We start from the raw sequence: 249751 nt of genomic DNA, 5'->3' as shown, positions 1-249751 counted from the left end.
CGCAGCCGCACATCTTTCAAAAGAGCTGACATTCGTATTTTTTATTCGTATTTATTTATTTATACATTTTATTCGTAGCCTATTTATTTATTCATTTATTCGAACGTAAATGCCTTGTCGAAAAAACAAATTTGAAATTTGTCATTTATTTTTGTATGTAGGCTATACGTCCTTAGAGAATACAGGCACGTATAATATTATTTAAGTAGGCCAACTATTTAAAGTAAGTTTAAACTCACGTCACGTCTAGAAAAACATCAATGTGTTCACCATCCCGAAGAATGGCGTGTGTGCTTGCGTGTGTGTGTTACATGGTTACATGTGATGTTGACTCAAGAACAGGGCTGACCCACGTGCTTTTTATAGAGGAGTGAAAACGGCCACTTTGGTCACTTCCTGGATGTGAGAGCAGCTTCATGCGAATCGAGCAGATGAGGAAACTGCAGAATAACGGTACTGCAGCAGCGCTTTCTCTTGTGTCGGTTCAGTATTATTCTGAGGCAATGAACAACGCTGGACGTTAACTCTTGGATATTAGGGTGTAAGTTATTTTTCTTTTCTTGGTTTTAAACAAAGACTTAGCGCGTGTTGTTTCCGCCTGTTGTTTTATAGATTGACACTGTAACAGCTGTGATACAAATGAGAAAAAAGACCACAACGGTCTTGTAAAACATCTTAATATGTCAAAATAAGAATACTCAATTATGTCGAATTTGTTGATTAAAAGGAGACTTCTGCAGTTAAGTAGCATAGTCACCGCCCTTTACAAGTTTCAGTCGTCTTGTTCTCACTGACACCTTAATGATTCATTCCAGTCATGTGTTAACGAGTCTTCCTTCCGTTATAGTGTCTAACTATTTCATATTTGCTTTAGTTGTTGTCTGGAACAATTTTCAGCGCCACACCAGTTTCCCAATTAGCGTCTTTACTAGAGCTCTCTAGTTACTGCTCTATAAGTCAACTACCAATGTTGTCGTGTAAACTATTCCCTATTCAAAAACTTGTTGTTGTTATTTTGTGCTGCTGTTCAACGTGGGATCTGATGCTGTTCCATGTTGGCATTCATTTCATGAAAATTTAGTAAAAAGAAAATAAATAAAAAATTAAACCTCCTTGGTGCATGCTTATAGCCTTCAAAATACCTTGTGAGATTGTGAGTGAACTTTTGTAGAGTTAATTAATCTTCTATATAATATTCTGTCTTCTATACTCTTTGCGAGTATAGAAGAGAAGAGATGTTATCAAAATATAGACATGTGATTGAAAAATGTGGAAATACTGTTTAAAAGACTGAAATTTGTGAGTTGCAATTTTGTGTTTTTAATAAACATTCTTAAAAATATCAGTGAGTAAGTTTGATGAATCGTGTAAACTGTTATATTTTGGTAAATTTCAGAAAATTAAATTGAATGAGAGTATTTGTTTGCCTTCTTATCTTTCTGTGGAAAGGGTCTAAATAAAATGCCTTTAGGGGGAGCTGTTGAATGTGCCAGTAGCTCGCAGTTTGTATAAATTTGGAATTTAATCTGCCTCATTCCAAGAATCACAGACTCCAAGTGCCACTCCATAAATAAACCAATTACATAACTTCCTCCTCAGTAGGCCTACATGTATATGTTGCTTCTTAAGTTTCAGTCAAGAGAACAGTTTTTTTTTACCCAAACATCAAATTAAGCAGATTCTCTCCCCTGATATCAATATTTGTATTAAGAAAAATAAGTAAATCATAGTTGTTATTAGTGGATACTTCTATCTGGATACAGTTATCTGGCTGGTTTAATTTATGTTGTTTGACAAGGGTTATCGGACTTCCTTCCCCAGTGCAGGACAGTCTTTTCTATTACAGTTCACAATTAGCACTCTGATGATGACATGTTTTTGCAAAAGTTAGAAGATAAGGGTTTCCTTTTAAGAAGCTGACAATAATCCTGAAATATGTTTTCCCAGACGGACAGTAAAGGATGCAAGGTGCTATTACACGGGTTTGCGTGGTGATAGTAGCCGCTATCCTGAACCATCCTCTGCTCTTCCCTAATGAGAACACCACCATCAGTGAGCAAGATGAGGATCTTCTGGCCCGGATGAAAGAGCACCAGGAGAATCTGGAGGCCGAACAGAAGCTCCTGGAGCAGGAGATCTCACAAACAGAAACAGCTCTGATTGGTGATCAGGACAGTTACGGCTGGTACTTTTGGAGCGCCCTCTGCCTTGTTATTTTCTTCACAATTGAGGTTTGCAGGCAGGATATGATCCCTGCTGAAATTCCAGACCCAGTGGAAGACGAAGACGGAGATTCCAGTGCCGGATATCTCAGCGCGAAGTCAGTAGCCTTAGATAAAGACGTCCTAAATAACTTCTGCAAGACCCGCTTCCACTCTTTTATCCACGAGACCGGGAGAGTGCGGGAGTTTATCGAAGGCTTTGCAGATGATTTGCTTGAGGCCTTGAGAAGGGTTTGCGATCGAGTAGCTGACCTGGAAGTCGAGGAGTTTGTTGGCATAGGAAGTATGTTTGAGTCCTGGAGGGTGTCTAAACCTCCTATGTGTGACCTTATTGTGCCTTTTTCTCCACCCCAGCCATTCAAGTTCCAGTTTCAGCTCTGGTGCGACCCTGCCACTGAAATCCCACTTGACCTGCAAGGATGTGGAAGGATTAAACTCATAAAACCAGGTTGTCTCTGTGGCTCAATCAATCTTGGTGATGATATGCTATGTCTGCTTCACAATAAAAATGAGGGTGAAAAGCTTGAGGAACACACTTTGGTGGAACTCCTCTGTGCAAGGAACACCACGTATTTGTCAAAAGATCAGATCATGAGATGGTTTCAGGTCTCAGTGACTAAAGCATGGGGCCATATCTCTCATAAGTATGATTTTGAGCTGGCATTTCAGAACCTTGACTTCCCCGGAGCTCTTAAAATCAGGTTTAGGTCTGGAAAGACTGTCGTTCTCAATGTTACCCCTGCTGTTCAGTTGGAGGAAACGGACGCTTACCTTATCTCTCATTTCCCATCTGACACTAGCAACTCCTCAGACATTCACTGGCAACTCTCACTATCCGTTTATGAAAGAAATCTGCTTAAATACCTAGCGAAACGACTTCCTACCAACTCGTGTCACATTCATTGTCTTCAGATAGTTTCTTTCTTGCACAAAAAGCAGACGGCTTTGACTGGGAGAAGCGCCTTTTCTAATTACCATATAAAGACGGCGCTCTTGCATCTGCTGTTGAGTAAACGTCTTGCGATGTGGCAGCCGCAGAATCTTAATCACAGATTACGAGATCTGCTCAGCTTCCTTCAGCAAAGCTTGGAGGAAAAGAGACTATATCACGTCGTTGTTGGGAACCCACGGATCCCAATTGAAATTCTGGTTCCCAAAATCATCTGTTCTGCAGAGCCGATAAACCTGTTTAGGCCTCTTGTGTTGCAGAGGCACGTATATGCCAAAATGGAGGAGCATTTTCAGGAGATGGTCAGAAATACATCTGTGCTTGTTCAGGAATATACCCCTCACTTTTCTAATGGTCACGTGGGACATGAATTCAGCTCAACAGACCATGTGTAGACTTACCAGTTGCTCTGGCTTTGAGTGCAGGGGATTTCTACAGCCTAATTACATGATTTTATGCACTTCGAATGTAAACAATATGTTAAGCTCTGACTGTTACTGATGCTATTATGAGATTTAGGTGTTTCTTCAACTATGGGAACCTTTTATGTCCCAGAGGACCAAATTTCATTTTAATTGTATTATTATGTTATAAAAAGGTCACATTGTTATAGCATAAATTTTTGCTACTTTTCAAATGCCTTTAGCTTCTATTATTTCACTAGTCCAAACCAAGACTTTAAATCTTAAAATCATTTTCAACAACAACAAAATGGGGTTATAATAATAATAATAATAGTAATAAAATTAAGTTTATTTCAAAAGCCCCTATACCTTCTATTTGACAAGAGGGAAACAGTGTGTGAATGCTTGAGATGAAATTAGATGTTGTATGTGAAGAAAACTCAAGTAAAATTAATTTTAACTCTGTGAACATGTTTTTTCATGCATTGTTTCCAATCCAGCTGTAATTTTACTTAATTATGAAAACAAGTGGATGTAAGGAAGCTCGTTTCCACCAAGGATTAAAAAAATATATAAGGTAAAGTATATTGCGACTTTTCTCCCCTCAGAATTGCTAGATATAAACTCGAGTTATAAAGTCAAAATTGTGAGATACGCAATAGCTTGTTTTCATATGACGTCACGTCACTGCGTTACCCATGGCGTTACCATGGCGCGAAATACAAATGGAGGGCCGGAAGTGCGTCGTTTATGGTTACTTGAATCGATCAAACCACGAGGTGTTTTTTATCGTGTACCAAAAGTTGTTGTTCATAAGGGGGGAAAATGCAAGAAATTGATCGAAAAACTCTGGAAAAACGGCTTGCATGCAAAACCTACGTCTGTCATGTCTGTGGTCGGGAGGAGCCGAATGGGAAAATGCCCGTGTGTGTAAGGTTAGTGATCACTTCGTCAAAGGTGAGTTAATACAACTTAAGTGGCTGTTTGTGTAACATTTCCAAAGTTTGTAAAGTGAAAGTATGTCTGTAAAACGAGGTAGTTGCTGATATCTATCGCCGATGGCAGGAAAATCTTTATTCAGTTGAAAAGTCGTTTCTCTCAATGCCGTATTTATTCTGACCTTTTTCAGAATTGTGAGATAACTGCGTGTTATAATGTCCAATTCTGAGAAAAAAGTCAGCTCACAATTATGACTATGTGACTCGCAATTACGAGTTTATCTTCTTGCCATTCTGACTTTATAACTTGTTGCAACAGTGAGTTTATATCTTGCAATTCTGAGAAAAAAGTAAGAATTGCAGGATATCAACTCGCATTTACCTTTTGTATTTTTTATTCCGTGCAGAAACAAGTTTCCATAAAACATACTTGCAAAATTGACAGAATTCCATTTTCACCACAGTTTTCAATTTCCCCTTTACATCCTTTTTTATAAACCAGCAAATGTAATTTCTGTCACATCTAAAATAATGCACACACAGTTCTGGTATATAAATAATAGGATCTTATAGGAGTTTTCTTGAAGCACACAGGGCCAAAAGTGCTCATAGTTGAAGAAACACCCTTGTATTATTTATCATTGATCGGGCAGCTGATTCAGGATCTTTGAACTGTTATTACAAATGATGACATATCAATCATGTTGAGCATGTTAATTCTGTAACATGATCATAATACATAGCCTATTGACAGACATGTACATGCCCAAGCAGAAGCCGTTTCACAGGTTTTCCTGTACAATGGTCTGCTAGATTTTAAGATAGAAATCTGTTCCTTTTTATCAGTCAATACAGCAGCGGGGTGCCAGTTTGACTTTTGTTTTTTCACTGTCACCATTTTAAAATCTTGTTTGTTTGTTTGTTTGTTTTTTAAATGGAAATGCTCTTACCTAACTTTTAGTCAGTTTCCCCTTCCAGGAAGCAATGTTTTGCAACCTCACAACATGCACTTTATGGCTCAGTGGCATTTCATTTTTTCTCACCAAAGAGAAAACTGGTAATATATAGAGATTAGAAGTAAAAACATAGACATGATTTTATGTTTCATACATTTGGTTTATTTATATTCATGTACAAATGACTATTTGTTAATATACCCATTTTAAAAAGTACAATTTGTGATAAAAATTCCACACACAGATGGATAAATATCTTCCCTATTCTATAAACCATGATCAAAATTAGGGTTTCCATCCATGTAGCTGTCGAAGAACACCTTGTGATCCTCTGTGCTGAACATGGTGGCTTTCACAACTGGATCCTCAAACATGCGTTCAATCCATTTACTTAACACAGGAGTGTTGGCCAAACAACTGAAACATGACAAGAGATATGCAGAACTATTAGTTTCACAAGCAAGTTATTCTTTGGAGAAATATACAAGAGGCAAAGTTACATTCACATGAAGTTTACTTGTGAAAAAAGGGTTGCTTTTCCGTGTGTGGCACAACATTTACTGATGAAAAGTGCTTTTCAAACCAGTTGGAACCTTGACCCAAAGCCCTACCTCTACTAATCTGAGTCATTCATCACTGTTTGTATATCTGTTTGACTTAACCTCCGTGACTCAGCACATTATTCCTCCTGCTGTCAGGTACAATGGCTTTATTTTTTGTGTGCATTTTTATTACACATTCATTATATATTTCATATATCCACTAATAAAAAACAAAAACTTACTGCTTCAGCTTCATCACCTCCGCCCTCTCAAACCATGGCCAGATCAAGTAGTCAATCATTGTGACTGAATCGCCCCCAAAATATTTGGTCTTCTTTTTCACCAGAGTCTGATACAGAAAAACATAAAGCAGTTCTAAATTAATAAATCATCACGATAAACTGTATTTTAAGAAAGTGTATGTATTTCAGCCCACCCCATTTAAAAGAGAGAGTTTTTCTGTAAATTCAACTTCAGATGCTGCGACGTCCTCTCCCCTTTTCTTGCCCATTGAGATCTTATAGAAGTATGGAATCACCTGAAATGAGTATGAATTTCCGTTAAAGTTTGCAGAAATGTACTTGAAAAATGTATATGGTAATACACAAGTAATGCTTCTCAGGTTATGGTTTTACCTTATCGTTTTTTGGGTTTCCTTAACTGATAATACTTAAGGTAATATCACAACTTTCATGTTTATTTTTAGGAGTAAATGTTTATATTTTATGTCCTGAATCTCCTGATTACGACGAGATTTCTGATGGAGGACCATATTTAAATCATCAGTTTCTTCAGGCAGATGTTTTATACAGTAAATGTTTCAAATGACAATAATGACCAACCTTTGAATAAAGATCCAGCAGCATTTTCTGTTGGGCCCTCTCAAATGGGTCAGATGGACACAGTTTCTTCTCAGGGTAGACCTCTTCCAGGTACTCACAGGTGATTGGTGACTCGTATACCACCTGACCACTTGAGGTTTCCAATACTGGTACTGTCCCAGAAGGATTCTTCTCAAGAAACCAATCTGGCTTATCCTTCAAATTGATGTTGATAATCTCATGCCTTTGTAAAAGGAATATAAAATCAATTTTGGATAGTGGATACATATTTAAGAGAGTGATCTTCCTTGCAACCAATACAGAGAAAGTTAATAAAGAAAAAAACAAAAACAAATTTATGCTCTATTCAAAATGTATTTTTCATACGGTATACTGTCCTTGTCCAGAAAGAATAAAGACATCATCAAAGTAATCCATGTGACATCAGTGGGTTTTTTGAAGCATCGAAAATACATTTTGGTCCAAAAATAACAATAACATATTTTTTGTATTTGCGATGCTTCAGAACATTTTAACTAACCCTCTGATGTCACATGGACTACTTTGATGATGTCTTTATTTCCTTTCTGGACAAGGACAGTATACCGTACACATTTTGAATGGAAGGACAGAAAACTCTCAGACTAAATCTAAAATATCTTAAACTGTGTTTGAAGATGAACGGGGGTCTTACGGGCTTGGAACGACATGAGGGTGAGTCATTAATGACATAGTTTTATTGGGTGAACTAACCCTATTAGCATATTATTTATTATATCCTTTAAGCCCTCCATCTAAACAATATTGCACAATAGGTCAACATTAGTAGGCTACTCACTTAACTCCCTTAGCAGTGAGCACCAGTCTTGTTCTCTGAGCGAAAGGGCAGAATCTCATGCTGTAAAGCCGAATAACACCATTCGGCACTGGTCCAGGAGCAGGACTTTCTGTTACACCAATGGAACATAAAATAAGCATGGATTTTCATCAGTGAAGTAATCTGGAGCCCAGGTTCTTATTTTTAATGGAAAATTAGGCTAGGCTATATTGTATTCATTTATATAATATATTTTATATAAGTATATATCATTATTTTTGAATATTTATCACTTTCACCTGAAAGCCATTCTTAACAATGGTTATTCAACAGGATGGTTTGATGTCGAGTTTGCAAAATTCCGATTTCTTTGCTTTATCTTACCTTTTCCTTGGCATTTTTGAGTTGAAGCCATAATGGTGATCACAAAGGTAGAAATAAGCAATCGATGGTGAGGCGACTGAAAAAGAAGAAAAAACATTAGCGTAGATAGCGAGCGTGTAGATTCTTGTGGGTAGTCCTATCAAATATCTGTAGGCTACTAACGTTACATAACGCGCTGGTGGGAAGAAAATACTTTCGAGGTTATCATAGATGCTTAACATGTTTGAAAATCTAGCAAATATTATTTCAAGGTTTGTTTACCTGTCGATCCGTGTGACCTGTCAGTTCTGAAGTAAGCGCTAGTTGTCTTCTTGAAAGTTGATTTTATATGGAAGAATAGGTGTGGCTGAAGACCGACTCCTCCTCTAACCCATTCTACTTTCGAAATAAAGCTTTTCTGCAAAACTTTTCACTTGGCTACGTTTAATAAAACATTCTTTAAAGTATATGTTCTCTGTTTGAAGAAGACCCCATATTAATTTTACAGCTAACGTAGCCTATAAAACGACTAAAAATAATAAACTACTCAGAAGTCTGCACTTTGCTTCAGAGGTGCTTATTTACAGTAGGGCTACATTTCTTTAATTTCGCTGTGTCATATATACCTTCAGCAATTAACGCGTAGGCTAATGGGAGTGACCATTGAAATAGCTATATGGTAAGCATCAGAGCCATAAGCATATCCAAGTAACAATTGGATATGCTTATGGACGTCCCTGTTGGGGACGGATATGCTGGATATGCTTATAGACCCTGTTTGCAGCTGATTTGTGCTGGTTTTTGGTGTCCTGTACCCGTGGAAACGTCCGCGACCCGTTTTACACAGACCATAATCAAACACTTGTGGCTCTTTTCTAGCAACACCAGAAATGAAGTCCGACCAATAGCACAAACATAAAAAAACATTTGAGAAGTTGCAATTGGGCATACATTTAATTATATTCACACTTTGTTAAAATAAAAATATTACAATTAATAGAAAATGTAATTAAAAAAAAAGTTTTATCATAGTTTTTGTTTTTTTGTTTGTTTTGTAAATTATTTTTGAAGTGACTTTCACTAATCACCGTCTATAATTTACAGATTTTCATTTTATTTTACTACACTATTAGGCTAACAGTTGCAGGTTATAAGGTAAAATAAAAATAAATAATAATAATAAAAAAACATTTTTATTTATTTTTTATTCATAGATAATAACAAGCCATACTTAAATATGTAGACCACTGAACTAGGAAATGTCCCTGAATTCCATTTCAGAAATTGGGTCACCTTCATTTATTATATTTTTTTTTTCTAACTACGCCCATAGCCATATTCATGACATAGTTTCTCAAACCTTATTGCTGACTTAAAAGTGAGATGACAACTGATTTATGGTAATGTTTTTTATTTATTTTTTTATCTTATCCATATCGCAAGTCAAGTAAGACAGCTTATTGAATAAATTCCTGTCAGGCCACAATCTTTAGTTGCCACATAATGCTCACAGTTTATGTTGTTTTGTTAGTGTGGGTGTCTTGCAAAATCATGCAAAGATTTATTTTGCAGGACTACAGCTGCAGAATGAGTCACCTTATTCATTTTTCAGGATATAGACCTTTCTGAACCCAAACTTTTTTTTTTTGTAAATGTGCCCTAATAGTGTGGGTCACTTGCATGTCATAGATTATGACATTGACATCTCAAAGCTTCTGTTGTGCACAGTCATGCTTAATTCAGCTTACCTGGCCTGATCCCTATGACATTGCCTACTGCAGAAAAAACTCCAACAATTAGCTTTACACTTTTAGTATGGTATTAAAATGTGGGGGTGCGTTTTAACAAATCAATTAAACAATGTAAACGAGTTGCAATTTTTTTTTTTTTTTAAAGTACAAAAAAATGTATTTAGGAAAAGTACAGAAGTGGGGAGTGTGAGTTAAAAAATCAACACTGTTGTAAATGTTGCTTGATTTTCTATTTCTTTTTTATTATCATCTTAATCGCTAGATAGAGGAGGATGTAAATTGTTTAGTATTTTTGTATTATTTAAAATGGTATGCCCGCTTGTTCTTCAAATTTTCTTTGAATGTGACTGGATAGAGTCGGATGTAAATTGGTTTAGTATTTTTATATTATTTAAAATGGTATGCCTGCTTTTTCTTCGAATCTTCTTTGAATGTGACTTGGTTTTGGTAACTGGGGTTTGGATTTAATAAGCCTAGGGCTTCAACCTATCCCTTTTTGAATGGGTCAAGTATTATGTTGAAATATTGTTTTGTTTGTTTTAGTCGTTATATTTAATTTTTGTGTTTCTTTTTGATAGTTTGAAAATAAATATTGTCAATTAAAAAATTCAATTCAATTGGAACCAATCTGTTAGGGTGTTTACAGGAGAGCACTAGAAGTATTATGGCATCACTGTTTTGCCTTTAAAGTAACTTAAAGCTCTATACACACATGCTTTTGCTCTGGTGTGGTCAGCTGAGGAAGACTAATTTAGGTTCTTATCTGTCCTGCATGTCTGTTAAACCTCAGTGGCATTCTTCCTGCTTCTGGTAAGATTATGGATGAGAGATATGACTCATTGGAGTCAGTGGTGGACACCTAATGAAAAGGGGTATTAAGGCAAACACTGCAGGTTAAATTTGTGAACCACTGAGATACTGAGAGCCCGGTTCCAATTGTAACCCTTAAACAGGGGGACAGTAACTGCAGCTAACAAGCTGTTAGTCATTGTTTATGATGATGCTCAGTAATTACACTGGAAAGTCTCATAATAGGCCATCAAAGAATGGACATGAGCTAAAATCAGATTAGATAAAAATTAGATAATGTTTATAGTTTAGAGAATATTTCATCTATTGAATACTCCAGAAACGTGTTTATTTTTAAAATTATTTATTTTGTATCATTCCACTGGTAACAAATTTATTTTAAAGCATGCAATTCATTCAGTTGGTTACTTTAAAAAAAATCAGATTTTAAGATGATTAAACTCTTACATTTACTTTTTGATGTCAACACAACAAATCAAAAGGACATAAAGAACGATATCCGAGGAATTAAATTCTCTTCAGAGTAATCGCGATCGTAGTATAAATGATAGACCGATATTAACAGACTTTTGTAACCAATAACTGATCAAACAAATAGGCAATCAAGGTGGGTTTTTACCAGAAAAAAATATAATTTATTCTATAAACCATAATCATAATTGGGCTTTCCCTCCATGTAGGACTTGTAGAACACCTTGTAGGTTTCTGTGCTAAACATTGTTGCTTTTACAGTGGGATCCGCCAACATATGTTCAGTCCACTTCTTCAGCTGAGGAGTGCTGTCCAAACAGCTGGAAAGAATGAGAATAGGGTGTTAGTGTGCAAAGCAATCATTTAGATAGGTCTCATTTAATGATTTTTCTAATCCACTTACATGACTTGAGTTTCTAATCTTCATCTTAAAATTAGTTTAGATTACCCAAACATCACCAAAAAGGTAGTAAAGACATTGTTAAAATAGTCCATGTGACTACAGTGGTTCAACCTTAATTTTACAAAGTGACGAGAATAGTTTTTGTGCACCAAACTAAATATGCAAGAGAAGGAAGACACAGATGAGTTCACGAATGATACAGATATACAGAAGGGAAGAATTGACTGAGTAAAGTCAATATTTAGTAGTTGTTGTTTTTTTTGCTTCATAAAATTAAGGTTGAACCACTGTAGTCACATTAACTATTTTAATGATAAAATAGTTTTTTTTTAATCGAGGAAATAATCTTTTAAACCAAATGGTAACATGTCTGACTTTATGTCATCATACCATAATAACATGATTTTTCTTTCTCCAGTGCATTTGCACTTATTAAATGCAAGAAGATAAAAACATACTGCTTCAGATCCATCATCTCCATCCTCTCAAACCACGGCCACATCAGGTAGTCAATCATTGATATTGAATTTCCTCCAAAGAAATCGGTCTTCTTGTTGACAAGGGTCTGACAAAGCCATTTAATACATGAGAAAGCACACGTTTATGCAGTTAGTGACAACTCAACTGAAAAGTATCCCATGACATCTGCTGAACATCAAAAATCATTACCCCACTCAATTATATTATTGATATTCCAACCAACCTCATTTAATTGGGAAAATTTCTCCTTCAGTTCTGCTTCAAGTGCAGACACATCTTCTCCTTTTGCCCTGTTTACAGGGATCTTATAGAAGTAGGGAGTCACCTAAAAAGACCATCCATTCATATTGACGAAAACATGTAATTAATTAAATCTAGCGAAGACTACATGTAATATCCCTGCGGAGGTGCATTGGTATATACCTTTGAGAAATGCTCCAGCAGCATTTTCTGTTGGGCCCTCTCAAACGGGTCGGATGGACACAGTTTCTTCTCAGGGTAGACCTCATCAAGGTACTCACAGGTGATTGGTGACTCGTATACCACCTGACCACTCTGGGTCTCCAGCGTTGGCACTAAACCAAGAGGATTCTTCTCCAGAAACCAATCTGGCTTATCCTTCAAATTGATGTTGATGATGTCGTGTCTACAGTGAAATGCATATTAAATTATTCAAAGGGGCTTTTCTTTTCACTCAAAGCAGTAACAATGTTTAAACATATGGTAAACACTAATGCAAGTTTGTACTTACTTAATTCCCTTGGCATTGAGCACCAATCTTGTCCGTTGGGCAAAAGGACAGAATCTCATGCTATACAGCCGAATATGGTCCTTTGGCACAGGGCCAGGAGCAGCACTTCCTGTGGCACAAATTAAACAAAACATGTTAGACTTGATCTACCTATTGTTGCGATGACATTGATGTATAGTATTAGGAGTCACTTGTAGGCCTACATGTTTCTAATGATGCAAAATATCTTTTCAATAATGTTGTCATCATGCATACATTTTCATGTCCCCATCGTATATTATTGGATATGAAACACACACACACACACACATATTTAAAAACTTAACTTGAAGTCTTTTCATAGACACATGTCCTTAAAGGGGCAGTTCACTTTGAAATTAATTTGATATGTTTTAGCTTACCTCAAGGGCATCCAAGACAGACAACAACGGTTTGACCAAAAAATGTCAAAATTGAAAATGCTGTGGAAACAAAGACACCTACATCTTGGATGCCCTTGAGGTAAGCTAAAACATATCAAAAAATAATTTCAAAGTGAACTATCCCTTTAAATGAGGACACTAACATATTTATAAAAGTTACAGTACAGAGGTCAAAAGGTAAAGCATAACAGAAACGATAAGAGTGAGCATAACAGGACGATAATAAATCAGCAAACTGTGACAGTGCTGATTCCTCGAGTGAATGAAGTAGTAGGCTACTTGTAAGGTTCCGCACAGTCATAAATATCATTGCCAACATGCAGTGGTGATTTCATGAAAGTGCAATGTCATGCTGTTGTCAGCGTTTAAATCAACGTACGCCATATCTGTTATATATCAAGCAAATTCGTGTGTACAATGATATGACTGAAACACCCCGTTTCCTAACATAACAAAGACACATCCGGGCATGTTATGTAGTAGATGTTATATAAATAGTGGATTGTAATCACAACACAATTCTACTCAGTCACAGAGTCCACTAGTTTTAAAAAAGGAAGAAAAAAAAACCCTTCAGTCTCCAGATTGCATTTGAGTCTCTCATGATGATTATTATGTCTTACCTTTTCCAAGACATTTCTGAGATGCTGCCATTATATTAATCAGCGTTACCCAGACCTGCAAATGTTAAAATAAACGGAGAAAAATAATTTAATTTAGGTGTATTTGAATAACTATAGAAGACAGAAATTATTTTAGTAGTAAGTTGGGTAACCCACTTTCTTGCAGAAAGATCATTGCCTAATTTTATAATAAAATCATTTAATTTTTCACTACAACGAACCTAAAGGACGGCGAAACATAATTACTGAAAGGAGCAGTGATACGTACCTGTCTAATTGTATGATTTGTTACAATTTCGGACTAAAATGGGAAGATAAATGGGAAGTTGATTTATTGGAGAGGGCATGTCTTAGAGATCAAATGACTAAACCGCAAACACCTCTTTGTTTCAAAATAAAAGTCCCCAATACAAGATAGAGCTAGTAGGTCTTATTTGAGATGTCGGCTGTAATCCCTGGGTGCTTCTCAATATCCCTCCTCGTCTCCTCGCTCCTCCGTCCTCCCTCCTATGACCCGGAAACCGATCGAGCTCAGCCATCTTGAAGGACATCTTAATTCTCTAATTGCACCGTGAGGAGTCGAGGATCGAGGAGTGAGGAGGCTTCCTGAGGAGTCATAAGCGAGGATACACAAGTGCATCCTACGCGGAACTGTTATGCTGACTAAACGTGACGCACGTGTCAATTCTCCTCCCCCTTCACATCGGTCACAATCATTGTAATTTATACTTTACCTTTGCAGTTTATATAAACCACAAATCTCAAATATTTCAACAGTATAGCCTATCTTTATTATTATTTATTATGAATTTATTAAATAACCAAACTTCAACATCATAAGGGCAGATCCTTTTAGCGCTGCTGATGACACTGTGGAGTGACGCTCGAGTGATCAAGTACTCCAATGTATATAAAAAAGCTTTTATTCGATTCCTCTGTCCTCCTTTCCTTTCCTCGCTTCCTTCCCTCGCGTCCTACAGGGGGTGGAGCTGAGACGCAAGGAAAGGAAGCAAGGAAAGGAAACGAGGATGCACAAATAAGAAATGAGAAGCACCCCCTTATTCCCTTCTTCTCGACTAAGGATCATTTAAGTGTGCAAAGCATAAGGTTTTCTTTTCTTTTTTCCCCTGAAATATAACACCTTGTGTGAATCTACAAAAAACATTTATAATCGTTAATTGTAATGTATTTATTAGTTGTCTTTTAAACACATATTTGTGATGTTTACATGTATTTGCTTACTGACTTGTGGTTGGTTTAATCATAATAACATTGTTGTGCCAACATTTTGACCCTTTGATTTTGACACTTCTCTCTTGCTGCCAAGCCAACACTTTCGCTCCAAACATGAAAAATTATGTTATCAATTCTGTATTGTGTGAGATGGGACTCCTAGCACTCACTATTCACTTTTTAATGCCATTTTCATACAAGTTAATTTGATTATTTGCGTTCTAAATGAAAAGTTTGAAATATACTTTAATGAAAAATTCTCATTAGTATTGTAAGAAAACAATTTTACCTGGGCTACGTCCACATTAATCCGGATACATTTGAAAATGCCGTTTTCGTTTAAAAACGCTCTTCGTCTACATGTTTCAGTGTGGATGAGAAATATATTTAACTTTTTTTCACATTTCCCATGATTCATTTCAATGTGGGGTCATATTGACCCCGAGGATTAGAAGTGTAAACATTTTTTTTTACATACCTTCAGAACAACCGAACCAAGCCCAGTTTTTGTGTGTGTATAGATAATCTATGAAAAGTCACAAAATCTTATTCCACTGAGATGAAGGGAACCTTTTTTTTATTAAGTAAAAGTCGATTAGGGGTCGTATAGACCCCATGACCCGATTGAGGGCTACAAATGAATTACCCATATTCAAATGAATTACCACTCCATTCGATTACTGTGGTTAGAAGAAAGTCTTTTCAAACACAGATAACATAATGGATATCACTTTAATTACTTTGTCATGTATACAGTAAACATGTTAAAACCTAAGTGTTCTTTCATAAGATGCTGTTAACCCATATCTGAAATATCCTCATATAATAATCCAACAAAACAAACTAATATGCAAAATCTTATACAATAGTTTGTGATGAACCGTCTTGTGGGACGCTGATCATCTTTGGATAAAAACATGGTTGAAAATGTGACTTACAAAGGGAATAACAAGGCTGAATTGATGAAACTCACTGATTATATTTCGGCCACTGATGAATTATCACATTCGTTCTTAGCCACCAATGCCTGTTATGAAGATGTCTGTTGACATCACTGCTAAATCCAAAATATAAAAGGACTATGCTGGAAGGTACATATCTGACCACACTTATTTTCTGACTGAAAAAAGAGGAGGGTTTACCTGTGCTCCATGACTAAAGAATTGCACCTTTACCATCCTCATTGTTGTTCTGTTGTTTACTTAGGGCTTCGCACACGTCATAGTATTTCAAAATGTTACATAGCTGAATATGACCAATTTCACTTCGGACATCACACCTTTCCAAACATTCACAGTGAGCCTTTAAAGTGCAGATGCTGAATTACCATATTTAAAAAAAAAAAAAAAAAACTCAACCACCTAAAATGAAAGTAAAATCAGCCCATTTAGAGAACTATAGAGTATGTAAATAAATTAATTTCTGTAGATACACTGCCTGAATTTTGTTTTTAAAGTTGTTGGTTCTGTGTCAATAAAAATGCATCCTCAAAATATATAGAGTTGCTACAGGACTGCAAAATGTGATTTTAACTAAATGCAGACACTGACAAAGAAGTTATTTTATGTTGAACAAATAATACAAGTCAACACAACCCCTAAAAGAATGACTGTTACAATTACTTCCCGTCACAGCGTAAACCATGACTTTACAACCGCTGTGATTTAGCAACCAGGGATTCATATTTAGTCCAACTCCAGTCTTGAGCCTGTGTGGAAGAGAGGGAAAAATGTTTCACCCCAAAGCTGTGAGTTCATTACTGCAGCATATACGTGGTGTCATGATCGATACAGAATTTCATAATGAACTTTCAAGAATTGCACAAAAGTACTTGCCATTATGCTCTCTGATTTCTCCTCAGTGGTTTCTTGCAGTAAACTGGTCAGCTGACTCAAATAGCGCTGGTTCTCCTCGAGTAAATGATTGACTGAATCACTGAAAAAAAACAGCAGCATGTAAAGCAAGTGCTCGCCATCAAATACACTGATCAACTCAGCCACAGTGGCTTAAAACCTAGGATGTTGTGTTACTATCACTACTAGTAGGTAGCTCACTCAGGATTGGAAGAGATATTTACCCCTCGTGTGGTACTTGCAGGGACATGGGTAGGCGAGAGGAGCACTGGGCTTGAGTCTGGTTCCATGTCGACAGTGAGGAGGGCATCTCTACACTCTGACTCACAGAGCTTCGTGTGGTGTTTTGTGCCTAAACACAAACGACATGCAACTACAATTGTTCATCAAGTGGAAAAATATTGTGACAAGTTTACAAGTAGGGCTGAACGATTATGGAAAATAATCTAATTGCGATTTTTTTTTTTTAACCAATATTGCGATTTAATATGCGATTTAAAAAAAAGTTTTTTACCTTCTGTATTAGTGGACAAAGACAAGCAATAAATCATTGTACAGTAGGGATGGGAATCTTTAGGTAGCTCATGATCCGATCTACTTTTTTTCTTATTAATTAATCTTAATAACATTTAAAATATGTATTTAATTACATGTGTAAAAGCACATACTTAAAAAAATAAATGTATATAAAAAATCATTTAATTAAACCAATTACATGTTAAGAATTTTAAATAGGCTATATAAAATAATATAGCTTCAAAATATTAAAAGCTAGTAAATAAAGAGAAACAAAAAAATCATTACAAGCAATAAACAAAGAGTGGTATTTAAAAGTAGGCTATCTGAACGTTTTTCATTCAAGAGCTGGAGTGATTTTCCCCTCAGTTTAGATTCGATAAGCTGCATTCACAATGCACATAACTCTTTTAAAATTGTAAATGTGGTTTGTCCTGTTGGTTTAAGATATAACTGACCGTGTTTACATTAATTTCGCGTCATAAAAGCATTTTGGCATGAACTTTTATGCAATGAGTCGCTCACGGCCGCATGCACGAGCCCTCTTCACAAAGCACGCGTTAGTATTTCAAAATGAAAGCAGCCTTCTCAGTGATTTTCATAGTTTTAATATATAAGCCAACTGCATTCCAAAAGACATAAATAATGCCTCTGTGAAGCATTTGTAAGGAAAATTCCCGCAGGAGAGAACGCACACTGCAAGAGTAACGTTATAACATCAAGCAAAGCGGCAAAACCTGTTCACTGAAGCCCACGAATGTCCTTATAATTCAGTTCAACCCCGAACTTTATGAAATAACGTTACTATGTTTCGGATTCGAGCGGTGTCGTGTGTTTGTGAGTGAGGAAGAGAGAGAGAGCGAGAGAGAGAGAGAGAAAATGGAAGCAAGCAGAACATGCACGCGCAGCGTCATCACGCATCTGTTTAAAGTGTGTATGTCAGGTTTGAAAAAAAATCGCTGCAAAAGATGCTTTAATATTTTTGTGGAAACTAATATAAAAAAAACTTCAAAAGAACAGCATAAGTGAAATTATGATTTCATATAAAGTGTTTTACTACTGTTTTGACAGTAGTGTTTCTTTTGGTTTATGTCTATCAAGTTCCATTGTGACTGAATGATCAGATGGAGTACCGTTAGTTCATTTTATTTCCAGCAGAAATTTTGTTTTGCTACTGTTGATATGCCAGTTACTCATTCTATTATACAAGATTGTGGTCAAATTTTCCACCCCAATACACACTAAACCATAACAATCGAAATGGAATGATCATGTGCTGATCCTGATATAAAAATATCAGGTCCTGAGATATTAGAAGCATGTGACTCACACAGGCAATCTTCAGTAAGTGCCAAAACTCTCTCTGTCTCTTGATCTGCATCTGCATGACAGTGCTGTCTGCCTCCTTGATGCTATCCAGCTTCTTCTCAATTTTAGGGAAGAGGTCGATGATCTTCTGCTTACTCAGAAGGATTTTACTATAGTAAAAGACACAAGGACAACAGTATTTTTCATTTAAAAAAATATCAATTGCATTAGAGATAATAGAAGATAACAGTCCTGTTTAATTGTGAATTGGATGCTTTTTACCTGAGATGTGCATATAGATCCCTTAGTACCCGGTCCTGATTCTGGACAGTCTGTACAATGACCTTAACCATTTCAGAGCTGTCACTGTAGCCATGCTGAGGGTCTGGCACTAGGAGAAATAAAGAACGCTATTTAGTGGCCCAGTAATGGCACTTTTCTATTACCTGTACCGGCTCTGCTCGCCTCGGCTCACTTTTCCGCTCCATTTTCCATTGAAGACAGTACCACCACAAATAGTAAAGACGGCGCAGGAAACTGCCGTGACGTAATCTTATACGCGACACACATCCGCTACCCACACACACAGGACAATGGAGGAAATCAGTGTATGCTGTTTTTGATGTTAAATTTTCCATAATAATAGTAGTAAGTTTAGTAACTCTCTGGCCAAACTATTTAAAAATGGCTTTTAAATAAAAATGGAGTTATTCTGATGACGCAGTGAATAGTGACGATCCTCTCTGACCAATCAGCCGTCAGCATTGTTTTCACGTCACATTTTAGTATCGCCTCAGCTTGCTCAGAACCTCGCCGGAGGTGATACAAAAAAAAAAGTACCCAAAAGCAGGTACAGGTACAACTTTTACACAGTGGAACACCAAACAAAGCCGAGCCGAGTCGTGCTGGTACTGTGTAGTGGAAAAGTGCCATAAGTAGTGATGTCAATTAGCAAGTAATTGGCAACTTGGAATTCAACATTTCAGTATGAGCATGTAAGCCAGGATTGTACTTACTTTTGCATTTTGCCTTCAATTGTCTGTAGAGATCAATTGCGTTCTCTTGCCTGTGATGAGACAAGATTTCATCTCAATAGGTTTAAGATCGAAGCATTTGTGCTGAATGATTATGCATTGCTGAAAGAATATGCTTACAGTTGCTCCATGACATCTCCTTGACGACGAGCATAAGGACTTCTCTGAAGCTCAACAATTTCTGAGTGCAGAGCCATTATTTCCTCATCTAGATGTCCAATCTCTGCCACCTTTAAAAACAAATAAAACCTGTTAGTTGTTGCTAAAACAAATGTCATGTCACATAGCAATACATTTACAAAAGATAATTTACACATACACTACCGTTTAAAAGTTTGGTGTCAATTATATTTATTAATATTGGTATTTTTTAAAATCAACAAGGGTGCATAACATGGATCAAAAGTTACAGTAAAGATTTTTTAATGTTAATAAGATTATCATAACTGTTAAAAGATGTATTTAAATCAGGAATAATTTGGAAAAAAAATTACATATTAAAATAGGAAAGTTCTCCCTTTTGCATGGCACGGCCAAATCGGAAAACACAGAGTTTCCCAGTAGTAAATACAACTTTAGATGCAGTGAATTCTTTATTTAATTTGTGTACATGAAACCTACTGTTAGATCAGGGTGACCAGACGTCCCGAAAAATTCAGGACAGTCCCGAAATCTAAGCTGTTGTCCCAAATCCGGCCCTAATTGTCCCGAAAATTATGCTAAAGCAAAATCTTAGTAGTTATAAAACATTCTAAACTGTCTGTGGAGGTTGAGTCATCCAGTCAGCCAGGTCTAATGTCAGGTTACACAAAGCAAATCATATACACAATTATTTCGTTTTTCTATTTAATGACCGACAATTTAGTTGTAAAATTCATTTTGGCATAAGGCTTATTAGCGTTTCTGAGGTCTGATTTACTAACACGATCTCATAAAAGTGCGTATCTATAGCACTTTTTATATTTTATTTCTCGTGCCATTTATATGCCAAAAATAGTTTTTGCGTGCACATGATGCGCACTGTAAACCCCTTGGGTAGGATTAGGATGTGGCGTGCATGCGTATTGGTATTACACACCATAAAATGTGTATCATAAGCACGTAAAAACATGAGATTGTACCTGTATCTCATGTAAGTGCGTATCTATAGCACAAATTTAATTTCTTGTACCATTTATATGCCAAAAATAGTTTTTGTGTACATATTATACGCAGTTTACGCATGCTAACAGTTTTTTTCTCACAATGACATTTGAGTTTATGATTTTAATGTTGTTTTTTGTGGCAGACTGAAGACTAATGACAAATTGTTGATCTTTGAATAAAAAAAAATGTTAAGGTTCAGGTTTGAAATTCATTACCTTTTATTATAGGCTATGTAGTCTAATATGATAGTGGGCCTACATCTACCCCAACCCATTCCCGAATTTTAGCCATCTCATCTGGTCACCCTAAGTTAGACTTAACTGAAAATCCTGACGTGCACTTTTTTTTCCCTCAAGTGTATGTTTGTTCTATTGTTCTGTTTACTTGTCTTAAGTAATATTTTCAATTTATGCTAGTTAGGCTAGTAGTTTTTGCTGTGGTATCAAAACTGGAATTGCGAATTTCACTGCTATCTAAAATTTTGTGTCATAGCCTTATTTATTGCATGGGTAAAAAACAACGAAAACAATTACTATTTTAAGTGAACATTTTGGCTGAGCAAGTTAAAAAAAAAAAATCACTGCACAGCACCTGTACATATGCAGCAGCCTTCTCTTCATTTTCTTGCCAAGCCTTCAGCATCTTTTCAGAAGCTTCAGAAAGAAAGAGGTTGATTTGGTTATTATCACTACTGTGATTAAGTTTTTTTGACTATTCAAAAACATTGAGCACATAAAAACATACATATGCCGTACTGCATCTGGTCACTATATTTCTCCAAGTCATACTGTATGGTGCTTTTAAAAAAGTCAAGCTTTGCTTTCAGCTGCTGGGAAAACGAAAACATCATGTTTTTGAATTTTGTAAGGTTGGTGTTGTAGCGAAGAAGGCTCAACCTGCAAACACAAATATAACATTGAATTATGAGTAGATAAAGTCCCAAAGCACAAGCTATGCACATTAATGAGCATGGTAATGTAATGCACGTACATGGCTGCACGTTGACCCTGGAAGAGGCGGCTGTAGTCCTCTCGGAGGCCACAAATGTAACTAACGGCCTCACCCCAAACCTTCTTAAGGGTACTCAGAGGGAGCTGAGTTTTGGTTTCCCGCACTAAAACAGAAAAATGGGTGGAGACTTTATTTGAAGTCCTACTGAAAGTTATCAAAGTGTGAATAAAAAGTAAAAAAACAACAACAACAAAAACATAACCTCCCGCAAGCAAAATGATCCATAAAGAGGCAAATTTCTTACCGATAAAGTTCACACTCTCAGGAAGTGTTCTAGCTGTTAGAGGTCCCGAGTACTTGGTCAAGCTCTTGTCAAACAGATATACAATGTAGCTGTCCCATCCTCTCTAATGATTTGAGGAAAAAAAACAGATAAGAGTAGTAAATTGTTGTTGATTTACCAAAACATTCTTTTGGAGAATGAGAACACATTCACGAGGCCATAAAATACTTACTACTCCATCTAACACACACTGTGCAGCAGGTTTCCTGGGATCTAATGTGACTCCTGTTTCCTGCAAAAGCTCTTGATTCAAAAGTTCGATTTTGGTCTCGCCTTCAATCCTCTGTTGCAGAGGGTGGAGCCCTTCATCCGGGCTAAGCAGAAAGGAGTGAACCTGGGTCGTAGTCATGTTTAATACATGCACAACCTACAAAACAAATCATGTGTCAACTCCTTTTTGCTACTTATCTTTGTCTAAGACCTCCAATGATTTTCTATCCATGACAAAACAACAGGAGGACACCACTGATCCACTGAACTAAACAGATATACTTTCTTCAGCATATTGCAATAATACAAGATATAACATTTTAATATATATATATATATATATATATATATATATGCAGTAATGGCTATTTCAAACCTTCATGTTCAGTATTTGTTCTAGAATAGCAAAGCACTGGGGCTGTTTTGTGTCTGGATTCAATCCTCCTCCCCTCTGTACTGGGTCCCACTTAAGCATCAGCTGTAGCAGCCCCTCCAAGGGATCCAGTAGTGTCCTGCAGAACCAAAAACAATTGGTCAACCCAGAAAAAAGGGTAACAGCAATTCAAAAGCAAGGTCTTTTGGTCTCTTTAAAGGCTACCTGCTCAGATTGTTGGGGTACGGAAGGTGGGTGGAAAAGCGGACCTCGCCATTCATATCTTCCACAGCCATTATGTCCTTAGGACCTTTGTTTCGTACTTTGCTTGTCCTAAAAAAAGCAAATATGCTCTATTTTAGCTATATGAATGGAGTCCATGTGAAGGTAAGATATAAGCATTGTGATATAATCTATATGCAGATTAGCAGGACATATACCATTGCACAGGCTGGAGATTGTGAAGAAATGGACGAAATCCACAGCAACACTCAAAGATCATGGTGCCAAAGCTCCAATAGTCCACAGTGACTGTGTATGACTTGCCTTCAAAGAGCTCTGGAGCCTGAAACAAATGACATGATCTAATCAAGATATATAAATGTATTAGGAAAATAAATACACAGATATACAACCCCATTTCTAGAAGAAAACAAAGAAAATATTTCCAATATTTTGAAAATATTTCCTGTTGTATTTGGTAAATATAAACTCATTTTTATTTTGATGGCTGCAACACAATCCCAAAAAGTTGGGACAGAGGCATGTTTACTGCGGTGTAACATTACCTTTCCTTTTAATTACACTTTTTAATCATTTGGGAATTGAGGGTACTAATTGTGGCAGTTTTGTCAGTGGAACTTTTAACCCAATCTCGACTGATACAAAATAGTCAGTGGTCATCATGGTCTGATTCTCCTTTTCATGACGGGCCACACATTTTCAATAAGAGACAGATTTGGACTACTGGCAGGCCAGTTAAGCACATCCTCTCTATGGTGTGCAGTGTCTACAAAACCATTCTGTTGTAGCACATGCAGAATAAGGACTGGCATTGTCTTGCTTTCCAGGAAACATGTCATGGTAGCAGAATATATGAAACATGGTATGTCATAATGGCAGGGTATGTCTCTGTAAAGTCCCAATATATGCCTCCATGTAAATGGTACCTTCACACATTTGCACTGATGCACCTCCATACCATGGAGATGTTTGCTTTTTTTTTGCTAAAGATGAGCTCGGGCCCAGAGAACTCGGCAGAATCTCTGATATATACAACAAAACAACCCAAAAAATGGATCCAATCTATTGGTTTCAGTCATACTTTCAATATGTTTACAAAACTGAACGATAGTGCATGTTGAATTGTGATAATCGGCTTTTATCATCACTGATTAATGCAAAAACGTACCAGATATTGTAAAGTCCCCACAAAGGAAGTGCATAGGCTCCCCTGGTCCAGGTCTTTGGCGTAGCCAAGGTCGATTATCTTGTGGACGAGCTGCAGAGACATCAAAATAAAAGATCTGGTTGGAAAAGGTGTATCTTTATAACAAGAATCAAACTACTAAATGGCAAATACCTTTCCACTGATATCTTGTAGAACAATATTCTCTGGCTTGAGATCTCTGTGAATAATCTTATTTTCATGAAGGTATTGGATTCCAGAACCTGTTGAAAATAAAATATACTGTTTTACTTACCACCCTTAATGAGTGATGATAAAATCACAAAAAAATATCTAAATAACAGTTTTAAAATGACACATTACCAACATCATTGAGTAGTGCTAACACTTCACTCTCTTTTAATCCACAGCAATTTTCTGGTTTGCTCAGTAACTACAAGAAGGAATACAAGGAACAGTAATGAGTTATAAATGTCAATAGAAGGCACATGAGACATGAATGATGCCAGCAAAAGTCCCATTGTCACACACACACCTTTCGAAGGTCTCCCTTGGAACAGTATTCCATAGCTAAAAGTGGTAAATCATTCAAGGCAATGTGCATCATCTCATCAGGCACATCCTTTGCTGTCACCACATTAAGGTGCTTCAGCCTGAAAAGTGGGATGAAAAGATGACAAATTAAATAAGGCAATAATATATACAAACACATTGTACACAAGTACATTATTAAAAATTTTCATATAAACATTTGATTGCCACAGATGTACACACTTTTTCATAATCTGGATCTCCCGACTCCATCTGTCTTTGTTTTTTGCATTAAGTTCAAGGCGACAGAGCTTCACAGCAATTTTTTCTGAAGATTCCTGCAAGCAATAATAGTATTGAGAGTGAACAATGGAAAACATTGGCATTTCCTTCATCTTAAAGGGCAAGATAACTGGCCTACAATAGGAAAGAGCAATGAACACAACACATATACAATAGTTAGTAGTGCAATACCTGATTCTGATACAAGTAAACATGGCCAAATCCTCCAGTCCCCAGCCTCTCCTTCATAAGCCATGACCCACAGACCTGATTCTGTCTGAATGGGGGTTTTTCCATCTGTACACATCAGTAATACACCTCATAATTTATATTAATGCACAACTACTGGCATTCAACACTGTCACGGATACTCGTGTTTGATCAGGATGCGGGCCCTAATTAGAGGCGTTTGTGATATTCTTTAATGTAGATAGCATAGATGATGATCCATACGTGAAATACTGTTATTCATGTCATATGTAACGTTACCTTGATACAGGGATACAGCTAGCAGGCAAGCTAATACAAAGTGTCAGCCTGGTGACTTACCTTGCGTCTGTTTGTGTTTCTAACTTGCTTGAACCGACCACATCTGACGAGGTGAATTGTGGAACCTGTCAAACGAACGTATTAATCCACAGGAAACAACAAAGCTATCCATTTCATCCTTACACGAGCTATCAGGTCGGATGTTAGATTTGCTAACTGGCTAACTAGCTACACGTAAACAACTCGATGTGAAAAATTAGCCTGCAGTCTTACACGCCCCCAAATGTCAGCTTTCCATAACACCAGGCACGATAAAACGAGGAACAGCCCGCACCTGAAAATCAAAACAACTAAATCTTGCTGTCCTAAAAGGATGATACAGTAGCGCTGACTTGCGCACTTGTGTGAAAACTGTTGTTGACGGCGACCACGCCAGTCAGCTGCTACTCCAGTCAAAATCGAAACAATGTCCGCGCATGCGCGGTGCGTTAGGCACTGCCTCGGTTTCATCAGCGTTGATCTTCTTCTTCTTATTTGTATTATTTAATGGTGAACATAGTTGGCGAACAACTTTTTAACTCAGCGTTGATCTAGGATCAATTTGTCATTTAACCAATGCCATATAGAGAAAGACAAAATAAAGTTAGTGGAGCTCAGGTCAGTTACTCGTGTAAATTTTTTTTAGATCTCCAAATCACAATTTGTAAATTCTTTCTACGCGATCACTACATCATGATTCAGTCTGACGTCTGAGTCTATAATATTATGAGTCTATAATTTGTATTCCTATTTCTTATTTCTATTTCTATTGATGTAATTCCAATAGATTCTCACTAATTATTATTTTTTTATCTTTTAAATCCTTTCGACCTTACAGTAGGCCTATTTCAGTTTGCATAATTAGCCTAGCATACACAAGTCAGAAGCAAATAAATACAATAGCCTATTTAATATTTTGTGTGTGAGTGAGTGTGTGTGTGTTGTGTTCCATGTTGTGCTTTTGATTCTTTATATTAACGTTTTATTTTATTTTTATGGTTTAATTAGTTTTTACCTTTACACAAACGTACAACCCCAATGCAGTTCCTTCAAAAACCCCAGTTTGGCAAACCCTGTTGTAATGTAACATGAATGCATTTCATTTTGTGGATGACATGTTTTCAAAAAATAATTTTCTCTTTTGAATTATTAGATTAATATAGATTATCCTATTTAAATCTGTGATAAACAAGTAGCCTAGCTAATTGTATGGCTATAGGCGAAATCTTAAAGAAAGTAAAAAGTAATCAGATTAAAAAGTAGTCTGATTGTATTATATTTTAATAATTATTACTATGGTTTTAAACATGTAATTTGTATTCAGCAATGGATAACAATTAGTAATTAGTAAGTGTTAGTATAGATAGACAGATGTGCAACTCAAACATACCAAACCAACAATTACTAAAAAATTACTAAAAAACTAGAAATCAATCTATCTATCTATCTATCTATCTATCTATCTATCTATCTATCTATCTATCTATCTATCTATCTATCTATCTATCTATCTATCTATCTATCTATCTATCTATCTATCTATCTATCTATGCATATATATTCAAGGGCTTACTAATGACACGTCATTTGGATATTTTCATGTCTGGGAAAAAATTGGGATTAGTTAACAAATACTACTACTTTCTTTGGAAACCATGTTTTTCTTGCCTTTTTTTACAGTAAGACTGTGATTGCTTTCTCTATATCATTGACAGTGACCTATGTTCTACCATAGGTCATTCTTTCTGTTTAGGGATTAATAACATTTCTTCTTTATCCAATGGTTTATCTAATGGTCAGAATTTACATTTTAGTAGGATTTGTTCAGCAGTACTTCCTTCCAAATTTATATATTTAATTGTTTTGTATTTAACACCCAGATGCCAGATTACATTTTAAAAATCTGTGAAACTGCTTGCGTTTTTGGTCAATCAGTCAAAGATATATATATGCAAATAGTTTTGTAGCAGATAGAAATAGATAGATCTAAAACTTATCTGTAGAGTCAACATTGTGGTTGTACCAACATTAACATCAATGTCCAGGAGATGGTGCTCAAAACTATAAAATGTAAGCAAACATCCACCGCATCAGTATCATCAGACAGTTGACCCATCTAAAGAACATGATTTAAAAAATCATCTAAATTTGTTCAATTAAAAATCTAAATTCTATTCATAATTTTAAATAAAAAAAAACCTGAATATCTCTTTATGTAAAAGAAGCTGAGCAATAAAAACATCAGCCGGCCAGTGAATGGGCAGCAGACAATGATAAGCTCTGAAAGAGATTTCTTAATGTCAAAACTGTTAAAAACAGTGGTGGTGATGAATATGAGGTCTGCATGCATATGTGTTTAATTACAATGACCCTAAGTATTATTCTCCAACGAATTCAGCCATTTAAACTATATTCTTTCTAAGAAATAAGATTCAACTTTATGAAAATGCAACATTATGTTGGTTTGAACAAAAGAAGTCACTCAGACTTTATGCACAGCATCATAAAAGGTGATGCAAATATTTAGCTGAAATGTCAGATCTTATCATCACAGAAGCCAAAATATCAGCAACACTGGAAGTTCAGCAGTCTGTTGAACAGGAAACATGTGTCTGAACATTTCTTAAACGTCTGCACATTTCTTAAAGAGATAAAAGAGTGACATCATCTCCTCTGGCTCCCTCATTCATAAAACCCCCTTCATTTATCACGTATAGATCTCCCAAGATGCTACAACAGATATGCATAATCATATGATTAATCGTCTGAGACTGAGTAAAAAATGTTTTTAAGGGATTTTAAAAAAATCATTATCATGTTTGGTGCCTAAGAAATGACAAAAAAAAAATGTATATCACAGAACAGCCCAATATTTCAACTTTATGATACACCAGCCAAACAGTGGCATGCGAGTAAAACATATGTGAATGGCTCCGGATGTTAGGAAACAATGATGCAATTTTAAAAATAGTTTCATTCTGAGTTCAAATTGACTTACCATGGCAAACAGATGAATGATGAAAATGAATCACAGATGTATGTGACAAAACACACACCATCTGTTTTGATCTAATTAATCTGCTAATTAATTGTTCTTTTTATATTATATAGCCACCATGACAGCTTACAGAGTAATATCAACCCTTGCAGATACCCATTTTTACTAAATTTCACATTGATTTATGACATGTTGTGAAATAGCCAATGCAATTTAAAAACCACAATGATTGTCATTGCTTCAGGGGCAAAGTCCCTATTAGGAATATTTAATGTGCAAAAATGAAGGGGGTTTTGAGTAATTAAGCATGATTCACATACGAGCTTTCGCAAAAAGCATTGCCAACAATCTCAGTGTTTACCACACAGCGCATGCCGGTTTGCTTGAGGCCAGGCCCCCTCAGACAATCATGGACTTGTCTCTATAAATCAAGGAACACTAACAAGCACATGACAGTGAGTGCTCAGTAAGCCCAGTTCTGCTCCACACAGCAAAATCTTCTTGCTCTACTATCAGAAAGGTAAGCACCAAAAACACTTTTCTGGTTCTGCTTTGCTTTCTTTTTTATACAATTTTTTATGTTCAACTCTTTTTCATTGACTTGATTTATGCATATACACTTCAAACTCCAGGGCTCTTGACTCAATTTTAAAGAACCCTTTTTATGCCCTTTTATAAAAGTTCTTTATAAAGAGAAATGTCTTCAGTTATTGCATAACACTTTCATGTTTAAATTTCATGCTTACAAGCTGTTTATTTCATGAAATGTAATCAAAACAAAATGGACAAATTATAACTAAATCCATAAAATTATCCCATGATAGAAACCCGTAAAAGGTATATTATTATGAGTATTTTAACATATTTGAAATGTGCCAAAAATTAATTCAAAAGTTGGAGCACTTATTATTTGTGTAATATATTGAATAATGAATACATGTTCATGGTGGGCTTATAGTAACATTTTATGCCTCTTTGCTGCGAAATCATATGATTTCAATATTCTCTTGGCAAAACTTATATACTTTGAAATACTGTACAAATGTGCATGTGATGAAAGAGCATGTGTCTTTTCTTTTAGAGATGTTTCTTATTAATATAAAGCTCACTTCTTCAAAATGTTTTTAGGATCTCCAAAAAAGGAAAACATTGGTTTGCGGTGAAGATGATGTTTATTCTCAGAATATTAGCTTTGACATGCGCCCTGAGCTTAACTGCTGCGGTAAGTGGAAAAACAAAACAGAAGTGAAATTTCCTACTTCCTACAGGGTCTTTAGATGCAATCAACCTTTTTCCCACACAGCTAATATTTATATTTCTGTTTTTAGATTAACCATTGGAGGAAAAACATTTTAACACCAGGAGAAGGTAAATCCCTTTTGATTTTGTCACATTAGATTTAAGTTTTCCAAGAAAATGTTAATTAATACAACATAAAGTTGTATTTGTAGCATTTGAACATAGGTTTATTCATAACTTTTCTATTCTCAGATGAGTGCATACTTGATGGAAGGGATGAGACATACAGAGGCAAAGTGTCAACGACAGTCAATGGACGGATGTGTATGCAGTGGAATTCCATCCCAAAGCGATACACCACCTATAGAAACTGCTATCATAACTTCTGCAGGTATTCTATATTTACATTCATATATTTGTTCCCCATTTATGGAGCGTAAAAACAAAGATTATTTAGCTGACACTATTATATTAAAAAGGCTGGTGAAATCTCCGACCTCTGAATGTTTTGCTTTTTTCAGAAATCCAGATAACAGGATTCAGCCATGGTGCATTGTAAGGAAAAGAAACCGCTACGTACGGCAATATTGCGACGTCCCCCGCATGGAAATGATGCCGAGTAAGTAGAAGTCCATCTCCTTTGCTTATTTAGGTCATGGGTAATATAGATAGCAGATTAACTAATATGACCTATTATTGCTCATGCAGTCAAGAGTCAACCAACACCTGTCGCACCAAAGCAGGACACAGGTAACAATTTGATCAGTTTACATTTTTCATTTCCATTCTAAGCAAAAATCCAAAATAATTCAATGGCGATGTCAGGAAAACCCCATAACTGGGATATATTTCCTTGTGCACTGCCTAAAATGATCTCTCCTCACAGACTTCATGTTTCTGATGTTTCTCATCTATTAATCAGAATCAACGTGTGGGGAGCGACGCTTAGACCGCATTACAAAGATAATTGGAGGATCAAGGTCAAGTGTTGAGTCACAGCCTTGGATGGCAGCTATCTTCAGAGGAGATGGGTTCATTTGTGGAGGAACCCTCATTGCTCCATGCTGGGTCCTCACTGCAGCCCACTGCTTCCCTGCTGGGTATGTCAACCTGTTGTTAACTGAAAAGTCTGATCTTATTTGAGCATTATGTAAGCTAATGTACAGTCTGTTCCAGAGTCAGGGTCTCGTATCAGCCTATCTGGTTTATTTTAGCAGTAGCTGACCAGCTGACAGTTTCTCAAATATTCAAATATTTTCCTAAAGCTTCCGCTGAATAAATAATACACTACATCATACAAAACAATTGGCTTATAAATAGACGAACACTGCAACCGTATTACAGTAGTGTTAATATTAGAGTTCTCTGTGCTCAATTTCACAAGTAAGATGCTGTCAGTTGGTGATGTAATATAAGATGCTGCAACTTGGTGATGTAATACAAGAGACATCAAATTAGGGCCGATTCAGGAAAAATCGGTACCAAGAAGTTTGGCAACAGCAAATATTAGGAAATGTGCACAATAAAACTGCTTAATGCCAAACTGCATAGTGTCATTACATTGGTGTAATTTATATTATACATACACTCGCCTAAAGGATTATAAGGAACAGTAATAATCCTAATAATCCTTAGTCCTAAATCCTAAAATATTAGGATTATTAGGATTATTAGGAACAATTATTAGGAACACTCAAGCAATTTTGAGTGTGGCATGGTTGTTGGTGCCAGACGGGCCCGTCTGAGTATTTCACAATCTGCTCAGTTACTGGGATTTTCACACACAACCATTTCATGGTTTACAAAGAATGGTGTGAAAAGGGAAAAACATCCAGTTTGTGGCAGTCCTGTGTGCAAAAAAGACCACTAATCAGTACCACTCATCTCCACTAGGAAAAAGAGGGCTACAATTTGCGAGAGCTCACCAAAATTGGACAGTTGAAGACTGGAAAAATGTTGCCTGCCTGATGATTCTCGATTTCTGTTGGTTCAGATGGTAGAGTCAGAATTTGGCGTAAACAGAATGAGAACATGGATCCATCATGCCTTGTTACCACTGTGGAGGCTGGTGGTGGTGGTGTAATGATGTGGGGGATGTTTTCATGGCACACTTTAGGCCCCTTAGTGCCAATTGGGCATCGTTTAAAAGCCACGGCCAACCTGAGCATTGTTTCTGACCATGTCCATCGCTTTATGGCCACCACCATGTACCCATCTTCTGATGGCAACTTCCAGCAGGATAATGCACCATGTCACAAAACTCGAATCATTTCAAACTGGTTTCTTGAACATGACAATGAGTTCATTGTACTAAAATGGCCCCCAGTCACCAGATCTCAACCCAATAAAGCATCTTTTGGATGTGGTGGAACAGGAGCTTCGTGCCCTGGATGTGCATCCCACAAATCTCCATCAACTTCAAGATGCTATACTATCAATATGGGCCAACATTTCTAAAGAATGCTTTCAGCACCTTGTTGAATCAATGCCACGTAGAATAGGCTTTATGCCGTGCGTCACGTGACCAAACCGGAAAACGGGTATCATCGCATCCGCTTGTCAGAGAAAGTGTTAACGGCCGTAAGAACTGACTACGATATCTATGGATATTTAAGGTAATCTTTAAGGTAATCGGCTAACCTAACTAGTTCACTTTGTTATTGGCGTTTTATTCCATTTAAATATCTAAACGTTACTATGAAGAATAAAAAATATAACACATTTAAATATCAATCTGCACATGTGAGGGATATTGGTTATGCTAATCTTTGCTCGCTCCTTTTAAGTTATCTTGAGTAAAACCGCAAAAAATTTCATGAAGCACATACAAAAGACCTGGACCGGAAGCGATGCGACCTGTTTTACAGAGAATGCGGAAGTAAGTTGTGCATAAAGCCTATTAAGGCAGTTTTGAAGGCAAATTTTATATATTATGGCGGTCCTAATAATCCCTTAGGTGAGTGTGTATATATATATATATATATATATATATATATATATATATAACATAGTATTGTTTCTTTGTTTTGAATAGTAAGGACACTAAAATAAGGAGGTACTCTGTCATTCTGGGAAAGAATGCCATCAATGAAACCAACTCTGACATTGAGCAGCGGTTCACAGTGAGCAAACTTGTGGTCCATGAGGACTTTGACTACACAACTGAAAACTTTACTCATGACATTGGTAAGTTTGCATTATAGTTTACTATTTGCCTTATGTTGTTTCATTTCAGCAATTAAAAGTGTAAATCACTTCCTTTAGCCCTGTTGAAGATAGTGGGCAGCAATGGACAATGCGCAGTGAAGACAAACTCTGTGAGAACCGCATGTCTTCCCCCTTTCCAGCAGATGCTTCCCACAGGATTCTACTGTGATATTGCTGGCTATGGAAGGCATCAAAAGGGTAAGATGTCAGATCAGACTGTATGCTGATAGAGTATCCTAGAACAGTAACAATGATCTCTTTCCTGCGACAACAAGATATGAGGGCAACATGGTGTGTCCACAAAGTTGTTCTATGATATGAAGAAATATAACACAAACTATAATTGTGATATGACATACTGTACGAGATCTCTAAAAATCTAGCAGCTAGACATTTTAGTGATGTCATTTTGTCACTCTGGACGTCAGTGTAGAATGTCAGGACCATAACTGTGTAAATATGTGAGATAAAATGTAACGTCATCATTACTATCTGTTTTGTTTTTTTTTAAAGATGGCTTTGAGTTCTCTCGACATCTGAAACAGGCTCAAGTGAAGCTTATTTCCCAGAATGCTTGCCAGAAATATTACAGTAAGGACGAGGTCAACAAGAACATGTTGTGCGCAATTGGTAGAGACTGGGAGGAAGACGCTTGCCAGGTAAACAAGAAAATATTTGACCAATGATGAATAAATAGGAATTTTATCCCTGACAAATTAAATGGCTAAATATTTTCATAAAATGGTAAGAAATACACATATGAATGTGTTACTTTTTCTGCTTTCAGGGTGACTCAGGAGGGCCTCTAGTGTGTGAAGTAAATCACACCATGTTCCTTTTCGGTATCATTAGCTGGGGAAAAGAGTGTGCCGAAAAGCTTAACCCTGGTGTTTATACAAAAATCACCAACTACAACCATTGGATCTCAATACATACAGGTTTACCCACATATACAGCAGGCTCCAAGTACCCACAGAAGCATTAACTGTGACACTTTACAGCACATATGTAAATGCTTAGCCACTCAGGGTAATGTTTTGTCGGCATGTGCACACAATGCACATGCCAATTATTTATGCTATTCGAATGATACATGGCAGCTACTTATGGCAATCAATAGGAATCATCTTTTACAGTTATAATTGCACGTTCCTGCTTTTATTGGACAGTGATTCCAGAAGGATACATACTGTAGATTTAGGATTTTATTTTATGTTCAGTTTGTGAGAATGGCAAATGTTGTTATCTGTTTTATTCATTTTGTTTTACTGTTACTTTTTATAACTTGTTATTTATTATTTTATTTATTGCAAGTATGCATGTGTGATAAATGTTTTTTTTAAAACTTGTATACCTCTTGTCATAATAGTCTTTACTTTGTTTAAAACAAAATTCTTTAAATTGGAAAATTATTCCATTGCATTCTATAAACTATCTTTAAATCTTTACACGTTTTTGTTTCATTCATTCATTGTGCATCATCATAAATATTTTTCTAAATCACAGCCAACTGGTAAATTTTCACTCATATTTATTTTCATTCCTTCAAGCATATATTCATATTTTAATCTCAGTGCATATTACAATTAAAATAGCCATGATTAGTGAGTAATACAAATATGCCTTTTTAAATATTCTCCACAAAATTAAAACTCTGTCATCCTTTACTCACCCTCATATTGTTCCAAACATGTGGAATGAGGGGGGAAAAGAGATTCTGAGAAATGTCAATGGGCACCAATTTTGTTTCATTATAATGAGCGAGACCATTCTTCAAAATATCTTCTTTTTGTTAAAATAAAAAAAAAAAGTTATGAATTTGGAAGAGCAACAACAACAAAAACAGTTATTTCAGTAAAAAAAAATACATTTTCATATTGGGGTGAATTAAACAAATGAAATGAAATATTATATGATAAAATTGGGGCATGTCACAAAAATGATGAGATGCATTTCAGCTGGTTTGTTATCATTAACTAAAACTATCAAAACATTTCTGCCAATTTAAATAAAATAAAATATTAATATTGGTTGAAAAACTTAAAGGGATAGTTAAAAAATTCTGGTATGTTTTAGCTTACCTCAAGGGCATCCAAGATGTAGGCCTAGGTGTCATGTAATGCAGGTCTATGTTCACCACCTCAAAGAGCATGCACAGAGAAGTCCAAATTAAACATGATTTAAAGGGACTACTGTATGTGTAACAACTTTTTATGTAATTTATTATTTAAAATCAAAATTTTATTCATACATATGTCCTCAATGGTGTACATCTGCCAATTATCTGACTTATCCTCATAAACGAAGAATTTATTACCTTTATATACGTACATGGGACGGGTAAGTCCGGAGGCTTCCATGTAGTTCCGTCATCTTGAAAAAACTATAATAGCAGAGAGAGACATAACGTACTAGGCCAACGTGTTTCCACAACGTGTTTTCGTTCAGAGCCAGTGTGACGTGACTAAAATCAGCAGAAGAGGAGCAGAGCAGTGAGAGGCGCTTCACGGCCCCGGCAAGTTTCAAATGCTGCATTGCAAATCCTCATTGCCAGAAAAGTCCAAAATCGATCGTAAAAGGAAACGTGACGGAGATTATAAAAAACACGAGTTAATGTCGGGATAACGTTAGCTTTTTCCAGGTGGATAGAGCTAATGCAGGAGAAAGAGTTCAAAAGAGATGCTGAAGTCCTGCTTTCTTCTCGTCAGGTAAGGCAATGTTACAGTCTTAATTACAAGCTTTTTTTTCATTGTTTGGTTGTGTCATTTAGCTACTTCAGAAAATATAATGGGTAAAGAAGGCTTAACTACTTATTACAATAGTTCATGTTTTTCACAGTCAGTAATTCATACTGTAACATTCGTTTATTCGTTGTGTCAAGTTGCTGTTTGTTTGAAATAACAAACCTGTTCATCGAAGGAACACTCGACGAAGTGCTAATCCTGTCATAGCTTTTTGGTACATGGTTACCGTAGATGCAACGCGCATTTGAAAAAGCAAGGCACTGGAGAACACAATTCGTATGAATGCAAAATACATTTTCACCGCTAGATGGCACCAATTCCTACACAATGTCCCTTTAATGACTCGTAAATGTAAGTACATTGATAGCCTCGGAGAACACGAAACGAGCGGTTTGTGTGAGAAAACGAACATTATTTATATAGTTTTTAGGCCATAAATGTGTCTTAGGCCATCAATGTTACATTTACAAGTCATTAAATCATGTTTAATTTGGACTTCTCTGTGCATGCTCTTTGAGGTGGTGACCATAGACCTGCATTACTGATAGACAAAAACTGTTTGACCTAAAATTATCGAAATTGAAACTACTGCGGAAACAAAGACATCTTGGATGCCCTTGAGGTATAAGCTAGAACATATCAAAAATTAATTTCAAAGTGAACTATCCCTTTAAACTAAACGAAAATTAGAAATGTTGCCTTGGGAATAAACTGAAAAAAGTTAACGTTGAAACGTTAAAATTATTAACAGGATATAACTAGATGCTGAGAACTTTCCAGAGAACAACCACATGTTGTTGTGTACAAGAAGAGGATATCAGGGTTTTAGAGAAGTGTCCGTTAGAAACCAAGCAGTAAAATCTACTTAATTGCAAGAGTTGCATGCCTCAAAACCAAAATAAATCACGAGAATGTGAGAGAAAATGTGGAAGTAGGCTTAGTGAATCACCAAAGACTATAAGTATCCTCTGAAAACATAATATCCTTCCTCTTACCAAGAATACAAAATGCTTATGAAATTTAGCAAAGATCTTTACCTAAAAAGGAAAGAGTTTGGTTTACAGAAAAATGACAAGCATGAAATAGCCTATGTATAACACACTCTTTCCTGTAACCTACAGTATGTCCTTCACTATAGCTGACGGTTAAATTTAGCTATAGAACTATTCAGTACAACTTTATATATTAAACCAAAATTATAATGTGTATTTTCACACCCCTTAGTGTTTTAACTATGGGGTATACTACCAAATACAGTTGTGCACATTTATTTTGATTATGTTTTGATTTTAAACTATTGCCTTTAAATATAGGCTACTTACCAATATTAAAGATTGTGGTTTCAACTGATTTAATGTTTATATAGCTGTCATGATCACCAGCTAGTCAACACCTCCTCACTACATTTCCCAATATCCTCTCTGGCCCTCACCTGCATGCACTTCCCAACCACAGAGATCATGGTCCAGCACTTCCCACTGCAGTTCACCATTGTCTGGTACTTTAAAAGAACCATAACCTGACTAGTACAATTTGCCTCAGTCATCTGCCTCAATCTCCGTTTCAGTAGTGGTGGGCAGATCGAGGCTTCTTCGCGAAACAATGAAACAGTTGAAGCAAATGTGCCATATTGTGTCGAGTCTTCGTAATAATCCGACATCTCAACGGGGACACCTAGTGGTCACTTGCAGGTGTTGATCTGAAACAACCATGCCATTACAAAAAAAAAAAAAAATGTTGTTGTTTTTTAATATTGTGTTTTTCTAATATGTGAAGCTTGTAACCTGTAGGCTCCTCACTGTGCATAATGTTATTTTGGTCATGCAAAATTAATATTGATAAAAGAAATCAAGCCACAATGTTTCACTTTTTTTAATTCAATTTTAATTCATGATTTTTATTCAAAAATATTATTTTCTCTGCTCTTCGAAGGACTTAGCCTAATTCTTTTTTTACAGACAGGCCTTTGAAACAATTCTCTCACATGAGATGCTGGCATGCCAAGATATTTTTGATCCATAAATCTATTAGGAAAACTAAAATGATGTAGATTGGGTACTCATATATAGACGAATAAAATGTATGTTCACAAAACATATTATATTCTCAGTAAAGCTGTTTTTAACCTGATTGGCAGTTGAGATTTAGGTTGTAGGGATTAGGTTGACAAAGGCCAATGGACTTTCTAAACAGTGTCTCAAAAGTTTGTTATTATATTTCAATTATAATTATATTTCCAAACAATACATTTCTTGCTTAGACCCAGTAGTGGTACAGGGAATGCTTCCATCCTCTGCACCCTGCAAAAAGGCAGGACGAGTGCTCCTCAGATGGCGTATCATGAATGATGTAGAATTGCAGAGTAGGCTAGCCGCCGATCACAATACATACATCTTACTTTATTTGGGGTTTCAAAATGGAAATGCTCACACACCACAGATGTACGGCATCTCTTCTGGAGCCTCCATTTTTATTTATCTATAGCCTATCTATCTCTATCTATCTATCTTTATGTATCTATCTATGTCTCTATCTATATTTGTCTGTATTTCTATATATGCATCTATCTATCAATGTCTCACTATTATCTATAGACTTGTACATAATGTATAGGCCTGTGTCATAATGTATAGGCCTCACTATTATGTATAGGCCTGTGTCTGATTGTATCAGTCAATGTGTAAATTTAAATGTAAGCCTATAACTAAACAAACCGCACTATAAATGTCACTATCACCAAAAATCAGTGTTTCGAAACATTTGTCTTTCGGGATCTCGAAAAGCTTCGGAATGTCATTTTCGCGTCAGCCATTCCTACATTTCAGAACCTGCAACAGATAAGACTCACAATACTCATCCAGATATCCATCCTGAATATTCATCAGTTACTCACCTGCTTCCGTCGTACATACTTCTGCAAATAAACCTGTTGTTGATTACTTTATGGATGTGTGAATCCTTCTGTTTCATGACAATAGCATCAGGTGCACGGTTTTGAGTGCTGTAATGACTCTCACTGAACATCGGAGGGTGCTGCTACATTAGAAAAATTATTGAATTTATTTTAAGTGCGTCTCTTCAGTCTAACCTTTCTTTATATCTCTATGGTATGTGCGTTCTGGATTACTTTGATATCAAATACAGTACTTTTACTTAGACACCCAAGTTTTCCCTACTATTATTTTGTACACTTTGTACTGGGCAGCAATAAAGGATGGCTTGAAATCTGTTCATGGAAATAACTGTAGACAAGTTATTGTCATCTCAGATCTCTTCATTGCATATTCCAGCCTCTCATTAAAAAAGGTATCCACAGCAACAGGAATATGGACTAGTCAGCAGTAGGACTGGATGACATGAAATTGCTGAGCACAGCATTATTCACCTTGGCTGTAATGGGGCGGGTTCTGCACCGTTCCATTTCAATACAAAGCGTTTCAACACCAGTATTAGAACTGCAATTTATAATGGTGACCATTAATCTAAATCCCGTAATAATCAGTCAGTGGTTTCCATTTATATTTTCTGTACAAATAAAACTCATGATTGAAATGGTGGAGAGACATACTGAAAATATTGAATACAATTTTTCATAAGGTTATTTGAAGTGTGAACTGTCTGACATATTTTGATGTCTAAAAGAGTTTAAAAGCACAAAGCAGTAGTTCTCCTGTCAAGTCTGAAACATTGAGAGGCTGCAGACATCGTCTTGATGTGAAAGAAGCATCCTCTAGTCACTGCACTAACAAGGTTCAATGGCAGCTGCTTGTATAATAAACAATATTCCTTATTAGTGTTGCAAAGCTCTTCTCTGTGCTCCTCTATCTGAAATCTCTCCTTATTTGGTAACCTTACAGTTGATTTGTGGGTTCTTCCTTACTAGTGCTGAATGGTATCTGAAACAAAGTCACAATATAGCCTTACTCGTCTAAAGATCTAACTTTTGAATTATCTATACATGATGACTTTATACATTACTTTCCCACAGATGTCCTAACAGATATTTAAATGAAGCCCTGTCTTTTGCCTGCAAACAGAATGTCTCTTTATGGGGAGTCAGTCTCTCTTAAATAAATGTTTATTCTTGTCTCTAAACTCATCATCTAAAGTATTAGACTAAACCAAATGTGGGCAATATATTGAGTGTCCAGCCGTTCCCCTCAAATTAAGAATTTCTACATTGTTTTGACATAGGTAGTCTTTATGCTTTAACCATTTAATGTAACCCAACTAGTGCTATACACAATATGCACATCACTTACAGAAGCTGAAGTCAGTGTTTTCTGTGAGTATAAGATTTAGCCATATATATATATATATATATATATATATATATATATATAATAAATAATAAATGGTTACTTTGTTTACGCATACACACACATACACATACACATACCCACACTTACACCCGCTCACATACACACTTATCAAACACTTAAATCACTCTTGCCACTGCTGGAATTATGGATTTACAAGATTGCTCACTACTGCACTATGTTGGTTTGTTTGTATGTATGTCTAACTGTTAAATAAAAAATAAAAAAAAGTAGTAACATCAGTCAGGGGGCGATTTTGGTGGCATGGGTTGCATTTTGGTTGGAAATGAAAGTCGTGTTGACATCAGAACCCAATGTCTGATGTCAGAACCCAATGAACCCAATGTATATATATATATATATATATATATATATATATATATATACTTCTATTCAGCGAGGACACATTAAAATGGATTAAAAACTGTCATAAAGACAATTAAATGTGAAATAGTGCCCTATTTAAAGTCTCAATGAGGCTTTTAGTATGAATATTTTGTCTATAAGCTAGTGTGCTCCAAAACAAGACCAAGCCCAATGTTGAAAATGAAAATCAGGTTGGTCAAATTGACGTCAATCTCCAACGTTGGACCAATGTTGTATTGTGGTTGAAAATGAGAATCGACTTTTTGTTTCGACTTTCATTTCCAACCAAAATCCAATGTCAATCTGATATTGGGTTCTGACTCTCAATCAGACGTTGGGTTCTGACGTCAACACGACTTTCATTTCCAACCAAAATGCAACCCATGCCACCAAAATCGCCCCCTGACTGATGTTATGTTACTACTTTTTATTTTATTTTATTTTTTTATTTAACAGTCAGGCATACATACAAACAAACAAACCAGTGCAGTAGTGAGCAATCTTGTAAATCCATAATTCCAGCAGTGGCAAGAGTGATTTAAGTGTTTGATCTAAGTGTGTATGTGAGCGGGTGTGAGTGTGGGTATGTGTGTGTGTGTGTATGCGTAAACAAAGTAACCATTTGTTATTTATTACCATTGTCATTACCATCACCATCCCACTCCCCACTACCACCATACTGCCCATATTGTGTTGGTAGATTTTTAATTCCATGCTTCTACCTATGTAACAATTGCCATTGTCAATCCTGTATAAAATAAAATATGATATAATAAGATAATATAATATAAGATACCCATCCCCCACATCTCATCAGTCCCTATCTTTTCCTAATTTTTGTTTTGTGTGTGTGTGTGTGTGTGTGTGTGTGTGTGTGTGTGTGTGTGTGTGTGTGTTATGTGCACTGTGTGCAAGTTCAAGGACCTTGACAGAAAAAAAGTTTAAAAAACAATACTCAAGTTGATTAAAAAGTGTAGTCAAGTACAGTAGCCTTAAGGAAATACTCTTTACAGTGTCAACCTATATATAGGCCTATAAATATTACAAAATATTACCAAATGTTATTATTAATACATTTAAGTGTAAATTAGTGTAATTATACATTTAAATACTGAGTAGCCTACTATTAATTAACAACATAGGCTAGGCCTATAGCTAGGCATAGGGTTAAGGTTTGGTTTAGGGTTAGCTTCAAGTAATTGCATCATTTACTGTTACTATGACAAGAAGTAGGCAGACACTGTGAAAAAAAGTGTTACCAAAATGTTTCTTGAGAATCAGATAATCAGAATGATTTACCTGAACTTATGAATCTTATCTTGTGAATCTCATGAATATGAAAATGCATTATCTAAAACTAAGATTAATTGTCCAACAGCGACACATTTCATGCTGCCATGCAGAAATGAGCACATGAAGAAGACATCAGCAGATGATCAGAATTAAAAGCTGCAGGCTAAGAATAGACATGCTTGCATGGTCTGTCATCGAGGATCAGTTACTTTGTTTCCGTTTCACTAACACCATTACCTATCATTAAAATCAAATGTAATCCACGGAATCCTCACTTTGGCATTCCATTCCGACGCATTCCCTTTTTGGCTACTGACTGCATAACGTAGTCAGGGAAGCTCTTTAACCCAGGTAGGGAGAAGAGTGGAAACAGCGTCAGCGCCGACCAATCAGCTGCTCCGATTTGCGTGAAACCTTTGCGCTGATTGGTTTACGAGCACTGACTCTTTCAAGCCGTGTGTTCGTTCGCACTCACCGGGCGCCTGGCTTGGGTTATCCACAGAAGGCGTCGGTTGTTGAGGAGGCGTTTAGGGATTTCGCTGCATGAGTGGGATATAGACGTTTGGTTCGTGGTGCCCTTGGAAGAAATAACGGGGGAAAGCGCAGGACAGAGCGAACACGTGCCTTATTCTCAGTTGTGTTGAGGATATTTAGATTTCAGGATGCCAGTTTTCCATACCAAGACGATAGAGAGTATCCTGGAGCCGGTGGCTCAGCAGATATCTCACTTGGTTATCATGCACGAGGAGGGCGAAGTTGATGGGAAAGCGATCCCAGATCTCACCAGCCCAGTGGCGGCAGTGCAAGCGGCTGTCAGCAACCTCGTGCGGGTGAGAGTCCTGTCATCCATACAGCATCTTGTGTTTTAGTTTATATGCTGTTTTATCAACACGCACTTCATTCCGTTAAAACATCTCCCTTTATTACTAAATACCATGGCAACCACAGGTTCTTCCTAAATACCACACCACAGTTATTGTTATAGAGCCTGCTGTAAATCATAATATGAGATCTTCTCCACTTAGTATAAAACTTGTCCTTTTTTTCTTGACATTGGCTGGCTAACACACAGTTTTTGTGAAAATGTAGCCTACTGCTTTGTTGTATTTTTGGTTTGTGGTATTTTGGTGGAAGTTATTGTTTATCTTGGTAATTTTGCAAAGGGTCGTGATGTGACGAATGTGGGTGTTGCATTGCATTAGGAACTGAAAATGCCTTCTTCGAGTGTAAACTGACCATAATGGTTTTGGTTATGAATCAAATATGACTTTATTACTGTAAACACATGGTCCTGATGGATCAATGAGGAGAATCACAGCAGGTGTCAAGAAAGTGTTGGACAGTGTGAGTTTTCTGTTAACTTCACACGGTAAATTAAGTGCCTCTCAAAGGTTGTGTTTGTGTTACAAAGGGCTGTATGTGATATCTGGAAGTGCTGATTGAATGATAAGGTGACACCTTCAGCTAAATGTTGCCTAAATGCCTTATCCTGTTACAGTATTTTAAACAAATAAAATGACTGGAAGCCATGAGGTTTGCATCATAAAGATGAACTGAGTGTGATGATACAGAATAGCTTCTTTATAGGTGGGCAGTATTCTTCTTTGTACAGGGAGTTCATCTGTTTAGAAAAGTACTTTAAGTTCCGGTGTTGTTTCCAGGAAACATCAAAAACAGAATCATTAATCTCAGAAACCTGTACCGTTATTTTCCCAGTGCACCCACAGCAACCAGACAGATTCATGCTGGTATGTTCTCCTTCCTTTTTGGTCTCAATAAGGGAGTCTCTACTTGAAGAAAGTTCTCAGTCTGTTATTGAATTGAGCATTCATTCATGTAGTATCTGTAAAGTTATGAAATCCTGTTTATAATTCACATAGTTTGATGTCATTTCTGGTCTGCACAAGCTGTTGTGTTCCATTCTATACCCCCAGTCTACTGAATTCTATTGTGTTCAGTTCTCATTTGATAATTTCTGCCTTCTTGTAACTTTTAATGTGTAGTTAAATATTCTTTTCAATTCTGTTCTGTATTCTATTGTTTAAGGCTTTGTGTGTATTTTTAAATAACTCATTTGCATTTGAAAATGAAAACATTGGTTCTAGTAAGTTTCTAGTTAAATATTCTATTCTATTCTATTCTATTCTATTCTATTCTATTCTATTCTATTCCAAGTTGTGAGTGGTTTAACACAAGCAGGACCTACAAGAGTTTTTAGGGTTTTTTTTTTTTGTAAATGCAGAAATGCTTTCAGTATTCAGAAGTGCTTTCTGTTTCTTTTTGTTTATTTGGTAACTTACTCCCAGCTATCATTAGGTAAAGTAATGCGAGAAGAATCCTCCTATGTGAGTAAGTCACAAATAGGGAGTGAGCATTTTGTGCCGGGAATAAATAGGTCTTCTAGCTGGGGAAGTAACACAGTCTCACAGTGCATGGCTGTAGGGGGTGTTTCATGCAGGGAAAGTGACTCCCTGCTGGCTTGAGGAAGTCTAAGGTGTCAGCGTCTTCACTGGAGACATCCCAGAGTACCAGCACCTCTCTCATATGTAGCACCTGTTTCTGCTAAAGTGTCCCAAACATCAGCCATGCCTCGAAATCAAGGCTGAGCGAAGAGGCTTTACATCTCTTATCACTCTTAAGACTGGTCTGTATCTTGGAGACTGTTCTATGTTTAGAAAGTCAACATTCTCTTGGTCACTTTGAGATTGTGGTAAGACATTAGTTTGTCAACCAATATGTATAATGGCCCTAATTGTGACAAATAAAGAATCGAGCATGCAATTGTTTATTGTAATGCTAATGCCACTAAATAACTCTCTAGTTCAAGCTTAGACAAAATATTATAATATATAATAGACACAGTTGGACTGATTAATGGTCATTGCTGGGTGTTGTAGGACTGTAATGAAGTATGACTCTTAACGGAGAAAACAGCAGGGGTCTGGCTGGCCTGGAGGGGAGTCTCCATGTCTGTCTGTCTGTCTGTCCGTCTGTCTGTCTGTCTTTTCAGCCAAGTCTGTCACAGTGCATTGGAAAAGACCCATTGGCATACCGTCCATATGCAATATGTGCCATTTATGTCATTCATGGCTAAGCTCTTAAAGGAGAACTCTTGTGCAAAATGAACCTTTGGTCTAATAAAATATTGTTACCTAGTCTACCGTTCTCTGAGATTTGTTTTCATGATAATTGAATGTAAAGAGTTTTATCTCTAAAAATTGTTTAGCGTATAATGCTATGGGGGCATTTACTAAGTAAAAAGAAATCGCTTGTTTATACCACTAACAATGGTCAAAATAGCCCCACACTAACACAGTAAGCATTCGAAGCATTGAGAACTTTGTAAGTGTACAGACCATTTAATAAGAAGATACATTATAAAGACAGTTCACTTCGTGTATACAGACAGGACAGGAGCCATCTTAGAAAATAGTCTCGATAAGTCGATCCCCGAATGCCGTTCATACAGTTCAGATCATTCAGCACGTCGTTCCTTTGGAAAAAATATATATCATGCAAACTCACCAAAAACTTAATGTCTTGTAAACTCACCAAAAACTTAAACTCAATAACGGAGGTTGACCGTTATTGGTATCGACCACTGGAAAGCCCATAGAAACGTTTTATATATAAACATGCTCACTACCATTCAAAAGTGTGAGTTGGTGAGATTTTTTAAAAATAAGTCCCTTACCAAGGATTGTGTTTTTTTTTTTTTTTTTTTTTTTTTTTTTTTTACAAACAATTGTTTTTTTTCCAGGATTCTTTGATAAATAGAATTTTTTTTTTTTAGATTTATTAGAAACAGTAAAACAATAATGTTACAAAAAATTTCTGTCACTGTTTTTAATGCTTTTTTTTTTTTGCTGAATAAAAGTAATCATTTCTTTTACAAAAATGTAATGAAACAGATTCAGTGTAAGTCTTGGCTGAAGTTTTGTGGAAGTGGGCAGTTGTGTGACTTAACAGTTGCACCTTATGTCTTGTGATCGTCCATAATGCACAAGTTCTCTAAGTCCGGCCTCTCTAGTCTTGTTCTCTGAAATCGTCTGAATTGTGATTAATGATATCTGACAGTGGGCCGATAGACAGGAGCCGGAGCAGATGCTGACCTGGACTGCTCTCTCAGAATCCATTATCACAGCACTAATGCACCTGAGATCAAACAGCCTTTTTAGCGAAGCTACAACTGCTATACTCACTCTGCATTAATTATGCATCAAAAGTACACAATCGATGTATCTCTGCCTCTTGAGTATGTCTTTCTGTTACCCATATGCTTCGTTCAACACCACGAAAACTGACAAATGTGTGGCCGAGGGGCCTTTTATAAAGTCGATCCTTTTATGGTTCAACTAGTGTGTGTGCAAAGTTTCCCTTTAAAGGAGTCGTGAGTCTTTGAGGAGTTTGTGGGAATCAATAAGAGACACTTCTGAGTGTAAACATTCGGCGGATGACAGAATGCTGTGACAGAGCAGGAGCCTTGTTATATAAACAGCCATCATGGAGAGAGAATGCAGTCGCACCTGATTTTCTTTTGGCTGAAGGAAAGACATCTTACTGTTTGTGCCGTCACATTCTAGCACACATACACATTGTATGTGGCCAGTGCAACCCTCACACACAAATGACCATTAGAGGAATGAGAATGAATCATGTCAGATGTCATATATCCATTTAGTTTTTTTATGAGCCAGTGTCATTGAACGGGTGGTTGCTTCATCAACTGTCCTGTTACTCATGTCGCAACGCTTTAAAAGAAAAAAATACATTTAAATTGATGGTAAATAGTTTTTTTTTTACAGGTGATGATGAAATAGAATGGCGCTGCAAAATGTAATGATCCATTTCCATGAACCACAGCTGATAAAAATTGACAGTATAGGCAGTTTATAGTGTCACCTGCACAAAAACAGAACCATAACCACCCGTTCAGATCAGCGATAACTATAAATAATGATAAGTATTATAGTATCTACACTAATAGATGATGTTATGTCTATTGTAATTGAGCAGTTCAGTTATGGTCTGTCAACATAACTGCAGGATACAGATTATTCTTAGTGTGAGCAGACCTTAATTCTGATCACTTAAATACAAAAAAAAAAAAAAAAAAAACAATAATAAAGAACAGAGCAAAAACAATAGGGTCCTGCTCGGGCCCTAATTACTTTATAATTTAAAATTTTATATAGAATGGATTGATGCTCATAAATGGTAACAAAAAACATTACATTCCACTGTAAATGTTGTATTAATTTTTTTCTCATAAATTATGATCATATTGTGTTTTTTAAAATGGCAATAGTATTTTTCATTGCAAACCTAAGGTAGCTTATAGTTAACCAATTAACAGGTTTGTACGGTAGAATTGTTATCTTTTTCTGAAATTGGATAGTGCTTTGTCAGCACATATTTACTGCTTTATTTTCCTCATCTAAGTTTAGGTGCAGGTAGTAATAGCAAGGATACCTGATTCAGTATTGTCAGAGACAATCTATATAGAGACATGCCACTTTGTAAATCCTCAGTACAACTATATAGGGAAAACCTGTAACGCCAAAGATGGCGGTTGTATGCATTGTATGCCTTTTTTTGGTGCAAAGTCATCAAACTTTTTCGACGATTTTTTATCATATTTTACTGCTGTTTCTATACATGCAGTTTTTATGTCCCGGTGACCAGTGAAAGTGCAGTTCTGACTCTCTGCCCATTCATTTAGATAGGAGCCTGGTCTTGTTAGTTCGAAATAGCTGCCCGGAGGCGTTACCAAGATGTCAGCCGAGTGGCACAACTTGCCTAAAAGGACTTTGGTATTGTTCTAATCTAAATACATATTTTGTGCAATTATACCTGTTCATTTGTTGCTTTAGAATCTTCGGTGCTTGCTTATAAACTTGCTCTTATTTGCCAGCATTGCTTTTTGCCTCTTGCCCCTCAGATGGCCTAACAGACCAGGACTGAGCTAAGAATAAACCATGGAGAATGTTGTTGAAGGTCCAGTATCTCAAGAGAAGTGAAAGGTGGAGGCCCCACCGAGAAGAGCGTTTGGATGTGCCAATAGACAATAATAAGTCTCAGATACACTGAAAATAATATGTGCAAGAGTTCAACCCTTTGACTGACCACATGACAATTTGACTGGTGGAAGGGTACTTCATGTTTATCCGGAAAGACTTCATTCTTATTCAGTACATACTGTACCAAACAGGCATGCACACAGGCATCATCGTGCACAGGACTGATGTTTGTGACTGGCTACTGTGAGTGCAAATGTAATTGCTGTTCCCACTTTAGCCCAGCAGTTAACCCAGTTGACGTATTTATGGGTCCCCTTCACCCAATTAGGGCCCAGTAAAAGAGTGTGCACTACAAAAGCACCATCCTCCATATACACAACTCCAATGCGATCAATGGTTACAAATAGATACAAATTTCAACTCATGATAGTGACTAGAGTTTGATGGGAGGTTGAATGTCGTCTTCAAATACGTTTCAGAGATGGAGGACAGACAAATTAATTTGATTGCCTTGGTGTGATTACATCATTGGAAAATAAGAGCCGGCGGGAAGTGGCCATGTGCTGTGCAGAGATAACAAACATCTCTCTGTTCTGCTGCTATCTCTGCATTAGTGGACTCTAAAGAAGGACACTGTAATGTCATTCCTTATGTCCAGTGAAAGGCCAAATAAACCATGTGTGTGTGCTTGTGGTCTAATATCGTGTCACTTCAGGATTATGATTTAATGGTTTTGTGTAATGTAAGAGAGAATCAAGGGCTGTATTTTAATTGTATTGTATTGTATTTTAATTAAGGGCTCTATTTATTTATTTATTTATTTATTTATTTTTCAGATTAATGGCTGATAGGGTTGGACGTTTAGCCAAAAGTATTTTTGCATGATGCAAAAAAAGTCAATGACTTGAATCAATTTGAAACAGACATTCATCGGCATGAATTGAATAATTAGAAAATAGTTTAATAACAATGTTTAGTAAAATGAAAATAAGTTTCTTCTATTGAACAAAAAATAAGATATTATGACGAATGTTGGTTGACAGGAGCCATAAACTTATAGAATGCCCCTCCCCTCCCCTATTTCATTGTATTTTTTTTTTTACATATATGTATGTTTTATGTATATTGTTATTTTTAGAGCCAGACCGATATATCGGCAGGCCGATATTATCAGCCGATATTAGGCATTTTCTAAAATACCAGCATCGGTAGTTATAATGGCCGATAAATGAATATTTCAAAAATAAAATAAAAACGGAAAAATCACGCTTTAACCATGTCATGAGTGTTGGAGTTGTATAGTTTGTGCACCAGAGGGCACTCTACACCGTCCCTGTTGGCAACACTCGTGTATAACGCGCCACACATCCTACGACGCCAAGTGTGCGTTGCAGACTGTCGTTCTGTAATGGATTTAGATTAGAATCGCTAAATAGGTTTTAAAAAGGCAGGCAGCAACCGATGATTGAAAATGGTTTGAAGTAGCTTGATGGAAAGAATTTAAAAAGTGCAGGTAAAGGGATAAGTAAACTGACATTGTAATTATAAGTTAGCTAATAAGGCTATGTAGGGACTAATTATTATTTTATTTATCAGATCTTTAATATATTTTGATGTTCCTCTGTTATGTTTTGACAAAAGAAACACGTTTCTTTTATACCAAATAACAAATAACTAATGTTAGGGACAATAGGGAAATCTGTTAAAGGAGCAATGTGTGACTTTTAGCGACATCTAGTGGTTCGGTTGCGAGTTTGCACCAGGTTTGCACTAAGGGCTCCGCCCACTGCTCACCCCTCCCTTTCGAAGAAGCTACGGTTGCTAAAACGGGACAAACATCTCGTCGGCTGAGACAGCAGAGAATAGCCAGAGTAAGCCAAGAGTGTGTAACATTGTCACTGTTTCTGTACCACAGTCCATTATAAACCACATCATGAATACTGTCTGTTTACAAAGCCATAGTCAGGTGAGGATCAAGGGTTTTAATATATAATTTAATAAAATAATAATCAGCTGATTGTCTCACAAACGTAACCAGCAGCACATTTCTCCCCACATACTGTAGCAAACCCATAATACAGCGAGGGAGCAGCTATATATTTTTTCTAACAGGGTAGTAATAGTTTAGCTGGCTAATATGAGCTGTTACTGTGGCTGAGCTGGGACGCGTCTGCATGAGTCCAAAGGTCGGAACTGCGCGCGCTGTTACAATCATGTCATCTCCGCATCCCATAGATACTATTTACTACACACAATAGGCTTTTTTTCTCTTATTTTTAAAATTCTTCGCGATCGACTTTAGTGATAAAAGACTTTAGTAAAAGTCTCTATCGACGGGTTAGTGATTCCTGTAACGTACTGTTTTACGGTCAATGACATGAATATAATCATCAGCTGTCTCACGAACGTAACAGCACATCTATCCCCAACATAACAAACCCATAACACAGCGAGGGAGAACTAAGTTACATGAAACAATCCCAACTACATATTTTACACCACTCACAAGGGAAAAGTCACTACTCACGGAGTGTAAGGCTAGCTTCCAGCTTTCCGCTACTTCTCTTTCACGGTAGTGATGAAACGCGTTCTGTAGCGCTGTGTGTTCGCGTTCGGCTACGGTAGGAATATGACGTCACAACATGGCGACCTTCATAGAAGGGGATTCCCTCGGTTATGGAGCTATTAATGTCTCATTCTAAGGTAATAAAAACATTACGGCTAATTAAGTAAGTTCTTTATACACCACTGAAAACATAGTTACGGATGTCATATTGCATTTCTGTTAATAGATACTCAACTTTGTTACACATTGCACCTTTAATATTTTGTTGCGCGTTTCTGAAATAAAAAAAATATTATAATAATATGGGCCGATATATCGGATTTTAAAACCAACAAATATTTGTATCGGTATCGGCCTTCAAAATTCTTTATCTGTCGGGCTCTAGTTATTTTGTATCATTTTAATAATAAATGGGTGTAGTAATGGCAGATGATCAGCATGGGTTGTGGATTGTTGTTGTTTTATATTTGACACTTGGAGGTACTGGCAGCGTCCCAGACAGCGAGCAGCAGATCAGCCTCAGTGCTCATTCAAAACAGATAGGCCCTTATTGTGTCCAGATACTCAGAGCGACCCCATTCACAAGCTTTGTCAATCTGGTGTGCCTGAGGGCTGAAGCTTATCCCTGTGTGAATAACTTTGTTACAGCTGGTGTAAGAAAAATAAAAATGCATGTAAATGGTCTCATCATTATGCATCTTGTAAACAAGCTTGTTTTGCATGTGTTCTTAGGTGGGGAAGGAGACGGTTCAGACCACAGAAGACAAGATTATGAAGAGAGACATGCCTCCGGCCTTCATTAAGTAAGACCTGTACTTCTTGTCTCTCTCCAGGCGCTCATCATGTGATCATACATAAACTCTGATCACACTGAACACAGACACGCTCATTGAACAGCATTAACAAGCCATGTGCATTTCTTTGCCTTGTCAAAAGAAGTTTTAAGTGATTAAACATAAGATAGGATTGTCTAAACATCAGAAGCTGTTTGTTTATCCTTATTTTACACAATATTAGGCTCCTATAAAGCCTGATTTCAGAGTGCATGAGGTCTTTGGATGTCTTGATACTGAAGAATGCTCCATAATGTGATGTGGAAGTTAAATTAGGTCCGTTTGCTTGCCGTCAGGGGCTGAGTCATACCCTCACTGCTAAAGATTGGGGGCGTATTCCAGCGAGCTTACAATGCATTATTGATAATTCTACGTAAAAACTATATGACTGCTCTCCCTAGTGTCTCCCCGGGTGTGTGAAGTGGTGTCTTGGTATCTGATGTAGATGGAGCAGTTAGTGTTGAATCTATTTAATATTGATGCACTGTCTGTTTGTGTCTGTCTTTCACAATTTTTTTTTCCTCGCTCTCTCAGTCTCAGTCAGAAAGTCACAGAGAACACAAAGAGGTGTTTGTTCCTTTGCTTCCCACAACTTAAAGGGGTCATCGGATGCCCATTTTCCACTAGTTGGTATGATTCTTCTGGGGGTTCATGTAAAGTTTGTAAAATACTTCCTCAAAAACAGCTTTGTTCACACTGACCTGTTTCGGTGTATATGATATTGAGCAACTGCTTACCCCACCCCTCTCTTTCATGGGGGGAATGGCTGAGGGCAGAAATATACTAATACCACACAGCGGCTGCAACTACAGTGAGGTCTCCCCAGCCTGGAGGAGGAAAGGGGTTTCTTTCCTCCTCCAGGCTGTCACAAGGTCTTTCCCTTGTTGCCAGAAGGACTATTCATCGCATTCACTGGACGTATCCATGCTGATTTGTGCTTGGCTTTCGCCAAGATAAGCACAAACTAAGACGTAGCTTTGTCACAACGGCTGCAACTACAGTGTGGTCTCCCCAGTGGACCAGCACGACAACCGTCTGGATTGAACCGAGTAGGGGACATCTCAAGGGTCTTCAAGTGGACACCTTCTGTCCTCAGTGTTTGATTATCTAGTCTCCCAGTCAGCAATAGAGGTCGGCCGATTAATTGGCCGACCGATTAATCTGTATTTTTTAATTATTTTTTTTCTAATATTGTGTTAATTATTTTTTATTTTTTAATTATTTTTAATTATAATTTTTTATTTTTTTTGGCATTTTTTAACATAATCGGCATCGGCCAATATCCAAGTATATCAATCCGATTATTAGGTAGGCGCATCTGTGGGCAGCCTAGTGTTGTCGTGGAACATGTGTTTGACGCACGCTGCCGCTAGAATCATTTTCCAGCCGAGTGAGCAGCAGACCTAAATATGAACGCGTTCAGGCACAACACTGACCATTAGTTAGTAGCTGGATTAAACATGCTTAAAATCCAGTGTTAAAACAGTGTTAAGTGTGACAGTACTTCACTGTAGACTAAAAGGTCCAACAGCGGGATGTCGTTGTCTGAAGAACAACAGACGGACAGTGCGTTGTGGTGCATTTAAAGTTTTTGTAAAAAAAATCATTTTCCCATCTGGTGGTTGTTTTTGTCGTTCAACAGCAATTTACTAGTGAAATATGTTATTGTTAGAAGTTAAATAAAATAAAATATAATAAATCTTATATATATATAAAAAAAGTTTTTTTTCTCCTTTTTTGTGATAATGGGCTATATGCATGCATAAGTTCCGCATTTGACGCAAGGATGCTCGTCCATTTCCGGTTGTGGAGATTAAAGCGGAGGAAAATCGAGGAAAACGGGATTATGGCAGAGTCTTCGAAATTTACTGTCCTCCTGTCTTTGAAACGAAACGTACATACGTTTAGATGTAATTTTATATATAGTTATGTTTATTTAATATAATTTTAAAAAGAAGCACAAACACAACGAGGGGTGTCTGTTTTATCTGTTTTTGTGACTAACGTTTCTTTAGTATAACCATGGAGTATAAAATTCAATATAAATTCTCGGTATTGCATTGGACTCTATGATCGGCGGAAGTTATCGAGCATCCTTACATCTTCACCGGAAATACCGCCGTGCATAGAGCCCATTAGGTTATGTCCATTTGTCTTTGTCCATCAACAAACAAAACAAACCAAAAATCATCAGGACATTTTTTGAGAGGATAAAATGTTTTTGTTGACAAAGTTTGTCTATGTTATGTAATTATCATTTCTTTTACATTTTATCTTTCAAATAGAGGTTAAAAACCAAGCAAATATCGGCCAAAATAAATCGGCAGCATTAATCGGCCATCGACCAACCTGGATTACAAAATAGCGGTATAGGCATCGGCGTGAAAAAAAAAACATATCGGTCGACCTCTAGTCAGCAATAAAGCAAGATGGAAAGCAATCTATTGACATTGCCTATATTACATTTAAAATGTTGATTGGCTGGACATACTGGTCAATATGGATGCACATCCCTCAGTAAATAATAACTATCAAGTATCAATTATTGCTTTTATCATTTAAAACATTTGCCATTTTTAGCTTATTAATCCACAGGATGCATTTTTTTAATCGGTAATTCAATTTGTACTATTTCAAAATGTGAATTATTGATATTAATATAAAAGATGTCTATTTCTGATATCAGGAATTACATTTTCATTAGTACTAACTAAACGATTTTGGCACCATAAACACAAGCTGGCACAGGGCTCATCAATCAGCACACATGTGGCTGGTGACAGGAAATGTGAACCTCTCTATAAATAGGCTCTGTTGTAAGCATCGAAACCAGAGTGGTGCCTCATACAGGGAGGTGTCTGCGTACGTCTGGGTCTCCACCGCAGAATAATGATGAAAGGCCTTCTCCTGAAGACGTCATCATCTTGCTTTCCTGTCCCGGGGTCCATGGGGCGACTGGGATGTGGTTTTAATTTCTATTAATACATTGTTATCTATCTGGGAGAAGATCTTACTCTTCTTGCTGGAAAGCTGATTTAGTGGGCCAGTAATTTAATTGCAATTAAGTCAGTTAGTAATGCCACCTCTTATTTGAATCAAATGCATAGTTTTTCTTTTTGCACTTAATATTTAATTCATTTAGCATTGATGAGATTTGACCTTGGAATTCATACGGTATGATTTAAATAAAAAAAATCTTATATTAGATTTTTTTTTTGGAGCCTGTATAAAAGGCCAACCAATACAAATGATTTATGAATATAATGATATATAAATGATATATACTCAGTCATTATGTTTCTTGTTTCTCAGGGTGGAGAATGCCTGTGCGAAGCTTGTGGAAGCAGCTCAGATGCTGAAGACAGACCCGTACTCTGTCCCGGCCCGTGATTACCTCATTGATGGCTCGCGGGGCATCCTCTCTGGGACTTCAGATCTGCTTTTGACCTTTGACGAGGCAGAGGTACTAATGGGAATGAGGTCTATCTTAATGATGAAATTTCATCTGATGATTCATTTTCCTAAAAATAATTGAGATGAATGATTTAACTGTGTCACTTACATCCTAATTCAGCTAGGATGCTTTCTAATACTAGATGTATCATGGTTTCCACAAAAATTCTAAGCAACACAACTCTTTTTTTTAATTGATAATTGTAACGATAAGAATTGTTTCTTGATCACTAAATCAGAATTTTAGAATGATTTCTGAAGGATCAAAATAATTCATCTTTGCTATCACAGGAATAAATAACATTTACATTAATTACATTAAAATAGAAAACAGATCTTTGAAAAGCATAATACTCTTTCCCAATATTATTATTTTTTACTGTATTTGTGATCAAATAAATGCAGCCTTGGTGAGCATTATAGACTTAAAATTAGCCTAAACTTGGATCACACAATTAAAAAGTATTATTGATTTTATGGCTTTGTGAACAAATACTGCACACTGGTAGAAGAATGACATAATATTTTAAATAAATCTTAAAAATTAAGTGTTTTAAATAGAACTGCTTGATTCTAGCTATGATTCTCCCATGATTCTGAACAGACCAATACACAAAATAGCATGTACCTTATTAGAGATTCTGACAAATTGTTTATTGCTGCAGTCTATTTAAAACGTTTAGCTAATTTATCTGAATTCATTATTTTTATAAATGGCTGTATATTACTGATTCAATGATTCTCTTATAAATACTTCACTTGTTTCATTACTACATGAATCAGCGCTTTTGAATGAATATCTTGAATGAGTGATTCAGTGACAAATGACAAATATATTTTTGTGATTGAATTACATTATTACGTAACAATGTAATTGATACAATCGTTATTTGAAGCACCAAGTAAGTTACTTTCGCTGCCATAGACATTAGCGTTTATATCTGAACTATAAACTTTTATTCAAGTACTTCTGATAATTCTAATATTTTTAACACATCAAAAATAAAACTGGGGTGTGTTTCCCAAAGCCAACTATGGTTCCAAGTTCCGGCGTTACCAATAGAGTTCAATGGAAATTGCGATCATAATTGGCCAACGATGCTTTGGGTGAAACGCACTCCTGTGAGGTTGTGAACCTGTTTTATATCAATACTGTGTACTATATTGGTTCAGTGGCAGCGTGAACACTGATTTGAAGCTTCCGGTGTGATTTTGTCAAATGACACATGCGAGTTGTTGTCAGTTGAATGAGATTGCGTGTGTGTTTCAATCGATATTGCGACCTTTTTACAATTAATTGTGCAGCTATAGTTTGAAATATTTTTAAAATGTAGACTTAAAATTGTGTTATCTGTGATTGTAAAGTGCACAGTGAGAGGAGATATTAGGCCTACACCTTTTTTTCTGGGAAATAATACATCTTGAAAGAGATTTAACAGACAGCAATATTTTTATCTTCAAGCAATTTGCTTGTCAAAGTGAGTCATGTACTGTTGATTATTTGATTTTTGGATGTGAATATTGCATGTGCGCTTTCATGTGAATCCTCAGTAGATCTGGGAAAGATCATCATCATGTGTAAAATGCATGTATTTTTTTTATTCTCTTCTTTTTCAAATCTGATTGAAGATTGGATTCGTAAAGACATCCTGAATTTGAATTCTTTGGATCATCTATACAAAAAAAAAAAGCTTTTCTTCTGGCCTAACAACATTAAATACACAGTCCCTTGTCATGCGGAGTACCTTGTGGTCCTAATGTACCATATATCCAGCTTCCCGTGTGGGCGCAGCATAATGGAGCTCACACCGGAGCACATGATCCGAGTGAGCCGCCTTGCACAGTGTGTCTTCTATCAGCACAAGCTAGTACTTTTGAAGTTTCTACTTCTGCGTGTCACAAGATTTCTCATCACAAGACAAGACGCAAAACCCAGCAGCACAGAGTAAATAGGCTCATAATATGTATTCAAAACCAAAAGCTCCCTAAGATCATCTAGTGCAAGTAACTGCTGTACTATTAAAAAGTGATTAGTAATACCCAATATTTCTAATGAAATTAAACATTTCCAATAGAGCTCAGATTGTGTGATGTGGTGTGTATGTACATCCATTGGCATGAAGATATTAGATCATTGGTTTGTGGTGAAGGCTAACTCTATGAGCTCTATTAATAGTGCTGCTATCATCTTTCTCAAGGAGCTGTGTTGTTCAAAGGGCACTGAGTAAGCTTGATGTTTTGGTACTGTGCTGTATCTTGCGGGTTCACCTGTTTGCGGCAGCAACCTACCAAATAAAGCATTAGTTCTCAATGGTAGAGCATGGTGGTAGCAACGCAAATGTCATGGGCTTGAATCCTAGGAAATAAATAAATGTATAAAATGTATAGCATAACTTTTGAATGGTAGAGTATAAATTGTATATATATATGTATATATATATATATATATATATATATATATATATATATATATATATATATGTATTGGACATCATTTAATACTGTTATTCTGAGCGCACTGTAAGTTTCTTTGGATAATTTTTTTCCTTCAAATAAATGTCTTTTTCTTTTGTATCATTGGTATTTTATGTCTTTTTTAGGTGCGTAAAATTATCCGCGTGTGTAAGGGGATCCTGGAGTACCTGGCTGTTGCAGAGGTTGTGGAAACCATGGAGGACTTGATCACTTACACTAAAAACCTGGGACCAGGTACTTCTGTGTAATGCTTTTATGTATCTGTTACTTCCTGTTGAAGAGTTTTCATTTCATTCTGACTTGAATTTGAGTTGACGCTGTTGACATGTTGACTCATGCAAATGAACAGTTGGCAGGGATTATTTGGATGAAATGGATCCATTGTTATTATTGTTAAATGATTGTTTTATAAAGGTTTTTTGTTACTCTTTAAGAAAATAATCTTTAAATGAGGGTATGACTATGACCATGAAAAACTGTTATTTGTTATACATGTCCTATTCAACTGTTTTCATTCGGTGGTATTTTTTGGAGGGATGAACTTCTACTTGTGAGGCATTTTCAGTTTCTAGTCGCCTTTTTTCTTGCTTCTATTTGTGCTTAATGTATAGCATGAACTGTTGAAAAACAGTTTTTTTTTTTCAGAAATGCACATCACATATGCACTTACTAACCCCAAACCGTTCAAAAGTTTGCGGTCAGTAAGTTTTTTTTTTTTTTTTGAAAGAAAAAACTTTAATCAGTGAGGATACATTAAATTGATCAGGAGTGACACTAAAGACATTTACTGTAATGAATAAATTAGTTTACAATGTACAGTAAAATAGTAAAACAGTACAAATATAAAACAGTTATTTTAAATTGTAATAATATTATCACAAAATTACTATTTTAATCATATAAATTGAGCCTTGGTGAGTATAAGAGATATCTGAGACAGCTGTTTAATATGTATTTTTTGTTAGGCATGACGAAAATGGCAAAGATGATTGACGAACGGCAACAGGAGCTGACTCACCAGGAGCACCGTGTGATGCTGGTCACCTCCATGAACACAGTGAAGGAACTGCTTCCCGTGCTCATATCTGGTGAGAGACCAGCGAACCGCTGTGTGTGTGTGTGTGCGCGCTGCATGTCATCTCTGTGTGCCAGCCGTTGATATGGCAACACTGATAATTGGAGCCATTTAACCGCCTTAGTGGGAGGGATAGATTTTTCCCTTCATCCAGTTGGATTTCTGCAGTTGGCTCAGCAATAAATAGTCGGGTTGATGGCGGATAATCTGTACACGCAGAAAGGCTTTTAATGTTGATGCTTGAAAATATGTATACTCATATGGAGATAATTGGTTGCCTGATTTTTGGATACATCAGATATAAACTGCACTTTAGTATTGATCTGTAAAGTAGTTTTAGATAGCCCATGAAAGGGAGTACTAAAAAATGTTTTTTGATACCCATTAGCAATTAAAATCTTTGTGACAACCAAGTGCACTAAGAGTCACGGTGTGGAGGAGGCCTTGAAGAACAGAAACTACACGTTTGAGAAGATGAGCGCCGAGATCAACGAGATTATCAGAGTGCTGCAACTCACTTCTTGGGACGAGGACGCCTGGGCCAACAAAGTATGAGCCTTATCACTTACATGAACGCATACACTCCTTCCTACAACCCCACCTTAAACAGTTACATTAAGCTACATTTGCTTCAAAAGATTAGACAGTTCCTACCATCCCTGGGAAATTGAAGTGTACAATTTTTAATTTACTATATTTCCAAAAGGTAAACCTGACAGTGGCATTAGTAATGTAAAAATCCACAGAAAATTTTATTTTTGATGATAATGTAATAGCCTTGATGATCCACTCAGACATATGAATGGGAGAAATTGAAAACTCAATATAGTTAAAAAACTATAAGCATAGTTACAGTTAAAAACTATAAGCATAGCTGCATATGCTTTATAATTAATATAGTTGCTTTAGGAATGAATGTCATTCCTTACACCTTGTCCTAACTAAAAGCAATGCGATAAGATTCTCTGCAAAAGCACTTCTGCTTCACATTTGCAACAAATTTGATGTGTGTATTATCAGTTTTTTAACTGAGTTCAAATTTTATCTCCCGTCGCCTCGTGTGTGTCTGGAGTGGACAAAATCTCTGATTAACATGTACAATATACATTTGTATTGCATATCGCAGCATCCCGTCTGGTTAGGACACGTGGCTACAGTTTTTGTTTGTTGATTTGAGCTTAAAGGGATACTCCACTTTTTTTGGAAATAGGCTCATTTTACCACTCCCCCAGAGTTAAACAGATGAGTTTTACCATTTTCTAATCCATTCAGCTGATTTTCTGATATTTAGAAGAATATCAATAACTAGACAGTTTCTGGTCTCATTGACTGCCATAGGATTATTTTGTCAATGAGACCAGAAACTGTCTGGTTACTGATATTCTTCTAAATATCAGAATATCGGCTCAATGCATTTAAAACAGTGGGGGAGTACAAAATGAGCCTATTTCCAAAAAAAGTGGAGTATCCCTTTAAGAGGTGCAATTTATTTTAGAGTTGGAAACGTAGACATAATAATCAGTTGTTTTGTATTGTACCTTATGACGGATTCAGTCACAGCAGTTCAAATTTTTTTCCAAATTTTCTAATCTTGTGATTTATCTGAAAGCTGGTTGTTTTAGTTCATAATTTTTATGTGCATTTAAAGAAAATGAATGGGAAAAATACGCGGCCGCTTCAAAAAAGAAATCTGCGTTCAATGGAGACCCCTTGGTGTATCTTTGTTTTTCTCTCTAAATGAATCTGACACTCCCATCCTGCTAATGTAATAATCTGTTCCATCTCCTGGACTGTTCACAGTCAGGCTCAGAATTCACTGACTGTATTACATTAAAATACACAGGCCTAATAACCAGCATAGATTAAAAAAACAACATCACGGCATCAGGGTTTAACCGTTAGATTAACGATCTGCCGTTTAATATTTCACGAAGTCTACTGAACCTGATTGATGACACCCTTTGCCTGCTTAGCATGCATATTACATATTTTCATAAGAAACCGCTCTACTCTCAAAATCAGTTTCTTAAGCTTTCATTTACTTTGCTGTCACCTCTGTTTTTTTCTTTTTGCCCTGATATAACTCTGTAAACATGCCTCTTTCTTTTTTGCCCTCTTTCTGTTCTGTGTTCTTCCATTTTTTTCCCTTCCTATAGAAGGTAAGCTCTCCTCTCTCCCGCTCTGTAATGCCTCGAACTGCATGCCAGATCATTGTGTTGCTAACTGTATGTCTGTGTTAGTATTTTCATTCTTGTTTTTTTTTTTTTTTTTTTTTACATTATGCTTGAAAGAAAGCCCTTTCTCAGCCTGGCTTTTAAATGCTGTATGTTTAAGGGGTGATGTATTTCAGAAACCTAGCACCAAAACAAAACAATAAATTGCAATTGGAGAAGTTGTTTTCTGATATGCTGTGGAATGCAACTGTGCCATTACTCATCCTCCACATTCACATCTCCCATTCTCTTATCATCCGTCATTTAGACACACTGTCACACAGTTAATCACTAATGTCTTGCTCTGAAAGTGACAACTTTTTAACACTTGATGTCTTTCTCCATGGCTCTCGCTGTACACGTTCCTTTAATCTGAATGCTGTCTTACCAGATCAACCTGATGTTGTGCTTTATGACTCCTGATGCATCGCTCCACCCACTTTTAAATATCCAATGAAATGGCTTGACGAGTGCAGTTTGCTTTTGTGTTCATGAATTTCTTGTTGAAATAGAAAATTGGGGTGGTATATATTGTAAAGCTCCTCACTTTTTATTGAAACAGCCAATAGCCTTTAGTTTAGTTTTGCAATAAAAAGTGGTTTAGTCATCATGAGACATTGGCTGTTGCTTGTTGGAGGTTGCTCTGATTGTTGAGAGAATTTTATCGGACCAAATTTGTATATGCCTCTAAGTGTGACTGATGAATCGTCAATCTTTTTGATCATTTTCCCTGAAAAGAAAGATTGTAAATTGAGCTAATATTGTCTTTTAGGTGTATACTAGGACATTGATCGAGCTCAAAGCCATAAAACTTAATTTTTTATTTCATGTGGGTCTTTAAATCTCATCTACTGAAAGGAGTAAGTGATACTAGTTAGCTAATATAAAGGGGTGGTTGATTATGATTTCACTTTTCGAACTTTAGTTAGTGTGTGATGTTGCTTTTTGAACATAAACAACATCTGCAAAGTTTGCTCGAAGTTCAAAGCAAGACAAAATATGTTAATTATTTACACATCAGCTACATAAATTAATCAACTACCCATTTAGAAATGTTGTCACCTCTTCTTGAGCCTTGAGTCTCTCCATCTTTGTCGGACTCTGGTTTGAACATACATACAGCAACTAGTCATATTTGGGGGCGTGGTGAGGGCGGAGTCTGCATGGGGCTAGGATAAAATATTATAGTAATCCTATAAGAATACTATAGTATTTTGGGATTACAGAACATCATAGAAGAATTACAGTATAATACAAATCTTATAGGATTACTATTGTTCTTTTTCGTAAGGGAAGTAGAAAAATCTGGCCCATTGCCTAATACGAGTTTAACACCCACTACTATATCACACAGGGATCTACTCAGTTTATACTACTTATACAACTTCAATTTATAAAATAAAGTATATTGGCAGTACAGAAAATGACACAACAACTCTTCGGCATGATTGTTGCGTGTATTTCAGTGAGCGCCGAGGCAATGCGTTCCATCACGGGCTAAATTCACATCACGTGACGGGGCGTTCCCCGGGGGCGTTTCCAGACCAACCGTCTAATTTTCAGTGCATGTCGGTGTGAGTGCAAGTTGTTGAAGCTCCACCCTCTGTGCTGGGAGCAGCAGCTCTGCTCTTATTAAAGAGTGTGTTAATAATAATAAATAATGCACTATGGAATTGTAAGGGTTAGGTTCCTTTTGCATACCCTTTAAAATGTACCTTGTTACCCATAAAATAGGAAATACCAGGACCACGCACACACACACAAACACTACCATTCAGAAGTTTGGAGTTAATGTTTCTGAAACATTATGCTCAGCAAGGCTGCATTTATTTGTTAAAAATACAGTAAACATTCATTTTTATTATTACAATTTAAAATAAAAAAAATCTATTTGAATATGTTTTGAAATGTAATTTATATTCCTCTGATGGCAAAGCTGAATTTTCAGCCTCATTACTCCAGTTATCAGTGTCACATGATCCTTCGGAAATTATTCCATTGTTGGTTTGGTGCTCAAAAAACATTTATTATTGTCATTAATGTTGCATTTGCCTGGATTTTGCAGCTTGAGAATGCAACCCAATCCTGAGCTGAATCTATCCATTAATGCACGTGAATAGGAATCAACTTACAAATAATGTGATCTGTTTTGCTGCATGCTGGACGGTTGGCTGGAAATCAGCAGTTACTGGAGAGCAGGCAGGCAAAGTAAGCAGAGGAAATGGATTGGGCGGATAATTCGTTTTAGCTGAAAGAGGACTCATTGATTATACTTGTGCTTCAGGTTTGCATCAGGATCACCGCAAACTATATTTGGGTATTTTTCATTTCATAATATTGATTTATGAAAGTGGGTTGACAGGAATCTAGCTGTATATTTTAGATACATTTTAAAACAAACTGTATTTTACTATACTGAGATGGAGTATAATAGGCAGCTGGAGCAGATGCGAGGGGTTCATTTCCTACCCGTCTCCCACTCCTGAATGGATCTACTACTTCAGCTGCCAGAGTGTCTCCTGCTGGAAATGCCACATGCAAAAACAATAACTCAGTTAGCACTCTTTCTGAAAGGTCCATTATTGCCCTATCTTGCTGAATCAAAGACAACAACAAAAATCTATATATGTAGATTTCCAGATTAAGGCCTCGTCCTGCTTGCCACATTGTCAACCAAGGTCCTCTGTGGTCATATAAATTCCTCAAATTTTCTCATTGGCCTCTGTCCATCATCCTGGCCTCCTAATCATCCCTATAAACTGATTGGTCTCCTCTCCACCAATAAGCTGGTGTGTGGTGGGCATTTGGGTGCAATATGGCCGCTGTTGCATCATCCAGGTGGATGCTCCACATTGATGGTAGTTGAGATTCATCCTTCCATATGTATTGCATTTTTAAAGGGTTAGTTCACCCAAAAATGAAAATTCTGTCAGTATTTACTCACCCTCATGTTGTTCCAACCCCGTAAGACCTTCGTTCATCTTCGGAAAACGAATTAAGATATTTAAGATATTAAAATCGCTCCTGCATACAGTCCATAGGCTTCTTGAGGGACTGGCTCTTGCCGTCCCCGAAAAGTCATAAAAGACATCGTTAAAATAGTCCAAGTGACTACAGGGGCTCAATCTTAAGTTTATCAAACGACGAGAACACTTTTGTGCGCAAAAAAAACAACAAAAATAACGACTTTATTTCAACTATTCGTTTATTTCTCCCTCTGCGCGAGTCAGCTAACTAGTTTAATAGCGTAAGCTTCTGTTATTGTACGTCACACGCATCACACACACATGACCAGCGTCGACCAATAGTGAGCCTACGTGTGACGTAGCTCTACGCAATCACACTACGTTAACGGACTATAGGCTTATGGAGAAGAAAGTGAATAGTTGAAATAAAGTCGTTATTTTTGTTGTTTTTTTGCGCACAAAATTGTTCTCGTCGTTTGATAAACTTAAGATTGAGCCCCTGTAGTCACTTGGACTATTTTAACGATGTCTTCAATTACTTTTCGAGGACAGCAAGAGCCAGTCCCTCAAGAAGCCTATGGACTGTATGCAGGAGCGATTTTAATATCCTAAATATCTTAATTTGTGTTCCGAAGATGAACGAAGGTCTTACGGGGTTGGAACAACATGAGGGTGAGTAAATACTGACAGAATTTTCATTTTTGGGTGAACTAACCCTTTAAGTATCCATAAAAGTGCAATATAAATTTAACAAATTATTGTTAGTATTATGCTTCTCTTATTCTGATATATTTGTAGCAAGAAATGACCGGGGCCTCAAAACACTGCCGTAAATCAAAAGATCTCACCCCTCGTCTCTCTCGTATTCTGGTTTGCAGATATGGCTGGAGTATGTTTGTAGTTGCTAAGGTATTCTGAATGGTTGCTAGGGTGTTGCCGGTCTGTTATTACTTGCTGCAAAGTCACATCAGTTAGAAAATTCATAGATCCTCAATAAGCTGAAATAATCTGAGGTGTCAGTATTGAAGGCATGGCATTGATACTCACACTAAACATAATTTCACACTCATGCCCTTCATTTGTCGTTATTGTCATTTAGTGTTATGCTCTTGATATGCACATATTTGCGATAATGTGTGCATTGAATGCATTGTCAGTGCAGATGATGATTGCTTTAGACTGCAGTAGAGAGGAGTGCCATATGCATGGCTGAGTTACTCAAACAGACGAGTGCTCCTCCAAATGTGTGCGCGCCGCGGTGCAATGGAGTGTGAAGTGGTGATTATGTGGGTCGCTCTCGCACTTTGTGTGTGTGAATGAGAGAGGCAGAGGCTCCTCTTACCCTTCAGAGGGAAAGAGCTGCAGAGCCCCCATCCCTTTACATCTACTCCCTCATATGAGCACATATGCAACCGCAAAAAACAACAACTGTATCCTCTCTGATACATGCGATTATTTCCTGCCTTTTAAGGCCTAAATGAAAAACATTACTGACTACTAACACACTCTTTTTCTTTGAAGGACACTGAGGCCATGAAGAGAGCGCTAGCTCTGATAGAGTCAAAGATGGGTCCTGCTAAAATATGGCTGAGGGACCCTAACGGCCTACCAGGTAACATAACTACATCCATTATAGCTCACTGTCATCTTTCAGGTGTTGAGGAAGTCATGTCAGGAATGGATTTTCTTTGTCAAACTTCTTTTCTCAGTGGAATTTTAACATTTATTGCACAAATTGCTTCTTTTTCTAACTTTCTGACTTCAGATTTGAACACGTGATCGCCAACATTTATGCGTTAATAAAACTGAATCTGTATTGGATCTTTACATGCTAACAAAGTGGTTTGATTCTATGTAGAGAACATTTTTATTATGACATGACACTTTACCAAAAGTATTAATACTTAAAATAATGACCTATTTTTTGGGAAAAATAATTAAATAAACAAATAAAAAAGTATAATACGATGCAACTAGTTCTGTATGCCATACACTATTATTCAAAATTTGTGGTCAGTAAGAATTTTTTTAATAGTTTTTAAAGAAAAAAAAAGTATCTTCTGCTCACCAAGGCTGTTTTTATTAAATCAAAATACAGTAAAATAGTAATATTGTGAAATATTATTAGAATTTAAAACATTGTTTTCAAAACAAAATTAATTTATTTCCTGTAATGACAAAAGCTGAATTTTCAGCATCATGATTCCAATCTTTAGTGTCACGTGATCCTTCAGAAATGATTCTAATATGCTGATTTTCTGCTCAGGAAATTTTCAATATTGAAAACAGTTGTTCTGTTTAATATTTTGGTGAACACAAGACTTTTTGATGAATAAAACAGCAGAATTTATTTGAATCTTTTGCAATGTTATGTCTTACTGCCATTTTTGATCAATTTAATGCATCCTTGCAGAATAAAAGTATTCATTTCCTTTAAAAAAAATCTTTTAAACAGTAGTGTACACAACGTTTGTTTAATGTAGATGATTTTAATTGAAATAGATTAAAAATATGAGTGTGTAGTGGCCTAACATAACAGCTGCTCTGGATGTTCTCGCAGGAGATCCAGGAGAGCATGCTTTGCGTCAGATACTGGATGAAGCAGGAAAAGTGGGTGAGCTTTGTGCTGGGAAAGAGAGACGAGAGATCCTGGGAACAGCCAAGACCTTGGGCCAGATGACGGATCAGGTGTCAGATGTGCGCGCCAGGTACGCCCCCTTCAGGTTCACCCAAAGAAAAGGCAGATTCAAAGTCAGTACCCATTATACTGCTGATTCCACAGACTATGAGATTCCTTAGTTCAGCATTTCACATTGATAGCCAAATGCCAGCACATGTTCCTGTAGTGTTCACGTGAGCTGAATTATGCATTAATGCAGCTGTGTGCTGTTCATAATGAAAATCATTTATGCAACACATTACCCCTGTGTGATGTTTCTCAGGGACTGTTTCTGCTTCTAATTTACAACACGAGAAAGTGTGTCAGGTTTTTCAATAAACACAGTTTAGACGTTGTTTGTTAGCGGTCTAATTCTCCAGGGATTGTTTATCCCTGACTGTTGATTACAGGAGAATGAAGGAACGGTATGGTACACTTTGGGCCCATGTTTCAGACTCAGGGATGTTGAAAGCGGGAGTGAAAGTGAAAGATCAGACGCTGGGCTCTGACTTCATTAGGGAGACTGAAGGAAAGCAGATTAAAGGCTGAAGGGCCGGATAATCAGCGGCTGCTCAGGCCCACTGAACTCTCACACAGGGGAGGCTCTTTACACTGAACTGTGCATGCAGATCGAATGCTAACATGTTCAATTGTTTCCCTAAATTAAAGCTGCAGTCCGCAGTTTTTCCTCTTTGTCGCCATCTCTGTTCGAAATCTGCAATTGCAGTCATTCGTGGAATTATCAACTTTACGTGAGTTGTACTTCGACACCCTCGACACGGCACAGCGTGGATGAACACAATGTTTGAGGAGAGTGTGCAGCTGTCGGTCACCAATGTGGATACTGGCATTCAGGTTCAAAGATTATAATTATTTTTGGAAGTATGACCAACATAATAATTTTCACCGGAAAATGTCATCTGAACTAGTAACATCCACTTTTGTTCTGGTTCTGACATTGCAGTAAATCTAACAATCACTTATAAGTTATCATATCGTCAGCATTGCGTGACTTCATGTAATTTCCTTCCGTTTTGTACTTGTACTTGGTTATGTATTTTCTCAAATATCTATTTTGGATAAATTTTAACCCAAAAAAAGCTACGGACTGCAGCTTTAGGTTCTCAAGGGCAGTCGTAGAAATCTTTATCGGAGAGAAATTGATTCGTATTTATTTTGTGATAATGTAAATTATAACATTACATTACAAGTTTTCATTTGTTAATATTAGTTAACTACATTAGTTAAAGGTGATGTATGTCATTTCTTTTGTACTAAAGCATAAAAGCACCATAATATGTTAGCAGAGATTTAGGAAACATGGTTAGCTCAAATACTCGTTTCTCCGAAAAGCAATGCTGAGCAATGCTATTCCGTGTCGAAATGCCTGTTTTTGTTTTCGGTCTGTGTGATCCCGGCCTTTAGCGAATTTACCCAATAGTATTTCAAAACCCGGGGTTGCCAATGGGTGGAAAACACAGTTTATCATTGAAGTAAGCAAACAAACTGTGTCAGAAATGGCAGATTCTAGCTGACCTAAAAAGCCTTGGCAATAAAAAACATTGCAAACGTATGCATTAGTAAGTTGATCAGCTTACAGTGAAAGGCTCATCGCTTGTCAATTTGCCTAATTCCTTTTGCGTGCCTTGAATGAGTGTTGTTGAGTCTGAAAGGACAGGGCGATATTTTGAATTTGGACTGCAGTACCCATTTCAACCACTAGCTATCAATATTACATAATGCACCTTTAATGCACTGTGAAGTGAATTAACATGAACATTTTTATTAAATAACATTAACAATGTTTAATCAGTGATGTTGGAATATATCGCCCATTGTTAGTTCATGTTTATTAATGCATTAACTAATGCTAACAAATGAGACCGTACTGTTAATTGTTACCATTAATATGATATGTTGCTTGTTCAGAGGTCAGGGTGCCACCCCCATGGGTATGCAGAAAGCTCAGCAGGTGGGCCAGGGTTTGGATATTCTTGTGGGAAAAGTGGAGAACGCTGCCCGAAAGCTGGAGGCCCTGACCAATGCCAAACAGGCCATCGCCAAGAGAATCGACACGGCCCAGGTCAGTCCTCTTGAGATCGTTAAACAGAAGCATGAAGGTGTTTCTTTAGTGGATTGGTTTGTTTAGTGTCTATTGTTTTCTTCAGTGCACAAAGTGACAACCTACAGTAAACGAGTACCAATATGTACACCTAATCAACCTAATAAAATTACAACTTGGATAGTTTTAACTTGGTTTGGGTCAATAAATGGCAACAACAAAATATATATCAAGTGTTTTCTCCAGCCTCTAAGTAAATTTTGTCTATTTGTAATATCTTATTATATTTTTATTTTGTCATAGTTACAGATTTGAAGAGACTATATGCATCCCAGAGGACCTGTGGGTACTTAAAATGGGTACTCATAATTACAGACGTGTTCTCGTCTAAATAGCCGTTGCATAAATCTGTCTCGACTGATGTTATTTAGTGGAGATGTGCTGTCTCATAAGTATTTAAAGGGTGGAATCATTGTACTTTGTGCAGTCCGTGCAGTGACAGAAAACCACATATGAGTTCAGACAATGGCAAAGTATATGATTATATAACAGACTCCTAACAGATTCCTTATGTTGAATAACAATATGTCTGTAAATATTCCTTCAAATTGAAAACATAGGAGATGTTGACATGTGTTACTCTAGTATATTCATTTCTGATATTAAAGGATTAGTTCACTTTTCAAAAAACTTTTGCTGATAATTTACTCACCCCCATGTCTTTCTTTCTTCAGTCGAAAAGAAATTAAGGTTTTTAATGAAAACGTTCCAGGATTTTTCTCCATATAATGCACTTCAGTGGGAACCAGACGGTTCAAGTTCCAAAAGAAACTTTCAGGACAAACTGAAAACTTGTTCAAAGGGCTTTAAACGATTCCAGACGACAAAAAAGGGTCTTATCAAGCGAAACGATCGCTCATTTTTTTAAAAAAATAACAAAGTTTAAGTTTTATAAGATCAGACGCTCGCCTTGCTCTGTTCTGTGTTGCACGTTCGTGAATCTTTTTCCGAATCAATTCGTTCGTTTCTTTCGCCGAATGAACCAAATGACTCGGAAAAAGATTTGTTCGTTTTGATGAACGAGTTCGAAAAGGAGTGCGTTACAGAACAGAGCAAGGCGAGCGTTTGAGCTTATAAAACTTAAACTTTGTTATCTATTTATAAAACGAGTGATCGTTTCGCTTGATAAGACCCTTATTCATCATCGTCTGGACTTGTTTAAAGCCCTTTGAACAAGTTTGCAGTTTGTCCTGAAAGTTTTTTTTGGAACTTAAACCATCTGGTTCCCACTGAAGTCCATTATATGGAGAAAAATCCTGGAATGTTTTCATCAAAAACCTTAATTTCTTTTCGACTTTTGAAAGAAAGACATGGACATCTTGGATGACATGGGGGTGAGTAAATTATCAGCAAAAGTTTTTTCAACTACTCTTTTAACTAAATGTTCATTTCTGCTCAGAGCTGGCTGGCTGATCCTAACGGTGGTCTGGAGGGGGAAGAGAACATCCGTGCTCTTCTGGCAGAGGCCAAGCGCATTGCTGACCTGTGTGAAGACCCTAAAGAGAGAGACGACATTCTGCGCTCCATCAGTGAGATCGCAGGACTCACTGCGAGACTGGTTGAACTTCGTAAAATGTAATTACAGTCCTACATCGCGAATGGCTAGAGACCTTTAATTTACAGGAACATTCAAAGTGTTATTTCCACTTTCAAAGGACAGACGGTTTTCAGCTTCATATCATATTCTGTTGTGTTTAGAAAATGTTGTCTTTGATCAGAACATGATGAAAAATGTGAACTTGATAAACCATTATTATGTTCATGGTTAGGTCACATTATGCAACCAAGATAATGTGCCTAATGTGACTCCAGATCTGATAATGTGATTCTTTTATTTATTTAGTTAGTTTTATTCTCATGCTAATTATGTTGTAAATGTTTTTTTTGTTGTTGTTGAATCTCACGTTCTGGTCCATTTTTGTGTCACAGGGGTAAAGGGGATACTCCTGAGGCTAGATCGCTGGCCAAACAGATTGGCACAGCTTTGCAAAACTTGCAGGCAAAGACTAACCGTGCCGTGGCCAACATGAGACCTGCCAAGGCAGCTGTTACACTAGAGGGCAAAATGGAGCAGGCTTTGCGCTGGATCAACAACCCTGGAGTGGACGATCATGGAGTAGGTGGGTGGCACGGTGAAGTAAAACATTACCATTTAAATCAGACAAAAAACAACAGCAACAACAAAAAAATAGCCTGGCAATCTATTTATACTAGAATCAAAACCATTTAGCAGTTATAAAATCTGTTTACGCTATTAGCATAATAGGCATTCAGTCAAGTAAGACCTCATCTGGGCATCTGAGGCAATTACTTTCCCCCCAAAGGATGACACTGGCATATTGAATGACTTATTCATATGTATGGAACTGGGCACTTGACTCTGGACCTTTATGTGATGTGACAGATGGCTATTTTCTCTGACCCTGTTGTATTTATGTTCATACTTAAAATATTTCAAACCATTAATAGCTGCTTCGTGTCCTATTCACAGCAGGTCATGTTACTTTCAGGTTAACTTAGTCTTGGAGTAACTCTAGACCAGAGCTGTTTAGTGCTGATCTACTTTTCCTGCAGTGGGTCTGTGAAGTATGTACTTTGCTGGTGGTGGGGAAAATCCATGATTTCGAGTGTATAGCAAGACCAGTATTGAAACATACTACCACGTCATTGGATTGCATCTTAATACCTCAGGCCACTGTCATCTTTCTAACTTCATTGCATAAGAATTCATTGTTAATTAACCTTATTAAACTATATAGCTTTTCAACACTGAACATTTCTTCAACTGAAAAAGTTGAAAGTGAGTCTTCACAAGCATCAAATGTTGCTAGGAATCGTGGGTAATAATTACTTGTATACTATCTACCCTTTTAACTTTGGATGCGTACTTGGATTCTAATCGTCCATACTACTTAAGTGGTGTGATAGTGCTTCCAAATTAAGAAAATGTAAAATATTATTATAATTTTTTTTTTAAACTAGCAAATAGAGATACTACTTAACAGTGCTTTACAGGTAACGCGAATCACGTAATCAGTAATCAGATTACTTTTTTCAAGTAACTTGTAAAGTAACACATTACTTTTAAAGTTACAACTAAATATGTTATTTTTTCAAATTAGGTGTTCTGTGCGCTGTATAAACACGATGGTGATTGTAGTTCTAGACTAAATGTGAGAATACATTTATTCAGCTTACTTGCACAAAAACAAAAATTAATCAAAATATAAAAATTAAATAATAGTTAAACAGAATATTATTCTAACCTGCAATAATTAAATGTTAAATAACACAAATGTACTTTATGTATATAATCTAATTTTATTATGCCTTTGCTGCTGACTTGTTTCGATGATCTAATAATTCAACCATATTAATAAGCAAAAATAACTTTAGATGAACATCACATTTTTGTTTCATTTTTGTTTTTATTGCTGCAATCCAGAAAGGCAGCACAGCTGAAAGGTTTGTTTGAGCGACACCCTCTACTGTACAATGATGAATTTGTATTTCCTTCAGCCAGAGCCTTATTCATTTCACTTTTGGTGTGAAAGGTCCGTTACATTTGCCAAAATAGTACATTTTAGCAATTTTTGTTATATAAAAAAAACAAGCAGGCTCTGCCCAGGTGAGAAAAAGTAACACAAAAGTAATCTAATGCATCACTTCCCCAAAAAGTAACTTAGTAACACAATTAGTTACCTTTTAAGGGAGTAGCACAATGTTGTAATGCATTTAAAAAATGATACTGCTAATTTAAGTAATGCTAACTTATTAGCCACTCTGTCACACATTAATTTCAAATTGGTTGTGAAGCAGCCGCCCGTTACCCTCTGCTTATTTACTATGGTAAAATGAATGAATATTAAATGTATGAATTTATCCACACAAAACAAATCACCGTCAATAAATTTGCTTAAAAAATAATTGTAGGCTTTTAGGGCTATTCAGTTTAAATAAATATTGCGGCAAAATAAAAATTACTTTGTATGTAATTATTCACAACTGCCCATTTAACAGAAACAGTTTTATTAGACTGGTAATTCTCACCTCCCATTGATTGGGAGTTTATTTAAGAGACTGTCTGTTTTGACCAAACAATGGGAGACTGGAGTCGGGAGTGTTTGGGAAACCTGTTTTATCCTTTCTATTATACAAACATTTAGTGTGTGTTCATAGAGCACGGGACGGATAGCTTGTTTTATATACACACAGACCCCATAACATTGTCTAGGAGGTGCACTGGCCTGAATGGGAGCCTGTTATCTCTCTGTCTGTAGGCCAGGCTGCCATACGGGGACTGATAGCTGAGGGCCGCCGATTGGCGAACTCTCTACCAGGCCCGTACAGACAGGAGCTGCTAGCAATGTGTGAGCGAGTGGAGCAGCTGATGATGCAGTTGGCAGATCTGGCTGTGCGGGGAGAGGGAGAGAGTCCTCAGGCGCGCGCTGTGGCCGCTCATCTGCTGGAGGCAATTAAAGTAAGGCATCGTGTCCCCCTTTTTCTATTAAAAGATCCCAGTATCTTTCCCACAGCAGGTGTGGGTGAAGCATAATCAGATGTTTAGATCTTCTCAAATGGGAAGTGCAGAGATCAAATCTGCTGGCCTTAGAGTAGTGCTGCGCACAAAGCGCTCTAGATAATATATATAAGCAAATTATACCCTCTGCTGGAAATTATTTGCATTACAATATTCCCATGCTCTTTCTAGAAAAACTTACACTACTGGTCAAAAGTTAGGAATATTTATTAAAATAATTATTAAAATAATACTTTTTGGAAAAACAGTAATATTGTGAAATATTATTATCATTTAAAATAACTCTTTCTGTTTGATTATATTTTAAAATGTAATTTATTCCTGTTATGGAATAAATTATAAATAATGAATAATGAAATAATGAAAAAATAATGAATTTTCTGCATCATTCCATTTTTCAATCACATGATCCTTCAGAAATCATTCAGATATTCTGCTCAATTATTATTGGTGCTCAGGTATTAAAAATGGTACTTATTATCCATGTTAAAAACAGATTTAGCAGTGATGCATGTTTTATTTGAAATGGAAAACTTTTGTAACATTATTAATGTCTTTGCTGTTACTTTTGAATGCGTCCTTGCTGAATAAAAGTATACATTTTTCTTTCAGTTTTTAAAAACACACTTTCCCCAAAGATTTAAATGTTTTACCAAAACATATTAAACAGTACAACTGTTTTGCAAATTGATAATAATAATACATTTTTCTTGAGGACCAAATCAGCATTACAATGATTTCTGAAGGATCATGTGACACTGAAGACTGGAGTAATGTAAATTTGCAATCACGGGAAGAAATGTAATTTTAAAATATATTAAGTAATGTAATATTAATAAATAATAATACATAATAATCCCAAAATATATACAGTTTTTAAGATTGAAAACATTTCTTTTGAATTGTTCCCAAGTATTTTTGATTATACAAGCAGCCTTGGTGAGCATACAAAATGTTGTATTCCAAGGTTATACTGGTAGGGTGTGTTAACTGTACACTTAAATAACCTGTATCATATTTTTCCTTCAAGGATCTGAAGGCAAAGATGCAGGAAGCAATGACCAAGGAGGTGTCTGATGTTTTCAGTGATACAACCACACCAATTAAACTCCTGGCTGTAGCAGCAACAGCTCCTCTTGAGGCCCCCAACAGAGAGGAGGTCAGCGGAGTAATACAGGCTCTTTTAAACAGATGCTTTTCTTTGTCAGATCAAAGATGCTAATGCACACACAGTATCGCAAACCGTAAACCTAATTTTTTGAAGAAACATTTATTTTAGAATACATTCTATACATAAATTGCATAAATTACATAAATTGAATACATCCCCAAAAGTAATAATTTATAGACAAATTTACCTTGCGTGGACATTTATTATGTACATTTCTAAGTATAACTTGGTCTGAAATGCACTCAAACTTACTTATTTTTCCTCTAGGTCTTTGAAGAAAGGGCGTCTAACTTTGAGAATCATGCCAGCAGACTGGGTGCTACAGCGGAGAAGGCCGCTGCTGTGGGAACAGCCAATAAGAGCACAGTTGAAGGCATTCAGGCGGCCGTGAAATCAGCCAGAGGTCTAACACCTCAGGTATGCAGCTTAGATACTGTATGAATGTATGTGTGTAATGTGTCTGTGAGGACACTCTCTGTGCTTATGCCAGAGCTAATTTAAGGCCACATAATGGTGTTCTTGGACATGATCAAGTCTCCAGGGGTGTTCAAACTTTTGATTCCGAAGACCCCTAAATATGATGATAACCCTTGAGCGAGACCTCAACAGTATTAATTATAAAGACGTTTACAAATATTTAATATATATTGTTGTAAAGTATTGTGTATTGTTTTTTTTCTGCTTTTTATTCATAATTTTACTAATAAAGCTCTCAGAATAGGAACTATAAAGATGGTTGTGATCTAATCTAGATGTGTACATCTGTGTTTTGCTGTTCTCATGAGCAGGTCACTTCTGCTGCACGCATTTTGCTAAAGAACCCTGGCAACCAGGCTGCCTATGAGCACTTCGAGACCATGAAGAACCAATGGATTGACAACATTGAAAAAATGACCAGTAAAAGCTCATTCTTTTCATCAGCAGCATGCATCAAAAAGAAGATTACCACATCAACTGTTTTTTAAATCTTAATTTCAGGTCTTGTGGATGAAGCCATTGACACCAAATCCCTCTTGGATGCTTCAGAGGAGGCCATTAAGAAAGACATTGATAAATGCCGGGTGGCAATGGCTAATGTTCAGCCCCAGTTGTTGGTTGCAGGGGCTACGAGCATTGCCCGGCGGGCTAACAGGGTACTTCTGGTGGCCAAGCGGGAAGTGGAAAACTCAGAGGACCCTAAATTCAGAGAACTAGTCAAAGCTGCTTCGGATGATCTTGGTAGAACCATCTCACCCATGGTTATGGCTGCTAAAGCTGTAGCAGGAAACATCCAGGATCCAGGTCTTTTTTTTTTTAATTTTTTGAATACATTTGTAGAAAACTTATTATTGCTGTTACTGATTTTTTCCCCTTTTGAGCAGGTTTGCAAAAGAGCTTCCTGGACTCTGGCTACAGGATATTGGCTGCTGTTGGGAAAGTCAGGGAAGCCTTCCAGCCTCAGGAGCCTGAATTCCCACCTCCACCTCCAGACTTGGATCAGCTGCATGTAAGTGTTGCTACTCTACACCTGTTCAGGTCTTAAAGGGATGGTTCACGCAAAAATGAAAATTAGCCCATGATTTACTCACCCTCAAGTGAGCCCAAATCCCTCTTATTTATTTTACTGTACAGGATTATAGAGGCAATCGCAGTGATCAGAGAAGGGCTCTTTCAGCCCATCAGGCGATTGTTTAAGCATGTATGGGTTAGAAAAACGGCTATTTTTAACATGAAATGTTCCATAATGCACCTTTAACATATTACAAAGTAAAATTCTAGTTTCCGGACAAACATTTTTTAATATTACTCCGATTGTATTTGTCTGAAAAAAGAATATACACCTAGGATGACTTTCAGGTGTACTCATTTTTGGGGAACTATCCCTCTAAAGAAACAGTTCTGTCATCATTTACTCATCCTGTGTCATTATACACCCATATGACTCTGTCAGGTCAATGATGATCAGGCTCCTCCCAAACCGCCCCTCCCTGAGGGAGAGGTTCCTCCCCCGAGACCTCCACCCCCAGAGGAGAAAGATGAAGAGTTCCCTGAGCAGAAAGCCGGCGAGATGGTGAGCGAGCCGATGATGGTGGCGGCCAGGCAACTACACGACGAGGCCCGTAAATGGTCCAGCAAAGTGAGTGGATTTTCATCATTTTAGGCACACAATCGTTTCTCGTATTTCATTACATATGCACTACCGTTCAAAAGTTTGGGGTCAGTAAGATTTATTTTTGAAAGAAATTATTACTTGAGCATGGATGCTTAAAATTGATCAAAAGTGACAGTAAAGACTTTTACATGGTTGGAAGAGATTTCTATTTCAAATTAATGCTGTTCTTTGAAACATTCTTTCATTCATAGAAAACGAAAAGCAAATTCAGCCTTTTCATCACATGGATAAATTACATTTTAAAATATATTAACAGAAAACAGTTTTTACTATATTTTTGATCAAATAAATGCAGTTTTTGGTGAGCATAAGAGACTTCTTTCAAAAACAAAAAAACAAGCACTGATCCTATACTTTTACATGATAATGTACATTTAAATACAATAATAAAAACTTTGAAGAATTATAATTATAAATTAAAAGGCGAAACTCAAAAATGGAAAGGGAAAACAAGATGTGTTTGCACTTTTGTGTACTGCTCTTTATGATTGTGAAATGTTGCTTCTTTACAAATCTGAGTGTTTTTGTTGTCTTTAACCTGAAATGTGGAAATCTCTGCGATGATTCCAGTTTCAGGGGGAAAAAAATGAACGGAAACTGTCATCTATGAAAGACGTGTTTGCATGCTTGATCTCTAACGTTTTTAACAAGTAGATTTACTCATTTTCTTTTACCATAGTGATGGAGCAATACATGATTTTTCTTCGCAGCTGTACCCCAAAAGAGCGTCTGCTATGACACGAGACAGACAGGACTACCGAGTTAACTTTTAACTAATGGGAAATATCTTCCTCAGTGGATGCAATATCAACGGGAACTAGCACGGAGCTGATACAGGCTTATTGCAAAGGCTCTTGTAGGTGATAGAAGGTGATATAAGCAAAAATACTTATAAAACCCAATCATAACTTAATAAAACCCAATCAGGTGATCATAGTGAGAGCCCACTTTGTGCGTTTGTCCTTCAGTGGATGTTTATGCGCTTTTTCTTCTACTATCATAGTTCAACAGTCCTTTATTGGCTTTGGCTTGGTCCTTATGAAAACCATTTGTTTTTTTGTGTTAACAAGGACTTTCCCTGTCTGTATCTGCACGCAGGCGCAGCCCCATGCTTATTGCTTGTTCAGTTATGATAATACTCTCAATTTAATGCAAATAAAACTAGAAATAAATGGATTAATAGGATGATGATATAGTGCACATAGATACTTGTTCAAAAGTTTGGGTATGATTTTTTTTTAAACGCTTTAAAAAGTATTTTATATGCACCAAGACTGCATTTATTTAATCAAATATACAGTAAAATAAATATTGTGAAATATTATTACAATTTTAAAGAACTGATTGTCATTTTTATATATTTTAAAATTTAATTTATTCATGTGATCACAAAGCTGTATTTTCAGCATCATTACTCCAGTCTTCAGTGTCACATGATCCTTCAGAAATCATTCAAATACTTAATATTTTAGTGGAAACGGTGATGCATTGTTCAGGACATGCAAACAGCATTTATTTGAAATAGATTTTTTTCATAAAATTATAAATGTCTTTAACTCTCACTTTTTTAAAAACCTTACTGACCCCAACTTTTAAAAGAAAAATATAAAATATTCTAGTTCTCATCTATAATATATGTTGTCAGCTATAAATAGCTTTTTTGTCTATAAAAAATAATTACAAATCTTTATCCAGGTAAAATAAAGGAAAATCCTTTTTTTAAAGAATTTTTCAAATGACATTGACAATCTCTATAGCATATCCTAATTAATATAAATAATACAATCCAGTCATTTATGAAGTTTTTTTAGCATAGTTTTTAAATCATAGTTCACCCAAAAATGAAAATGTTGTCTTTACTTACCCTTATTTTGTTCCAAACATGTTCCTTTCCTCTGTTGAACACAAAAGAAGATATTTTTAAGAATGTTGGTAACCAAACAGTTGATGTAACTATGAATAAAATAATATGGACGTCAATTGCTGGCATCAACATTCTTCAATACATCTTCTTTTGTGTTCAACAGAACAGTGAAACTCATACAGGTTTGGAACAATTTGAGGGCAAGTAATGAAAAGTTTTGGGTGAACCATCCCTTTACGTACCATTCAAAACCATTTAATCTCCACAAGCTGTCAAAGTTGCTTTTTTTTATAGAGAACCCATCATGTCTTGTTGGGGGCTTTGCTTGTTTGCTCTCTGTCCAAATGAACCACCCAGTTTACCTGAATTTTCCATGAGAATAGATCAGTTACACAATTTTCAGTTGACATTATAAACCCTGTGGCAGGCGTTACCCAGCAGGACCCAGAATGCTTCCTCTACCCAGCCATCCTAAACCCAGCCGTTCCCAAAACCATGTCCTGGAAAATCTTCATCCAGTGCCTCTCGTACTAACTCTGTCCTTCTTTCTCCATGCTGGTTCCCCCCTCCCCCTTCCCAGCCTGAGGTCACAGACGAGGGTTTTGAGGCCGCTGAGGCGGAGGTAGATATAGACGATGAGGATGAATTCACAGACAACGAGGATGATTATGAGCCAGAGCTGCTCTTAATGTCTTCCAATCAGCCAGTTAACCAGCCCATTCTGGCCGCTGCGCAGTCTTTACATCAGGAGGCTCGCAAGTGGTCCAGTAAGGTACTCCCTTTTTCCGGCCTCGGCAGGCCGCAGCATCCCTTCTGCATCCAGATATTATTGTGGGAATGCTGAAACCAGATAGCTGCTGCTGCTGCTGCTGTTATTGCTTCACACTTGGGTCCTGTGTGGTTTTTTTGCTGCTGGGATGGCCAATGACACCGACTGGAATGGCAAGTTTGTGGTGCATTTTTTGGACAAACTGATACTGGCTTCACAAGTCACTCCCCTGCTCATTTCTGATAGCGTCATACCTCTGTGCCTCGGTTTCGAACAAGGAACCATTCACTCAACCGCTGCTGCCAAACACTCTGCTTTTGCCAACCTGTGAAGCCATGGATGACAGTTTCCCAATGACTTCAGAATTACACGTTGAAGTCATGTCACATGCCTGTTTGTTGTGCACTCTTTTTCTAACCATTGTAATCAACCATGTCAAAGCCATCGTAGGATGATACATTTTAACACACTGAAACTGCATGCCTGTGTACAAACATAATTGACTCATTAAAGGTAAATGCAGAATTCAACTCAAGGTATACTGATCAAATGTAGGTATTTTTGACACGCAATTATAACCGAAAATCCATTAGACGGGAACCATATTGTTGACAAGTTGGAGATGAAAAAACATCAGTTTACACGGAGCCACTAACGTTACGTTTGCAGCAAAAAATATCCTGAGATGTTCTCATGCTCACCAAGAAATGTCCCCCATATGCGTGAAACCCAAAACTTTTGCGCCCGTATGGGAAAGTTAGGTTTTACAGAAATGGTAACGACAGAAAAACTTTATGCGCATGTAGTTGTTCATGCACATGTGATTGTGAAGTTTTGAATCCTGTAAATATGAATTTAGTGCCTCCAATAGTACCTGCTGTGTGTATGGGAATAGTATGTAGAAACTAGGGCTGTCAAACGATTAATCGCGATTAATCACATCCAAAATAAAAGTTTGTGTTTACATAATATAAGCGGGTGCACTGTGTATAATTATTATATATATATATATATATATATATATATATATATATATATATATATATATATATATATATATATACACAAAGACATGCTTGTATATATTTAAGAAATATTTTCATGTATATACTGTATATAGATTTATATATAATTTATATTATGTAAATATAAATGAAGAGTTCAGATGCAAAAGCCTCTAAATGCCATTTGAAATTTTCTTCTTTAATAATGATTTTTATCAAACTTGTATATTTAAGTTCAGTAATTTCACTTAAATAACAATTAATATGTAATTATCATTGCCATTTAAGTGAAATCACTGAATACACTTAAATATACAAGCTTGATAAAAATGATCATTCTAGAAGAAAATTTCAAATGGCACTTAGAGGCTTTTGCATCTGAACTCTTCAAATATTTCATATATAAATAAATAATTTTTTTCTTAAATATACATGCATGTGTGTGTATTTATATATATATATATATATGTATATATAAAATAATTGTACACAGTGCACAAACTTTTATTTTGGATGCGATTAATCGTTTGACAGCCCTACGTTTCTCATGTGCGCAAAAAGTAACGTTTGTTAGTGGCTCTGTGATTCTCTGTTGTCTCAATTTTTTACATAGCGTGAAATTTCCTATATAGGAAGAATCATATAATCAGCCTTTGACTCAAGAGACATGATGAACCTTTACTAATTTTAAAAGGGCATGATTGATGTGTACTGGATGAACATGAAGTGATTCTAAACACTTATCTGTTTGTCTGACTTTTTAAAAGGTTATAGATTGAAGTTAGATATATAATTATAGCTATACAGTCATATATACAGCTTTACATCAACAATCACAGGTTAACAGGCCAAAATTAGGATCAATCTGTGACTGTAGGAACAGTATTATTGAATTGTTTTAGGTATTTTTGACATTTTACCTGTTTGTAATCAAACCCTCATTTAAAGTCCTTGTGCTCTTAGGGTAATGACATCATTGGAGCGGCGAAGCGCATGGCCTTGCTCATGGCAGAGATGTCTCGTCTTGTGCGTGGAGGCAGCGGAAATAAACGTGCCCTTATTCAGTGTGCCAAGGACATTGCTAAGGCCTCCGATGAGGTCACGCGGCTGGCTAAAGAGGTAGCCAAGCAATGCACCGACAAACGGATTCGCACAAACCTGTTGCAGGTCAGTGGCACAAATACCATCCTTCAGTAGTACAGCTCTCTTCCAGCACTGATAGATGGGTATTTGCAAATCGGGTTATTTTGTCACTCCGGAATGTTTATTCTAGGTTTGTGAGCGTATCCCAACTATCAGCACTCAGCTGAAGATCCTGTCCACAGTCAAGGCCACTATGCTGGGACGTACAAACATCAGTGAGGAAGAATCTGAGCAGGTGAGGGCAAGGCACATTCACAGCCACCTTAAATAAAGGATTTATTGCATTTGATCAGGACTGAATTGATTGTGTTTGTCTTTAAGGCCACTGAGATGCTCGTGCACAATGCGCAGAACCTCATGCAGTCCGTGAAGGAGACGGTCAGAGAAGCAGAAGCCGCCTCCATCAAGATCCGCACAGACGCAGGGTTCACTCTTCGCTGGGTCCGAAAGACCCCCTGGTACCAGTAAACTGAGGACTACGGTAGTTGTTTTCCATCAGCAATTCGCATCCTTGCCTTTTCAAACGTCCGAAGTCTGATAAAGGGTGGCGGGAGGAAAGGACCTGATCCTTTTGGACATTAGCGTTCGGTTGTAGTTTCGGGGTGACTGGTATTACTTATTTTTATTTACTTGCTGGTATTTGTACTTAGTACACTTATTTTGTCTTTACGGAGGCTATTTTTAGTCCTGAAAGTTTGCTGTAGTTACCTTTATCTCACACTACGGAGGTTTAGCGTAGGAGTACACAGGAAGCATATTTTTTAAATATATATTTTTTGGTATGTTGGGTCTCCAAACTCCAGGTATATATATTTTTTGCATGAAGAAGTTTTCTATTTTATATTGGAGAAATATGGCATGATGACTTAAATGCCTCTCTCGAACAATGTTGGAGTTCATGATGAAATTTACTTTAAATTAGTTTTTGACAATTCAATTTTCTTACTGAATTTGTATATATTTATACTTGTATTTCATCAGATCATTATCACAGATCATGTTTTAGTCACAAATATACAACAAATAGTGTTGTAAGCTTTACTTTGATAAAAAAAAAAAGGTTTTACGGCTGGCTGTTTTAAGTTATCTATAATGAACTTTTCTTAGCTTATATTTATAACAAACTTTTGCTTAGCTATTTATTAAACAGGATAATGCCTTTTTTGATAGGCCATGCCATTACAGAGATGCATGGCACGGTCGATGCCAAAGATTTTGTTTTTTACACTTACACTACAATATCCACAAGCTATCAAATAAATGCGTCTGTCATGTAAAACTACAGACATGGGAAAGCTTGGATAGTTAACACTGAATTTATTTTTCCTTTCACACTTGACTCTTGTGAGAGCGTGATGTTTTTTGAGATTTCTTATAGTCTTTTCAAAAGAAAAGCACAATCCTCACAACAGTTGAACTGTTCTCTCTTAGCTTAGTCTTTTTAGTTTACAACTGTAATTTTGACATTTCTCTCAGTGTGATTGTTTTTCATTGTAGTATATTGATGATGGAGCAGTCTTAACGTATCTCCCATTTGGATAGAATGGGTAACAAGACCCAGGTGGCTTGTCGATACCTATGTGTTTGGACTTTGAAGATGCTTAAACGGAGAGTTTACCCCAAATTGAAAATACTTTCATCATTTACTCACCCTCATTTCGTTCTAAAACAGAAAATATTTTCAGAAACATTTTTGTCCATGCAATGAAAGCCAATGGGGTCCAAACATGACCCCATTGACTTTCAATGTATGGACAAAACCAGACATTTTGTTCAAAATCCAGAGAATAAAGGTTTGGAAATACATTTGGATAAATATTAATAATAATTAGTAAGTATAATGATTATTTAGACATTTTTGGGGTGATCTGTCATTTTAGTGACTGTACAAAATCAAATGTGTGGAAATGGTGCAATTCTAGTATGGAAAGCCCAGTAGCACAAGCTCATCACCTTTAGCTGAAGATGCACTCTCTGTAGATGAATTCTCTGTACAGCAACAGTAAAACTATCATGATGCTTCACTGCCTTGCATTCACTTAAGACTCTATCTATAACACATACATCTTAAAGATGACCTTTTCCGCCCCAATATAGTGCCTCGTTGTGAAAGTTTACAGGGCTGTATTTGTATGTGTAATAGCATGTTTTGGGTTCTGATGACATTTAACATTTCTTTTTAAAGAGTGAAAATACTGCTTTGTGAATGTATATATGACACTAATGTTGACTTTTTTGTCAGTGTCACATAGAAAAAAAAACATCTTATGTGCCTCAGATTGATAAAAATGTTCTGTTAGGTGTTTTGTTTGAAAACTTGTGTCAATAAAGGGACACGTTCATGTCTCATTTGTTAAAGGTACTGCACTTCAATAACTACACAAAGATTAAAGGACTCTTCTTAGACATTCATTGTTAATACTTTCAAGCATATTCACATGAAGCTAAAACCAACAATTATTAGTCAGACACGCAAAAATACCTCATTTTGTTTGGAAACTTTATAAATCAGAAGGCTTTTGATTTAAATACATAGCTTAAAATGCAGTTAAGCAGTTCCCTTGACATTTTATAAAATAATGCAATTGTGTGCAAATCCTCAAAGCTACATTAAGGTGGCAGACCTGCATATCTAGTGTCACTGCAGGTCAGTGCAACAGAACAGATTTTATAACGTGTGCTCACAATGGCCCCATAGTGCTTGTATTTGGCAAACTTTAAATGTTAGCAGGTACAAGAGCCATTCACCTCTAAGCAGTGATGTGCTTGTGTAGTAGAGAAGTAGAGCATTATTGTAAATATGTCCTGTGCTTTTAAAGAAATGCCATTTTTTTCCATTCAAAAGCCACTGGTCTAAAAGAAATTACTTGGCATGTAATCTTTATGTAAAATAAGGCCTGTGTGTATATGTGCAGAAACTCTCAGGTATTGTTTGCACCAATATCAAAGATTGTAAGCGCAGTAATATGATTAGGAAATAGCTTGTATCACTCATTCTCAAATTCCACTACCTAAAACCGATGGTTTCTGTGCTAAAAACAACATGTGAATGCAGTGTTACTGTAACAAGAAGAATCCTTGTTTTTGATGGCACAAAACCAAGTACCTGTACCTTAAATCCAACATTATACAGTTTTAATACATTAATGGAATGTTAATGATATGAAGATAAAGATTCATAAAGAAAAAAAAATCTCCCAATTCTCTGCAGTGGAAAGATGTTCACTTCTTGCAAATTGCCAGTTACTTCCCACAAAACAAAGAAAGATAAATATTACAATAATAAATGTAACTTCAATGTTATAAAGAAATAAGAGAGATTGTGCACAGTTGTAATTCTGTATGATTTGTCACTTAGAAAATGGCACCTCTATTAAACTTTTGGCATATCATTGTGATACTCTGCAGACGGCCTTATGTCCTGACCTGGAACTTCCCAGCTTTGGTTACATATTTCACACCCTTGAATGGTTTATATTTCTCTCCGTACATGTCTAGACGATTCACTTTCAATCCTGTGAAGAAGAAGAAGAAGAGAGAGTGAAGTAAGCATAACTGTATTTAAATAGCACATTTTAAAAGTGCTTTTTTATTAGGATTTTGAAAGTCTTACAGCAATTATTAAGATGTAAAATGAAAGTGAGATTATGCACTATTCCTACTCTGTAAAAAAAGTTGTTTCAACTTAAAGTGAGTGTTTGTGCTGCCTTAATTTTATATGTGAATTTGTACTAAGTGACAACTTAAATAATTGGAGTTGAAGTTAAAATGAAGGCAGCACATTTTTTTTTACAGCGTAGGCCATTAATCAAATAAGTAAATTTGTAACACTGACATGTGTGAACTCATTTGTGAAAAAAAAATATCAGATTAAGAATAAAGTAACAGAATTATTATCAAATATTATAACAATTTAAAATAACAATATTTTATTTTAATATATATTTTAAATTTTATTTTAGGTTAAGTTGGATTGATGAATAGCAAGTTCAAAAGAACAGCATTTATTTAAAATCATTTCAATACATTCACCCCTGCTAAATCAAATTAATTTCTTTTTTTTATCTATATGACCCCAAATCTTTGAATATTAGTGTATGTCAGTGTACACATACAAACATGTGGAAGGAGATGAAAATAACTTTGTTATATATTTTTTATATATAATATTTTTTATATATACATTGGTTATATATTTTTCTTTTTCAATCTAAATTAAGTAGCGTTATAGCAGCTTATTGTGCTTGTTAATTACAACAGTGCTTTATCACAAGGTCCTGCTGGCAATGAATAATGACCAAAGCTGATAAAAGGGCCCTAGCCAACCTGAGATGGCCAACTGCTGGATTTTCAGGTCAATGTTCAGACTTGGGTTCTCCTCTGGTTTAGGAGCTCCAGACTGCAGACTTAGACTTCCTTTCAGATTGGGAAGCTTCTGGGGATTTAGTTTCCCTATATCCCACAACAAAATCTACAAGACAACAGGAAGAATTATTAGTCACCATCTGAGCAAAATGTGTAGTGTCACATAGTGTTACTAGAACTACTACCAACTACAATAAATAACAGTCAATGAAACTGGAAAAGAAAGAGTTTGTGACCTTCGTGACTGGGTCATAGTTGTAGGTTCCCTGGGTCGCATTGAGGTTGGCACTGAGAACCACTTTGGGCATGTGTACAGTCACTAGCAAACACTCCACAGTCTTCCCCATGGTCTGCTTAGGACCCACAGTGATGTCCAGTCTTCCTGAAGATCCAGTCTCAAAGAAACTGATGTTCTGCTTCACATATACCGGGATTGCTACAAGGCTGCAAAAACAGGTAAAAAGCTAAATATCTTTAATAAATGTTTTAATTTTATTCCTTAACCATTTTCTCCACATACTTCTGCGCACTGATGTGATATGACATGAGCTGAAAGTTTCCATCGGGGGGAATGAAGGAGATAACTCTCTCACTTTCCCATCTTTTAAAACGGACACAGGGATGAAAGCTCACGTCGTCCAGGAGTCTGGGGTTCTGTAGATTGAGATCATAATCATTTTTAAATGAGCAAAATGCTGTTTAAAATGGAGTGTAATGCTTTGTCTTTTATTCATAACCAAGATGCTCAATCTTCAGGTTAACTAATGGCGACACTTATGGTGCGTTCTATTATTCATCCGTCTCGGAGATCCGAATCGTACGACAGACGTTGCCTAGAAACACGCCTCCTTTCCTCGGATTTCACCTCTCGGACGTCGGACAACCGTGAGAACACGGAGCAAGAATTCCGTTTCGGAATTCAAGATGGCTGCGCCCTGTGACTTGTAAGAATGAATTCTTTTCATTGTTTTTGAACCGCTTTGGTATTTTAAATGACGATTATAATCACTCGTATTACTGCGTCCCCTGTAGGTATGGGAATCGGTTGTTGTGAGTGCAATTACTAACGTTGCTAACATAAGATTAACACGAAAAACATTAAATAAAGTGAATATTTCACTTTATTTTAAGTTCTTTTTATTTTTTTTTAATGTAAGTGCCTGGTACTACTCGGCCAGTGCTACCATTATAACAGCTTTCAGGGTGGCGTCCATTTTTTTCTCCGACTCGGACACGCAAAACATAACAGAACGCTTGAAGTGTGGACGTCACGTCAAATCCAAGGTCCGAGTCGGTTCGTTGGCTATAATAGAACGCACCATTATACTCTGACCTTTTGTTGGATAAGTGTTAAATAAGAGCACAGATATGGACAAGATATTTCAAAGAAGCAGTGAAAATTAAATATACTGTAGTTGACGACATAGGAAAATAAATTGTATGCAAAAAGAAAGAAAGCCAGATGATTAAATGCTCTCACCATAAATGAGAGAGTAAGGTCAGGCATTCCAGACAGTTTGACACAAGCGTCAATAACTCCCTGGATTTCTGCAAAAACTGTAGTTCCTGAAACAGAAGAGTACACCAGCATTTACCTTGAAAGGAAATACAACTCTTGCATTCATATGCACAATCTAACTGGAAAATCAAGTTCAATTCAGACTCACCGGACTTATCCAGGATGGCATCGATTTCTTCCACCACATCAAAATAAGCTTCATTATTGGTATATTTAACACCTGCTCTTCTCCATGGGATAGTTGAGAGTTGACCAGTAGGGAGGGTCTCACCAACATTACTGCTGCCTGAAGATTGTGAATCAGTTAGTTTCTCAGCATATAGCCATGAATAAAATTCTCAGGCTTATGGCTTACCTGTGATGGTGTTGACCATCGACCGCAGAATTGTGGGAGGTCTGATAAGTTCCTTCAAGATGTTGGATTCTGTGGCGAGGGGGAAGCCGTTATCCAACATTTCCTCCAAGAGCTCATAGACTATGACCACATTGTCCTTGATAATGGTCTCAGAACATTCTCCAAAATAATCCTACATAATTTATTATAGAAAAACATTAATTACCACACATTCTATTCAAGACATCAACAATAAAATGTACATTAAATGTGGGGTTGATATGATTTAATTACAAATTTAAACAACTGTTTTCTAATTGAAAATATTTTCAAATGCAATTTCTTCCTGTGTTGGCAATGCTGAATTTTCTTTAGTGTCACATGATCTTTGGGAAATCATTATAATGTGCTGATTTGCTGCTCAAAAACATTTCTGATTATTATCAATGTTAAATTATTATTTTTATTATCATTTGATGAAAGGTCAAAAGAACAGTATTTATTTTGAAACAGAGAACTTTTGTAACATTGCACATTCTTTACTGTCACTTTTTTATCCAATTTACTGTGTGTCCTTGCTGAATAAAAGTATTAAGTAAAAGTATTAAGAAATCTTACTGACCCCAAACTTTTGAACAGTAAACTATGTTTTTGGATATATTTTCTACAACACACAAACTGTCATTTTTTTTTTTATGTACCTGAAATGTCTCTGCGATTCGATGCAAAAATTCTATAACAAAAAGAGGAGGCACTTCAGTTTGGATGACAGAAACAAAGAAGATCTTCTCACGGTAGATGTTTATGAGATAGTGGTGAGGGGTGCGGATGACAGGAGGTACATTGTCAGGTTCCACCGCTTTTTCTCGTGCTTCGAAAAAATAATCGCAGACAGAGCGGCTTATGACACTCTTCCAGTGTTTCTCCAGGAATAAATCTCCACCATTGTTTATCAGGAACAAGCTGTGAATCATGGTGAGGGCTGGAAAGTCAATGGAATGAAAACAGGATGATGAGAATGGAAGTTGTGGTATGAGCTACTGTTATTCCAGTGCATAGAGTGCAAGTTTTTTGGGGTTTTTTTTAATAACACTGCCAATACAAACTAAATATAAAAGGGAGTGGCAGACACATGCTATTTAAACTCGCCCACCAATTTATTTCCCTACTTATTGTTTTAAACCATGTCTTTGTAAACTACTTTAGGTAAATATCCAAACTAAATACTACACTAAAAATAAAAATACATTTCTATAACTTAAAGTAATATGGATAGTTACAAAGACATGGCATTCAGAAAGAGAAAGCCAATTAAAAGGTAAATACCATAGAAGACTTACAAAATACATGTGTAAAGGAGATGTAAGATGCTTTAAATATATATATATATATATATATATATATATATATATATATATGAATTTGTCAAATTAAAGAGTGTTACTCCCTTTATTATTTGCTTAAATAATAAAAAAAAAACTGCACTCTATCGTTAGCTCCCTGTGCATGCATCCATTTTATCATGATACACAATATGAGACAAACATGTTTACATATACCAATAAATGTGCAGTTTTAAAACTTCAGAACATATTATTTTTTAACCTATCATAATTTAATTTATTTTCACGGGATGCAAACAAACATACTAAATAATGTCGGACTGTTTGATTGTTTGTAAAAAATAAATAAAAAAAACAACACTAAAAACAAAAGCAATAAAAGTTTTGTTTCCTGAAAGAAGAGTTGGATATCCTGTGTCTACCGATTACGTGAGGCTATAATGTTCATGCGAGCAAATACGGGATGTTAGCTTTTCATAAACACATATCTTAACTTATTTTTAAACAAACCTTACCTATAAACAGCTGTCTTGATAAATGTTTTCAAGCAATATCCTCCGCTTGTAAATGTAGCAGAAGTGTCACTCCTACTTCCCCATTCATGCGTCCAAATATACGCCTGTCGGGAATTTAAATGAAAGTTGATTTGAAACATAAACAGTCGATCCTTGTGAAACAAAGCGTAATTTTAAATATGTTAAACGATATTTCTGAAAAGCATGTAATTGATTCAAGTTAATAATAGTTCAGAAATGTAATTGTTGCTGCGGCAATACACAGGGACAGCTATATGTCCGTGGTAAATGTTCCCTCCACGGCTAGATTCATTCCGAATCGGTTCTTTTGAGCAGCTCTTTAAAAAAAAACGGAATAAATGGACAGATTCATTGGTTCTTTGAATCATCAAGTGAATTCAAAGAACAAATTTAGGAACATGTGATTTAGGAACATAATGCTTTTGATTAAGGTTTTTTTTTTAAATTATTGTATTAAAAGGGTAGTAATTTCATGTTTCCCAGTTCAGTTCAGTTTAGAAACTTTAAATGCCATACAGAAATGTCATACAAAAACTTAACTTTGTACTTAAGAAAAAAAAAAAAAAAATATATATATATATATATATATATATATATATATATATATATATATATATATATATATATATATATATATATATATAATTTCTGCTTTTAAAGTAACGCACAGATAGTCAAATCTTTGGCAAATGGTAGAAGAATATATACGTATACAATTATATATTTTTACTGACTCACTGAATCGAGAATCGAATGTTTTTATTAGCAGCTCACTCACCTGTCCCATCCTCAGCACGTTGAGAATCAGAAATGATCGAAAGAGACGATTATCGCTTGAATGAGTTCACGAGAACCGCTTGCTCCGTTTGGGATTCGTGAACGAACATTTTTTGAATCAATTCATCAAAATGATTCGATTCAAAATACCCGCTCTTCCAGATGCTTCATTCGCTCTACAAGGTGCCTGGAATATATTTGATAGAGCATTATCACACTGCATCATGGCGTCCGATGAGCCTAAAGCCAAAAGGATTAAACTTGAGGAAAAACAGCTCAGGTACAGTAAACACAAGCATCGATTTATGAGTGTAGATTCATAGAGTCAATCGTGTGATTTAAACATGGGGCGGTTTCTTTGCTGGCACTTTTGGGTCAGAGGTCTAACGTTACTTGGTAGTCTGCGTGTCACTTAAAGTCCATGTGCTTCCAACTCAGTGTTTCCTCTCAAAAGCACATTGTTATTGCACTGGAAAATAATATATCGGGCATTTTCCAATTAGCTATGACTCTGAGCAATGCCGATTAGTTCAGCTAACGTTAATGCATGTGCTGCCAAGCTGAACGTTAAGTGGCATATTCGTGATCATGTGGCATTTTTACGAGTGAACATATCCAAATCGTCCCATAATCAATGTACTTATACATGAACGAATGATGTGCCCGTGTTGTTGCGAGTGTATGATTAATGCCTCCGTTGTCCTTGAGTGTTTTATATCGACCACTGGAGTTCGTCCCCTCGCTCCACGTGTCTTTTGTTATGCTGTAGGGCTCTGCTGCACAAAAAGTCTTTCCGCCGTGTAGTGTCACCACATTAATAAACACACATGCATATATAACTTCAGTGCATGTATCTATACACAAGTGTCCGTTCAGTTTATCATGCATTGTGTAAAGTAAGGTCACTTTCCGGTAGGTATTTCTGTCCCAAAAACTATTGACACCTGGCTTTCCAGATATGCGGTGGCTTTAGTCGTGCTGTCACTATTAAGTTTCAGACAGTATTTGTTTATCACATTACATTTAGGTTTCATTTTGTACACTTGGCGCCTAAATTGAAATTCATGTCAAAAAGGCAGCGTGAACATATACGTTCGCTCCTCCTGTTTCTCGATGCTGCTGTTCGTTCAGCCAATCAGCAGCGAGGTGCTCTTGGGCTGAGTACTAACTTTGCAGAGCTCTGTCTGGCTGTCATTTAACTAAAGTGAGCATCACCTCAAGCCATCCTCATGCCCACAGCCAGGTAGGGCTAAACTTCAGCTATTTGAGTATTTTTATACGTTTTCTAATCAATAATTTAAACTCAAATCACGTGCGTTTTTAAAATATTATATGTTTTGGCTGATGGAAGCTCATACAATTCAGTGTTCTATTGTTTCCTTTCTACATAGTTTGCTGATTTATCTTGTTGGTGGGTGTTTAACTTTTAGCTGTACAGAAATTTAGTCACTACAGAAATCATTTTATCACTTCAAGTTCTTTTTACGTTGAATAGCACCCCTTAAACAACATCTGTTTTAGAGCACACCAAGCTTCACAAACTCCCACACTTACACATCTGTGCTTATTCACAATTTTCCCATAACTTCTTCTAAATTGTTTTTCTTTGAATGTAGGAGTGCGAATGGAGATCATTTAGAAGAATTGTGTTGACTGGTCATTCATGTTAAATAGAAAATTCATGTCTCTTTGTTTCTACTATTTGTAAGTGCTTCGTTATTTCTTTTCATTTAATAACAATATAGAATAATTAATCGCCTTTTATCATCACACATTGCAAAATGAGTAATTTTATCACATCTGTCAACAATAGATTAGAGGCAACGTTTTAATCTTAGGGTCTCCACCACATGTCTCATCCAGGGTCAATGGACAGTCGGTCAGTCACTCACTCCGCCACGTGCTTGAATGGTTGGTCCGTGGATGTAGTGACTGTATAATGCTTCTTTAAATGTTTTAGTGCCTATTTTAAATCATTTATGACATGACTTTTTGTGTGGATAAAACAATACTGAGTAATTTTGCAACTCCTAGTCAAAACATAATTTTACTTGAAGCTCAAATATGTCTGGAAAAAAGTACTGAGAAACTTTTTTTTGTTTGTTTAATTATGTAATGTTCTGCAGTTTATGCTTGACTGAATCTTCCATGTTTTCGTGCTGAATTCATGTTTGGTTCAGACAGTTTTACCCCTCAAGAGAAAATACTTGAGTTATGCACATTTTTTGTCTTTTTTGGGGGGAGGGATGCTGAAAATAGTCTGCAAGTGAATCATAAAAGCCCTATGTTGTAGTGTAACTGCTTGCGTCTGTTGTCAGGATTACTCGATTGTTTTCTTAATGTTTTAACTGGATGCACATGTCTCTCTTTTTGCAGTCAAAATGCCCTTTTCGGGATGGGAAACCCCCTGCTTGACATCTGTGCTGTGGTGGACAAAGACTTCCTAGACAAGTAAGTCCCATGGAGAATCAGTTTGATAAGATGGCTAGACACTGCTGTACATTTGCATAAAGATGTCACATGGTGGTTAATCTTTGGTCAGCCCATGTTAGAATTGAACTGACATTCAAAGCCCAATAGCTTTTGGGTACATACTATTATTTTTCTAAACCTACAGTGTTTATTAGGCCAAGGCTCCTTGTTCTTTAAGGAGGAAAGTGGCACAGACACTGCGCCTGAGAGGAAATCTCCTGCTCCAATGCTAGTCATAAAACAAAACCCCTCTGCCCACTCACTCCCTCCATACATGACCTCAAACACACTGGCAGTGCCCGTCTTGCCATTAAAGGGATAGTTCACTTTGAAATTAATTTTTGATGTTTTAGCTTAGCTTACCTCAAGGTCTTTGTTTCCACAGTATTTTCAATTTTGATATTTTTTGGTCAAACCTTTGGCGTTGTTGTCTATCAGTCATATAATGGAGGTCTATGGTCACCACCTCAAAGAGCATGCACAGAGAACTCCAAATTAAACATGATTTAATGACTTGTAAATGTAAGTACAGATTGATGGCCTAAGACACGAAACAAGTGATTTGTGTGATAAAATGAACAGTATTTATATCTTTAAATGGTCAAACTACAGCTCATTGTATCCTAACAGGCAATACTTTTGCAAACAGGTTGGGTAACAATCTTAAAACTGCTGTTTCAGACAGAACAGCTGGACCTGTGGCAGACTTTGACTTTAATGATTTCCATTTGATTTATTCCAAGTGTAGAGCAGTTTGTTTAGTTGCATGACCTGATGTTTGCAGGGCAGAGTCAAAGAATAGATTACTAAGATGCATTAAGAGAGATCAGTAAGCTGCCTTTTTAATGATTAGAAATTGGTCCAGCACATGATTGACCAAACACCAAATTTAAGACTTTTAAGGTAATATAAAATTGTTTTCGCGACTTGAGCAATTTGATTGGTCTATGGGAAACTGAAATAAAATTGCTCAATCAGGACAACTAAATCTCAGTAATGTCACTTGGTCACTTATTATGTTCTCTAAAATATATTTTTTTGCTGTCAAATTAAGGTTTGACTATATCTGGTTAATTTGTCAACCTTTCTTTTCATTTGTGAGAAAATCACTACCAAGATCCCACTAGTTTACATGCATACCCTTCAAAAGTGAAAGGTCGGTAAGATTTTTTTAAAAATCTTAGTCTTCAGTAGTTGTGATGAGTCAGTGTCTTGTTCCATAATCCTTTTCAGATGTAAAAATGCACCTTATTAGATGAACTGTTTTGACCATTTGTACCATAAACGCAGACTTCAGAGAGCAGTCTAATAATTTTCATTTTTAAATGCACCACAAGTTCTATTTCTTCTATTATGAATGACTCATAATTGACCATGTTTTGTAAATGCAGTTCTTTGATGGAATCAGACACAGAGTTCAGTATAAAATGAAGCAGGCACATAAATGGACTCATTTAATGATGTTTTAAGTTGATGAGGCGATTATGGCTCAAAGAAATAAGCTTTATTTTGGCTTAGGCCTAAGACCTTCACCTACAGGCTTCTTAGTAAAATAAGCTGTCACATGTGCTTATCTTGTTTTTTTATCTCATGGGTGGACCGATCTGTTCTCTGTAGATTGTTCATTGACGAAATCTGTTTGAGAGTAAATTTAAAGATGTTTAGCTTTTCATAGTGAATAGTGAAAACAAAACATGACAAATTCAAAATGGGTCATATGTTGACCATAATTAGTATGCCACTAATGTCACTGAGTGGAATTTAATCAGAATTTAACCTAGAAAAATGAAAGCTTGCCTAATTATTTTCCTGTTCTTGATGAGTAAATCTGCAGTTACAAAATGCGTTTTCTTTGTGTGTCTTACAGGTATGGACTTAAGACAAATGACCAGATTTTAGCAGAGGAGAAACACAAGGAAATGTAAGTGTCTTTTATCTGTTAGTATATTGTTTTTTTTTCCCTCTCAGTACTGGAAAGTGGGTCTCATTCACTTATAATTACATGGATTGTTTCATATTTGTACGCACAGGATAAATTCTCATGAAGAATCTCTGCAGCTTTTTTATTTGATGAAATTTTATTATTTATTGATTTTATCATAAAATTTTATATATGGATTATATAATACAAAGAATGCAACATAATTCAATATGAAGGATGAAATATAACTTTTACACTATTATATGGTCGTACAGAGTAAGTGCTTTTTGCATATGTGTGGTTTCAGTTCATATATTTTTTTCATAAATTTAGAATACATATTACAAAATGTTTTGGTGATGTTTCTCTATTTGTCTGTATGTACATTTCACATTTCACGCACAAATTTGTGTGTACTCATAGCCTGGTTAAAACCAGAGCATTCTCAGTTGTAACTGAGTTATGGCAAAGCTTGATAGAAAAATCATTTCCAAAGGGGCGTCACCAATGGACGTAGCTCAAATGCCTCTAGGTGCAATTGGTTAGACCCAGAGCCAAAGAGTTGCGACACTCCCATAGACCGCCATGGGAACTGTGGAATGCGGAAGTAAAGCGTGTCGTGGAGCAGCCAATAGTTCCAATAACTGATAGTTCCAGCATTTAACCCCTTTAATTTTCAGTGTTTCCGAAGTACACTGGCTGGTAAATTAATGAAATTACTGTATTTTTTTTATTTATTTTTTTAGTTTTACACACATTAGCCGACCTCTCGTGAATCTAGTCAGTAGTAACATTTTATGTAGCCAATTTTAGGTCATGTTTATTGGAAGATAATAGGTTAATTGCAGCTATAGCTTACGTGACCAACACTTCATTAACTTATGGTAACCTGTGAATAAATAAATAAATTACATGTGGACTATAGTAATATAGTCGCTGCTTTCTTCGTTATGGGAGCAGTCTATTTCCCTCCTACATCATTCATTTGTACAAACACAGTGTAATTACTTGTATTTTATGTTGGTTGGATTTCTGAACGGACCGCCACTGCAGACCTCTTTGCGTGATCACTAAGTTAAGCTAATGGCTGAATCGGAATTTATAAGCAAGATCACGGGAATCTTGGGTTGTGCTAAAATAAATATGAGACGTCCATCATCCGATGAAAGCTGCTAAAGCCAGTGCTACTACCCATGCGAACATGAACACAAAGCTTTTCCCTCCAAAAAAGGCCTAAAACTTGTCTAATAAATTTACAGTATTTCGTGTCACCCTGCCTCTCCAAAGGCAAAACTGACTAACTAAATGCAATAATGGAGTAACAGCTGAAAAAGTACTTGGGCGTGTGTTTTATTTCATATTTACCATTCAATAATGCAATCGTTGCGGTCTGTCCCATGGAAGAACATGATTTTGCTGCAATTTTGACGGATTAGAAATGAGCTTGGATGAGCTCTTTGCCAGACTAACTTGCAGAACAAATCTAAATTTGACAGAAGTTGTCTGGGTTTTCCCAGGCTAGCATACTCATGCTTAGTGAATGAGACACAGTGTTTGTTTTTGACATTTTGATATGTTCAATGATATTGACGACTAATTATAGGCCATATCTTCCAATGAAGAATTTTTTATTTTTTATTTTTTTGTACTTTTTACATTTTTTTTTTTTTTACGTGTTCATGAGAATAGCTTTCATTCTGGCATGTGGTCTAATTTACTTCTCTAGAGTAATTTCTTATTTAGGACCACATGCCTGCGTCACATGCCTGTATGCTTCATCTTCAGAGCATGTGAGATCTCCTCTGGAGGGAAGTGCCTGTACATTGCATTGCCATCTTGTGAATTGATGTAACACCATGTTGATTAGCATCTGATGTAATGATTGATCCTCTGTAATGCAAAGATTAGAAGGATATTTAGTGCATTAGTAGGAAACTGACAACTCTGAATAATGTTCAGATGCCTGAATTCATCTGATCCCACTTTCCTTGATCTAATCATGTGTGAAGGCTGCCATTTGATGAGCCTGAAATTGTACTCTTTGGTCTCAGCAGTGTCCCATAATGATTAGATCCTCATAGACGGAAAGAGTGATTCAGTATGCGATACTGAGTGTGTGGTATTTGTAATTTTTGCAAAATTATTTTTTTTTCCAATGCATTATTCCGTTTATCATATATCATACAGATAGACCTATAACGACAAGACATTTCCAAGCAATAGCCCATTGACATCATATCTGGGAGATAAGTCTCGAATAAATTAGAGTAAAATCACAGGCTTTGCTTATCCTGTGCGGATGCGCCACACGAATTTCAGATGTGGGTGGATACTTTCTAAATCACAACAGGTCCCCAGATTATACTAATCCAGTGCAAATAGGCTTGGGAATTGTTGTTGTGTTTGAATGCTGGAATGAACACAGCTTAAACAAGTGCTATTGCAAAAGTAGAACATATTTCATAGATTAATTAGCCTGACATCCTCATGCAATGCTTACATTTATTGTTGCAGTATTAAAAGCAACAAAGACAGAAAATTCTGTCATTTACTCACCCTCATGTCATTTCAAACCAGTATGGCTGGCTGTCCTTTGTGGAATACAAGAGGAAATTTGGATTTTGACTTTTTGGAGCTTCACCACTCTTGGCCACTGTATTGTGTTGTATTTGCAATGTTATTCATTGGAGAAAAAAAAGCAGTTTTGAGATGCTTTAAAGGGCACCTATTATGCCCCTTTTTAGAAGATGTAATATTGGTCTCGGTTGTCCCCAGAATGTATTTGTGAAGTTTCAGCTCAAAATACCCCACAGTTAATTTATTATAACCATTTGAAAATGTCATTTTGGGGCCTGTTTGAAAATGAGCTGTTTTGATGCATGCCACTTTAATGCAAATGAGCTGCATATCCCCGCCCTGCCTTTGGATGAGGGCGTAACTTGATACCTATGGCAGTCGGTAAGCAGAAGGGGAGAGTGAGAGACGCGCTGTTTTGTCTGTCATTCAGCATACGTTTGAATCGGAATAAATAAATAGCACGAAGAGACTCCGGCAGAATAAACACAAATGAGAATGGACCAATACGTCTCGGTATGGTTATTTGATACATTTATGTACTTTAGCGTTGTAATCGCGTCCTCTTTGCAAGTATGGTGGAGCAACACACACACAGAGACACAAACACTAATGGTGGCACATTTTTTTAAACTAACGTTACGTACACATTCTGTGATAAAGTTTGCTACGTAACTTACAAGCGAAATTACATTTATGCGAGGGACCTGTGGCGTCATGTTTACTTCATACAGGTGCTTCTGTGGCAAATGTGAGAAGATGGCTAACTTACAGAACAAGAACATATATGCGGTTTTTAATACAATATCTTTAAAAATATATATATTTATAAACGTGTGGTTACACACTATACAAACAAGGTTTAAATTATATACACAGACATCCTACGACGACAACAACTTTTGACGCATTTGTTATTGAATTGGCTGACATCGACTGAAAAGACTATTTGCTCAAAAATCATAAAATACACTTACTGTTACTGGATGTGACGGTGGATCGCAAACAGTAGATGACGATCCACACTTGAGGATTAACTTTTAAGCCACAACAACAGGATTAACCCACGAGTCCACGACAGAACACTTAAGTTATGTTTCCAAGAGACATTACCGGCTGTCGTTGAAACAATGGAGGATGATGTGTACAGATCACTGAGGGTGGGGTCTAGGCCACAGCCACACTGTCAATCAAACCCCTTGCTCACTTTCTACGTCACAAAGAGCTGAATCTCAGAACAGCTCGTTCTGAGACAGTGCATATGATTTATTGAGATTGTGAAAAAACCACTGGGTGGATTTTTATCATTCTAGGGAGGTTTTGCTCACACACTGCCAACACACATTTATGTTCAAACACCATGTAAAAGTGAATTTTCCATAATATGTGCCCTTTAACACTTGTGCTCTACAAAAGAAATGTGGTTACGGTCGTCAGTTACATTAGTTAATCATGAACTGACAATGAACATGATTTTTTCTTGATTTTTATTAATCATGTTCATCCAATAATTTTAATTAATATTAGTTACTTGTTGATTAATTAACTTAAAATGGTATAAATGTGTATTATCTAAAGTATGTAGAATTATGTGAAGAAATTAGCATTAACCAAGATTAATAAATATCTCACTGTAAAGTCAAGTGTCACCAAATTGCCATAAGTCATATGAGAACTACAAAAGTGTTAATATCATATTTTATTTATGTATTTATTTGGTTAACATTCACTTTAAAACAATCAAGAAAGAAGGATACAAGTGTCAAGTTTAAAAAAGCATGCCATTTTTCTTATCCACCATTTGTTTGTGTATCTATGGCAACTATTATGTAAATGTTAAACATAAACATGGAGTGTATTGATGGCTTACATTTTTTATGTTTAATGTTTTTTTATGTTTTCCAAAACACAACGGTCATATTAGGAAATGTTTGGGTGTCCAGATTAGACACTGTTTATGTGTAACAAGTTCTCAGAAATGCTTTTCAAAGGTTGTAGGGCTGTTTTTGTTTGGATCCATAGATTTTAGTGTTTAAGTCGAGATTGAGCTGAAAAACATAGACCCGTTGCCCCTCTATTGGTTTACTCAGCTGCGCTGGGCTCTTCCTCTGTCTGTGTGCAAACCTCAACAATGCATCACAATGTAAAATTTGAAACAATATTGAATATTGTCTAACTCATTGGGCTGTTCCTTCCTGGCTTATGCACACAGATGTCTGTGAGATATTAAGTTTGCTAATGATTATCTCTTGTGGGCCACTAACTTCAAACAATGCTAAATGATTGATTCGGTCATGAAATGTTGCTTTGCTGTCTTGAGATTCCTAATGAAGGTTGCTTGTGGTAATTCTTCTGGTAGGAACTAAAGCACAGAGCACTTGTCACCGAGTATTATGTTTGAAGCTGTTGGCCTCTCTTCTTTTGCCTTGTATGAAGAGAAATGAGTGTGGCTTACCACTGAGAGAAAGCAAGGACCACCCGACACCCCACTGCGTTTAAAGGATTCATATGCTTAAAACGGTCCAAGCCGACTCAAACACACAGAAGTTAGAAAAGGCCTGTAATATGTCTAAAGCAGTGCGGAGGCGTATATCAAACACTTAACCTTCAAGGACTTGATCCAAAGCACCTATTGTTGTGGCTGCTCTGAATGTGTCACTTCGTTCAATGACCTTAACAGTCGATTCTTCGCGTTTTTTTTTAACCACTTGCATGTATTTCATGTACTGTGCGACTGCTTCAGGTTGAAATGGTCTAATTGGGTGGGTGACTCTGCACTGTTTTAAATCCTTTCTCGTTCCCTTCTTTTTTTATTGTCCTTATCAGAGATGTTGGCTTGGCTTGACTGACACTAAGGCAAACAGCCAGGCCATACATGCTCTTCATTAATCACGACACTTGATACACCTTCTATATACTGTATGATTTGCCTGTGCATTTAAGCATGTGAGCAACTTGATCTCTCAACCTCTGTCCAGTTGTTTTTGTTAGTTTTTTGTTTATTGTAGAACTGTCTGAATTCATAGCTGTAGATTTTTGCATGACCGTTTCCTTTATTTTTACAGTTAGATTATCTTTGCTTTCATGCAACAAAAAAGTAGCAATTTATTGACACTGTTCAATGAAAATATTCAGTGCAAATTATAAAATGAATATCCATAATTCTCTCTGTACATGTGGTAATGCCTAAATACACATGTGCATGCTGTCACCGTTTTCACAGATTTACGTTTACACAGAGTTGATAACGGTATCACTTTCCCTTTTCTAACTTGCACTTTGAAACCTACTTCAAAACGGCGTTGTCCTTCAAATGAATGGCCAGAACGAATGGCTTCTGACAGGGTTTGATGGTCATATGCACACGCTAGTTTATTTTCTATAGCCAGGGTATAGTGTGAATTTACTGAACTTTCCCATCTGTCGGTTTAATGTATGTTCATGGAATATAAATGTAAAATGTTTAGAACAACAATCCACTATGTATTAGTCAGAATACACTGCTAATTAAAAAAAAGAAGCTTTTTAGTATGAGACTGTGTAGTTACCATTTACCAAGAAGGGGATAAGGGAATGAGCCACGCTAACCTGGAAAAACCTGATCACTGCATAAACTCATACTTGTATAACACTGCCATCTTGTGACAAATATGGACTTGTAAGTTTTTATTATTTTAGTTGGCTTATATTTTTTACTTGCAATGTACCAAATATCTGGACATAAAATACTAGCTGTATATAGCTCTGCAATATACTTATGTCATTGTAATGAAAGTCACTTCTGTTTTAAAAGGTGACTTAATGTGTGCCAGACAGTGTTTTAAAGGGATACTCCACTTTTTTTGGAAATAGGCTCATTTTACAACTCTCTCAGAGTTAAACAGTTGGGTTTTACGTTTTTCGAATCCATTCAACCGATTTTCTGATATTTAGAAGAATATCAGTAACCAGACAGTTTCTGGTCTCATTGACTTCCATATAGGAAAAATATACAGTATACTATAGTCGAGGAAGTCAATGAGACCAGAAACTGTCTGGTTACTGATATTCTTCTAAATATCAGAAAATCGGCTGAATGGATTCGAAAACTGTAAAACTCAACAGTTTAACTCTGGGGGAGTTGTAAAATGAGCCCATTTCCAAAAAAAGTGGAGTATCCCTTTTAAAGTATGGAGCAGCTGCCTCTGGTCTAGTGAACAGTAGGTGCAGTATCATGGGCAGCCAGCAGGAGGAGGCAAACGCTCAGGCATTGTATTACTTTTCAACAACATCACGCCGCAGGGTGGCTTTTGCTCGAGCACAACAGGAAGTCTTATCCGATTTCAGATTAGTTTTGTTTAGCAAGGGACGGACAATTGAGTTGCTTCCCAGGCTGAAAGGCAAAGCTTGATTAAAGTAATTTAGTTTTGAGTCAATTGTATATATTAAAACAATTAGTGATACCACATCACTTTTATTTCATAAATGCCAAGACAATCTCAGAACGTACTGTCTCTGATCTGCTTCCTTTTGTTCTGTGGATTGTCCTAGCGCTGTGCAGCCCGTGGGCAATCTGCCTCCCCCCGGAGAGAGCTGAGTCTGACTGTTTCCTGTGTCTCAGATGGAGCTTGTTTTGATGAGTGCGCTGTTCTTTATTTGAGAGCGGGCAGGAAAAAGAGCTGTTGCACACTGAAAGCTAAATTGCAGGTGCACAGAGGATTAGGGGAAAATAGTATATTTGAGGGGGACAAACTGTTTGCAAATTGCGGATGCTTGCAGTATGAACATTTACTCAGCAGTGTTTGGGGCAAAAAGCTTTGTCAACATTAAAGAAAGGGAAAAATAGATTGGCAGGGATGCTTAACTCTTAGAGTTGGAGGAGACCGCTACAATTAATCATCGGAACTGCATTCCTGACACTTCTATCGAGAGCTATACGCTCAGGTGAAACACACCGTTCACAAACCTGTACTGTACGTCCCTGTTAGTTTATCCCTGTGTGAGCCGTCCTTACTCTGCCTTCCCATTGGCAGACATGCATCAGTGCTCGTCCAGCCTTGGCTGGAAGCACGAATAAAGCGCCACACCTCAGGATCGTGTTCCAGGGGTCAGGCCGGTGACCTTAGCTCAACCTTAGAGAAAAAGCAGCAGGGTTAAAGCAGGTGGTTTGTCTACGGGATCCAGAATCTCGTCCGACTTGGAATCAATGGTCCCTTGTGGCTCCAACTCCAACTCTGGCTCCTGCCTGATTCATTTCCCATCAGCCGTCCCTTCGCAGCCAGTCCTCTAAGTGATTTCCCCTAATGGCTCGATGTCCGAGCTGTAACCTCTCAGCGCTCAGCCTTGCATCCACTTCTGCCCAGTCGCTGCTCGAATCATCTTAAGGAAGGAGAGAGAGGAGATCGTCTGTCATTCTCTCTCTCTCCCGATCTCTTTCGTCTCAGTCTTCATCATCGTTGAAGCTCTGCTGTACGTTATGACTGTTTAGATTTATGTGCTGTGAATTACGGCGGCAGTAAGCTGACTGCCAGGAAAACTCCAGACTGTACACTGCGGCCCAGCGTAGAAACGCAACATTGGCTTTTATGGCCACTATGGGATTTTCCATTGGTCTTTGCCCTCTCAGGTGGGAACATAGATCTCTTTCTGCTGAGATGCATTAGGCGGGTTGTAGCCAAGTGTTACGGGGAGTCGGTTAGAGTTTTTTTTTTTTTAAGTCTGTTTGTTCTCCAGTCAAAGCTGGAAGGTCTCTAATTGCTAAGCTGTGGGCCGCCATGGAGCCCAGCCAGGCCGTCTGTTTTCCTGCTGCACTAAATGCTGGCCTGATGGCAGTGGGCTGGTCCCGCTCCACACTCTCCTTACAAGCATGCGTGCCTGCCATGTTTACGACTGCATTCAGATTCCGTTCCCTCTTCGCTCCTGGTTAAGTGTTTGGTTCTGTACGCTGAGCTGTCAGGTTTTGAATGGCCACAAACCCCAGCTTTGACTTTAATCATCTCGAATCACTCTATAAAACTGACCTCAGACCTGCTGTTCTGTGCTTACTGTCTCCCTAGCACCTCATTACCAACAGAGCTGAATGATTATTTGCACTCTATTGCCCCCTAGTCCTGGCTAGCTTGCAGTTTTTCTGAGACGCACTGTGTGTGTCCTCCTGCAGGTGGAGCAGTAACTCACAGCGCTCTTGAGCGTCAGCCAGCTATCATCATGGAAAATATGCTGGGTGTGTAATGAAGTATTGTGCCGGGTGTGTTGTAGAGGAATAAGTTTTTCCTAATGTGGTATTGTTGAACGATTCTTAAGATTTGAATAGCTGTGATGATGACTGTCATCTCCTGCAGGATATTTTCAGTTTCAGCAAAACCATTCTAGATGAATACTTGTATAACTAACATTATACTTATTATATATATATATATATATATATATATATATATATATATATATATATATATATATATTAAAATAAAATTATACAATATTTATAAATATAGCATTTAAATATGTACATTTATATTTTTACATCTATATATATATATACTGTATATATATATATATATATATGTCTGTGTGTGTGTGTTAAAATATAAATCTATATACTTAAATGCTATATTTATAAATGTAAACATTTTTTTAATCTAATTTTATATAAAAAAGGTTTACATGTTGTTTAAATTTATTATTATCATCATCTAAAATCTTCTATTATATTCAATGTTATATAATGTTTAAAATATTATTATTATTATCATCACAAATAAATATTTAGCTCAGATTAAAAACAAATCATATGTGTCAGATAAATTATACTATTGTAATATTTGTAATATTTATTTAGGAATATTTGTAATTATTATTATTGTATTTATGATTTGTATATCACATTTTTATTTTAATAAGTGTTAAATTAATTTATAAATGTATTAAGTAATTGTATATAAATGCTTATATTACAAATGAATAGTTTGTTCAGATTTAAATTCTTCCATTTACTCTTTATGCCAATCTCGTATGATTTATTTCAGAGATAGCATATTGTCTAAGCTTCACTTTTCAACATAGCACCTGCACCATTCACTTTTACTGCATTTTATCAAATTAATGTTTTTTTCTTTCCTTCCACAAAGCTATGATGCTTGAGAAAACTTGAAATATAGCACACAAGTCATTTGAATTACTCTGCTTTTATTTTTTTTTCCACGATACACTTTTATTGTAAAGAAGAGAGAGCAGCTTGAACATTCTTCAAAACTTCTCTTTTTGGCTTCCACGGACAAAACGATGGTCATACATGTTTGGAATGACAAGAGGGTGAATAAATAACTGATTTTATATCTACTCTATTCTATTGTCTGATTTATGATCTTGTTTTAGGGAGCTGGTCAGAGGTGCAGAATTTGAATGCTGCTGACATGGCCTGTTTTTATCAAGAAAAAATAAACAAAAGCAAAAAACACAGCCCATGTATTTTGCAAGAGGAAATCATCAGTTTCAGCATTGGTTTTAGCCAAGCAGTTAAAAGTATTGTAGCCCAACTTGTAACCTAATTTAAACAGTTGGGCCATGTGTGTAATTACCCTCATTTATCTCTGACTGATTCACAGCCAAAAGTTTCTTAAATGAGCATACTTTTCCAGAAACCAAGATCCTACAGCCATTTTGTGGGAGTAAATGGACTAGAAAATTCTTCAATGCCTTTTTTCTTTATTACTGATGAAACACTGCAGTCATGCGCTTGTAGATGGTTTACATTAGGCTGTGTGGTGTTCTCTGCATGGATATGAATTATTGACATGGAACATCATAGCTCAACGGATCATCCCATGTGTCTCCTTAGGAGATCAGCCAAGGGCAGTCTTTTTACTTCAGGTTTGAAGAGCAGAGGACTGTTTTTCTCACACCATCTGTCTGCGTTCAAACTCTGTCTAATTGAAACCTAGACTGCCACCACAGACACATCCTCTCTTGGTAGACCAATTGCGTCTAAGTCACAGCGGTGTGCGAGGGGTCGTGTCTTCTGACCTCGGTAGCGTTACCTCAGGGCGATCTGGTAACGCGAGTCTTACTCGGCTTCGGGATCAGGACTCGAGTTTGTCTGAAAGGGCAACGATGATGTCATGTTTCCACCGAGCTTCGCCTGCACCTGTGCCGCTCATCAAAAACCGATTATTTCTGATTTGTACGTCTCATCGTTAATATTTGTAAAGTTAATGAGCAGATTCAGATTGATAGATTGCCAAGGAAACAGAACACAAGGACCGCGTCTGTGACATCACGGGATAATTAAGCCCACGAGTGCGCACGAATCCGCAACTGCACTGATTTGCATTTTAATATGTTGTTAGCATAGGTGAAGGTTTATCTCCTCTTGATTAGATTCCAGTGATGTAATTACAAAGCGGAGTTTTACTTCTCAGAAAGGGCACCGCGCATAAACATCAATATGATTACCAGTGATTGTTTCAAAACAAATAAGCGGTTGGGTAATCAGTCATCGGGCCGTCTCGGAATTGTTTTGGAAGACGGCGTCCTCTGCAGCACGTCGCATTCGGCTCATTTTAACATCTCAGTTTAAATTGGCTTTCCACTTGTCAGAGTAAAGAATATTTTAAAGATGAGTGGTGAAGGCTCAGAGGTAATCAGTGCTTTTAATGATCTTATTTGTGCGTGAGTGGCTCTGTAGACATTACTTAAGAGTCATTGAGAGAGCCGAGACTCTGCATTTGAAAAGCTGTCCCCTGACAGCCAAATCCATCCATTTTATAAAAGAGGAATTATTATTGACTCCCCCCTCCCCCATCCCTCTCTCTCTCTCTCTTTCTCTTTCTCTTTTCTCACTCTCCTTAAACAAGAGGAAAAATAACAGATTCAACCTTGGGAGAACAAGCACAGTGGAAGCTTAGAGAACAGAATAAGTAATGACACTGTCGTCTTGCAGGGACGTGGCTCACCGTGAAATGGGCTATTGATTTTAAACAGATAAACTGTGTTCTCTTTTGTGTTGAGAAATTACTGAACAATTTAATTAGGGCTGGAACAACAATATTTATTACCAGTTTTTCGCACCCATCCGCACTACCCAAACCCCCAAATGAACTCCTCAATCTCCTTGTAAACTGTCAGAATAATTAAACAAACCATGTTGCAAAGCTTGGTGTTGCTGATCAGTGGCCTCACCCAAGAGAGGGAGAAAAGAGGGGAAAAAATATCCATTGATCACGCTTCTAATTCCTGAAGGTCTGGAAGAATTGCCGCACCAGATGACTCTGTTGAAACGAGGATTGACGGGCGCTTTTACATTCGGTGTCGTCCTGCATTGTTTGAGCGCATCCCAGTGCGTCTGTTAGCTGTTTGTCTAAATATAGCCTCCAGTGCCAATCAAATGGGAAAACTGTCCTCTCGAGTGATTTCGGCAGAGAATTCATGTGGAGCAAACACTTGTCTTTCAGATCTTTCCTTAGGTTTGTGGAGATTTTGAAGTTCTGATTTCTGTTGGTAAATGAGTGTTGTACATTTTAGATGTTACTGTGGTCTGTAAATTCGATACATTTTTTGTTAGTTTTGATTACATTGACCTTGAGTATGAATGTTTGTTCACAATGAAACTCCAAAGAGTAAGCTATCTAGGGCCCCAGGAAATCCGTTTTATTCAATCAGATTTTTTTTTTCTTATGGATTCTGTGTTTTATGATTTTAATACAAATGTATCAACAACAGTGTCTAATTAAATTAATTTATACAACTTTTACACTTTAATCAATCTTTTTTGTTTTGTTTTTGTGTATATAAATATTCTTAATTCTTCTCAATATTCTCATATTTTTTAATGATACAAACAACATTATTATTATTTAAAAAAAAGCATAATGCTGATTGTTTTAAAATAAGTGTAACACAATATTCCACAATTCAGCTTTCCATAATGTCAACTACCCATTAGTTGCTGTTGGATATTTATTTAAACGAACTTAAATTACTGCTCAGTGCTCACACAACCTTGTTTTTATTGCAGACTGCAATTTATCAGTCGTACACATCAAAAGCTCTTTACCCAGGACGTCCTGACATTGATTAAGTAGCATCCCCTGGGATAACTTTGTGTCAGATATAAAATACTAACTTGTTTCAGAGCACGTTTTATGGCGGTTAATGACGTCCTCTTGTTTCAGCGGCTCAGGATGGCCCGTGACAGCTGTTTAGGGCGGAGAATGATATGTGTGTGCTCTCTGCTAAATGATTAAATGGTTAAAAGGCTCTTGATTGTAGCCGAGCCACGTGATCCCCTGGGCCCCTGCGAGGGGGAAAGGTCCCGAGGCAGCTGCTGCTTTTGAGCAGGACTCCTTAAGCCCTCTGAGAGCAGGGCCCCTCGCCGTCTGTGCTCCAAGGTGCTGAAAAACAGTTATTCAAGCCCAAATCCTGTGAGCCCCTGTGTGTGTGTGTGTGTGCGCGCGCATTCGATTCCAATCCGTTGGAGTCCCCTTGTGTGAAATAAACACCCAGTCTGCTCAGATTCCCCAATGTGGATGACTAGGAGCAGGTGTCCCACCAAGCTTTATTAAGTCCTCTCCATCTCTCTCCATTAACATGGTGAATGTGGTCCGGTGGGGAAGAGGCCCTCACAGGAGGCCGTAGACTCTCTGTCTGTCTGCGATTCAGATGTAAAGGGCCATGTAGGCATGCACGTCAACCGCTGCATTCCACATAAGGGCTGGCTTAACCGCACTGTTTCATGTCTTATGTAACCCTATTTGAATGGAGGGTTCTTATCATCCTCTGCCCAGAGGAACCTCCCCTCCTCGTTCACCTCAACATGAGACCCATCTTTGTTCTACATCAATCTTGCATGTTTGGTTTTTCCTTTGTTACTCTTTTAAAAGGATGAATGTCCTCTGAGGATTATTGAATATTCAGGGTGTCATGTTTTATAGGTGTTTCTTGAACTATGGGTATTTTTGGACCCGTGGTGGACCCTATACAAAATGACATTTCAATCATTTATGGAAGGGTTTCCCTAAACTGGGGTTGTGAAGCAACTAAAGGGGGTTGGGAGTTGCAGCATAAAAATGTTAATATGAAATAAATATTTTTAAATAAAAGCAGTCTAAATAAAGCACAAAATACTTATCTATTTGCTGGCATCCGCATGTCATTGACCAATAACCAACATCAGAGAATATATTGACCATGCCCAATGTGTTGTTAAAATTTTTGAAATATTAACTCTTAGGGGTATTTCACATCAAAGGGGATCAGCTGACAGATTTATGGAAATAAATGTCTACTTTGTCTATAAGGTTAAGTATATTGTGTGTTTTTTGTATACACTATTTTTTATAATTTGTCAATTAAAGTGTAATTGGAAACTGCTTTTCACAAATTATATTTGATTAATTTTTTTTATTTCATATTAAGCATGCTTTTCAAGACTAACTTTTCATGAAACTTTATTAAGGGCAAACATTTTAGGATGTAATAACATCACAATTTGTGCAAAAATGTGCAATTGTGATAATTATTTCCACACTAGAAATAAAGTAAGAATATATTACTGTTATTACTGTTTATTTAATTGTGTTTTTTTTTAATTAGCTATTTTTTTTTTAATGATAGACTTTTTAGGTAAGACAACTGGTCCTTGGGCAATGGTAAAACATTAAACCCTCTACATTAAAGGCTTTTGGACAGAAGCAAAAATAAAGAAGGCATGGTAAAAAGTTTCCAAGTGAGTACGAATGTGACCTTCACAAAAACAGAAATGTTAAAATCTTTTCATTTTAATACAATCAACCCCTGGGACATTAAAGTAGTTGAACACACACCCATATAGACTGTAGAGCACAAGGCTTTCAAAACTGTTACAGCTTTTTCAAAACGTATGACTATGTGAGGAACCAGATCCCCTCCCTGCTAGGTATGTGTAAAGAACACCCTCAGAGAAATGTGTAAAAGAAGGCGGAAATTTCCAAGCGTGTTATGATTAACACTGAGAGAGGGCAAGATGGTGCTCCCCCCTCCTGTGGAAAAAGTACTCCGTGCAGGTTAGCATTTAAGCTAGCATGCAGGCCAGGAACAGAGAATACTGATGGAGACATTAGTCAGGCTGCAATTGGGGGTTTATTTTTAGAGGGTGGCATTTAAAGCCAGGACACTTGGTTCTGCCTGCCTGTTAATGACTCATCTGGGGAAGGAGAGAGAGGCCGCTGCCCAGCCGCCGACAAAAGCTACACTCTGCCCTGTATCGTCACGCACCAGCCCGCGGTGCTTGAGCTTCAATTTATATATTTATATATGTTATGCCCTAAACTAATACATGATTACCTAAATGTAGTTTTCCACGTACATTTCTGAAATGCACTTTCTGTAAAGCTGCTTTGAAACAATACGTGTTTTAATAAATAAATTTGAATTGAATTTCAGATTTGTTCTGTATAATTTAAACGCAAACTCTACTGAGTTTCAAGCATTATTTAATCTTAAGCATTAAGCATTAAGTTCCATGCACTTTTTATAGCAAATTTGACTGCACTGACTTTTTTTTTGTCTCCAAAGTATACATGTCCTGTGTTAAATCAAAACCTTGAGTCAGTTTTGTGACAGACCTGTATAATTCATTTGTTTATTGAAAGGCTAAAGATGACGTGAAACCGTTTGACCACCTTCTATTTAAACGTGCAGCCCTGGCGAATGAATGGCTGCTTTGTGGCTTCGGTCAGTGAGATGCTTGTAAATTGTACATTTCCTCTCTGTTCCTGTGTTTATGTGGAATTTACATGACAGCTACATTAATAATGTCCCACGCTCTTGCCACCTGGTATGTGCATTTCCAAATAAATGAACCCATCTATTTCACTTCATAATTCAGATATGCTCGGTAGTCAAAAGTTTATCCAGACTTTTCACGACCACCCAACAGCATGTTAAATTTGTTCCCTGCCATTAATCCTGACTCTCTCTCTCTCTCTCTGTGTGTGTGTGTGTGTGCTTTTTTTTCTATAGCCTATATGTATAAGTGTATTCGTGTATACGTGAGAACATGTGTTGGCTCACTCCTGATTTAACCTCTGCAGAATTTGTTCGACAAAGAGAAGAAAACGCTTGCCATGATTTCAAATGGGAAAAAAGACTGAGGTCATGGTTGTATGTCAATAGCTCTAACAGATGCTATATAAATCTTTAATAGAACTGTATAGTGCTGTATAGACATGCACCTATGTGCATCTCAGTCCAGACGGTCTCTATGGAGCTCTGTTGGATGAATACAGCATATCTGGCATTCACTGCATTTACTTTACCTAAAAAGATCATTTTAGGATCATTTACACTGGATGTATATATATATATATATATATATATATATATATATATATTTGGCCAGTGAAACCTAATCGGAGAAATTATTCTGAATCCATTGTGTGTGAGGAACAGACTGATATTTAATTGATTCACTGAAAATGCTCATTCATGAGTTCACCAGAGAGGTAGGGTTGCCAAATCTATGAATTAATCATTCTTTTCGAGTTGGATCTTTTAATCGGTTGGTTTGGTTCACAAAATGCATCCACTGCTTGCAGTTGATTTACAGCTGTCTGAAAGGGATTATTAGTGAATGCCTTTAATTTTAGTCTTTTTCTTGGGCCCTGTTTTATGATGTAAGAAGACTTTCTGTTCAAAAGTTTGGGGTCAGAAAGATATTTTTAATGTTTGAAAAGTCTTGTATGCTCACCAAGGCTGCATTTACAATGATTAACAGCCCATAATTAAATAAATGAATCAGGGCGTGAATCCATCTATTAGATATTTTTAAATAACAGCATTTAATGCTTTGTAACTGGTTGCAGAGAGTACGTTTGATCAGCACAGTCATGGCAGGTCGTAAAAATACTGAATGCAGAATGCGAGTACCTGTTCTGAGCTTGCGCTTTTATTGCTCTGGGCAAATAAACGATCCTTGCAGTGCAGCTCAAATGAGTAGCGCTGTTTTGTTCCACGCCATTTGTTGTTTCTCATATGCAACAGAAATGGCAGCTCTTATCAGTTGGGCAATGTGGTGGTAACTAAAAAATTTAGTCGCAAAATGCATAAGTGCATAGTCTAACTAAATATCGATTTTTTTTTTTCTTTTTCTTTTTTTCTTCTTTGTCCATTGTTGTTTGATTAACATGACAGCAGCAGGTTTATTATTAGGTTGCTATCACTTTAAGCCCAAATGCCCTGATCAAATTTACGATACACATGCGTTTTATTTCTCCTGATTTCTCTTTATTTTCTGTTTATATTAACTGTTTATGTTCAGTTAAGACATAACCAACTGTGTTTATGAGGATAGTCTCCAAGACAAGTATTTTGGCACAATTTTGTGTGAATTTGTCCCGTCAAGCTCAAGATAATGTGAAAAATCTCAATTCAGTATTTGTATGCTGTCTGAGCTGTTCTGGGTGTGTGCTTCAGATTTGTACATGCAAAACTTCTCACACGCCGTGCGAGTACAGAATTGAGTTCTTTCACATCTTCTTGGATGTGAATATTTAAACTGGCAAGGCGTAAAAACATGTGCAAATTATAAACTTTCGGGACGGTGCAGCACTGATCCGACTGGGCAAGTGACAAGTCCTTCAACTGTCCCAAGCATCTTTCCACCGGGCAGACCTTATTGTTGAGCCCTGCTTTTATTTATGTGACGGCAAAGCTGAATTTTAAGCAGCCATTTTGTTTTCAGAAATCATTCTAATGTGCTGATTTGGTGATCAGGAAACATTTCAATAACAACAGTTTTTGAATCATGAAAACCATGATTATTTTTTCATGATTCTTTGAATAGAAAGTTTAATGTGTGTGTGTGTGTGTGTGCTCACTTTTAAGGTGCTTTTGTGTGCTTTCTTAAAGTCCCATTCATTTGAATTGCTTGGAAAAGAGCGACCAGGACATTCTTCAAAATTGTCTTTTGTTTAACTGTGGAAAAAAAATGATCACATTTACTGTCAGGATAATTTCTCTTTTAATTAAAACGTTTGATGTAACTTTCCACTAAAAGTGTCACTACGAGAGCTATTTCAGAGTTCCTCACCGCATCTCAACGATTTGGCATAAACTTCAACATGCACTTCAGTTTATTATTCTGTGGGGTGATTACTCCCAAAACAAACTGTTCCTACTAAAGTGTTTCTGCTCTTTAACAATCTCCTCTGCTTCACCCTTGATTGTTTTCCCATCTATCCCTCATGGAACTTTAGAGAGGACAACTGACAAATAAATAAGCCTTTTTGTCTGTAAACATGGGTTTGTGTAAGTCCCGTGGAAAACAGCTGGGGACATATTGGCATATATGAGGAATTGTGGATTCGGTGCATCGGATCTGGGCTCCGTTAACCAGCATTCTCCCAAACCACTACTGAACGGTCCATCATAAGGCATTCTGAAGGATCTCCATGAATCATTGAGGAGCTGTGAGCTCAGACGTAGACTCACACACACCGCTTGGCTTGTTTTATTTACAGCCCTTTCACTCTCTTATCCTTCCAAATTCTTGACTATATCTCTCGCTATCTGGACACGGCTCTGACAGGGTGTTTTATATCGGCCTGCTAATGAGTATTTAAGTGCTTGTTATTGTTAGTTCTGTATGATAACGTGTGTGGTGTCGGCTGTCATAAAGGCAGCGGTTCTGTGAGAAGCTGTCAGCTCTGTTTAGAATGTGGCCTGCATTAGTAAAGTGCTGTATTCTTCCTTCATTAGGTCTTCTCTGCATACAATGTCACTGGCAGAGCAGAACGTCTCACTTCAGCGTTTAGAGTAAGCTGTCTCATTGTTCTTGTTTAATTGTATCCAGTTCTATTGACAAAAACAATGTTATTGGAGTGGAGGTGGATATTCTGGATCTAATTAACTGCGATTTGTTGTGCTTCAAAGCTCCATCTGAAAGAAGTCTGAAGACTTGACCTGGTTTTGTTTAGCATCATTGCATTGTGCTCTGTTCCCACTCCACCCCTTTGATTTTCTCTTTATTTTTGTTTATTATTCTTTTTTTGGCACCTATATTTTGCTTCAGCTTCCTTAGAGTAGAAAAAAAAGAAGGAAAAAAATTCTAAATGGTGGCTTTTTTTCTCAATAGCTAGTCACCATCCTGGATAGACACTCAGCTCTCATCTTGCTTAAATATGTCTAACCACAAGCATATGCTAGACATGTTGCCTCTGGTTTTATCAATCTGAAGTTTATGCGCATTCTTTTCACATTTGTGGTGAGGCATTTCAAAGAGTGCAATCTGACGTTCCTCACTGTGCCCCCTCTCTTCATAAGTGAACATTTGGTGCTCGCAAAAAAAGAAAGAAAAAAGAACATAATGTGGTCCTCGTGCTTCACTTGAATTAAATGGTTTGCTGCCCAGCCGTGCTTAAGTTCCATCATTGGTCCTGTGGGTTATATTTACTTGGCACTTCATGGCTGCACACCATGAATGATTAAAAAAAAAATAACCATAGAAATGTTTTTTTTTTTTTTTTTTTTTTTTTTTAATTTTAAATTAAGAGTACATCATTTATCTTGTTTAACACTTATTTTCTCATCATTTCCTATATCTGGCAAAGTAAACAATCAGAATGAAGGATGATTTTCACAAAACTTTTTTATTCTGTACGGCTGCACAGTACGGCTGCACAATATTGAAAAGAATATGCGATAACCCGTTAAATAACGTGATATGCGATGTGGTATTGCTTTAAGTGTGTAAAATAAATTAAGTCTATTTGAATATATTTAAAAACTGAAAAATACACAATGCGTGAGGGCTATCACTCTTCAGAAACAATCAAAGAATGATCTGATCTCAAACAGAAGTGAAGTCGGGTTAAGGGGCTAGAATAAAAATTTCCACCTACGAGGGTTACAGGTGTTTTGGTCATTGTAGATCTCAGTCAGTTTGATAAACTCTCGACTGCCAAGCTCTTATAACTATGTGATATAAATAGGGCTGGGTATCGTAACAAAATTTCGATACTGATACCAGTTCCTGAACGATACCTTTTTCGATACTAATTTTATGTAACCAGTTTTAACAATATAATATTACCTAAATTTTTATTTTATTTTTCAGTTGTTTTGACTTTTTCACACTCATATTTTGAGAATATAAAAAAGCACCATTGCTAAAGTTTTCTATGTTTCCTAATCATTTAACAACATGATTGAAAAAAAATGAGCTCATTGTCTCTGCCTTCTCTTAATGCATTGTTTAACAATGAAACTGAATGAAAATTAATTGAAATGCATTACACTGTCACCTCTGATAAACAACAGCAAGGATATATTTTAATTGTTTATTAATGAACAAGTGTTTAATAACTTAACAAGTGTGCTGGCAGCAAATATGATTATGGCGATGCTGACTCGTCATTCCTGCGGTAGCTGCGCACGACTGGATTAGGTAATCAAACTATTTATTTCTAATTGTTTTGTTTAAAAGTAGACATATTTTGACTGTCTATATACCTATTTTTCATCTCTATGAGCCAAGTATCCTATATGCTGAGTTTCGGTTTCATTTGTGACGTGCTCCAGTTCTTGCAGTCAAAAATGGATAAACTTTCTAGTCTCAAGCGTCTGTGCACTTATCAGATTTACCGTGTTACCGGTCTTGGCGGCAATTATCTTGTCGAAAATATTGCACCGCGTATTTCTGGTAACGAGTCTGGCACATAGGTACACTTTGGATAATTTCCACATATTTTGTATCTATCTGGGTTGGGACGCTTACACGCACACACCATAGAGTGTGAAGCACACATACACTACAGCCTCATGTGCGACAAGCTATGTCTCTGGGCAGCCACAAAAAAACTAGTGTTTTCCGCCACAGCCAATCATGCTGCATGCTTATTTTTTCACTGACGTTGACTAGATTAACCACTTAGATACCGAAATTTGGTACCGTAAAACAAGACATGTTTTGATGCTTGGTAGTATCGAGGCAATTCGGCCGGTACCTAAAAAGTACCCAGTACTCGGTATACACAGCCCTAGATATATATTGTATTAATGACATAATTTTGTACACTACACACATGTACACTACATTTTTTTGCATTCAGTTACTTTTACATTTTTTATTTAATCCCATGCGTTTAAGCTTATATATATATCAGTGCTGGGCCGTGCATTTCACACCTAGGCCTTCAATGGTGTCCTACCTGAATTAATAACTTTTTAATAGTGTAGCAATGCACAGACTCTCTAACATTGTTGTGAAATTGTGGTTTTTATTTTGCACCGGCAGTTATAGGGTTAATGCTGTGAGTTCGGAAAAGGTCGGGTAGAGAGAGAAACGAGCAACTTGTGCCTTTTGTGTACAGTGGTTATTAAGTTCAGAAACGGAGCCTCCTTTGTCTTGTCCAAGGGTTATAATAGTAACCCTTCTCAGACGTTACAATAGTTTGAATTGAAAAAACTTTCAATCATAAATTTACAAGACAAATTAAGAAGAAAATCATATTCACCACAGGAAAAACAGGGGCAACGTTTTCATTGCCTTTCATTAATGCACAGGCGCCCGCACTGTCGATTCTGAAGCCCTGAAGACAGATTTGTTTGACGCTGGCAACTCATGATGACTCATATTTCATTGGAGTGTGTGTGTGTGTGTATATTTATATATATATATATATGTGTGTATATATGTATGTATGTGTGTGTGTGTGTGTATATATATATATATATATATATATATATATATATAAGGTACCAGATATATCAATATAGTATATTCATAATGTTATATACTTTTTTTTTAATCTAACATTCTCTCCTAGGTGCAACAACTGTGTCTAACTTCAAACCCATTACCGCCCACAGATTCACACCACCTCCCACTGTACTACTTACTTGCTTTGTCACCACTCTACAGACACCCAATTTACATTTCTGAAATAAAAGGCTTCTCACAATTGATTGTGTTTTCCACAATCTGACTGGAGTGCTGCTTTGATGTTGTTCGTGGAGTGCCTAGACACAAGGCTGTGTGTAGAGCAGTGTTTGCCTGTGGCCATTGATGAACAGTCCCAGCCTCTCCCCACAGGCTCACTGTTTGTTTGTGTGAATTGCCTATGTAGCCACATCAGCTGCTTCCAGTCAAGCTACTATACAGTAAATAAAACAGGCGTCAATATTGAGCATCAGTGCTGTTGCTTCTTGCTGTGAGGTAGACTGCTTTTTTCCTTAGATGTGGTTGTAAATAGATCTGAATAGCGCCTTTTTCAATCAATAATACTTACGTTTTATGTTACTTTCTGCTTTTATCATTCTTATTGTGAGTTTTCTCAATGCATGTGTGTTTAATTTTTCTCTGAGGGGAGAATTTGTGTATGTGTGTGCTCTGTAACCCTACACTGAGGTGCTCTGGCAGATCTCCCGTCCACAGTTCTGATCTTGACCTATTTCAGACCATAACTAAGATGTGTTCTCCAGTTGAGCACTGGGCACAGAGTGCAGGAGTTTTTTTTTTTTTTTCATGCATGCATTTGTGTGTAAAGGGTAATGTGTTTGTGTGTGCGTATGCTTGTGGTTTGACTTGCTTAGCTCAGTCCCACGCACTGTGGTCAGAATGGTTAGTATTTTTTTTTCTGTAGGCCGAGGAAGTGTGTATATTGTTCCCACGCTATGAAGAGTTCAGGGTCCCGTGCTCCAGACAGGGGGCACTCGTGGCCTCTGCACTCAGCTCTGACCCAGGCTGTACGGGAATGTTGGAAAAACGCTTTATGATACCAAGATGTTTGTAAACGGACTGCATGGTTAAGTAAACTTCAGTGAACTGTGTTTGCCATGTGAACCTGAAATCTCTATTTGGATCAATTCTGTCAAACTTTTTATATATATATATATATTTTTTTTTATCCCAGTTTGTTTTATGCCTTAGTTTTTTTTTTTTTTTTCCTTCCATGAAACAAAAAATGTGATGTTCAGCAGAATGTTTCATCCATGAAAGTGGATGTTGATTTTGTAATGGCAAGATCCAATTTTTTGAAATAACTGTTTTCTATTTTAATATAGATTAAAAATGTATTTATTCCTGTGATGGCAAAGCTGATTTTTTTTAGCAGCCGTTACTCCAGTCTTCAGTGTCACATGGTCCTCCATAAATCATTGTAAAATTCTGATTTGGTGCTCAAGAATCATTTCTTATTATTATCAATGTTGAAAACAGTTGTGCTGCTTAATATTTTTGTGGAAATTTTGATGCTTTTTTCCCACAGTTCTTTGAATAGCAATCAAAAAAGAAAACTTGTTTGCTAGTTTTTATGTGAATAATTACTAATATTTTGTTCTGTTCCTCACACAAAGCTATTGTGTTTAGTAGACTTGCTGGGATAGTCTGTTTACTGTTACACTGTTCAGCCGCACACCGATTACATCACTTGCCCAATGCCCATGGTGGCACCAACCCGCGCCAGCGGTTTTTATAGTCCATCCATCTTCTTCCGCTTATCCAGGGCTGGGGCGCGGGGGCAGCAGTCTAAGCAGAGATGCCCAGACTTCCTTCTCTCTACACATTTCCTCCAGCTCTTCCAGGGGGACACCAAGGCATTCCAAGGCCAGCCGGGAGACATAGTCCCTCCAGCGTGTCCTAGGTCTTCCCCGGGGTCTCCTCTGAGTAGGCTCTACAATGAGCTCCTCCCGAATGACCGAGCTTCTCACCCTAGGGATCACCCAGCCACCCTGTGGAGAGAGCTCATTTCGGCCGCTTATATCCGTGATCTTGTCTTGACACAAAGCTCTTGACCATAGGTGAGAAAAGGAACGTAGATTGACGTAGAAGGCGAAGTAGATTTACTTTGCCTTGCGGCTCAGCTCCTTCTTCACCACAACCGACTGGTACATCGACCGCATTACTGCAGAAGCTGCACCGATCCGTCTGTCAATCTCCCATTCCATCCTTCCTTCACTCATGAACAAAAACCCCAAGATCCTCCACTTGAGGCAGGATCTCTCCACCAACCTGAAGTGGGCAAGCCACCCTTTTCTGACTGAGGACCATGGCCTCGGATTTGGAGGTGCTGATTTTCATCCCAGCCGCTTCACACTCATGCTGAAGTTCCTGGTCTGAAAGGGCCAACACAACAACGTCAACCACAGAGAGCAGATACAAAATCGTGCTGTTTTTTATAGTAATAAAAATAATTTAGTTCAGTTAGAGAAGAGACAGTTCAATTAAAGAATGAATGCATCTGCTCTTCAGAATAATTTTTTTTAGTGGTCGACCGATATGGGTTTTTTGATGGCCGATGCCGATATCTAAAAGAGCAGGGTGGCCAATATAAAGCCGATGTTTATATTTTTATATGCATATAAATTAGATTAATTTAATAAACTTATATTTAAAAAAATCTTTAAAATAAACAAGCTTAGGCCCTATACTTTTGATGGCAACTTCTTGAATCTGCATTCCCATATGTTTTTTTTTTTTTTCCTACAAATAAAGCCATTGTTTAAAAACATGAATATGTGAATAAAAAGTAAACACTGTAACAGGGCACTCAGTAATCTGGTAATTTCATGCGCACTGATAATCATATTTACGAAATACTGTGAAAATAGTTTTTGTTATGACTTTTTTCACTTGATTTAGTCTAGTTAGTTCTGTATCAAATACAATGTGATTTAAACATTTTTTTCCTCTTGGGTGAGCTATTCTCGTACAGCTTCCCCCTATGCACGAAATCCCACATTTTCCTGGAAACCAATGAGAACGCGGGACAATAATGACGATACATAAGCTGTGGGTCTTCTTACCCAAACCCTCTGTAACTGGCAGATGTGAAGGAAAATTACAGTCACAATTTATAAATAAATGATAGTTACTTATGTATTGCCAACAATTTATCATGTAAGCGTTATGGTACACCATAGTACACATGGTGTATAGTACAGAAGTTTAAAATATTTATTTATGCATAAAACGTGTTCGTTATTTGGAGCTTGACTTTATAAATCACCATCCACTTGGATTTTATAGAAAAGATCTGCTTGGACTTTTTCTCATGTGATTATAGTGTCATAGTTCAAAAAAAAAAAAAAAACGGAATGGCAGGAAGGTAATTTAAATGACAATTTTCATTGTTAGGTGAGTGGTTCCTTTAAGAGGCATCTCTCACAGGCACTCACAAGGAAGATGCACGTGATTATGCTCTCAAGGAGGTGTCACTCTACTGTTTACAAAAGCTTCAAAAGGCTCAAGACGAGCTGGAGTGAGAAACTGGTGCATTTGTTGTCGGGCAGCATCTTGAAGAGCCTCAACATGCCAGCCATCTCCAGCCTGAGCCTTTTGTTGCCAAGCGTGCAGAGCTCCTGTTGCTAAAGGAAGTACTTAAATGTGTAGTTATGTGAGATCCCTCCTCGCTGAAGCCAGCCCCCTGCTGCTTCTTCCTGCTCCTTGGCTGAATATGAAGTGTTGCTTGATGGGCTTTTCCCCTCTGACAGTGTCACAAGAGGAGTGACAGATCCGTGGGAGAGCTGACCCACCTCCCAGAGGAAGTGCTGGGAGCCAGGGGTGGCCCATTCAGTGCCCAAAGGCCACTCTCTTCTAATGGAACATGATAAGCTTTTCATGAGGCACTGTGCAGTGCTGCTTTTGTGCGCCCATGTCTCCGTGGGCTCGGTGCATCAGTGGCGTCATGGCCTTGCTCTGAGTTCATGGGAACATAAATTGTGTTATTGAGAACCACACCTAGTTAAGGTTACCTTCAATGGCTTTCTTGGCTGGTATGTGTGAAAACAACAACCAGACCTTGTTAATGACAGTCAATCCAGTCAGATAAAATAACTTTGGATTGTTGTTATACTGATTATAGATGGCCAACATTAAGTATTAAGTTAACGTTGTCATGAAATCTGTCTTGCAATTGCATGGTATTGATGAAGTGGACCAAGTCCCTCGCCAGGTTTTTGTTTTTGATTATCTGTTACACTCCATTCAAATTATTTAACCAATCAGTCATACCCTTGATCAGCTTTACCAAACGTGGATGTTTTTCCACTAAGAAACGAACATTGTTATTATGTTTTGATGGATATTATGCAGCTGCTTTGATGCAATCTGTATTGCGAAATGCGCTATATAAATATACTTGACTTGACTCCGAGTCTGATCATAGCATCACAATACGGAAGAAAAGATCTCCCTCAAAAATTCTGCATCAACGCAAATTTTAAGAAAGTTATATACTTTAAAGAAGTCAATAGCTAAGGATGTCTTCATACTCTGCAAGTTTGGTTCGATTAAAGCGAACCCTGATGTGATTGCTCTGTTAGTGCAGTTCATTTGAATGAGTGTGAATACTGCCATCCGAAACCCTGGTGCGCACCAAACAAGCTGACCGCTGAAAGGTGGGTCTCTGTCCGCTTCCAAATGAACTAGTGTGGCTCGAATGATATATGAACACATCACGGACAAAAGACGTGTAAAAAAACGAAAAACAGGAAGATGAGACCCTAAAAAGGGTGATGCATGTGAGTGAGTTGCATGTATGTATGTGAGGTTTATACACTCACCTAAAGGATTATTGGGAACACCATACTAATACTGTTTGACCCCCTTTCGCCTTCAGAACAGCCTTAATTATGCGTGGCATTGATTCAACAAGGTGTTGAAAGCATTCTTTAGAAATGTTGGCCCATATTGATAGGATAGCATCTTGCAGTTGATGGAGATTTGTGGGATGCACATCCAGGGCACGAAGCTCCTGTTCCACCACATCCAAAAGATGCTCTATTGGGTTGAGATCTGGTGACTGTGGGCCATTTTAGTGCAGTGTAACATTGTCATTTTAGTACATTGTGATGTTAAATGATTCGAGCTTTGTGACATGGTGCATTATCGTACTGGAAGTAGCCATCAGAAGATGGGTACGTGGTGGCCATAAAGGGATGGAGATGGTCAGAAACAATGCTTAGGTAGGCCGTGGCATTTAAACAATGCCCAATTGGCACTAAGGGGCCTAAAGTGTGCCAGGAAAACATTCCCCACACAATTACACCACCACCACCAGCCAGTGGTGGTAACAAGGCATGATGGATCCATGTTCTCATTCTGTTTACGCCAAATTCTGACAGAAATCGAGACTCATCAGACCAGGCAACATTTTTTCAGTCTTCAACTGTCTAATTTTGGTGCTCTTGCAAAATTGCAGCCTCTTTTTTCCTATTTGTAGTGGAGATGAGTGGTACCCTGTGGGGTCTTCTGCTGTTTTAGCCCATCTGCCTCAAGGTTGAGCGTGTTGTGGCTTCACAAATGCTTTGCTGCATACCTCGGTTGTAGCGAGTGGTTATTTCAGTCAAAGTTGCTCTTCTATCAGCTTGAATCAGTCGGCCCATTCTCTTCAGACCTCTAGCATCATCAAAGCATTTTCGCCCACAGGACTGCCGCATACTGCATGTTTTTCCCTTTTCACACCATTCTTTGTTAACCATGAAATGTCCCAGTAACTGAGCAGATTGTGAAATACTCAGACCGGCCCGTCTGGCACCAAAAACCATGCCACACTCAAAATTACTTAAATCACCTTTTTTTTCCCATTTTGACATTCAGTTTGGATTTCAGGAGATTGTCTTAACCAGGACCACACCCTTAAATGCATTAAAGCAACTGCCATGTGATTGGATGATTAGATACTTGCATTAATGAGAAATTGAACAGGTGTTCCTAATAATCCTTTAGGTGAGTGAATGTTGGCAGATATCGGTCTCAGACATCATTGTATGAAGAGGAGCTTGGTATGTGTGGTTTTCATGCTCGTGTTTGTACTGCAGAGGCCACGGGATGTCATGTCGTTCAGTGATTCAGACTATTTGCATGCTGTTAAAAAGACTGGTTTGGGGAGGATGCTTTTCTCTATAACAATGTCCAGACAGGGTGTACCGGTAGGTTGTTTGTTGCCTTTTTTTTTGTCTTTTGTTTGTTTGTTTTGCGTGTGTGCATGTCTCTACATGCTGAGAGATGCGTGCAGAAGTACAGTACATGCACACTTTCTCAGAAGGCTCACTGCCCTGCGGCACAAGGCTTCAAGTCCCCCATTTCCTGTTTACAGTGTCTGAGGTTTCCTGTTCTCAGTGCATCTCCACTGGGTGATCTTGCGATTGTACTCTGGACAAGGCCTGTGTTAAAAATAATACACCTCTTTTTCATTCTTTCATCAAAAATCTGCTCATTTATGTCAGTTTTGTTTAAAATGTAATTTATTCCTATATTGTTGAAATCAGTTGTGCTGCTGTTTCTGTGGAAACCATAATATTTTTATTCATAATTCTTCAATGAATGAAAGTTTTAAAACAGAATTAATTGGAAATAGAAATCTTTTGTCTCACAATACATTTTTTTTAATTTAAGTAAACTTTTTTTTTTAACTGACCTCAAAAGTGTTTTTACTGACTTCATTGTATCTTGTATCTATCTATGTATCTATTTTTCTGTTGTATCACTGTATCTATTTTTTCTTAAAACAGTGTACATCCCAAAATATAACGTGTACTATAATGTATATTCTGTGTACATGCATAAAGAATTCTTTCTTGTCTTATGTATGTTTTTTTTTCTTTTCCTTTTCTTTAGGTTTGAAGAGATAGTCAAGAAATTCAAGGTTGAATATCACGCTGGAGGTGCCACTCAGAACTCTATAAAAGTCGCACAGGTCGGTCCTTAAAGCTACAGGCAATATTTAATGCATGCAATGCTAGCAACAACAAGGTCATGAATACCCAAGAAATGCATGAACAGATAAAATATATAGCTTGAATGCAATGTTGCTGCTTTGGATTAAAAAAGACTACATGAATGTAATACATTATGCACTGCTCCTTCAGATGGACAGGAACGAATGGGTGTACCTAAAATTAAATATTTTTTGGCTGTAAATAATGCATAAGATCACAACAAACACAAAACATATTTTTAGCTATCTGCAATCTTCTTCGGTAGATTTGGATGTTTATGTCTTTTTTCATTTTTTTTAGCGTTAAATATAAATTCCATGTTTATTTATTGATTTAAATACAATTTGTGTTAATTCATTGATTTATCTTTTATTTTGAATTTATTTTATCAAAAACACTTTAAGCTACATGCGTTCACACTTGCATATTAGAGATTTATGAGAGCTGTTGGTCACTTTGGTTCTGCAGTGACAGTGAGTTCAACTAAGTAAACAGAGGCCTATAATAGAAAATTATGAAACATATTGGTGTAACAATACATTATATCGAGATGTGACTCATCGTTCATGTGAACAATATGATTCATGATATAGAGTTAATTTTATTAAAGGCTCATACGTGGAGTATTTATAAGTATAATTTACCCAAAAATATAAACTGTCATCATGTGACAGTTTATATGATGACATCTTCTTTCAAACCTAGATTTTTGTTGAACTTCCAAACACAAATGAAGATATTTTTTTATGAAACCTGAGATATGTCTGTCCCTCCATTTAAAGTCTGTTCCTCTAAAACTTAAAAGATCCAAAAAATGTCATATAGTCATTGTAAAAAGAACAATCGAATGGTCTAATCCAAATCCAAGTCTTCTGATGAGACACAATGGCTTTATATAATGAACAGATTGACAATGACAGCCATACTGTAGTAGCCTTAACATAGACATTCAAATGCTTGCATGATGGGCGTAAACGAACCGTTCATCAAAAAAGGCTACATTTGAAACGAGTACTGCATGAGACAAAAATGTAACTTTACGGAGTTTCAGTGACATTTACTACATAAAGCTACTGTTATATGATGTGATACGGTAATATATGTGGAACCTGATAATTCTAAAATAAAAATAAAGTAATACATTTTGGCTTAAAATATTGCGATTGTTTGGTAAAACGATTTGTATCAACTCATGACCTGAGTCTATCGTTACACCCCTAGAAACAGATAAATTTAGTCACTTTTGGTGAAGTTTTACCTTGAGCTCTAGTTGATTTCCGGCATGTATGGCTATGCCATAAGTAATGTACCATAAAACCATCAAATTTTTGTGAGAATAGGTAAGATTTGTGCACAATAATTATTTTACTGCTTAACTTTTAAAAACCTGCTGCATGCTGTGTATCTTTATTTTGTTTGTTAAGATTCCATGTTCACTCTAGTTTTGCAGGTTTATATTTGTTACATCAGGCACAGCAAGATTTAATGTTGGATGCATCTTCCTGATTTATAGCCCAACAGAGAAACCGATACCTTCACTTTTTTTTGCTGGCCTAGTTTGCAGCCATTCTTGGGTTAGAGCATTTCCAGAAAGTCTGAATAATGTTTTTCCCTTTTTCAAGCTCGTTCCTATTATTCCCAAGAAACGATGCTTCAAGTCTGAGTAGGATATTTTATTTGTGTGATGTTGTTTATGGGTAACAACAGAAATAATCTGAAGCCCCTGATGGTCCAGTTGGGTGCTGTCACAGCAGAGAATGAGATCTGCTCAAATTTCCTTGTTGCCCTCAGGGCCCAACTAGACTAGAGTTTGAGTCGTTCAGCACATGCCCAGTACCGCTGTGTACTTTTGCAGGTGTCTGCAGACATCAACACTTTTAAGACCTCAGATACAGGAGTTATTTAGATATAGATCATCTAAATAGACGTATGGAATTTTCTGATGATCTCCAGATGATGCACTGCATCCAAATCCACAGATGCATTAGGCTGCAGAGGCTTTCACACGCAATGCATCTATCACCATGAAATACAGACCTCGGTGTGTGATGAGGTAAGACTGTGGATAATCATTTGGGAAACTGCCAGTGCAAGCAAATGTGATTTCATTACTTCAGTGTCTCACTCCTTGTGTTGTCGGGCACATTTGTTATGACCCGAATGCAGCCCGAAAGGACTTACAGAAATGATTCTTCATTTAAGGCTTTCTTGTTCTGCTGTGTTCCAACATTTATTTTGCTTAACAGGATTTGCTGTAAACGTCCTTGTGAGGATGTCTGCGTTATCTTCCAGCTCTTCACCTGCAATTGCAGATAACAGAGTCAGGGCGGTTAAAGTTGTGCCCATTTTAAGCAACGGTAGTTACGAAGGCTCCCAGTGATATGTGGGTTGTTAAGCAGCAGTTTGATCAGACAGCTCTTCAAAGCTGGCTCGCTTAAGAAGGGAAGCTTGATGTGGAACCAGGCCTCTGAGATTAACACATGGCAGCACCTGGAACGCCAGGAGCAATGCAACCTGTGTCGATGTCGCTGAAAACGAGAGCTTTCAAATGCAATGACATGGGTTGCCTTGTGTGCGTACATCAAAGCACCCATGTGCAGATGAGGTGCTCCAATCGAAGGCTGTTCTCAGCCTCAGGCACTGCTTGGCAGACGTGGGAGGGAGCATGTTCCGCTCCCAATACCTGACCAAGGTAGGTAGACCATTTACACAGGAGCAACCAGTCATTGGAGAGGCAGAGCTATCTTGTTCCCTCTGCATCACCTTTTCTCTCTTCTCCCCTGCTTTTCCTGAGACCATGAAATCGAACCGATCACCATTTCTTTGCCTACTTATCTTTTATCCTTTCTCATCCTTTCAGTTGTACAATACACAGCAAAAACACATTCCACAAAGCATCTTTCAGTGCTCAGTCACTCATAGTTGACCTATAAATGAAAAGTCTGTCATCATCACTTACTTGCCTTCATGTAGAAAGTTGGAACACTGGCATTGTCAGGCTTGAAAATGGCAAAAAAAAAAAAAAAAATTCTGCTGTATGTTCATTGAAAATCAAAACCGGCCTACAGTAGATCTCCTTCACAACAGTTTATGAGACACTCGTCTCGAGTAGAGGCGTCCGATTCGTTTTTGTTTTTTCTACAGTTACGAGTAATTTAATCTTTCAATCTCAAAACCAGAATATCCATTTTAAAGGAGTAGTTCACCCAAAATGTTTTATTTTGTTCATTACTTACTCACCCTCAAGTTGTTCTAAACCTGTATGAATAATGAATATATAAAGAATATAAAAGAATGCTGGTAACCAGACAGTTGACCGTACCCATTTTAGGAAAATAAATACTATGGATGTCATTGGGTGCCGTCAACTGTCTGGCTACTCGCATTCCTTAAAATGTTTTCTTTTGTTTTCAACAGAAGAATGAAACTCATACAGGTTTGGAACAACGTGAGGGTGAGTAAATGATGACACAATTTTCATTTTTGGGTGAACTATCCCTTTAAAGGGTTAGTTCACCCAAAAATGAAAATTAAGTCATTAATTACTCACCCCCATGCTGTACCAACCCCGTAAGACCTTCGTTCGTCTTCGGCACACAAATGAAGATATTTTTGATTAAATTTGAGAGCTGTATAACTACCACATTGGCTCCTAAGGGACTGCCTCTTGACGGCCCAGAAAGTCAATGAAGAAAATGTTTAAATATCCCATGTGACTACCGTGGCTCAACTATATGTTTATCAAGCGACGCGAATACTTTTTGTGCGAAAAAACAAACAAAAATAACGAGTTTATTCGACTATTTCTTTTCTTCCTTGTAGGCCAGAAACGAGATTTCCTTAGATTTCCACAACGCATGCGCGAGAATTGCGATCTGAAGTAGTGTAAGCAGTTGGCAATTCTCGCGCATGTGTCGTGGAAATCTGAGGAAATCTCGTTTCTGGCCTACAAAGAAGAAAAGAAATAGTCGAATAAACTCGCTATTTTTGTTTGTTTTTTCGCACAAAAAGTATTCGCGTCGCTTGATAAACATATAGTTGAGCCACGGTAGTCACATGGGATATTTAAACATTTTCTTCATTGACTTTCTGGGCCGTCAAGAGGCAGTCCCTTAGGAGCCAATGTGGTAGTTATACAGCTCTCAAATTTAATCAAAAATATCTTCATTTGTGTTCCGAAGACGAACGAAGGTCTTACGGGGTTGGTACAGCATGGGGGTGAGTAATTAATGACTTAATTTTCATTTTTGGGTGAACTAACCCTTTAAGTCAATGATCACAATGGTTAATGTTGATGATGAATCTACTAGTTATTAGTGATTTACAACAAGTACCTTTCAACTGTTTGTCACACAGAGCTATCAAATGGCTTTGGAAAATATAGGAATGAAACTTGAAATTATATTTTTATGATGCTTTTACATCCTATTTGAAAACTTATTGCAACTGTATGGAAAAGAGCAACAAGCACATTCTTCAATTTCTCTGTTTGTTTTGCACGGAAGAAAGTCATATGTGTTTGGAACAGCATAAGGGGGAATAAATTATGACAGAATATTTATTTTGTGTGAACTATCCCTTTAAGGCACTGTTACCACATACATTCCTCATCCTTCTATAAAGCCTAGGACGTCAATATAAATCTATTAATGGTTCAGCTTTAAGCCTCCCCGGATGGTTCTTTTGATGTGTCTGAATTGGTAAATTTGTGCAGGAGACATATAGTCTTAGTCTGACAGGCACCATTCTGCCCCACAGGATTTTCACAGATGAAGACTCTCACCTGCAGAAAGTAACGATCTTCCATTCTCTTTATATAGCACTGCAAAGAGAACGAACCAGCACTGCTCTACAGCCACAGACATCAAAGCCGGGGCAGAGAATCACACTCTGCTCCACTGTATATACAATGTTCCCCAAGCATTCTTCTGCACTGTGATCCAAGACTCGGCTCCATTACATGTGCACCCCTGGTGTGGCCCCTTGAGCAACGAAGAGTTTGAGAGGGGAAGAGGCTGACACTTACCAACAGAGAGAGCAGTTGTTAGGTGCTACCTCCATAGGGAGGTTAAATTACTCCTCTAGTGCTCAGTAGGCCTACAGCTTTGAACAGTTGCCACTTTTAAGCACATACTGTTGCAGGAAGATATCGAAAAGAGGCTGATTGTCTAAAGCTTGATGGGTTTTTTTCCAGAGCTAATTCTAAAATCTTAAGAGTAATGTTGTTGGTGTTTAAGCCCAAAGAAAAATGACTTTCTTTATCCTGAACACAAAAGAACATTCTATGATATATACAATATATATATATACACAATGGAAGTCAATGGTCACCAAAACTAACATTCTTCAAAATGTCTCCTGTTGGGTTCCATAGAAGAAAATCATACAGGTTTGGAATTACATGTGAGTAAATGAAGACAGAATTAAAATTTTTGTGTGGACAAAAGCAAGAGGATATCTTTGCTTCTGCAACCCCCCCAACTTCTGTTCTTTTTTCCATTTGTCGCTGGCCCATGATGCCTTCACAGACTCTTTTTTTTCAAAGTGGTGAGGGGGCCCAACCTTGGACTCAAACTGGACTCTTTTATTGGAAACACATGTGCACTCTGTAGTTGGAACTCCTCTGTGAAGAAAATCACTTAGCTCTCTTCAGCACACAAAGGCCTTTCCCAGTTCATATTTTTTTGCATGGAAACTTAAATTGGGGGAAAGCTGGTGCCTAGAACCAGACATCAGACTAGAAGACGAAACGTTCCATGACCTCATGTTTGACTTGACTTACTACTTTGCTTTCCTTTGAAAAAAGCCTCTCGTGTCCATCTGACCTTTCTCGATAAAGAGTTAATATATTTTTTGTCTTTCATGGAAGAGCTAGTCTCAGTGGAAAGGGGAGGAAAATGGCAAATGTTACACGTGTATCAAACTTGGCAGGGGGAAACATTTGGACGAAAGGAAATTTCAGTTAAAAAGAAAGGAAAGTTTGAAAGCTCTGAAGGCTCATGAGATTAACAAGACACATACCAGGGAACACTAAACTCTGGACGCAACATCTGTGTCCGATATTTGAAATAGAGAGAATGGAAGTAGGATGTCTCAATACAGTACCTCACTCTATGCGATTGAGGATTTGGATATGTGTGAGTGTGAAATCCTCTTTTTTTGTTCTGGATCTCTGCAGAGGGAATGTTTAATATACTTTGTGGACAGAGAGGTTGTCTGAATAATGTTTGCTAAATACCTGTGGGTTTTGAAGATGATGTGCAGTGAGAAGCCAAAAACAGTCCCATCATTAAACTGAACAGAAGTTTAATTGAATGTTAACATCCAAGAGTGCCAAGAACAGTGTATTTCCTTCCTGAGTTGATGAAGGGTCACAGCCAATTAGGCGCCCTGAAAAAGAAAAGACTAACAGACTCACCTTTGCGTTGCTGGAGAGCAGCAGACTGGCATCCATTTCCGTAATGTGCAGGAAGCGCTGCATTTCTCGTAAGGCCAGAGCAGTTAGAGGTTACACCCAAATGCTGACGGTGAGCTTTTGCCGGATTCGTGTTAAATCACACCTTTCCTTCCACCCAAATGTTGTTTATTGCAAATGTGAAGGGGTGGAAACTCTAGAGTGTGCCGTTGTTGACTGCCCTTGTCTGTGGCTGGAGCACATGTGCTGTGTCTTTGCTAATATTTCATCATTTGTGCCTCATAGGGAGTTTTAGAGCAGAGTAGATCATAACAGCTCTAATCTTTGGTTTGATCAGTCCACTGGCCTCCCAGCAGGGGCTCCCAATTCTCTTCAGGCACTCTCGTTTATCAGAGTGCTCTTGTCTTATCTCAAGACCTCATAATCTAAAAGGGTAGCGATAGACTGTTTCCCACACTGTTCTCTATCATGGGCTTTATTTATGTGACCTATAAATCCATTCAGCATGGTTTCACTTAAGAAAAAAAAAAGATACACCTTGTCTTACGCTCACTACAAGCGATACACACGCATGCCAAGGGTCATAAAGGTCAGCTAGTCAATTAAGTGTCATGCTAGCTAGGTTATCTAGTTTTTTTTCTCTTTTATTTGTGTGCCTGTATAACACATTCACCTTTGTTCAGAAACTCGTTATTCAATTTCTGTTCATCAAATAGCTGTAAAATCAGTACAATTTAAAAATATTAATATTTATCACCTAATAGATTAGTAAATAAATTACACCAAAAATCATCATATTAGAATGTTTTCTGAAGGGTCATGTGAGACAGACTACTTTCCCAAATAAACAACCAAAATAAATCAGGTTTTGCTTCAGTGTGCCAATGGTGGCGCGTGTGCCCTCTGATTTAGTGGTTTAGAATGACTCTTGTCATGACCTTGGAATTTGACCCTGGATAGCATTGTGACGGGGTGCCATTTACTGCCACTGGTTCCGCATTCTCTGCACTGTGAAATTGTATGACATTTATGTTACACGATATAGCATGGTGTTGTTACAAAGGCAGCAGAGATGAGTCAAGCCTGGGGACATTGTGGAAAGGTCAAAGTGAGTGGCACATGCATAGACGCCACGTGTATTTATAGATGCAGGCGTTCAGATGTGACAAATGGTGATGAACACAGAACTCTTAGATCCTTCCAGCACTTAGTGTTACGTGACATAGTGAAGGTGACGCTTCCCCCGCATTATGAATAATGATTAACTGCAGGCAACCGCCAAGAAGGGCTTGGTGGGGAGAGATATAAATAGACTCTGTCTTTTGTTCATTCGCTTGCTATCACATTAAAGTAGGGGCTCAGACTGTAGGAGGAAGCAATGAGGCATGTGGGATATGGCAGAAAAAAGACCTTTTCTCAGTGTTACTAACAAAGCCATACTGTGCGTGAGCATTTGCATGTACACACACACACCCACAGAAGCACGTTCTGAATACGGTTGACCTTTCGTAAGCACATGGCCTTGGAATTAATGAAAAACATACGTTTAGTTTGTGTGTGAGAAACGGCATTGAGCAGCTGCCTTGCTAATGCTTTGCAGAGCGATGGATATTGTTAATCAATTTTTATAATCTAAAGTTATATGAAGATCTCACTTAGCACTAAATGGGCTATTAGGATGCAGCTGAGGCTTGTGCTTTGTAGTTTACTGTAGCGTCCTGCCATGTTGGCAAAAAAATGAAACATGAAAATGTTGGAGTTATGCGATAGACCACATTTTTCCAGTAATGCTCAGAACTTCAAAACCTTTTTCCCCCCTTTTTAATTATTTTTTAAATAATTTAGCTTTGTATCCTTTAAAAATCAAATAATTGTGTATCATCCCTCCCCCATAAATCCCACTTTTTGTTAAAGGTGCCATCTTGCACGTAAAATCAAATCATATTCCATATTCCAGAACAGATGGGGGCAGTATACCTCCAGAAAGTGAGTTGTGCCGCGGCCGCGCGCACTCTCACGTCTTCAAACAACACAAGCGAGCGTTGTTTTGCTCTCTCTTTCCCGCGCATATTATTCAAATCATTTGACACGATAGAAAAAGGTTGGAAGACCGCAGTTTTACATGGAGCATTTGGAGATTTTTAGAGATCAGAGACTCAATGAACAACATTTCAACACTAAATGATGAAGACCTGTCTCAAAAACTAGCTGGTGCATTTCGACGATATGGGAAAATAAAACCTTGGGCAATTATTTTAAGTTTACGGTATTCGTTTTGTTCATATTACACTTTTATTGTTTGTTTGAATTAATTTGACAAGACAGCATTCGCTGATGTTGATTAAGCTAGCGCCATTCAGAGCTGCCAAGTCTCACAAATTCACCGTGAGACACACGCAATTGACACTTAGCAAGCAGGTTAGTTAAGCTCTCAGATTCTGTCAATTTTATTACATAATTCAAAAAATAAATACCGTTTTGGCGCTTGTACATGTTACACCACAGATCCCTAGTGCACCAATCATCTCTACTAGCTAATGGAAAAAGAACCTGAACACTGTTGAAAGATACAGTATGCTACAACTTACCAAAATATATTCCTTATGCATAATGTCGACCAATCATTTTTTGAACTCTTCCCTGAACTGAAATGTAGTAGTGGGCTGTATTTCCACACGACTGACATCAGGTTCAAGTACACACACAAGCCGGCGCGACTTACTCGTGTACTGCAGTTTGGCTGGTGGTAATGCTGCCCGCCCGCATACCGCCTCCCATGGCCGAAACTGGTATTACGACACCTGCCGGGCCGGGGCTAGTAAATTAGCATGCTAATTTAGGTTTATATCTCGGCAGCACTATAACTTGTCAGTTTTTTAATGACATCATTGCACTTATTTCTTCACATTCTTTTGATGCGTGTAGCTCATTTTTTGGGATATTTTTACCTCAATTATTACATATGGCACCTTTAAGAACAGCCCAAAATGTATGTCATCGTACACTATAAAAGTCATATTGCTACTTTTCGCATTCTTGACATAGGTACTAGTGACGTGTTTTGTGAGTGACTCGTTCAAGCTGAATATTTTCAATGAATCACTGTACAAAATTGGTCTGAATGATTCATTCATGATTTAAACGAATCCATCTCAATGATCTTGTTGCAACACTTAGCAGCTACCTGGAGAAAAGCAGGGAATAACAACTTAAATTTAGGCTTTTACCTCAAATAAATCTGTCATTGGAACTTGTATGATTTGGAATGTAATGTAAGAGACGTGTTTGTGTGTGTGTAAATCACTATCTTCTTTCATTGTGAGTAAAAAATAATAGCTTTTAAGTATGACCTGATTTCCGATTTGTGTTCCATGTATCATAATACAGGTTTGGAACAATATGAAGGCGAGTCACCAATGACAGAAATTTTATTTTTGGATGAACAGTCACATAAAAAAACAAAAAACTCTCCAATTATCACTGGTTAGGAACTGCACTGATAGACTACCGTTGTTAAAGTTGACGTGCCTGGAGCTTAAAAAATACCTTTGTAGTGTTTAAATGACAGATTTATTTGCAAAATCCAATAGGCTTTGATTTAAAACCAGATCCTGTTTTTCTTCAACATGAGCTTCTTGGGAATCAGTCAGTGGATTTAGTCAATGGCTTTACTGGTGGCTTGGTTGTAATTCTCACCGCTCCCTGAATTAAATTGACTGCAGCTTTCTCAGGTCTTAATTAAAGCACTCATTCATTCAGTACTAAAACCGTGCGGTTTCTTGTGTGGTTACACAATCAGCTCCATATCATGTGCTTACATATAAAATCAATGTCTTGACTAAACCACCGATAATATGTGGGATACAGTTCACAAGCTGTGGGCTGTATGGATTTCCATATTGCTTAATTTGCTCTTACAGTGTGTCATAAGCTGGCGGGGGTTTAACAGTGTGGATAGTGCCTCGTAAGTAAGCTTGTTGATTAATGTTATATACTCCAGGGAGACATCAGAAATTCATTTGAGGCACGGAACTCTGAAAAATGTAGATCGAATGAGACGTATAGACATAAACGGTGTGTTTAGGGGTCTGTGAGTGAAATACAAAACTTCTCATTCTCAAACAAACGCACTCGACATCCGTGCACTTTGTGCCCGCTTTTATTTTTGGCTGATTTAGACGTTTGCTAGCTAATTTTTAAAGATTTCTTTGAGGACAAAGCTTACAGAGGGCACAGCCTATCCTGGAGGATGAAGATGCTTTGTAGCCGTCCGCTCAGTATTCATGACACGCCACCTTGCTGAACACTGGGCCCCTGGTCCGTCTCATAACTGGAGTGCTAACAAAGCTGTTCATTTGGCATCATCACCCGCTTCTGATATAGAACAGACAGAGCTCTCGCTTAGTGTTTCTCTCTCAGCAAATCCTATTATCAGCGTTTTGTTTTTCTTTTCTTACTAACTTAGTACTTGGTCCAAGAAATTAGTCACTTCCTTCCAGTTTTTTTGTCTGTAATGGAGCACAACACCAATGTCCTTTTTTTAAATGAAGAAAAATAAAAAAATAAAGTAGTGTTATGTTTTTCCACTAGGCTTAACGTGGCTTTTATTTACAAGCCCATTGGTCCAATAACTGTGTTTTTGGAACTTGGTTCTGATCAACTGGTAAGTAAAAGCATCACATCAGAGATTCCAGATCCATCCAAAAGCCCCTTAAGTCATGCGAAAGATCTCGGGCAGTAGTGCAAAGGCTAGCTGGACTACATGAAATGATGCTTTGGCCTTTTTTAAGCTTCTGTTCATTCCCCACCAGCCCCTGATTCACTCTCCTGTTTATATTTGCTCTGCTGGAGTCTTAATGCAGTCCCGAGGAAACCTCCAGATAGAAATCGATGACAGATGTAACCAGAAGAAAGAACAGCAATTACATGGAAAGTCATATTTTTGGGTCGTCATCCTCTTTTCCCCAGTTGTCTTCTGACTTATTGTAATGTTTCATAGTCTGCAGTAAAGATGTTTTCTCCAGGGAGGCAAGGGAGGAAGAGAAAATAATCATCTCTTGCCTCTTAAGATTGTTGCATCTTGAAGTGGCAACAGGCAATCTGCACAAATGGGTTTGAAATGGACCACTATTAACAACCCAGGGGATAATACTCACTAACTTGGACATCACTTTCAGTCATGTTTGATTTTGAATTGATGACATTTGTTGAAATGATGAGTAATCTGTGAGTGATTCATGTTGACACCTGTGGCGTTTTATCACTGATACAGGGTTAGTATGGTCATAGAAAACCTGGAAATATCAGGGAATTTTAGTATTATGGTTTCCAGGCCTGAAAATGAAAAAAAAAGTAAAATCTTAAGTTACTGAAATCTCTGTTGAATATAAATTGTTCTAGTTACGCTCAGCTCAAAGATGTTTAGTTAATGAGAAATTGCACTTTTTGAGTGTAATTACTATGCATTTAAAATAATTAAAAGAAAATCTTATCTACTTATTGCGAACTGTTGGAAAAGTAAAGTCTCAAGCTCTTTGTCATTCTTGTGTACTTCTCAAGGTTGTTGCGTTAATTAAAATGCATAGTTATAGAGGGAAAAAATTCATCCATTTGTGCAGATGCCCAGTATTTTATATAAAATTAAATTATATTAAAGTATTGACTGTATTTTTATGCGTGTGTGTATGTATACATTTAATTTATACCATGGTCTGTCTAAATAATCAATTTTAGGTGGGCTATAAAACTGTTTAACACGCAGGTAGTTCTATTGAAACACACAGAGATCGAGATTGTGCTGTGCACACACAGAAACATTCAGCTGCACAGAAACACTGGAGATGAACCTATTTACCGTCCAGGTACCGGAAGTCCGTCTTCCGAGCCAGTCTGTTTTGTTGCCAGCGGCACAGGCAATAATGACGGCTGGGCATTCTCGCTCTCTTCTCTCAAACTGCGAAGTGTAGTAAATGTAGTGTGTGTGTGTGTGTGTATATATATATATATATAAATGTAAATAAATTATATAACTAATTCATTTAAATAAATGCGCACTATTTTATTTCAGAGTCTGCTTCAAAGCGGGCAGTAATCAATTAATAGAGCCGTAACTGATGAAAATAACTGTCGAAATAACTGTCTCAAATTGCTCTACAAACATCAATAAATGTTTTAAATTTTCAATGCTGGCAAATGACCATGGTACAAGCGTGGTAATCCACGGCTAGCTGTGCATTAAACTATTTGAATGCACTCCGAGAAGGCAACCACTCAGGTGCATCTTTGCCTTCATGTTGTGCATTAAAATGAGTTTTACTTGTATTTTGTTTATAATAGGCTACTTATATTTCATATTGATTATATTTAACTATTATAATAGAAGTATAATACATTGATTATACTGTATTATATTCTTTTAGCACGCCACGTAACCAGTTTAGGCACCGCTTGCTATTATAGATTTTAATTGTTTTTTTAGAAGCAATGCAAAATTGTTTAAAAATGCTTCAAGAGACGTTGTGACAATTAAGATGGAAAGTGAGATTTTGAAATGTAAGAACTCCCAAACACCAACACATACTGACAACTGCTGAAGCAGGGCAGAGAAATACAGGTTATATAAATTTTAGATGACTAAACACATCCTTGTATCTGGTAGTGTCAATACTAGTCATTTCTTGATCCATTTCACTTCCCAAAACGACAGTATTGGAGGAGTATATAGAGAAGATGGAGACTCTAAGTGTTGAGTGACTGTGAAAAATGAATGGGGGGAAATGACAGGAGCCTGGTGACACACAGCAGGTTACAGACAAGATACTAACATTCTGCTTCTTACCATTGCATGCTCGCTCAAGCTCCCTGCAGAGCTGCAGCCTGCCTTACTGTGTTGGGCTTTTTGGATGGTAGAGCTCATAGGATGCCACTAAACTAGAAAAGTCTGCCAAATGGTGTGGAATCTGAATCTTTCCACTCTCCTTCCAGCCAGAACATTTTGTTTTTCTGTTCTGAAGTTGTGTTCTGAAAAATGCCCTTTTTGTTCTTTCACAGTCATGTCAGGAATATTTGTGTCATTGTGAATTTTTTTTCATATCCTAAATGCATGGCTTTCTTCATTTTGAGAGCTTAACTCAAGTTTTATGGAAGTTTTTGCATTTTCATAGTTCCTAGATCACTTTCTGCCATGTCAGGTCATGGTTGAAATGTCAAACCAACCTTTAGTGGCATTAAAGTTGTCACATTCAAAAGGTTCAAAGAGAAGGTCTGACTCACAAAAACAACTTGGCTTGTGACGATTAATGGACTTAATCTTATTGTCTATAAATTTGGATGTTCGTTGAGTTGTTCTGTCGTGATTCATTCTTGGGTATTAAAGCACAGTGATGGATGAGGTTAAGTAAAGCCGTGTGTCACACAATATTATTGTGAACTGAACAATCGAAACGCAATCCTGTATCTTGTTTCTAGATATGATTATAAAGCAAGTTCTTTTTGGATGTTTATTTTAACATTGGACCGTCGAGTAGCAAATGAAGGAAAGTCTTTGCTCAGAAGTTCATCAAAGAGGCCCCCGTTTTTCCTAAGATGACAGGAGAATGTGCCTCCCCACCAAAAAGACAGAATGAATTTGGCCTGTCCAGAAATGAGCTGTTCTTACAGCAAAATTAGAAGCAGGCAGGTTCCAAGAGCAAAGCTGGCAAGAGTCACGATGTCTCCATGTTATTGAGAGGACCACCAGGGATGGATTTTTCAGTCTGTTTTTAATCGGCGTAATATTCTCTGTAAAAGAACTGGCTGGAGGCTGCAATTTACTGCTGCATTGTTACAGATCAGTTTCTGCTTGTCATTAAGTGTGCCCAAACAAATCGCAAATCTGTATAGTTTTTCCTCTTGATTTTTATTTATTTATTTATTTATTTTTTTTTTGTTCTCATCATTAGTGACATTACTCTGTCTGTTTTTTTATATAGCAATGTCTGACCTTGCTTGAGATGACTCAAAAGAATGTTTAGATTGTGTGAGTCACTGTCTCCCTGTCTAGATAGCTAGATAGATGAATCTATTTGCAATTATTTATTTTGTTTATAATGATCTATTTTATAAAAAAAAATCCTGCTGAAAAATCTCCCTTTCCCCCTCTCTCTCTCATTTTAAATATGTATATATATATGTCTTTGTGTGTGTGTGTGTGTGTGTATATATATATATATATATATATATATGTGTGTGTGTGTGTGTGTGTGTATGTGTGTGTATATATATATGTATGTGTGTGTGTGTATGTGTATATATATATATATACACTCACCGGCCACTTTATTAGGTACACCTGTCCAACTGCTCGTTAACACTTAATTTCTAAGCAGCCAATCACATAGCGGCAACTCAGTGCATTTAGGCATGTAGACATGGTCAAGACAATCTCCTGTAGTTCAAACCGAGCATCAGTATGGGGAAGAAAGGTGATTTGAGTGACTTTGAACGTGGCATGATTGTTGGTGCCAGAAGGGCTGGTCTGAGTATTTCAGAAACTGCTAATCTACTGGGATTTTCACGCACAACCATCTCTAGGGTTTACAGAGAATGGTCCGAAAAAGAAAAAACATCCAGTGAGCGGCAGTTCTGTGGGCGGAAATGCCTTGTTGATGCCAGAGGTCAGAGGAGAATGGCCAGACTGGTTCGAGCTGATAGAAGGGCAACAGTGACTCAAATAACCACCCGTTACAACCAAGGTGGGCAGAAGAGCATCTCTGAACGCACAGTACGTCGAACTTTGAGGCAGATGGGCTACAGCAGCAGAAGACCACACCGGGTGCCACTCCTTTCAGCTAAGAACAGGAAACTGAGGCTACAATTTGCACAAGCTCATCGAAATTGGACAATAGAAGATTGGAAAAACGTTGCCTGGTCTGATGAGTCTCAATTTCTGCTGCGACATTCGGATGGTAGGGTCAGAATTTGGCGTCTACAACATGAAAGCATAGATCCATCCTGCCTTGTATCAACGGTTCAGGCTGGTGGTGGTGGTGTCATGGTGTGGGGAATATTTTCTTGGCACTCTTTGGGCCCCTTGGTACCAATTGAGCATCGTTGCAACGCCACAGCCTACCTGAGTATTGTTGCTGACCATGTCCATCCCTTTATGACCACAATGTACCCAACTTCTGATGGCTACTTTCAGCAGGATAATGCGCCATGTCATAAAGCTGGAATCATCTCAGACTGGTTTCTTGAACATGACAATGAGTTCGCTGTACTCAAATGGCCTCCAGTCACCAGATCTCAATCCAATAGAGCATCTTTGGGATGTGGTGGAACGGGAGATTCGCATCATGGATGTGCAGCCGACAAATCTGCGGCAACTGTGTGATGCCATCATGTCAATATGGACCAAACTCCCTGAGGAATGCTTCCAGCACCTTGTTGAATCTATGCCACGAAGAATTGAGGCAGTTCTGAAGGCAAAAGGGGGTCCAACCCGTTACTAGCATGGGGTACCTAATAAAGTGGCCGGTGAGTGTATATATACTGTATATTTATGTGTGTGTGTGTGTGTGTGTGTGTGTATATATATATATATAACACTAGTCATGAATGAATGAATAATTCATTGAATTTATTTTCTTTCAATTCATTTATTACTCTTGCAAATTCATTGTGCCTTTTGAATATTTAAAACGGTCTACGCTTTGTCTTTGCATTGTTTATACTGCTGTTGCTCTGGCCTTTAAAACTTAATAATGTATATTTTCCTTTAAATATACAGTATATTCTTTCTTTTGATCTTTAAAGTCTTATTTAGAAATAGCTTGCATATATTTTCTTGTTCCAGTCCTTGTTGATGTCGATAACGTTTCACTTCCTTTTTTCCATTGATAGCCATTGCGTATCTGAGACCATTGAGTATGTGGAACTTGACTTTATTTCTTATTGTTGAACAGGGCTCTATCTTTTACAAAGTGGCACCAATGGCTGACTATCTATCCTTGCTTTGAAGAATGATCTTGAAGCCACAGGAATGTTCAGAAATCTCCATCGACACCAGAATCCCTGAAGTGAAGCACCTCCTGGACGTTTTTTTTTTCGGGATGAGTCGAGAGTGACTGCTTCACAGCATGCTTTGTAATGGCTTTGGGCTCCAGCCGCGGCTGTATTTCTTCAGATGAGCATTCAGTGTCTGTTCGGCTGTCACCGTCCGCCTGTCCACTGTCACATGCCTCACATCCCCAAGAATTACTGCACACACCTGTGCACAGAGATTTACAGCTTTGGCAGTCTGCACTCACATCATTTTTTGAAAGTTGGTGTCAAACTCAGATATTGATAAATTTGTTTTTCAGCATTTATAAATATCCAAATTTAGTTATTTTGTAACATTTTATTTGCCTAATATCAGTCTTTCATTTTGTGATAAGTCGCCATATATATTTATACCTATTGTTACCCCCTTAAAAGTGAAAATTGTCGTGTACTCATCCTCATGTCGTTCTAAACCGGTATGACTTTCTCCATATAATGAAAGTGAGTGGGGTCCAAACCACATTGGACCTTTTCCCTTGTCAGTGGTGTAAAATATGTAGTTGGACTGTTTCTGTGTTATGGCTTTGCCATCACACGTTCGTGAGACCGATGATTAGTGCTCTTGTCTATGACCATAAAACAGTACGTTACAGAAATCACTAACCTGTCGATCGCGATCGACAAGTCGATCTTGGAAGCATTTTAAGTCATTCGCGAAGAATTTTCATCAGAGAAAAAAGCCTATTGTGTGTAGTAAATGGTGTCTAGGGGATGCGGAGGAGCGTGCGCTGTTACAATCATGTCATTTTTGCCGTGCGACCCTTTGGGCTCATGCGGACGCGTCGAGTTTAAACAAGGCTTTACGCTTTACCCAGCTCAGCCACAGTAACAGCTCATATTTAGCCAGCTAAACTTTTACTACCCTGTTCGAAAAAATATATAGTTGCATAGTTTCATGTGGTTCTTCTCACTTGCTGTATTATGGGTTTGCTATGTGTGGAGAAATGTGCTGGTTACGTTTGTGAGACAATCAGCTGATTACTATTATTATGTTCTAATATTATTAAAAGAGCTGTATGTAAGATTGTGGCCAAAACTGGTATTGCAATCACTTTCAAATTACTGTAGAGCAGTGTATCCCCAACCCCCGTAGCCACCGTAGCTTCTTCGAAAGGGAGGGGTGAGCAGTGGGCTTACCCTGTAGTGCCACTCGCAACCGAACCACTAGATGTCGCTAAAAAATACACACTGCACCTTTAAGCCTGGTTATGAGTTATATATTGGAGATTGTGAGTCACATTTCATCCCAGAAATAATATGATCTCCATATGACATTTAAAAAGTTTATTTTTCCAACCTGACTGCTTGCAGCAGCAAACAAGATGGATGCCAAACTCTTCAGCCTCCTTCAGAGCATAAACTGTCAAGATAATTGCAAGTTTTATAGAAATGTTTCTCCTGCATGCCATTAACCTGTGAAGTGATCCGTGCAGCCATTGTTTTGATTGGTATCATCCAAGGCAATAAAGGCTAAGTTTCCACTGCCAATTAGATGTTTAAAATCCCACTGTTAGCTTTTTTTTATTTTTTAAATCTATAATCACCAGCTTGTCTGTCTAGGCCGGTTTATAGTATAGTGGTGCTGTTAAATTCATGCCTAGTTAGCTTGCACTAATAAACACAGCTAACGTCATGCTGATTTACCTGTCGGCTGGTACGTCTCGCTCACAACGCTGACTCATTAACATACCATTTGTATTAAGAGTAATTTGTGAATGATGCTTGGTGTTTTACTCTTCTCTAATGGTTATGGAAAGAATTTGATTTGATTAATTACTTATTAAAGTTCAAGTTTAGGTTCAGAAACCCTTCAGTTGGTGTCACTCATTGACTGGCATTGAAACCGATACCAAACTTTCCAAAATATGCTAGAATGTTGCAGATTATCTTCTTGTTGGAAATAAGAAAAAACGGTCAGACAAATTAATTGCTCTCTCCTTAGCCATTTGCTCGATTTGTAGATGTTGGCATCCCAGCGTACAGTGTAGCGTGGACGTGCGTACCCAGGGAGTTTACAGTACAGAGGAGGAGTTGTCTTACATGCTGCTTCTGGCTTCCCATAGAGACAGCCCTCCACAATCAAACCTAATTAAAGTGAAGGCAGTACACTTTACAGCGCTCTCCATAATTCATAAAAATCGGCGTGCCGCTCGGGGAGAGCCTGCCATGCTTTCTGGGATATTTGACGACCTGTGTTTGTCTAAGTGACAGGAGGAGGGAGAGAAGGGGGGCCAGAAATTAGACTGGAATTAGCATTGCAATAGCTGTAGTTGTGTGCGAACACAGGAGCCTCTCCTGGATGCTCTTGAAAAGAAAAGGAAGGTCATATTTTGATTGGCGGATGAGATTGGTGAGGTGCAGCTGTGCTGAGATCAGTGCCAGAGTATCTCTAGAGACCCACAGGAGGTCTGCTGAGGAAGCAGGTCACCCCATGACAAGCTGCAATTGCAACTATATTTGTCTTTAAAAAGGGAGTGTGTGAGAGAGAGAAATGGTAGCGTGTACCCTGAACAGGTGTTACTGTGTTGTCTCGTTGTTTTGATGTATTGCCTTTGCTGTACAGCGCTACTTCTGTACCTGCTTTGCCTCCCACAAGAGCTCCTGTTTAGTTGCTTGTAAGGGTCTGAGGGTCTCAGTCCAGGCTTGTTGCCTGATTGCCTCTTTTTGGCATGTTATGTGATCAAAGTAGGATAAAATAGGTTTGCGAATGTTTAAGGGCTGCCAAGATTATTCATTTTAATAATATTTTAAATGAGTGATGATTAAGAGAACCCATTTTACTTCTGTAATGTGACACATTTCCAGGTGAAACAAGTGAGAAGGATTTTATCAATCAAGAATTGGTTGGATGGTGAAAATGGACCTTTACAAACCAAATAGCTGTTTGGTTGTTAAGTAACGCTTATCCAATAGCTCGCAAAGTCTGAATGACAGACAAAGTTGTTATCGAGGAACAGAGAATTACATGGAAACACAATAAGGCTACAAACATGCATGTGCGTGTTGGGCATTTTAAAAATGCCTACAGCAATTAAGAACAATTAGTGAGTTGTAATAAAAAAAAATTAATAAAAAAGTGTTACATAAATTTAATTAACTGAAAAAGGAACAAAATACATGTTCATTATAACACTGTGGAGGAAAATAAGGAACAGACAAATATCTAATATACCTCAACTTGTGTGTGTGTGTGTGTGTGTGTGTGTGTGTGTGTGTGTGTGTGTGTATATATATATATATATATATTTTTTTTAAGTGCTCTATAAATGTATTCTACAGTTGTTAATAAAGGATAATATAATGTTTGCACTTACAATTAGGTGACATCTATTTGTTTTATTCACTTCTATATGCCATACTATGTTAAAATGCATTTTTCTGAATCTGTTAAAGATAGAAATAGTATCTGGGACTTTTGTATATATTTGATCAGCATAAAATCTTTTAAGGATATTGGAGGATTTTGTTTGAGACATGCAGACTTAGGCTTGTTAGGCTTTTAATTCCTACTCAGATGTTAAAATTGACGTACTAAACTGTTTTAAGGATATTATTTGTAAGAGCAATCTACTAATCATTTGGGATCTCCCTAGTGATTGTGACAGCTAATTCATCAGGTATTATTCAGTAGGTAGCATGTGTATCTTTTGGAGATAGGTGTAGTTTCTTCATGCCAATCATGAGTGCTGGTGGAGCAGCCGTGGATTCCTGCGGTGGACAGCTGTTTGTTATTCTTCTGTACTGCTCTTTAAGGAGCGACAGGAGGTTGAGATGTGGGCTCTAATCATTAGCACATTAGCCTAACACAAATACTCTGGTGTGGTTGTGTATGAGAGCACGAGGGAGATTAAATCATTAGAGATTTGCTTGCTTATTTTTTTAAGCAGTATTAACGAATGAGACCCCTTGATTATATCTTAAATTAGTGGTGCAGTGCAGTGTAGTAAAGTCGGTCCGGGGATTTGAAGAAGCGGTGTTGTTGTGCACTGCCCCAAGGCTGCTGCCACGCTGAGAAGGGGCCGCTCGTTGCAGGATTTGCCACTGGTAAACACAGTACATCATGCTTTTGACTGAGAAATAAAAGTGATGGGATTGGACTCCATAATTAATCATGACCTTGATTCGTGTTGAATGCGCAGTGTGCTAAAAAGAGGACCAAAGGAAAAAAAAACATCTATTGAAGAAAAGCAACAGTGAAATCATTTTAATTGACTAGGATAGTCGCTCAGCAGGGGGATTCAAGATGCTTGGTAATTTTCTTTGTTTGTTTGTGAAATCGTATCCCCCTTTGACTCCGTATTGTTCATTACTGGTCCGAATTGTGCTGTGGAGCGGGAGGCTCCTCGGATGAATGTTTCATGATGGGCTGTGAAAATTTGCTGAAGTAAAATTTGGCCTGACGAGAAATGATGGCCCACAAGGTCATCATTTAAATAATATTAAACAAGTAGTTGTATTGCTGCAGCTGTGTCTCTTCATTTTGTCTTTGAATCTGAGGAGAATTTGTTTATGCTTTTTTTTTTTCGCAGTCTTCGATTTTTAATTTTCAGTCTAGGCTACATAAATTACATTCGACAGTACAATGGAATAATTTGAATACAAAGAATTTTCATGGGCAATTGAAAGTATGACCTTCATAAATACAGCTATCAGTAAAGCGTGTAGCATAACTATTACTTTGAAAATATCAAACTTCTCCCTTTTATTCACTTCCTTTGTTATGCTGCATTGTCATTGTTTGAATACATTTTAGCAGACAGGCGTCTTAAAACGAATTGTTTTTTTTTTGTGTGTGTGCTCATTGAATGCACATGAGAATTATATTGATTTTTGTGTTCAAGTGCCAGATTCAAGAAGAATTAGTTACCCAGGTTTTAAAGTACCTGCCAGTCAGCTCAAGTTGTTAAAAGTTGGACTGCGATCGGCTACACCGTTCCCAGGTGTCCGGGATCATTTTTCCAGCTCCCAAAAGTGTCGAAAAGAGAAAAGAAGAGTGGAGCTGCACAGTCCCGTCGGTGTTTGCGCAGCGCTACCGCTGCGTTTCACTCGACTTGCCAAAGCTAACAGGGGCTGGATGTGGAGAGGCAAATTTGCCAGCGTTAACTCGGATAAACGAGCTTTTCATTCAAAGACGACTTTCTCGTCATAATCTGAGGCTGGGCTGTCAGGGCCTGGCCCCTCTCTTCCTGGATCTCTCGGACCCCTGGGTTCCTATGTAGAGTCAAGTGAGAGAGAATGTAGACCTGGAATGATCTGCATCTCAGGTGCCACGGCTCAATAAATCAGTTTGGGGCCCCAAGGACGATCGGATAATTGAATTGTTTTGGTATGGTTGTCCTGAAGTGAAATGTGCGTTAAATGTCTCTTCTGTCTGTCTTTCTTTCTGCTTTTTTTTTTTCCTTTTGCTGGGTGGGGTGGAAGGGCTGAAATCGGATCCAGCAGTTGGCTTCGGGGAAGCTTCTTTTGGCCCGTAATGCCGGGACCTGCGGGAGCCATTATAAAGCAGAGCTCACATTTTTGCATTTTCAAATGGATTTAACTGTAGGGCTCAGTCCCCAGCGCTGACCCTGTTAACATTCTGCCTTGTCTGGGAACGCGTAGAGTGGGCCAACCTTTACAGGCTCCGTCGCTGCTCTGGAGCAAGAGGTGTTGCGTTTGGCAAGCGAAGAGGGCTTTTGAGAGACGGCTTTATAGGCGCAGAAATACATCTGCCACGGTCCTTAGTGTGTCTATTATTCTATAGTGCATTAATGGTCTGGAGAGGAATCATTTCCTGAGTGTAGTTAACTACATGCTTAGAGAAACCCTACCCAAAGCTGGGGATTGAGAGGACCTAATAGCCTAGTTCCCAGCCCTGGCTGTTCTCCTCAGGTTCTGTTACAATACAGTTACAGTCTGCCCAGTCAGAATGGCCTTGATTTATCACCTTGATTAGATTTATGGTGCACAACGCGGAGTAAAACAACCCACTTGCCCTCCGTTCCAAAGCGCATAGCGTGTGAGACCCTTTCGTGATTTGAACCTTGCTTAACCCTGTTCTGGTTGCGAAGCCTCCAAGGGAACCACAAACCTTAATTACGGGGTTGGCTACGGTTTTGAGGTTTGCATTGCTATCGGTACAAATTAGTGGAGATAAAATCATGTTTTTATAGGATTTCATAGTGCATAACAAGGTTTGTCTGAAGGCCACAAATCACGGCTTCTCAGTTGAGATCTTTTTCCCACTGAGAAGCTATTGTTTGAAAGGAAATAAGGGAGCACTGATTGCTTCAGTTATCAATGCACACAATGTTCAGGTGCACCGCTGCATGTATGAATACATTCAGCCTTGAGAATTCTAGCTTGTTTAATTAAATTCACAGTTTAAGAAATAAATGACCACGCTTTTCCTCACTGAATGCTGTGTAATAGTTTTTATCCATTCCAGTAAGCATTGAATTGACAGTCTGTGGTGAAGGTGGTACATAAGTGTTTTCAAATAGATTCAGCTATAGCATTTACTGTATTATATATTTTGAGCGTTTTTTTTTTTTTTTTAACCAACGCCAACAATAGTCTACTTTTCAAACTGTCCCAAGTGGATTTCAAGTCTAGACAGCTTTTTTAAATTCAGAATGCCACCAATATATCGTCATCCTGCCATGCACGCGTGTCTTTTGGAATTAAACTGAGAATTTTTTAAAATTTTAATGGGCTCTATGCACGGCGTTATTTCCGGTGAAGGATTAAGGATGCTCGATAACTTCCGCCGATCATAGAGTCCAATGCAATACCGAGAATTTATATTGAATTTTATACTCCATGGTTATACTAATGAAACGTTAGTCACAAAAACAGATAAAACAGACACCCCTCGTTGTGTTTATGCTTCTTTTTAAAATTATATTAAATAAACATAACTACATATAAAATTACATCTAAACGTATGTACGTTTCGTTTCAAAGACGGGAGGACAGTAAATATTGAAGACTCTGCCATAATCCCGTTTTCTCCGGTTTTCCTCCGCTTTAATCTACACAACCGGAAATGGACGAGCATCCTTACGTCAAATGCGGAACTTATGCGTGCATATAGCCCATTGCGATAGCCGACGAGACAGAATTGCAATTGAAATTTAAATGCTGCAAAGTATAATTAAAATGAATTGCAAATAAATTCATATTAGTGATAAGCACAGATAAATGCATTTGGTTTGAAATAGGGCAGGGTGATAGGCCAAAAACATGATCATAATAACATTTTTCATTTCAGTCGATATTTCAACTTTGAAGGCAGATTTTTAGCCCTTAAGTGAAAGTTGTAAAAACCAGACCTAATAGAAATATCCTAATAGAAAAATGTATTTCTTTTTTTCTGCATGTGCTAACGGATGATATCGTTTCATGTCATGAAACAGGTTTGTGTTGCCTGATTTTGACATCTTAAGCACAGTTTGCTGTGCAGGCTGCAATTTTAATATTACATGTTAATGCACATTTTGACAGCAGCTTGAGTTGACAGTAGTTGTAGCTTGAGTTGTTAAGATGCAGATGTAAATTAGCATTTTCTGTTTGTCAGTGCTGTTTCATCTGGCAAGTTTAAGTCACAGAAACATTTGTGTTGTTCACTGAATTCAAATGCTTCTCACTGGATCTCACAGTACTGTTAAGTGGTCACGTGACCAAGACGATCAGCAAGTAAACGCATCTGCTGCAGTTTGAAATTTGAGCCGAGTAGATAAATGTGGTGCGGTCCAAATGAGTAACGCTGTATCTTTCCGGTTTTGGTGCTTAAACATTATATCGAACGGTTGTTATTGTTTTATCGAGAAATTATATGACGATAGTTTAGCATTTTATCGCTCGGCCCTAGTGTGAAATATTTTTAGAAATCTGTTTCATTGTCATCGTTATTAAAGGGTTAGTTCACCCAAAAATGAAAATGAAGGCATTAATTACTCACCCCCATGCTGTACCAACCCCGTAAGACCTTTGCTCGTCTTCGGAACACAAATGAAGATATTTTTGATTAAATTTGAGAGCTGGATCACTGCTACATAGGCTGCCTAAGGGATTGAAACTTGACGGCCCAGAATGTCATTGAAGAACATGTTTAAATATTCCATGTGACAACAGTGGCTCAAGAAGTTTTTTCACACAAAGTATTATCGTCGCTTGATAAACTTATACTTAAGCCACTGTTGTCACATGGAATATTTAAACATTTTCTTCATTGACTTTCTGGGCCGTCAAGTTTCAATCCCTTAGGCAGCCTATGTAGCAGGGATCCCCCTCTCAAATTTAATCAAAAATATCTTCATTTGTGTTTCGAAGACGAACGAAGGTCTTACGGGGTTGGTACAGCATGGGGGTGAGTAATGAATGACTTAATTTTCATTTTTGGGTGAACTATCCCTTTAATAAGGTAAAAGAAAGAGGGCAAACCAAGGTGAAAGGACACTTCATTTTCTAGAATGCACACCTGTTTTGATTTTATTAGAATTATTTATTAGAATTACTTAATTATTAATTAAGTAAAAAATGTAACCAATGGAAACCTCCTAACAGAAATGTATATGATGATATATGCTGTTTGTATGGAGCTTATACTGTAGATTGTCCCATTTAATACAGTAACCATACTCCAGAACATCAGGGCATGCTGTGTGCAGGCTCTGCCCATACTCTCACACTTAAACTGGGCAATCGAGACAGCTTGCTTTATGGTTTGGTAATGGCACCCTTATTTTTCACAGGAGTGGGGCTTTTTTATTTATCAGGCCAGTATTTATGGAGATTAATGAAGAAGAGTTGGGCCTGCTCTGCTGTAGTGGAGTGAGGAATCTGGAGTGCTGTCGGTCTCGTAAATCAGACACTCCGCGCTCACTCATGTCTCAAACAGTCATCTCAGCCACCAGATATGAGTCTTACTGCTCTCCATTAAACTCCCACAGATGTTTCCAGGCCTGGCAGGGGGGGTCGAGCGGGGGGTAAGATTATGTTGCTCACAGCAGAGACATGTAATCGCATACACACAGCTGCTAGTGATTTCTTAATGTTGTAGCTGCTCAACACTTTATTTTTACACCGTTCCACTCACACACTTTCCTCTTGGGGTTCCTTGTATCTATTATCGATTATAACAACAACAAAAAAAAAAACTGTTCTATAATCTTCTCTCTGATCTATTTTGAAGTAGTCATCTGTTTTTAGTTTTATTGTTTATTTATTTTAATAATTTTCTTTATCTCTGCTTATCCCACATATGCTTCATTGAGAAATTAAAAGATACCTCCTTGTATGTCTCTACCTGTTCAGCAACCTGCACAAAGACACCCAAGGTCCTCTTTTGTCAATTCAGCATTCAATTAGGCGTTTAATGGTGAACAAAATAAAAACGCGACTCATATTCACCTTTGCATAAAAGATTGTCATGTGTGCATTTAAAAAATGCTTTAATTGACTTGGGCTTTCAATTTTCTCCTGGCTTGTTTTCATTCTTTGGATGAATTGATAATTTCCTGTCATGTTCTTGTCAGGCTGTGAGGGGTGTAAAACTGGCTTTTGTTGCTTTGCAAACCCTTTCGGCACTGTGGGGTCAAAGGTCACTCGGCAATGCCTCTGATCCCGTAGCTCAGTTTGAATGGAGCGCATTTGAAAGGCTCTTTCTTTCTCAGAGAAGGGCGAGGGGGAGGGAGGGGGGGGGTCAATTTGTGCCGATAAAAGAACACAATGCAACAGAGCAATGAACAGCCCTGTCAAACAGGGGAGTTTATTAACACGCCATGAATCGCACTCGAGTGGCTCCTGGTCTTCTGTTTCAGAATCAAGCTGCAGGGCTTGGGAAAGACAAACAGTAGCTCAATGAAGCTGTTTGGTGTTCAAGCCTCGAGCCACTAATACCATCATACACAAACAATTTTTTAAACCTTTTCCTGTAGTTTATTTGCTGTCAGTTAACATCCAGTTTGACGCAGACACACCGAGAAACGCACACCACCCAGTAAGTGAGTGGCCTCGGTCACAGCATTAATAAGCATGATGCGTGCATGAATACAAATCACATTATGGAGATCAGTGTTAATATATTTTAATAGTACCTAGTAATACTATTGTATAATCTGCCATGTATTATGTAAAATACTATATATTAGGCACCGTCCACACTACTGCGTTTTCATTTAAAAACGGAGAATTAAAACGAATACGATCTCCGTCCACGCCAGCGTTTTATCTGCATATTAGTATTGATCTCTGTCCACATTAAAACAACTTAAAACGTGGATAACGTGACCATTCACCAACACTGGGCATGCGCAATGTAAACAGTGGCTGACAAATCAGGGAAGGATACGTCTGACTGATGACACCCAATCATAGAGCCGAGCGTGAGCCTCTGCGTCATCGTTTCTAAACTCCTCCGTTTTGTCCCATCTACACTAAAACGCCCTCCGGAGATTAAAAAAACTTAAAACGGAGGTCCAGCGTTTCTAAACTTCTCCATTTTAGGTCTTCGTTTTTTTCCGTTTTAGTCTGGACGGGAGGTGCAAGCGTAAACGAAAACGCAGTAGTGTGGACGGGGCCTTAGGGTTGGACAATATCAATACAAGAATCTCATTATCTTTCTGCTTTTTTATGGTATGCATTTATTTAACATACATCTTATTAAAATATATATTTACCTGAATTGGTTTAATACTGATTTTATTTATTTTTCTTCCACAAATAATAACCATTATTTTAACATTTGCCTGTTGTTTGCAATTATATTTGAAATGTGTAATGCGAGAAGTTTTTTTTTGAAATTGTTTTTCATTTATTTAAAAAGTCATGAAGAGACTGACAACCTGACTTTTGGATCGATTCATTGACCGCTTAAACTGATTAATGAAATAAATCAAACTTACTGACTTCTAATGGTGGTCTTTAGGGAACCTAATGGCCAAACAAAAAGGCATAAAAGCGTAAAATTGTGGATATTTCAATATTATCACCCAGCCCTTATGCACATTAGTGCTTTCCTTTTAATATTTCTTGAACTTGAAAATATAACTTATAATTTGCTTGATCATATGCTGTTCTGAACTTGAATGACTTAAAACACTCTTTTGTGGAGGCTTTGAATAGTGCACAAGTCATGGCATAGGACTTTTATGTTCCTGTTTGTCATATCTGGAGTTCTCGTTGACATTCTTCACTGGAAAAAGTGCCCCGTGAACATTCTGCCTAACATCTCCTTTTGTGGTCCATGGTAGATAGTCATGGATCTAAGTGAGGGTGAGTAAGCAACTACGCAACTGTCATTTTTGTGGTGAACTAGCCTTTTAAGACGCATTCTCTTCTGTCTACCCCTCCCCCTGTTTCTCACATCCTCTCTTTCTCACACTCCAATACCCCAACCCCCCCACACCCCCGGCACGTATTTGTCCCAGTACGCCACTGATCTTTTCCCTATGGGCGTCTGGCATGTGCGGGAGATCAAAGCACAGTGTCAATTTAAGGTTCAGGGGCAAAAACAATTCACCTGCAGCTCCGTCTGGGTAGGGGAAGTTGCTGTCGCTCACACACTATTTCCCCTTTCTAACCCCCCTCACCCCACAGACAGGATTAACCTCCCATGCATCATGGTCCTGGACCGAGAAGCGCAAAGCACCATTTTACAACCAGATAAACTCTAACCATAAATTGACTGGTGGGTTTCATGACCTCTCTCTCTCTCTCTCTCTCATATTAATGAGAGATTTAGCGAGAACCTAGTCTCCCAGACTATGCCCCCGTTGAGCGCGCCAACTTGCAGGACACCCAATAGAAAGAGTCCATTGTGACGGATCATTGTGCATCAGCACGGGCTTGTTTGTCTTATGAATAATTCATCAGGCCTCTCCAGCACTAAACAACAGAGGCCTGTACTGTATGTTTAACCAGTTGGATAGGGAAAACCAGTATGTTTGTCAGATAAACTCTGCTTGGCCTTGATGCGCAAGCATTCTGTTCGGCCGCGTCTGAAAGGTTAGTCTGGGAAATGGGCCTTCGTTGGTGCCTCTGATCTGATCTCTCAGCAGATAGCACCTGGTGGCTCCTTACAAGTATGTGTGAGTTGCATAGAAACGGAGCGAGTCAGACCGGATGGTGTCATTTACACTGTGCTACCGCAGTGTTCAAAGACATCGGTAACTCCATTCTCTCTCCCAAGCCCTTGTCCGAAACAAGACACCGCACAGTCACACTGGAGGCCGCCGGCCTGGCCAAGAGGGGAAGTGGCATTCACAGGCTCTCACAGAGACCCGAACACCTCCTGCTCTCTCTCCTCTCTGAGGACACTTTCACACTGGTGCTTTTGGTGAAGACCTGACTTTGGTTTGTTTGGTTCGGTTGAAAGCCATAGTCTGCACTTCACATGAATTTATTTATTTATTGGATTGTATTTTTAATTTAGTTTTTACTTTAGATTTATTTGAATATATCTTTATGTGCCGATGTAATTGTAATTTTACTATTAACAGACTTTATAGTGAGAAACAATGGATTATAATGTTGAATTAATGCAAAACGTCAGCATATTGTGTTGCCGCCGCTATTACAGAAGCTTGAAAAAATTTTTGAATAAATATTATAAAAGTATATAAAAATATGTTTTATATTAACAATTATCCCCCAAAAATAGATAATGTACATCAAAGTAAAAAAAAATATTAATACATTTGAATATTGCTATATAGTGTGAATTCAAAGACAGCGATATGAAAAAGATGGTGGTAGTAAAAAAAAAAATATATATATATTTTTTTAAATTATTTAAAAAAATTATAATTTTTAAAAATTAAATTCGCTATTACAGAAGCTTGAATCAAATTTCAAATAAATATTATAAAAGCATATAAAAATATGTTTTATATTAACAATTATCCAAAAAAATACATAATATACATCAAAGTAAAAAACAAAATCTTGTTTTTCTCAGAGAACTTGGTTTGTGTGGAAAATGCTTCATTTTATGGTGTTAAAATTGCCTGCAGAATTTGCTGCTTCTCTTGATGTCATGATGACGCAATCACAATTCAGTTCAGAACCAGAACTTAACAGTGACTTGGAGTGGGGAACTGAAACTCTTTTTCTGAAACCAATTGTCAAACACAGTATTAAAAAAACAGGCTGTATTCCTGCACATAACCCAGCAGCTCTGTGTTTGTGTGTGTCCCTTGATTGTTACGTTAGATTGCTCTAAAACTGCCACTTATTGGGATGGTGTGGGCACTGCAGTCGCACAAGCAGCTTATGTAATGAGCCATTTTTTTCCCTCTCACTTTCCCCCTCCATCTCTGTCTGCCTACACTCTGAGAAAATTAGATGGTGCAGAAATGCCTGGGATTACAGGGAAGCGTGGCTTCGTGTTTGTTGCTCCCCGGGCTGTGGTTGGGAAAAGATGAGATCTGTACAGATCTGTGTGTTCAACTTGTTGCCAGATCTGTTTGTCTGGGGTAGGGAGGGATGTGTGGAATTAAATATTTTCAAAATCAACTAGTCAGTGGGTTGCATGAAATACTAGTTAACTAGTTGGTCTCAAGAACACCCTGTGTTATATACTTGGGATGCACCGATATGACAATTTTGGCCGATACCGAGAACCGATAATTCTTTATATTTGAAAGCCTATAACCGATATTTTGGCCGCTAAATCTAAATCCAAATTTTTTGACAATTTTTGATTTTCCCCTTTAAAAACAAAGATACAAACACAATTATGATGTTCTGTTCTTATTTTAATGTTGTGCAGCCAATATTACAGACTTGCGCTGCACATTTTGCACTTTAACTGGATTTTCCTTTTTTTAAAGTGATTTCAATCGTTCACATTCAACAGTGCACATCTAAAGTGCCTCAGCTGAAGGAAATAATACATTATTTACCGGTTTTCAGATATCGGCTAAATGTTCTTTTTGGGCCGATAGCATAAAAAAATGATAATATATCGGCCGGTACCGATAATGTGGCCGATATATCGTGCATCCTATTATATAACCATCTATCTTTCTCTCTGTAACATTGGAAACTCCAATTAATTTTAAAAAGTGCTTTCTTTATAAAATGGTATTTTCATATGAAATGTTGTCATGTTCCATTTATTCTTGTGAATCGGTTAGTTTACTGTTGTTCTTGTATGAAATGAAAGGGTTTATCATCGTTTCAATTTTAGCAGTTTTATTGTAAATTTATCAGTTCAAACAATTTGCCGCTAATTTACAAATTACGTAATGTAATTGGATACTTATGTGTTGACATCCTTAAAAGATTGAGTATAGTTAGATACTTTGTTCGTAGCTTAACTAATGTAGCTTAAGCGTTGCAAATTATGATTAGCTCGTAGCTTGACAAGAAACAAAATTGGCTTATGCAAGATCTGTTTTTGTGTTTTTCAACTAGACCAGGGGTGCAAATCTGTTAGCCCTGTAGAGTTTAATTCCAGCCCTACACACACACACACACACCTGCAGTTTCCCAATAAGCCTGAATGACTTGATTAGCTGGATCAAGTGTGTTTAATTGGGGTTGAAGCTAAACTCTGCAGGGCTATTGCCCTCCTAGAGCTGAGATTTACAACCCTGAACTAGACCGTACGAAAAAGAAAGCTCCAGATAAACTAGTCAATCTCACTAATCGACTTGTTGGTTCTTGAATGACTCAACCAGCATGACCTATTCCTGGTCTGGACAGAGCGAGGAAGACTCCTGACAGGCCCGCACGCATCTGATCATGCCTCGCCAAGTCGCCGGCTGTCTTCCTCCTCGGCCCTGTCGCTATGGTGAGGATGTCACATGGAAACAGCCCAGCATTGGGAGGTGTGAAAGAGAATGTCACAGACAGCAGTCCAAATATGACACCATTGGCACTGGGCACACGGGGGAAATGGCACACAACACCTCACTAAGCCACCTGAGCGTGAAATAAAGCAGATAAGAGAAACTGACCAGATGTTTCGCTCTGTGGGGGGGACGCGAGAGTAAACGGCTGATGGAAACGGTGAAGTCCTGAGCTTGTTAGCCTATTGAGAGAGCTGAGACTTGAGTCCTATACTGTAGCAATGACTGATTTAATAGAAGCAGACAGTGCTCATCATTGTCAATCATGGTGATGTGCCTCTCTCTCTTCCTCCCCTGCCTTGTTCTGTCTCTCGCTCATTCTTATTTATTATTTTTTCTCTTCCCTCTCTACATCCTGAGCTTTGGTGCCAGGCTGGGCAGGCTCTGATGGGCAGACGGCGAGTTGTCTTCATTATAATGCCTTTATTTATTCATGTGTCTGCGGCCAGTGACAGCCGTGCCTGTGCACAGTTCTCCTCTCTGTCTGCGTCCTTAGAGATATGACTCATTTTCATTTCTCTCTTTCTCTCTGCTAACATCATTCTCTCTTCTCTGTCAAGTGCTGCTTCCAGTTAGCTTCAAAAGTGACATGCGAACGCACAGCACGCATCAGTCACATCCAGTGGCCCACGTCAGCACACAGAGGGTACTCGTCATCTTTTGGTGGAGGAATCGCTTGATGCAGGCGGCTTGTGCGGGCCAGATTGCCTCATGACCACTTTTGGGAGGCAGGCGCTGGCTATTTCAGTTCGGTCTATAAATAGTCGCACTGCGGTTTTTGCCAGTTTGATAAGCCTGTAATTGGAGTTGCATCCATCAGGTTACAGAGGGCTTTTAATCCTGAGATGTGTTGGCTGGGTTCTGGAGATTTTCAGGTTAAAGAGCATTCATTGCCATTGTTTAAGCCTGGGTTCACTGAGCTAAATGCTATTAGATTATTACAGTGTGTCAAAAGCAAATTAATCTAATTTTGGCTTTTCTGTAGCTCTGCCAAACAGTCAAGCCTAATAAGGCATTGTATTCAAACCTCCTTTTTAAGCCCCCTGGCATGAGGTACATTGGGATTTTCGAAGGATTAGAGTTCAAAATTAGGTTATGTCACTCTTTTACCTGAATTATAGTGCAGTTTGTTGGGTTTTCACGGCTCTGCTGTAGTCGGTAGTCGGCCTCTTTGTGGTATAGATCAAAAGAGAAGCCGTGATTATGAAACGGATCACTTCAGTCTAGGCTCTTAGGGGTTTTTTTTTCCCCATGTGCTTTGATACGTCAGAACCTTGATGGGCTTCAGTTATTGAGCCCAGTATTTGGCTGTGCTGCGCGGAGGCCGTCAGCGGATGCTCTGATTGTCCTCTGGCAATTGAGTGATAACTGCAGCAAGCATGTGACAAAGAGGAGTGGCAGCTGGTGGATGCTGGGATACGTGCTGGGTCACCTCCCTGTGAAAAAGCCCTCACTTCTACAATTAATGCCCCTCAGACATTTAGAGGAATATCTTGTTTGGGATGTAATTAGAAATGGGAATTATAAGGAATTTAATAACTGTTGTTCATTTTGGTACTTTTGAGTAAAACATATTTTAAAATGCAATTCCATTTCCAAACCATGAGATTTGTGACAAATAATTACATTTATTAATGAAATCTGACACAATTAATTATATAAATGTGGTAATATTCCTCACAGTTCAAAAGTTTGGGAATGGTATTTTTTTTAAATGTTATACTAAATATTTTAAATGTAAGTCTCTTATACTATTTAACATTTTATATTAATATATTATTTAACATTTTTAACATATTTAACATTATAAATGTCTTTAGTGTATATAAAAAAAACTGCTGACAAAACTTTGTAATTTGTAAAGTGTGTGTTTTTTTTTTTTACTCGGTTGTATTTGTTGGTTTGAAAACGAACTGCTCATAAAGAGTCCTTTGTTCAGTAATCTGACTACACTGATTGCTAATTGTTTTGATGCGGAATATGAGCCGGTTCTAACGTCCCATCACATTAGTGCACATACGCTTTAAATTTAGATTTATAAAAAGTAAAAGATACTTCCATGAGTGGCCACCAAACTATGGACAGTTTTGGGTTATGGGAAGATTTTTATTTACTCTGACATGCATGCATGTCCTGATACATGTTTTCTTCCCATAATGGCCTAATCTGGCTCTACCTGCTGTGTTGTAGTCTTAATGTAAAAAAAAACAAAAAAAAAACTACAGTCTTTTCCATACGATCAGCAAATTTTGTGGGAACATCAGCATTTTGCATAATTTATTTGTTTTGGTTTGCATGTTTCTCTTCACTTCCCAAACAACCCTAATGTATGCTTGCATACAGTACAGCGTGTGTGTGTGTTAGAGGATGACACGGGAGTGGATTTTCACTCCTGTCCCGTCCCACTCCCATAGAAAGAAATCTTGTCCCGTCCCACTCCCAGACCAAAGTTTAAAAAATAATCCCATCCCATCCCGCTCCTGGTAAATTGACTCCCACTCCCATCCCACTCCTGTTTAAACTGACTCCCACTCCTGTACCGCTCCCATATATATTTTTTCTTCAATTAATGTTTAGTTAATACATAGAATTTGATTTAATCTGCAATTCTGCATCCTCTCCAATCCATCCTGTTTTAGACCAGCTGCTGAGCCCCAGTTTCTAGATTTTCTCCAGAAAATGGAAGACAGTAAATAAAAGAAAAACAGTACATCACACCATGTCTACAATTTAATAAACCCAAACAGCACATAAAGCTGCATTTTACTCATTTATTGTTGAGTAAACAATACATTTACAGTTTACATTTATAGTTTTTTTAAATTACATTTTAAAAAGATTTTCATCAATTATGCTCTTGCATAATGAGACAAATTTTAGTTATATGTTGCTGTGTAGGCTGCAACATGGCTTTCCTGAATTTGCGTGCCTCTTCAGACCGCTCATCCCTGAATCACTTGCTACTTGACTAAAGGGGGGTCGCACACCGGACGAGAAGCTCAGCGCCGCGCAGAATCTTTAAAATTCGAACACATTCTGTGTCTGTCCCTCAATCACTGCTCTTTGAATTCCGGCGGTAAGCCGTGACAAAAAGCACTGATGGCTTCTGGAACGGCTGGGTCGTGTAGTTATTTTTTAATTTCGCTACATTTTAGGCGTATTAAAAGGAAACTACAAAATGGTGCATTTACTTTTTGCTTTTTTTTTTGTCGTCTTTGCTATTGGTTGATTCCCGCTCCCGTCTGCTCCCGTTAACCATTTATCCTGTACCGTCCAAATCCCGTGATTAATAGCAAAGATGACTCCCATCCTGCGGGAATCCCACGGGAATCCCGGGACCCGTGGGATTCCCGAAAAAATGTCAGCCTCTAGTGTGTGTGTGTGTGAGAGAGAGTCTTTGCTTACGTGACCACGTGCAGCCACATTATGTCAGAGCCAGGCTGCGTGCTCTAGGCCGGGGGGCTCAACGCAGCGGGAGACACTGCTGTTTAATTTCAGCACTTCATCCCCCTCCGTAATGAAGCTTCCCTCACGCACATTTGCTCACACCCTGTCAGTGCTGCTGGCGGGTAATTGGGATGTGACTGAGCATGAATATCCCTTACGCCTGCCGCAGACCGACCTCCCCGCGACCCTGCAGATAGCTCTTTGTCTTAATGGACATATCATCTTTTATTTAGATCTCCATTTGAAAGTAATTGTCAGCAGGAGGGGGTTATTGCAGTTGATGGAGACGAATAGACTGGTGTTTCACAGCGGACCTCTTTGATTGGCTGCAGTTTTTGGCTGGCTTTGATTATGAGAGTCGGAACAAAGGTGTGTGCTGTGCCAAGCTGTTTTTAGAGGCCCGCCCTGACCCGTTCCTTCCTGATCATTGGAGCTCTTCTGTCTCCAATACAATCAAAGATGTATGCATGTACCATTTGAATCACAATACTGGCATGTATATGTTTAGATGTGTGTTTTACAAACCCCTCCAAAGTTTACTGTCAAGTAACTGCACCTGGTGGAAAAACACTCACCAGGTGCAGTTAAAATGCAACGCAGCATGTGATGTGCAAGTGTTGGGTCTGTAAACAGTAGCAGCAGGAATGATGGGAGATGACCTCAGGAAATGTTAGATTCTGCAGGGGTGATTAGAAAGGGTGGCATTTGCTTCTTTATGCATTTCGAACATCAAAAGTGACCATATTTAATGCACATTCATGGTCTTTTAGTGTTTGTTTGTAAAAAAGGACTTTCATATTTGTTGTTTTACAGTACTGAATTATGTCAGACTTGCATTCACCCAAAAATGAAATATCATTATAAATTCATAATTTAGATATCGTTTCAGTGAATAAAAGTCAAAATTATTTGTCTTAATATACAGTATAATTATGAATGTTATATAATTAAAAGTCATAATTAACTTTTGTGGTTAGACTTTTGTTCATATACAGTAAAACCATTATGTCTATTAAGAAGACTTGGATTAAACTGCTCGAATCATATGGATTAAGTTTACATTGTCTTTATGAACTTTTTGAAATGTCAATATAATGGAGGGACAGAAATCTCTCAGATGTCATTAAAAATCTTCATACATGTTCTAAAGATAAATTAAAGTCCTATGTTTTTTTTTTTAATTGCTATAAGGTATTAATTGATTTTTTTTTTCTTTTTGGTGAACTATTTTAATTAGGCTTTGATCCAAAATAATGACAATCATAATATCCAGAAGTATTCACCACTTTTAAAACATTACGGCCAATTGGTTTCAAACGAATCAATAGTTAAATGGAGATAACTTGTGTGCAGTCAAGGGCTTTTGATTGATTTTAGTATAAATACACCATCTGGAAGGTTCAATTTGGCAAGTCAATATTGTGGCAGAACTTACACCATGAACATGAAGGCTCCAAACAACTCCATGAAAAAGTAATTAAAAGGCACAAAGCAGAGGATGAATACAAGAAGATTTCCAAGCCATTGAATACCTCTTGGAGTAAATCCGTAATTAAGAAATAGGAAGTGTTGTGCAGCTGCAAATCAAGTTTTGATTGACAGAGTGACCAGAATTATGGCCAGTGTTTCAAGTAAAATGGGTTGTAAACACGGTTTAATGTTGATGTCAAAGAACCTGGGGCGCATCATTTGCCCCATCAACAATTTAGGCTGTTTGCGTCTTGCATTAAAGCGACAGTACATAACTACTTCCACACTTAAAATAGAGGTGTATTGCTTTACAGACAGACACAACTCTTTGTTTGGTGTGATTAATTTCTCATGTTTACAGGTCATCTCTCAGGCAGAGCATCTCATTCACAAGGGGCCCCATCAACAGACATTGCAAGGTTGCAATAAAAGCAGCAAACGTAGCACCGTGTACTCTAATAAATCTTCGGAGGTTAAACCCCACAGCACTAAAAACCTAGAAAGACCTTTTCATCATCCCCATAAAAGTGGCAATGTCACAGTGTTTGTGGTGAGCCACCGTCCAGGATGCTGGAATCAGTGCTCCCCTGTAATCTAGTTTAACACAGCCTACAGACAGACATCCTATGTCTCATTTCATTATTCCATCCGTTTTGTGAAGGTTTTGCTCCATCAGACTTGATCACTTTATATTCAGAGGCTTTTATAAGACCAGAATTCAATGCAATCTGAATAGCGGCAGCCCTTTTAGTGCCGAAAAAATTACTAGGTCTATGGATGGATTCTATGTTGGCGGCCATGCTGGTATCAGCCGATACATTAGTGTTATCCATATCCATTTATATATAAGATAAAATATAGCTGAATTTCTAGTTGACTTGCCTTTTGTTCAATACAAATCATTTTAAATGTTTACCTTTGGTTTATTTAATTATTTTTCGAAAGTCATAATTTCCCATTTAGCGTATATAAAAGAAAGTTCTCCATAAGAATGGATTTATTTAAACTTTAGGCGTTTACTAGTCAAAATATAAATATTATTATATAATTATCTACAATATAATTGCTTGTCCGTGTACATACTTTATGTATTTTTTTTAGAAGTGTTTTTCCATTAGCATCACATCTCTGCATTTTGTTTATCATCTAGCATAGAACATTAAAATACTTTGTGTCAGCTTCAAATTATTAATACTAAAAGATTGTAAAAAATAAATATTTATAGTAAATGTAAAAAATAGAAAATGTTAATCACACAATTGAGTTTTCATCATTGATCATTGCCGTCACTTTTCTAACAAACGCTGCATTATATTAAATGCCTAAAGAATGACTCACTCATTGTTCCCTTACTTTACCACTTTTTAACCCTGAATTCGAGAAAATGTATTTGTTTTTTCTCCTTATCAGTTTGCTATTACTTCCTGTTTTTACTAGTTATTCTCTTGCAGAGTTGCACGCACAGGGGCCTCTCTATCATGGTCTATTTTGCCTTTCCAGGAATTGTCAATATATAGACAACTTCCTAGTTCCTGGATATTTGATTTCCAGTCTTTTTTTTTCTCAGATATGGAAGCTGTGTTTACATGTTATAATAATCGCTTTTCCTCCTCTATTTCCTTTTTGCTCCCCTCTCAGTGGATGATCCGGGAGCCGCACAAAGTTGGCACCTTCTTTGGCTGCATCGGGAAGGATAAGTTCGGGAAGATCTTGAAGGAGAAGGCAGAGGAGGCCAACGTGGATGCCCACTATTACGAGCAGAGCGAGGAGCCCACAGGGACCTGCGCGGCCTGCATCACTGGCGACAACAGGTCAGCCACCCCTTTCCTCTAGGGAGGGCCCTTATCGCTTCCTCAGGATAGCACCCCCCCCTGCACACACACACAGTGCACATTCACACACCCCACCTCACCATGCACTGGGACTCACTGTTCCCTTGCCGGCTGTTCTGCTCTTTTCCGCCAGAGCTCTTGATTTATTTATTTGCCGGGGTTAGATCAGCACAGAGGTATTTTGATACACCGCATGACTTGGCCCTGAAGGGTGCTAGATTCCATGACTGAGCAGATATGTGAAACTGATCTGACCAAATTATGTGCTACCTACATGTTTGAGCATTTGATGCGTTTAAGTGTTATTTACTGTTTCTCTGCTTGAGAAGGGGATGTGATTTGTAACCATTTAAGCTCATTGACTTATTGTATAAATCTCTAATTTTTATATAAACTCTGGGGACTCCCCATATAATCTTAAAATCTAATTCTGATGCCAATGACAGTAGGAGTGGGAGCTTAATAATAATGATTAATTTAATTTTTATGTGGTTCCTTAATGATTTTATGAATGACTCTTCGCTCTTGATAAGAATATTTAGTAAAAGATAAAAGAAAAACACACTCAGAAGTTTGATGATGTTTTCAATTTCAACAGAACAGATGTGACAAATCAGAAATAAATACCTTATATATAAATTTTATGTAATTTAATTAGCTTTTTATTACATTATTCGTTTGTATTAAATGTTTATATTATTGTACGTTTGCTTGTAGTTATTAGTCAGACATCACAAAATGAAAATGAATACATTTCGGTTCCGTTAACTGAGATTTATTCAGTAACCACTGTAAAAAAAATTCTGTAAAATTAACTGGCTCATAGAAGTAGTTTGTTAAAGTCAATCAATATTTTTTTGTGCTATATATTCACAAATGTGCTGCTTAGTAGTAGTGCAGGAAACACTGTATTTTGGAGCTTAAGAGACGTGGTCACTATAAACTGTTTTTAGGAGTTACACTGAAAACTTGTATACTTTACTTATTTCATAATCATTCCTGGGAGGACAATTCCTTTAATAATAATAAAAGAAAAATGCATGCATTTGCAGGGGCACCGGTGTCAGTGACATCAACTGAATAATAGATGCACCTCTGAGGCAGTCGTGATCGTTCAGGTGGTGATCTGCATTTGTTTTGCATGTGTCAGCCATGCTATGGCTTTTTAATAAGAGCTGCTAACAAAACTATTGCAAGTGTGTGTGTACATGAGTAACTGCTCACAGGTCACAGGTGTCTCTTTTGAAGCGAGCTGACAAAAGAGAAGGACTTTAGATCATTCTGGTTACTTGATTGTAAATTCTTGCTGTAAAAGGGTTTATGTTAAGAGTTTTGATAAAAGTAAATGCTAACAGATAGCTTTCTCCAGGTATCTTAGACCGCCTTGGAGTACATGTACTTTTGGTCATGTTACGCATTTTTAAAAGGGCCCATGTAGCCCGGAATATATGAAAGATTTATTGGGACTGGTCTCATTGTTTAGACTGTCATAGATAGTGTTGAGAGGGCTATGTATTAGAGACAGTTTGAAAAACCAGTGGCTTGTAGAGCTGTCAGCCTTGGCCTTATGAGGCTCTTCTCATTAGCACCTCACCTGTCAAAGCAGACCCTTTCATTACAGGAGATTCACAGACTGCAGCTCAGGGCCTGAAAGCGGCTTGATCAATATCTTCCTCAATACTTTCTCCCTGCAGCTATGCAGAGCACCTGTGCACTGCCGCCAGTGAGACAAGCCAGACGGGAAACGGTGTTAAAAGACTGGCTTGGGAGGGGGGAGGGAGAGGTCCCGGGTCTACAGCCTGCAGCGAGAGGTCTGCCCTTCCTCTCAGCAATGCTTCCCTCTGTGAGCGATAATGATAGCGTGGAGGAGAGTCCGACACAATCTGCCTGGTCAGATCAGCGTGACTCTGCCACTCTAAATGCTTATTATGCCTTAATGGATTTGATTTTGATTAACACGATGACATCAAGCAGAAGGGTGTCAGATCTGCATCTTGCATGTTCCACTGTGAAAATTACAATCAGTTGCTTTTTTTGTGAAGGGGATCAACCCGAAGCACCTTTGTAACCATGACTTGTGCAGGGGTGGAAAATACAGCATCTCTTGGACATTGCGACAACACACTACTAAAGCAACTAGCCTCATCCCCCTTTTATTTTTTGTTTATGCCTTAGGCTGGAATTATTTAAATGAGGGGATTTGTTACTTGCACATTCTCAGAAGAAAACTGAAGACTCCAATCGAGGCGTTCAGAAACCGTGCTTACTCCCTTTGGAGTGGACTTTGTGCTTTGTAACTTTTACCTTTTTCGTGCTCAAATAACATTAGCAAGTTGAAAAATGTAAAAAAAAAAAAAAAAAAAAAAAACCTAAAAGGACCCCTCTAAATTTAGTTTTTTTTTTATATTGCCATTTATTGGCCCCATGAAAATAATCTTTACATTAAAATTAGGGCTGTGCAAAAGTTAATTGCGATTAATCGCATCCAAAATAAAAGGCTGTGTTTACATAATATATTTGTGTGTGCTGTATATAATTATTTTGTATATATAAATACACACACATGCATGTATATATATAAGAAAATGTGTTATTCCTATATAAAATATTTATATTTATATAATATAGATTATGTATTTATATATATATACAGAATTTAAGCGCAAATAACTCTTAAATATATACATGCATGCATAGGTATTTATATATACAAAATAATTATATACAGCACACTCAAATATATTATGTAAAACAGACTTTTATTTTGGATGCGATTAATCGCAATTAACTTTTGCACAGCCCTAATTAAAATAGGAAGCATGAAAATAATTATTAGCTCATCACCGTACTGGCCTGAAATTTAGTATTGGTGCATCTCAAATACATAGTCAATTTAGATAGGAAATTTTAAGTTTGGAATGGTGCATGCTTGTTAAAAAGGTTTCAAAAGAAAATATTTGTAAATCAAGTGTAACATACATACATACATATATATATGTGTGTGTGTATATGTATATATATATAAAGAGTTCAGCCTCTAAGTGCCATTTGACATTTTCTTCTAGAATGATCATTTTTATCAAGCTTGTATATTTAAGTTCAGTGAATATACAAGTATATTCAATATACAAGTTTGATAAAAATCATCATTAAAGAAGAACATTTCAAATGGCATTTAGAGGCTTTTGCATCTGAACTCTTCATATATATATATATATATATATATATATATATATATATATATATATATGTGTGTGTGTGTGTTTGTGTGTGTGTGCATATTTATGGTTACTTGATTTACATTTATATTCTCTTGAACCCTTTTTAGCAAGCATGCACCAGTTCATAAATACTATGTCTCTGCTATTTCTATCAATGCTTTTCACTTTTCCTCCAAAAGCCATAACCGCAGGTCTATCGATTCTCATTTGTGGCCTGACTGTGCATAGCAGTGCTTCTTCTGTAAGGCTAGTAATCCTGGTCCATTGTAGCTGCTGGCCTGTTGGGACCGCATCCTCTCAGTAACAAGTGAATAATGAGAGTGGTTGTTTTTCAAAGTGGAATTAGTTGTTTTTGTTGATACGAGGACCACCGGGAGGTTAATGGAGAAACAGCAGTCCCGGTGGACGTTTGCAGTTCTCCTGCATTATTGATTTGTTTGTTCATTTATTTATGGGAAAGGTCTTGTAAGGCATTTGCACTTAGATAAAAAGAAGAGAAATAAAGAAAAAAGCGTGTTGATATTTAATTCTAGCAGAGCTAAGACAAAGCAGCTGTTTAGAAAACCATAGTCCATATGTTAGCCGTATTCCGCCTACAGCAATTTACAAAGTTACAGCAGCACGTTTTCAAGGAGCTACATAATTTACACCATCACCCTGAAGATAGAGTTGGTTTCTCTACTGCATTATGTGGCTTCTTTCATATAAATCCATTTAAGAGAAGGAAATGGGGATTGGTGTTATGTGAAATAGACAGTGCCTTTAGGACGTATAATGATGATAATTTGAAGATACAATTTTTCTCCAAAACTTTCTGGAGAAAAAAATATTTCTGAAACAGGTATTTTATTTAGGTATTCAACAAGTAATTTTTGTCTGGGCAATTTATCTTGCTGTATTTTTAAAAAAAAATTGTATGCCTACCAGGGTTTTCACTTTCACATGACCCCACTACAAAACATAATAATATGCTTAATATGCATATACATAATATAATATATATTTTTAAATATATTTTATTTATTGAAACAAATTTGTGTGCATGCCAGAAATTATAAGAATATGTACAGTTATTTTAGATTATTTATGTCCTGTGTATATATGTAGTATTGTTTAAATGAATACAATTTATTAAAATATATAATGTTTAGGTTATGTTTTCTGTACAAAAAAAACAATGTACAACAATTTAAAAGATTTTTAATTTCCAGTCCTGGAAGCTGGAATGTATATTTCCATTAACTAAATCCTTTAGGAAATATTTAAACATAATTTTTTTGCTGGAAAATAATGGCTTAATCTGCGAATTATTTGTTTATAATATTGACCCAAATCTGTACTCTGAAAGTTAGATTTACTGTAGTTTTGTGATTTTTCTTCCATTAGGTCTCTTGTTGCAAATCTTGCTGCTGCAAATTGCTACAAAAAAGAGAAACACCTCGATCTGGAGGAGAACTGGAAGCTTGTTGAGAGGGCCCAAGTTTACTACATCGCTGTAAGTAGAAATGCCTCTCTTGACACTTTTGCCTTAATTTCTTGCAGTTTGTCACCATGTGTTGCAGTGTTAAAATTCAGCTTCTCAAGTTTGCTTATTCTTTTTTTCAACCAAACTATCAGATTGCCGAGGGTTAAACTTTTTCCTCTTTTCATTTTAGTTTTTTTGATCACTTTGCCTCTGTTAATGCTAACTGCATACATTTTGGCACAGGTGTGTATTTTTATTGAAATATGTGTATTTTTATATTTCACTGCCATTTTCTTTTTTGCTCTAGATACACAAAATACTCCCTCTCAGCGTCTTTTGGACAAAAATGGCCCCATTGAAACCCATTAAAACTGCAATTTTTAATCCCAGGGCCATTTAACTATAAAATTATGAAATCTTTGTTAAGAGGCTTTCATTCTGTTGGGAAGGTTTCAATTTTTTTTTTTTTTTTACCATATGGTGCCATTTTTTTCCAGGTTTGGTCTATAAAACAAATATCGCTTTATTCTTGTTTTCTGCCTCAGAATATTATAGATCCAATTGGATAAATTGTGCAACGATAATTGTGTGGGTGTGTTGGTATGGATGTCTGAGTGTGGTTAGTATGTGTGTTATAAAAAATACGTGTGTGTTTTGTAATATTGAGAGAGAAAAACTCAACTGCAAATAACGAATCCAATCACTGTGTGCACGAGTGGAATTTTGCTGGCACCCAATGGGGAAAAATCTGTTACTGTGCCCAAACAACCTCTTACCGAAAGCTAATTTTTTGAAATATCAACCTCAAATTTGGAACACAACTTTAGTTTAGTTGAGTTCAACTTGTTTTATAAAATATATATTTTATATAAAATCATTTTCAGCAATAATTTTCATAAACTTATTACTTTTTTTATTACTTAACTTTTTTTTTTTTTACTTCAGTAATAATCTGCCAAGGGTCTTCTTTAAAATAATACCAAACTTAAGTCTGTGCTCCCAAGCTTCACATTTTTATGACAGTTTTTTGACACAGACATTTTTTTGTCCTCATTTTACCTATTTGTAACTTTGTTAAATTGATGCACAAGGGTTAAATGTTTTTTGATTATGACAATATTTCTACCATTAGATCACAAACTATGTAATTTCTGTTCCAAACCCAACAATGCAGCGATGCATGAAGTCCTGAACTGTAACTGGTTCTGCAAAGTGGGGGGAAATGCAGTCTGAAGCACAGTCGGTCTGCTTGCAGCATCGTGCTCTTTGACCTGTGAGAGTCTAGATGTTTGATCAACAGGTCAGAAGGGGGTGGAATGACTCACTCCTAAGGGCATCGACCAGACCGAAGCTTACATTTACTGCACATGCACCTTAAGCCCTTGACAAAACAAGTTTGTCTAAGCACTTGTCCACTCCGTCAGTCAGCTGTGCTGGTTAATTCTGAGTACACTCTGCGAGACGAGATAGATGCAAAAAGCCGCTGCTGGTAATTACCGGTAATCAAGGTTGGTGTGAAACGAGCGACCCCATTACACTCCGACCTTATTGTTAATGAGCCATTGCGAATGTGATTGGGATGGCTCTTAATGTGAGTCTGTACCTGCTGTAAGCTCCATTCATCGAGGGGAAACTCTGGCATCTGCACAGACTTGGACATCATTTGTTGAATACCTGAATTGTAGGACTGTGATTAACCTCGATGCAGGAGTCAGTCTTTGAAGCTCAATTTGGCAGCCATTGTAACGTGACACTCTAATCAAATCATTTTCGTCCCTGATTAAACGTTTTTCATCACACTGTCGTTTGGTGAATGGAAAGCTCGAGGCTATACATGAATATTGAGGAGCCATTGTGTATTGACGGCCTTTGTGTTTTCCAACATGACTGAATACGCCAGCGTTTATGGGAAAGTGCCCTGATGGCTCCGTCGCTTCATCGGCTTGTTGTCACGGTTGCTTCTTTTCGCGCAAGCTGCTCCACCAAACATTGAGGTCCGCATCAAGTCATGCCTTTGGCTTAATGGCTGTCCTCAACGGCTGAGAACGCGAACGAGCAAGCAAATTCCGGTGTTTATTGAAGGTCTTGTCCCCATTTTGTCAGCTTAGGCTTTTCGGTAGTGCTTGTTTGACAGCGATCCTGAGGGAGAGGTGATAGTTTCTGTTGTGATGCCCTGCTCAGTTTGTCCGAGGCTCAAATTTCAGCTGAGATTGGAGTGTTGAGCGTCCCAGCGAGCAGGCTTGTTTTTCCTCCACAGGTCCAAACCGAGTTGAGAGAGCAGCTTCTTCAGGTCTCCGCTCAACAGACATGTTTAATTCATTTGGCCAAGCTGCACAGCCACTCCAGCCCCCCATTTTTCTTGTTCTCGCTTGCTCTCTTTCTGGCCAGAGGCAGCCCGGTGATGGTCGAGGAGTGTGAGAATTGATTATCCAGCCAGAGAAAGTTCATTACTGGAGTAGATCTTCTTCCATCTTAATAGTGGAGCAACCGTTCCTGAAATCTGCCTCTGGTCACAGTTTGGTGAGCAAGCAGACATGGACCCAGTCCCTAAGGGAGCCGACTTGACCGCAGCAGGAACACCAACCGAGTTCTCGGTGGTCGAAGTCTCTACGGACTTCCTCTTTTTTTTCTACACGCACTTGTTTCTGAGAAGAGACTCCACTGCTTGTTTTGGCTGGGTGTCAGATCTTGATAGTTTGAACTGAGAAACTGAAAACAGGCCAGTTGATCAAATAAACTGAGTGCTCTTGTTCGTTGTCCTGCTGGTTATCTGGGAGTCTCTGTATTCGACTGACGCAGGATTATGTAAGCGATTTCCTCTTCCACATAACCACCACAGGCTATGGCACCAGCCAGTCTGTCCTTGTTATGCTTCAAGCCGCATCTCTCTCTGTCTCTCTCTCTCTCTCTCTCTCTCTGTTTTTGAGTATCTCTTCTCCTCTGTTTGCACAGAGACTCTTGCCTTATTGTCTATTAAATACAATATAGACTAATTCATTAGGGTTGGTTAAAAATATTGGTTTTCTGATTAATTGTGATCGTCAATCTAGATATCGAGTCATAAAATCCCAGGATGGTTTTTTTTATGTACCACGTAATAGAGTTGTCAAAAATATTGATAATTCGATAAATATCGATACTGAAATATCTGAACGTAATAATACTAATTTCCTGAATTATCGATACTAGCCGAGCAGTCACTTTCACTTCTCTCCAAAGGTGCGTTGACACACCACACGTGACTCACTTATCTCATTCGCTCTGGTTAAATAGCAAAAGTTAAGTGAATGGAAAGATGGCGAGGGTGGCGCCCCCGTGACCGGCTTTGGTTGATTGATAAAGAACACCACGATTTGGCATGTTGGAGAATAGCGCAGACACACGCTTGACACTGTGCGGGATCCCAAAAGTTTTTTTGACTATCAATAATCCCTCACATCACTCATTTTTAAAAATTATTTTATATACTGTAGGTGAAAACAGACTTAAGGAACAGGCTCCAGGGGTATCCTTTAGCAAGCATATGCTCAGCATCAGGAATCAGGGTTTGTTGGTCAGCATCAGGGTTTTTGTTTGGACAGACCTGCCCCCACTGCTAAAAAAAATTAAATAAATAAATAAAATCCAACATTGTAACTCTTCTCATTTTACCTTTTCTGAAATATTAACCAAGATGGCCTAGCATTGTTGTTGATATGAGTCTGTGTTGTTTATTTTTTTCACCATAATTCTTAAAACATAATCTGACTGAGGAATCTTAGACAAGTAAATATTGTAACTGTGGTCAAATGTAAATTAACTTGTGCCTATTTAACTTTATTCAAAAATGATTTAATTCTAGAATTTTCCTTCATTAGCGATTATCATCAATTTGATTACAGAGATATTAAACTAAACAACTAGGCATCTCTTAATTTAATAATGTAATGCCTTTAACTGAAAATGTAATGTTTAATCTCATTATTATATATTCCTGACAGTCTATCCTCCAATTTGAAACTGTTAAGTGCTTTTTTGTTACAGTATATTTTAATCTTTGATAACAGTAGGTAATAAAAATACAACGGATCATGTTAGCTCTGGTCCAATTAAAAAATATTAACAAATAGAACTCAGGACATTTTTGTTCATGTAAAATATACATCGTCATGTTCTAGACTTGTTTGTTTTTTTTTCTCCGTGGTATCGAAAATGGTATCGAATATCGTTATTTTTCAATGTACCGTATCAAAGTTTGAAATTCTAGTATCGTGACAACACTACCGCATAATATATACAGCATAACCAGTGTAATATTCACAAACCATGATGAACCAGTTCTTTTTAGTAAGTCAAATACACATTCCACATTAGATCCGTTTGAGTGGTTAATAAATTTGCATCAAGTTTATATTTTAACAAAAGAATATTTTTATATTTTCATATCTAGCTGTTTGTCGGTATATTTGTGTATATCTATTTGTCTATCTGTCTTGTCTGTCTGTCAGTCAACAAATATTAAAACATTCAATTACTGGAAGTAATGATAGATTGATGTTATTTTAGTAACTTGATTTTAATTTGACACTAATTGAATCAAACAAATAATTGGTGAATCAGGATCAAAACAGGAAATATATTAATACCCGAAATTGTAATTCATCCACCTTTTGGGTCCTCTGCATAAAAGTGATGATTCAATTCCAATTCATTTAAAATGCAAATATGTTGGCTGCGTTTGTAGTGAGTTAGGCTGGATTTATAATTTGTGGCTGTGCAAATATATAATTGCCATGTAACTGGCAAGCGTGTGAGCCCATCTGTGAGATCACAATACAGTGGTGGTCAATCTTCAGCCCATCCCCTTAGAGAGCTCTTACACTGGACTACTTCAGATCTGCTCTGATTTTCTCTTAGCTCCCTTGACATTATGGGAGAGCACATTGTGACGGCACCCCAGTCCACTGGCAGAACTCTTATCTGCTATTTCACGGAATCATGGCCCTAAAATGTACCGTATCATGGTATCAATCAGGGCTGCTCCATTTTCCACCTAAGCACCTCTCGGTAACCAGCTAGATTTACTCATTTAATGGTAAACAAGGACATATTGTGAATCGTGGGTGTAGAGGTCTGCTCGATAGTCCTCCGCGGTGCATTTAGCTGAGATTGTTTTTTAAAGAGGGCTGAGTGGAGACCATCCAGCGCCATTTCCACTTAATACACTGTGGCATGCTTCTGTGCAGTGATAAGGGAGGCCTCCTTGAGCTGTAATCTCCATTGACCTTGTGTTCAGAGTGGAAGACATCCCTGTGTGAGCATGAAACCAAGCAACTCGCTCACTTTAACCTCAGGGATTGATTTTAATTTACCCTGATGGTGTTCTATTGAAAGCCTAGATATGCATTTCCTGAAGGAAATACTGGACCAGTGCTTGCATGGCATAAGAAAAATAGTGACTACAGATGGGTAAAATTGGTTCTGCATAAATGAAATGCTGAATTAATTTGCTGCTTTTTTTGTTTTATTTGACATTCAGCACATGACTTTGTTCACAGTCATAGAATCAATTCAGTCGCTGTAAAGTGTAAAGGCGATTATAAATAATTATATATGCAAGGATGATACAACCAATCACATGATAATTCAGTAAGCAAATATGTATGTTTATAGTGTTTGTGTGTATGTATGAGTACATGTATGTGCATATCTACTGTATATATGTACTTAATGTATGTGCATACATTTATATAGTTATATTACTATACATTATATAGTTAAAATTAAATATATTTAAGTAATATGTAAGCAATAAGATTACAAAATGGCTAAATACGCAAAGCGGAATACCTTATTGCTTTTATAAAACGGTCACCACACAATAAAAAAATTAAAGTAAAAAAATATCACTAAAAGCCTTCCTTCCACTTGAAAAAAATAGTCCCTGACCATGAACAGCAACAATGTTCAAATGTGTAAAATGCATGAAAGCTCAAATAAAAACTACGTTGGAACTTCAGTGTTGCGCAGTGATGAAAAGAACCGTTGGGTGAACACCGTTGGTGTTTTATCATGAAAAAAGCACAGACCAATCAGAATCAAGGATTGGAACTAACAGTTTTATAAAAATATTACTATTATTTTTATAACAATATATGTAAATATATTTGTATATTATATTTTTCATTATCTTGATTAAAAGAGTTTCTATAAGCAAGTTAAAAAAATCAATTATGTCATAAATTAACAGTAATTTAGACAAGTACAGACTCAACCTCACCTCAACTAACTTACTGTAGTAAGGATGAAATCATCTATAAAATGATGTTTGGTTGCACTTTGTCATGTAGTTCAGGGTAAAATAATTGGAGAAGTTATACTTGTGTACTACTTAATGTCAGAGGTTAGAACAAAGAGTGTTTCGGGGATGTCAATATAGTGCTGCCTTGCAAGCTCTGTAGATATTAACAGCAATGCTCTTTCTTGTTGTTGCCCTCGTTGTTTCTCCTCCCCTCCCTCTTTCCTCAGTTTCATTCATCTGTAAATCAGATTAGCGTGAGGGAGTTTGTGCGGTAAAGCACTGATTAATGATGCCTGCTGCCGACTCCCAGCGCGCCCGCTACCGAAGGGTGCAATTGGACGAGATGAGAGTTAGAGGCTCGGGCCAGGCCGGGCAGCGCGCCGCTCTGCCACCGTGGCATGGCAGAGGACAGCATGCAGGCAGAACAGCCATTTTTCACTGGAGAAGAGAAAGAGGGGAGGGAAGATGAAGGAGGGAGTGGTGTTGAACTTGTGCCAAATGTTTGGTGGCAGGCTGTTGCTAGGAAATCAGAATCCTGAGGCAGAGTGTTCTTCAGTGAGCAGTAATGAGAGACCGGAACAGAGCTGCAAAAAACACACACTCCAAAAATGGAGAATGATTTCAGATACCGAGCACATTCACAGGGCCAGTTGTGCTGTGAGTTTTGTTCCGATGTCTATCACAATGTGAAATTATGGTCAAAATGTTGGTTAGGGGGATAGTCCTCTCACTAAAAAATGAATTCTGGCATTAATTACTCTTCTTTATGTTGAAGGGAGATATTTCGAACAGTGTTCGAGTTACTATTCCTAGTCCCCATACATGTTCATTGTATGGAAAAGAGCAGCGTGCACATTCGACTAAATATATCATTTTCTTTTTTACGCCAAAAATAAACTCATACAGGTTTAGGACAGCATGAAGATGAGTAAATGTTCACTGGTTTTTGGGGTTTACTATCTCTTTAAAACGTCCTATTCATCATTAACAAAACATTTTAAGCAATTATTTGGAGCCTTTAAATAGTACCAGTAATAAAAAATACAATGTAATTTATTTCGATCATTGATTTATTTTTCTCTCTCTAAAAAATTGGTGAAAAAAACTGAGTAAATGTTCATTTTTAAGCGAACCATGCTTCTCGTCATAATTGTTGTGCATTAACCTTAGCATGTCATTTGTCTCTGCTGTGAGTGAACACGCAGTCTCTGAAGGGATCGACATACAACCATTCTCTTAAAGAAACAGAAGCAAACCACCAAAAAAAAGGTGTGTACGTGTTCACATTAAGGGGGAGGGAGGAAATAGAAACAGGGGTGTGGTGAAGTGTGAGAGGGATGAAGATAATTAAAAGCGGGGTCCAATGGGCCTCTGAGGCCCCAGCTGCAGATGGTTCTAGAATAGGCCAGGGACATAAAAGAGGAGCTCTTGACACTTGCAGGCGTGTGCCAGCTCCATTGAGTGGATGCTTCGTCCAGGGAGGATGTGGCTGTGCCGTGGAGGAAGCCGTGAAAGGAAGTGTCACCTGTGAAAAAGAAACACTGTCTGTTTTTCGCTCACTAACACTATCTATAGCTTACTTTTCACATTGTGCATTTGCCTAGCATGAGCTTTCAGACCTGTAAGTGCTATGGTGCACACAAAGCAGGTTGAGCTACGTCTAAAATACTGTCAGCAGAGCAGGAGAGAGAGAAACCATTAACTGATACAGCAAGCAGTATGGCAGCCTACACCCTGAAGTGGCATTATTCTCTCTCTCTTTTTCTCCATCACCCTCTCCCTCTGTTTTTCCCTCTTCCTTTTTTCACCAATCAGACATCAGAGTTCCCTGGCAACCAAATTGGGCACAGGGTTGGGGGTTGGTTGTATTTCATACTCATAATGACACCTCGTTCACAAGGGCTCTGCCGATGATTTCAGCGAGGTGACTCGCAATGCCATCCCTCCCACGTAGGTATTGCTGCTTTTGCTCAGGCACACATATACACACACACACACTCACACACGTTCGCATACAGGCAGCCCTCCTGCTGACCTTGAGCTGAATCTGGCTTCATATGCCCGGCAAACTGTATCCCCCCGCCCCATCCCACTCAATTCCACCTAGAAAGATCACACAATGCAAATCCAGCTAGGGAGGGTAAGAAAATGACTGGCAGCCATCCTGTCACTGCTGGCTGGTCACTATGTTGGGTTGTGCTGATGAAATTTAAGTGGTGCTGCTTAATAGGGTTGTCGCATACTAATATTTTAGTAGTCAAAATTAGGACTTGAAATTTTATATTGCATTATATTTAAGGGCCAAGCACTGAAATTGCATAGACACCTATTGAAATCGTTGGCTTTCTTAATTATTATTATTATTATTATTATTTCCTTGTCTTCTTCTGCTTGGGAAGTCTATGGTTGGTTGCCCATAGACCTGCTTGCGGTAAAGTTATGAAATTTGGCAAACTGATAGAGGTCAGTTCACACATTAATCAAACCAATTTTGGAGTCTCTAATTCAATCCCTCTAGCGCCACCACCTGGCCAAAGTTGCACTCATGTTTACGTTAATAACTTTTGAACTATAAAGGCTAGAGACAAAATTTTTCTGATTCCACCACCTATTCGAACTGTGCCATCTATTGTTCAAAAGTGATAAACCATTAAATTATATTATCAGATATATTACTGTATATATGATTTTTCAGCCATTTTGGATAAAATTATCTCCATCATCATTGCTCATTGTTGCAGTTGGTCTGACACTCCAAGCCATGTTGACATGTCTTATTGTTGTCGTTGCGCTTGGCCCCGATATTTGCTGCTTGCAGCTATATTATTATTTATAGCTTTCATAAATAACGTGTTACTTTCTATATAACTATCGATTCAATATATTAATCCATTAAAAATATTTAACACAATTAACAGCATCCCTCCCTGGCAGCCTTTGGCTAGGGTTACAGTATATCCAGCGAGAGAGAGTGTAAGTGAGAGAGAATGGCTGACTGAAGTTTGTTTGCATGTTTCTGATTTTTTTTAACACAGAGGAAGCATTTTGTGGCGCAGACTGCTATACTGGAGAGCCCAAATTAATCATAAACCCTTGCTAAACTAATCTATCAATTTCACCTAGCAGTAATATTGCACTTATAATCTGTTTACCATTTTATTATTTTCCCCTAATAGCAGTCAGTAATGGCGAGGTCCTACATAATGATAAGAGCCTAATTGTACAATTATACGCACGGTGCATCTTAACCATTAGCTCCGCTCCCCCTTTTACCAATTCATTTATGCATTCATAGTGCAAACACAACAGCAGCCAGTTAGGTATTATTTGCCATGTGTCTAATTTGCTGTGAATCAGGAAGGCATTTGTTCTAGTTGGAGATAGGAGGATATACCCGGCATAGGCATGTTTGCGGTATAATTGAAGAATCATTAGCTGAGTGCATGTTGGTTGTGTGTTATAACGTGACGTAATGGCATCTCCTGTGACATGATTAGATATTAGCCTCGTTTAGTCACTGCATACATCAATTACTATTTCATTGTGTTACTGTACACTATCATTCAAATGTTTGTGGTCAGTACAATGTGTGTGTATGTATACATATATGTATTATTTAGATGCGAGACCACTACGTATCACAGGTGTCGCTCATTACCACTTACTCCGCTCTCACGTCACTCGGCCTCGTCCTGCTCGCCACATCGAGAAAATACATAACCAGCCAGCGTTCAAAACTTTCTGCTTGCCTTAGCTCGATTCAAAGCGGTAATTACACTTATCAATTTGAGGGTGGATCCAGAAAGGTTCGAACGACAATCACCAGTTACAAGTTGACAACTAGAGATTCACCCGTTGTAAAATGCAAAAAACTTCGTTCGGACTTCGGAGTGGCTACAGAAAAAAAGAGACTGCAACCGGCCCAGGGCCTGAAATTAACACCCGACCACCTGCCAAATGCGGGTGAATTTTTCTATTGGCGGGTAACACTGTCAATCTACCTGCCACATTGGCGTGGAGTGATTCATTAGGATTTTTACATTTCAACTAAGTTCGCCATTGCGTTTGACTTTAGCTAAAATGTGTCGGCACATTACTGGGGTAAAGAGGCCAGCTGAAACAAACGACCAACAAAAAGATGAGGATGAGAAAAAGAAAAGTAAAAGAAGACATTTTAATACAAAGTGGACAATTGGCGGCAATAGCGAGGTTCGTGAGCGGCTGATTTATGACAGCGACTGTTGTTTCGGAACGTTCATGCGATCAGAAGAAGACGAGGCCCTTTTCTGACTACGTTTGGATGTGCGAGTATTAAACTGTTGGTGAGATGGGATGAGATAATGTAACGCTGACGTAGCCTACAGTACAACGACAGTTGCACAGATGTGTGTGCATGTGCAACTGTGCATGTTGGGAGTTGGGAACCAGTGAGAAAGTATCCGGTAACTTTACCAGTAATAACAATATTAATTTAGTTCATAGTTAACGGTTCCTGAACGCTGTAACTAAAAGCTGTCAGGATCTGTCTACGTGACTAAATCAGCCATCAACACAGCCGCGTGTGATTTGTTTACATACGAGCTGCGGTAGGTCTATCTGTTGAGTATATACGATATAGCCTATAGGCCTATATGTTGTGTGAGTATCAAAATCAATGAATAAAAAGATTTTTTTTTAAATGTATGTTCTTAGAGTTATTATTATTACTTGACAGCACTTAAATGTGTATTCTTACAAGTGAAAGAACAATATTGTGAAATTCCCATTTTTTTTCACCATTATATAAAGGTGAAAAAAAAATAAAACAGGAATTTCACAATATTGTTCTTTTTACCAGCCATTTTTTGGCTGAGGCAAAAAAAAAAAAAAAGAAAAAAAAAAGTGGCTGGTAAAAAGTCTCTGTGGCAGGTGAATTTTTAAATCCACCTGCCACAGTGGCCGGTGGCCGAAAAAGTTAATTTCAGGCCCTGAACCGGCCAATGCGAAAACAAGGATACATATCGGAAGGACATTGCATGTAGTCAGGCAATGCTGACATTTTTAAAATTAACAATTTGAGAACAAAGTGTAATTTGCACGGTTTTGCGGGATGTGATAACTTATAAGCGATTGTCAGATTTAATCAGCGCGATTTACTGCAATGTCAGAACCAGAACAAAAGTGGATGTTACTAGTTCAGATGACATTTTCCGGTGAGAATTATGTTGGTCATCCTTCCAAAAAGAATAATCTGTGATTCTGAATGGCTGTATCCACGCCGGCGCAGTGACGGACAGCCTCACACTCTCCTCAAACATTGTGCCGTGTCGAGGGTGATAATTCCGCCAATTACTGCAGTTGCAGATTTCGAACAGAGATGGCGACAGAGGAAAAACTGCAGACTACAGCTTTAAAAAATCACAATTACTGATTATTTCATGAATATTTTGTATAGATGAGACCAGCACTACATTTTTGCAACGTTTGTGAGAACATTTTCAGAAAAGCAAGTGGCCTTCAAAAGTTCCAGTAAATGCATGTACTCAGAAGAATGACACTCAAGCACAGTAGATGCCTCTAAAGTGTACACACTCTCTCATGCTCATTGCCGTAAACCTCCTTCAAACACAATCCTTTCCTGTCACTGAATAGGACTCGAAACGATCAAAGCCTCATGAAGTCGCATGTTAGATCACCGTTTGATCCGAAAGGAGTGCTCTCCATGGCCAATGAAAACCCCTCTTCCTGCCTGCCCTCGGGGAGGAAGCGACCGGCTGAGAGGTCAGGCTAATATTTAGAGATGATAAGTGGATACTGCTGGAGGTCTCCAGGCCTCTTGTTAAGGGTTAGTTACCCGGCTCTGAGAAACCCCTCCTTCACGCCACCTCAGACATGGGATCGCTGCTTTACCAAACACTCCAGCTGAAACATTCATGCGCCACGGCCGTGAAATTGCCACGAGTAGATGAAGTGCAGAGACACCCGAGTTGCAGCTGATTGTTTTTTTTAATACGTTGAGCATTGAGACTCGCACATCACTACACAGATCCGAGTACGAGAGCGGGATGATTTCGCCGATATGACAGGATCAATAAAATATCACAGAGTGTTAAATACTGCATCAAGTACATGCTGAGATCTAGCTGAACGAGGCAGCGGTTTCGAAACGTGGTGAATGATTTAAATGCTAAATGACATTGACTATATATCTCATACTATTGATCTCATTCTTGAATTTATTTTAAAGTCCTTCCCCTTGAGTCAAATGGTGTCTTGGCCCCCATTGCAGGGGTTACCTAAGTGAGACGATATTACGCTGAACTTCTTTTCACCCATGTTTGTACGGCTAAAGGCGCAGTCTGTGGTATGCTTAATATTGTATTTTCCTAAGATTTATGAGCACTTTTGGAGCCCCAAAAAGAAGAGATAAAGTTTCCTTCAAAGCCACAATTCACCTCGTCATTTATTAGCGGCAGCGGTTGGGTTGGCAGATCCCAGCTATGTGTGTGAGAAGAGTTGGAGTAACACTCTGCAGATGTTTGGGCATCAGAGTATGTGAGCGGAGTGGAGCGGCAACAATTTCCCCTCCACGCTCCAAGCATTATATAATCACTCCGCTCCAGCTCCGCTCCGGGTTCACCATTTACCGCTCCCGCTCCACTCCTCGCTCACTGATATCAGAAACACCGCTCCGTGTTCGCTCCCCAAGGAAATTCCGAATAAAGTATTTAAGTATGCTTTAAAATCTCACAAAATGTCTCCTCATCATAATAGATACATAGGCATAGTAAATAAATAAAAAACAACGTTAGGAGAATAGTTGCAATGTTGTTTATTGGATTTGGATAGTGTGCAAACTTTTCCTATGACATGCTATGCTTATTACAGGTTATCAGCATTATAAATTAAATATCATTGCTGCTTTTTGCAGAGCACATTTTGTTTGGAAAGAAGAAAATAACTACGTTTTCATCAGTTATTTATCTACGGGTCGCTACATTTCTCACAGATTCATGCTCATTTAAAATCAAATACTGACAGATAGCCGACTGTATGATTACATTTGTTTGAATGCAATGCATTAGTGAGAAAGCGATTGCGTTGGTGAATAAGTGTTACCTGTTTAAAATGTGCTTTTCCCCGCCCGATCCAGCGCCCCATCTCATGAAAGTGCGTAGGCTATCTATATTTTATTTCTCGTGGGCATAGCCTACGATACGCACTTAATGGCAAGAACGCACTTCACACCCATCCTAACCAAGGGGTTTAGTGTGCGTCATTTGCACGCACAAACAATTTTTTGGCATATAGGCCTAATAATAGGCACGAGAAATAAAATGTGTGCTATAGATTCGCACTTTCATGAGATCGTGGTGCCCGCTCATATTCAGTACAGGCTTGATAACTATAACCTCCCGCAGCCACTCATGTCCATCGGCGTCATCATAACCCTCACATTTTTTTCTGATTTGAGTGATCCATCTGTATCATGCTAGCGTAATGTGTTTAACACGTGAATCCTTACTAAAAATGCAGTTCTATAATGAGCCGTTGGCATGAATTGTCCTCGTGATAGAGCGGTAGTGGAGCGCGCTCGGAGCGAGTGAAAACCACGACGCTCCGACTTTAAAAAAATCCGCTCCGCGCTCCATTCAAAATCATGCCGCTCCACTCCTCGCTCCGCTCCCACTCCACTCCGCTCACATACTCTGTTGGGCATAGAGCAGATGTCAAGAGTGGGGGATTGGGGAAAGAGGGATTCGCACTTCTCAGAGCGATCACTCTTTTTTTAAGTTTACATCACCTGCAATTGTAGATGGGGAAATAATGTGCACATTTACGCAGCTCCCTTCCTCCGTGTCTACTGTATGTAGAGCTTTAATGTGGACCTTCTTGCATGTAGTTTTTCAGAAAGCACTGAGGCTTTTCCAGAAAGCAAGAGGTTGTAGGTTATTTTTCTTTTGCCCACCCAAGCTTGTTTTTCCTCCTTGTTTTTCCCACTCTGAGAGTCAGCGCTGGTGTAAAGTGAACTGGTGTGGGTGAGCGTATGCTGAGATTTTGGTAGGCATGTATACCGAAGACCTGAATATCCTTTTACCTTTTCTTGTGTTTGGCTTTATAAATGTCTCTCTTTTTTCTTTCTAGTCAAAAAATGTCTTGGAATGTTTGGAAGCTTGCTTAGCCCTGAGATATAATTTTTTCCGTTTGCTTTCCTCTGGACTGTGATGTTAACAAGCGGCGTTTGATTTATTTGTATATTGTTTTTAAATCGAGTTGTTTGTTGGCTGAAACCTGGCACACCTGGCTGAGGCCCATCATCCAGCCTCCAGGGCACCCGCTGAAAGAAGCAGCAGCAATGCAGCTGTACTCCCACACACACACACACACACTCACTCCCTCATATAAACAAGACATGCTTCATCCACAACACTCGCCTTAAGCCTACTGGCTGGATGCTGTGGTCATGTTTAGGACATGTAGGAAATGCAGTGAGTATCAAATACATGTAGGCGTCACCTGACCTTCATGTGTCTGATCTTTTCTGTCGGCTAAACATTTAAAACAAAAGTTTGATGTAAGAGATTTAAATTAAGACTGTATTTGGGAGTTTCTTCAACTTTGACACTTTAATATCCCAGAGGTTTCTTTAAAAACTCCTTTTTATTTTGTTGAATGAAGTTCACATCAATACAGTTCCTTCATTTACTTATTTTTTAGTTTTATTCTTGTACCAAATTCAAACGTTCAATTAAAAAAAATTTAAATCCATTCTAAAAATGATTTTTTAAATAGGCTATACATAAACCCATTAATGAAATGTCACTTTTTTTTCTTGCTCAGACTAATTTATACTTAATCACATTTTGTTTCATGATAATTTTACATGTACACAACACTGAACAATTATTCAAAATGTTTCTATTTAAAAAACGAGTGTACTTGTAGGGTTAGGGTTAGTATTAAATGAGATTTACTAGAAAATACAGAAAATTCATGATCAATATTACCTGTGAATTATTTGCCATTTTCAGCCAAAATGTGATTTGGTCAAATTGTGCAAAAAGTGAATATTCAATTATCATTAATCAATTTTGTCTGTATAGGGTACTGAGTTGGAGCTATGGTATGAGATTATCCTCAAAAACAAAGGAGGCTGCCATTTTATTAAAAAATAAAATTGAATTTGAATAATTGAAATGACTCCATTTTTAGGACAAAAGTGATCATTTTTGACAATTGGGTTCAAGATCATGTATTTTCTGAAGCTCAGAATGCCCGTAGTTGGAGAAATGCCCATGTATCCTAATGACAAACTGTAAAGTATTTACCCTGTAACAGGACCTCTTAGCATCACAGACTGTCTTGTTCCTATTTATGGAGCCACTGACAAGAAACTATTAAAAGAGCTATTAGCCGGTGACATAACAATGTGACGTCGTGAAGCGCTTGATGGGCTCATCATCTGTGGTTTGCTGGAAGATGTGAGTCATCGAACAAGAAGAGCAAATGAGATGAGGAAGTGGGTGAATAAGTTAATCTGAAAGGACAAGATTCCCGCTCCGATCTGTGTGCTTGACTATCAGTATCTCAGATGTCAGCCTTATCCATTAAAAGATTCAGCAGCTCATCATTCATGAGAGCAAGGGCTACTATTGAGTAAAATCACATATTAGTATTGATGACGTTACATGATATTAAAAGTCGTTTCCCCCCCTCTTAGTTAAGCATATTTTCCGCCAGTGTATTCATACGTATGCTTAATTCCATTTATTGTATAGAACTTGAATTCTATTAATAAATTAGCACTTTCCTATACTTTTCACACAGAAATACTAATGAGCGCTTAGAATTACCCATAACAATCGTGGAGGCGTGGTGCTTTTATTAGGCCTGTTAATGGTAAGTGCTGAATTCCCCACAGTTTTGGGTGCTGTGCCTGGCTCTGGAGTTTCCAGCGCTCCGCTGCATGAATATTCAAACAGCTCCATTAATGAGAACAGAGCTGGATCAAGGCTGCGGGCTCCACGATACGCTTCAATATGAGTTTGAAGCAGCGCAGCTGGTGGGTATACGCACATCAGGATGTGATGCGGGGGCATTTCTGCCCTAGGATCTTTCTCAGAAAGAAGTCTTTTCTTCTGTTTCTTTTCTTTTCCTTTCCTTTTTTTTTTTAATAACACTGTACGTTTTGAAATGGATCTAATTCACGAAAAACACGTGTTGTCAATAAAAGAGTTTGAAATAGCGTAGGATTCTCAGATCAGCTTGAGTTAATTAGCAGTGCTTTAACGAGTTGTTTTAAATGAATTATGATGCAATAGATTTCTGAAATGTCCTAATATATTAAATGGTGAAATATAGCACTACTGTTCAAAAGTTAGGGTAATAAAAAAAAAAAAAAAAATAAGGCTCTTATGCTCACCAAGGCTGCATTGATTAAAGAAACAAAAATTGTATATTGTGATATATTATGACAGTTTAAAATATACATTTTAGTATTTTTGTGATTTATTTGATCAACATCATTCAATGTCACATGATCCTTCAGAAATAATTCTAATATTCTTCATTTGCTGCTCAAGAAACATTTCTCATCAGTGTTGAAATTAGTTGTGCTACTTTATGTTTTTGTGGAAACCTTGATACACTTTTTTAAATATTCTTTATCTTTATTGAATGGAAGTTCAAAAGAATTAAATTTATTTGAAATAGAAACCTTCTAAATGGTTACATTAGTAACATTATAAATGTCATACTGTCTCTTTTGATCAATTTAATAATTTCCTTTCTGAATAAAAGACTTAATTAAAAAAAGCTCAGACTTTAATGATAGGTTATATTGTAAATATATTCTGCTACACAGTAATGAAGTGTAGATATGATCTCTTACAAACCAGTGGCTTATTTGAATGGTCTGTTAATTATTTACTAAACTCCATGCTAGGCGGTTAGTTTAGAGAGGGACATTTACTTCTTTTCTCTCTGTACATGTAAGGTGTTTTTTTTTTTTTTCCTTTTTGTGTTTTTGAAAACCATCCAAATAAGTCAAGAAAGTAGTAGGTGTTCACCCATCATCATTTTACCCCCCTTTTTTCTGCACTTAAACACACACACACACACATAAACAGACCAGCTCTGTCTTCTCTTCTGTGTGGGTCTTATCTTTTGGGCTCAGGAAGTAGTTTGAATTAACAGGCTGGCTTTGAAGCCATCAGGCAAGGTTAACCCCACAAGTATTTCCTGTTATGGCATTGCTCTTAATCCATGAAACCAGATTTCTCATCTGTAAAGTAGATAATGTGTCTGGAAAAGCAAAAACATTTACTATGGGTTATCATGATTAAGCAGCTTAGCCGCGACAGAGCGCTGGGGAATAGCGGCGGGAGACAGCTCCTTTCTCTCCCTCGGAAAATATCACTACTGGATTGATGCAGTGAGCTTCTCTCGAAAAACAATCAATTTCTGCCCCCGTAATAAATGGCCTGTTTGTTTGGATTCATGGCGGAGTGGAACGAGGGAGTTTTCTTTCCTCCCCATCATGTCATACTCGCTTAATGAGCCGACTGCGCGCCTGACATTATTGACTGATAAATAACGCAGGAAATTACTTTTGATTCCATTTTGTATTCACATAACACAGCATTCCAATTAATCAGCAGCAATTTCTACTGCAGCATTACCTTTTATAAATGTATTCAATTTCATGGCAAATCACAGATGCTACAGCTTATTAAACCCCTCTTGATCTCGCGTTAACCTTAATGTAACATGCACGCACTCTGCATCATCGAGGCCTAATAATACCGTGGCAACTGCTGGCTTCTTTCTAACACGTTATTTTGCATGTTTCAAAACCACAAACCATATTAGCACAGTAATAAACACTGCCCAGCCCTGCGCCGTCCTACTCGCAGCTAAACCTTTTTAGACCTTTTCACACTGTCAGCCAGGATGTGGTCAACAGCTTACCTTGTTTGCCTTCCGAAAACATCACTTTTTACAAGAAGTCTCAAGTCACCATTGGTTATATACATTTTAGGCCAGACTTTGGCCTATATTAAATGTTGTAAACACCTTGGTCATTCTCAAGAATTGCTCCTTGTGTTCCAACTTACAAAATTTTTTGCTTTGGCGTCAATTTGATGGCAAGTGTATATGTGTGTGCATGTATATAACTATAGGGATCTAGGGATTTGTTAGACCTTCAATGGGACACATTTGTTAGACCTTCAAATACTTAATCTGCGACAAGAACAATGGATAAACAAATAAATAATCATAGCTGTAAATATCACATAATTATATACAATGTGAAGGCCAGGTATCAAAGCAATATACTGTACATTATGTAATATATTGCCATTTCATACAATTAAATAAATTCTTTGGGTATTAAACAATGCCTTTTTATAGTGAGCTTCTTGCCTATTTAAAATGTTTTTGTAACTGAAGTGTCATGCAGCATGTTTGTCACCATACTGTGGGAATGACCCACCTGTTGTGTTGCTATATTGGCAGCCGTCTGTCAGAAGAGTTGGAAACCACTGATGATGAGGGTCCCCTCTCACGACCCAAACCGGACAGATGCATACTATTCCTACCAGGGCAAGCTGGTGCTTTCATTTAGTGTTTTCTTGTGCGTCTCATCCCCACCAATTTAGCCCTCTCCTGCCCTCCCCCTCTCTATCCTGGTAAAAAGCATAGCCATGATGGGATTCAGGCTCCAATTAGTAACCCTTTGAGTGGAGGAGTCTAAACCAGGCAGATGTACTTGTGCAGATGAATGAAGGGGGAAGCGGATGTATGCGCTTGTACTTCGAGTCGGGGCTGTTAAATTGGCTCTGATGATTTCCATTTTGTGGCACAATTAGATTAGAGGAAGGAATCGCACGCTGATCAGTGGCTCTGAAATCAGTACGACACGTCTTTGATGAACCCTCTAGTGTTGAGAGAGGGAGATAATGTGACAGAGAGAGCGAGAAGCCCTGTTTTTACTAGCTCTCCCTGTCTGACAGGGTCTTTTTTAAAAGGGTTTTGCTCTGAGATCAGTTTCCTATAGCCGCACAGGTGGTATCATTTGTTTGTATACCGACACAATTTTGACAAGAAAATGAAGCTACCGGAGAGTAATATGAACTAGACCCAAGGGAAAAATGTTTTTCGGATCTTTAATCTGCTGGGACATTACCATGAGGATCACTGTATACAAACAAACTACAATTCAAGCTGTTGAGGGACTTTTCGGAGAGAGTCTATTCATGAGGGAATCCATGTGGTGTGTGTTTCACGAATCACCTTTGTTTGCTGTAAAATAATGCTTCCGCTATGGTGTGATGACCCAGTGTCTTGCGAAATCTGTACAGAATGGAATTAAAGTAGATTATGCATGCAGATTTTCTCATTTCATTAACCCCTTAAAGGGTAACTAAACCCCTGGTCAGAGCCTGACTCCACCCACTAGCAATATTTGAAAAATGCTGAAAAAATGGGCAGACCCCAGCGGGGCTAGGGGGCGTGCACCTGAGACCCGCCGTGAGTGACAGCTGCTGTCAGACTCTAAAATAGAGCGAGACTAGTCTGGAGTGACTCAATAGCTGCCTTTGCAACAGAGCGGCCATTTGAAGTCGAGGACTTTTCTCCCTCACCTTCACCTTCACCTGAAGTGGATGAGGGTGAATTGTATGTATACACAGGGCCAAATCCATTCGAGCTGCTGACTCAAACTGCGGTCTTAACTCCCGCATCGCGACCGGCATCTGATGAGTTATGTCGTCGAGTTGATCTCAATAGCGCACGCTATTGATATTATGCCGCTATATGAAAAAATCCAGCAAAATGCACCGGCTCGTTTGTCGACCCTAGAGGATTAACTTTATCCTAACCATAAATTGTGATTAAAATATCCATGATCACTCACATCAAGACGCCGCTGCGGTGGAGGAGTCCATGCAGGAGGAGCAGTGTTTGGCACTGCGTGTGGAGAAGCCCATGTCCACCTCCGTTACTATCCTGATCACTGTACTAAACACTGATAAATCTATGCTAACTTGAAGCTATCCTAACTGTACTATGCTACTAGCTACACAAAATAATCTAAATTATCTATATAATGCTATGCTAAATAGATGCAACAATACTCTATCCTGGTCGTTTTCAAAAATAATCTAAATAACTATATAAATGCTATGCTAACTAGATGCTATTATATGCTATAGTATCCTGATCGTTTTCAATATTCATAAATCCAACTCCTGACTCGCTACAGTAGTTTTGACGGAACCAGATGCTTTTATACCAGGGGCTGCCAAGGGCGTGGTGAGCTCGCACCAAGGGTGTGACAGAGTGCGTCTGAGAGTTCGCTACGTCAGCAAGTACCCCTACTGCAGGAGCTTTCCGTTTAACCTGAAGAGGGCAGCACTCAGACGTTTTTACACCATATATTTGAAAATCAAAACACTTTATACTCAATTGTCAAAAAATGTACTCGAATCAATGAACAGCATTTATGAAGCTCCATTCTTACAGATCATTAACTAAAAAAAGTTGTTTTGGTGTTTAGTTACCCTTTAAGCCCTGAAGTCATTTTAGAGTTGTTGTTTTTTCGGAGTGACATGAACGAAAGTGAAGAAAAACTAGCAAAGAGAGTCAGTTTGATAGAAAACGTTTAAAATTTTAGCGGAACAATCATTACATTTGGACATTCTCATGTTGAGAAACTGCTGATAAAAGACACATTTAACGTGTACTTAAGTACTAATGAAAAACAAATGCAATTAGTTTCAATTTAATACTAATGACTTGACCTGTTTAGCTGATATTTATTTCAAATTTTTATTATTATTTTTTTTGTTGCTCTCTACCAGGACTATGTGACTTATGTTTATATACAATACATTTTCAATGATTTTGTGAGCAATTTAAGGATCATTGTGAATACCACAGTGATTTTATTGAGCTTTTTATATAGTCATTAAGTTCCATAAACAGGATTCTTTGGTGAATGAAAAGTTAAAAAGAAAAGAACTTTAATATTTAAATTAATTTTTCTGGAACTGTAAAAGTCTTTACTTTCACTGTTGGTCAATTTAATGCATTCTTGTGTGATAGAAGTAATACATACATAATACAATATCTGAAGCATCCTAATCTTTTGTGGTGAAATTAATGTCGTAAAGATAATCGGTTTCAAATACACTGAAAGTTAATCATTAAAAAAAAAATTCTCCTCTCTGTGTCATATCTGTGTCTCTTCTCTTTTTCGTTGTATCCATTGGAAAGCATGTGATCTTTTTGCCATAGAGTGGGAGCCTTGAACAAATATGATTTGCACATCATTTGGGTAGCACGATGGTATTATGCAACATATTTTCCTGTTAGTAGCACAATTGAATTGAGAACACAGAGATGTTTGTGCCCGTGAGGGCAGAGTGACACGCTTGTAGAGAAGTGACGCTCGACATGTAACAGGCCCTTCTGATGTGACTGTTGACAGACGATTCGCTCTCCTCTCGGCTCTGTTTCACATGTAGTGTCGTCACTTTGAAGGGTGTAGCTGTAAGCCATATCCTTGCTCACTGCACTCGTTTCAATATTTAATGGCAAAGGTCAGCCAAGTGAAGCCGCTGCCCCACATAAAAGATTGTCGAGGAGTTGTCTGTCAACTCGGAGTTGTCAGCCGCTCCGTTCCTTACAGTTTCTCAAGCAGCCTTGATGAATTGTTGGTGATTGATCGACCCTTTTCAACACACCGTCAGGGTTCTTTTGCGTTGGTGTAACACTGCCCTCATTGTAATGTAGGTGTAAAGAAGATTGTAACTTTGTGCCATTTCATATTAAAAGGTTCAACACAGAATGTTTGCAATTTTCATTTTGTTTACTGTAGGATGTTCTTTTTTTGTTGTTTTGTTGTGAGGATGGATTTTATTGCACGTCCTTCGGTTGAGCTGCAGTAAGAAAACCATACAGTTGAAGCCTCTCGTTGGACCACTGTTGCCTTTTGAGAAAGGCAGAAAGTTTCCCCTTTTTTTTTCCTTGCAGGAGAGATAAGGCCAAGTGCCTGTGAGGATTACATTGGCTAAGCCCTTATCACACCAGAAAACTCACCGCCTGCTTCAGTATGACTGCACGTTAAAATCAAGAGGAAATATTCCTCTTTTAAGTGTTCTTATTCCCATTGAAATTACTGGGCCAGAAGAGGACGAGACACTTTTTTTCCATCCATTTTCCAGCCAGGTTTTTTTTTTTTTTTAATGTTCTCACTCCCTCAGATGGCTGGCTGAGGACTGCTGTTTAACGTCAGGTGGCTCTGTCAGAGATGTGGCAATAAATTACCTCTTTATTACAAAGGCATTTATAATATCCGATTCCTCAGGATGAAATTGTTCTCCGCAGGCCGTCATGGTTACCAAACATAGGCTCTTGGACACTATTTTGATTTTAAAGGGATTGAGAATGAGAAATATCATCCGCAAGTTGTTTTATGTTGTTTTTTCACCCTCAACCGATTCTTTCTTTCAGTGGAACACAGAAAATTATACGTTTTTAAATAAGTCATTTTTACTGGACCTTTCGAGTGCATATGCATGTACATCATAAATTATGATATTAAATACTTTATTAAAGTATCTTGAAAGGTATATAAATGTATACATACAGTATATGCATACTGGTATTTTTTTATTATTATAATATTTAATTTTGTGTCATTAAGGTGAACCTGAGAACTGGATCCATTAAATTTGTTAAATCTTTCATTTGGTAAAGATCCAAATGAAGAGAATTATTAATTTACAAATGGGACACTGCTGATATTCTCTCACAAATATGCATGTCTGCATCAAGAAGAGTTTGAGCAAATGTTAAAGGGATCATTTAATGGTGCAAGTTGATTGTACTGAAATTTGTGTTGGCAGTGCCTGTGTACACAACCATCATATAATGATAAAATTGTTTTAATCTCCTTATGTTTTCTCCTGCCTCAAATCAAGCTGACGTCACATGGTCGGACGTCCCACCCACGATTGTTGATTGACAGCAGCGTTTCAACACAGACCTGCCCTGAGCGAGCTGTCACCATAAACGCCATGCTGCTCCAGCGTATCAACAATGACGGGCTAAGCGATTGGGGTGTTCTGTTCTTGGGTGTAATAACGAACACAGTCGCTTCGATGTTCCTAAATCCGAACCGCTGAAGAAGCAGTGGCTGAGTTTTGTTCTCGAAGGGAATATTCCCCACGAGCAACGTCAATGCGTTCATGTTTGCGCAAATCATTTCTCAACAGACTGCTTTATAAACGATAGTCAGTATGAAACTGGTTTTGCTAAGAAGCTGCTCCTGAAAAAAGATTTTTGTGTATTTTTCCACATTGTTTCCCTTCATTAATCTTGCGTTTACATCTCAGCCCATACACGATTTTGATGCCTGTCCTCTTTTACCCCCATTTTTCCTTAGCTTCCATCTCACTTTCCTCTGCTGCATGTCCTTATTTCTCTGTCCTAACCTCCCTCTCTCCCTCCCTCCCTCCTTCCATCCATCTGTCTCTCTCAGAGAGCCCTGTGATCACTTTCTCTCCTCGTCGGTCTCCCAGCGAAGCTAAAAATGAATTGGTTGCTTTGAAGTTTCATTGAGTGCATTATTACAGGACTAAATAATGCACTAGGTGGCAGAGAGTTTTTCCTTCATTAAGACATGCTTCCTGTCAGCGTACACCTGACTTCCTCAGCGATAATCAATCCTGTGTCCGGTAACCAGTCCTTAGGGGTGCTCTCTATTTGCCTCACTTTTATTGATTATGATTATGAAGACATTGTCTCTGTGTGGCTGTCGGCAGCCCCGTAATGTTTTCCGTAAGCATGCATTGAGTGGTCAGAAATGATTAATTCAAAGCATCCATCAGATCACAACCTGAATGCAGCACGTTAAAGTCGACATGAAACCAAATTGACCCCCGTTTACTTTATTAAAGCTGCAGTCCGCAGTTTTTCCTCTTTGTCGCCATCTCTTTTCGAAAACACACAGTGTCTGTCTATTAGGCTCCGGACTGGGCAAAAGCGAAGCGAACTCCGCGAACGACAGTGAGAGAGACTGAGTGTGTCCGAGCATGATAAATTTATACATAGTATTATTTCATTAATATATAAGAGGTATCGAAGTTCGATAAATGGACAATAATTAAATTCTCTCCTCTGAATTAGCAGGATGTAGCCTACTTCTCTCTTTCGGTCAATATACGAACTTCTCGGTTAACATATTGTTGTCTTCAATTAGGCCTAAGTGTCAAACCTCTCTGAAATCACACTAATTCATATTTATTGATTACAAATTATTCAATAAACCAAACTCCAGTGTTACTCATCTTACGAATTATTAATGACCATATTTTTCAGGTCTATGTCCAATTAAATCCCTCACCTTTTTAATATGTTAAAAATACATAGCTTGCCTGTAATTTAACTAAAGTGTAATAAAATGTGATTCCAATTTTTTCCAATGTCGCAATATAATATCGATATCGTCTGGACAGTGAAAAATATTGTGATATGAATTTTTGCTCATATCGCCCACCCCTAACGTGCATGCGATTTTAATATTGCAGAGTCAATTGATTTCACCTACCAATCATATGAGAGGAACACAGTCCTAACTAACGTTACAAGCCTATCAGAAGCAGAGGAGGTGTATGGAGCTAATAATATGACTAAATGATTTGAATTTGAATTATGTTCAATTGAATTATTTGCAAGTGTAACAAAATTGAACTTTAGCTGGAAGTTTAAATAGTTCTTTAGATTTATTTATTTATTTTTTTTAAATTTAACATACTGAAATGTTTTTATGGCGGAATTTCAATTTCAGTTTTCTAAAATTCAATCTTAATTCAAACTCAAATTTAGATCTTACAGAAAGTAGGTCACAGGTCATCCACAGGGAAGAGTAGATGATCTCAGAAAAGTCGAACAGAGCATTTTGGCCAATTAGAGACTGCAGAAGTTTTCCAGCGCGAATGTGGTGGTGGTTCAAGAGGTTGCCACTCTGACTCTGATCATGAATCGCCCGGAGTGATTCTTAAACATAAATGATTTTGTGTTTATATGTTAGGTAGCGTTCTCAGACATTTGTCTAAGCCGTCTCTGGTGTTTGTTTTAAAATATATTTTGTGTAAAATTGATTAGAACACCACCATGTCTATTACACAGACAGGATGCGAGCAGTGCGATGCAACAGTGTTTGAAGCGACTGTTGCAAAGAGCTGGGACTAGGTCAGAAATAGGGTGGGGAATCGTGTGCTGTTGGGCATTTCACAGGTCGCGTCGCACCGCTCGCGTCTGGTCTAGACTGCATCGTTTATGTACGAATTAGCCATTAAATGCCTTACAATAATGCAATTGTCCTTTCAGTAATAAAGTCTTCTCTACTGATTGATGACTGACTCAGTAATAAAGACTGTCTTTGCCGCCATCCAACATTACAGGCAAAATATTTTAACTTATGCCACTGTGACACTAGCCACTAATTCTCTCTGTCAGTAAACCAAACAACAAAGGGAACAGAGAACAGTACTGACTGCTCTTGCCTAAAGAATGCTTGTAGCTTTATTAAGGATTAATCAATGTTTCATTTATAATTTAAGCAGGCCTGACTGTATTAAAACCTTTTTTCAATTTCTGTATATTTCATACCTGTTAGACAGGAGAGGTACTGGTAAATATGACATTTCCAAAAGGCCATTGCACACAGAGTCCGTAATTTTCGTATGCGTTTTTTCGTATTCGTGATTTGGTGGCTCTGAATTGTCGAAACATCATTCAAACTACTTGCTACGGATTCGAAAAACACAGAAAATCGAACCCGCTTCGATTTTTTTTTCGGGCGGACGAAAGTTTCGGAGGCAGTGTGCAAGTGTGATTGAAATAACGTGAGGTCGTATATATTTTTTAATGTGCGAAAATTTCGGACGCGAATTTCGGACTCTGTGTGCAAGGGCCTTAACCCCTGAAAATATGGATATACAATTTATAAATTTGTAAACTATTATTAAATATTTTATATATAATATTTAATGTTTATATTATATGACAGGGTATTTGATAAATATATATTAAGGGTGTTGTATTTATATGTAAAGGGCTAGTGTTGACTTCAAAGTAGTTTGTAATGTTTTTGTAGTTAATTTGACTTGGGGGTAAAAGGCTATTTGCTGGTGAATTGTTGGTGTTCATTACCATTATTTAACTAATAACGAAAAACAGTTAATGCATCAAGTTCAACTCATGAAACATTATTCCCAGTGCTGTCATTTGATCACCCATTCACTGGGTCAAATGAAGAAATCAATAAATTGTTTCATTATGTTTGGTGATATTCTTCCAAGGGATTAAAATGCAATAGATGGAAGTTAAATTTCACTGCTGTAAAATTGGATTGTTGGTTGCTAAATAAGGACTACCACCTTTCCTCTGTCTCTCTCTCTCTCTCTCTATTTCTCTCTCTCCTTCATTCACGTCTCTCAAGGCTTCAGTAAATTTAAGCCCTCCCAGGGTTTTGTAGTTCGCTCAGCACAGATTGCCTTAAGTGGCTTATGCCAATTGCAGTTTCTTGGTGCGGGCAGGGAGATGCCGCCGAGGGGGAGGGCAGGAAGCGAGGGGAGCATTTAGCCATGCAATTACAGACAGAATGACTCCATGGGTCCTCTCTCTCCCTCTTTCTCTCACCCACCACATGAGCTAATGCGCAGCACGGATGAGCTTCTTCCAGCCTAAACTTCCCCCCAACCAAACAAGCAGAGCCTAAAACAGACAGCATATTTATCAGTCCATGTGGCGTTGTGGCATCAAGCCTTTGAGTCATACAGAAGGGCTCCTTTATACCCACTTCTAACCTATCACACTCTTATATGCTACAAATACAAGCTGTTTCATTTTTGCTGGCGTATAAGAGCTCCTTGTGACATCGTCCACAGGGTTTTTCCTGCATTTAAACTTTTTTTCTTTATTTTTTGGCTGCCCAAGGAAACTAAGCAAGCAAATTAAATAATATTCAATGTGGGGTTTTTTTTTCAGTTTTTTTTTTTCTTTCAATTTTTTTTTTTTGTATGCTAAATGAACTTCTCAACTAAACCATACAACGTGGGAAATGTTTCTGCATGAGTCACTGTACATGTGGCTTCAAAACCTGTGTGACCACTTTAAATACTGTGGAGCTGTGGAGGAAGTCAAACAGTTCGATCGATGAGGAGATAACTTGGTTCTATTACTGCAATGACTATGAGATATTGGCTGATATATTGTAGATTCATACTAAATTAGATATTATAATGAGGAAATGTACTTCATTTTTATAACAACTGTAGATAGTTTCTATATAGTTAGTAGATAGTTTTCTACAAATTTACATTTAGTCATTTAGCAGACTTTTTAGCTTTTATCCACTTTTATCAAACTGAGGACTAAACCAAGCGAGTCATCGTGAAGAGGCAAAAACAACACAAGTGCTACAAATACAAAGTTCAGACATTGCACGGGGTAGCATAAGCCAGATAAGCAAGGATTTTTTTTTTATGTTAAGTGCTCACGGAAGAGCACGGAGTTTTCAGTTGTCTTTTAAATGCTGACAGGGATTCTGCATAAAGGATGAGGGTGGGAGATCATTCCACCAGCATGGTACCAGTGAACAGTGGTGTAGTCTACTTTTTTGTAGTGAGTATACTGTGATATACCAGCATTCCCCCCCCCCCCCCCCCCCCGCCGCTGCCACCACCACCCATTTGCGAAACATTTTCAAAACTTGTGTGATATTCCTTTAGAATTCTGTTTTAATAGATTTGATTATTATTTTAAAAATTACATTTAACTGTGCAATTTCTTTCATAATTCCATCGAGTTACTTTATTTATCTCTATAAACTGTTGTAAATTTGAGCTTCGGTGTGTTTTAATAAACTATTATTAGTATTATTAGGCCTTCTTGAAATAGGCCTATACTCTACTGTGCAATAGTAATATATTTCTTTTATATTTTCTTCAAGTGATACAAAACGTTGATTTTGACAGGTTGCATGAAGCAGGGGCGTCATAGGATTTTGATCATTACTTAGGATTTGTTCTAAAAAAAAAAAGGTAACACTTTAGTTTGGGATCTAATGCTCACTATTAACCAGTTTCATTACATGCAAAGGCAGGGTTTTATAATCACTGTTGTCCCAAATGTGAGGTAGGTTAGTCATGGGGATTCAGGGTTTCCCTGAGAAAAATTTTATTTCTCTGATCTACATATGTGCATTTTAGGATGTTTTGAAGGCCAAAAAAAATAAATAAATAGATAACAGCTTTAAAACCATGTCAGCACTGGGCAGCTGATTATTTCTCTCTCCACATCAGCATCACCCTCTTTTTCTCTTTGTTTTTATCTTGCCCTGTCTCTTCCCCTCCTAAAGATGAGCTTTGACTGATATAGGCTTTTCATTTTTATCAGTCAGTGAAGACAGTAAACATGGGGTCAACTGATGAGTGGATTTTCCCTATGAATAATTTTTCTCTGACACGTTTATTCACTGAAAGCTACTAAAGCTAGGTAATTAAGTTTATTAAATGCATTCAAAACATATAGGCTACACATTCATTATTGATCTTACAGGGGCATAGACAGGGCTTTATAATCAAAGAGGTCCTAAATTTGAGGTTGGGGCTTTGATTTTTTTTGATTTCTCTGATGTGCATTTCAAGACGTTTGAAGACCAAAAAAAGAATAAGAAATAGCTTTAAAACCATGTCAGTGGGCAGTATTCTCTTTCCCTCCGAAGGCTGAGCTTTTTTAATGTACTAAAGGCTACAATTTTTATTATATTCTCAATATGTACACATTCGTTATTACTCTTGTGGCTAAAATGATGAAAACGGCTTTGTTAATGTTTCTTGTCCCCTCGCAATGACAAACTATTAAATTGCATGAGTGACGAGTCACGTTACAGGCCTATTTATTTCAGTTCAAAATGGCGAAATTAGACAAAAACAATATTAGTTTGCCTGGTTATTTTTTTATTTATTTTTTTGTCATTCGTTTAACATTTATGACCTAAAAAAATGTAAAATATGAAGTTTAGCCACTTACATCTTATCTCGCACTTGCCCGTAAACTGAAGCGTCGAGTAGCTCTGCTGAAATTCGCGCTCAGCGTCTGTGAATATAAAGCCCGCCTACTTTGATTTGATTTGTCATCTCAAATATTCTGACATATGACGAGCAGTGACAGACCAATGAGGCTCAGATGAACACGAACACACACACACACCCTGTCCTCTGTTTTTGACGTGCTCTCTGCTCGCGCGCTGAATCTGATAACAGAACTTACTAGGGAACACGGAATTCTGTCGCCAACGTTTAGGGGGGCTGATGTCGTAGGAAATGTATTTCACAAAACGATGTTGTTACGAATCCTCACGCTTTTTAAAGTGGGCATACGGAGATCTTTGACATTTCCTAGTGGGCATACGCAAATCCTTGACATTTTCTAGTGGGTATACGGCGTATACCTGCGTATCACGTAGACTACACCACTGCCAGTGAATGAGAATGTTCTGGAAAGTGATTTTGAGGTTCTCTGTGTTGGTACCACGAGCCGTCGTGGTCATTGACTGATCGTAGGCTTCTGCTCGGGATGTAGACTTTTAGTAATGAGTGGAAGTTTCATTCTATAGAAACAGTTTACATTGGCTTAACCATAGTAATGGGGCGCTATGAATGTTATTATCTTGCTTTGGTTGTCTTATAACTACTAATGGCAGAGTTAAACTATAAAAGAATGATGGTAAATATTTAATGACGGCAAGTGTAAATTCTCTAAAGAATCTCGGCCTTGAAAGCCTGGATAACTACCAAGATATTTGTTTTTCCTCCTGTGTAAGAAAAAAAAGTGTTCCGTTTTAAAGATCCCCGATTGTAGGGAATAAAAACTGTTGGAATATCTGAAGGCCAACAAGGCCAGGGGACTACATTTATTAGGAGCCTGATGAGGGGAAAATTATGTTTCTTTACAAAGTATGAAACAAACATTTTTATTAGAAGCACAGTCCCGATTCAGGAAGTGCTCAGTAATCTAGCCTAATATGAAGTTAGTTTGGCGTGTCATAGACGCTTTGATGTAGAATATATTCAAATACATGAGCAATAACCATTTTTATTACATGGCTCTCTGGATTACTTGATTCTGATTGGTCAGCCATGGCGTTATGTGGTCAGATGTTTTTGCATAATGACCAACAATGACTACAATATACAAGCTTTGGGTCACTCTACAGACTTAATATTAAATATTAAATAAATATTTTTTATTGTATTATTTATTTGTTAAGTGTTTGTCCATGAAACAGGATAATCCTTTCTTAATCCTTTCAGGGTTTGTTTTGCGATAATGACCATCTTGACTGTATACATACTGTATCTACTATATAAATCTAAAATACTGTTATGTAATTGCTTCACATTTATGTAAACTTCGTTCGCACATGTGTGCAACTAACCTATACCACTGAGAACCACTTTTGACCCAAAAACCCTGATAGCTTAACCTTGTGTGATGAATACACAGATAACACGTATTAAACGTTTGTTTTGCAGTGACCTCAGCAGCTCCTTTTCTTCAGCTAGCTCTTCTGATGCTGCACTGGAAGGTGACAAGGGCTGATTTGGTATCTGACACAAGTGTTCACTCTCTCCTTTCAGTCTCTGGTCTCAAGGGTGATGTATACCAGAGCTGCTTGTCTGCTGTTTCTAAGGGCAAACAGTCTCTCGCCTTGGCCACCACTCTAATTACCATGGCCTTGGCAGATCAATGACTGATCCTTTTTTTCCCCCCATTGCACAAATGTGTCACTTTAGCTCTGTGTCTTTCCATTAGCTCGCTCAATCATTGGCGGCTGATGAGACCAAGAGCAGCATGCCTTTCTTATTGGCTAAGGTCCAAGGCCTCGCTAATATAATCCTCTCCATCGATTATGTTCTGTTGACTTTCAGGAGAATTTTTTAGGGGAGTAATTAGGAGCCGCCCGCCCCGCAGCTGCTCCAAGGAGCCAAATACATTAGTGCGTACCGTCTCTTTTTAAATAGCACCAGTATCCTCATTGCTGTTGGATATGTTATTACACTCTCATTTTCTTGTAGGGATAGAGGGTGACATTTACATAATGTCAGTTAAAATTATCATATTTTTTAAAGAGGAAGCGTCCAATTGGATCATTTAACCTCTTAATAACGGCCGCCCCCGGTACCGGGGGCAACGGGGCTTAGCGCCTTTTATGTCCTTTCACTTCAAAGAGTGTGAGCGCAACCTAACTATGCCGCATATCCCCGTAATCAGACAGAACTCCGCTAAAAAATGATGCTATCCATTTTCGCCAAAACAAAACACACATCAAACACGAAGCAATTGAGTAATTTTATTGTAAAACACACTGTCTGTCTGAAACACGCCAATGCCAGTAATCACAGCACTCCTAATCTCTCTAATGTTGATCTATGAAGACAAACGACCTCTCAAATGATTCAGGAGGCTCCACAGAATCCAACAGTCTAACTCACATCACTGTACGACAAAAACTCACGAAGTAAACAGTCAGTGAACAACAGAAAAAAAACTTTTATTTACACATTTACCACTATGAATTGTGTCTTCGATTGCTGTCTTGAGATAAAAAATGTGTACAATGCCATATCAACTGTGTTTGCGATTACTCCGATGCCTCTGTGTCACTTTGAGATGATTCCGGACAGTCTGCAACTAATTCCTGCTTTGGAAACAGACTGCGCATAAGGAGTGGGGTGAAACGTGCTAGTCTTACGCAATGCGCGTATCGGCTCCTGGTTGGCTAGTGGTGTTGTTTGCGCGGATTTTGCGAAATGCCATCGATTCTATTGGTTCTGACGATAAGAAAGAGGTGTCAATCATCCAAATTGACCAATCGGTTGCCGAGATATGGATGCGCGTAGGACGTTTGCCTTCATGACGCAGCGCGCACAGCCAATACAAAGGATCCCTCTGCGGATAAATAGTAGTAGCGCGCAGCTGATCGCACACCTGAATTCACTGATTGCACTCGTGGATTATAATATTGTCTATTGAGCCATTCCTTTTCGTTTCTCGGAGAAATAATGGCACAGAGAAAATGGGAGAAGAAGATGTCGGCCGCCGAAGCACTGGCAATGATTCAGGCGGATGAAGAAGCTGCGGTGAGTGCTATTGACTCGTCATCTGAGGATGAAGATCTGTTTGTTGCAGAGGGCATTTCGGACGACGGTGACCCAGATTATAAACTTCCATCAACGGAAAGGTATGTGAAATACGTTTTGTTATAATTTATTTATTGTGTTGGTATCAAAGTACGGAGCTGTTTCACTGTTATTTGTGTAAAATGCCCGTTTTTCTAGTTAGCTTTCTAGCTTCCGTACAATGAATGGATCATAGATTGTGAAAAATATGGACAAAGCGTCTGAATACACAAACTCAAACTGGCTTTTTTGCTTACTTTCTTTGTTCAAAGATGTTTACTACACACTCAAAGTGGATTGTTTGTTTGCTTACTTTCTAAGTCCAAACATGTTTACCACACACTCAAACTGGATTGTTTGTTTACTTTCCCAGTAAAAACAAAATGTACTAGTGTTTACAGTTACTGTGGGTTATTTCTCTAAACTTCTATAAACATTTCTAGGCATTTCAGTTAGTCAGTGGGTTATGTTACTACAGTTTTCTGTAACAGTGAATCATTTCTGTTCAAATACAGTGTCAGTGTGAATATATCTTTATAGTTTTTCTTTCTCCTTTGTTTCACAGTGATGATGAAGATTATGAGGGGCCTTCATCTTCTGTTACCTCTGCACCAGCCCACCCCCCCCAGCCAAGGCCATCAACACCTCTGCCCCAGCCACGCCGCACCACCCCCCGACGAGCTTCTGCACCACAGTTACAGGCAAGGCCATCAACACCTCAACCACAGCCATCAAGCACATCCCCCACCTCATCTGATTCTGATGTGCCTCAAGAAAGCCGTCCAAAAAGAAAGGGGAAAGCACTACAGAAGTCAGCAAGACCTAAGCGTGGTCGGAGTAGGTCTGCCACTGCCACTTCAAGAGACCAAGAGCAGCCGTGGCACAACAGAGAGGAGAAGGACAACAAACCTGACCCACCCAGATTCATGCCAGCCAGGACCCCAGGACCCACCTTTGATACAACAGCATCATGGTCTCCCCTCACACTGTTCCAGCTTTTTTTTAGTGCATCTGTGGTCAGGACAATAATTGACAATACAAATTTCAATGCTGCGAAGCGACTACAGGCTGGCATGAAGTTTGTGTGGAAAGCACTGACAGCACCGGAATTTTACATTTTCATGGCCATCATACTTTATACAGGCCTCGTTCAGGTGCATCTCAGATCTGACTACTGGCGGAAGGCGTGGCCATACAACTTCCACTTCCCAGGTGAAAAGATGTCACGGGACCGCTTCGAAGCCATCTTGTGGTCCCTGCATTTGAGTAACCCAGAAGAAGACGAGGAGAATGAGCGGAAGAGGAGCACGGATCAGTACGACAGGCTTTTCAAGATCAAGCCTCTCTACACTGAGATGGTGACTGCCTGCCAAGCAAACTTCCACCCGAATAAAAACATTTGCATCGACGAGAGGATGGTCGCGTCCAAGGCCCGCAGCAGCATGAAACAGTATATGAAGGACAAACCAACAAAGTGGGGTTACAAACTCTTTGTTCTGGCTGATGCAGCAACTGCGTACACATGGAATTTTTTTGTGTATGCCGGCAAGAGTGTGGACACCACAGGCCATGGTCTCAGCTACAGTTCAGTCATGGACCTTTTGCCATTTCCACTGCTTGGTGGGGGCTATAATTTGTTCGTAGATAATTTTTATACTAGCCCTGCCCTGTTTCTGGACTTGTACACGAAACACATTGGTTGTTGTGGGACCATCAGGCAAAATCGTATTGGGTTTCCACACATCACACAAAACGACCTCCACAAAAAGGCTGCCCGGGGAGATATGCGCTGGATAAGAGATGGCAAACTTCTCTTTGTGAAGTGGATGGATACCCGGGAGGTGACCATGTGCTCCACTATCCATGAGGCTTTTAGTGGACACACTGTCAAGAGGAAGGTGAAAGAGGCTGGTGTGTGGAAAATCAAGTACATCCCTATTCCAGACGCTGTGGTGGACTACAACAAGAACATGGGTGGTGTTGATGTATCTGATGCCTTGATAGGCTATTACACTGTGCACCACAAGACAATGAAGTGGTACAAGACTTTCTTTTACCATTTTATTGACATCGCTGTGGTGAACAGTTTCCTTCTGCACAAGGAGTTGTTCAAGATGAGGAACGAGCCCACACTCACGAAGCCTCTCACACAGAAAACCTTCAGAGAGAGGTTGGCTGCAGAAATGTTGAGCTTTGCTGAGGCCTCAGCAGCTCCACCTCCTCCACCACCACCACCACAGCCCACCTGCATGCCTATGTATTATGGGGGTGATGCCACACAAGCACGGCGGTACTGCAGGAGATGCCAGGAGGCTGGCATCCAAAGAGTAAAAACCCCCATTTATTGCCGGAAGTGTCAGGTCCCTCTGTGCCTTACCTCAAAGAAAAACTGTTTCCAGGAGTGGCATGACAGCCATTAGTGGTATTAGGAGAACAGATCTAGCTATTGCTAGTGTTTTTTTTTTTTTGTGTGTGTCTTTTTTTTCACCAGTTTATTTATACTGAGTTTTGTTGTTTTCAGTTTGTTTTGAATAAATCTGCTCCATTTGGAGTCAAACTTTATTCCTTTCGTATGTCTTTTTTGCATGGGAAACTATAATGAGGTCTGGTTGATTTTTCAAAACAAAGCCAAAACTTTTGTTTTTAGATGGAATAAATAGCTATAGTGACATGTAAGTGAAATCAAACGAGTTTTACAGTTTGGTACCTGAGAAATTTCAAATGGCACAGATTGTGCCAAATTGTGCCCAAATGAGCTCCAAAAATTTGGAGAGTTCGCCTAGATATGCCTCTAATATATCATGTATAACTCTGCTATACTAGACTCTTATGACCTCAAACTTTGAGCAGATGATGTTGAGATATTATTTTTTTGTTTTCTACAGTTTTTAGGCTTTGAACAGCATTATACCTAGGGGATTTTCCCTATAAAATGTGGTGTTTCTTTAGGTGAGAAATACATATTTTATTTATGCTGTTTTCCATCTGATATTATTCTTCAATAATAAAAGATAGACTTTTACTTACAATGTATTTATATCCCTTAGGTTCTGATCTATCCAACGATACCAGAATCATGTATGTGGGTCTTACGGTTGAAAAGTTATACCTGTTTGTTTTAGGGGATACTATTTTTAGCCTTTTTTGTTTTTTTTTCATATCAGGGGGCAGGGCTTAACAGGTTAATAAACGGATGCTGGCGGATTCCTTTGTTAGCCTTTTAGCAAAGGTCTTTTTAATATGAGGACCTGAAATATCATCATGCGTGTAATTTCCCGGCACAGAATCGGCGCCCTGCAGATTTCCACAGAATTAGAATAAACTGCCAAAATTAAATAACATTTTAATGTTGTCATTGCTCTTAAGCAAATTTTAAATTCCTTTTATTTCTATTTAAGTAACTTCATTTTATATACAAGTTATATCACTTTTTTGTTAACCGGTATTGGGAAAAATGAACTAATTTGCATGTACATTAAAGAGCGTATAGTAATAAAAGTATGGTAAATACTAAAAAAAAAATGCTGTTCTATTTCAAATATATTCAGCTTTGCATAACATGTATTATTCATATAGAAGACATATAAACAGTTATTTTAAATTTTAATAATATTCCACAGTAGTACTAAATAAATCAATAAAATAATACATTTTTGGGGCGGTATAGTGTACATATACTTGGATATAGTGGCCATTAGTGGGCCACAGTAACATTCCCAGTTGTCCCCCATGATAACTGCCCTGCCAATCAATCACAAAGTTCTGCATATCCTCCATCCTCCAAAACATTTCGGCTTATCAATTATGCTTTCAGGTGCCAGATTTTCCAGATTTTCATCTAAAATCAACACAGAAAATGTTTATATTCGGCTTTTGTCTGATGATGACTGACTTCAGGTAGATTTATAAAAAAAAAAATAGATATTTTATGAACACTGATTGGCCCTTTTTAAAACTGTTAGGCAAGTGTTATCGCTCCAAATGATTTCTAATTGAAAGTAGTGCTGCATGTTATGATAACGTTATAGGCGTCTCATTGCGTTCCAAAACACCCTGGTTGGGAGGACAGGAGAGGACTTGTTGCATAATTACATGCTCCATGAGCCGATCTGTCTTGCCTTTGAAAGGATAATTGCATTTATCCTTATAATAAGCGTCCTGATGAAACCTTTGTAGTTGAGAGAGAAGAGAAGCCGGTGGAGTTGTGCCACCCACCATGAATGTGTGGGGCATAAGTTTGCTCTTTCATTCCTCACAGTTATTTTTAAGCGAGGCAATTTACTCAATTGACTCAATGTACACAGTGTCTGCACCTCTGAGATGAGGATCCGATCTGTGTAAAAGCATCATCCCTTGTTATGTTTATGGAGCTGTATGTATACAAAGATCTTTATATAGAAAATATCAACGGAGAAGTGACAAGCTGTAATTAAATCAACATGTAATCTGTTTATGCTCTTTAAAATGCAGCTAGATTGCAAGTTCTTTTGCTGTCAAACGCAGGTTATTATGCTCCACCAAGCTTCTCATTTTCTTCTTTGTTTAGATAATGCCGTTTGCCTGATGTGACCTCGGCTTAATGTTTGGAAGTGTCCTGTCCGCTATGTGATTTTGGTTTATAGCGCACATCATGTGGGTTGCCGGCCCTCGCGTTGGGCGGCTGCTAATGTTTACAAAAGAAATGTCAGGTTGGCTGACACACTAGCTCACAGTGGACCGTGGCTCACTTCACAAACCCGCTGTTTCCATTTAAGGCACTTGACCCAGATTTCTTAATGACCTTTGAAGTTATTTTACACAATAGAATGAGAAATGAGCTGAAAATAGTGACGGTTCTTGTTGCTTTGCGATAGTCACAGTAGAATAGGTTACGCCCACCTCTTGACCACTGCCCATGTTGCCTCGCTGCATCTCTGGCCTTCTTTTCCCTTTATGAATGACTGATGTTGCTATCAAACACCCTGCCCACATTTAGTCTCATCGTTAGGCATTGACAAGAGGCACTGCTGTTGATGTTTTCATCAGGGACTCTCTCCACAGTTGCCGTCAGATGATTATTTAAACAGCCATTAATCATTAATGGCCCACTTTTGCATGCGCTCTTATGTTTCTGAGGGCGCGCGAGCCGGTTACGCTGTGTGGCACGTCGCAATCGAAAAAACCGCCTTCAATGCGGCTTATAATTCACTTTTAGCCTACGTCTCTACGTGAGGGCAGGCATCGAGTTTGACAGCCTTCACACTACGTTGGATGTGTTTACACATTTGTTTCCTGTGGCGTTCGAATGGGATTTGACAAGCCCGAAGAGCGTGTGGAGGATTAATAAGCCCGACGGTTCCTCAGAAAGACTCGAGACTGGTGTAGAATATGTATCCACTTAAAGCAAGATGAGGCCAGACTGTGTTCTTGGCTCGCGATTCCACGTCTTCTGGCATCCCGACATTCAACAGAGTAAATTTGCTGTAGACAATAACATATTACCTCCTCTTGGCTTTGTGCCGTAAATTAAAAGTAGGTTTTTCTGCTCTGTGATTATTACTCTTGGCTGCTTCAGCGTCTTTGGCTATAACCCTAATAGTTATGGGCAATTCACTGAAACAATGTTAAACAGCGACTTGATGAAATCGCAGCAACTGTTGATTTAATGTGATTGTTCACCCAAAAATGAAAATTCAGTCATTTCATAATATTTGTCCGTCAATTTTAAGTCCACACCACCAAAACTTAAATGCTTAAAAAGGAAAAAAAAGTACATTTTCAGAGGTTGTAATATGCATATACAGCACATTAAATATGGTAAACGGCAGGTCTAGCATGCGTACTTGATTGGTTTTCGCATGTCAAACAACCACAGTTAATCTTCAATTTTACCATTTTTGATGTGCTAAATGTTTATATAAATGAAAGCCTTAATTAAATCCTTTAATCTCATAAAGTGATCCAGTCTCTTCAGAAGATGATACAATGTCTTATTTTACTAATCGCAATTTATTTGCATGGACTTTTAATGGATGGACAAAAAATGAGCAAATATTTAAATAATATCTTCGACAATGAATCATTTTATGGCTTTGAAACATCATTAAGGTGAGTAATTGACAGAGTTTTCATTTTGGGGTGAACTCTTTCTTTAACAGTGCAAAGATGTCTCGCATTCGTCAAAATCTCATTGGTTGCGTATTAGCTGTTTACATTCATCTTCTCGGTTTTTTTTTTTTCAAACAAAAATATGTTGATAGCAATATTGTTCCAAAGTAGCATCTGTCCCTATACCAATGTGTTAAGCAGACTGTGCAACTCATCCAGGCGAGCTTTCAACAGCATTTTCAATTTACCTCACAAACTCCCAGCATGCTGAGGAGTGAGATGGATCCGGAGCTGGCACGTCAGGTGCCTCTTTGTCTTGTCCAACGAATCAAGCATTTTTTTTCAGTGTCTCAACAGCAGGTGAAAATCTAATTATACCAGGATAGCGAGAGGAGGCGAGCTGTTGCCATATTTTAGCAGCTCTTAATTGTGTGCTAAATAATCTGCCTCGTGCACTCACTCCCATGTGGAGTCGCACCATGAAAAATGTCTCTGTGTCTGAAAAAGTCACGGAAAGATGTTTACTTTTTCCCTCATAAGCTTTCTTAGCGCTAGCACATTGCTCTCTTCATCTTGACGTCTTGTCAAACTGACATTTTAACAATAAAGGCAAAACAAACAAAAACATGCCAGTGCACATATAACACCTTATCTGGAGACTCCTCGTTCTCCTAGGATAGATGTTTTGTTGTTGGAGCGAGGTGATGAATTATTACACTGGCACCTCAAGGCTTTGGACTCTCAAACTTTTTTTTTTTTTTTTGTCCGTGCTAAATCCTAGATAAATTCGCTCTCTGAACACTAAGTTCTCAGCACGTTGCGTGAACTAGACAGCTTAAAGTTTTGATCTCTGGGGCTTCTGAGAGATCCTGTGACTCTAATTATGTAAAACCCAGCAGTTCTCTTCAGCTCTCTGATGTCCATTATGGTTAACCTCCTCATAGGGTTAATGTGTCAGGTTCGGGGCTCTCTTCCTATTCCCTTCGTGCTTGGTGAGTGTAATTACAACCTGTCTTATGGTACTACAAATGAGCGCTTTGGGCCTGCCGCCCCTTGGCTCACAGAATAACACACTCCACCTGAAGTGGCGTTGGGAAGTGCACCAGGACGGATGGCTCTCTTTAATGGACTGACTGTCTGCGAGTGCACAATCCGGTAGTCGCGTCACGCACTGCGTCTCGGATACATGTCAGGCTAATGGAGGTGCTGATTATTTATTTATGGGCATTATTGCTAAATTGCTGATTACATATTTTTCTAGTGTCTAATTTCTTTACACAGTCATTTTTAGAGTTGAAGGCTGTGTCGGCCTGCCAGAAAACTGACCTCCCCTTTCCCTCCCACAGCTATTGTAGATGAATATAATAATAGCCTTGCTCTCCCTACGGGACAGTGGTTAAAGCATCTGTTTTTTTTTTTTTTAAATATATCTTGACTTGTATTCACCTGTACCTGTTCACTGAGAATTCGTTGTTTAGCTAGTGATTTAATATATTACATTTTATAAGCATCCTCCTTTCCTAACATTAAGATTTCGAAGATCAATCAAACATACCATCAGCTGTGTTTACTTTTAACATGAAATAAACTCTCCGATTGAGTCCATGGTGATGTGATACTCTGGCCCACTTGCACTGATGTTCTCTTGATGTTTATGGTTGTCTCGTATTCATTATATATATAAAAAAATGATTCTTTAATCAAGCACAGGCTTTTCCTTTTGGCATCGCACTCGGATAAAGAGACATTTGATGGGGCCCAGTAAGAAATCGAAAAAGAATACCGTGTGAGCTGGCAGCTGTTGAGCTTTCATGTCACATGCTGCCTGCCATTAAACTGAGCAGCAATATTAGATAAGGCCCTGTAGAACATGTTTCTTAAGACGGGCAAAAAGAAACCAGATGTGATGTGGACTGTGAGGACTACAGTGTAGTAAGATGAGCAGATAACATCAAACATCTTTCATTCCCTTTGGTATGCTCAATCCTGCGTCGTCTTCTTATTAAAATGGTTTTATCTAATGTTGAATTGGTGTAATTGAGACACACTGAATAAAACCTTCTGGTTTTTGGTTCAATAACATTTTTTAGACCGGATCTATTCATTAGGGGCGTAACGATAGACTCATGTCATGATCCGTTTCTCCATTGACACCCAATTAAATTACTTGTACAAAACACCATTCTAGAAGACAAGGGATCTTAAAGTTTCCCTCCAAAGGAACAACTCATTATTGGCTCACTCACCTCCCGAGGGTGTGACAGCTCACTGATCACAAGATCTTGATTCTGAGAAATTCTGTTGTGAAAATGCCAAGCTGCGGCCTTGTCTTTCCATTCACCAAAGATCCTCTGACTACCACTGGTTCTCTCTCAAGACAAATTAAGCAAAGATCAACTGAAGCACAATTTTATTCAAATAGGAGATGCATGCAAGGATCAAACTTAATCTTATTACCCTTTTAAAGAAGTGTGTGTTAGAACTATGAAATCCTTGAGCAATCCATCAATTTCTAACAATGCTGTAACTTCATGCTCTCCTGTATTCTGCTTCAGCGCTCTGTCCATTAACTGCTTAACTACTGTCTGCATGTATGTGTGTGTGTGTGTGTTAGTTCACATGGGTTAGTTAGATTAACTAGAGTAAACACTTAAAGTTGTTCTTGGTTCATACTCATATACTGGAGTTCCCTAATCATGCTGTCACGATTAGCCACGTGCTTCCTAGATTAACTTTCACTACATTTCCCATCATGCACCTCCCGGGCTGATTATACCAAACACCATACACCTACACTGCACTGACTACACACACATAAACTCTTGACTTTCCTGGATATCATTTCTGAGCGTTATTTTCCCAAGTTTGATTCCTGTGTTTGACCTTTGGATTGTTTTTTGTTGCTGACCCTTCTCCGCCTGCCCTGACCCTGGGGTGTTTACTGGACTCTGGTTTGTCTCAGCCTTGCCTTCTTTGTTCTGTTTGCCACTGTTTGACCCTGCCTGTCTTGACCATTCTAATAAATTGAATCTGCAGATTTGAGGCTACAGTACATGCTCAGAGTAGAGTAGTACTGTACAGAATGAAAGTTTCCCATACTGGAAATTAACATTTCTTAGAATTAATAAATAATGAATACTGAGTTCGCTGGACGAACAAGTTAGGTGATTGTGTTAATTCTACATGCTACATCAAGTTAATTCTATTAACTGATCCAAATATTTATAATAAATTACAACAAATTCTAATTTATTATTCATATTTCCCTAGAGCTAATTTGCTATAGTGACTTTGATCATTAACTTACATTGTATGGAGAGAGAAAAAAAAATCATTCCTCAAAGTATCTTCCTACATGTTTTACACAATTCATTCATGCATGTGTAGAATGACACAAGGGTGAACTACCACTGTAACGACCCTTTTACTGGGACAAAGATTTTTTTACTAGACTAAATCGGATGATCAAATCAGCTGGTCACCATCCAGACTCCACTGTTTCTTTTGGTGGATGACAATCAGCCCACTCCATCCACGGAAAGTGAGGCAGCAGCGTATTACTTGTTTAAGATGGCTGCTGTGATAGCCAGGTGTCAGGTCGGTGCAATCTGCTCCGAGCAGGCCATGTATTGATCCTTCACACGGGACTCTTGCAGAGATAAAAACCTGCGTATGACATGTGAAAGGGTGAAGATTCTCATCTCAGGGGCTCGCTCTAGTACGGGGAAGTTCAAGCTGGCCCACACCGAGCCAGCAGCAGCAGCAGGCTTCTCTTTCTCTGAGCACATGGGCTTGAGAGGCCTGTTTAGCATGCAGATTCAATAGAGAATGCTAAACACAGCCCTTTTGAAGGGCTTTAATAAACTGGACCAGATGTCTTGTCAGCACTAGGGCCGCTTCTTCTGCTGCCGAATGGACTCGTCTGGATACACGCATTTCCATGTGACAGACAGCAGTAATTCATAAATGATACATTGTGCATTAAGGCCTCTTTGAGTGACAGGTGACCTTTCATGTTGAGATTGTGCTTTTTATTCTGAAGGATCTCCAGAGAATTGCGAAACTTTTTTAAAGCGTGAGGACAGTACGACAGGCTCTGGCACTCTTCCTCCTCAGAAAGCCGTGAAGTGGCAGTGCCAGTGGAGTCGGGTTCAGGGAGAAAAGAGAGCGGCACATCCATTAACGCAGATTCCCTCAGGCCATCTCTCCAACTTCAAACACACCAACATTAAAGTTCCAATAATGCGGTGGGCTGATTCTCCCAAACGATGCTCGCACATCATAGCCGAGGTGTGCTAATGACGGGAGTAATGCTGAGAGACGTACGCACGGATGGTCCATTACCTCTGCACTGACAGCATCTAAAGCTACCCAGGATGCTGTTGGGCTTGAGCTAGTCTAACCACCATAATGTTTGTTTTCAAAGGCATTTTATTTCTTGCTACGTCAAGCTATGTTTACAGCAATATTATATGATGAAATGTGTATAACAAGCCATCCGGCAGAGTGCGTTGATTAGTTTTGATTTTAACCTCACAATACTGTGGCAGTTGTGGTTTTTTTTGCGGTTTACACAGTTTTATTTATATCCTGTTTTATTGGTTACATTATAATTATAAAATGTTACATGATAATTGTATGTTGATATCATTTTATATATATAAATCTATATTAAAAATATATTTGTTTTTTACACTATGGATGTGTGCATATGTATTATATGCATATTATAAAGTATTTCTATTTTTGTGTTTTAAAATACACTAAGATCATATTTTGTTATAATTGTCAAATTACAATTTATATTGTGTAATATCAAATTTAATGTAATTTAATTTTAGACTTTTTTATAAAGTGTACACTTTAGATATAAAGTATATATATCTTATAAAGTGTATATACACTTTAGTAGATATACTAAATAAATGCTAAATTGTGTAAAAATACTTAAAGAATAATTTATTTTTTCACATTGTTGTCACAATGACATTTCACTAACAATGTGATGTTCCCCAGAGTTCATTTTGTGATATTACAGCTATCAGATGTCCTAACTTTTGATGACAGGTTTTTTTTATCCGCATGCTGGATTTTAGATTGGTGAAGATGATGACATCTGTAATCCATTGATGATAGCAGATGGATGTTTTGTAATGTACAATATGCTCACATGTGTCTGGTGACAGAACAAGCCTCTCAGATTCCCTGTGTGAATGGTGTAATAGCTGACACAGTCACACTGAATGCATGAAGGTCACTTCTCTCTACTCTCAGCTACAAAAGCCTCATCTGTTTTAATGCAGTGCTCTGAGCTTTAGTAAGAGCCAGCGCTCCCCTTGCAATGCACCCTTCTCTCGTTCACACACTCTCAATTGTGTTTCTCTCTCTATTTTCTCCCTCTCTGTGTCCTTCTATCCCCCTTAATCTCACCTGTACTGTATCTCTGAATTATACTCTCAGTGCAAGAACTGTATCGAAGAAACGGGCCCAGTGTAGGGTTTCAGGTTTAAACGTGAAGGTGTTTCCTTACCAGCTCTGTATTCATTCACACAATGAACTGAGGAGCCTCTCTTGTTTCTCGGTAAGAAGAGTCCAGACAAGACCTTTGTTTTCCACTTCATCAGATGCAAGCATTTTTTTTTTTTTTACTCCTGTCCTCCTGGAACAAAGGCTGGAGAGCAGCCATCACATTGGGCTCAAATGGCTCTCTTAGACCGTCCTGTGCAAGCAAGGGGAAAATCACACCATGTCTTCAGATTGCCTTTCTGGCCCCATTATATACTTTATATTTGTTTTTTGGATGTCTTACAATTATAAATTTCATACATAAAGTAATTTTTTTAATGTGGTGGTTTTGTGGACATGGTACCATGGATATAGCACATGGTTTTTTGATGTTTTTATCACAATATTTATTTATTTTTTTACTGGTAATTTTTTATTTTTATTTTTTTTTTGCACTGTGGTATGTAATGAAGCATTATGATATTACCATCTGGTACTTTCACCAAACCTGATGCTGCTATGCCAAGTTACTGCCACAGTACTCAGTATTTTATTATTATTATATTAATAACTTAAAAAAAAAAACAAGTACAAGACTCTTAGTTTTTCTCTATGTTATCATAGGCATAAATTCAGAGTGGGACATGTCCCTACCACTTTTTGCCAAGGTCGATATTGTCCCTACCACTTTTGAAACCTCTCGCTGCACGGATATACCTAATGCAAATGAAACTCATCCAGTTGACATTAATTTGTCTCAAATAAGAGGCGATTTGGCCCTGTAATGTTGTTTTTGAATTCATGCTGAGTGTTTGTTGCCAATGTTATCAGTAGCGAATGTTCTCTTTTGGCTCGTGCACAGACTTTACACAGACGAGTGCTTCAATCTATCGCTTAATGCCGATGCGGAGATACTCTGTTCTATCTGTTTAATTCACAAAACAGAATGTAGACAAATGTGTCCCTGCTCTTGATATAGAATCATGGATTAACATTGATTTTAAGGAAGAAGAAAAAACGATACACAGGCGGATTAGAATCCGTAACCGCTGACACGCTTCACAAAAGTTCTACCACCAGAATATTAGGTAATACGGACACTGATTGTGGGTCCATGTATGTATTCATTAACGTGAAGAAACCTGGGACTAACAATATTGTATTATAGTAGTTGTAAGAATGCAACTATTACTTTAAACGTGTTCTGTCTCGACTCATTAAACTTATTTTACTATTGAAACTATTTTTCTACAATTGTTATTGGATATATCTGATATAGCATTGCGTTATCCCCCCCCCCCCCCTATAAAAACACATTTTTTTTAAAACAAAGTTAGTCCACTGTATGGTGTATATCTTACTTGTTTGTTAAAAAAAGGGTTGTATTTGTTGCATTTGTTCAGAGACTGCCCTCAGTATTGCCATAAACAGGATGTATACGTATTAGTGCTCTTTCGAGAGATCTTGCAGTTGTTCCTGTATGAGGAAGGTGGGCCAAGGTGCCCTTTGTTGTATTGGGTTGTCACTTTGAACTCTACTTGCTCTCTGATTCAAGTGCCAGTGCAATTATGGACTCAATTTGCCATCATTCATTCTCATCTCGTAAAACCTTAATCCTATTTGTGCCTCATCATACTCTCCATTATATCAAGCTTAGCCTTGTTTACTCCACATGGAGGAGGAACATGCATTTTTCTTTTTCTTTCTGTTGTGTTGTAATGCTGAGATTTACTTATAGACCATTTCACAAGATGTAAACAACACTGGTCCAGAAGCACTTCCTGTTTCAGTTTTTTAACACTACATAAAAGCTGGGATAAAATTCAACCAACAGAACATGTAAAACTGAATCAAAAAGTTAAACAACATCTTTAAGATGTTTTCTTTACATGTGAAATAAAGAAAACAGTTACAAACTGAAACAGGAAGTGCTTCTGGACCAGTGTTGTTTACATCTTGTGAAATGGTCTATATAGAAGCTCCAAGAGCCTGCTATCATTATGTGGTTATTGGTTAATTGTTCAGGGTTCGAAATTAACACCCGCCAAATGTGAAAAAAATCGGCTGTGGTGGTGAAAACTATCAAAACTCTTGCCAATTTGCCGTGTTACTTATTATGTTTACTCACTTTGCTGGAGAAGTTTGTGTAAACCAAATTTCCGCTGATTTAGCGCAAATGCTGAACTCGTGAGTTATCCTGATATATTAAATACAGCGTATTGTGCAGAATCTGCTTATATCTGCCTTACTTGAACATGCACTTCACTATGCAACAAATACTGTAATGGCCGGCTTGTTCAGTTGCATCGAAGCTAAACCGAAGATTAAAAAGCATTTGGTTAACCGAAAATACATTATTTTCCAAGATATTCTACATCGTTTTGATGTTCTTTGTACTGTGTTGATCTGTCCACCTTAAATATATTTTTGTTGATGAGGATGAAAGAGGAAGAGAGGAGATGGCTGGATGACAGGATTTAGTTTGGATAAGAAATGAATATGAAATCAAAATTTTATATATATATATATATATATATATATATATATATATGATGATATGTAGTTAATCTGATTTATTTATTTGTTTTATTTTTTTGGCTAGTACAAATTCTGAATGGCCAGTAACTTCAAAATTTAGCAGCCAAATTGGCCGGTGAGTGAAAAATTTAGTTTCAAATCCTGTTTGAGTTATATGTTCCTGGTAACGTTAAGAAACGAAACTCAAACCAAGTGATAAACCATGTGAGATGCTCTAGTCTCAAAAACTGCACAAGTTTTGACTATCATCGTTGTCTTATTCTGAAGGGATTCTTCCTGACCGTGTCCTTGGAGTCGATCCTGAAGATAGCCAAACACGCTTCTGAAAACAACAAGATCTTCTGCTTGAATCTGTCGGCTCCATTCATCTGTGAGTTCTTCAAGGAGGCCCTGATGAAGGTTATGCCCTATGTGGACATCCTTTTTGGCAACGAGACGGTGAGTGTGTTTGTGGACTCACATGACATGAAAGTCAAAAATAAGCTAGTTCCTCCTATCAGCCCATGTCATCATGCAACACTTATCATGTATTGTACAGTTCTTGCTGTCTGCTTGATGTTGTCAGTTCCTTTAGATGGGTCAAATGAGAGATTGCACATAGGCTTGAATGGACAAGTTTTTATTTTTTTAATTATACATGTAGAATAGTCATCTCACCTCAAATGCATCGCCATCCAGCACTAACTGTACTCATTGTGAGAGTAAAACCACTCAGATAGCCTGCAGACTGGGCCATAAACGGCTTCCTACCTCAGCGTTTAAGACTAATGTTCTGAGTCATCGTGGTCTCAGATCTACGCTCTATTCTATACGTGTGGTTGGTATGTGTTACAGACTGGCAGTGTGAGTTTAGGGTGTTTGATTTGTGCTAAAAGTCAGACCTGTCAAGTTAAAACTCTATTTATAAATATCGTATGGGTAGGGATGGGTGATTGAACAAAGAATGGTGGTGTGAATAATTGTATTTCACGATAAAGGTATTGCTATATATGACTTGATATAGTTGTTTTTTGTTAGTTTGTTTTGTTTTTTGCATAGAAGTTTTTTTAAATATTTGTATTTAGCGTTAAATCTAGGGTAGGCAATTTCGGAAAAGCTAGAAATAGAAAGCTAGCTTTGAAAGCTTAAGATCCCAACCTCCCTTCACGCCTCCTCCAAAAACACATGATCCCAGCACAGTCAGAGCAGAGTCTTGTTGTTTTGGTTCAAAAAGGACTGTTAAAGGTGGCTGCAGTTTGTTTGCAGCACGCAGGATTGTCTGTCTACAACTCTTGCTGATGACGTTTGATTTCTATGCAAGCAGGATGCGTGGAGGTATGGAAATTCGGACCGAATACAACAATTGAATGGACATTTTTTTTGGTCCTAAACCTTCCACAGAAAAATGAACGGAAAACATTTAATTTATTTGTTATAATATTTCTCAATTTGATTTCTTTTGTATAAATACTAATATAAATAAGTAAATGCATGTATTTTAAATAATAAATCAATCTGACTTCACAAGTTTTGAATAGTAGTGTATAAAAGGTACTTCCTTAATCGATTAGTTTTCTTTATTCAGAACTTGATTGACACAAAAGAAAAAGATGAAATAACAATACAGCTTCACGTTATGTAGCACTTAATGACAATTAAAGACAAAAAGAAACTGCAGCACTCAATGAATTAATGTGGCACATATCTGTATTCTGATTGATTGAATCACATTCAGAACTTTTCTAAAATAGCCAATATACTGTACACAAACCAGTTCAATATTAACATTACACTGCAAACATAACTTAAGTTTCTAATTTTTAGACATGTTTAGCATTGTATTTTCATGTTTCTTTGCTGCTGTCAAGTTACATTATTACATACAAAATACATAAGCAGTCCTGCCCAGTGCCCACTGATAGCAGCATAAATATGTCTACTGGGATATAAAAAATCTTGACCAATTTCTAGTGTTGCATAGTTCTATATACTCAATGCCCCTTATATACAGATTCAAATTCTCTTTACCCAAACTATTAATAGAGCTGCGGTAGTTCCTCTTAAACTGACAGCCACAGTTTTACTTTTTCTCAGGCTAATTAAATAGTGTATATGTGGCGAGTAGCTGCAGTCTTTTTTTGGGCGGTATTAATGCGTGTTAGTCTTTATGTATGCTTAGCTCTCTGTTGGTTGGTATGAAGTGTTTTGGCAGCTGGAGCTTGTCTGAATGCGTGTGTGTGGGCGGGATCTAACACAGACAGGCAGGCCTTTATCTGTGCTGACAGGGTAGGCGCAGCGAGAGACGTCCAGGCCCTGCAACAGCCTCACGCCTCCTTAACTGGCACACACTGAGTGTGTAATATCCAGGGAACGGCGTTGGTCTAATTGAGTCCTTCCCTGCTCCCCTCCTGCCTGCCTGCATGACATGAACCAGAGAACGTGAAACATTTCAGGAAATGTAATGGCCTCCAGTTAATTAAGTGAGAGAGCCGTGCAGTAAGAGCCAAAACCAGATGGCGCTGAATTTATGCTCGCCGAAATCGACGCGCACACACAGGCGCGTACACAAACACATGCGTAATCTCGAGCAATTTGCCCTCCGTTTGCCACATACATGATAAAATTCAACAATGTGAATTGTCTGTGTCATTACAGATGAATTTGTTGAGCAGAAGGCTCAGACAATGTAGATAAATGGCATGATTAATTGGAACAGAATGAATAACCCTGACTGATGTTGTATAAGCAGTGATTAACTCGCGCTCAGAGCTCAGATTGTTTTAAATAACAGGGGAGTTAAAGCCATGATTGCTGGGAGGTTACGAAATGATTGAAATCGCTCCTCCGCTGCTTATGGGAGAGAGAGAGAAGGAGAATCAAGGAAGGAGGGAGACAAGAACTTGGAAGAGTTTACTTATTGTGAGGATCTACCCAAAGGCCTTCTGCCTAGCGCTGTATTTTGAATAATATTATTCACGTCTCAAAAGACACACAAGGAAATTGGAATCTTTTAACATGCCCCAGAACAAATGATCTTGGACTTTGCATCAGAACAAGCTTTCTTGTTTCCCTGTGTGTGGCGTGTTAATGTTTCTTATAAAATAATCCGTCATTTCCGGTCCTCCAATATAATTGGCTGAGTGGCGTTCCAAGGGCACTAATATATTCAGTCGAACAGCTCTGGGATATTTTACTGTTTGTATCATGTTTGCATGTTGTTTTTGGCTTCATGTGGAATTATTTTCATTCGGGATGTAGGCTATATCACCATATCATTATTGGATAATATTACTTTATTCATTTATAAATTATACTGCGTCAACCATTACAGGATATTTGATTGATATTTCTTTCTACTATTTTTCACATTTGTTAATGATACTGTTAATTGTAATTTTTTACACTGTACATTTACATATGAAGTCTAAATTCACATGTAGCATTTAAATGATTGGTTTTGGTTGTTAGTGTGTGTTTGTGTATTTTTATTTATTGATTAATTTATAAATTAAAATATAAATTATTTTTTACACAATAGTATATAATTTGAATAACTGCTAATTTAATTGTGACTTATCTATAATTTTAATATCTGTGCATCCCTAATTTTTGTGGGCTGAATTGCCCACATTGTATCTAAAATGTAAGTTACTCAAGTATTAACTTTTTTATTGCACTGTTGTTTTAGCTAATTCAGCAGAATTCCAAAAATATGATTTTTTTTGAATAAATATTTTGGCAAATGTGATTATACTAAAAATAAAACTGCAGTAACTAACTCATTTTTCCATATTTAAGTTAAACATTACACAAATGTTCTGCCATAACAGGACAGAAAGTGCAGAAAACCTCCATATTCTTTCCGGGCCTAATTATGACTTTCTAGTGCTCTACATCTACAGTAGACTCATACGTCTGTGCTTGCTTTGTGGCAGGATACGTGAGCGTTTGCATAACTACAGTAATATTTTCTTGTGCTGGAGTGTTTGTCCTCTACTGATTGCGTGTAGGTGACGGACAGTTCATGCAGGAAGCCCGAGGCAATGAGGGATATGCCAGACATTGGACCCCCCCCATCTCCCAGCTGATTCAGACAGCTGCACGCACACACACTCACAAACATTGAGAGACAGATGTCAAATTCTAAAAAATCCTGTAGACAATCAAACACGGGTATTTCCAGAGCTCTGAGCCGTGGCAGGCCCCCTCTGAGATGCTTAGATGTCTTCCTGAGACATTTGGTGATGTTTTACATGGTTTGCAAAAAAAATGTTTTAAAGTAGTTTGGAAGCAGCTGTCTGAATTCTGAGCAGAAGGAAAGAGGGACAGGGAGGGAGAGAGAGAGAGAAGCAAGGTGAGGTAATTAAAACAGTGCTTGAGCTGGATGCTGTCAGGGAGACTCACGCGACGCACACTCTACACGAGTCCTTTACTGCATCACTCACTGCACTCAATTAAAGCCGTCTGTCTGCTCTCAACCCTTATAGAATGACCTGAGAGACAGTTAGGAGCGTTAGGACAAGTGATTTGCTCTCAGGGAGCAAAGACGTTAGCAAAAAAAAACTAACCAAGGTTCCCAAGTTATTTATTTATTTATTTTCATGTTTAGGTTTGGATGATATTTGAAACGCATGTTATAAAGGTTCCCTATGGTAATGGAAAACTAATCTAATTGTTTTATTTATATTATTAAATTATTGTACTACTATTTGTAGTATTATTATACTATATTATTATTTTAATATTCATATTTTCCAGGCTTGGGAAACTTGTGGAAGTTAATCAATTCTTATAAATCATGGAACAGTAGTGGAAATGTATGTATTAAATATGTATTTTTTTAATAATGCTTAATTAGGGAGTTGATCTGATTCTGAATTAAAAAGATTTTTTTTTATCTTCTTTATAGACTATTCACAAACAACCAAAAAGGTAATGGAAATTCATAGCTTGTATTTAAAAAAGCCCCAATTAAAAGAATGAGCTATATAAAAATATATACATCTAAAACCCCATAAATTACTGTTTTGTGTGCTCTTTACAGAAAAACATACTTCTATAGATTTATAGCCCACTCTAGTCCATTTTTATATCTCAGGGATGATAGTTGTGGGCTTGAATGTGTCGCTGCTGGATCAGATTGGGTCACAATAGGGAAGTTCAGCTAACAACTATAATCGGAGGACTCAGGAGGCTTTCCCCAGAATATCCCTCACATTGAGCCACAGAGGCCATTTTCAGCTTGATGGGGAGTTCCATAACACAGATTTGAGGGTGAGAGTGAACCCGGGCTGGCACTGACTTTAATAGATACAGCGGCAGAGGCGCCTGGCTCTCTTTAGAGACGCAGAGTGATGATGGATGAAAGAGACGGTATTGTGTTGAGGGCCGATCAATAGCTGCCACCGAGCTCAGTGTATTTCTGTCACTGTGGAGTTGAGTGTAGGATGTCAGCTGGTTGTTGCCAGGATGATTTGGGAAAGTTTAACACCAGCCTGCTCTGACGCCCCACACATCAGTCATTTTGGTTAACAGAAGGGTTTCACGGTCATTTCTGCCACACACAGTGACACTCTCTCTCTATCTCTCTCTCTCTCTCTCACACACACACATCTGTGCATGCATGTTTCATATTGATTCTCTCCTTCATGGAGGAGTTATGTTGTCTGCTGTGAAGTACCTCTCATTAGTGACAATACAATTGTCATTACACACCTTTTAATTCAACTGACACCATTATACAAGGCTCTACAATGATAAATAGCCTACTATGTTTAAACTATATTACAATAATAATAACAATTTAGAAATATTTACTACATTAAAATATCCCATTGTCACAGGTTAGGGGGTTCTAGTTGTGCTTTGAGCTTAACCATGGTAAAATCTTTGTAATTTTATGGCCATTCATGGCTTATTGCTTTAAAAAAAAAATCTAAGTAAATAAAAAAAGAGTAAGGTGGCCTGTGGTACATGATGATAATAATTCACTTTTTTTATTATCATTTCAAAAGTCTGTTGGTAAAAATTTAGAATAGATTTATGTATTTTAATCAGCTAATGGCAATAATCTCAAATTGGGCAACATTTGGCAGATAAATTTGTCATTTTCTAATTTAAGGATTTACTCCATTTAAAATCTTGTATAAGCCAAAAAAAAAGTGTGCATTGTCTAGTGTTTCACCAAAAGAAGAGGAAGTTCCCTGCTTTTCCATGACTAAGTATTAAAGGGGTTTTTTTGGGTGAACCGTCCCTTGAAGTAATAGTCATGATGTAAGAATAGCAATGAATTGTGATGTAACTTGTCAGAATTTATTACAAAATGTTGTTTTTGAGCCTTTTTAGCTCCTCCAGTAGGTTTTGTTGTCCTGTTTGTGGATGTTCCCCCAAGGATGACTGCATTGAACAAGCGCTGTTGACTCATCTGACGTGACTCAACACGTCATTCTTCATCTGTATTTGTGTGTGTCAGACCAGTCTGTAACTCTGTGGCCCTGCTGATGAATGTGTGTGTGTGTGTGTGTGTGGTATCTATATTTACTGTTAGCTTGTATTAATCATGCAAGAGCTTGAGCTACTGTCAGAGTCCAACAACCTTGTTTACATGCTAACTTGCATTCCTGCAATGAAGCACGGACAATGGCAGTCTTTGAAAGTGATCGGAACGTACTTGGATTGCGGTAATAAGGCAGTCATTGAGGGACATGTCATGTGCCCTGAGCGGGGGGGGGGGGGGGGGGGGTTTTCGTTTTTTTGTTGTTGTTTCTCCACCTCTTTAACAGACCATGCGTACAGGCCAGGAGAGACGGCAGTCAGCACTCATGATTCTTGTAATGATATCATTACAGCTAGTGATTGCTTCTCATGCATTGTTTAACAGAGACATGTTTGAAGTGCTCAGCAGAGAGCTCAGGTAGATCTTTCTCAGCTTGCAAGCTGAATCAAAAGGCGGAAAGCAGATCAAGAGCAGAGAAACCGTTTTAAGCTCTCCACTCACTTTGCCAGAAAGAAGAAAGTTAAATTAACATCCTAAAATGACAGCAGGTTAAAATAATAATAAGAATTCTAACACACTCCTTTCTACCCATATACAGTACAGTGGCCCCAAATCAAATTTGGACCCTTGCAAATGTCTGAATGTTATTTTGAGTATTTGTTTTTTTTTTTTTTTTGGTTTTTTTAAAGAAATGCAGATTGGTTTGATATTTTTTATACGGTAAACTTAAAGACATTTGTACATTTTTAATTGTTTAAATGCCCAAATACCCTTTTTAAGGGGGAGGGCACTGGATGGGCCAGATGAGATGTTTTGAGGATCTTGTTATTATGGCTGCAGTGATTGTTAGCGGAGGTGAACCACAGGAAAAGCAGGCCCGGTCCACACACACACACACCCGCACTGCCTCTGCAGTCTGCAGTCCACCTGGACACCCGCCATCTGCAGCCACATCAACATCTATCATCCCGCACGCTCTAAACAGCATCAATACACAGTCACGTCCAGCAATTCAGAACACATCTCGAGCACAAATTACAGAACATGCCCGTAGCATTTCTCAACCTCTCAGATCTCTGTGGTATCTAAAACGAAGCATCATAAACCCAATACAGAGTGCTGTACTAAATGATTTTTTTTTTTTTTTTTTTTTTTTTTGCTGGCCTTGTCGAACCAGTAGTTTTATTTATTTATTTATATATATATATATATACCGGTCAAAAGTTTTAGATCATTTAATGTTTTTATAAGAAGTCTCTTCTGCTCACCAAGGCTGCATTTTTTATTTTATTTTATTTTTTTAACAAAAAAACAACTGTAATATTGTGAAATATTATGACAATTTAAAATGATTGTTTTCTATTTTAATATATATTAAAATGTAATTTATTCCTCTGAAAAAAGCTGCATTTTCAGCATCATTACTCCAGTCTTCAGGGTCACGTGATCCTTCAGAAATCACTCAGATTTTATGCTCAAAAAACATTAATTATTAATTTCAATGTTGAAAACAGTTGTGCACATTTTTCTTTTTCAAAAATTTTTTGAATAGAAAGTTCAAAGAATATCATTTATTCAAAATAGAATCTTTTCTAGCATTATAAATGTCTTTACTGTAACTTTTGATCAATGTAACTCATCCTTGATGAACAGAAGTATTGATTTCGTATTTTTCCCCAAAACAATCAAATAAATACAGAGTGCTGTATAAAAATTCTTACTGACCCCAAACTTTTTAAAGGGTAGTGTTTAATGTTACAAAAGCTTTCCATTTCAGATAAAAGCTGTTGTTTTGAACTTTCTATTCATAAAAGAATCCTGAAATAAAATTACAAAAAACAGTTTTCAAGATTGGTAATAATCATACATGTTTCTTGAGCAGCAAATCATCCTATTAGACTGATTTCTGAAGGATCATGTGACACTGAAGACTGGAGTAATGATGATAAAAATTCAGCTCTGATCACAGGAATACACTTTACAAAATTACACTTTACTATATACGGTATATTCACAAAGAAAACAGACGCTTTAACTTGTAATAATATTTCGCAATATTAATGTTTTTTTGTATTTTTACCGTATCTAAAACTTTTGATCGGTAGTGTATATACATATGTGTATGTATGTATGTCTTACTCAAGGTCTTAGTATCGCTCCTTTTATACAGTACTTTCAACCTCAGACTGTGACATTTGTGTTAGCAGCATAGCGATCTACGCCAGTGTCTATCAGTCATTTCCTGATGTAATTTTAAGCTTTGTTTGCGGCTATATCTGGGCTACATGTCATCAGTAATGAAGGTGGTGTCTAGGACAGGCTTCGCTTACTCTCAGCTCTTTAGCAGTAATTGCATCTTTTGATTGCATCTGGTGGTGGTAAGTATAGGATTAGTGGCTTTAGATAAATTTCCACCGAAAGGGCCTGTCTTCTGTGGCTTGTTTGTCAATCTCTCAGCTTCTCTCTTTCTCTGTCCCGTTTCATCTCTCTGTCGGTCTCTCTCTTTTGGTTTGTTGTCGGTTGCGCGTCACGCTCCACTTGGCCTGCTGCATTCTCATGGGAGTACCTTCAACACCTCAGCAGTGCTGGCTTTCTTCTGTCTAATCTTGCCCTTCCCCTGCCCAGATTACTGTATCAATAACACCCTGCCCGCCCCCTCAGACAGCACTGCCCCTGGTACAGTCACAGGCCATACAGTCCTGACTCATGCAGGAATACGTGGGACGTGTGAGACAACACAATGAAATTGCACTGTGATTGGCCTAACCAACAGTTGCGACTTTGTTTTTCTTTCTGTCTGGGACGCCACTGGTTCACCAGTGTTTATGTCACCAGCTCAAAAAAACAATGTGAGAAATAACATCTTATGACCGTGTGGTCAAGGTGGTTCTCCTTTTCTTTTTTCTTTTTTTCTTTTTTTTTTGTCCTTGATTTCATAGCTCGGCCCATCTTTCAGGCTGTGCATTTTGTTGAACTGTCTCTTTAGACCCCTTCCACATGCAGCTGGCATGGCTAACCCTCTGGCCCAGTTCACAAAGAGAAATACTCTCTTAATTTTCGGCTTTGAGCTTCATCACAACGGATAGCCACACAGGATGTAGATGAAAGTAAATAACCAGTGAGGTTAGCCCTCGCAAGCTCCCTCACACGGTCTGTTAGGGCCACATTTCTAACCCATACCAGATGTCAGTGTGCACTCACCCTGACACTCCTCACCTCCAATGTACCACCTTTATTCTTCTCTATCCATCTTCTTTTATGATCTATTTTTTATTACTGCAGAGTGTAAGGGTTCATTTATAAAAGTTTAAATATATCAAGTGTACACAGTACTTTCCCATTTTGAAGTGTAGACGCAACAAGTTAGCAATTCGTCGGTTTGGTCATGATTGCGTCAACACTGTGGCTCTGTGGTGCCTTAAAAACATTTCAGCTCATTTGTTTCAGTTGCCTGACTTGATAACTTCTGGCTAATCCAGTGGAGTGAAGCATTGCATGCTCACTTTTTCAGCGGACTTAGTTACGAATGTATTCCGAAAGTGTTTTTCCCATAGGGATTTTTAAAAAGTCTTCGTTAAAGTGTTATAAACCATGAACCAAACCAATCAGCTGAGACTTGTTTGAAAATCGGACAAAAAATACAAAGGTACAAGACTCGATGGTTAATGGCTGTAATGAGGGGAAATAACTACAATTCCATGAATCTTTGGTGGAGATTTCTCTGCAGAATCATTGATGTTGTTTTTCTCCAGGATTCGAGCTGTTAAACAATTGTTTGAAAAATAAGTTGAGAAAATGTGTGCTGACACAAAGTAGGTTGCCATTAAAAATCAATTGCCCTATTTAGAAAATGAATGGGATTTTTATTTGAGTTTGGGAGCAGGACTGTATGTCTGACTGACCAAAGCAAATGGGAAAATATTTTGGAAATCTGTTTCCTAATAATAATGCAAAATGTTCTTTTCGTTGAAGTATAATTGGAAGTCAATGGATTCTTTTGTGATCGCAGCTGTAACATTTTTAATCTTCTTACAGATTGGCTCCTGTCATTTCACATTAGTCTCTCTCCTCTTTTTAATTATGGCACACAAAGACTTGGTTATGGTTCTGGTTAGTCTATTGTGCTAATTGAGTGACTTTTTAAAGTGTAGATTTATTATAAGTCCAGTATTTCCATAGTCTTGCATAGTGAAGAGGGTCTATTACAGTTTTCCAGTGGGGTTGCATTAACTAATTCCTAGAGCTAATCTTGAAATAAGGCTGCTTAATCACTCTTAATAAAAGAGTGGCTCACCTTGGCTGCTGGATGGCTGCATTATCAGATCATTGAGCTGTAATTGGTGTCATGAAACCTAGTCGTGGGTTATCTCCATGGGGATTGGAGTTTTTCCCCAACTTTATGGCGCAAAGATTAACCTTGGAGCATTTGACCTCTGTGCGGTGAACACAAATGTGGGTGTAGTTGCAGCTTTGTGTCCTGGAAAAGGGAAAATCTTCAGACTGGAACCAAATACAAACAGCTAAATGTCAGGTTGGAGAGTTTTGAGTGATGTCAGATGGTCTATTATAGATTAATGTACATGTCTAGGGTCAATTATGCAGTGGCTGTGACAGACAGACAGATTGCAGGTGGTCTCGGCCCCTTACATCCATGAAGCACTGGTTCTTTCCACCCCCTCTTCCCTTCTAAAGGCCGAGGTTGTCACAAATGGTCCCTAGAGTTGTTCAGTCGAGCAAAGGGCAAAGCCCAGCACACATAATTGGAATCTTTTAACCCTCGCAAAGCCCTTTTATTATCTAAAAAAAAGCTGTTTTATTCGATTAAGTTTTGAAGATATGTCTTGCTTGAATGTGCACAAATTGCCTGCTCACACCAAAGATGATGCTTATAAAGTTTTAATATTCATGGTAATTCTATTAGAGTGGGAAAGTCACTTTCAGAATGATTCTTTCCAGCTGATGATTGATGAAGCCAATCATAATGCATCTGACTTTAAAAAGCCTGAGACAACATAAACTTGAACAATGTTATCATGGGTTGGTGAGGATGCTGCTAGTTGTCGTTCTTGTTGTGGACGAGCCTCAATGCTGGGTATCGCTAACTACCTCACAATATGATACACGTACTTTGGATACATTGTCACACGTCAAAATATTCAGTTTTGGTTTTGGGAGAAAAACTAAAGGTGATATGATGTATGCCTAATGCAGAGCTTTGAAATTTGCCCTAAATGAAATATCATTGCTACACTAAGCTTCCATTAATTAAGGCTGCATATGTGCTTTGTTTTGCAGGAGGCCGCCACGTTTGTGCGAGAACAAGGCTTTGAGGTGAGTGGATGGAGGATCACACACTAAACAGATCCTAAAGGATTATTTTTCAGCTGATAATGAAGTTCTTTTTCGGACAGTGATTGATGTGCTATTATACTCTCTTGGCCCCCTTGCAGTGGTCGCCATAGCAACCTGGCAGTCGTCATGGTTTCTTTGTTCAGCCAGCACTCCGGCTCACACACTCTCTCTCTTTCTCACACACACACACACACAAACACATTTTCTCCCCTACTCTCACACATTCTCTTCTCCTTTTCTCTCTCTCATCCCCCTCCTTTTCTGTTATGACGCATTCCTCCCAGGTCTGCACCCAACATCGCCTACAGATGTTATTTATTGAATTTTGAGAATGCTCTTGGGAGGAGAGAAAGAAATCCTTAGGGGCTGCTTTCAATTCTGTCGGTGTACTGGGCAGGGCTAGCAGGTGCCTTTGTCGAGGAACCCACCTTGTTAGCTTCATTAGACCGTGTTGAGGATCCGGCACGGCATTACGCTCAATTATACCGCGCTGCATCCGCTCATAAATACCGGATCACCTTCCCCTCTAGTCTCAGACTGTGGAAACACTGATTGGCCTTGTTTGTACATAACATGTCAAAACAATGCGAGTTATCTCTCTGAATAGCAGGGAAATGCAAATGTAATAGTAGTGTTTCTCGTCTCATATTCAAAAGTGTACATGAGGGGGGCGGGGGGGGTAAATGTGAATTCATAAGCAAAGTAAATGTGAGTTTAGGAACAGCATGTTTAAATAATTGAAGTGGCTTATCTTTTTTCAAATGCAGTGCTATCCGCCTGAATGTGTTTCGTCTCAGTATGAATAATTGTCTTCCAGGATCACTCAAGGTGCGATCGACGTGACTGGAATGCAAAGCAGATTCTGGCTGCAGAGTAAGTTAGAGAGAGAGAGAGAGAGAGAGAGGGAGGGAGAGATAGTGTGCATGGGCGAGAGAGAGAGAGGAGGAGCAGTTCGTGAGCCAGGGAGATAGAGGAGGGGGCGAGAGCTTGCATCGCACAGAGTAAATATATAAATGGCAAGCACTGTCACACACTGTGAGTACCTCTTCTCTGATTTCACACACGTCATGTTGATTTAGGGCTCAGAGAAAAGGGAATCTTTGACATACGAGCCTTTACCCTGATTTTGCTTCAGAAATAAACATCTCAACCGAGTATGGCAATTGAAATGTTAGAATTTTGTGACAGGATGGAGAGAAATCGAGAATTTTCAGGCCCGTGCAGAGAAGCATGTCATCATTTGTTTTTTGATGGTGGCATTTTTCAATATTATTCACACACGCCTCCGCACATCAGGTGACTTTCCACATCTGCTTGTCTGCTGACTGATTCTAAGTTTTTGTGGTCCGCAACATCAGAGTCGCGCTTCCCCCTTTGTTTATCAGCAAAAATCTTCGTACCCCACTCAAAGCAGCATTTCGATTGTGTTTCGAATCATCACTTCCGGAGAAATTGGTGCAAAATAGAAATGAAAGCTGTAGTCACTGTGGCCCTTTTATTTTATCACTCACTGTCTTTAAAACACTACAAATTCTGACAAAACTCTTCACGTTTTCTGGCCATCAGAAGCAAAAATTTTAAGCAAATTATTCTGTTCTATTAGCCTGGCAAACGTCAGACCCAAGTCTCAGTGAGACGTGGTCTGGGAACCACATGTTCTTTTTCTCATATTTGAGGCGTTTACGAATGCCCAGAGACGTTTATTGGGTGACGTTTATCAAATTCGCCTGTACGTAGCTCATAGCCAATCGTTTCAATTATACCAGATGACGTATGTAGAGCGACTGGAGAAGACGATGGGTCAGAAAATTATGTGTACACGATGGCGTGTATCTAACACCGCATGTATTTTTTCCGGCGTGCATGTTAATCGATGAGTGCATTCACAGCGGGAGCAGGAGCGTCGCGTGAGCAGCAGTGAAGCAGGGGTTTCTGTGTCGAGTCAGTTTTTGCTGCACTGCTCACGCTCAAATTGAAAGCACACTTTGATGGACAAAAATAAGTATGATTTTACACAAATAGTGCCAAAAATGCACATAATAAGCATGTGTAGTGAGTTTTACTTGAAACTTGAGTAGGCAAATAAAAAAAAAATAAAGACTCAAAAATATTTATAGAAGATTTAGGCTACCCGGTATAAACTTTAAAAAAGTTTTAATTATTCAGTTTGGGTGAATGTTGTTATATAAAAAAAATAAATAAAGTAAACTAGCCAGAAAATATTTTATTTAAACATTATTTTAGTTTATGTAACACACAGACAGCTACATAGGCTAGCACAACCCAAATCAAACCCGAGGTGTGTGGTTTATTTGTGCGTTTTGTTTTTTTTATCAGCAGAGTTGCAGTCTTGTAAACATATCGACAGTATGACTGAAACTAATAGATTGAAGCCATTTTCTGGGTTGTTTTGTTGTTTAACATTTATATGCGAATGTTGTACACCTCCCCATTACGATCTTTCAAGACTATTAATGTTATAAATGACCAACTTCTAAAAACAAATGTATAGTTGTCTTTGTAAAGAATTGCTCTCTTATATATGTGGCTTTGGAGCCGCTGCTGTGACAGTATACAAACGCTTCCAGTGTGAATACTCTCGCGTGTAAGTTAGTTACGCTGACGCGCTGCGCTGCTCAATTCAAGTGCCACGAACGCTTGCGGTGTGAAGCGAAAGGTAACTTCGCGTTTGCTCCCATGTTGGATCCATAGATATAAACAAACTGCCTTGCTGCTCCCTTCCCGTTCTGTGATTGGTTCCCTAGATGAGGCGAAAATTTGGTCCATGGTATCCAGACTACCTAGCAGCGTAAATAAAATTGCGCTGCGGCAAGGCAGTATGGGGAAACCCAAGCTACTGTTCCATGGTATCCGTAATATGTGATTTTAAAAAAAAAAAATTATTTAATATGCATTTATGAAATTTTAAATATAATATTTTATGCATTAGAATTAATATCGCATAACGCATATCGTCTTTCCTATTTTTTTATATACAGTATTATAACAGGGGGCAGCAGACTTGTGGGACATGAAGGGATAATCACAGAAGCGCGCACCTTTAGTAACACAAATGGTTTATTGGATATGCATCCTAGCGCAGGTTAAAATCGTTCACTTTAATAGCATTTTACAGTTCCTAACTTAAGACAGGCTGTGTGACTATACGGATTGATTACCTCAAAATGTACATCCGTAATCCGTATATTTCAATTAAAAACATGCACCTGTGAGAAATTATCCCTCAGTGTGCCAACATTGCCATAGCTTACCGACCCCTGCAATTTTACAAATCCATCTCAAGCAAGTGTATACATTAAGGCGCAACATTTTTTATTTTATTGTATTAAGATTCTTATATTTATTTTTTCACCCAGAATTTTAATGCAATATCCCAAAATTTTCATAAAGTACGTGGATGGAAAACCAGTTATTGATATGCACTATTGTGGTTGTAGGCACTCTGAATCTTGTAGCTTTCCTAGGAAGCAATACAAACTTCCAATAAGCTCTGTGATTATCTGAATAACTCCGGAGCAGACGCTGCTAGACGTGCTGTACCTGAGTAAAGATAATATTTTTCTCACATCTTAAACAATGTGGCAACATTCAGAAGTGTGAAAGAAGAGTGTTTTTACAATACAGCTCGACATCTTGTGAAAATATACAGGCTTTATTAAAGTGAAAATCAAACACGTCTGCTTAGCATCAATCCATTTCCCTTGCTTCAAAGAGATGCCTTGTTAATAAATCAATTTACATCTCAAGAAGGTAGATAAGAGTGTGTTATTTTCTCTGTATTGAGCCGGCATTAGATCTGGCTCAGAGTGTGATCCGATCCTCATCTGTTTTACTTAAATACCCTTAGATGTTGAATCTGCCGCAGGGTAATTGATGTTCTATTGGCTGCTGTTCCTCCTGCAGATTACAAAGAGGGACGGTTTTATTAGCTTTAATATGGACACAGAATTGGACACCCTTATAAAGGGGAAGGGGAGGGGGGTGGCTTCGTCTGCTTTCATCATTATTAAAGAAGAACATTTCTTATGATAATCACTGACAGCTACATTATGGCTTTCATGAACTGATAACTTCCAGTGAATAGAGAGATATTATGGTTAAGCTTAATTAAGCTTGTGCTTGTGTTTTTTTATGCTTAAAACCTTCATTACACACCCCTCTGATCAAATTCAGTTATTGAGTAGCAAGTAGTCAATGGCATGAATATGCTAATGTGTGTCCGAGACCTAAGCAAGGAACTGTGTTGTCTTTTTACATTGAAGGGATAGTTCACTCAAAAATTCTGTCACCATTTACTCACTCTCGTTTCATTCCTAACCAAATTTTCGTTCTGTTGTAGAATGTGAAAAGATATTTTGACTGTTTTAATCCATATAATGAAAGTTAGAGTCCAAAAATATTATTGACCCCAAAAAACAGACATTTTTTCAAATTAGACTGAAGAAAGTCATCAGAATATTGCAAAAACCGAATCGTCACTTCTGGGAATATTGGCCCAAAATAGAAATAAAAGTTGGAGCCACTGTGACTAAGTTTAGTTAGCCTAATGAATTACTTCAAAACTTTTCAAAATGCAAAAAAAAACTGCTAGCGTCAGGTTTGTTAGCGATTAGCTGCAACTCTTTTTGGGCAAATTATTCAATCATATAACTTGCTTAGATTGAAGTCATGTAATTTTTGATAAACAATGGTACCAAAAATTAACAAATAAATACCAAAATGTCTAATTATACTTCATGGGCATACTGTATCATCTTACCAAAAATTGCAATTCTATATATAATATTTGATATACGTATATGTAATAAAGGTCTCCATCTTGAGTAGGAATATTGAAATATGAAGGTGAGTAAATGATGCCAGAAGTTTCATTTGAGTAATCTATTCAGACAATAAAGAAACACAGTTTTGACAAAGCCGACCAACACTCCTCGACTTTTCTCACTTTTTACATCGTCTAAGTTACAAATTGCTTTCAACAAGCCCTGGAATCCAGCATCACAGTATTAACCTCTTCATTAGCACCTCTGTAGACTCCCACAACGCCTCTCCCTTCTCTCCTCCTTGGGAACGATCAACCTTTTAGTGGTGATTAGAGGCTGTGTTTGGGGAAGTGATTAAAAGCCCCCTATGAAATTTAGCTGGAGCAAGTTAGCGCCAGTGGGGGAAACGGCAACATGGGAGCGCACATCCCACGGCAGCTGCTCCTAACAGTCTCTCCAGCCCTCTGCCCCTCAACCGCAGCACCTGTCTGCAGGAGAGATGCCTGCAGAAAAAGCCTCTTTATTCCCACAAGGGCTCTTCCCTTTCTCTGTCTGGACTGAAGGATCCAGTTGTGATGTGTCTTGATGGGTTAATTATGAGAATAGCTCTGACAGTTGATATTCAGATCAAAGCGAACAGGCGTTCGGTCCCTCTCGGTCCCTCAGGCATATATGTATTCACACCAGCAGATAGCTATGCAGAGATAAGTGCCTGAGAGTGAAATGGGAAGGCTAATTTATACCCCACACCTCCCAATTCCTCACTCACTTTCTCTCTCCGAGCACTTCCTTATCTGACTCGCCCCTCCTCTCCCCCCAAAATCATGCTCCTCAAAATTAAACGACTCTTTAGGAGTGAATGATTAATCTAATGAAGCTGCAGAGGTGTTCTACTTCTGCTAATGAAGCCTTGCATTCTAATAAGTCACAGGCATACACTGTAATCATAATTGAAATGCCAAGCAGGGTTAAAGACAAACTGTGATCGCAGATGTTGCAGAGCCGAGATATATATATGTTGAAGGGAAACGAGTAGGCAACGGCTGCTGGGGACTTTTATTCAGAGCTCAGGGTCCACGGATTCCAGCTAAACATCTGTTTTTCAATAGGCAATCGCTGTATCCTGAATACATATAACAGACGTCTCGTCTTTTACAAGCGCCTTGCAAGTTTCTATGCGTGCAGACTCCCCTATGTCTGAAATGAAACACCTCCTCGCTCTTCCAAGAGTAAAAAAGCTGGTTTTGACACAGAGTTTGCATTTCTGATTTGCATTGTTCAAGGCCAAAGAAAGAGAGTAAATTATAAATGAGTGATGGTATTCGAGCAAGTCAGACATTTAATCTGCGCAGTTTAATGGAGCTCCATGTGAATATATGACTCCATAGGTGCCTGTACATTCCCATCCACCCCCTCTGGGTCTCCCAGCGATTAAGTGTTCATGAGCAAGTGTAGCTTCACTCTCTCATGGCTATCATGTGTTTGATAGTTATAATGACGGGATAATGGCAGGCTTGTAGGCAGCTACTTCTCGTCACAGGATACCTATAGACCCGCAGCCCCTGACAGATTTACAGTGCGCAGTCAGCTGATACTGTAAAATAGTAAGGTTTTTATAGAGCCCTGGGCTCTGCTTAAAAAAAAGCCACCAAATTCATACTCACCCTTTCTGGGTCTGGCCTCAGGCCTGTACTGTCTGTGGTGAAATTTTGCGTAGAAGTAATTATCTACTTAGTTTTACATTCTGTTGCCAGTTACGATGGGAACACTTTGTTAACCTTCCTCAAAGTATGCTGTATCCATGTTTATGAAGTGGCTATTGTTTTCAATTAAAACGCTGGTCATTAAACCTGATGCTTGACAGTAATTTAAGACTTTTTACTGTTCTGTTTTTGAAAAACGGAATTGCTGAGGCAATTTTGCTTGCAATGCAATGCATGTGAAAACAACTGTCTGGCAATGTAAACTCACACTGAAGTCAATATCTTGAACAGCGAGTGCTGCTGTAAGCTGATTGAATCCATTCAATCAGCTCTGCTGATTGGCCAGACTGCAGGAAAGCGGACCCTTTTAGTCAAGTGTGGAATGAAGCAGAGGTGATGAGGCAGCTGGGCCTGCCTGAGACACCACACTACCCCGCCATTAACAAAACTGTGTCAAGGGCTGGTGGTTGCCGTAGCCAAGCAGCCTCTGTAGCCTGGTTTTGGCAGGGGGACGAGTTGGTATGTGACAGACTTAAAGCTTTGGCAGGGGTTGCACTGCCTCAGAACCTCTTACTGGCGCTTTGTGTGACTCAGGGTGGGGATATGGTATCGAACCACCAGCACTCAACCCAGTAGACAAACCCACCCCCCAGCACCGGCACCACCCATTCCACACACTTTCCCCCACCCTCAGCGCCTTGTGTCCAGTGCCAGCTGGGAGGTGTGAGGACTAGGAAATGCAGATGATCTCACTCAATTCCCTAAACGTCAAGTACTTGCATACATGCCTATCAGAGAACTTCTCTCAACTCTATCTTTAGGTTTGTATGCTATTATTGATTAGTTTTATATATCATTTATATATAATATTTTAAAATAATATCCTTCATTTTCTCTCTCTCTCTCTCTCTCTCTCTCGCTCTCTCTCTCTCTCTCTCTCTCTCTCTCTCTCTCTCTCTCTCTCTCTCTCTCTCTATATATATATATATATATATATATATATATAATGTGTGTGTATATATATATATATACTGAACACAGACCGTCTGTACCTAAGATTTTCCTACATACAATGGCCAGTGTATTTAGGAAGTATGTCTTTGCATATTTTAACAAGATATCAAAATAAGTACCATTTATTTTAATAAAGCATAGCACATTTTCTATGAAAACCTTTTAAAGTTATAGAAATATAGTCGTTTTTTTTTTTTATAAAATTGCAAATTTTTCTATTGTTTTAAATTAAGATGACAAAGTATTTGGCCACATTTTGGTTGTCAAATGTTAGTGGAACATTTTCATAGATAGCTAACTGTGGTTACTCTACTGGGATACCCGTGTGAACTGTCACCCATGAAAAATCACCTTCAGATTAGTTAAAAAGATTTGTTAAAATGACTAAGTTGACTAAGTTATTTTTGAGAGAATTATAGCATTATTTATTTGCAGATGCCACATTTAATGCAACAAAAATCATGGTTTTTCAAAAGTGTCCAAATACTTTTGGACCACTGTAGGTGTGGACAGCGTTTTGATCTGCATGCTTTACAGAACCCACTCCCACCTGGTCAAAGCTGGCACCTCAATCAGAATCTTGTGCTTGGACTTCTCCAATGCCCTCAACATGCCTCTCCGGCTTGGTAACAAGCTCAGCGCAATACCGGTGAACGCCTCCACAATCTCCTAAATCATAGACTATTTTACCAGCAGGCAGAAGTTTGTGAGGCTCCAGGGAGATAGCATGGAGGTGGTGTAGCCTACAGGTTGCTTGGAGTCCACTTAAATAGCAGACTGTACTGGACAAACAAGTAAGCTCTGCAATACAAGAAAGGTCAAAACAGGAGGCGCAGGTTTTTCAACATTTACAACTGGTTGCTATAGTTATATTTTACCACTCTGATGCAAAATATCTTCTGTTACTTGACTCATTAGTGATTACACCTTCATAAATATGGTTAGAGTATTGTAATAGTAGTAGTGGCTTATTCCACTACAGTATTCTGAAATAGTCTGTACCTATTTTGAAATGGTTCCATTGAAAATTTTTTTTTTTTAAATCCAGACTGAATGATGTTTTTTAATAGTTTTCACTCATGTATTCTTTCATAATACTGTAAAAAAAATACTCCAACAGTGTTTCCTTTACTGTTTAGCAACACAGCTAAAGAATCAACAGCACAAAAAACACAGTGTGATCAGTGTAGTCGGTTCTTAGAGAAACCGAAACATACAGCGCAACCAGACTATAGTCCGATTCCTAAATAAATGACTCTCAGTAGCTCTCAATCTCTCTACAAGGATCTCAATCCACTTTTTGTGCTGTTTTGTTATCAACAAAGTGACTGTGCATTGAAAAAAGATTGCGAAATTAGCTGTCTCTGGCCTGTTTCCATCCAATTGGCCTTTTTACAGATGAAATGGTGTATGTAATGACGTTATCCCTAAAAAATATTATCCCAAATATTTTTAAAATGCAGAGAGTAATAAGACATTGGGAATTCATCAGTTTACTGCTTGCTATTTTCACAAATAATAGGCCAATTACTAAATTAGGAAATCAGAAGAACACGGTAAAATGTGATAGCTTGTCTGACAGGGCTGCAGGTAACTGCATTTGTATGACGAATCTCATGGGTTTGGACGCAGGACACACTTGGCATTTTAGGGTCCATAAATAAGATTGGTTGTAATGTTTGGTCATATAGCAACAATCTTTAACAAAAGCCTTGCCGTGTACAGTAGTTGTTCTGGTTTCAGAGTTTAATAACATCAAATCGTTTAAAAACAGATTTTTTATTTATTTATTTATTTTCAGAAACTTTTTAAAATGGTCTGTAGAGCTGCCGTCTTAACAATTCTCATATTAATTTAGACTTTTTGGATTCAACCTATTTTATTTAACCTAATTTGTAATATTCAGAAACGAGTGCAGTTGTAGCTATTATTTTCAGATTCACGCCCTTTTTCTTGACAAAGTGTTTCCAAACTTGTTTTTGTCACTACATTTGCAAAAAATAGGCATTAAAAACGCTTTTTTTTATCAACAATTAATTTCAAATGCTAGAAAAAAAGTCTTGACGGAAAGTAGCACCTTTTGTCCCCCCTTTTTTTCTCTTGCTTGACTTCTTCCTTTTGTTCCTCTTCTTCTTTTTCTTTCTTTCCACTGTTAAATCTGAAGAAGAATCATGTCTCTCGCTATTCTGTATTTTATAGTAAAAGAAAGTGCAGTACACCCAGAAATGTGTCCTTACCTTTTACCTTCATGCCATCTGAGATGTATATGCCTTTCCTTCTTCATATTAACACACATTAAGGTTTTTAGAAAAATTAATCATCTCTGAGAATACATATAATGCAAGCTCATGTGTTCCTAAAATTTGGAGCATCAAACAGCACATACTGCAATAACTGCAATAATCTATACAATAAGTGTTTGTAAGAAAAATTACAATATTTTAAACTTTCAGACTATTTCTTCAGATTAGATTAGATTTATTGTACTTACCCTGTAACTACATGAGTATACAAGAGTATATTTCCCAGTATTTAAAAATTGTAATAGTTTTAACTTTACTTGCCTTGAAACATGCAAGCCTGTATTTACACTGGCACAACAAATCAGATATTTTACTTACATCTGACACAGATCGGAATTGGTTGCCCACATGTAAACACAAATCCACATGAGATCCGATTTTTTTTTTCTTTTTTTTTCCGCATGAATCACATCCATCTGAGCCACTTCAGAATGTGGTTTTAAATCAGATTCGATATCTGGACATCAGACCTAAACACGCATATCTGATTCCCCTTTAAAGTCCGAGCCACCACAAGGCGAGGACAAACGCGTTTATTCATAAATATAACTTTTTAATGTTGTGTTATGAGGCAGACGGACCTGTGTGCTTTCGCTCACAGCTTTTTATTGAGGTGGTGACTTTATTTAACTTTGTAAAGAAAATAAATTGCGCAAATACAGAAACATTCAAAAGCTGGTTTTCAACCTCTGCCCGTGACTTTTATAAACAAACAGCTTCACTACTGAAAGCTACATTATATTTATCCCAACAAAGTCCATTCGTCATCCACGTATGTGCTCTCTCTTTCTCTTTCTCTCTCTGGTTAATTCATTTGAATTCATTAAAAATATATATTGGGCTACTTACTTCAGAATTTTGGATCTGAGCTGTAGATAAACTAAAAAGTTCTCTGAACTATCTGTTCCGTCAGATTTTGCGCTGCAAAACATTCATGACAGCTGTTATCTTGTCCATGCTGGCAAATAATCAGAAACACCCGACATGAATTATGTAGATAAATTTAATGTCACAGCCATTCAAAACCAGGGTCTACCATGTGGATAGTAAAATGATAACTGAAAATCGTATTGGGCGGGAATTAATGTAAACGCAAATATTGGTTACATGTCCTGTCTGTACATTAAGACTTCATTAACACTTTTGCTATAAAACAAACTTTATTAATACACCTGTAATTTTTTACAAAGCCTAGTATACAGTATGTATTTGGTACACCATTATTACAAAAAGGTACGCTGTGTAAGTTCTTGCTAAATTGCTCCCACATGTAGGATCTCCTGGTTGTTACCCCATTTATTCCCCAAACTTTACATATTGTTCCCTTATACTTACTGTACATGCAAGTTTTTTTATAATTACCGAAAGTTACGCTGTAAATTTTTCTTAATTACGCAGTACTTTCCAGGCTGTGATCCAAAGCGTTACCTATGTTTTTTCTCTCACGCAGACTGAAGACATTGAGGAGATTGCGAAGAAGGCCCAAAGCTTATCCAAATTGAACAAGAAAAGGCAGAGGATTGTTGTCTTCACCCAAGGCAAAGAAGGAACTGTAATGACCAAAGGTGCGTGGGTCAGTTTTCATCTTTTCAGAATTAGTTTTTATAATCACGCTTTTAGATCGGGACCGTCTCATGTTAAAAAGAAATAACACAACCCCCCAGAAACACTTTTAGTTATTTACAGTTGAAATGATGTTGATAGATTTCCTCTGTAAACATTAGTGAATAGCCTCAAACAAGGTCATCTTAAGAATAGAATGCCGCTCTCTCTGGCGGCTTCCGATGTTGCTCAGTGTGAAATGAATTCGCCCTTGGCAATGACCTCCTATCTCTCAGATACAGAATTTGAATCCAAAGGGCTGTTGCAGTCACATTGCTATGGTAACCGAGTGGTGGGGGATCTTTCTGTGGAGTGGATAAGTTTAACCGTATAGTGGGGAAAGCATAACAGTTGTAGCTGATTAAACCAGCAGGGTCTGAAGTAGAAAGCGGGGAGGCGGCAGGAATGTAAGGGGACAGGCTGAGCTGTTTATGCTCTTCTCCTGCTCTTCATTTCTTCTCCTTTTGCTCCTGCCAGAACGACATTCCCTGTTTTACAGTCCGCCTGTGCCCAGTCTCAGCTAAATTCCATTTGTTCAAGATAATTCGCCTTTTATTGCCTTTTGTAGTTTGATTCATTGAATTTCACAGTGTTCTTACAATGAATTCCGTCGAGGTTGGACATTTATTTAAATCTCTCAAGGATAACCTGGGGGATAGAAAAGAGGTAAACATGGTAAATGACCTTTGGTGTGTACCTGGAATCAAAAACCCTCAAGAGTTTTGGCCTAGCAGTTAGCATATATGCATTGGCGAGTTAAGCCGTGGTGCTCATGCAGGAGAGATACAAGTTTATTCAGTCCAGTCTGTGTTCGGTTTTTCCTCCCTCTCAGTCAAAATTGTCAAATCCGGAAGTTTGAACAAATAATAACAATAATTAAAGGGTTAGTTCACCTAAAAATGAAAATTAAGTCATTAATTACTCACCCCCATGCTGTACCAACCCTGTAAAACCTTCATTCATCTTCGGAACACAAATGAAGATATTTTTGATTAAATTTGAGAGCTGTCTCACTACCACATTGGCTGCCTAAGGGACTGGCTCTTGACGGCCTAGAAAGTCATTGAAGAAAATGTTTAAATATCCCATGTGACTACCGTGGCTCAACTATAAGTTTATCAAGCGACGAGAATACTTTTTGTGCGAAAAAACAAAAAGTATTCTCGTCGCTTGATAAACTTATAGTTAAGCCACGGTAGTCACATGGGATATTTAAACATTTTCTTCAATGACTTTCTGGGCCGTCAAGAGCAGGTCTTTTAGGCAGCCAATGTGGTAGTGAGACAGCTCTCAAATTTAATCAAAAATATCTTCATTTGTGTTCCGAAGATGAACGAAGGTCTTACGGGGTTGGTACAGCATGGGGGTGAGTAATTAATGACTTAATTTTCATTTTTGGGTGAACTAACCCTTTAATATCTATAGATATAGAGCCCAGAGCTATACCATAAAATATCAAGTTAAGGTTGTTTTTCTTTTATTTTATAGGCTTTACTCAAAGTTAACTTGACATCCCAATGACACTGCAGGCCTCTCTGAGTCCCTCTGCCCCTGTTAGCTTATAGGTCTAATCCTATTCACAAGTCTGCACTACAGGATTGAAGTGTTGTTAAACAGAGCTGTCGCCGAGCTCTGTATTATACAATTTACACAACATGTTACCAGAGTAACGTGGCAAAGCTGGCTGTATTGGTTCCACTGCGCTGCGTTTATCACACAAACGCTAATAGCATTAGTCCCCCTGGGCTGATAAGGCTGCTCAGGCAATTGCTACTCCTGTAAAGCCTCATCAGAGAAAAGCGCTACAAGACAATCCTTCCCTTTTGCTACAGAACCGCCTCGCTCCCACTTGTTCCGAGCTAACTTTCAGCCTAAGCGTCGGCTTTGGAGAAAATACTCTCCTGCGGGCGTTTTACACTGCGCTGCAGAAAAAAAGGTGTGCTCGGCTAACCTTCTGCAGCCCTTTCATAAGGAGCCGCGGGGTTGGCGGCAACCTCCGGCGAACCCCATACCAACACGCGACCATTGCCAAGCGAGCGAGGGCGCCGCACAAGAGGTAGTTGGCCATAAAAAATCTCAGCCGTCACACGAGCGGTGAATAAGTGGGTTCAGATAGCAGGGACGACGGAGAAGGCGAGGGACGTTATTGCTCCCCGTTGCCTCCGCCAATAAACATCAATATAAAAGAGAATTGAAGATTTGCTCAACCTCCCAGAGGCTGTGCTCTGATGCCGTCTGATCTCTACATTTCATTTGCAATTTGCTCTCTGTGCGGGGATGTGATCATTCAGCAGGCTCTGAATGTCACAATGAAGTTGTTTTAATGGTGATTAAGAAGGCTGGGATGATAGGCCCTGGGGGCGACGTTCCAAAGAGATGCAGATTTGTTATTGTGTAGTTCCTCTTTGTGCACGGCGGCTTTCTCTCGCGGCGTAAACGCAGGCTGTCCTCGCCCCTCCACATTAATTTCCTTAATGAAAGCTGCCAGAAGAGGAACCCTTAATGAAGCACCTTTGTGACATCGCTGAGCAGAGCGCGGCCCTGCTGGCGCACCTATTACAGGCTCGTATTAAGAGCGTAGCGCCCACGGACTTTGATCTAATGATGGCTGTGTGTGCAGGGTCGCCCAGGGGCTCCGGCAGGGACGACAGCATCACGGGGAGGAGACGAGTGTGTGTGATGTTCTATTAGTACTTTCCCTCCTCTGTGAGTTCACGTATTAAGCTAACTCAATCGTGCCCTTCGTGACTGTTTTTCAAAGTAAAATGTCCTGTTTAATCCCAAACTACTTTGTGTAGGAATGTAGCTCAACAAGGGCAGGCTGACAGTTTCAGTCTCTGTGTACTGAATCATAGTTTGTGAGTGATTTGTTTTACTTTAACTTCCTGGAACAGAGGTTCCTGAGAGATAACCTTTGTTGTGTTCCTTTTAATATCACAAGAAGTGAAACTAACACCACAACACGAGGGGTGTCTTTGCATTTTTGCAGAGAGAGAAAGGCTGCTGCAGTTTTGTGTTTATTTGCAGTTGACTTACAGTAAGTTCCACTGTGATATCTGGACATAGCCATGTCCTTATCTTATCTAAACTGGAATACACTGGGCTTGGTTGTGTTTGTCCCAACTCAAGCAAATGATGTGATTTAAACCTCAAAAAAACCCTCCCTCTCTATTTGCACTATGGTGTGTTGTCCGAAACCTGCAATTATACTAGCAGACGAGGAGAACATCTGACTGCTTTTGCAAGTCTCCAAAGTAGCCCTGTTTTGCAGACGCTTTTATAAGTCGGCAAGAAATTAAAATGGACCCCATTTTCTAAATGCGTGTGATAGATGATATGAACAATTTGTCCACGCATTCTTTTTTATTTTTAATCAAAATGTCATTTTCTGTCTGGTGGCATATACAAGACTTCTCCAGTCATTTGGTTCACTTAAACACTTAAAGGGATACTCCACTTTTTTTTGGGAAATAGGCTCATTTTACAACTCCCCCAGAGTTAAACAGTTGAGTTTCACCATTTTCAAATCCATTCAGCCGATTTTCTGGTATTTAGAAGAATATCAGTAACCAGACAGTTTCTGGTCTCATTGACTTCCATAGTAGGAAAAATATATACTATGGAAGTCAATGAGACCAGAAATGGTCTGGTTACTGATATTCTTCTAAATACCAGAAAATCAGCTGAATGGATTCAAAAACGGTAAAACTCAACTGTTTAACTCTGGGGGAGTTGTAAAATGAGCCTATTTCCAAAAAAAAGTGGAGTATCCCTTTAAAACAGAACTTTCTTCCAATCGACTTTAAGCTTACATTTTGATCTGCCTCCATCCAATCAACAACTCATGGATTGAACCAAGCTGCCGTTCTTTTTTTTTTCTTCAATAATCCGTTTGACTCGGATTTATGTCACATTTTGAAAGAAATGATCTTTCGCTATTTCCAGTTCATTGGCTTTATAATTCTGAAGTTTCTCCATGTAATCCGTTTTGTTTTTGTCATCTTACTAAAGAGTTACATTTTCATTCCTGCTCCCGGAGAGGTGCTGCTCGTCTTGAAACTTCTTCGGGAGGAATGTGTCTAATGCGCTGTCAGATTTACCTGCACATAATGAACTCCCCAGAGGAGCCTTTTCGTTTCAGTCTATTTTCCTCCATCTCCATGAGCCCTTAGCATAGGTCATTATGCACTCATAAACGCACACACTCTTGGTGTGTGTGTGTGTGTGTGTGTGTGTGTGAGAGAGAATGAGTGAATGTGTGTGATTGTGTGTTTATGCTCTCCTTCACATTTTTCATGTTATGTTAGGGCTATTATTCTAGAAAGTTTGCAGTTCTTGTTTGTCTCATTAATGCAATGCACCTTCAACGCAGCTGAGCTAAAACAGAAACGCTGTAAACAGTTAGTGGCTGCTTGTATTGATGGGCTTAAAAAGCAAAAGAACACTTAGAGTTCAGAGACGTAGCATTGACTGATTACATAAACGGCCCCTGTAATGCCTTTTAATGACACAATGTGGCCTGAACTTTCCTGTTTAGACACCATATTTTGATTGTTTACTCCACATCAGAGTAGAAATATAAAAAGGTAGCTTAATTGTGCGATTAATTCTCACTTTCAGTTCTCACTCAGGATCTCACAACTGGAATTTTATTTTTCATTGAGACTATTGCTCACTACTGCTTTGTTTCTCGTTAATGACATCTCACAATGTGACTTTAGAATTTGTTGGCTTTGTCATAGTTGTGATTGATGTATTATCTTTGTTTATTGTTAAATAGTATCTCCTTTTCTCACAACTGCAACTTTATATCATTATATGTCAGTTGCGCTTTCATATCTCACAATTGCAATTTCATGTCTCAACTGTAACTTTACATCTCAGCATTAATATTATTTTTTCATAACTGGATAACTGGCATCGCAATGTGACATTTTTATCAACTTTATATTATTTTATCTTAATTTTACTTAAATTTAATATCTCACAATAGCAAATGTCAAAAAGAATGTTTTCTTAGACTTCACAATTACAACTGGGGCAGAACAGGGGCAGCTATTTTTGCAACTATTTTTGCAACTATTGCAACTATTTTTCATAAATATGGCTATACATCTCGTCATTGCGACTTAATATATCACAGTTGCGTATTTATTTTATATAATTTTGCCTTTATACATCACAATTGTGACATTTTTTTTTTAAATCGTTTCATAGATTGGAAATTTTGAGCATATGCATTGCATTTCAGTAACTCACTCATGAAGACCTCCGGACGTCTGCCCAATCGATCGTGACATCATCACCACTCGACTTCAGCTAATTAGCATGGCTCAGAGGCGAGCGGATCTGATCAATGTCTCGCTTTGTAAAGGGCAAAACTGCCTCTTAAAGCTCTCTCCGTCCCAGACTCCTCTGATTATTTGTGCTGGTTATCTCCTGCCACTCCCGGCATGGTGGTTGCCCTTTATTAGCGGTTAAATGTGTTTGTCACGCTTATGTTTCTCTGACCAGCCCTAGTGTGGAGATAGTGGATCAGAGAAAAGAAGGCAAGTGAGGGCTGTTTCCTCAGTGTGTTTGCCAGGAGGAGGGCCATCCTTGTTTACTCCTCTGAGCTTTTGTTTGGCTCTGGAGCCGATGAGAAGTGGATTTGAGAGAAATAATCTCTCACCATTCCACAGCTGTCTGAAGGCCTTGAGTCTCTCTCCCGCTCATTGGTTTTGTGTCATGTCTCATTGTGTAGTGAATAGCTTGTCATTCAGCAGCTCAGGTATGGAGACAATCGCGTTTTGAAAGTCGCAATGATGTATTTGAAACGACAATGCCTAAGATACAGTAAAAGAGTAATTATCACATGACCCGAGGCATTCATGCTTCTGGCTTGCCACATTACGAGCGTAATCATATTACGCCGCACATAACTAGTGATAACAAGAGAATTTATTACACATAATTGGCGTAACTCCACAGTGCTGTAAATGTTATGATGGCTTTTTCTGACGCTTGGGCTCTATAAATAGTCACGCATGCATGTTTTGCCTTCATAAGCCTGTTTTATTTTGAGCCAGTCCGATACATGTTTACAGCGATGCTTGTTCCTGGAGTGCCTTTGCGATCAGAGCTGCGGTTTCCTGTTCCTCCTGAGAAGCCTGTGCCAAAAGTATACAAAACCCTGAAAGCAACATCTCACTTCTGATCTGAGCACACAAAGTGTCACAGCACCAAAAAGAAACAGCTGTACAAGAGCTATTAATATAACCTCACAGCTCGGGAGGTGTAACTTTGTTGCCCTTTTTTTCCGCTCCCTGGATAGTCACGCAGAGGAAAGTATTTTCACTTTCTGCATGAACATGTAAAACGAAGAATGGCAAAACCACAAAAGCGATGGAACTCCCTGTGAACTGCCCAGAGACTGTGTTTACAGGGACGACCACAAGCCAGTAACAACAAAGACAGGTTTTGGCAGCAAAGTTTTAATTGCCATGCCTATTAAAGAGCCCTGCCAATGGCCTCTTTTGTGTTATACATTAACATGAAATTGGTCCTGGAACGCTCTCAGACTAACCAAAGCAGCATGTTGAAAGCCAAGTTCAATAATATGTTTTGAATAAAGATGTGATGTGTTCTCTCCGGTTTGATGAAATGGAAGGAGATGTCCATCAAGGATGGTTTTGGGGGGAACGAGAGCAGTGATTTAGGAATTTAATTTCTCTGTTTTTATTTGCCCTAGTTTGCTCTTGCGTGCTTATATAAATTGTCCTCATTCATGTTGGACCAGAACTCCTTGTAAAACCTTAATTCAGAAATGATTCTTTTTAAATGTTTATTCTCTAAATGATTTAATTTCCCTTTTTCAGCATACTTGTCCTACCCTTATATTTTACACTTCATCAGGTTATTCAGGTCATTTAAAAAAAAAAAGGGAACCAAATGATGTTCAGTTCTGTTAACGGTTTTCTCGCATGTCTATGCAGATGCGTTTCCTGCACTACAGTTAGGGGGCGCCTCTATACCGCTACTAAATCTACAGCGCAAACATTTGATTCCCGTTTGAATGACACTTTTGAACTGGTTCTTTTTAGTAAATCATAAACATACAGCGCGCCCAGTGTAGAGTAATCCCCAAATAAATGGCTCTTAAGTTTGGCAGTGGAATTGCATTCCCAAACCACTATAGAAGCATTAATGGAAACTGGATTCCCACCCCTTTCTCATGAGTTTTGGCTGGAAGGCAATACTCAAATATTATATTATTTTGCTGTGCATGTTGGTTAACGATGACACACAAGGACAGTAATCAAAACATCCTATTGGACCAATTAGTAGTGTGAATCTTTCTTTTTTCTAAGCATCTGCCTCTTGCCTCCATTCCTTGAAACTCTTGGTATTGTCCCCATTGAGAGCTGAAAGAGGCTCCTGGACACCATTTGGCATCCAAGTGGTTGGACGCCTTGTCCTCCAGTGCAGCCTCTCTCATTTCACACGTCCTCCCCCATTATCATATCAATTGATGCAGCTTGTAGGAAACAAAGTGAGGTTATGGGAACCACCTAGAGCAACATGCACCATTAAACATCAATGCAAGGGGACTAGCACATATGCAAGTTCAGCCTTGTTTACCAAGATGGAAGACTGGCGGTGTGTGTTTCTCGAACTCTTACAGCTCACGGTCCTCCCTTTGAACCTTAAATCTGATCCTTAAATCAAGTTTAAATCTGTTTTACACACCATGGTTTTATTGCATTGACATTTGCTCTGTGCAGCAATTTGCATGTATTTAATAGGCAGCATGCTCTTGTGTTCTAACTAATATATTTTTACTGTAGCATATTTTTTTATTGTGGACTCTGACCCCCGGGTGTGACCTAATGTTGTACCATGTACTTCCAAGAATCTCCTCATTTTTTTTTTTTTCCAGATGACTCACCACGGCTGGGATGTTTGGACATATCCCAGCATGCCTCTGGTGCGTGACCTGTCATCAGAGGGCAGAAGGGTTAGCCTGTGCTAGTACCTACATTCTCACCATGTGCTCACTCCCTCACAAATCTGAATAGAAGTGTCGTTGCTTCATACGAACCTTAATCGTCAGTTTGATGTCCATTATTGTCTAGAGCCTCTTCAGCTCAGTCATGGGTATCGAAGGAAGTAACAGTTAATGCCATTTTTTTTTTTTCTCATTCTCAGGCTGCGCTGTTTCTGAGTCATAAAAGGAAGTAGAATCAGGTCAGCCTGTGTACAGGAAGGAAGGAACCACATACAGTTTCATTTTGAACATTTTCATTTGCGTTTGGTCATTTTTTTTTTTCTTCAGGCATTTGTCCGTTCAAACAAAACAGCAGATTTTTTTGCAGATTTTGGCTTCATATGGCCATGTGCACTCGCTTCCTCTTTCTCTGGAAGCACGAGAAAGCATGCTATAATGGCAATGTAAATATTGTAATCTTTAATTGCAAAATAATAGATAGATCATGAGTTTCTGTTAACTTAATTCACACGGTAGATCCTCTAGTTAATCATTTCAAGAGGAAGGCGGGCAAGCATGCTTCATTGCCTGCATTAATTAAGCAAAGTCATTTTGCTGCTAATTAGCTGATTCTAAAAGGATCTGCTTTTTGTGTAATTAATTATCAAAGACACAATCGGCTGACTCGTATTGGGAAAAATGCTCACACGCAGCAGACGTGTCTTGAGTGCTCATTGTTGCGTCAGTTGAAAGCCTTTGCTCACATTCTCTGTTGTTTACTGTCTGTGTCTGATGCTTTCTTGAGTAGCTCTCCACATAAAGTGATGGTCTTTGACACTTACTGACTACAGTTTGCAGATGTATACTTTAAAGCTGTCTGTTGTTGCATGTTGCAGATTATGGGCTAAAAAAAATCATCGCAAGGGCTAGCTAAGACTGGCTTTTGTTTTTCAGCTCTTTCTCCTTGGGTCCTCTTGTTGGTGTCAGGAAATGTGAGGTTTCATGCGGCCTACATGTGGAGTTTGAAATATTGTAATTTTAAGTTGCATGCACAAAAATGACCACATTATATGACCACAAAGTCATATTTATCCAAGAGATGCTCGGAGCTTTCATGACACCAGAGTAATGTAGACAAAGTAAAGGAACATGTTAACATCAAAGATGGAAGACAGCTCTGCAGTTAATTTTACTGAATGATTTGTTTGTTCAATCTCAGTTCTATTTGCTGTTCTTCGGATGAGACGTAAAACCGAGGTCCTGACTCTCTTACCCCTTTTCCACCAACAAGAACCAGGTGCTGGTTTAGAGCTAGAGCTAATGCCGGTTCGGAGTTGGTTCGACTATCACAGATGTTGATATTGATCACGTCGTATTGATAACAATATTCTGTCACATATGTAAAACTTTGAGTTAGTTCACCCAAAAATGTTCTCATCATTTACTCATTCTCATGTCGTTCCAAACCCGTAAGACTTCCGTTCATGTTCAGAACACAAATGGAAATATTTTAATGTTGACAGTGATTATTAGTCCACTTTACTCCTAAAAAAAAGTTCATGAAGAGATCGTAAAACTAATCCATATGAATTGAGCGATTTAGTCCAAATTTTCTGAAGAAACATGATCGATTTATATGATGAACAGATTGAATTTAGGCTTTTATTCACACATAAACTTTAATCAACGCACTCATCAGATATGGTAAACTGAAGCTCAAGCATGCTCAAGGAGGTTTGGTTGAGCTTCTGTTTATATTCGCTGATCAATATTTAAATGTGAATAAAAGCCTAAATTCAATCTGTTCATCATATAAAGCAATCGAGTCTCTTCATACATTTTTATCTATACTGCTCGCTTCATATGGATTAGTTTTACAATCTCTTTTTGAACTTTTCAAAGTGACAACGTGGTAGTTGCTTGGACTTTCAATATCTGCATTTGTGTTTGAAAGATGAATGAAAATCTTATATTTTGGATAAGGATGCACAATATATCGGACAGCATATCGGTATCGGCCGATATATGTTCATTTTTAATGTTATCGTTAGCGGCCTTGTAAGAAAATGTGGCCGATATATTAATAGCCGATAAATAATGTGTTATTCCCTTCAGCTGAGACACTTGTTGAGAACTGTTTATGTTTTTGATTTTCTTGAAATATTATTGAAATCTCTTTAAAAAGAGATTTTTAAAAATTAAAATATGGTTCGGTACAACATGTGCAGCGCAAATCTGTCATATCGGCTATACAACAATATAATGAGAACATCATTATAATCGTGCGCTTGAGACATGGATTTAATGGTGAGACTTTGGTTTTTGTAATCAGGCTCTCAAAATTAGATAAAAATTTGGATTTAAATTTATCGGCCGATATATCGGTTATCGGCTTTCAAATATAAAGAATTATCGTATCGGTATCGGCCAAAATTTTCATATCGGTGCATCCCTAATTTTGGAACTACATGGGGTGAACTATCCCTTGAAGACCCGCCCTTCACTGATTGCCTCAGGTTATTGAACAATAATGTTTATTTAATAAATCACTAATTAATATTTAATAATTCTCAATCAATAGTAATATTTTATTTATATATTTGTAATTATAACAATTAGTAATTTATGTAATAATTCTAATGATATTTTGTGGGATTTACTCGTTTATTTAGTAGTGATTTATCAATTACCCATTATTGTTCAATGACATTATTCAGTATTTTTATACATATTATTATTTTCATGCAAATTAAATCATTTTTCTAAGTGTTTAGTGTCTTATAGCCTTATATCCCATTAGATTAATCAACCCAATAATTAATGTATAAATAATGTTGTGTAAAAGTGATGTTGTATCCTGGAGTATATTTGCTTGTCAAATGGTATAACAGAGGTGACAGCAATTTTAACATCCATTGTTTTTGTTTTGACTACTTCCACATTTTTGGTCTGACTTGAATGTGTGTCATGTCATAATAGTGACTTCCTAACTCTGGAGTAGGGAAGTAACCAGATGCTCTTGAAGGCAGGCTCAGTTTCAAATGGTAAATTGTGGTGCTGGACTGGGTTGCCAAACTTGCCACATGTGGAATTTTCTGAACGTCCTCAAGAATCTAATATTGGGTTCTCTGAAGTGCTCTTCTTACTGTAAAGCAAAGTTATATCAGTCTCATTCAACCCTAATGGAGGCTAATGCCATGAATAAAACACAAGCATATTGCAGAATGCATTCGAGAGGGAAAAGCGGGACAGTTAATACATTATTTTATCCTGAAAGGAGACCGATTATTCAAAGTGAATGCAGAAAATAGACTGACACTGTCTTTCAAATGCTATTTTAGAGAGGTGATCCATTTCTGCACAAGAATTGTCATGCTGAAGAACCACCAAATTAAATAATTGCCTCTTCTTGAGTTCAAGGCCCAAGCAGGGCTCTTATAGCTCATCAAGTGAAAATGGCACATCCCTCTATTTCTTTCTGCATGTCTTGTCTTGTGGGAACTTCTCCATCTTCCCACAGTACTAACTTTGTTTCTGCCTCTGCTTTCTTACAAATGATTAGCATCATGCTAACTAGGTTTGTTTGCGAATAAGAAATAAGGTGTACGAGCTGACAAAACAGTGACTGGCTTTTATTTTTGCCGATTTGAATCTATGCTTGACATTACTGCCAAATGAAAACATACTTTGAGTTTCTATAGGTCAATGTTTTTTTGTTTTTGTTTTTTTACCGACAGCAGAAAGTCTTGCACGTCTGCCGAACAGCCGATCTGTGAAAGAAGCAAGTTTTTCAGCTCAATAATAGTTTAACAATTAAACTTATACTTTTCCACAGGTGACAAAGTGGAGACATTCCCTGTGCTGGAGATAGACCAGAACGAGATAGTGGACACCAACGGTGCTGGAGATGCCTTTGTTGGAGGTAATGTGCTACTAAACCATAAAGATATACTTTAAACCAGTTGTTCACACAAAAAAATGTATTCTGTTGTCATTCATTCCACCCTCATGTCGTTCCCAACATGTATGGCGTTCCTTTTTTTGTGCGGAACTGGTGATGCCAATGATTTTAGATATGTTTCTCTGTACTATGAAAGTCAGTAGTGTCCAAAACAATATTTTGACCCCTTTGACTATAGATGAAAAATCACTGAGACATTTTTCAAATGTTCTGTCTTTTCTTTTGTGTTCAGCACACAAATGGATTGAATTGTTGAAACGGGTGTTTAAGACTTGACCTAGACAAAAGTATGTTTAAAGAAACAAAATAATAGTAATTAAATACTTCATCATTAATATTAGTATTATATAAACCCAATAATTAATGCATAAATCACAGAAGAAAAAAATTCCAGTCAGCAAACAAATGGATTGTTGAAACAGGTGTCCAAGACTCAGAATAGTCCAAGACGAAAGTATGTTTGATGGAAAATCACTATTGACAGGACAATTTAATCCAGGATTAGGTCTGATCTGTAACCTCTGGGAAGCTGGACCGTGATGCAAGAGCTCTGACATGCAATGCTTATTTATTTCCTGTGCAGCTGCTCTGGAATGACAATTTGTAGATCTATTGTAATATACTGTATACTTCATTTCATTTGGCTTGGTTTAGACGCATGAAGCCGCCTATGTACTGTTTAACCTAAGATAACACAGTTAAGGGGAAATAAATGACTTTCATGATGGATTAGTGGAGTTTCCAGACTACCCACAGCCGTTATCATTAATCTGCGTGTTTTGCTAATAAGTGCGCGTTCAGATAGCCGCTGCGTGTCTACTCCGATCTGAACTGTGAAGTCATCCATCAAACGCGTAAAGCACGACTCTGTTTGGCTCCCCGTGAAAAACAGAAATATCGATGTTGATCAAGCTGTTTGCGGGGGTCTTTCGGGTCCGCGTAATTTATCTTCATACGACGCCTCTTGCGTGGCCCTCTGCTTCTCAAAGGCCAAGAGTCTGATTTGCTAACATGTCTTCCTGTAGCTGTTCCAGGACAACCTTTGCGACTAATAGAGCTGTGAGCGTGTTTGCTCAAACGTCGTATTGATTTTTTTTAACTCCTTTATCCGTTCCAACAAGAGGTTGGAGGCCAGCTCTCTGCCACGTTGGAAAATGAATTTGCCAGCTGTTTTTCAATGCGCTGCTGCAGAGAGTAGAGATCTAGGTGGGAGGGTTCAGAGCCCGAGGGCAGCTGGAGGATTTCTGTATCGCACATCACTAAAGGGGGGCTTTTGCATCACCTTTCCCCCTTAAGCCTGATTTCCTTAATTTTTAAAAAGAAAGTACGTGCAACAAAATCGATACCCCAACTACGTTTCCTAAGCTAACAATTACCGCCATATGTTTGTGTGTGCTTCACGCGCTCGGATGTGTGTTCATGTGTGCGTTCATTAAGCATATGTTTGTGCACGCTTTCGATTAGGATTAAATCAGTCTACTCTCTTGCACCCGGATCTGATTTGTGTCCTTTTTTTTTTTTTCATGGTCTGGTTGCATGTGTGTGCAGGTTTCCTGTCTCAGCTGGTACAGGATAAGACCTTTGAGCAGTGCATCCGTGCTGGACACTACGCTGCTAACGTCATTATTCGCCGCGCGGGCTGCACATTCCCAGAAAAGCCCGACTTCCACTGATGGGCCGCTGAGAGACCGGAAGATATGGCCACCCAAGTGTTTTATAGGATTAATGCCTTTTTTTAAATTGCCTTTTTATCTTCTGTTCCTCTTCCCTCTCTTGTTCACGTGCCTGTTTTCTCTGTCTCACGGCCTAATTCAGTCACAGAGACGTACAGTATTTCACGTTAAAAACTGTTTACAAAAGAGGAATATCTGTGTTGCAAATATTGATCGTTATTACTGAAGTGATTTTAGTCATGAAGTTAGGAGTGGTTATCATAACCAGCATCTTTTCAGATGTGGCATTTGCTAACAAAATAACTTTAATGACAAGGTAGTATCATACTGCTGTAACAACTGAAGCAGATATTTCAAATATATATTATAAAAATCAGACGAATCATTTGAACTTTATTGAAATCAAAAGCTTATTTTGTCTCAGAGGAATTGTGTTGGCTAGTCCTGCTGTTGTAAACCAAACGTAATTGTGAAAAGCACACTCAAATGTGTCATATACTGTACAAAGAAATCTGTTGTTTTGTGAGCACAACCTCTGCCAAATAAAAATAAAAGAGCCTCATTTACTGCTGTCACTTTTATTCTTTTCCTAACCTTATAATTAGTCACGTAGACTAGATGTTTTGTTGTTTGAAATATGATTATATTGTGAATAATCAGCTTTTTTGGTTCAACGGAGAACTGAATTCGGAACCGCATACTAGCTATATACTCTAACTGTTTTGACCATTTCTTTCTATGGCTGGAATAGCAAGAGTAGTATGCTAGGATCCGGTTCCTAATTCAGCACAGGACTCAACTTTTGGCCTATTTTACTCTCTCAGTATCTTACCTCTGTGTTCTATTGGATGGTTAGAAAGCCTGCAGCTTCTTCCTGTCCGCTTGATGACAGTGGCAGGTCTGCAAGGTTCATCTCTGTGATATGGAATGAGGAGCAGCTATTTGTGAGCATCATTAGACTCAAGGTACAGCTGCCCCTTTGTCCCCGTGTGTAACCGCAATCATAGCGGATTCAGGTACTGTCATTGACAAACACGTTTTTGGACCGAGCACATGGTTTTAAACAACCCGTGAGTCCATGCGCAATCCTTAATGACAGCAAAGGACAAAGTCCTTGAGCACTATTTTACATTTTCAGCTCACACACAGTCACGCTTGTGGGTGGGTGTGTGTTTTTTCACTACTCTAATCCTCCCGCTGTGTGTTTTACAATGATGCTGGGTGTTTTTAAGACCTGTGAAAGTTGCCTTTGAGGTTTATAAAAAAGTAATTTGATTCACAGGTGTCTTGCTGTTGGACAAAATTTCAGTTACTGTAGATGACATTATGGAAGGTGAGCGAAGTCAACACTTTTAGTTGGGT

The 249751-nt window shown here is 37.9% G+C and overlaps 8 protein-coding genes across 12 annotated transcripts; 4 read left to right on the top strand and 4 right to left on the bottom strand.

Moving 5' to 3' along the window:
• Positions 1–382: 382 nt before the first annotated feature.
• itprip (inositol 1,4,5-trisphosphate receptor interacting protein) lies at positions 383–3701 on the top strand. Its single transcript, XM_039671870.2, has 2 exons — positions 383–541; positions 1948–3701. Exon 2 carries the CDS (start codon positions 1962–1964, stop codon positions 3564–3566), a length of 1605 nt encoding a protein of 534 aa, XP_039527804.2. The 5' UTR covers positions 383–541; positions 1948–1961; the 3' UTR covers positions 3567–3701.
• Positions 3702–5637: 1936 nt separating this feature from the next.
• LOC120479446 (glutathione S-transferase omega-1) lies at positions 5638–8389 on the bottom strand. Its single transcript, XM_039671878.2, has 7 exons — positions 8295–8389; positions 8034–8109; positions 7671–7779; positions 6854–7076; positions 6448–6549; positions 6254–6360; positions 5638–5886 (listed from the first exon to the last, which is right to left on the bottom strand). Exons 2-7 carry the CDS (start codon positions 8062–8064, stop codon positions 5736–5738), a joined length of 723 nt encoding a protein of 240 aa, XP_039527812.1. The 5' UTR covers positions 8065–8109; positions 8295–8389; the 3' UTR covers positions 5638–5735.
• Positions 8390–10899: 2510 nt separating this feature from the next.
• Positions 10900–14122, bottom strand: LOC120479445 (glutathione S-transferase omega-1). Its single transcript, XM_039671877.2, has 7 exons — positions 13992–14122; positions 13724–13778; positions 12679–12787; positions 12351–12573; positions 12151–12252; positions 11906–12012; positions 10900–11364 (listed from the first exon to the last, which is right to left on the bottom strand). The coding sequence occupies exons 2-7, from the start codon at positions 13752–13754 to the stop codon at positions 11214–11216; spliced, it is 723 nt and encodes a 240-aa protein (XP_039527811.1). The 5' UTR covers positions 13755–13778; positions 13992–14122; the 3' UTR covers positions 10900–11213.
• A 2382-nt stretch (positions 14123–16504) lies between these two features.
• On the bottom strand, positions 16505–25849 carry chuk (component of inhibitor of nuclear factor kappa B kinase complex). Of its 3 annotated transcripts, none has more exons than XM_039672397.2 (23): positions 25735–25849; positions 25461–25525; positions 25104–25208; positions 24873–24967; positions 24634–24751; positions 24462–24531; positions 24273–24361; positions 24102–24191; positions 23131–23255; positions 22916–23023; positions 22694–22829; positions 22280–22474; positions 22069–22171; positions 21804–21927; positions 21558–21709; positions 21405–21466; positions 19788–19897; positions 19650–19699; positions 18916–19024; positions 18656–18803; positions 17034–17161; positions 16792–16891; positions 16505–16664 (listed from the first exon to the last, which is right to left on the bottom strand). In XM_039672397.2, exons 3-23 carry the CDS (start codon positions 25206–25208, stop codon positions 16605–16607), a joined length of 2277 nt encoding a protein of 758 aa, XP_039528331.2. In that variant the 5' UTR covers positions 25461–25525; positions 25735–25849; the 3' UTR covers positions 16505–16604. The 3 variants fall into 3 exon arrangements, with proteins under 3 accessions (XP_039528331.2, XP_039528330.2, XP_039528329.2); XM_039672396.2 differs by having other exon boundaries at positions 25674–25826; XM_039672395.2 differs by having other exon boundaries at positions 25461–25770.
• A 2982-nt stretch (positions 25850–28831) lies between these two features.
• On the top strand, positions 28832–34388 carry plaua (plasminogen activator, urokinase a). The gene is made up of 11 exons (XM_039671673.2): positions 28832–28957; positions 29566–29659; positions 29766–29805; positions 29929–30067; positions 30198–30295; positions 30385–30426; positions 30599–30776; positions 32711–32862; positions 32941–33081; positions 33397–33542; positions 33671–34388. Exons 2-11 carry the CDS (start codon positions 29603–29605, stop codon positions 33866–33868), a joined length of 1191 nt encoding a protein of 396 aa, XP_039527607.2. The 5' UTR covers positions 28832–28957; positions 29566–29602; the 3' UTR covers positions 33869–34388.
• Positions 34389–41863: 7475 nt separating this feature from the next.
• Positions 41864–82992, top strand: vcla (vinculin a). Of its 2 annotated transcripts, XM_039672176.2 has the most exons (22): positions 41864–42435; positions 50924–50994; positions 54337–54487; positions 57078–57186; positions 57918–58040; positions 58416–58576; positions 64728–64818; positions 65767–65914; positions 67795–67948; positions 69387–69562; positions 69917–70107; positions 72268–72467; positions 73558–73686; positions 73966–74115; positions 74487–74595; positions 74677–74979; positions 75060–75184; positions 75629–75814; positions 78295–78486; positions 80451–80654; positions 80761–80865; positions 80952–82992. In XM_039672176.2, the coding sequence occupies exons 1-22, from the start codon at positions 42268–42270 to the stop codon at positions 81096–81098; spliced, it is 3393 nt and encodes a 1130-aa protein (XP_039528110.2). In that variant the 5' UTR covers positions 41864–42267; the 3' UTR covers positions 81099–82992. The 2 variants fall into 2 exon arrangements, with proteins under 2 accessions (XP_039528110.2, XP_039528112.2); XM_039672178.2 differs by lacking the exon at positions 78295–78486.
• Positions 82993–83739: 747 nt separating this feature from the next.
• On the bottom strand, positions 83740–88951 carry ap3m1 (adaptor related protein complex 3 subunit mu 1). Its single transcript, XM_039672179.2, has 9 exons — positions 88707–88951; positions 87550–87830; positions 86870–87041; positions 86663–86800; positions 86476–86561; positions 85516–85649; positions 85232–85439; positions 84957–85101; positions 83740–84145 (listed from the first exon to the last, which is right to left on the bottom strand). The coding sequence occupies exons 2-9, from the start codon at positions 87820–87822 to the stop codon at positions 84045–84047; spliced, it is 1257 nt and encodes a 418-aa protein (XP_039528113.1). The 5' UTR covers positions 87823–87830; positions 88707–88951; the 3' UTR covers positions 83740–84044.
• Positions 88952–89632: 681 nt separating this feature from the next.
• Positions 89633–248951, top strand: adka (adenosine kinase a). Of its 2 annotated transcripts, none has more exons than XM_039672133.2 (11): positions 89633–89784; positions 91881–91955; positions 93844–93897; positions 122042–122120; positions 160030–160202; positions 164831–164939; positions 211824–211994; positions 223327–223362; positions 234638–234752; positions 246591–246677; positions 248265–248951. In XM_039672133.2, the coding sequence occupies exons 1-11, from the start codon at positions 89636–89638 to the stop codon at positions 248387–248389; spliced, it is 1173 nt and encodes a 390-aa protein (XP_039528067.2). In that variant the 5' UTR covers positions 89633–89635; the 3' UTR covers positions 248390–248951. The 2 variants fall into 2 exon arrangements, with proteins under 2 accessions (XP_039528067.2, XP_039528069.2); XM_039672135.2 differs by lacking the exon at positions 89633–89784 and adding an exon at positions 90613–90747.
• Positions 248952–249751: the final 800 nt, after the last annotated feature.

The sequence above is a fragment of the Pimephales promelas genome, chromosome 11 (assembly GCF_988280905.1).
Source record: "Pimephales promelas chromosome 11, fPimPro1.hap1.1, whole genome shotgun sequence".
NCBI lineage: Eukaryota > Metazoa > Chordata > Actinopteri > Cypriniformes > Leuciscidae > Pimephales > Pimephales promelas.
This window is presented reverse-complemented; position numbering and strand designations above follow the sequence as displayed.

Bases quoted from the DNA above. Each gene is read 5' to 3' on its own strand.
- LOC120479445 (XM_039671877.2), bottom strand. From the start codon at position 13,754: ATGGCAGCATCTCAGAAATGTCTTGGAAAAG. The intron at 12,574-12,678 runs GTAAGTACAAAC...ATTTCACTGTAG, and splicing joins CTCAATGCCAAGGGAATTAA to ACACGACATCATCAACATCA. The intron at 12,013-12,150 runs GTTGGTTGGAAT...TGGCTTTGTCAG, and splicing joins AATTTTCCCAATTAAATGAG to ACCCTTGTCAACAAGAAGAC.
- vcla (XM_039672176.2), top strand. From the start codon at position 42,268: ATGCCAGTTTTCCATACCAAGACGATAGAGAGTATCCTGGAGCCGGTG. The intron at 70,108-72,267 runs GTGGGTGGCACG...CTCTGTCTGTAG, and splicing joins AGTGGACGATCATGGAGTAG to GCCAGGCTGCCATACGGGGA. The intron at 74,116-74,486 runs GTATGCAGCTTA...TCTCATGAGCAG, and splicing joins CCAGAGGTCTAACACCTCAG to GTCACTTCTGCTGCACGCAT.
- ap3m1 (XM_039672179.2), bottom strand. From the start codon at position 87,822: ATGATTCACAGCTTGTTCCTGATAAACAATGGTGGAGATTTATTCCTG. The intron at 87,042-87,549 runs GTACATAAAAAA...TAAATTATGTAG, and splicing joins GAATCGCAGAGACATTTCAG to GATTATTTTGGAGAATGTTC. The intron at 85,440-85,515 runs GTATGTGGAGAA...CTGTTTTTGCAG, and splicing joins TATCACATCAGTGCGCAGAA to CCTTGTAGCAATCCCGGTAT.
- adka (XM_039672133.2), top strand. From the start codon at position 89,636: ATGATTCGATTCAAAATACCCGCTCTTCCAGATGCTTCATTCGCTCTA. The intron at 160,203-164,830 runs GTCAGCCACCCC...TTCTTCCATTAG, and splicing joins TGCATCACTGGCGACAACAG to GTCTCTTGTTGCAAATCTTG. The intron at 246,678-248,264 runs GTAATGTGCTAC...ATGTGTGTGCAG, and splicing joins TGGAGATGCCTTTGTTGGAG to GTTTCCTGTCTCAGCTGGTA.
- itprip (XM_039671870.2), top strand. From the start codon at position 1,962: ATGCAAGGTGCTATTACACGGGTTTGCGTGGTGATAGTAGCCGCTATC.
- LOC120479446 (XM_039671878.2), bottom strand. From the start codon at position 8,064: ATGGCTTCAACTCAAAAATGCCAAGGAAAAG. The intron at 7,780-8,033 runs GTAAGATAAAGC...TTGGTGTAACAG, and splicing joins TCAAAAATGCCAAGGAAAAG to AAAGTCCTGCTCCTGGACCA. The intron at 6,361-6,447 runs GTGGGCTGAAAT...TTTCTGTATCAG, and splicing joins AACTCTCTCTTTTAAATGGG to ACTCTGGTGAAAAAGAAGAC.
- chuk (XM_039672397.2), bottom strand. From the start codon at position 25,208: ATGGAAAAACCCCCATTCAGACAGAATCAGGTCTGTGGGTCATGGCTT. The intron at 24,362-24,461 runs GTAATGTGTCAT...TATTTTCAACAG, and splicing joins AGCACTACTCAATGATGTTG to GTTCTGGAATCCAATACCTT. The intron at 19,025-19,649 runs GTAAGTACAATC...TATTTCTCCTAG, and splicing joins ATTGAAGGCAAAATGCAAAA to TGCCAGACCCTCAGCATGGC.
- plaua (XM_039671673.2), top strand. From the start codon at position 29,603: ATGATGTTTATTCTCAGAATATTAGCTTTGACATGCGCCCTGAGCTTA. The intron at 32,863-32,940 runs GTAAGTTTGCAT...CACTTCCTTTAG, and splicing joins AAACTTTACTCATGACATTG to CCCTGTTGAAGATAGTGGGC. The intron at 33,543-33,670 runs GTAAACAAGAAA...TTCTGCTTTCAG, and splicing joins GGGAGGAAGACGCTTGCCAG to GGTGACTCAGGAGGGCCTCT.